Source organism: Podarcis gaigeae, assembly GCF_964106915.1.
Source record: "Podarcis gaigeae genome assembly, chromosome: 6".
NCBI lineage: Eukaryota > Metazoa > Chordata > Lepidosauria > Squamata > Lacertidae > Podarcis > Podarcis gaigeae.
In genome coordinates, this window is record NC_139682.1 from 62,406,467 (window position 1) to 62,694,824 (window position 288,358).

Here is a 288,358-nt window from a genome sequence, read left to right on the forward strand (position 1 = left end):
ATTGGGCCCCCGCAAGAGAAGGGAGTTGGTCCCTCATCCCCATGCCATCCCGACCTAGCCATAGGACCTCTGTCTTCGAAGGATTTAGTTTCAATCGGCTCCCACGAAACCATCCAGCCACAGCTTCCAAGCATCTGGTCAGTGTGTTCGGGGCCGAGTCAGTGTGGCCATCCATCAGCAGATAGAGCTGAGTGTCATCAGCATATTGGTGACAGCCCAGCCCATAGCTCCGGATAATCTGGGCAAGGGGGCGCATAAAGATGTTAAAAAGCATCGGGGAGAGAATTGCGCCCTGCGGCACTCCACACACCAAGGAGTGGCGCGACGTCATTTCCCTCCCTAATGCCACCCTCTGTCCCCGACCAGAGATAAAAGAGCACAACCAGTTACGGGCTATGCCCTGTATCCCTACGTCTGAAAAGAGGGATGATGGAGCTACATCATACATTTCCAGATCCTTGACTCATATTGTCAGCAAGGAAACCCATATATAATGTGGATATCTATAAAAGTTTCAGGAAAGAGAGAGAAAAGGCTTGTAAATTAATGTTTGTTTTTAATGCAATGAGGGAATCTTGCATGACATTTGTTTCTAGTACAGTACCATCATAAAAATGTATGATTAAAATTTATTGGTTCTCTACCTTTCCAGTCTGCCTTGAATGGTTTTGACCTAAGTTTCATATCATTTATTATGTTTTGAATCTGATGAAATACCTTGATAAGACTGTTTCATGCCATTCTTTCCATGAGACAGAAAATTCAGTCACTTTTGTAGAAATATATATTTACTAAAAGTAACTTTAGACAGGGCTGCAGTCTGAGTTGCCTTTTAGAGCACAAACCGCTGGAGGCTGGTAGGATACCTATGTAATAATTTTGTTCAATTACACAATTATAGGCTGAGCATATAATATAAGGATGCAGAAGGAAACACACAGGATGGTTCAAGTTCTGATAAACTTAAATCAGCTACAAATATGCAAGGAATGCATCTGCACTTGTAAAGATGGCGGCATTGATGTGTGTGGTAAACATAGTTAATAGTCATGTGGGTGTTTTGGGTTGGTGGTGTTTTTTTGCATTCACTACAAAAATTTAGAACACCAGTGCCTGTTCAACAAACAGTATATGCATGAATGAGTGATTGGGTCCATTCAAATTATTGTTGTCTTACATGGCAGGGGTATATCATGCATAAAAATTGTTCGTCAAAATAATGAAATTGGCTACAAACACTAAAAAGATATTATTCTGAGTTGAACAATTGGGGAGAAGGCCCTGTTTGGTCAAGATCCAACCCTGCTAATAGACTACAAAAATAATTTCATAGTGCTCAACAAACACCACTGGACATCTATGAACAAATGAAATGCACTCTCTCCCTCTAAAGCACCTCATAAATAATTTGGTAATGTACTTACCTGTTTGAAGTCAGAAAGAGATTGGATAAGGGTGAACTGAGGACTTGTCCACCCTGGAGCAAAACATGGATTTGCACCTTCCTGTCTCTCTATTAATGTAGGGGCATCCATGTGACAACCTCCTCATCCCAGTGGGATCCTGGACTTTCCCTCCCCTTTAAAGGCAAATTGTTGTTTTTTATCCTTGCCATTTTGAACTTTCAGAAGACTGAAAACCCCGCACTGAAAGAGGCAAAGATAAGTTAGCACAAAGTTACAAGCAAGTGCTTCGTTTTGCTACACTGTGGACAAGCCCTAGAACACAATACAGATAAGATGGAGTTGCTTCTGGTGGAAGGCTGAGCAACCTGCTAGATTCTGGACCTGTCTGCCTTAAATGAGGTCACCCTGAAAAACAAAGTTGATGGTTTGGGAGTGCTCCTAGAAGATGGTCAGATAGTGGGCATGGTCAGAAGTGTAATGTTAGCTGGTGTGCCAGTTGCACCTTGTTCTGGATAACAAGGACCCTGCAGTGTGTTTCATACCCTGCCATCAGTTCTGAAATATTCTGAAAATTGTTGAGTTGTTACATTAAATAAAGGCAGATTTGATGCTAAGGGGTATGTAAAAAATAAGTCTACAGTGCTGTGGGATTTAAAAGAGACAGCTGCTCTTAAAGAATGGTTAACACTCCAGTAGTTTGCAATGCATTTGTACTCCACACAAGAATCAAATATAAACAGAAAGAACTTGAGACATTTTAACCACAATTTTATTCTACAGGAAATGACAACTTTTGAAAACGTATCTTTTGTAACTGAAAACCAGATTAAAGTGATGCATCTAAGGTTTTGGATCACATTAGAAACTCATATGTAACATTTCTTTACATGTAACATTTGCAGGGAGGACTTTTTTTTAGAAATTGTAATTATTTTTGTTTTTTAAAAAAATCTTTCCATCATATTTGGCTTTGTGCAGATTGTTAGTTACCAGTACTAATCAGGATTTGGGGGGGGGGGGAAGGCAGCCAAGTAATTCCCATAAACTAAATACACTGTTTATATTATCTTTTTTTACTTGAAATACCATGTGCACCATGTGAAATACCATTGCAGTATTATAGACACAATGCATGTTCATGTATAATTATTTTATCACAATGCATGTTATACTGTATATGTACTAACATGCACTGTGATGGTATGGTAATTGTGTTAGATTGAGACACAGTTTTGCAAGCTAAACCTAGCAAGGTAGCTTAACTGGTCTATAAATGATGCAGATATTCCCTCTCCTTTGGGCTCTCCCAAGTTTCTCCTTTATGATTCTTTTTAGAAAACCCACCATTATTTACAATATTTGCAATTTCCGCACCTATGTTTAAAGTACACGACTCCTCTCCCCCGCAAAGTCCTGTGAACTGTAGTTATTCCTAACAAAGTTACAATTCTCAGCACCTTAACAAACTACAGTTCCCAGGATTATTTGGGGGAAGCCATGTTCTGTAAATGTGTAGTGTGGATGTGACCAATAAGAGCACACACAGAATGTTAATAAGCACTTCTCTGAGTAGGCAAAATGTAATTGGTTTTCTGTTTCAAAATCTAAACAGGGATTTCCTGGAAACTCACAATTCTGTCCCATGAGGTCTAGGATGCAGAAGTGACACAAGCCAGAGCTCACGTAAGCACATTTGAATCCACTGAATTCAAGGGCTTAGATGCATATAATCAAATGCATGTACTTGTGAACAGTATATAACGAAGGCAAATAATTAAGATGCATGAGAATCTGTAACACACTATCAAATTGTGAAACAAATAGCTGGGAACAATAAATAAATTAGAGCTTGTTTAATAAAAGTTAAAAGCCCATGAAGCAATTTTAAGACTTTATTTCACTTTATCCCTTGATTTCTCTGTGGATTCTAAAATGTTGTGATTGCCTTTAACACTTAAATTACTGCCCTGTATCTAGACATATAAATTATAATCCGTAAAACTCTAATTCTCTTTATGTATGTGATAATTCAGGCTCATTAGATTATTTAAATAAAAGCAATGGCCTCCTGATGCAAACTATTTGCCGTGGCTTATCTGCCTGCAATACCAGCAAAATTTCTCTTTGGCATAGTTTCATGGTTGGCATCTGTCCGTCTCAGGAGACAATGGAAGAGTGTGCCTTGAAGTCAGAGTTCCTCTTGTGGCTGTGGAGACCAATATGGGAGAGACATGTTTCGTTGCAACTGAGGCAGTTTGAAATTCATGAATTCCGCAGTAAGGAAGACATGTCCAGGCAAGTTAAAATGACACCTCTGATTTCATCTTTATAAAGCTGAGGCACACTTGCATAGGTTTATTGAAATCTCTTTGGTGTTACATACATACTTAACAAAGATGAGGGATTCAAAACAATGACATTGTAAAGCTGCAATACTATATAATCTTAATTGGGAGGAACCCCAGTAATTGCAATGGTACTTACTCTTAGTCAGCATATGCATTCCTGTTTACATCCAGTATGCTTGCACCAGTGGTTTGGAAAAGCAGTGTACACACAATGTTAGCCACAATCCATACCTGTTGTGTTGTTTCTTATGAAATACTTTTGATGTGCCCCCCCCCCCAAGCTTAGATATGAATTGAGGAAAAGAACGACCTAGCTGTGTTTTAATCCAGTAATGTGTACAGAACCTAAGCAAGCATGCCACTAGCACATAACTCCAGTCTTATGCCCCATTAGTACCATGCAAGCCCTGCAGAAATCAGCGGAACTCGCTTCCAAGTGTGCATGCATAGGATTAGATTGTACAATTGCCAGGGAATTTCTGGTTGCACCTGGCAGCTACTACTACTAACCAGTCTGTTTAGTTATTGTTTACTACTTTGACCACCACCACCACCAACAGCACAGCACATCAAGTCATCTCAACAGCATCCTGTTTTTACCCATAATGCACCAGATTTTACTAGACTCATCCCTATAAGCTTAAACCGGGTTAAACCTTGGTTCCACATAGGGAGCGGTATTTTTTTAAAAAAAACAAATGTCGACAAGCAGCAAAGGGGTGTAAAATTTCCTTCAGTGTAGGGAAATCTGATTAGGAGAGGGTTTTAATTTCAAAAGAGGGGAGAGGTCTTCTGAAACAAGGCGGCGATAGCTTCTTAGTTTTGTTAGCTCAAGATCGCCTAACTTCCTGTTTCTGCATCTCCCTCGCACGCACGTAGTTTATGAGTACTGCTGTTCACCTCAGGCAAAGGGCCAAACTACACTATACGTGAGAGGCTTCACGTATTGGGTTTTTTAAAAAAATTAAAAGCAGAGGTGGGGAGGTCGCGCAGGGTCGGTCTGTGGCGCGCTAGGAGGGGAGAATTTAACCTTTCCCGCCATGTCTTCGACGAAAAGCTTGTCTCCCCACCCCCAAAACTGCTATCCCTAGTTGGGTGAGCAAATGCTCGGGACGAAACTAGACGTGATGTCAAATGATCCCTGATCGGACCTTCGCGCGTTTTTTTTGTTTTTTTTAAAGACCAATGGCCGTGAAGGTAGGAGAGTATTGATCGGGTCCTGGCGGGGGAGGCGGTTCACTCTCTTCTCACGTATCTTCCACATTTAGTACCCTCCTTGTCCCTCATGGGGTGGGGGGGGGGGAAGGAGAGGCAGACTTTAACATGTCATTGGATGCATATGCATTTCTATTTTCATGACACGAAATTCGTCCCGCCGACATTTTTTTAAACAATGTACGCTTTGAAATACGTAAACGTTATCGAAAGGGAGGGGGGAGGAGGAAAATAAAACCAGTGTGGGGAGCACAAGCTTTGGCTTTCACTGGCTAAGCTCCGTTGCCGGCTTGAACCGCAAGAAGCTTCTCGGGGTTGTTTTTTTCATTTTGGCGGGTCCACTTTTGAGTTTCTGTCAGCCCGGGGAAGTTGCGTCATGCCCCTTGCTTTGGCTAGCAGCGAGTGAATATGTGTGAATAACAAACTACCGGGGGCGGGGAGAGAGAAAAGGCGTTATGAACACGGCGCCCCCCCCCCCCCTTCTCAGAGGGACCAGAGGAAACCGTTTATACGGTTGGGAGGCGAGGCAACGTCTCCCCCGCCCCAAGGCCCCGCTCTGAGGTAAGAGGCTGGGAGAGCGGGCGCTCGAGTCTCGTGACTCCGCCGAGCCGCTCGCGCTCGCCGAGAGAAAGGAGGAGGGGCGGCAGCAGCGGCGCGGGCGCGCCCACCTCGTTTGCGCGGTGACGTTGGCTCCTCTTCCTCCCCCTGGTGGCTCCCCGCTTCCTCCTCCCCACCACTACTGCCTCACAGAGACCGTGACCCGTCGCCTCCTCCTCCTCCTCTGCTGCTGCTGCCCTTCCGTGCCGTTTCCTCCTCTCTTCGCCGCGGCGGCGATGTGACTCCCCTCTACTGGCTCGGCCCGCCCCAGCTGCGCGGCGAACATGGCGGAGGTGAGCGAGAGCCGCGGGCGGCGGCGGCGGCGAGGGGGATGGAAAGGGAGGGAAGGAGGGCGGCGGGTAGAAACGGGGAGGAAGAGGAGGAGGCCGGAGGGGAGAGTCTAGTCGGGGCCCGGCCGGGAACTTGTTGCGCGGCCGCTGCCTGCCCGCCTCTGTGCTTTCGCTTCCCACAAGTTAAGTTCCAGGGGCGGGAAAGGAGGGAGGTCCCGAGACGGGCCTGGCGTGCTGGGTGGGGAACTTGCCGCCTCCCCACCCGGCCCACCGAGGTCCGTGAGGGCGCACCGGCCCTTCTGGAACTTGGGAGGATGGCTGGGTGCGGGGAGAGTTGGGAGTGAGGACCGGTAGGAGAGGAAATGTTGTTGTCGTCTCTCTTTAGGGTGGGGGAAGAAGAGGGTCGTTTACTATGATAGGGGTGGGGAGAGAGAAGCAGCTTTTCCTGCTCGGGGCCGTCAGGATTCGCCCCTCCCCAATTACGACCTCCCTTGCTTTCTACAGAAGCGGGGTGGGGGGAGAAGGGATGTTCTTGGGGAATTAAGAAAGCTTTGTTTATCTTTAGGAAGACGCATTATGTTGAATTCCGCCCCCCGCCCCCACGAAAAAACCCACCTCCAAATCTTTTATTGGTAGGAGATTTCAGTCGTGTCTCTTCGGAAACAGAGTTGCTCTTTCCCCCCTTTAAAGGGAGAGGCTGTATGCACTTTGACTAGCATTGTTCTGGCACATTACGTTGTAAAAAAATCTAAATTGGGCTGCAATATGATGTATTATCATCCACAGCACTCTTGCATTCACAGTCCTCCTCAGTCTGAGCAGCTGTAAGTGGTTTTTAGCTCAAGCTCCCTCACTACAACACTATGTGGCTAAGAGATGAGATTTTGCCCCAAACCTCTGAATGCAATATCCCATGGGATCCCACAACTAATAATAAAAATGTTTGGGGAGTGTCCTTGCTTCAAGCAGTAGTATACGGTGCTGAAATCTGACGACCTTTTGGTTAATAAAAGTTTGAAGTTCTTTGATTTCATGGCAAACTCTTTAAATCAGGCTTGTAAATAACAGTTCACCTAGGCCTAGTTTAGGGGTTTATCCAGGAAGTGATGCAATTTATATTGTGCCCCCACCAAGCACCTAAAAAAGTGAAGCTCCCTGTTGAAGCAGTGGCATAATTCATATGATCTCTTCTCCACCCTATCCCCTTTTAGCTTTCTTATAGGGAAGAATCTTGTAAATTGGAGAGTTATCACTGTTGGCCGTTGCGTGGTTTCCCTGAGACACATGTATCTGTAGCTATGCAATGGAGTTAAAAGGGACACATCTGCTACTCCACCCCATATATTGCATTGCTTCTTACACCTTGGTCTCCTTAAGTAAATATCACTTCTTGGTGACAGGCTTTATAACATTTTCCCATTGAATTTATTTGTGTTATTGGGTACTTTGCTGTTAGAGTGGTTTATGAATGATTTTAAAAAACATAACAAAGCAATAAAAGCAATTATAACAATGAATAAGAATGGAGCAATATCTTAGTAGTTGTGTACAACATGGGCGGGGGGTGGGTTTTCTACCTAGCGCCAAAAAGGCCATAAGATTTGATGCTAAATAAAGCAAGTTTCTTTCGGAAAAGCATGTCAGACCTGGGGCACCACTTCTGAAAAGGCTACAAACAGGTAGATGTGAGTACATGGACTAATCAAAACTACTGTAAGCTACTAACTTTGATGGATTTATTTGTAAGGCTGCTTTTAATGAAGCAACATTTATTTTATTTAAATATCAAAATCAGGAAGGTCAACTTTTCTAGATCACTTGGTCATTTTTTGTTGTAGAGATGGTGCTTCTTTCCTAGTTTTGATTGTGAGAAGGTGTTACATTTCAATATGTATTCTGCCCTATCAAAATTAACACTTTGTATGGAAACCTCATTTTGCCGTAACTATGTCTACACTTTTAGATGCATTTTCATAGGCTTAATTTCCATTTCATTTTTTGTAGTAAAGAGGCGTGAGGAGTTACAGTTCTTTCACTTTCTGTTGCCAGTATGTCACAATCCAAGCTTGTATGTTCAGTGTAGGCTGTATATTTATGAAGATGAAATGTAGATAAATTTCATTAGTCAGTTGAAAATATGAGTGTAAGTGCTATATTCAAGTGGAAAACTTCCAGCACACTTGAGTGTGAGAGCTAAAGTTCCAAAATTGGCCGGGACATATTTGCATCATTTTGGTATTGGCAGTACACTGTTGCCATATGCATTGGCATTATATTGCTGCTTTAGTAACATGAGGAATTGCCATTTCAGAGTAATATATAAAGTTATCAAAGTTCATGGTGGCATGTGCTTTTGTCTATACTTTGTGGACTGTTGTGTTCATATCACTATTGAAAATGGAATTTTGAGGATACATTGTAATCTGAGGAGAGTTCATGTAAACTCTGCACATTTTAAGACAAAATCCTTTTGCTGGCATATTTGCCTCCAGTGGCTATTGCTTTAAGACATTTTTGGGGATTTTTGTTACACCTTGTCCTCTGTGGTAGGAAACAAGCTAATGTAGGAATACAAAATAATGTACAAAGGTTAGTGACTTTGGATAAAAGCACAGTAATGCACTTTGGAAATCAGCATTTTGTTATATTGCTCTAGTCATGAATAGTGAGTTCTGCAACAAAATGTTGCAGTGTATCATTGAAGCTTAGCAGAAATGATAGAGACCATCCTTCAGAAGTTCAGAATATTCCATTTCTCCAGCACTTCCCATTTCTGTTTCTTTTCTAGTCAAGAGTCAGTGTCACATTGCTCAGTTCTCACAGGAGTAATTCGTTGAGGCATTTGCCCCCCTTTAAGTATTTATTCTTAAATTTGTACTTCTGCAGACCTTGGGATTCCCCTGAATGTACCCTTCTGTCTCTCAGTGACCCCATGTTGTCTTTAATCCTGCTCATTCACCTCCTGAGTTTGTTATTAGAGTGAGTGATTGCACTTGCTGGTGGAAAGCTGTTTCTGAAACAATTTATATCAGTAGTAAGTCCTGGGTCATACTAGCATACTTACAGGTGTAGTGGACCAACTTGAAGTGGCCTGGGCTTTGCCACAGGTGAGAGAAATATATCACCATGGTTAAACTGTACCTTTTCCCTCCTCAAACTGTGCATGAATTTCAGTTACATTTTTACTGTATTCTTCCTCATGTTTTTTTGACATTTGTTAATATATTTTGAGAGGTAATATAAAGATAAAATGTTTGAAGTGCATTTATTTGTTTTTGGTATAGTTAGCATTTGAAAACTTGCACATGGCTTTTGTTCAGTAGAAGGGAAGTTAAAAGACTGAATTTAGTGGAAAGCATATTAGTGTGGGAGCAGCTTTGTTTGTGGGACATAACTGATGGCAGTGCTCAGAAATCCCAAGTAGTCACCATGTAATTATATCCTTGGAAACAACATAATTTAGGATACGTGTGCTTGATCTTAACCCCTCCCCTCCCCCTCCCCAGTCATATGGACTATAAATAATTTGCAAATAAAAGGAGTACTTTTTGCCATTGTAAAAGTACTGGCTAGAGAATTTGGATTTGAGAATTGGCAGTTCCGGACTCAAATACCCATTCAGCTGTGAAGCTTCCTGGGTGGTTTTGATCAAGATGCATTTCCCAAGGCTAAAACACTGCTCAGAGTTCTTTCAAGGAAGGACAGGATACAAATGTAGCAAGGAAATAAACAAAAATTGCCATGTCAAGAAAGTCTGCACGTAGTCATAGATCATTATTTCCTTATTCAAGGGATAATGCAAAATTTAACTCAAGTATGCATTTGTTGTTGTTGTTTAGTCATTTAGTCGTGTCCAGCTCTTCGTGACCCCATGGACCAGAGTTTTTTGCAAATTGATCTTTTTGGGGGGCGGGAATTAAAAATAATCACAACTTGAGTTAATTTGTAACCAGAACAATATAAATATGCATCTAGGCCAGATGTCACATAATTTACTTTAGCTTCTGCAACAAAGCAAATAAATTTTTGTTAATTTTATACTTTTAAGCTCTTAGGCAAAATATCTTTCATGATAAATACTGACTAGGAAATAACTGACCTTACAACTCTCTGTCTTTGGATTAGCTCTAGACTAAATTAGTTGAAATTAGGTCCTGTTAAAATCAACAGGATTTGTTAAGGAGCAATGCTAACTCCCCACTTGAACCAGTGAGGCTTTACAGAATGATAAGGCTACCATTGCATCCACAAACCTGCTGCACTTGGAGAATCTCACCAATGGCACTTCTGCACACTTTACGCTTGTTGATTGGAAGGGGGAGCTCTGTGCCAATGGCGTGGTATATTTCCACAAATGGTGGTTAACTAGAGGCCAGTGGAGGCTGGCAAGGTTAGGTGCACAGACCCCTCTGTCCAGTTCAATGTAAACCCAAGATCCACTGAGGTGATTAGATTTCTAGCTGAGCTGGATGAGGCTAGGTTCAGCCAAGGCTATGCTGGCTGACATTCCTCTGCCAGGCTCAGGCTGATTGAGCTAGCAGTAGTCCACCTCTTGAACAGAGTTTGGAAAAGGAGTAACTTAGACCATGTTAACAAGTAAGTTTGGCTGGCTTCCTATAGTTAGGATTGTTCTGTAAGTCTTTTCAGCTGACTTCACTAAATTAGAAAGAATTTTAACATTGAATGGACAGTGATTTCCATTTTTAAAAATCAGCATCCTTTACTTTAAAATAATAAATGCACCTGCACGAGAACTTTCCCCCCCAAATTTTTTTATTGGTTTTTACAATATTAACGACAAACCAAAACACAGAACAAACAAAACATAACAAACATAAATCATACCCTTATTGAAAATAGCAGTTACTGACTTTGTAAAACGACTTCCTCGTTTTCCCTTAGTTGAATTTCATTGTATATCCTTATAACGGTTTTCCAAATCCCAATTTTGATTCCCTTTAAATTAAACATTAACATCTTTAATTCTTCTCCTTCTTGTATTAAACATATTATTTTATCAGTTAACATAAATACAATCCTAAGCCCAATAAGTATCTGGAAGCTATTTCCAGTTAATTTAGCTTAACAAATTTAGCTAAATAATCATTAAATTTCTTCCATTCTGCGTGGTGTTCCTCCTCCTTCTGGTCTTGGACTCTTCCGGTTAGATTGGCTAGCTCTTACTATTAGAAAGGCATTTTTAAGGTTTCAATATGACTTTTGGAACGCTACATGGTTCTATCTTCTTGAGTGTACAGGGACAGTCAGCTTAATATCACGTATAAGTAAAGGTAAAGAATAAATCTTTTCCTAAGGTGGTGGTTCATTACCTTGGACAATCATAATATGGAGAACTTGAAAGTGCTGGCGTGGCTGCACTGTTGTGAAGGAATTAGATAACTGTGTTGTCCTGCAAAAGCTTGTAGTTTGTGGAGTTTTTTGCCTGAGGATGAGGTAAATTACTATTAATCTGAGTGCACCCTGACAGGCAATGCAAAGGAGAGGGAAATGGTCTTTGCTTGAATTGAGTCTACTTTGCAGCAAAGCAGCTTTCTGTAGATTATACCTTCAGTAGATGTGCAGCCTATTAACTGTATCTGAGCACTGATATTGATATAACTTCATAATGAAAACTGAGGTGGCGGAACAGTGTCTGCATTTTTCACCCTTTGGTGTGCTTTAGTTAGAGTGATGTGTAAAATAGACCAACAAGCAAAATTGTACATGGATTCACAGCTACAGACAGAAACTGATTGAAGGGTCATTCCATGCCAAATCACCTGATTTTAATACTTGACCATGCTCTCATGACTCAGATTTTCTTCAAAAAAAATTATTTATGTGTAGATACCTATGAGATAGAGGGACGCGGGTGGCGCTGTGGTCTAAAACACTGAGCCTAGGGCTTGGCAATCGGAAAGTTGGTGGTTCGAATCCCCGCGCAAACCATAACTAAGACGTGTATCATACTTGTTTTGTAGAATGGGCTAACCACGTACTTGTTATGTTTTAAAAATAAGAAGGTTGTTTTTTGTGGTTATAAAATAAATTGATTTTGAAGTAATTTTTTTACCCAAAAAAAATTACTTTTTTTGAACAAGTTTAAAGTCTCTTTAAGCCTGAAATAACTCACACATTCACGAGAATAGTTAAAATTGTACAATCTTATGTTACAGTGTCATCTGATATATTTTAAAAATTAAGTTTTATTGATTATTTAATAAAAAATACAATTTTAACTACTGTTAATTTATCTAGTAAATTGAAACAATCCATTCCCTGCTAAAATACGGATAAGGTACTTGACTAAAATAATCCAGACTGCTTCTTCCTTATCTGTGTAATGTAACTTCAGAGCTGAAAATGCCTCAGTGTGACCTGCACTTGTCAATGAGGCATAGCGAAGATGAGGAACTTGGTGCCTCCGCATGTTGTTGGACTACAGCTCCATGATCCCAAACCATTAGGCCTTGCTGTCTGGGGTTCATATGTTGGAAGTCCAACAATATCAGGAGGGCCAAATGTTATTCACTGCTGATATGTAGAGATCTCTGGTTAGTACAGCTGTATATAAGACAGGTGATGGGTAGCTTAGATGTGAGCTGGATGTGTGTCTCCAATGCAGGAGAGCCATAACTGGGATCTTCTTTTTAAAAAATCTAAATTAGAAGCACATACAGCCGCCTTCCAATTGCTGGGTGAAGGGCTCATTGTTTCCCTGTGCCTTCTTCTAATCCAAATCCCACCACCAGCTACTATTTCTATTACCAGGAAAGCAGGCAGCCATAATATGGGAATCTCTGTTTCTCCCCTGGGGAAATAGCAGCTTTGGGTGCATTTAAAGAATAAAAACAGTCCCTATGCCACAGCCCCTATTAAGTTGCCTTCCCCATAACTGTTTATTTTAACATTATAGGAGATAGTGATTAAAGATCTCCAGCCTCTTGTCTAACTTTGGCACTGAATGCCTCATTCAAAAGAGAAAACAGTGATCAAAATTAGCCAGGAACCAGGCACATGCTGCACCTGGCTGTCAGCCACTTGTGACCAAGTGAAGATGCCTGGGTGCCAGGATGGTGCCTGACATCACCATCTGAAGGTGCATGCCTGGGAATCATTGGATCTTAACAGTTTTCACACACTAATACTACATACTGTAGAATTCTATCAGTTATATTTTATCTGCATAATTAGAATGAATTTCAGGAACCAAAATGCTTTTTCTGTGCAACCTGAACAGGAGCGGTGAACAACATTATAGTTAATTGTTGTAGCTTGTTGTACCCCACATCGCTACCCTGCTCAAAGTTATGAAGAATATTCTTACATTATGAACGGTCTGTTTCACCATTAAGAAAAAGAGGTAGACGTAGGCCAATATATACTTTTATATGTGAACTTTTATCAAGTCAACTGGACAATCAAGTGACTTTTCTTAAATTCTCAAAGTTCTTAACCTAGCTCAAGGTTGTCATCTAAACTAGCTAGATGTTTAACTGATAATTACAGTCAGTCCATTTTTTGAAAAATAAGACTTTAGAGCCATCTTTCCCCCAAATGGCAACTAGACATTCCATTTTGGCGACTGTAACCTTGGTTTAAGGAACCATTTGACGCCAAGCAGCCTTGCCCCCCATGCAAGGCTGAGAGCATTTATGCTCTCTGCCTTAATTATTGGGCTCTGGGACTCTAGGAGGCTCTCTCAAGATCTTGTGGGGCTCTCTGAGATGTCGCAAGAGTCTCTCAGAACCCGGTAAGCAAGGCAAAAAGCTCTTCCCACACTGAAAAACAGCTTTAAAGCTCTATGCCTTGCATACATTTCATTTGATTTCAGCTGGCCACCGCGCACATAAAGCTGAGGTTGTGCAAGTTAATGGTGTGAAAGTTGCAAGTTGACTGTATGTTTGTTGTTATTTCTTATATATATTTTTGGTGGAACTTGGTGCTGTGGGCTTCCGTTTGTTTCATCTGTGCAAGCATTGCAGCTTTCCAGATAAAACAATCCCATGTCTCCTCCCCTTGTGTGCTGTTTTGATCCCCTCCAGAGCCAATTGGGGCGTGTTGAACAGGGAACCCTGTTGTGCAAACAGAAGTTCTTGTGCAGGTGAATCCTAATATTTTTATTTTTATGTTATATTGTACACCTTGGGCTCCTTTGGGAACAAGGGTGATCTAGAAAGACAACTAGCAATAAAATAAAATGATTGTTGTGCTGGTAGAGACACAAATGACACTGTTAAGTGTTTGAATTGTTGACTGTAACGTTTGAAAAGCTATTTTTTTAAAAGGAGGGGAGGTCAGTGTTAGAAATTCAGCTATATAAGCTAATCAGCAAATGGCACCTTAAACCTAGGTTACAGTCACCACAATAGAATGTCTTCTCCCCCCCCCCCCCCGCAGATATTGGTGGTGGTGTTTAATTTCATTTCTATGCCACTTTATATTTTAAAGGAAAAAAAACTCAAAACTGTTTACAAGACATTAAAACATCAAATCCAGAATAAAACAAATTCAGGCTTCAAGGAAAATATTTCATATCCTTCTCTGACTGCCATTTTGCTTTCCCCAGTCACCAACCTGGCATCCACAGATCCCCACATGGTTTCAATTCGACCTGCACCAGTCGCAAAACATTCCTGACGTCTGGCTAATTTCTTTCACTGGGTTGGAGATCCATTTAAACACACAGTGTACTGATATTATTTGTCATGTGTCTTGCATGTTGAGCGGCTTACTTTTAAACAATTTCCAATAATAGCTAGGGATGGAAAAAGCTGTGTTGCATTGAGCTGAACATTGCTAGTCTGTATGTTGCAGGAATGCTAAAACACAACCTTGTTTTACTGGACTATCATGATGTAACAACATGTAGTGAGGCATTCATTACTCACATTATGAAATGTGAACGCCCTCACATGGTTGTGGCTTTTTGCACGTATATATGTTCTGCTTTATCAAACTTTAAAAACTAGAAAGTAGAAATGGCATTTGTTAAAAGTTTTCATGTGAAATGATGACAGATTTTTGTGTTTCATTGCTTATACCAAGTAAGATGCAGTTTAGAAATAACTTCCTGTGATGCACATATTTTCAGTTCTTACTGTTTTTATGTTTTAACAAAGGGTAGATGTTATGGTCTTTTGTTACATAGTGTCAGTCTTGTGGTATAGTGTGTTTTCTGTCAGATATTTATTTATTCAAAACGTAAATACTTCTAGGCTGTTACATGGTTGATCGAAATGTTGCAGTGAAAGTCAGAAATATTCAGGTTTATGCTTAATATTTCACAATGTATTGCAAAATATTTGGCAATTGTTCACTGATAACATTTTTCTTTTTTTCTTTCCTTTTTTTTTTGATAGCCTTCTGTTGAGTCTGCAAGCCCAGGTAAAGTTTTATTCTGATATTTACAAAGCTTGGATAGAAAAGTGAGCCCTTTATAACCGACGAGACTTGAATATATTTTATTGTATACACAGTAACTGCTGCAATTAACTATGTTCTATTCTGCAAGAGAATCTGGTCTTGAGGGGATATTCCTACATTTTAATTTTCATCCTCTGCTAAGCAAAACATGGGTGAGCCATGTTGCTCTTACACAGTTGCCATTAACATGCCTTTGAATTTGCACTAGGGCAAAAAATGGCCACCTGTGGTAAAGGTGGTTCAGTGCTTATCTGACATACTTCAGAATCCCATGCATGAATTTGTTAAGAAGGGGGTAAAAGTTTCCACTTTGTCATGGATAAAGTCATGTTCTAGTGCTGGCTGAAATTAGCAACTTGCAGTCTTATACTGGTACTGAGCCCTTTCAGGCATAGTATGATTGGGCCAGGGGTTATCCTTGTTAACAGCTAATTTTGTCCATGTTAACAAATCATTGTATTTCTAAGTCTGACAGCTTCCACTGTTCAAAATAAGGTTGCCAGAATGAAAATCTCTTCTTGCACAGCTAGTGCAGTATTGTTAAAAATGAAGTAGGGGCAAGTCATCAATTTTAACAGCGTTTGTCTGTAGTATTCCCAATTCTGGGGCTCCCCCTGTGCTGATCTGCTAGTCCTTTTTTTGTGGAACTGAATAACCAGGAATCGACACTGGGTTAGACTTAGTACATTATACATGTTGGGCATGGTGAATCAGGGTACTGGGCACTTCCCAAAAACCTGTATGTGGAACAGATAAGATAGTATGACATCTCTTCTCACTGTAGTCCAAAATATAAAATTTTGTGTACTACAGGCTTATTTTCAGTCATGTGCTTAAATAATTTTTTAGTTGCCCTGTTGTTGAAGTGCTTTTATTCTGCACCATCCACTAGGTATTGGCAAGTGCAGAGTTGTATGATTCATGCTCTAGAGTAGGAGGGGGAATTTTTTTGGCCTAGGAGGCCAGACCTTCACAAGTCAACTTTGGCAGGTAGGTGGGATCACCCACCTCACTATCTGATGCCATAATGAAATCAGGTGACTGACCTCTGCCAAAGTTAGTCTATGGAAATGGTGTGTAATAGTTCAAGAGGACTTGTTCTGCCCTGGGTGCAAGGCTTCCCAAATGTCCAGCAACCTGCTGCTTGTTGTTAGGAAGCACTGAGCACACAGTTCGGAATGCATTTTGCACAGTGCTTCCCAGGTGCCTAGTAATCAGGCGCTTAATTATTATTATAATAAAATTATTGAGCATTTGGGGAGTGCTGTGCAAGTGCTTTACAAGGCAAAGAACTTGCAAAAGATTTTGCACAGCACTTCCAAAGTGCCAGCCAGCCAGCTGGTTAGTATTGATTATAGGAAAATATTTGCACTTCCCATCACAAAAACATGAACATTTGATCTTTCCACCTTCTACTCTCAAGCTAAAAATCCAGCAGGAAGCCAACATTATGAGGTCATAGTTTTCTATACATGCACTGCTTTATAGCTTGACTCTGGGAATGAATTAAAAACCTACCTATATCTTACTTTGTTTACACTGGGTAAAGTTATAAGCTACAGTCTTTTACCTAGGGGTAAGTTCTATTTAACTCCCTAGGAATTACTTCTGAATTGTGTATAGGCTTGCACTTATTAGTACCAATGTTCATGCTTTATGATTTTTGAATCTGTAGCCTTCAAATAACACTATTTATTTATTGGTTGACTAATTATTTAGAGATTTGGCTTTTGCAGAAAAGTTTCACTGCTATATTAATCTTGGTTTTAAAATAATTTGCATGTGGTAATAATGATTTTATCACTTAAGTTTACAATGTGATCAACTGTGAGGTTAATCAAATTGTAGGAGGGTCTGCAACATCAGATGACCATGAATTTGACCCAACGGCTGACATGCTGGTTCATGACTTTGATGATGAACGAACTTTAGAAGAGGAAGAAATGATGGAAGGTGAAACAAACTTCAGTTCTGAAATAGAAGATCTTACAAGGGTAAATGCTAGAAAATATTTTTGAACAAAACACTATTTTGTTTGGGAAGTAGTTTTGTCTTGGAAATGGTTTGACATTCTATTACCTGGGAAAAGATGCATTTCTTAGTTAACAGAAGAGTGGTGTTGTGTTAAATGGGCTTTGGGTGAAAGGCATTGGGGTAGGTGTGGGGAACCTGTGGCTCTTCAACTGTTGGACTTCAACCTCAACCAGTATAACCAATGGGTGTTGTAGTCCAGCAATGTCTGGATGGCCTCATGTTCCCTATCCTTGGCACTAGGTGTTTTCAGGGTAGTTCCACCATATTCAGTCTACACCAGTGGTTCCCCTTTAGCTAAGTATTGCAGATCTCTGTTTTTCAAAAGCCAATCAATGGACCCTACTATTGAAAATTTTGACATCTCTGTGGTAGTTTTTGTTATGTGAATGGTGCCATGGACCGTCTGGGTGGGTTACATGGACCCCCTAGGATCCATGGACCACCATTTGGGTACCACTGATCTACATTATATGACCACTTCTCTGCATCATGGGTACTCTGTCCTGATTTAGCAGTATACTTTATCCTCCTCTGTTTATTTTGTTATAGGGATGTCATGTGAGGAACTCATGCTGACTAAATGAAGACTCCCCAAGTGCCTGAGAAACTGTGTAATGGTACTTAAAAGTGCCAGTACCAGGAGGGGAAATAAGCAACTAAGCAAACATTGTTTAGCACCTTTTATATCTTCTGTTGCCCCAGTTCAGTTGCCCTAGAATCAGTTCAGTATGATCCATAGTCATGATCTTTGACAGGAGCTCAAATAAGAGATGTACAAAGTAGAGGTTTCTATAGTGTATATCAAGTACAAAGTTCATAAGGCTGTTCATTTGTTTTAAAGTATGTCTAATTTAAGCCAGTTGATTGATTCACTTTTCTTAAATTTGTTTTTATTGCATTTTTAAAGTTTTCATCATTATGTAGCTTACTTATTTAATTCTGAAATTAATAATAGTTTTGGACCAAGGGATGGGGACATAAATTTTTGGACTTGTTGGAAGCTATTTTGTGTGGGCAGCCAGTTTGACTGCCTAATATTTGACATAAAGTTGTGCTTTGGGGGAAAATATAGTATTTCAGTAAGAGGATTCTGAAGGGGGGAAAATACCTTTAATCAGTTAACTTGTTAATGAGTTCCTAGGATGAGTTGTAAAGCCCTAAGGAATGGTAAGGAAGCCTGGTTTGGGGAATAAGAGTGAGCAGATTAGCAATGTAATGAGAACATTAAAGGTTCTGCTGTCAGTAAGCATACTGGTCATATCTGCACATCATGCTTAATGCAGTGCGGATGAGTTTGCCATGTCATCTAGGGTTACCATAGTCTGAAGAGCAAAAACCCGAACCCATTCGAGACACCCCCACCACCATCTTGCATCTCCATTGCTCGCCCCCTCCCCCCACTGACCCATTTTTTACCCACCTGCTCCCTCCCACCCTCCCTCCCTCCCTTCTCTTACCTTTGCTGTCTTTGGCCCCTGCTCAGGAGATGCTGCGTCTCCAGATGATGGGAGGCTAAGTGGCCCCGAGAAGGTTGTGCCAAGCCTGGCAGCTGCCGGAAACATCACAAGGCCAAGTACAACCCTAACACAGATAATACTACTACTAATAATAATGGTCATAATAAACCCCCCAAAACCAGGCACTTCATGTAAAATGCAAAAATCCACCCAGATGGGCGTGCTGCCCCCCCAAAAGAGGACATGTCCAGGAAAACCTGGACGTATGGCAACACTAACTGATTAGTTTAACAGCTTTATAGCCCATTATTTGAAATTAATCCTTGTTACACTGCATTTGTACCTGATGGGAACCCATAAACTGTGGCTTATCATGCATGAATGAGTCTGCTTTATGCACTCACACAGGGTGGGGGGGAGAATTAAAATCCCTGACTTGGTGTTAAATCTAAACAGGATGGTAGTTTGTTTGACTCCAACAAACCATAGTTAGTAAGCCAAGGTTGATTCTTGACTCCTGGTTGTAGTTTGGAGTGGAACAGACCATTATTCCCTGTTGAGAGCTAATCCTCAGGCTGTGAACGTGGTTTGTTTTCTCCCTGTGCAAGCAAGGAGGAGTGAAGCAAGTACAATTCACTCGTGTGTGGTAAGTCATGATTTATGACTTACCGTGAAGTACAAATGCAACCTTAGTGCAAAACATAGTCAGTAGCCACAGACAACCTGACAAACCACAGTTAACAAAAATGGAAGGCAAAAGCTTCCAAACAACCCCCAACTGCGGGGGGGGGGGGGAGACTGGAGGGTAGAGCATCCAAACCTGAGACTCACTGTGGCATCTTCTATCAACCATAAACATGGCCAAGAGCTCAGATTTCTTACTGTAATATTTGTTATAAGTGGTAGTAGCAAAATGTGTATCTCTTCAAAGTGCTGCAGTTTTTGGCATGGAGTATTATACCACTAATCAGATGTCAGTTTTCATAGAAAAGAACAGTGAAGGTCAGAAGCATTGAATTTTAGTGGAAGACTAGGTTATGTGTGCCAAAAATACTGCATACACTCAGCTATGTTAAGAAGCTTATTTCATATTAAGAATAGCCTTGGGAAAATATTTTGGTCAGCCAACTACAGTTAAGTTGCATATGATTGGATAACAATATGATTTGCATATTTTATTGGACATAGATGAAAAATCTATGGTGCAGTTGTTAAGCTTCTTAGGTGATACTCTGAAAGCCTAATCCACAAGGTGTGAAAAACCTTAAACTGCTATGTTTATAAATCTTCATAATAACAACCTAAGAAATCATGAGAGTTGAAAAAACACAATGAAGTTGCTTTCCGGTCACGTCACAAGTCAATGGTGGTAGCTCCTCGCTGCTCTCCACAGGCAGTAAGGAGGTTTAGGCAGGGAAAAGCCAGGATTTATGAGGCAAAAATCCTGGCATTGTTCCCTAGTGGGGTCTGGGGAGCTCACTGCATCCTGCTGTGCCGCTCAAGCTTGTGTCTACCAACTTGAAAGGCAGAGCGGGTGCGACCTGGGCGTGTGTCCCTCCATGGACGAGCCTCCGTCTCTGGCATGATTTGTGGTTGGTTCCTCCAAAATTCGGACAATTGGCATTAATCAAGAGGCGCTCCTGGACTGACATATGCCAATAGACTGCAATCAGTTAGCTGCCCGAATGACTGGTCTTGAATCTTTGAAGGTTTCTTTGACGTTTTATTTGAAGCTTGAGAATCCTTACAACAGCCAGGAAAAAAAGGGAGTGGACAAGGTACTTTGTACTTTCTTATGGTTTTCAAGTGGTCTCCTTTTTCCCTGTCCTCCCATGCATAATGAAAAGGACATGTGTAGCCGCTGCCATGTTATTCTGTTTGTTATTTCGGAAAAGAGGGGGGAGGCTTTTGTCTATGCTCAACAAGGAATTTTACAAGGTTTTACTATGCCCTCCCCCCTCGACCGATGCTGAATAGACTTTATTTAAAATTATTCATGGACTGTTGTTGGAGAAATGCAGTGGGAGAAAAAATAATGAACAGATGCGGTAAAGAGGCTGAATTTGAGAAAAGATCTTGCTTTTAACTTTGTGCTGAGGAAGAACTCCAGAGCGGAATTTTAATGGCGGAGTTTGGATATGCACTTTGTGAGTTATTTATGACTGCAGCTCGTACGCTAATCTGTAAACAGCAGAAGGAACGAAATGTAACTTTGTATCATCCAGATAAACACTGCAAAGAACTGAACGATGGAAGATAGTGATTAACTCACCCAGCACACCAGGTCTGGAACAACAATATATAGGAAGGACCACAAAGGTGAAATCGATCAATTATTTATAAAATGTTATGGAGGTGCTATTTGTAAGGTGAAAGAAGTGGCAAGCTGGAAGAATGGTTTAATGGCAAATGAAGGTTCTCAGCTGGACTTAAATAAGAAATGATGCGGCTATGCACTGAAATGATGACGATCGTGAGTTTGGAACAGGAGCAGGAAACCTGATTTTAAGAAATTGTATGAAATTAATTTGGTTTGATTTGTAATAATTTGGAAAATTAATAAAAATAATTTGGGGGGGAGGAAAAACAATGAAGTTTTCTTCGTGTTTCTTTTACTTGCTTTTCCCCCCTCATGTTTTCTGTAACATTTTCAGTTTAACTCTGCAGTCATAAGTTATAAATTTCAGCATGCTGGCAGGGGTGATGAGATATAAGTCCTAATGGGTTGAGAACTTTGATCCAAATGTATCACTCCAAACCACTCTTATCTGGTAGCTCAGTTCCTCCCCAGGCCACCTCCTCTTCTTCCCCTCCCCGTCACACCTCTATTGACCCAACTGCACACTCTCCTTGAGTGTTTTTGCCTGGCTAGAATGTGTCCGTGAATTCTGATAACCTTGCTTCCTTGGATGGAGGATAGAGAGGGGTGTGTGAGAGCGTGTGTAGAAACTAACCTAATGTACAAAGGTAGTATGTTACCATTGTTACCATTTCCTCTGGTTCCACCAAGCACTAGAAGGGAATGTAGCCCTTGGACTGAAAATATTTCTCTATTCTTTGGTGTAAATCCATTGTTGACCTGCAAAAATATTTCTCTGGGGGAAATTTTTCCAACCAGATCAATGGGATCATCATGTCAAAGGCAATAAATCTTATTCCCCCGCCCCAATGTCCTTGCCCCCCCCCACACCTTAGTTGTTGAAGATTAGATATTATTGTCATTTCATTCTGTAGTAACCCTCCCCGCTCTATATGTGTGTATGTGTTGTAATCTGTGCCTACTGTAAAAGAACTTTGCTGCTAATTACTAAGATGGAGATCACCCAACCCCTGCTCCAATTGTCATGCCCCTTGTCCTCATCATTACCATTGTCAAGTCCAACAAAAGGGATAGTGATCAGTCTCTGCGCTATTTTCTCTCTACAATTCAGAGCAGGAAACATTATAGAGGGAATGATTTTGCTTTTCTTGTGCCTGGGGGTGTAGATTGTCATGGTATCATTGTATCAAACTGCACCAGTGCCTCATCCTGTCTTTGCTCTGCCTTGAAAAGAGCAGGATAGAGTTGAGTCAGAGGACAATACATGCAGGCTGACATCTGCTCTCCAGAGGACAGTTGTAGCCACTGTTGACCAGGCAGCCTATAGATTACAACATTGGTATAAAATTCATGGAATTATTATAATTTCCTGTTTTAATTCTTTTTAGGAAGGTGATATGCCAATTCATGAGCTTCTTAGCCGTTACGGCTATGATGGTACTGTGCCACTACCAGAAGAGGAAGAAGAGGAGGAGGAGGAGGAGGGTGAGGGTGAAGATAATGATAACAACAGTGGGTGCAGTGGAGAAAATAAAGTGAGTTAGACTTACTAATTTGAAAACTTGGTCTGTGCTATTGTGTGCTTCCTATCGTGTGCTTTTGGCAAGCTAGCATATCTGTTCCTTAAAGCTGGTATTATTTAGTGAAGCTGCTGTAGAGATGAGTATTTAAACTTGGACTGTGCTTTTGGTTGCTAGTTGTGTGTGTGTGTGTGTGTGTGTGTGTGTGTGTGTGTGTGTGTGTAGGTTGATAAAGGCCAAAAGGGAAAGCTGGAACTGACTGCTGCAATAGGACTGTATCAAGGAGGCATAGCTGTGATTGTGTGTGCATGAGTGCATACTCTCTCTTTTGACCTTTGAATTTATTTATTTCATAACATTTATATACTCCTTGATTATAGAAAAAACCTAAAGAGCTTCTGCCTTTAACTAAGGACACAAAATGTACTTGCTTTCAAAGATTTACTTGGGGTGGAATGGACACTGGAGTCCAATTGTTGAGTTGGATGGGACCCCGAGGATCATCTAGTCCAACCCCCTGCAATGCAGGAATCTCAGCTAAATCCCTAAACTCCATTTACCTGGGAATAACATATGAACAATGAAGAACCTATGTTTGCTTACATTTAAATGACTACGTTACCTTGATGCTTCTTTCTCCAAATCTCCTTAGTTCAATCAGTAGTCTGAACTTCAGACTAATCTTGGTTTCTGGGGAAAGTGAGTGAGGAAGGATGTAAGCTCAATATCTACTCCTAGTTTCATTTTAGAGTATGATCTGAGGGTCAAGAAATGGGTGAACAGTCCCAGAAAGATCTGAGTGTAGTGTAATGCTGGGGCAACTAGCCTAGGGCCTCATTAGGCTGGCCTGGTCTGAGAGGTTGGCCTACCAGGCCATTTTCTTTCTTTCTCATGCCTGACATCATATATGACATTTGGGGCAGAAATGTTGGCTTTCCTTCATTAAATTTCTTTTTTGCCTAAGGAGCCCAGGGCGGCAAACAATAAAGTGACCATACAATAGAACAAAAACAACCCCACACAAAACCATATTTAAAACACTTTAAAGCATTAAGAAAAACTAAAACAAGTTCAAGCTATGGCTAAATGAAAGAAGAACTTTTTGAATTTGTCCGTCTTTTCTGCCTTCTTGCACAGTGATAGAAAAAGGTGCAAAATTCCAAAAGTGTTGACTTATTTTTGATGCAGAGAAAGAATCAGGAACACTCAATTTCAGACTAGGGATTCAAAGGAACATTTTTCTTTTGGATCTTGGTTTGACCTCAAGCTGGAATTCGAAGGAAAAATATTTCAGTCGTGATGGAATTTGTAGTCCAGCGGTATATTGTCTACCCTGCTTTAAACTATTGAGATTAACATTATGGATAGCACTAAAGCAAGCTTATATCATGAAAACAAAAAGGGGCAGTATATATATTTTCATTCATTCAGAAATTTATTTGCCACCCATTATAACAGTGTCCTCTAGATAGTTGATCACAAACACATCTCTCATTCTCATTCCCATTGCCAATAGCATTTACTGTTCAATTCAAACATGCAGTTAGGTGGCAAATTCCATGACTTATTTCCATATTAACCTTTAAAAAAAAATCTGTACAACATACTACAGGTTAGGATAGTGCAGAGAATCATGCAGAAAGTTTACCCAAGAAAGAACACTTGGTTACTGAAAACTTTGCGTAATATTTTGCCATCAGAGTTTTGTCTACTAAAGCATATTGTCTTGCCCCTTTTGCTCCATTACCTGTGATGGACAGTGCTTTATTGCTTTGGTGATGCTGTGGAATAAAGAACCTTAAGTTTTCTTTAGAACATTTTGCCCCCACATTTTTCACAGTAAATAATGCAAGTAAGACATTGCTGGTGTAAAGAGATACTCTCAGAAAATTTCTTTCTGGGACTCTGCTGCAATTTTTTCTTTTCTTTGAGTGCCTCCTGAGGTTCATATTCCAGTCTTGGCAATTTCATCTGAATGTTTCGTGTTTTGTCAGGAATTGCAGAAGCTTTGACAAATTGTATAACTATAACTAGATACTCCAGGATAATTGTCTCAGGGGGAGTGGAGTACTAAATAGATCTTGTGCTTCTGACTAGGTGGTTAATGGGAATTTGTCTCAGACTTTTAAGAAACCTTAATCTAAACAAATAATCAGCTTTCTCAATTTTTCAATACAAACTTGCAAAATACAGTGGTACCTCAGGTTACAAACACTTCGGGTTACAAACTCCTCTAACCCAGAAGTAGTACCTCGGGTTAAGAACTGTACCTCAGAACAGAAATTGTGCGCTGGCGGCAGTGGGAAGCCCAATTAGCTAAAGTGGTACCTCAGGTTAAGAATGGTTTCAGGTTAAGAACAGACCTCCGGAACGAATTAAGTTCATAACCAGAGGTACCACAAAATAGCTCACATCATTGTTCATCTGTATGTGTCTCAGGACAGCTTGAGTGATTGGTGAAAAGCTATAGGGAAAGACTATAAGACAAGTTATAAGTATTAACTGAACTTCCATTGTTCTGTTGTTGTCATGTGTCGTGTTCCTCTGTGGCAGTGAAACATCTGGTATATAACTGAATAATTTAAGTTGAAAGAAATTGACTTAATTAGTAATTGAGGGCAATGAAATGATTAGTGTTATGGTTGGAGCACAGGTGGCAGAAGTTTTAGAAAGTATCCAACCTAACACAGAGCCCATGTTGCAGTGCAAGTGATGGCAGGGGAAAAACAACCTACTTTTCTGCCACCATTGCATCTGCAAAATTGCCTGGCAGAAGAACTGTCCCAGGTGGAGAGAGATGAGAATTGCTACAAGCACTTCTTGTTTAGATTTGTTACATGCCCTGCACTGTCAGGTTACAGTAATACAAAATACAGCATTAAAACTGCTTAAAACAAATTGCAATCAAAACTAGCATGGCTCCTAGTAATGGATACTTTTCAGTTACTTTTTCCTGCTGACATGGCAGGCAGCTTGACTAGTTGAGGTTTACCACTTACATGCTCACTGCTTTCCCATTTGAGGGGATGGGGACCAGGGCTGCGGAGGGAAAGGGGAGTAAGAGAAAATTGCCTCCCTGTGCCCCTTCATGGAAGCCTCCACTGGATCAAAGAGCTTCTATGAATGGTTGCAATTGGAAAAAAACCAAAGGCTAAATTTTTTTGATTTGAAAGACAGTTAAATTGACCTTTTAATCTACTTCTTCATGATGCCTGATGGGTGCCTATTTTTATATGTTTTATTACAATTACTGTATATGTGTGCTTTAAGTTCTATTTTCTCTCTCTGATTATTTGTGTGGGGTTATTGAGTTCTTGTTTTTATTTTGATTATGTATTTTGTGCGTATATATTGTGATTTTATCCTGTGAACTGCCCTGAGACCTGTGGGTATAGGGCGGTATAGAAATTTAATATATTATTATTATTATTATTATTATTATTATTATTATTATTATTATTATTATTATACTCTGGGTATGCCATTCTGTATTTTAGAGGTGACCAAAGCCTTTAAGAGATGGCATAGTTCCTGTACCTATGGATAAGTCTCTCTTATAAGTCAACTTGATCTGTGTGAAAACTGGATTATTTGGGCAAGCTTTCAAGTACGTTCTAACATCTCATCTAGACATGCCATGATTTAGTATCTGGATCTGTTCCATGCTGGTTTCTGGTCTGATTTTGGAATTGAAATTCTGTTGGCCATTCTGGTGGATGACCTGCACCGGAGATGGGCAGAAGGAGTGAAACCCTATTACTTTTCTCGGATCTGTCAACAACCTTTGATACCATCAACCATGGTATCCTTCTGAGCCTCCTGAAGTTGATCATAGGCTGAACTAGTGTGATGCATCTGCAATACATGAATACAGTTTTAGACTGAACCAAGTCAGAGATTTCCAAAAATTTGCAAGGCACAGGAAGTAATGGTTACAATTTTATTGTGCAGTTGTCAGAGCTCATTTAGACTTCTGTTTCTAGCTCTGGGCACCACAGTAAGAAAAACTGATACATTAGAATGTGCTTAGAGGATGGCAGCATGTAGGAAAGGTTGAAGGAACTGGGTATGTTTATCCTCCTGAAGAGAAGCCCAAGGAGGGATATGATAGCCCTCTTCAAATTTTTGAAAGTCTGTCATGTGCAAGTGGGCAAAATAAAATGTTTTCTCCTTCTCCAGAGGACAAGATTAGAGCTAATGGGTTTAAGTTACAGGAGAGTAGATTCATGTGAACATTATGAGAAACTTATTGACAAGTCAACAAAAGAATCAGTTGCACAAATCAGAGGTGGTAAACCTGAGACCCTCCCATCACCTCTGACCATTGGCTCTGCTGGGTTGAGCTGATGAGAGTTATAACAGACCTCCCCAAACTCGGCCCTCCAGATGTTTTGGGACTACAATTCCCATCATCCCTGACCACTGGTCCTGTTAGCTAGGGATGGTGGGAGGTTCTAGTCCCAAAACATCTGGAAGGCTGAGTTTGGGGGTGCCTGAGTTATAGTTTAGCATCTGGAGAGTCATACAATAGTCATCCCTGGCGTAGGGGGTGGTATTTGTTTCCTTATAGGAGGTCTTCAAGCCGAGACTACCTAGCCATTTGTTGTTGTTGTTTAGTCTTCGTGACCCCATGGACCAGGGCACGCCAGGCACTCCTGTCTTACACTGCCTCCCGCAGCTTGGTCAAACTCATATTCGTAGCTTTGAGAACACTGTCCAACCGTTTGTTAGGGATGCTGTAAATCTGGATGCCCTAGGTCAAACAAGGGATTGGACTAGATCAGTTTTTGCCAACATGCTGGCTGTGAAGGGCACTAGGTTGGTGAAGTCTGTGTTAAATGGAACCCCTCAAACTCTAATTCTGTAATGGTGATGATGTTATATTACATTATTTCAGTAGTTTTGCTTTTTCCTAGATAGATTGTCTCAAAGTGGTGATTTGCCAGCTAATGAACAATACAGACCCACCCTCAGTTATCCATCCCTAGTTACTTCCAGGTTATACTACTGCAGTGCTGTCTCTGTTGGTTTTCCTTTAAAGAAAGCCTTGAAAACCTCAATTAGTAAAAAATGCAGGGCCAGATTGCTAGCTGGGGATGAAAGATTGGAGCATATTCCTTACTTCCCATCCCTAAATCTGCACTTACAATTGCCAAAAGTAGATTTCAGATTGCAAGTTCCCCCTTTAAAATAACAACATATTAGCAAACCATAGCTCCTTTCCTTTCCTTTTTCCTTTTCTTTTGGCTTCTTCAGATTTAAGCATTGGTTCTAGCCTTTAATGACTTGGGACCAGGTTGCCTCAGGAGCTGTGTTGCTGCAGAAGTTTGCCAGATATTAAGATTAACATCAGAAGCCCTTCTTTTGGTCCTGAGTGGGGATGTGACAGGGCCTTTTTGGTCAGTGGTACTGTGGAATGCCGTCTTTGAGCAGCTCTGCTGTGCCTCTTTCAGTTTTAAAAAACATGTTAAACTTCTTTTTTCAGTGTGCAGCTTGTGTATGATTTTAGTCTGTTAATCTGCTTCATTTTTCTTTTCCACTTGGTTTTTAAGGCATCACTTCTTACTGTTATGGGTTATGATGCACTGTCAATTATACCAATTTTATTTTGTATGTTAACTTGTGTAAGTAGGGCAGAAATGATAATCGCTGCTGTCTTGTTTCGTTGTTTGTAAGGAGGAGGTCATAAAGGATTCATCTGGTCAAGAGGATGAGACACAGTCCTCCAACGATGATCCGGTGCCCTCTGCTGTACAGGAGATAATTCGCCCACGGCGGTGTAAATACTTTGATGCAAGTATGTCTTTTAAAGTATTAAGCATTGTCATCTAAACTTGTTTTCAGACATTTTAACAGCTCTTGTAATTTGATCCCATATAAGTATTTGAGGATTCTCATACCAAAAACTGAATGAGATAAGCCTTTTCCTTACTTCCCATAGCTTAAGTACTCTCACAAGTGCCAAAAGCAAGTTTCTGCTTGCAAGTAATAAGGTGTAATTTTGTTTGTGTTCTTCCTTTTTAAAAACAATTATATAGGCACATTTTAATTATTAATTAATTATTTTAATTACTAATTATTTTAATTATTTTGTATGTATGCTCTTTGGCAAATATTGGAATTATTAGGAGAAAATGGGGGGGTGAGGGGCAGGACTGTAGTGATGGTTAGTAAGCTGTGGAAAACTCATCCTATTTAGATCATTCCTAGACCTTGTAAGATGCATTGTGTGGATGTTAATCTTTTGCTGGCACTTAGTGGGGATAGGAACGCTATGAAATGATGAAACGATTGGAGATTTTGGGCCAGGTCATAAATCTGTAATATACATGTTGGCTCCATACATATAAGGAAATAGCTAGAAATTTAAACATTTATTTGGCAAATCTGGTGAGAGGCAAAGGCAGTGAAGTGAGCCTTTTCTAGTTCCTTTCAGATGTCTGGAAGGACTTCAGCATCTGTGTTGGGACATGTGGAAATATTTTTCCCCACATTACAATCAGTTTCTCCCTGCCCCCCAGCCCCAGTAATGTTAGAAGCTGGCTTCCTCAGTTTTAACCACCAAGATCAGTGGTTCTTGTTTATCAGACTTGGATACGTAGAGGATTCAGAACATGCAGTTGTTTGATTTACAGAAAATGAGGTGCTTTTCTGAAGGTTGAGGTGCCCCTAGCTTCCATTGGAGAGCAGGGTAAGGAATGGGAAGCTTTTGTAATGCTCCTCTGACCCAAGCCCCATTGTACAAGTGGCTGTCCTTGCACAATTTCTGGTGAATCTGCCCAATATTTATTTAGTGGCCTCACTAGAATTAAAACATACTGTTGACAGCAATCAGAACTGTGTTCTTTTATAGTAATTGTCACTAGTTGTTTGGCTGCTAGCAAAAATGGTTTCAGCAATATGGGATGTAATTTTTTTAAAAACCTTTTAAAATCTATTTCAAACTTTAAAATTCATGCTTTCTCTGACTTTGCATATGCAGCTGTTCTTTGGTAAATACATTGCCATGGTGTTCACAGATATTTAAATGACTTTTTACATTTGTAATCTGCTTGCTTCTTACAGTTCTTTGTATTACTCAGTAAGGAGATCTCTGCCACAAGTCGTCACATAGAGTTGGTTGTGACATCATGTCTCAATGCCCAATTAACTTTGAGAAAACTGTCTCTAGGATATACTGTATTTGAAGGAATGCGACTCAGAGTAGCTATTAACATTTAAGCAAAAGTTGTTGGTTTTTGTATATAGACAGTGAAATAGAAGAGGAATCTGAAGAAGACGAAGATTATATTCCTTCAGAAGACTGGAAAAAGGTAATACTATATTAGCATATGTGGCTACTATATAAATAAAGAAGGTATTCTAGAACATTGTGAGTGCCCTTTGGGTGCAGGCATCACAGGGTTTGGAGCGATTTTCAGCTCCAGCTGGTGTGCCCACTAAGGCCATTTCTGGAATGAGACAGCCTCACCACAGTTCTGCATGTTCTGGCCACCTCCTGTTCAGACAACTGTAGTGCCCTCTATGTTGGTTTGCCCTAGAAGACTGCCTGGAAACTGCAGATAGTGCAGGATGTAGCTGTAGGAGTCCTTACAGGCAGTTATGTGCAATGTTATGTAAAACCTATTCTGTGGGATCTGAACTTCTTCATATTTGTTACCAGGGCCAGTTCTTTGAGCTTAAACTAATATATAAAGCCCTTCACGTCTTGTGGGTACACATTTGTTGAACCACCTCTCCCCATGACAGCCCACACTCTTGAATTTGGCAGAAAACCCTGCTGGTGGTCCAACTCGCAGCTGCAGTTCACTGAGTAGAGACCTGGCGCAGGGCCTTATCTTTAGTGGTGCCACCGTTATTGAACTCCTCCTCCTCCTAGCCATATCTTTAATGGGTGCCCACTGCATGTGAAGGGCACTTGTTCACATGAACATATGAAGGGCATGCCTGATTCTTAGTCTCAATTTGCGCTGTTGAATTGATTGTTGTTGGTTATTTGCTGTTATTTTTATTGATGGCATTTGATTTGCTAGATGGAAACTGCCTTGGGGTTATTTATTACTTTTAAGTAATATATAAGAAGACAAATCAACTGTATTGTGAAACATGTTTTTCTTGGCAACTTCTGCACCTTTGTGTCACTTTAAAAAATGGAAACAATATAACTCCACATCTTTTTATCATCTTTATCCAATCTGAAAGCCGCACACTGAACAATTTTGACAGATAATTGACTGTTCAGAAGGGAACGTTGCTGTCACTTCATAGCTTGTCCACAGGTTAAATGGATGGTGCTACCTCAATACAGAGTACTTACCTCATTAAAGTGAGGTAATTTTCTCAAACTGCATTTTCTAGTGATTGGGTGCATTCATAGTGTGTTAAACCTACATATTTTTTAATAATCTATTTTTTAATCTATGTATGATAGCAACAGATGGGTGCTCAATTACACTTCTGGTTATTGTGAATGTGTTTTTTTATATAGGAAATCATGGTGGGCTCCATGTTTCAAGCTGAAATTCCAGTTGGGATATCTAAATACAAAGAAAATGAAAAAGGTAAACTTTAATTGCTGTTAATGCTGTGGTGGTAATTTGATCCAAATTAAGAGATCTGACAAATTTGAGGTAAAATGTTTAGAGGGAAAGGTGGCCACTGAGGTTCATGATTGAGGTAAACTTTAGCAGTTCTCATAATGTTGCAATGTGATTATCACATTAATTCCATTGGTAAAAGTTACTATCCATTTTATCATGTTAAAAATGGTAATGAGAAACAAGCTCATGACCTAATGAATCTCTATAAGAATCTTTATTTTGGTTACTGGAAAACTGCTGTGTAAGGAATATTTATTTATTTAGCCAATAGTATAATTGTATTCAGCTGAATTTCCTGGACTGGAACTGACAGATGAAGTAACAGCTATTAAGACTCTCATAGTCCAGGGCTTCATCACTGGGCAACACCTGCTGATCTTGTAGCGTTTGGCTCTGGTGGCAGGTGCTGGGGAAGCAAAGATGTTAGAAGTCTCAATCCCCAATGCTTTTTGTCATGAATGATGAGTGAATACTTACTTTGTTGCACACAGCTTCCCATCAGAGCAAAGTGATAGAACTGAGTTGCCCATTTACAAGAGTTAGACTTTGCATAATGTCACCAATGAATATATATCCTTCAAGTTGCCGCCAATTATTAGGGAACCAGTAGAACTCAACTCTTCAGGTTTGCCAGCTTTACAGCTCAGCCCTGTGTTATCTACTCAGAAATAAGTCTGTTTTTTTCCGAGAAAACCATACATTGTGTAGAATTATTGACAGAAATGCTGTCAAGGAAGTCTGTTTAGCATTTTGGCTTGTTTTGGAGGTAAATGGAAAGAATTTTGGTAGATAGGTTTAAAGGTAGATGATGTTAAGACAATATATAATGTCTTGATTTCTCTAATTTAGTGTATGAAAATGATGACCAGTTGCTGTGGAATCCAGATTACTTGTCTGAAGAGAAAGTGATTGAATTCCTTAATGAAGCCTCTAGACGAACAGGTGATGAGAGAGGAATAGATGCAATTCCTGAAGGATCTCATATTAAAGACAATGAGCAGGTATTTAAGACACTTGGAACTCTTAGTAGCTTTAAAATTCCTGGTGGTTATTTTGTTGTGTGTCACATTATACTCCCTCATCTTGGCTGCCTAATGTTTTTGAGTGGTGCAGGATTCAGAATTTTATATGTATTTGGAAATATGAAATCTATGTTCCTTACCTGGATAGCTCAGTGGGTCAGAGCATGGTGCTGGTAGCACCAAGGTTTCAGGTTTGATCCCCGTATGGGACAGCTACATATTCCTGCATTGCAGGGGGTTGGACTAGATGATCCTCAGGGTCCCTTCCAACTCTACGATTCTATGATTCTACAGCAGGATCTAGCTTTGTCTTAACACTGGATTTTAAAAACAGAAACAACTGATTTTGTTCCAGTGTTTTTAAACAATAGTTGAGAAGATCATAATTTCTTCCTTCTTTCCCAGGCATTGTATGAATTAGTAAAATGCAATTTTGATATAGAAGAGGCACTAAGAAGATTAAGATTTAATGTAAAAGCAGCCCGAGGTATGTATATTTTTTCATTAAAAATACCTTTCATGAAAACAGCCAATTTAAAAAGCTTCCTAACATTACAATCCCATTAAGAGCCCTTTAATATATCAAATATATATCTTCCATCCATCCATTATTTTAGAGATCTTAAAATAATTCAGTTTAATATTTGTGGTTTTAATTTTTTTATTGTAAATGTTTCAGTGAAACAAAATAAATGAAAAAATGCAAAAGGAAATGAAAGGTACATTAAAAAATTACAATAATTTAGTTTACTCTTGAGAGTTTTCCTACCCTTCAGGTGTACTTATTAGTTACTATTATGTTGATTTGTAGCTGTTTGACTGATGGAACCCTAAGAGTGCACATCAATGGTTCCTCGTTATTCTTGGAAAATAATGACAAGTGGGGTGCCATAGGGTCTGTCCTGGGCCTGGTGTTGTGACTTGAATGAAGGAATAGATGGGATGCTCATCAAATTGCAGGTGCCACCAGAGTGTTGTACGTGTGCCCCTTAGGGTACATGAAAGGGATTCAAAGGGTGGGCAGCATAATTTTTTTGTTTTACTTCATCATAGGTTTTTTTAGCTGCATAAAACAATTCAAATATAAAATAATATTATTAAAACTACCCCCAAATTACATACGCCTGAGAAGGTGGTGCAGTGGTAAGACAAAACTCAAAAGGCATATACGATTATTGTACCTTTCGGAAACGCTGCCTCAGAATATAGAATCAGCATTCAAAATGGCTTTAACAGGTTGGAGAACTGGGCCAAAACTATCAAAATGCATTTCAGTAGGGACAAATGTTTAAGGAGGATATCAAAAAGCTGGAATCTGTGCAGAGGAGGGCAACCAAGATTTATCAATGGTCTGGAAACCAAGCCTTAAGATAAACAGTTGAGGGAGTTGGGTATGTTTAGCCTTGAGAAGAGAAGACTGAGAGGAGCTAGGATAGCCATCTTCAGATATCTGAAGGGCTGTCACAATATGGAACAAGCTTGTTTTCTGCTGCTCTGGAAGGTAGAATCTGAACCAAAAGATAAAAATAGCAAGAAAGGAGATTCTAAATAATCATTAGGATGACTTTTCTGACAGTAAGATCTGTTTGAGATTGGAATGGACTGCTTCAGAAGGTGGTGGACTCTCCTTCCTTGGTGAGGAATAATCTGAGTTTGGGTGGCTATCTGGCAGAGACGCTTTAGCTGCCTTTCGCTAGATGACCCTTGTAGACCTCTCCCAACTCTAGAATTCTGTGATTCTAAAAGTTCTAGTTTCTTTAAATATAACTGAGTCCTCGTAAAATTGTCCAACTATAACCTGTAAAATTGTCCAACTATAACATATATTCAGGTAGGTAGCCGTGTTCATCTGACGCAGTCGAAATAAATAAAAATAAAAAATTGTCCAGTAGCGGCCTTAGAGACCAACTAAGTTTGTTCTGAGTATAAGCTGAGTATAATTTATTTCTACAACATATATGCCTAAGTAGATTTGATACGGCAACTATGCACACATCTGTCTCATTCATATATAAAGTGGAGGTGGGGTTAATATATACTATGTTGTAATACTGTTGGGGGAAAACAACTTAAAGATTAAAGCAGCAGAATCCAACATTTGATGTGATCTGGAAATTAGATAAGATTGCACAGGGTGCAGCAAGGCAAGCATTTCGCTCCCCATTTGTGCTTTTTGTGTAATAGTAAACAATCCTCTCCTGCTCAATCTCTCTCCACCCATCCCCCCAAAGTTATGGTTAAGAGATGTCTGCATATGACTATGTATATTGGCTAAGTTTTTGGCTTAGAGCTGAGGCACTGTTAGTGGGTGGTTCCCTAGACCAGATGGATGGGAGGTTGCCTGGTCTTGATGAGGTTACACTCCCTCTGAAGGAGTAGGTCTGTAGCTTGGGGCTACTCCTGGGTCATTTGCTGTTGGTTGAGGCTCAGGTGGCCTCGGTGGTGTAGACCACCTTCCATCAGCTTCGCCTGGTGGCCCAGCTGCACCCCTATCTGGACATGGATAGCCCAACTTTAGTTGTCTGTGCTCTGGGAACCTCTAGGCTAGATTATTCAAACTGATGCATTGTACATGGGGCTGCTTCTGAAGGCACTTTGGGAACTTCAGCTGGTGCAGAATTCAGTGGCTAGGGTGATCATCAGGACAAGATAGCTTGAGCATATAATGTATATCTTGACCCATCTACACTGGCTGCCAGTTAGTTTCTGGGCCCAATTCAAAGTGCTGGTTTTGACCTATAAAGCCTTGAATGGATCAGGAATGCAATAATCTCAAGGACCACCTCTCCTGATACCATATTGGCCTGAATATAAGCCTCACTTTTCCCCCAAATTCCAACTGTTAAAAGTTAAGGTGCGGCTTAAATTTGCAGCCTTACAAAAATGGGCTTTGACGATGCTGAAACAGACATACGGTAAAACGGAAGAAAAAAAATACGTTTTTTTGCTGATTTGTGAGCTCAAGACTGCTCATTTGCCATTTGCAGGTGTGAGTGCCTACGGAATTGTAGCAGTTGAATAGCAATTTGCCATTTGAGCAATTGTATGAGCTTGCAAGATCAAAGGCTTAAATGGGCTTGGAGTTAGAATTCTACCAACCGCAGCAATTTTAAGCCTGTAACCCAATTTTAAGGGAGTGGCTTATATTTGGCTATTGTCTTTCTCTCCCTCTCTCTCTCTCTCTCTCCCTCCCTCTCCCTCTCCCCCCCCCCCCGAATTTTAAAGGTGTGGCTTATTTGAGGGTGTGGCCTATATTCGGGCCAATACGGTATATACCAACCTGGACTCTGCGAACATCATCTAAAGCCCTTCTTTGTGTGCCCCTTCCATGAGTATTCTATGGCCTTTTTAATGTTTCCTTGTTCTTGGTTTATTATGTAATTTGTATTTTTATGTTGTGAACCACCCTGTGATCTTTGGATGAAGGGTGGTATACAGATAAACTAACTAATCAATCAATCAATCTTTATTACGGTGCAGAGACCCAACAAATCATTACAAATCAATACACAATTCATACAGCCTACCTCCAAGTTAATCAAGCATTTTGTTTAGAATATAGGGCTCATTTGTTCTTGGACAAATGCTAGAACATTAGCAGTAGCAAAGTTTTTATCGGTGGTTGCAAGAACTAAATAATAATTTCATTTATATGCTTTTGTATTATATTTCTTAAATTCAGAGGAACTATCTGTCTGGACAGAAGAAGAATGTAGAAATTTTGAACAAGGATTGAAGGCTTATGGAAAGGATTTTCACTTGATTCAGGCAAATAAGGTTAGTGAATTGGGTAATGATTTAAAGACCAAGTGCAATAAACCTGGGTGTAGAACAAGCGACTGAGTAATTCAGAGCAAAAATTGCCTTAACGTTCCATATCTGCTTCTGAGCAAGACTGTGCTATTTACCCTATCTAGCTTAACATGTAATGTGGTGTTTTGGGAGGGAGAAGTAAGGGCAGTTTGCTTGGCTGGTCATTCAGGGGCACTCGCCTAAGGCGTTTGGCAAGGTGTTAATCTGCCTAAATGTCCCCATTTTGAACAATCCCTCAACTCCGAGTCTTGTCATCTCAGAGTGTGTTTCATAAGTCTATATAGAAAGCAGAGTAAGTATTTGGTTTACTCATTTTTCAAAGGTACGGACAAGATCTGTTGGAGAATGCATAGCATTTTACTACATGTGGAAAAAATCGGAACGATACGACTTCTTTGCTCAACAGACCCGATTTGGTAAAAAGAAGTACAACTTGCATCCTGGTGTAACGTAAGCTGTAATCAATTTCGGTTGGTTTTGTGTTTCTGTATACAGGGAATGGGAAATGGGAAATGGGAAATGGATGTGTGCTCTTCCTAGTCAGAGTTCCACTTACAAGTCCTAGTCAGAGTTCCACTTACTCTCCTAAGTCTAGCGTTTGAATCTAGGTCCCTCTAAGTCTAGCATTCAGTTAGATTCTGATCTAAGTCCAGCAGGCTGGCTCTCCTAGCACAGCAGCACTTGTCTGTCTTTTATAGTGCTTTTTGGCCAGGGAGCCCTCAAAGTGGTGCATAAATACCTAGCAATTATTATAATTGGCCGGCTTACAGCATATCTAAAAATGGTAAAAACATCAAGCATTAAAAACCTCCCAATACGACAGTACCCAGCAATGTAATGTCAAACCAAGGGAGTAGAGTTCCATGAAAAAAAGTAGCTGGCATAATTGTCTCCAAGCAGCTTGATTTATTAGACTTGTTAGCTGCTTGTTACACAGAAGTTTGCTGTGACTTACAGCAAAATAAGCATAAATAAAACACATTTTGGAGTGAGTGAGCTTGATGGAGACTTCAGTTTAAGAATGTGTATGCCACCCTCCAATGGAAAATGAACAGGGTTGCTTACAAAGAAGTATAAGACACATAAAGAACAGATATAAGTGGCATAAAATACCATAAAAGCATGGGGAAACTTTAAAGGTGTTTTGCCAGGCACTGCCAAGGCTTCCTGAGTTTCACAGATGGTGTAGCACCAATGACAAGAAATAGTTGATGTTGTCTTATGAAGTCTTGTTGCATTATCAAGTATGAACAATATTTTTTCCAGTTGTGCAGTACTGCAAAATTTAAAATTAATTTGTACATAGACTGCTGTGCGCTTTCCACTAATGTTTGTCTTACTGAAATGATGTTCTAGAGCAGTGTTTCACAACCAGAGGCCATATGGCCCCCCGGGATATTCCAGTGGGGCACAGGTGAAAATCGCACAAATGGGGCGCCGCAGCACGAGGGGCCACAGCGGGAAGTGAGAACTGAGGGGGGGAAGCATTTTTTAAAACATACTTATTGGCTGACTATTCGCTTGGTCAATCACAAGTGAGTAAGGGGGTGGCCTACCAGGGCCTAGTGCTCCTTTTTGCCCCGTGCATTTCTTGGAGCAGTCCTGGTTTCATTTCCAGTAGAGAGGGCGATCACTCTACTCCCGTTTTGACTAGTAGAGCCCCCATGTCGGGTAAATGTGGTAGTGGGGTGGTAATGGGTAGGGCTGGGCGAGCTGCTTGGGCCCGGTGGCAGCCTGGGCCTGACTCTGCAAGCCACAGGGTGCAATCCACCCCAGCCCCACGTGGATCAGAGCTGTCTGCCCAATTCTGCAAGGCATGGGGTAAAATCCACCCCAGTGCCTAGCTGAGTGGGGTCATCTGGTGCTACTGACTTGCATCAAGTAAAAAACTGTCTACTCAGAAGAATGCCACACAGAGTTCAGTGGGTCTTACTCCCAGGTAAGCGTGAGGCTATAGTGTTTTATCTAGGCAGCCAGGGCTCCTCCAGATGACAATATCTTTTTGCTTCAGATCAGTGAGGACCACTTGCTTTTTAAAATTCTTCCAAATATACAGAATATATATATACTGTGTATATATATAAACCATATATACTGTGTGCCTTATGCATTGTATCTGTAGGTTTCCCCCCTGTGTCAAATAACTGGGGTCAAATAAGTATTTTTAATTTTTACAACACATGGGATGTTCTGGACTCAACTTCCTTGGTGGTTTCTAAGCAGAGGTTGGATGGCCATCTGTCATGGATGCCTTAGATGTGTTTCCTACATTGCAGGGGTTGCACTATAAAGATGACCCTCGGGGTCCCTTCCAACTCCATGATTGTATATTTTTCTGCTTCAATAATATTTCATTATGTTCCTATCATTTTATGTAATTGTATTTTGTATAAATTATAAAAATTTGTAAAATATGTAAAATTCTGTTTACAAACAAAACATTTAAATAGCTACCTTTCTACCAGTAGAGGGGGTGTGTGTGCATGGGTGTAGCCAATATTTTTGTTAGGGGCTAGAACCTCAGATTGGTACTGATTTTTTTTACTTATTTATGGGGGGCAGCTGCCCCCCTAGGCTATACCCATGAGGGACCACAGGAAGGAAACAAGATCAGAAGGGGGCCATGGTCAGAAAAAGGTTGGGAAACACTGTTCTAGAGCAAGGGTGGACAAACTTTTTTGTGGGTGGGGCCGGGGGAGTTGAATTTCCTCAAGGGTAACCGGTCAGCTGCTGCATACCAGCAATGGATGGGATCAGAGCCCAAAGTTGGGTGGTCTTAGCCCTCTTTTCTGTTTCTGCCACCCACATGGTCCTATTTCTCCCCTTTTGCCACCCCGTTGATACAGCACTTTGAACAGAAAATGAAGATCCTGGTAGCAAACAATTGTATTAAACTTCTCTGCTTTATCCATGCTGAAGAGCAAATGTTTTCTTTCTGCCTTTAAGGGATTACATGGATCGACTCTTAGATGAAAGTGAAAGTGCTGCATCTAGTCGGGCTCCCTCCCCACCTCCCACAACTTCTAACAGCAGCACCAGCCATTCGGAGAGAGAGGACAGCACAACCAGCAGCAGTAATCAAAATGGTATGTAAAATTTCTATGTCCTTAGTATACCTGACATTTCTTAAACTAAACATTTTTCCAAAGCTCATTGCAGATATCCCATGGGCATTGTGAACAGTTCTATAATCTACACTTGATTCACAAACACACATAAGTGGTGTGGTGCTGTAAACTCAAATGGGAAATTTCATAAACTAAAATGGATTGCGGTAATTACATAGCCTCTGTAATGGTAGAATTTACTTATGTTATGCCCGTAAATGGTCATAAGTTTAAGTACTTGTTCCAAAATGCAATTTTACAGTCCTTGCTCATAGTCTTTCTTTGTTTTCTTTATGATATAGGTGTTGCCACTAATGGGCCAGGTGAATTATCAAGTAAAGAAGAAGTGAAAATTGAGGGATTGCACATAAATGGACCAACAACTGGCAAAAAAATGCCTCTTGTGGATCTTGATACAAATGGCTATGAAACTGAAAACCTTTCCAATCATTCTAAACTTGCTCATTCAAATTCAAAGAATGAAAATGATCCTGAAGAAAAAAATGAAAGACCTGCAAAGAGGAGAAGAGTCAATAGTAATGAGAAGGAGAGTCCAGGTTCCTCAGAGATTTACCCAGAAGCAGTGACCCATGGAAAGTTTGATGAACAGGAGATGGTAGATGACTGAATGTTTGGCTTTATTCCTTCAAGCAATTTTTGGGGTGTCCAAAATTTTCAGGGTTGGTAGGTTACCCTTACAGATTCAGATCCTTTAATATAATTTATTGAGATTTTGAAATACATTTTGGTTGCTTCCTAATCCTGACTGAAGAAGTTGCAGCATACCTTTCAAATCTTGAATGATACATTTAATTGGAGCACGTTCTATTGAAAAGGACTGCTTCCTCTTTAGCATTTCAAGGAAAACAGACATAAACTACTGGGCAAAATACACTCTGAAAAGTCATCAATGTCAAATTCCATAATATTGGATAGTAAAGTTGTAAAGCAGGATTCATAAAACAAGTGAGGATCTGATGATAGTTTATCAGTCCATAGGAAGAGAATGGTGGTTAAGGAATGCCTGTAAATCCTGAAAGTTGTATGTGAGAAAGTATTTTTTTATATATAGAAATATTTAAAAATAAACCAAGTCAGGTTTGTATATGTAAAATTGTTGACATCAGTGATGTCTTTCCATATTCTTATCTGGATATAAGAGATACATTCTGTATTTTTCCAGATTCTTTGTAGCCTTTGAAAGATTTTTACAATACTTAAGTCATGATTGAGCTGTAATTTCTAAATACAAGTGTGTAATTTTCATAACTTGTACAGTATGGTAAACTTTTACGAGATTTGATCTGTCAGCTTCATTTTATTTTGCTAAAGCTTTTTTATTAAAAAAAGAGTAATAGTCATGTTTCAGAAAGCGGTAAAATTTTTAAATATTTAAAATTCACACCCAATTATGAATACCATAATTTTTCAAATTTCTATCTTGAGACAAATGGTGACTTAGAATTTTGGAATTTAGGACGATGCTTTGATTGCACAAGTGTTCTTGCTTTTATAATTCTTTTTCAGATTTATTTTTATGATGAGACAACCTTAAATGCTTTAATGTTGCTAAATCTTGTTAGCCAAGGTCAGGCATTACATTGTTCATTAATTATTTTTACATTTCAGTGAGCACAGTGTAGTTGTGAAATGGGTCTGGTAGCCTTGATGAGGAACAAATGCACAGCTCATATTTGGGCCTGATCATACATTCCAAGGAATTCACTTGGATTTATGCTGCTTACTGTTTCTTAGGAAGCAGAAGAGTCTTTGAATAATTATTGCATATATATGTATGAATATGCCCGTGTCTGTGAGGTACTGTAAAGGCTGGTAACCTTTTTTAAAAAATAAATTGCTTGACAGATGTCCTTGACAATGTGGCAGGAATAGTCCCTGTAGCCATGATTCCCATCCTTAAGAGGATTTAGATAATGGCCATGGTAGAGGTTTGCCATGTTTGTCCCTTATTGCCATGTAAAATGACTCATTGGAAGTATTGTTTTTGTTGCTTTTACATCAGGCTATCTGTAGTTTTCTCCATCCACTTGTCTTGAGGCTTGCTTTAAAGGTTACAACCATGCTGTTTCAAGTTGGCCTGATAACTCTGTAACTTGGCAAAATGTGTGACGTTTGGTCTTAATTATGTGAACCTCCATTTCATTGTAGATGTCATTTAAGTTATTTAATTATTAATAGAGCCCCCTGCTTTCTCCTGAAATGTTTTGGCAGAATATGTGATCTAACTTACAGGGCTAATATTTATTGTCTAGAGCTCAGAAGCAGTGTATCTCCCAGCAGGCATGACTTGCCTCTATAGATTAAACCCTTCATCTTGTAAACTGAACTGTTTTTGGGAGGTGACATAGTTGGCAAAACCCAGATTTGTTAAATATGGGAATCCAAAGTTTTCATAGCCTCGTATCAAAGATTGTCTCTATAAAGTATGTTAGAGCAAGGCAGCACAATGCTTTTAGAACTCTTATTGCAACTATTTTTCTTCCTTACCTATATATCTTGCAAGTGGAAATGCTTGCAATACAATTCATAGGAAAGTTTCTAAGTATATTGTTCTCAGGCTTGTAAGTAAAATATAGCACTGTGTACATTTTCAGAAATTTTACTTTGGTCTTTGATCTTACTTTCAATGGTATGCCTAAGAAAAGTCCTGACATTCCATAATCAATATGTAATGCTCAGCTGTTCATTAAGTATTTAATTGTAATGTGCATTTTGTTTATCCAGGTGTTTATACAATATTTTATTCATGTTCTTTAAAATGCAGCCACTATAACTTGATAAGACATTGCACTAGTAGTACTATTTAAAATTCTAGTAATATAGTAACCTGTTCAAGAAGCTTTCAGTTCTGTTTGGAAAAGGAAAAAATACTGCTTCCAAATTGGATTGAAAAGTCAGTGCAGCTTGTGTATAGTAATTGTAATGTATATTTTTAAGCACTATTGTGTCATGATCCATGAAGTGCATTGCGTGAAGTCTGAATCAAACCTTCAATTCAACAGGTCTGACTGTTGGACTTTATAAAAGGGTTTAAAGTGATATTTTGAAAGAAATTAAAAATTTGCAAATTAGTTTTTATAAATTTTTCACATAGTACTTTTGCACTGTTGGTAATCCCTGTGTCCCTTCCCTAGTTCGCCATCTGCAATTCTGGAAAAGCTGATTATAAAGTATTTTTTTAAACACATTGCTTACATAAATACAACTGAATATATTAAGACTGGAACTTCTGTTTCTTTTAAGAGAAGCTTGTGTCACTAAAGCTTGTGGAACTTTTCTGATGGTGTATTTGGACTATTCAGTAGTAGTCTTCACAGCCTTGCACATTGAACTTTACATGTGTGTTATACTGATGTATCATTAACATTTCAAAACAATTCAGGCCAGGAGAAGAGATTATTGAAGCCATAGCTCTAGGCTTACTGTATGATCCGCCATGACTTCTGTGTTACAAAGCATTATGGGAAACAACGGAATCCATCACTTATTGACATGCTGCTGGGGTCTTGAGTGACAATAATTCAAGTCAAATGCTATTCAAACAAAATTCGCTATTGAAGTGGTGAGTAGAATAGTACACCTGTATTGTGATACACCAACCAGATATACTTATTTGCAAACATTACCAGTAACACATTTACCTGTTACTGAAAAAGAAACCAACAAATTTTAAAACTGAGACATGGAAAAATTGTCTCAAAATTTATTTCTAAGCCAGTACAAAAATACATATGGACATAAAATTCCTTCTGGTTTCCTCTTACTTACAGTATATAAAGCCTACAGAATATACATTTTTTTAAAAAAAAAAGTTGACCCTTTATGCTAGAATTCTCAATCTTGTAAATAAATTCTATATATGAAAATAGTTAAGAGGAAAATTAACAGCATAGAAAATAAACTAGTAAGAATTTTGTTTTATCTTCCCAGTGTATGTGGTATCTTATAGAACTTGGCACTGCAAAGTGTTTACAAAATGCAAATGCATTCAGAACAATTTTACATGATTTTTTTAAGAAAATCTGTAGCAAATACCCTGAGAGCAACTGCCTCAGTACAGCAGATTAGAGAGAGAGAAAAATACAAGAATTTGATTGTATCAGGAATTCATTATACATAGATGACATTTTCTGTAGTCAGGCCATGCAAATACTCTTATTTGCACAAATATTTACATATATTATTCTCTATGAACTTGTGTTTTGCAGCGTTTGGTACTTTTAGGCAGGACTCTTGGGAAGAAAGTAAGACAGGCAATGATGTGGTGAGTAATACCATACATAATTGTTAGAGTTGTAAAATTTATGTGGTGTTTGTTTGAAGTGAATGGAATGTCTTGTATTCTGCATAAGAAGCCAGTATAGTCTTTCCTAAAAAATGAATCATAGAATCATAGAGTTGGAAGAGACCACAAAGGCCATCGAGTCCAACCCCCTGCCAAGCAGGAGGCCGAATTCTCAGTCGTTTAGATCTGAAGTTGGTATGGGAAGTGAAGTATTATAAAGTTGCTTTAGGTAACTGCGACTCTGATAAAGTACAAATCCAACAAAAAAGACGATACACACCATTCATTTCAATGAGGCCCAAAAAGAAGCTACAGGACTCTACTGAAATGAATGACATTAGTGCAACATGACTATCTGGTGTGTTCTTTCCATTGTTTGCGACCAGTGATTGTAGCTGTAGAAGCCCAACTCTCTAAAAAGCAAGTATGTATGAAGTGTGCAACTGGGGCTTATACTGTGTCCAATATATGCATGCACACACAATATGTTGAGGTTAATGAATGGGAACAGGGTAACAATTAAACTGTAACATGCAACTTCAGATCAAGGTGGCTCTTTAGTATTTATGTATCTAGTCTCCTGTTTTCAGCCCATAATATATAACTGTGATCGAGAAACCTCAAACTTTAGGGATTTGAGGGGAAAGATGTGCCACAAGAAAGGGGAAGATGCTGGATTTATGGATTCTATTTTTTATACTGCTGCTTCACCTTATTTAAGATTGGAATAATACAGGAAGGTAGACTTTATGGAATAACAACACACACCCCCTACAGTGGCTTTCATAACACAGTCTTCTGAAACAAAAATAGACCAAATGCTATTGGGCTATTGGTGTGCAACTGCCTTGCTGTTAAAATTTACCTCCTTTTTAAGTCTTCTCAGTAGCCAGCAACATGTGCATTTTTCCTTTTGGATAAGGCGTGTTCATATTCAAAGCATTGAAAGGTGGATTTTTTGAAATGGGTGGGAAAGGGCATCACACACCAAGAAACTTAATAAGGTTTATAAAGGTTTTTTTCCCAATGTTCTGCAACATGAAAGGTTCTGAACAGGGCAGAATACATCCCAATGCCTAGAAGCAGAGAAAAGGGTAACAGATGCAGATTCCAGAGACAATATGTAACTTGCAACAATAATTTGACTGAGGGCCATGGCTTCAAGCCCCATGTTGGACAAAAAGATTCCTGCATTGCAGGGGGGTTGGACTAGATGATCCTTGTGGTCCCTTCCAACTCTACAATTCTGTGTGTGTAATATATGTAGGTTGTGTTTACACATGAGTATGTTTTAGTCTGAATGGTTAACACTCTTCCCCTTACATTGGAAGGAGTAACAAATCACGAACCCTGGCTTTTACATCCAAGCAGAGCATTAAGTGTTGGACTTGGCTTACCAGGATTGCTGGTATGAGCGTAACACTAACCAGGGATCACTGGTTATTGTGCTAGAGGATGAGCAATCTGTGTAATCACAGTACACAATTAACTATGATTTATTACATGCAAGCCTGGCCCAGTTTTATGTTGCATTAGATAATACACACCCTTGTTTCAAATCATGCTTGAAAGTGCACCGGGCCTTGTCCTCTACAATCTCAAAAATCTGTTTACTGGCTGAACACAGTGGCGTAGCGTGGGTTGTCAGCACCCAGGGCAAGGCAAGTAATTTGCGCCCCCTAACCCTAACCCCCAGATGTTGCGCCCGGTGCGCCCGGCCCCCCCTGCACCCCCCACGCTACGCCACTGGCTGAACATTTCCAGTTGTTGGGAGTTTGGCGACAATGCCTGGTTTAGCTCTTTGCTTCTTCAACAAATGAAACCTCCCTAAACTTTGCAAAATAGTAATTGTAAAATTTATGTCACCTTTATTCACCTTTTTTAAAGTGCAGAAGCTGGATTGAATAGAGACTTTTACTCTGAAAATAAACATGTACTGAAGTTTAAACACTATAAAAATCATTGGTAAATGTCATCAACTAGGTGATGACCTACACCCAAAGAAACCAATCTGATAAATTGCTTCTTTTGGGACTGCAAAGGTAAATCCCAGTATTAGTCTTAGTTGCATCACCAACCTCCATTTGATAAAAGGTACATAGGACATGGGGGTTAAGAACTGTAGCCAAGGTTCCTTAAATACTGTGCTTTACTAACTGATACTTGAAGGAACATGATACACCAAGTCCTGAATGTATGAAGTGGTATGTAAAGTTAAGTATATGGAATGTGTTAGTTTTTGCTGGTCCAAATCTGGACCAGCTAGAAATCTGGTCCAGATTTCTAGCTTCCAAGCTAGGTTTGCAGCTTGGATGCAGAAGTTTTTGGTGGTTTAGGATGATTTTTCTATTAATACACTTTTCCTTGATGCAGAGAGAGAAACTATAGTGGAATTTTCTGTATCTTCTCCCCAGAACTCATTTTATGAAAGTTGTCTTGTTGGCTTGCCCTTTAACCAAAGTTAAGGAAAACAACCTCTGAATGAGCTACCATCTTGAAAATTGTCACCATGGAGTCTAGATTAGAACCCATTCATCTGGCTCCTGAGAAGAGGCTGGCTGTTGCCTCATCTGGCTTTAGTGTCATTAGCATGTGTGGGCAGGCAGCAAAGTTCCTATTTATGTTGAAGTGCTTCTGTTGGCTGCAGATCTAGAAATTTCTCTTCCACACTTGATGGAAATTGTTGGTGATCTCTCTACCTATATAATCTGATGCTTCACTAATTAGCAAAACCAATTCTATTTTGCATTTTAGTTAAAGGCATTTAAAATCTCTGGCACTGAGAGATTAGCTGTAGTTCTCCTGTTTTTAACTGACAGAATATATTGACTATATTTATAAACCTTGTGTTCCTCAATTTCTCGTTCTAAATTTCTAAAAAAAATGTATTTTCAAATTATTTTTGGAACTTAATCATTTTTCTTAAGAAAAATGCTGTTAAATACTGTTTCTAATAGAACTTGGGAGTTTCAGCCTTTCCAACCTGCATCAGTACTATTATACTTTTTTATTGTCAGTTGGTTAGTCTTGGATACACAGGGTGGAAGTACCCAGGTGGGCAAAAATGCAAATATTACAAATAACTTTATTAAATATAATTATTACAAATAACTGAATTTGTATGGCACTGGTTCAATATTCTTTTACATCTGAATTGTCTTTAGCTACTTATTCCCAACAGTTTTGGCTACCTAGTTACAATGTTTTAAGTTATAACTTGCTTAGAGTTAGATTCATTTTTGCAGATGAGTCTGAGCTTAAAGGGGGATTCATACTGGGGGCATTACAATGTTATGAAAAGAATTCCTTGCAAAAGAATCCATTTGTTCTTGCCGATTCTTGAATAAGAAAATCCCACCTAACTACTGTGCTTACAAGCCTCTTAGGTATAAATACTGCTGAAGTTAATAATACTTTACTGTGGGCCGAAAAGTTGTTTCCATTGGGATTTAAGTGATCTGAATTGCATCCTTAGTTACTACAGTCTATGCTTCATTTCTATGAGAAATTGATTGCTGTCTTATGCTGAGTGAATTGAGTCAACACTGGGCCTTTTAGCACAATAGCCTCAGTTCATTTTGAAATATTTAGGACACATTTTCTTGCTCCACTCAAGATTATAAAAGCTATAGACTAGAGCATAAGAAGTATTTGACTTCACAGATGGCGCAAGATAGGCTGTGACTGTTTGAGCCTTATTCCTTTCAGCCTAGTGTTTAATAACCAGCTGTACATTTTGTGCTATCAGTTAAATATCTCATTCTAAAAGGCAGCGAACAATCTTCATCTTGGGTACTCTCCATTTGCACATACAATTCTATTCAGAGATACTGCACATTCTAGCGATTTGTCAGCAATCAAGGCTGAAAATCAAGAGTTACTGTTGGTAAGTGACCCTTTTGTCATACAGAGCTTTTCCCTTTAATGTCCATCTTGATGCTAACTTCAGACTGCTTGTTCAGTTGCTCTTCTGTAAAGGTGATGTAAGAATACACCAGGCTTCCAGCAATACTGCAAGACACAGATTTTTCAGGTGAAAAATACAGTTTAAACTCAGTTCTCTTGAGTCATAGTAAGTAAACTCAATTTGTATTTTATATTCTACTAAACACTACAGGTAGGTAGTTGAATTAGGTGGCAAGAACATGTTATCAGGTTTGTGGTGTTAAAAGCTGTAAATGTAATGAATTGCTGCCTCTGCCTGGCTTCAGTTGTGTGGTTCTTCACAACAGCTGTAGTTTTCTAACCTCTTACAACTCCCTGATCCTACCCAGAAAAAAGTTAGGCTTTCATTCCGTATGTATTTATGGCACACAAAGCCTGCTTTTCTGTTCTCAACTGTAAGTGAAATTGTAACCGCCTTTCCACACTAGGGGGAAGTATGGTGCTTTTTAAATAGGTATACAGTGGTGCCTCGCAAGACGAAATTAATTCGTTCCGCAAGTTTTTTCTTGCCGCCAAGTCCCTCTGCTGCCAATGGCCCATTATTGAAAGCAGCACCAGTAGCAGGGACTGAGGAGCAGCATCTGTTTCACCCGTACTATTGCATTCTGCCCCTCATACCAGTCCTGGACATATTGATACATCCCCCTGGCCTATTCTGTAGCTATGACACTCAATGAAAGATGCTACTATAAATACCATACTGCATTGCTTTTCCAGCTCCGCCCCCCGCCAGGAGTACTTTAATCATCACACACATAAATATACCTACACTACTGTTACAGTGACTGTACCTACACTACTGTTAGTGACTGTAGGCTTAAGCTTTGATTGGTTGACACACACACCACATCACTAATGTGCCTAAAGGCATCTATAGGTGTCAAGTATTACTCTTCTTCTTTTTCCCGAAAAGAAGGCAACTGTTTAACTATGGTCAAAGACCAGGTAATCTCCGTGAAGGCAAAATGTACTGGGAAACATATACTCGGGAAGGAGTAAATTTAGAATTAGTACAGAAGTCAAGTAACCAGTGAAACGGTTGTCGGTGGAGCAGTCAAATGCTCCAGGCAGCCAAAACTTTTCCTGTGGGAAGTGACAGCTTCCTTTATCATTTGTTAGTGAATTAACCCGGAAGGAGCCAAAGGTAGGGGAATGAACATACAGACACACTCGTTATGAATCAAGGTGTGCTTATCCTACCCTAATGTGTGTATTAAGAAATGTCCTCTAATTGTATGAGATTCAGTTTCAATTTTTCCTCTAAACTGCAGTTCCAGAAATCCTTATTTTTATTTCAAGTCACTTTCAGTAAAAAACTATATGCTTTTCTATACAGAAGTCATATTGATTTCAATGCTGCTTAGTTCCAGGTATGTGGATATGAGATTACAACATTTGCCACTTATGAGCTCCCCAACAGTTTTGCACTTACCTGATATTTAGCCCTACAAAGTTTGTCCATGTGAAAATATAATCCCCTCCGAAGAACATTCCTATGTAGGTTATTAAAATATTCTGGGAAGGAAACAAAGAGGTTCAGACAGTTTTCTGTTGCTTTTTCAACATTTGTGAGATGTTAGCAAGGGGAAAATGTTACAGATAAGTCTTAAGCCTTACACTGAAAGAGCTAGCAGAATATTCTACTGAAAGTAAATAGGGGCTCTACAAAAGGTGGCACAAACTGCAAATGACAGTCTTTGTATTCACACTTCATCTTTTCGTTATCTTCCCATAAACACCATTCTCTCTTGCATAGCCCAAACCTTCAAGTCAGAGCACAGGCTCTTCTACATATCAGATTTGAGGCAACAAAACATTTTCAAAGCTATTATTTACCCTTCCTTCCCTATGATGCACCAAGACCAGTATGGCACAACAGATCCCAAACAACTAACATGGAGTATTAGAAATTATTTGTGTAAATGTGTAAGTCTGAAGAGCTTACCTTAATACAACCAACTATTGTAGTTGTAAGGGCAGAATTATACTGAGTACAAAGTACTGTGGAATACATCAAAATAAACCTACGGAGAAGAAAAAATTAAAAAAAAACATGTAAAATACTACCAAGCTGGGCAGAAAGTAGTAGTATACTGAACAATTTCTGGTGCCTGCTGGTTTCTGAGATTCTGGCAAAGAATGTTCAACTACAAATACCTAGATCGGCAAATGAGTTAAGTGCAACATACCGTCAAGCCCTCATATGCCTGGAGTCCACATGTACAGCATGGTAGCAGCATTCAGACTCTCAGCCCAGAGGGATATGCATAGTCTGCATATTTCTTTTCAGCTGGTGTGGCTGGCCTGCTGTTACTGACCGAAAGCAGCTATGCTCACTAATCCATAGTTGTAAGAATACAGTGTCTCTTAGGAGAAAAAAAAGTCAAGTATCTTACCCCATTACACATGACAGTGTAAACTGTATAAGGAAAAGTTTGTCTGACCAGCCTTTATATTCCATTGCCTAGAAGCAAAACAAATACAGTATCTTAGCAAAAAAGCTAAAATTGCAGAAGTGCTGAACCAACACTGGCTTCCGGTTTGCCGCAGGACGGAAGATGGCACGAGGTCAGAAGGACTCTATCGCTAACAGGCTTTGAGGCGGCAGACGCGAAGGCTACATACCCCCCCCAACCCCCAAGAGGGAGACTTAGGGCCGGCATAGAAGCAGCGGCGTCAAAGAGGAGTTTCCTGGTCTAGGGGCCAGTCCCGACACAAGAGATTAGCAACCTGTGACGAGCAGCCTCATGCAGGTTCCGGGAAGCAGTAAATCTCCATATCCCCATAATTTAATAGAGCGGAAAAGGGAACCTTACAAAAGAAACTTACAATTGAACAAATAAATCTGGCATAAAGAAAGGGGGTAAAAAGGGATATTGGAGCAATAGAAAATGGGGCAGTACAATATTTTCACATACACTTTACTAACACATGTCCATTTTTGTATATGTGCCCAATCCCATATGCGTATGCCAAAGACCTCATCAGGCAGCATTCACAAATTGTATCCTCAATTATGTAACATCTTTAAAATTACACAGGAAATTACTCAAATGAGCCAATCTGTAAATATTCCAAATGACTGTCATATTAAATGGGGAACCTATGCCAACACTCTCTCATCTTTGGCCTAGCTTTTTAAAGCACTCTACGTCTGTCCTTAGCATCTCCACTGAAGAAATGTAATGTGTATCAAAGGGATCATGAGCTAGGCAGCAGGGTGTGGGGCTCTTGTGTACCTGGGGTTAGGGATTGGGGGTTTTCTGAGTGTGTGTGTGGTAATGCTCAAGTATGTCCTGTGTATGTGTACTTGAGTGTTGGAGGAAGAAGTATACAGTGATACCTCTGGTTACGAACCTTAGTCGTTCCAGAGGTCCGTTCTTAACCTGAGGCACCACTTTAGCTAATGGGGCCTCCCACTGCCGCCTGAGGTACTACTTCTGGGTTAGCGGAGTCTATAACCCGAAGTGTTTGTAACCCGAGGTACCACTGTATGTGGCTGCAGTTTGGGGGGTGGGGTGGGCACCTTGTATATTCTACTAATACTAGGATACACTCCCTGTAAGCAGAAGCAAATGATGTGAAAATACAGTGTTGAAACCTGAACACTGCAAAACGGTTATCATTTCTGCAGCATACACCTTAACTATGCCTCCCACTTATTAGAAGATTATATTAAAGAAGTAACACAATGAGCATTTCAGGAGAAAAATGTTTAAAGAAATTAAATACTAGTTTTGACACTAATCGGCTGCTTTAAAAATGAGGAAAAATTACTGTTGAATCTAGACTAGAAACATTTGACACACAGACATATAAGCCTACCAGTTTATCAGTTGGCTACAAAGAGGAAGTTGCAAAATGCACCAGCTCAAACCCAGCACTACCTTCAGATTTCCAAAGACAACCTGCAACATACTGCACGAACTGTACCCATGCTTAAACTAAATGCAGCAACACTCAACTGCTGGAATTTAGAAATCTACAGCAAAGCGTAGTGCTAGAAGCAGGTCAGATCACTCCATTAATTTCCCATCTCAGAACTGACCTATTCCTCTTGGCCTTTTTGGCATCAAAAGAGACATTTGTAAGTATACAATTATCTATAATAATGTATATGAAAGCTTACAAAGACAGTGATCATTACGAATAATATTACTGGCAGGATCACAAGTGCACAGCGAAATGACTAGCAATAGTGTCTGAACAATCCAGCAATAGCTAAAATCCTGGGTAAGTTCTACATCACTTTGTGGTCTATGTACACACAAATATCTGGCACCCACAGAGGTCCCCTGTCAATAAAGGCTTGGCTGTGTCCCCAAGGTCAGACTTTTTTTTAATGTAAAACTGTTTTCAGTCATCAGCTATTTGATATACCTTAGAGAATTAGCATCAAAAACAGCAAAAAGTATTAACAGCAAGAGAACAGCCCTAAAGTATATCTCAAAAGGTCCAACTAAAATGTGTAGTAAAATCAATTAAAGCGTATCCTTGTGGCACCCTTTCCCAACATTCTCAGAGCTTGCTAAAATCAGAGGAGAAAAGCAACAGCAGGAATGAGAGACAACCTTGCTTGACCCATAACAACATATGAGATAAGCAATTCTTTGTAGGAAAACAGACAGTAATAATTCTGTAGAACCTCTCCCTTTTGACATGGCTTGCTTGCTTTCTTATATGCAGTGTCTTTGGCTGTAGCATCCAACCAAGGCACTTATGTGTTATGATCAAGCAACAGAACTTACTGCTGGGTTCTGCTGGTGTAAATACTGTATTTTTTGCCCTATAGGACACACTTTCCCCCCTCCAAAAATGAAGGGGAAATCTGGGTGCGTCCTATGGGGCGAATGCAGGCTTTCGCTGAAGCTTGGAGAGCGAGAGGGGTCGGTGCGCACCGACCCCTCTCGCTCTCCAGGCTTCAGGAAGACATCCGCAGCCTGCTTCCCAGAGCGCCCGGCGCGCTGAAAGCAGAGCGCCCGGCGCTTTGGGAACACATCCGCAGCCTAGGCAACCCTGCGGGAGTTCCTGCAGGGCTGTCTAGGCTGCGGATAGCAGCCTGCCGCCTGGCATGAGGGGCGCCCTGAAGCAGAGCGCCCTGTGCGCCGGGCAGACATCGGCCAGCCCCACAAGCTCGGGGGACAGCAGGGAGGCGCAGCGCCGCCACCCCACTGTTCCTCGACCTGGTTCGGTTTCCCCAACCTGGTTTTGGGGGGGAAATAAAGGAAAAAAACTTTATTTCCCCCCCCAAAAAAAAACCTAGGTGCGTCCTATGGGACAAAAAATACGGTAATAAGTGTCACAGATGTACTTTTCCAGAGCTTTAATAGCTGGATGATAAATTTACTCACAAGTGCTCTATGGTTGGAACTAGACAGATTTTAAAGGAACTAAACTGCCAAGCATTGGCGTAAATTCTAATTCTCTTGGCTCGTATTTAACTTTATCAAGTTTATCAACTTGGATTAAGAGGGGATGGTGCTGTGTGTAAAAAGCAGAGCCACGGCCTTAGAAATATGTATCTACGACAAAGCCAATGATTTCCCAGCTCTGTGAATGTTGAGCTTCCTGGATGTTTAACAGAGCAGACTTTGTTCACCTGAACTGCCAAGAGCTTGCCAGGGGAGAAGAAAGTTTATCCAAAAATTAGTAGCTTAAGATATTTACACATACTGTGAATGCAAACTGCAGAGTCTAGAACAGTGCTGGTATTCTCCTCCTCACTTAATTGGTGCACATATTTCTAACTGAATACTTTTCCCCCCTCCCACAAATACATAAACACTGAGATGCTATTTTCTATCTCAAGAGGAGGTTCTTAAAATGCAATGTGAGAAGGATTCCAGGAGAGAGGGAGGCAGCCAAAGACCACATTGGAGCCTGCTCCAGCTGCACTCTCCCCTTCCCACTGTCACAGGGGATCTATCATCAACCGTCCAGAGGAAACAATTCCAGGTGAGAGGGAGGCAGGTAAACAGGGCATCAGGGCACTCTCCAGCTGGACTGTTTCCTTCCCATCAACTCTCCAGTGGGAAGGATCCTGATGGCAGGATGTGCCTTTTGATATTGTTGTGCTCCCCCCCCCCCCAATATAGCAACTTAGTGGGCTGTTTTTTTTGTAAGCCACCCTGGAAGGATTTGAAAGATAATTGTAATTATTCAGTCCACTCTTTAGCTGTGACCAATGCAAGTGTTTGGTATCAAATACTGTATCCAGGGTTGTTTATAACAGGGTATGGGGAAACTGTGGCCTACTGGGTATTGCTGAACTAATGGTTCCTATCAGAAACTTTATGGATATTAGTTAATCAAGCATACATCTTGTCAAGCTAGGTCAAGAAGTCTCTCCAAAAAGGCACCTGTGGATCTGGATGTTCAACACCTTCCGCCCCCCTGTTAACACATGGAAGAAATATGGGAACCAGTTCTCTACAAATTACCTTCTTTCACAAAACCCTGTGGTTCTCTCGATGATAGACTTGTTCATATTTCAGCTACATATATCCTGATATATGACACAACATAGGTGTTCTGGGTTTACTCCAATTTTTCCCTCACAGTGATGTGAAGAATTCCTTAGAGGCATGCTGTGACATATTTGCTACAAATTTAAAGAAGTAAATAGGTCATAGTAACACAGTATTGTGCCCAAAGCACTGTTTAGTCATCGTTTTGTTGGTGGAGTTTCAGCTCTGGCAACCTGAGGATGTGGGCAGAGCATCTCACGTGTCTGCTTATCGCTTGGGTTGGCTGCCTGGGTCCCAAGGCAATAAATGCCTTCTTGGGAGAGGAAATGGCCCTGTCTGTCCTGAAAATGGCAATTAAAAGGCCACTCCTAAAGAAGGCCTCTCTAGACAACAAGGATTGTAGTAATTATTGGCCAAGAATGAACATTCACTTCTCAAGCAAGTTGCTCTGGAGTGGGTGACTCCTGGTAGCTGCAGGCATTTTTGGATGAAACTCTCTAGATCCATTCCATGCTGGCTTCAGGCACAGAAACTGCCTTGGTGGAGTAACCTATGCCAAGAGGACAAGGAAAAGCTCCACAGATGCTGCAACCAACTGCAGCATGGACCTTGCAGAGCACTGGCTGCGCAGCCACAGCATCTGCAAATATTGTTGCCCCAACTGATCACACACATTACAGAAGTTGTGTCAATGCTAGGCACTGCCCCTGCAATTCCTGCATCAACTCTTAACATTGCTATGGATTATTTAGTGGTCGCTGCTAAGGAAAATAGCAATGGCAGATAACTTAGGACCATAGTATTGGCTTCCCAGGGACAATTCACATACTAGTATCATCTCACTGAAACCAATGCCAATATAAGTGGGCCTTTCTCAATTGCTTCCCTTCCACGTATACCTTTGAAATTGTGCACTTTTTTACTTGCAGTCATGACAAATGCCAAGATTTTTAAAACTGTTCTGAATTAAAACTAAACAGTAACGTATTTAGACATCCTAGTACACAACACCATAAACTGCATTTTTTAAAAAAGCCCACAAAACTGTATTTCACAATTACTGACCTATGGACACAAGCAATATAGTTTTCAATTAGAGCTGCCATTCAGGAATAAAAACCGAAGGCTTACCTTTTGCGCATCTCCTGTAAAATAGGCAATGGCCAAGGTAGGCAGAATCATAAACAGTGCATTGTAATATAGAAGGCCGTATTTTCCCAGCTCCTGGAAATGGAAAAAAAAAGTTATGTACTTATTTTGGCTGAATGATAAATCCGTACACAGAGAAGTTCACAAAACGAGACCTCATCCATCATCTCCTACAAGCATTATAAATGTAGCATCCTGTCTGAGTCCTTGAGACACAAATCAGCTTCATGTTTCCCCATGGTGCAAATCAGCAATGATATAAATAATATAGCTGGCAAAACTTGTTTTCTATTTCTTAAAGATAACATCTACTTTAAATCAAAAGTATATGAAATTATTTTTTAAAAACCCCAAATAGCTATTAAAGCATATATACTTTACTGTTTACCTTACCTATTGATGGATATAAAAGAGAGACCATAAGCACAAATACGATTTTTATACAAACCATCTGCCCCCCCCCCCCAATCATTTGCCTAGTACAGCTGCAATACTTAAACTCTGCAAAACATAGTAAGTTGGGAGCCTGCATTGGGAATGTATATTGTTCTCCTCTCTAGAGCAAGTTGCCACCCACCCTTTAAATACAGAGCTTGAAACTACTGGGGTTATTAAGGTCTTAACCACAGATAGCACTGATGCAAACACTCTGCTTCATTGTGATTTAGGGTGAAGGAACAAACATTCCCAAGTCTGGCTCTTGATTTACTAACTGTAGATAAGAGGGAGCCAAGGCTGGCTTCTTGGTCAACTAGCCAAAGTTAAAAGGAAGGCAGTATTATATCTGTACTGATCCACAGACCTTTCCTTTTAACTAGTACATAATGTAGCTAACCTAATAACTCTATCCTAAACATATATGTTACTGGCAGGCTGTCGTAACATTAATAAACAATTGCATTTTTCATTACCGTACTGGTCTAACTGTTTATGTTTTCCATCCTGGCTATCATCTATTGGCACAGTAAGTTTCATGACATAATCATAAAATAAATACTTTTATCTCAGTACAAGTGAACCAGATTACATGCATTAACTTCAAGCCCCTTTGGAAGTCTGATCATTTAATATTGGTGTGAAATAGTTTCATGCCCCAAGTGGTCATGGTGTCATAGAACACAATGTTAGAATGATTCTAGTTTTATGAATATGATACAAATAAAACAAACCCCAACCACCAGCAGAAATTAAATGCCGTATTTGAATGAGCTTTGGTCCAATACAGTATGTTTCTTATGGGCCTAATTCTGGCCTATGTTTACTTGTGCGCGCTATCCTAAACATTTGCAAATTGTTAGAATAATATGTACATGGTGTTACAGATGTTTGTGCAGCAGCAGAGCAAAATGAAAAATAATATATAGGACAGGACAGCCACACTGTTGAAAAATGAGTATTTTCCCCCAGAAAGCAGTAACTTATTCATCCTTTACTGATCTATAAAGTGGAAAGCTGTTTTAAAATGAAGTAGCAAGCTGAACCTACCTTGGAATCTAGTTTCTGTTTTACATATGCACCGTTTGCAGCTGTCAAGACATCATTAATCAAGATAAACACATAGCCTTCCAGATCAAATGCCAGATCAGAACTAGGGGCAAGAGAAGGTAATATTTAAAATCAAAGAGAAAACATAATCATGATAATTACTGAACAACTGCAATCTGCAAGCAGAGCAGGATTCTGTACAAGGATCACATTTGCAGATTAGATCCAAGAAGAAGAGGAAGAGTTTGGATTTGATATCCTGCTTTATCATTACCCTAAGGAGTCTCAAAGCGGCTAACATTCTCCTTTCCCTTCCTCCCCCACAACAAACACTCTGTGAGGTGAGTGGGGCTGAGAGACTTCAGAGAAGTGTGACTGGCCCAAGGTCACCCAGCAGCTGCATGTGGAGGAGCGAAGACACGAACCCGGTTCCCCAGATTACGAGACTACCGCTCTTAACCACTACACCACACTGGTGGTGCACAAGGGAAGACCCCACTGTATCCAGTATATGCATGATCAGTCCTGCCATTTATGGTGGCACTGATCACCCATCTACAGGTGTAGATGTCAGGATCCCCAAGGATGTGCTCTATGGGGAGCTGGCTTCAGGCACCAGTCCCACTGGCAGACCAACTCTGTGTTACAAAGATGTCTGCAACCTGACTCCGCAGTGTAGGAATCCCTTGTAGATGCCTGCAGTGCCTGGAGACAGACAGGTTGTGACCAGGAGGAATGACTGCTGGGAGGAGTGCAGAGAGAAGAAAGCCATGGTGCATCTGCAGCAACACAGCCAGACACCTTCATCTTCTCCAGCTGCAACCAAACAGGTCTCTCCCATATTGGTCTCCTGAGTGCAAAACCTTAGGGGCCACTTTAGACACATCCAGGTATTTCTAGCTCTGCTTCAGAACTGCCTGCCAGGGAAGCCTTCATTTTCGACAAAAACTTCAAATTATTCTAGTCCACTAATTTATACGTCAGACAATCGTATATTGCCTTAGTTTTTCCAGGGCTTCAACTGAATTTCTATTGACCTTTCCAACAGCTAACCAGAATATTTTAAGAAGCTAGTTGAGGAACAAGCTCATAAAAAACCTGAACAATATTCAAGCTCCTTTTAATAATGGTATACCGTACCTTGCAGCTACAAATGCACCAATTATCATTGCAAATACTGTCATCTGAATTCTCCAAGAAAATTTCTTCCTAAGAAGATAAAAATGGAAGAGCTTTCTCATTATTGCAGCGGGCGTTCTAGCAGCGTTCTTAAAACTGTGGTCCACAATATTCAAGAGATCATGAAAGAAACATTGAAGGAAAATGCTATAAAGCCAGGGTTTTCTGTTTATGTCAAACCCAATCAACGTCTGTGTTTGTATATGTGGCTGGGCGGAGGGAGGCCCAAACACATGTCTCTAAGAGTTTCATTTATCTCTCCTCCTCCCCCTCCAGTTTACAGCTGTCCTTAAGAATTCTCTTATGCAATTACTGTCACATAAGAAATTAGTGACCTGCAAACAATAATCAAAAACAGTGGTCTACGATACAAAGAAATTTAAGAATTCCTAGAGTTTCAAAGCATGAAAGAAAACACTAAGCCAACAGCAAAAATCATGGTTGGCTGTCAGAGGTTGTAGAACTAAAGCAAGAACTTGCCTTAGTGGCCAATGGAGTGCCAAGGAAAGAACAGGCTCCATTGGGCCCAGCCCCATGAGGCTCCAGAGTGAAACTGCTGCTGCTGCTGCTGCTGCTGCTGCTGCTGCTGCTGCTGCTGCTGCCACCAAGGGAGCTGAAGCGGTTTCACCCTGGCGCCTTGCAGGGCCGGGCCAATAGAATTTGTTCCTCCCTCCACTTTTCAACATTGCAATGTATCACTAAACCACAATGTTGGCTGGCGACACACTGCGATGTTGGAAAGCTGATTATTGCCCAGCCCTCTCCTGCACCCATCCTCCCATTTTCCAAAGGAGAAGAGTGTTTTCTTGTAATGTTGAATTTTGGCACAAAGCTCAGCATGCTCTTAGAAATTTCCTTCTCCAACTTCCCTTGTATGCAAAATGGACTTGAGAAAGGAGTCACTGGTACACATTAATAAGTCTGGCCTAAGCTTGTAGACCCACAACACTTGACAGTATTCTTTTAATTCATTTTTCATATGAAAATTTAGCAAAGAAAAGCAAGTAAGAAATATATGAATACCAAGAGTAACGAAACAAAAAACTCACTATCAGTTCATGTTACAGATACAGTAACCATCAGTACCTGTTTCTTAAGTTAAATAGATAAATTATTATAACCCGCCCCCCCCCCCGATGACCAAATAGTCATCTAAACAATATTTATGTCTATATGAAATATATTCAAATGTAGCCAGGGCAGTGAGGTCTTCAAAACAATGGAAAACAGACATTGGTCCTTCAGGGCTCCAAGTATGTCTCTTAGCAACCATAAGGGCTCACAAAATCCACTTTTGTTGTCCTGCTGTTAATCCTCACACTACAGGAGTATAATTGAAAAATACATAAGCATCTGGCAGTATGAAGGATTTCACCAATGCAAAACCGATGCAGATAACAACTTCAAACCAAAAAGAAGACATCGCTGGACAAAGCCCACATCATATGTGGGATTCTCAGCATTGCATCTCCAGTACTGGAGATTGATCAGTGCCTTCCTATACAAATGTGGAGTCCCATGTGCTTGAAATATTTCCTTTGTTCAACCCTAAGAACTACAAAGGATGCTTGACCTTGTGCAGGCTGCATGCCGGCATAACCAAAGGGAAATATAATGGCACTGCCATTGGCTGTATCCACCCATATGACACAAAACACATGAAGCAACACAGTACTGTACCATCTCACAACTCACTTGAGTAGAATTCCTTCTGCAAACATTGTAAACAGAATGGAAAACCGTCTCAGGACTGTAAACATTGGCAGGCTGTAAGAGAAATAATGTTTATGGACAGAGCTAGTCATATAGATACTCCTTATGTTTATACAGAGACATTTTAAATTTACTCCGGATAAATTTCAACATCAAAGCTCATAGTGTGGTGAATGAGAACAGATGTCCCTGGGGGAAAGTCACAGGTGATTTTTATTTTTATTTTTAAAAAAAGACTGTCTCCAACGTTTGTCAGAAGCAGGGGAAACAGGCTAGAAAATTCAATTCTTCAAAATTTAACAGTTTTGTCTTACACACGTGCAGCCCAACTGTATTAGCTATTTTGAAGCTTGGAAACTGTGCGCAGAAAAGCTATTTATAAGTACACACTCTCTCTTCCAGTTCATGCCCTTGAAATGAGTTGGGATCTCAAGTTACAAGACCCTACATTTAAGGTTATATTTAACCACCAGTCCAGGCTGGTTACCAAAGCAAGTACCTGCCCACATCTGCACTAGGATGCAGAGAGAAATCATTTGTTGAAAGGCTATTATATAATAATGTCTTATTCTTAACTGTACATGTCTTGCCTAGCCAGGAAAACAGGTGGCACACAAGTGGTGGAAAGCAGAAATGAGATGCCTGACGTTGGCTCTAAAGTCTTATTTTTCAAACAATGGACTGACTGTGATTATCAGTTAAACATCTAGCTAGTTTAGATGACAACCTTGAGCTAGGTTAAGAACTTTTGAGAATTTAAGAAAAGTCACTTTTATCCAGTTGACTTGATAAAAGTCCACATATAAAAGTCTACGTATATATTAAAGGTAAAGGGACCCCTGACCATTAGGTCCAGTCGTCACTGACTCTGGGGTTGCGACGCTCATCTCGCTTTATTGGCTGAGGGAGCCGGCATACAGCTTCCGGGTCATGTGGCCAGCAGCGCACGGAAACGCCGCTTACCTTCCCGCCAGAGCGGTACCTATTTATCTACTTGCACTTTGATGTGCTTTCAAACTGCTAGGTTGGCAGGAGCAGGGACCAAGCAACGAGAGCTCACCCCGTCGCAGGGATTCGAACTGCCGACCTTCTGATCGCTAAGTCCTAGGCTCTGTGGTTTAACCCACAGTGCCACCTGCGTCCTTCATGCCTGACGTTACGTGTGCTTAATTTGGAGACAGGTCCTGTGGTGCACCCTGTGGATCTACACACAAGTGCATAGACTTGCATCCTAAGAACATGCTGTGTTTAAAATCTGCAGGGCAGCATCAGGAAAGGTCACCTGCAGCTTTCCAGTCTGTTGTGTGCAAATGACACAGCTCTCTCTCTCTCTCTCTCTCTCTCTCTCCGTTCCAATTCAATCTATGGAAGTTCATGGAGGTTCTGAACGATTGTTGGTAAGCTCAAATAAGGGTGAGCAAATGGAAGCTTAATCCAGACACGACAAAAGCAGTCAGGGTTAGCAGAACCACTGATCTGGAAATGGGGATACAATCTATTCTGAATGGGACAACACTGCCCTTGAAGAAGGCTTCACAGGCTTGGAAGTGCTCCTGGACAAAGCCTTGCTCCAGGATGTAGCTGTGGCCAGGAGTACCTTTGGTCCAGCTGGATCTAGCATGCACTAAAGTTTCTGTAGCACACTCTACTTGGATAGTGGCCTGGTTCACATGTCTTGCTCAGCCAAACCATGACTTAGTGAGACATGCAAACCAGGCCTTTGTCTGGAAGGCTTTGGGTTGAAGCCAATCACCAGAAGCATAAAACTCCTTTGTTATAGACTGCTAGTCTATTTCTGGACTAGTTTTCACTTTTAAATCCCTAAAGGGTTTGGAACCAGAATATCTGAGGAATTGCTTCGTTTTTAATTTGATCAGTATTATCTGAGGTTTCACCGTATTTTATGTTTATTAGTCTGAAATACTACATTTTAAAAATTATTTATAGAATATGAACCAGCTTGAAGACAAGAAACAGGCTGAAAGTATTTTAATAAACAAGAGTCCTAAATGGCTGCCAATAAGTTTCCAGGCCCAATTCAAAATGCTGGTTTTGACCAATAAAGCCCTAAATGACTCAGGACCACAATACCTCATGAACTCCCTCTTTCCATATGAACCGACCCAGACCCTGCAATCATCATTTGAGGCCTTTCTTCATGCACCTCCTCCATGGCAGGTTGTAGTTGGCAACGTGAGAACAAGCCTTTTCTGCGGTGGCTCCCCATTTGTGGGAGGTTCTGCCCAGGGAGGTTCATTATACACCTTTAGGCGCCAGGCAAAAACATTCCTCTCCAACCAGGCTTTTGGCTGATTAAATATGTTTGTAGAGGGAGTTATTGGTGTGGTTTTGTTTTTTTTAAATGTATTTTGGGTTTTAATCTTGTATTTTTATGTTGCAAATAGCCTTGAGATCTACGGATGAAAGGTGGTTTTTTTTATATTATTATTATTATTATTATTATTATTATTATTATTATTATTATTCCAGCTAGGGAAGGTAGTAGGCCTTGGCATTTGATATTCCACAGCTCTTGACAGATTTATGCAGTAACAAGAAACTTATCACAATGTTTTCAATGTTGCTTTTTAAAATACTGAATCAACAAGGCTCTATTGAAAAGCATCTTAAGGCTACAATTCTATACCCACTCACCTGGGAATTAGCCTCATTAAACTCAACAGAACTCACCTGAGTAACTAAGGATGTGCTGGAAGAGAGCAGAAAACCAGCTGAAGCCCCACCCCACCCCTTTCAGATAATCTGTTTGTTTGTTTTTTGTTTTTTTTTTATGATTGGCAGAGAATCTGAAAGAGCTGATTAAATGACTTGGTGATTACTTTTATGTCCTTCTAAATTATTTATTACTAAATATGCATAGCTGAATTATGTTATATATTAATGCCAATTGTTTTGTTATATATAACTGTGACATGACACCAGATTTGAGAATTATGGTATACTGAAACATATAAATAAATTATAAACAAATGTTCTACACAATTTTCATTCACTAAATTTGAAGTACAGTGGTACCTCAGGTTACATATGCTTCAGGTTACATACGCTTCAGGTTACAGACTCCGCTAACCCAGAAAGTGTTTCAGGTTAAGAACTTTGCTTCAGGATAAGAACAGAAATCGGGCTCCGGCGGTGCAGCAGCAGCAGGAGACCCCATTAGCTAAAGTGGTGCTTCAGGTTAAGAACAGTTTCAGGTTAAGAACGGACCTCCGGAACAAATTAAGTACTTAACCCGAGGTACCACTGTAATCAAAAAGTCCCTTCAAATTTAAGTACAGACCAACCAGAATTCAGATTACATTTTAATAAAAGCTCAATATTTTTTTTAAAATAAAAGATTAATAAAATCGTATCTTATTATCCATACTTCAATTTCTTTGTGCTGAACAGTCCTGTGATTTGGTTCCCGAAATACAGGAGAGGTAGTGGAAAAGTCTAGAAAGTTATGAGAGGGATAAAATAACATTCAATAAACAGGTCAAGTCAGTTGGCCGTGTAACCTTTCAAAACATTTGCACAGTTTTGTTGTTGTTGCTATTTTTTGTTTTGTTTTTTTGCAATGGGAACAGTTTTCACCAGCAGGCACACAACATAGCAAGCCTTAGGAAATGCATAATCATGCTTCAACTGTAGCATAAAAGCTTTTGCATATTAGGGCAGTATGGTTTCACATTCTGACTTACAACACCAGCAACACACATCCTTCCTTTTTCTCAAGACTGTGTAGAATTCTGGAAACACACACATAACATCTGTCACATCAGACATTCAGTCTTCCAAGTTACACCAAGAGAGTGGGCATGGGAAGAGGAACAAGCGCATGCAGATGTATAAACCCAGGCTAATGCTATGTTAAATAGGTCATGTACATGTACAGCAGCGGCACACCAGGAATTCATGGTAAACTAGACCTCTATAAACTGACGTTCTATTAAGCATGATGCTCCGCACGGCGATGTTTCTTTTACACGCCCGATCATGCTTAAATCCAACCTCAGAAAGCATAATTTGAGGGACCTTCAGAAATAATATAAACATGGACATATGGACATATATTCCGCAGGCAATTACTCTAAGAGGCAAGTCCCTTTGATTTAAATGACTCCCTTCTAAATAAGCTGATACAGGTCTGGTGGGTGTAACTTTGGCCCTTGCTTGTCCAGTGTTAGTGGACATTTTTTTCAGTTTGTGCAGCTCAAGGACCTGGGCAGAATCCTTGGAATATGTGCCAGATCCTTGCTCTTCCTGGTTCATTGAAAAGGCCAGCGAGGGACTGGCTTAGAAGATGAAGGGAGTGGTCAATGCCTGTTTTATAGTGGCTTCATTCCTTCTGGGCTGGAGGAGGAGGAACAAGCTGAAACTTAATCCAGACAAGGCAGAGGTGCTCTTGGGGTCAGTCGGAAGGCAGAACAGGGAGTAGGGATTCAGCCTGTGCTGGATGGGGTAACACTCCCCCTGAAGACACAGGTTCATAGTCTGGGTGTGCTTCTGGACCCAGCCCTGAGCATGGATGCCCATGTCATTGTGACTGCAAATTTGGCACCTGCACAATTAAAGCTATCACGTTAGTGGCAGCCGTTCCTTGAGATGTCTGATTTGGCTACAGTGACGCACGATGTGGGGCTGCCTTTGAAAAGCGCTCTGAAACTTCAACTGGCTCCAGGAGCTGCAACCAGATTCTTGACCAGGGGCGGGTTATAAGGAGCATACGGCTCCCTTGCCACAACAGCTCCAACTACCTACCAGTTTCTTTCTAGGCACAAGGCAAATTGGTGGTTATGACCTATGAAGCCCTACACGGCTTACGTCCAGGCTATTTGAAAGAGAGGATTGCCTCATACAAACCTGCCTGGGTTCTCAGGGGGAGATGCTTCTCTCAGTTCTTCGACTCTCACAGGTAACGGGGGAGAGCCTTCTCAGTGGCTGCTCCCAGATTTTGGAACCCCCTCCCTAGAAAAGCTACATTGGCTCCTTCCTTGTTGTCTTCCCCTCTGCAAGTGTAGGGCTTTTGGGAACTGACTGCTTTTAATGAAAGGGATAGTGCTGTGCTGCTTTGATTGTAATGATTTGTGCATTTTTAATAGATCTTAATTCTATTAATATTTAATCGTTTTTTAAAAATTATCTCCTCCCCCCACCTATATTTTTTGCTGTTTGTATTTTATCTGTAAGCTGCCTTGAGTATTGTCAGGCAAAAAGGTGGGAAATAAATAGCTTGCCTAGGATTGTACCGTGTGGCATTCTTAACTGGGAATAAAACCCTTCAACTCTAGCAGAACATACCTATGAGGGCCAAATCAAACATTATATTAAATGCATGATGGGAAGGTAGTCTTTTGTGATGCACAGGGAATGAGGGTGGCTCCAACAGGGGCCTCTCTCCCACAGCAAACAACAAGCAGCTCCAGGGTCTGTGTGGTTTTTTGAGGACTACAGCACTACTAGAAAAGGTTCAGCCCTCTTCTCCCTGTACACGGCTGCAGTGACTCAATTCTCATCAACAAATTTAGTCCTGTTACCTTAACATCACATGAATCAGAAACCATTTTGGCATTTGTGCCAAATCATTTTGTTTGCTTGTTTATCTGACCTCTACAGATTAGCATCTATAATTACATTTATCAGATTCTTCCACCCAAAGTAGGATAGCAACTCTGGAAAGTTATACTACAACAAGTCAGTTAGACACAGTGGAATCTGCCTTCTTTGCTGCAGACTCACAGCTGCCCATAATAAATGAATCCTGTACAAAAGGAAAATAAAAATGCATTGGAATGACCTAACAGCACTTTTTAAATAGTTTTCTAATTTGTCATGAGCAGCAAGCAGTACTTGTATTAATGCATTTTGATGCCTTCCTTGAAAGTTGTTCTATCTTGCATTCTTTCTACAGAATATACATACACCAGAACAATTTAGACCACTCTTCCCCATTATGGGCATGTACGGCAAGAACTACGCTTCTGCCAGTGGCTTTGTAAATGAGAGAAATATCATACCTTTCGAGGTATATTTCTGTCAAAGTCTGGAAACTTCACCACCCTGAGTGCCTTTCCCACCCAGAGCACAACCACCGTAGCCAACATCTGTGAAAGGAACAAGAGAGATCACTATTTTGCCTCTCCCTCTCCCGGCCCAATTAGAAATTTTCTTATTCAAAATTTCCAACTAACCTGGCCTAGTCCCACACACAGCGAAGAAGGAAATCTGTAACAAACAGCAGACAAATTAAACTAAACAGTGGCAACCTTCAGTGAATCATGCATAATGGAAAAAGGCTAGCCTTTGGCAGGAAAAGTTGTTTGTGGCTCACTCTCCTGCCTCAGATATAACGAATATATGGAACAGTAATAACCAAGAACTCAACGTATTTAAAAAATCATTTGCCTCCAGCAACCAACACTCTTGCATGCATAGTCCTAACATGCTGAACTATATTTGCATAGCAGTTAGATGGCAGCATCAGTCGCTTCTTTTAATGTGTCTGTTCTGGAAGTAAACACACATATACACAAAGTGTACACAGTAGGAGGGACATTTAAAAAAAAAATGGAGAAGGGAATGTTTAACTGTTTCAATAAACCCTTTAAAACTGGGTGCCACGAAGAAGCAAAGCTGAACCCCAACATTCGCGTTATTGAAAATTATGGGGCTACACAGTGCAAAGCTCGCTGAGTTCAATGGAGCCAACAGGCTGAACAGGTACAGAATCGCAGCCTTGTGCTCTCTAAGCTAAATACTCCTTCCGTTTTGGGGATGGAGGTTTGAGGGCGCCTGGCAACTTCTGACCAAGCCATCTTATCTACACGCGGCCTTCATAGATGTATTTTTTTGGGGGGGGGAGGGGCGGAGGCGTGCGCTATGCCCACCGCAAATGCCCGTGCCTGGAAGTTGGGAAGAGCGAGAGGAAGGCACCGCCACCACCCCGCGCTACTGAACATGGAGGCTTGTGGAGCGTTCCTCCTCCGAAAGCAACTTGGGAGCGGGCTCTGCAGAAGCAGCAGCAGCAGCCACAAAGCCGAGTCCTCGCGGCCGCCTGCAGCTCAGCGCCCACGCCGGCCTGCTCCACCTCCTTTCTCCGCGCGAGTTAATCTGTAACCCGGCCGGCGCTGCCCCTCCACTTGGCGCCGGCGGCGGCGAACTTTGCCCGGAGCTCTCCCACCCGCCTCCCTTACCCGTAGCTGGTGAGGACGCTCTTGTTGACCACGACGATGAGGAAGGAGCTGAAGCCGTAGAAGGCAGCCGCCAGCAGCTTGAGGCAGACGGTGAGGCTGGGCGCCGCCGCCATGCCCGGCTCCTCATCTCCGCGAGCTGCTGCTGCTGCTGCTGCTTCTGCGGTGGGGGCTTCTCCCTTCACGCCAGAAGCCTGACGTCTGCGCGCGGCCGCCGACATGGTTGCAAGCTGAACGTCAGACGGGGCGGAGCGGGACGCGGGCGGCATCGAAGCCAGGAGAGGCTGGGCCCAAGGGGGGCTGCCCGACGGCGTGCAGGGAGGGCGCAGCAGCAGGAGGAGGAGCGCGCAAAGCCGTGACGCGCCAGGGGCGCAGCGGGGCTCTGTTCCTCAAGCAGCAACGTGCGAGCCCGGCGTGTTGTTCTTCTGAGCGGCAAAGGGGTCGTTGTCTCCCAGCCCCGAAAGATTAGGCTGCGTCCTCCTGCGCACTTAAGTCGCTCCCCTACCCGGGAAAGGGCGGCGTCGCTTCAGCCAAGCCACCGCGTCGGAACCAGTTCTAAGACACAGAGCCAGCGAGCCACGCGACAGAATTTCCCCCGAGCGCGCAAAGGGTGCCCTTATTTTTTGCTCCTAGCCACAGTGCGGGGCTAACGCCACCACGAGAAGCCCAGGTGGGGGCGGCAGGGTAGCAGGGAAACTAAGAGTCTCTTGTCTCCCATCACGTGTTGAGAAGGGATCACGTGCAGCGCCGCCAACACGCTTGCGAGCCACGTCCGTCGGGGGCGTGAGAAGAGGCCCTTTGCGCAGAAATAGAAGTTCACAGTGCTCCTTCCTGCGCTTTATCGCGCCGCGTGGGGGTGGGCAGGCCCCCCAATCAAATTAATGAATAAATAAAAATACCAAACTAACTGACCAATTGTGGCGCAGATAACTCGGTCCTGGGAGCCCCCAAACATGAAGTTTGCCGCCCCCCAAATCCTGGCTATGCCCATACCGCCGCCCACCCCCCTAATATGATTGCTTTATAAAGGATGCAACTATAAGGTACATGGAAGTCTAGCTTAGTAGCAGTTAATATAAAAGTTCAAAAAGTTGTTTCATTTTACATATAAGGAGCCACAGGCGTTTCCTTAAGTACATAGGTGGTTCATATTACGTGGTTAGCATTAAATGCCGAATTATTACTTTACCAATTTCCATGACTGCATAGTGGTAATTATTCCCATATGCACTCACTAGAATTACTTTATCTTTTTGGAGCTCAGGAACTGCTCCAGATTGGTGGGGGTTGCAACATGTCATTGATGCAATGATAATACATTAATGTTGGATTTGTACAGAACCATTCACACATTCCACTTTGTGAGTTGTTCCTGCTTTACTTCCCCCAAAATAACATGTTAATTGCTATCTGGAAGGACACTCTTATGCTGAAGAGAGCCAGTGTGGTGTAGTGGTTAAAAGCGGTAGGCTTATTCGATCCACTTAGAGGTTTGCAGTCTCTCTATGTACACATGCAAACACACACCTCTATCCTGGTAAGTCCAGAACATCACAATTCCAAGAACACATTCCAGCCATGAAAAAACATCAAGGGTGTGTCATTGGGAGGTGCATGACCTGGGCATAGCCGCAACAGTGAGATAATAGAGGGCTGGAGGTCTGCATTTGGCCTTTGGGCTGAGGTTTCCCACCCCTCATTTAGAGCTTTAAAGGCCAGGACCTTGAACTGAGTTTGGATGCCACCTAGTAGCCAGCAACACTCTTTCAATAACATGGAGTATGCACCTAGGAATTCACCAGGCAGCTTTGGTTAACCTCTTTACTGTATCTGAAGAAGTGTGCATGCACACGAAAGCTCATACCAAGAACTAACTTAGTTGGTCTTTAAGGTGCTACTGGAAGGACTTTTTTTTGTTTTGACTATGGCAGACCAACCCGGCTACCTATCTGTAACTGTAACTCTTTACTAGCCTTCACTTTCCCCTCTCGGAGTGGAAATTAGTACTGGAATGCCAATGCAACATCACATTTTGTGAGACTCTGGCAAAACATCAGATGGCACATGGCATTTGCTGCTTCAGTGCATCTGATATTCTACTGCCAAGCTACTATATCATTCATAATAATAATAAAAAACTACGTATTGACAAAGATACCTCCCTCACTGGTTGCAATCCCTTTGGACTACATTGTGGCAACAGATTTGGGGGAAGTGGTTATTGTAGAGATTTATTATGCACTTCACACAACAGTCATTTCAGAGGTTGAAGCTACTTTTCATTACCCACAGGTAACAGGTTCTGCATGCTCGGATCCCTATGGGATTCGGAGACATCGAATTCTGCTGTTGGTATGCTTATAACTGGAGCGTGTGCAGACCCAGCGCTTTGCTCTTCTGAACATGCGGTCAATTCTGATTTCTGGGGCTCAAGGCTACTATTTACTTCTTCCTGAAAGCTCCTTAGTGATAGTGATGACGTTGGCCCAATTAACCTCTCACTGTCTTCTTGGGCTGGGGACTGGACTGAGACTTCCATGTTGCTTGCCCTGTTTTCATCCAGAAAAGGTTTCTGGTGTGAATTATCCTGGTGCTTCACTTCAGACTTGCTGCTTTCCACTGATACGATTTTAGCACAACTATGAGATGAGCATGAACTGCGAGCTGAAGGGACGGAGTTTTGGTGGTTAGCGAGTTTATTTCCAGATCTTGGAATTGGAATTGGCTTTGAGATGGGGATGTAGTCCACAAAAAGCACTCTATCCTTCTTACGGGGTTCTTCGGGGGAAGCTAACTCCTTCTCAAAAAAATCTGGAAGTTGGGATTTTATTCCTGAAATCAGACTTCTAGATGAAATAGTACGGTATATGGCCAGCGTTGGATTCTCTCCACATACCATAAGGCCTTCTTTCTGACGCTGAGGCATGTTTGTTGAAATACTCCTTTCAGGGACCGTATGTCTGCTGAACGTTTTTGTGACACTTGCACTCATCTTCTGAACAATCTCTTTCTGAGAACTTGTGAAGATATCATCACATGGTGTTTTCTTCACAGATAAAATCTGAACAGCGATGCGTTTTGGTTTCCCAGACAGGGCTGGCTTTTTCTTCCTCTTTGTAGTTTCATTTGGGGGAGAATTTTGTTTACTTCTGGTGATTGCAGTAGATTCATTATAGTTATTTCGTAGGACCGGGTTTAGCTGCATGCATATTTCACCACTCCTATTCACACCATAAAATGCTCCTTCCCCATACATAGAAAGACATGTATTCAATGCATGCTTCTTTACATACCCTTCATTGTGGCAGTAGACAGGAAATGATTCACTTGACTTCTAGAGAAAGGAGGAGAGAAATGTTAAAACCTTTCACACCAACAAAACTGATATATTCATACATATGTAGAATTATATAAACACAGAAAACTGACTTATACTAAATTTGAATATTGGTCCATTTAGTCCAGTATGGTTTACACTGACCAGCAACAAATCTTCAGGATTTTAGGCAGAACTCTCTCGGAGCGCTCCGTTGGAGATGCTAGGGATTAGACCTGGGCCTTATGTACACATATGCTCTGCCTAGCTCAGTGGCAGAGCTCATACTTTGCTTGCCTGGGGTTCAGTTCAGTCCCTGAAAGTCCTGGCTGCTGCTCCAGACATTACAGCAGAATAAGAGAAAGAGCTTTATTAAAGCAGAGTACAGTACAGGTGGAACAGCAGAAAGGGGTTCACTCAATCCCAAAGCTCCTACAAACAGGATGGAGGAGTTAACCGTGTTAGGAGCCAGGCTAGAATCCCAAAGTCCAAGACGGGGGCATGAAGTTCACAACCATATGAGAGCAGCGAAGGTGTCCCAACAAGTTCTCCTGCCCACTTGGTAAGCTTTATTAGCTTGGTGAGAATGTCTAGCTTGTAGACATGCACACTGCTAGGGCAAGTGCATCTGTTCTCACCAGCAGAGGCATGGTCTGACCCTGGGAGTGCTTATTAGACCTGTGCCCACTAAATCCAGTTCAGCCACCTCAAGTCATAGCTCTGAGGTCTCTCCAGCCACCAACAGCACAAGGGTAGGAAGCAGCTAGAACTCCTGTTCCAGCATTGTTGTCTGCCAGGGAAGAGCTTTCTTCAGAAAGGCTTTGCTCTACTGTCTCAAACCCCCCTCCCCATTCCTCCAGTCTGCCATCCCAGACCTGAACCCAAAGGCACTAAGAGACTCATGACATGAACATATCCGGGTAGGGATAGGAAGGACCTCTGTCTGAAACTCTGGAGAGCTGCTGCCAGTCAGTGTAGACAATACTGGATTAGATGGACCAGTGATCTAACATACTGAGTAATACTAAAGCAGTTTCCTTTGTGCATGACCCATTCTTCAAAGAGCTCATACTAGCATTTCAGCTTCACAACGACCCCATGAGATGGGCAAGGCTGTGAGATAATGACTTGCCCAAAAATACACACAGCTTTATAGCTAAGTAGCAATTTGACTGAAACGAGATTTCCCATATGCAAGCTCAGCATTCTCAGGCACTGTATGACGCTGGCCCCATTTCTGCATTTGTAGTATTAGTAAGATCCAATCTATATGCTTTGAAAACACATGAAGTCATTTGGGGGGGGGATAGTACTTTGTAAACGAAGTCTTCTGATTGCAATGAGGGTTTAATTCAGCAGTAAAATCAATCCCCGTATTTTGTGACACATTTCACTCAGGTCCTATAAAAACATTATATCTGTGGGCTTAGATGTCAGTTAAGCCAGTTGCTAAAGGTCATGTGAATATGGTCAAGATAACATATAACAAGGCAAGAATGTAAAAAAATTGTATATTACCATCAGCATTAGTTGAGCAGAATGCTGATTAGCTGCTATCCAATGGGAAATGGGACTTTCTGTGTGGTGTTACTCAGAATAGGCCTATTGAGGTTAGAAACATGACTTAGTTCATTAATTTCAATTGTCCATGCTTAGCAGTAGTTGGTCGAATACACTTCCCCATTAAAAAAAAAAGAGTTTTAAAATATACAACAAAAATGTCTTCTTTTGGTCCTTCAAATAGGAATAACAGGGATAGTTGCACTGTGAAGTCTATTGGTTTATGATGTATTTTAGCAGCCTCTTGCCTACGACAGCTACTGATTTAACTGATATATTAAGCCACGGGGATTTCCATTTTTGTCAACCAGTTCTTCATAAAGAATTCTCTTACATTCTGTAATTAGCAATGAGAATTCTTTCAAACCATGTAACCTGTTTTTCCAGTGGATATCTTAACATTGGGATCAGAATGGGAAATTCTTAAGGTAACTACTTTCTTAACCTATATAATTTTTTTAAAAACCCATTAAATAGGTGGTAGTGGTAGCGGTGGGGAGATGGTATTACCGGTAGACTGTCACATTTTGGCCTTGAACTGCCAGCTCTGATCACTTTGGCATTTGGTTTTTCTATTTCATCCTCAATGCACAGAGGTACAGAAACCTTCTTCTTTTTCAGTACTGCATCCTCAAAGTGGGTAAAAGTCTTAATATTTTTTTCCTCATTGGTGAAATCATATTTCCAAAGAGTGTCTCTGCATTTAAAAAAAAAAGTGATAGTAATAAGTGGTCACCAAACAATTAAATAAGCAATATTACTGGATTCTTCAAAAGTAATGTGTTATCAGCCCAGTCCTGTGGAACACTCTGCCAGTTGAGATTCAGTGAGTGCCTTCTGTGCCCAATTTAAAAAATCTGCTAAAAACTTTTCTATTCTGTCAGGCCTATGCAGGCAATTAAGAATACATTCCCACAATGGTTTACTGATGTTTGCTTTTCATTCCTTTTATCTTTTAACTTGTTTTTTTAAAATAAACTTTTTATGGTTTTATTGTTTGGTTTTGTTTTTATATTGTTGTAAACCACTGTGATATATTTTTTATGATACAGTGGTATATAAATGTCTGTCTGTATGTATGTATGAATGAATGTATGTGTTCAGATAATGCCTTTTGCAAGAGCACCAGATCAATTATTCACCTGGTATGCTTCAAAGCCAGTAGTAATACTACTATTAACAACAACATGCTTTTTCAATGTGTCAAGCACCTTGCACATGTTAATCTCAGTCATTCTTGCTACAACTCTAGGTCACTGTCATTGTCCTCCTATTGCATAGCAGTTCAGCTGCCATGGCTGAGCTGTAATTTAACTTGGGAATCTCCTACATCTACAGCTCTCCCACATTTCATTAAATATATTCTCATTTTTCCATAGGTTCCGGTGCATCCAATAAACAATGAACATAAAGCAGTTGCCTTGTCTTCTTGTTTGCATCAGAAAAATTGTCGTGAACGCAACTCAGGGTCTGAGGGAGAAACCACACAGACCAAAGCAAAAGTACCGGTTTTCAGAAATACTTTATTAATTCCATCTATTCAAGTGCTCTCGATTTTATAGCACACTCACACATACTCTGCAGGGATATAGCTGCCAAAGACAGCTGCTCTGTCTAATCAGATGGCCAGTTCAACTTTACTGGGTGAGTCTGGAGAAGAAGAAAGCTGCTCCCTACCTACTTGCTATCCACGCTATGAATAATTGTAAAATATTTTGTCATATTCCCAATTTTACTTGCTGTCAGAACTGCCCTAGGTCCCAGCTCACAAAGGACCAACGCCAGGTCGTTGTTATATATACAAAAGTCTTTATTGAAGTTCAGTTTCCATTTTAAAGCCTTGGCGCGCAGCTCTACGTCTTAAACTCTAGACCGCCGAAGCTCCGTCTGAATCTCCTCCCCTTCCACACCAGTTTAAGACTCTAGCCTTGCTCCACCTCCTCCTTAGCTCCTTCCTCCTCTGGGCCCTCCTGCCCGCTGGGGTCTCAGCCTTTCTGGACTCCTCTGACGCTGATTCCCCGGATTCACTCCCCACCCTCCGGCGGGCTTTAGGACCTGGTTCCCTATCCGGGCTACCTGCTGTGCCGCTCGCCTGTACATTTGAACTTGGCGTGCGCACCCAGTCGGCAACCTTCCTTTCGACCGTTCCCTCGCTCCCCGATGGAGGCGTGGTCAGCCCTAACTCATCTTCTCTCTCTCCTGGAGGAGACGCTGGCCCTGATACCTGGGATTCTTCCCCCCCACTACGCTCTGGTGGGGAAGCTGGTCCTGACCTCCACCCGCTGCTCTGGGAGTCACCGCTGGCCCCTTGCTCCTGGCGCGTCCCCCCTGGGACCCCCCTTGCCCTGGCCATCGGCGCCCCCCTCTGGGAATCTTCCGATTCACTGGAATGGCTCATGGTATCTCTCGGGCCACTGTCATCTTCTCCCACGCTGCCCTCAAACTCCTCCCCTTCGCTCTCCATTTCCTCTCTTCCCTGTGCCTCTACTCCTGAGCCCCTGACACTTGCCTTTTTATTTTAGCTACAAAACCCCAAACCTGACCCTGCTGTCCTTCAGTATAGTCCAACAGACATCAAAAGCCACATAAAATAATATAGTAAAGGTATTCTTGATCCTGATGTCAAACAGATCCCAAAAAATGTGTCCTGTAAGCCTCATAAAAGGGAGGGGCAAGTATATTGGAGTTTCATATGCCCCATGGATTCCACATTCTTGGGCAAACAGGAGCATTTTTCGTACTCAAGCTGTGGCACTTTGATAGGCTCTGAACAATTCCATATATGTTAGTAGGAAATAAAAGTGAGATTGCCAAAGTGCTCTTTTGTAAGTATATATTTTATATTTTGTCATAAGTTTTATTTATTTTCTGACAGAGTATTATTTTCTTGGAATCAAAAGGGAGGAAAAAGACAGCTTAGCTTTCAACATATAATTGAAGGAAATTTATTCTGTAGGGGGACTGAGATTTCTATGAACCATGGACTATAAAACAAAGACATGTAAAGACCCACAAATATTATTAGAGAAGGCATAAAAAGAACAAAGTATTTATAGAAAAGTGTTCTATATTTGTTACATATTAGAACCATAAGGTACAGGATAAAATACAGTCATATGATGAACAGTGGTACCTCGGGTTACATACGCTTCAGGTTACATACGCTTCAGGTTACAGACTTCGCTAACCCAGAAATATTACCTCGGGTTAAGAACTTTGCTTCAGGTTGAGAACAGAAATCGCGCGGCGGCAGCGGGAGGCCCCATTAGCTAAAGTGGTGCTTCAGGTTAAGAACAGTTTCAGGTTAAGAACAGACCTCCAGAACGAATTAAGTACTTAACCCGAGGTACCACTGTATTGGTTGTTGTGTTAAATGAATAGTTGGGAAATATTATCTAAATATATTCTGAAATAATGATACTGTATCAAAATAGTATTTACTGATTTTTATTCAATTGTTTTTATGGGAATTTGTTGACTTTGCATTTTGATGCCTGATACAAGCACCTCATCCTCCTTTGTAGCCATTTTATGCCTCCTTCTACATCTTCTCAACAGCCATGTGAGGGAGGTTAGGCTAAGAGTTGGTGATTGACCCAAGCAAAAATGAAAAGGGATTGTGAAATATGAAACTGCACCTGCGCAGAGTATGCTCTTTTTATCCAAGTTATCAAAGTGCTTTTTGATTGTGTTTTGGTGAGAGCTGTGAAAATGCACATGCTTTTTTTGTAGTCCCTGAAAGCTTACATAGTAGTACATTTGTTACATCGATTAATATTTTCTGGCACTGTATTTCATGCATTCCTTCTTGGGAGAAGGGGGCCGCTATTTGGGGAACCGCACAAGGGCCCCCAATTTGGTTTTAATTTGGTGTTGCAGCTCATACAATAAAGATGTGACTAAAAATAAAGAAATCAGATCAGGTTATAGCTAACTTGTGGCAGCCCAGATGTCACTGGGCTCGAACTAGCATTAGCCACAGCCGGCATGGCCAATCGTCAGACAAGATGGGAGCTGTCGTGCAATAACATCTGTAGGGCTATAGCTTAGCCACCACTGAGTTAAATGCTATGCTAGTGCATTATAACAAGAAATCTATGTGCACTATTATTCCTTGATTATTAATAGTTACCTTTTGTTCAGGTTATCTTGTAACGAATGGACATTTGTACAGGATTTGACTTTACCCTTTCTCTTCAGTTCCTGATCAACTCCATGTTTGGCTTCATCATAAACACCTGAAATGACAATGAAATTTATTACATCTCACAAATACAATGGCATGGACAAGATAAAAGTGGCTTTTCACAGAGAACACTCATAGTAGTTTATATTAAATAATAACTTGAAGTCAGATAAAGTAGAGAATATGAGGGTGCAGGGTAGCACCGCTGTGGTTCTGTGGTTGGTCTGAGAGCTGATTCAGATACGAAAGCTCAGCATGGAGCTTCTGTCATTTATAAGCTGCTTATAAGCTAGCCACAAAGAGAACCTCCATACCTGCCCTAAACTATGGTTTCTCAATGAAATTATAAGCATCTGGTTTATTTTCATCATAATTACGTATAAATCAAAATATAACTAGGTCAATACATTCTAACAAATATTTTATTTTGTACTCAAAAGGTTAGGAAATTTGTTTTAAGAAGTGCACGAGATGTACCGAATAATATATGCAGAAATAAATCTTCGTCTGCTCTCCCAGTTTAGGCAAATGCTGCTGGTTCAAGAACCATCATCGCTAGTTTTCCCAGCCTTTGGGGGCGAAACTCAACAATTGGACTATGACTTTTTCAGTGATGATCTGTTTCTCACTGAGATGGTTCTTCAAAATTACTGAGGCATTTGTGAGGCCAAAGTGCTATGTAATGGCTACTATGGTTTTTGTTAGTCATTTTTATTATTTATTTTTCTCCAACCTTTTCCCACAACAGCAGTTGTCCGGCCATCCTCATGACTGGTTCTTGTAAATACACTCCTGGGATAATCATCCATGTCACTCAGAGATTTCCTTTCATCCTGGTTGTTAGGAAACATTTTTTTGTGCATATGTCAAAGCAGTTATACGGACTTACAGCAATTATCCTATGCAAGCAATATCACCTTGGGCTATAATTAAATGACATAGAGCCATATGAAGACAACATGTCTTTGATATAATTGACTCAAATTCCAAATGTTCTTTTAATACTTTGAGTTAGGTTTTATCATGTCACATGCAAGATTGTCCCATATCAATTTACACAAGAACTAGTCACATTTCTTCTGTATTCAAAATGCCTCTGTAGTCAACATAAGGCTATATTTTGAGGGGTGTCTCAGACCCAAAGTGTAGTGGATGGAGTGTTAAACTAGGAATTGGGAGACCAAGATTCAAATTCCTACTCAGCCATGAAGGTCACTTGGTGACCTTGGGCCAGTCATTGCCTCTCAGCATAACTTCCTTCACAGGGATGTTGAGAGGATAAAATGTGAAGGAAGGGGAACCATGTATTGAACACATTAATATATTTTAAAACATGCAGGTTTTTAGATCCTCTTTGATCCTAAAACAGAGGATCCTATAAACAGGATTGTATTGTTAAGGTTTATTTCATAGGAAAAATAGTGTGTGGCTCTAAATGTAATTTGTAATTACAAAAATTACTACTTATGCAAGTATTATACTTATGCAAGTATTATAATTATACTTATATTTGTTAAATAAATATTCAAGAAAGCCTTTGCTATTTCTTTCACTATTCTGATTTCCCCCCTTGAAGCTTATTTGTCCCATTTATATAATATGCCATTCTAAATTGCATCCCACAAAAGAGGAACAGTGTTGTTTAGTTTAACATTTAATGATTTTTATCTAAAATAATATTTTTTAAAAATTGTTGGGATTAGCAGGCAACCAGAATTATCGACACTATCCTCCCCAAGGAGAACATTCCTTTCTTCTGCAGACTATTATGGGAACATTTGGCAGTAACACAGAACTGGTGTATTACGCAACACTATGCATCATTGTTGAAACAACCCAGGCTGATTAACACTGTCAAAGCCATGCAAATTTCCTCCATCAGTGGTACAGGCTTGCCATACAATCTACCGTAATTGGCTTCCTCTTTAATACATCATGCAAACATATGTTTTGACCAAAAATAACAATGTCTAACTAACCACCACCACCACCACCGATTAATTTTTCAGCAAATAAGAACCAGTTGACCCATATACCAGACAAGTGTGCTAGATCGTTCAATAAATTATTTTATAGAAACAGCAAGAAAACGCTTGGCAGCATGGCTCACCTCTGACATTCTCCCAGGTCTTTTCTGAACTTCTGTGGCGGAATGAGCAGATTTAAGTCTTTGTTTTAGTTTCAGGAGCGTGAAACCTCCATCTAGAGCCTCCATGTTCACTGAAAAAACATTAAAATGTGAATAAATCACATTTTTGATGTTGTCTCTAATGTTATTGGTCACCCACCGAACTCAAACCCAGCTCTGGCTCTTCTGTCGCTAGACACAGATCTAGATTCTCTCCCCTCATACGAAGAAAGGAACTTACTGCCATGCTGTTTACTGCTGCCTGTTTAGAGATTGGCTCCCATTGTAAAGACTCCAAAGGACAATTTCTGGCAGGATGGCTAGAAAATGTTTGGGATTTTTGGCTCTTTCTGGGCACCTAATGCAACATGGAAGCGTTATTAGAGGTCAAACTGGGCATGATCATTTCAATAATGTGTGATCACCATGTAAATAGAAGTGATGGTAATGTAAGACCTCCACTACTCATGCTTCCTTGTGGAGAGGTTATGTCACAGATAGTTAAATCCTTGACAATGTGTTCAATGTTTCAGTTATTTTATAGTGTCCTCACTCAACTTTCATTTTTAAATGCAATTGATATATGCATGTAACACTGTACAAGTTTTGTTGGAACTGACCAATGCTATTTTACTGCATTTTTTAAAAACAAAATTCTATTAAAAAATCAAATTGTACAGCACTGAAGCCCACTGGGATAATTCAGTCTTCAATGGGCAGTATTCGATGACTGTAATCCCATATCCTATATTATACTGCATACTAATATTGACCACATTCTCCTAGTGTGGATCCTTTTGGAGTCAAAATGGTGCCATCAACACAGAAGAGGAAGGTACCATCAGGCTTGGGGGAACCCTAGTTGCAGAAGTACTAAAAAAAATAATGGGGGGGGGAGGGTGTGGAATGTTCCAAACCAATTCCCTGCTTTAAATAAAAACAGCAAACATACCTCTCTGATTAGTTGGTTTATGTTTCAGGTAGCTTGGAGCACTAAATAGCCTCACAACAGGTTTTCCAGAGTGATCCTTCCTTTGTGTTGACTGAGATTGGGGCCTAACAGTAATACAATAACAACAGCTGTAAACTATGGGAAACATTATATGGCTGGATACGGTTAAATAGCTTTGGGAAAGGCAGCAGAAAAGAATGTCAGCATCTTGTCAGCTTTAAAGAGATTATTTTAATTGACATGTTGGTTTTCACGGGATTACTTGTATTTACACACTAGTTTATTTCTTAAATGTTATAGTCCGTTCTTTCAACATAAAGTTATTTTTTTAAAAATTAAATTATTTTGAAATAAATTTCAGGACAGATTTCAACAAAATCATAAAGCAGTGAACAAAACAACCCAAATGTAACAAAAAAACATTGTGGGTGGGGGCAGCCATGCAATCCTTGAAGCTGGAGACGTGAGGTTGTTGGACAGGATCACCCTGGGTTCTTATTCACCAAATTTATGCCCCATTCTTTCTCCAACAAACTCAAAGCACCAAACCTGGTTCTCTCCCTTTTATTTTCCCCCAACTCCCTGTGAGGTAGCTTAGGCCCAAAGCTTAGGCACACATCTCTTACTTTTGGAATGCATGCATGCATATTACATACATACACAATGAATATGTTTCTGCAAGATAAGGGTTAGTGTAACCCTCAGCAGAAAGGTGGAAGGTATTTGTTCCACAGAAATGTTTGTTTGTTCTGTACAAACTCAACAGACCCGCCATGCTAGTAAGCTTTCATTGTGCTTGCAGCATATGCGGGAGCTGGGCTGAGTCCTCCACTTGTTAGCTAACTTATTATTGTTGGCCAAGGTCCTTGCATTGGAAGACAAAAACGAGCGAAGGATTGGATACAACATGACAAGTCTCCATCTGCACCAAGACACTGATAAATAAATTCATCCTATTTATTGTAAAAAAAAAAAAAAATTGATCGTTAAACACCCCCCCCCCGATAAAATTATTAGTAAAAACAGCAATTTAAAGCATTCAAATAATAATTAAAATAAGTGATAAGCTAAATAAAAAATTAAAACACATGTAAAATGATCTACATATCTGAGTAGGCTTGTCTATACAAAAATGTTTCTAAAAGGCACCAAAAAGAGTACAGTGAAGGCATCTGCCTGATGTTAATAGGCAGGGAATTCTAAAGTGTAGGTGCTACCACACTAAATGACTGGTTTCTTATAAATGCAGAGCAAGTATTATGTAGCACCTGTAACAGTCCCAGTTCCACAGACTGAAGCGGTCCAGTATAAATATATGGGATAAGGTGAAACCACTGGTAAACTGGTCCCAAGTTGTTAAGGGGTTTATATACTAATCATATTGTCTTGAACTTGATCTGGTATCAGATTGGTAACTAGTGCAGGTCTCTGAGCACAGGCGTCACATGCTGACAGCGTCTTACTCCCGTAAGTAATCATCACTCAAATCAATCATTTTATTTGTATGCCTCCTTTCCGAACTTATAACCATTCTCAAGGTGCCTTACAACTTTGTAGAAATTAAAGAACTACAAACATAACAAAAATAGTCATAAAGAAAACATCAAAAAGTACACAACCAAATGTGGAACCATTTCCACATATAAAAATGTGATACAAGATAAAGATGCGAATAATTAACAGCAACAACTCCCACCCCCAACAAACAATACCCCAGCCCGAGATTCTGTTCAGCAACCTCAGCTTTTGTAGCTGGAGTCAGTCAGTGTCCTGCCCTCCCAGGCCAGGTGGGGAAAGGCCTGCAAGGCAGGGAGCAGCTCTTCCACACATCCAAATAGATTTGATTTTTATCCATTCTTTTATTAGACACAAATTTAAACATAAAACCTATCCTGTACCTGCTGCAAATTGTATACATACATTTATTCATAATGATTATGTCCACAAAGTATTCTAAATTGAGCAAGGAATATGAATACATAAGGTAAAGGTAAAGGTACCCCTGCCCGTACGGGCCAGTCTTGACAGACTCTGGGGTTGTGCGCCCATCTCACTCAAGAGGCCAGGGGCCAGCGCTGTCCGGAGACACTTCCGGGTCACGTGGCCAGCGTGACATCGCTGCTCTGGCGAGCCAGAGCTGCACACGGAAACGCCGTTTACCTTCCCGCTGGTAAGCGGTCCCTATTTATCTACTTGCACCCGGAGGTGCTTTCGAACTGCTAGGTTGGCAGGCGCTGGGACCGAGCAGCGGGAGCGCACCCCGCCGCAGGGATTCGAACCGCCGACCTTTCGATCGGCAAGTCCTAGGCGCTGAGGCTTTAACCCACAGTGCCACCTGCGTCCCCCATATGAATACATACCTCTTTCTAAATAAGGACCATTTTTTAAAAAAATGATGAGAAACTACACTAAATCATAAAGAACCACCTTATTTGTCCACCTTACTTACTAGTGTATCAGACCAGTCCTCAGGGTTCAGAGAGCAATACAAAGCATTCTGAGGAGTCAAGTGGGGAAACTATAGTATGGAGATCGTTCAAGAAGATGGACTTAACTACCAAAAATAAACACCGGTATGAACTTAAGGGGTGGGTGGGTGTCTCACCTTTGTGACTGCTGAACTGCGCTCTGATCATCTTGAATAACATGCTGAGTGGATGGAGTTACAGAAATACTTGATTTTACAGATCGAGACAATTCATAATTCAGATTCAAGTCAAATGTCAGGGGAGTTCTCACACACGGGTTTACCTGTACTCTCCCCAGCTTTCGGCACTGTTAATAAAAAAGATACAGCATTCACTGGTATAGTGTTTCATGCTTTTCACTAAGGGCAGAAAGTTCCAGGGCAGCTTTATGGAATGGTTTGTTTGAGAGCAATGAGGGCTAGGGGAAAATGGTGTTTTAAGATGTTTGCTTTTATACAGGGTGAGTGGGTAGTTAGCAGATAGGCCCTTCTTCAAGGACTCCCACCAAATGAGGTGTGTGTGTGTGGGGGGGGGGGTGTTATAAGTGAAATTGAAACCCTGGTTGTGGAATGTACTACCAGATTGGTTTGCCTGGGCCTTAATGTTCCATTGCCACAATTTTATTATTTTCCTTTAGCGCTTAAATGTTACTCTTTGCTCTTTGTATTTTTTCTGAATTTGGAATTTGTTTGAACGCTGCTTCAAATTTTATTACTTTATATGAATGTTATTTTTAACCTGTTTGTTTTTTATTATGTAAACTTGGGCACAACTCCTACTGCAGAAGAATATAGATATGTACAAGTGTAAGCCCTCCTTGCATGATGTTATGATGTGGGTCTTCTGGAAAATGTTGAATTGGAAAACCAGGGCAATTTGCCTTGGAAAATTTTCAGTCTGCACTGGAAATTTTTCTGATGCCCTAGAGAGTGGCTTAATTTAGGTTGTTTACTTTAGTTGTATGTTGCAAACAAAGCTAAAAACTTTGGAGGGGCTAAGGTTGCCTAATATTTTATTTGCAATTGTTATCCATCTGTTGTTTCCAGTAAACCTAGGAATCAGAATTTTTTCAATGGAAAAAGAAAGCGCTGGGAAATATTCTGCTCCACATCACTACACTCCATACCCTCTTTTTGTGACAGGGACACTGTATGTGCATAAAGGCATACAGATGTACAAATATACACGGAGTTCTAAGGGACCACATACAAGAGTTGCTCTTACAACTTTTCCCATGTAGAACCTGCATACTAGGGACTTAGTATTGGAAACCTAATGAATAATCCCAGTGGCGTAGCGTGGGTTGTCAGCACCCAGGGCAAGGCAAGTAATTTGTGCCCCCTAACCCGTGGATTTGCGCCCCCTAACCCTAACCCCCAGATGTTGCGGCCAGTGCGGCCGGCCCCCCCTGCACCCCCCACGCTACGCCACTGAATAATCCATTCACTAGGGTATCCCTATCAATCAAAATGGAAAACTACATTATACGAAAAGCTAAAAGCCTGAGGGTTTTGTCACAAGCACTGATAGCTGCAGGTTACGAGAAAGCCAGAGCAACAATTCGCCAACGAATCTGGGACGTAGAATTTCAGTGTCATGTGAGTGAGATGAATAAACACCCAGAAATCAAAGACAATAGGAGAGGTTTTACCCCAGCAATATATCTGTCAAAATTACAAATATCTAAATAGAGACGTTCGTTCACCCTTGCTAGATTCAATGCGCTGCCATCTGCCTTATTGCAGAGCAGATATATGGGTAAACTGTTTGCAGAGTGAGTCTGCCTCTGTGGCCTGATAGAGGTAGAAACCGTGTGTCATGTCTTGCTATGATATCGTTTTTATAACATCTAGCCTGGAGTTCAAGAGAACTTGAAAGCTTGTTCCCTATTCTACAACGGTTTGGTTGACCCTAATAAAGGTATTGCCCAACTTTAGATTTTGATATATTTCAAAACAAAGTCATAACTGTTCCTATGGCTTATATTATACGTACCTCAATTAGCTCATATTTGCTAAGTCTTTTCTTCTCATATTGCTTCATAACATCGAGTTTTACCAGTACTCTCTGGACCATGTTTATTCTTCATTCCCTAGGGCAAAGTTCTTTTTTCGAAAGAAAGAAAGAAAGAAAGAAAGAAAGAAAGAAAGAAAGGGAAAAAGTAGCAAGAATGAATCTGCTGCTATTGCTTGGCAGAGATTGGGAGTGGTGCACAACCTTTGTAACAACGTAAAAATGTAATTCAGAGATGGGGAAAATAGGGACCAGAACAGGAAGTGTTTAAGCTTTTAAATAAATAAATATCTGCTTATGTTACATGTTTTCCTTTTTGCTCACAGTTGCATAGAAACTGTTTGATCTGCGGGATTGCTCTGAAAGTTTTTCCTTGTTCTATATATGAATGGTTTGCTTAGAGGTAAGTCTGTGTTCACCGGGGGAATTACTCATAAGTGCTCATAAGACATCAGCCTTAAAACTGCTATTGCAGCCCTGCTCTGACTGGTCAAAGGAGCAGCAACACAACAAGAAGTGGGAAACAGCTAGACTGACCAATGTTTTGGCTTTTTAAAAATCTACACACTGTCTGCTATGAAAGTCACAGAGAAAATGGTGGCCTTCATTATGCAATGTAGGATACAAGAGATTTTATCTCTCCTGAAAAAGTAGTTACTGTAGTTGTTTTGTTAAATGTATATTCAAATACCAGAAATTTAACCTGCTTTTTTCCAGTTTTACTGAAAGCTTCCACCCCCCTTTTTTAAATAAGATTCTCTTACAGAATGACAGAAAGCTTCTATTTTTTATTCATATTCCTCTCGGAGTTCAGGATTTCATTGTATTTAGCAAAAAGAAAAGAAAGGCTGAATCAGTATGTTTTACACATCTTTCAGTTAAAGTACATTGGTACCTTGGGTTACAAATGCTTCAGGTTACAGACTCCGCTAACCCAGAAATAGCACCTCGGGTTAAGAACTTCAGGATGAGAACAGAAATTGTGCAGCAGTGGCGTGGCAGCGGGAGGCCCCATTAGCTAAAGTGGTACCTCTGGTTAAGAACAGTTTCAGGTTAAGAATGGACCTCCAGAACGAATTAAGTTCTTAACCCGAGGTACCGCTGTAACCTATTTTGAAATAACACACAATTTTTTCCTGATAAGAGTAAAATGTTTTCAACTGATATTACTAAAGAAAATGCTTAAGATTTTAATATATTGTGGTACAGACTGAGAGATGAGTTTGAAAGAGATCACTCAATGATCCCATAAACTCAGTGACTCTTGACTGTAAAAGAACAATGATTAGCAGGAGTATAGAAACCAGTCTGATAAGATCTTCCCCCAAATCCTATACTAACTGCCTCCATATACTGTAGGTAAAGGTAAAGGGACCCTTGACCATTAGGTCCAGTCGTGACCGACTCTGGGGTTGCGGTGCTCATCTCGCTTTATTGGCCGAGGGAGCCAGCGTACAGCTTCCGGGTCATGTGGCCAGCATGACTAAACCACTTCTGGCGAACCAGAGCAGCACACAGAAACACTGTTTACCTTCCCGCTGAAGCAGTACCTATTTATCTACTTGCACTTTGACGTGCTTTCACACTGTTAGGTTGGCAGGAGCAGGGACCGAGCAATGGGAGCTCACCCCATCACGGGGATTCGAACCGCCAACCTTCTGATCAGCAAGTCCTAGGCTCTGTGGTTTAATCCACAGCATCACCCGTGTCCCATTGTAACTAAAGAGATTGCCAAATACAGGTGAAGAAACTAAATTATCTGGAAGATATGTGTTTCTTTTTGTTCCCCCTCTTTTCAGCTGCAGGTAATGTCACTGTGTGTGTGTCTCTGTGTGAAAGAGAACAAAAGACTTGGGCAGTCTGGACATGAAAAAGGTAGAGACTTGGCTTGCCATCTACTGTGAATCAAGTCATACAGCATTTGGGAGACCCCTAGAAATCTAATGGGGGGAAGCAAGATATATTGGAATATATTATTGTTGTGAGACTTCCTTCTCATGCTAGATGTATACTGTACATCAGTAAATAAAACTTACATCACAGAACCTTTACCATTCTGCAATGGCCTTCAGTCCAAGGCCACCAAACTCAAGGCTCGTGTTCAGAGGACACCTGAAACCTCTCACTGCTTAATAATTGGGACACATGTAATAAAATGTTTAAGCAGACTAAAGCCGCTTCCTAATGCTTATTCTTGCTGCTAAGCCTGTTGTTTCCCATGATATAATACAAGTTGTTGTCCACTTGTCCATAGACTCTTTCAGGAAAAAAGCAGATTGGCAAGGAAAAAAGCAGATTGGTTTGAACCCGAGGTTCAAACCTAAAAGGACTCTGAAATTGGTTCTTTTTAATACCTACATAATTAAGAAACAGAAAGGCTGCAAACAATCTCTGCTTTCTCAAGGTGATCTTCATTCCAGAGGCTCATAGGATTTGCGGACCAGATAACATGTTAGCCTCTTGGGCATCTATTCCAGTTCCCCAGCGTGAGAAATTCCAGTAGTAGAGACTGGTGAAAAACAAGAACCAAAAAAGAAAAGAAAAAGAAAGTACCACAACCAAGTATGTGAATTGAGTGAGATGCAAGGAGCCTAAGGCACTGAATTCTTCCTTGACTTTTAAGGACAGTCATTCATATGCAGAGTCAAGAAAGATTCCTTGAAGCTCAAATTCCTTTGATCCTCAGTGCCTTGAGGCCAGGCCAAGATCAAAGGCCATGATGGCCTTGCAAGTTAGGAGAACATTCTCGGAAGAAAGGAAATGCCCCAGGAATCTATGGAGCAAGGTGCAACAGAATCAAGAGGGGATTCTTTACCTGCTGTGCCTCCATATAGGCCTTCTGTGACAAACCCCCAAGTGTTCTCTGAAGGTTGGATTCTAATAGAACCTCTCTAAATCCATTATGTCATCATCATCTGTGACTAGCCCAGCTTCAGAAGAAGCACACTTCCATTCTAACAAATATCACCTGACTAGAAATGAATAGGTTAGAAACTTTTTAACTTCCAGAGTTAATGTTGAATGCATTACTTCCAGCAAATGAGCCACCGTAGCTGCTAGAGGGCTGTGAAAATTTGTGTCCCAAGCTTTTTAGACCCACCTACCCATGTACTATACGAAACCCAAGTGCTGCATTGGTTGCCAGATGTGAAATATATTGGCATTATTTTCAGCTCTTCTACCCCATTACAAAGCAGAAGTGATTACCATATTTTTCTGTGTATAACACACCCCTATGTATAAGACGCCCTCTATTTTTTGGGACTCAAAATTAAGAAAATGCACTATGCACTATCTGTGTATATAAGATGACCCCTTATTTTAAACTTCAAAAATTTAGGAAAAAACATAGTCTTATACATGGAAAAATATGGTATGTTTAGCAAGTTTTTTGTTTTGTTTTTTACAAAGCTGATCTACAGCCTTTTCCATTGAGATAAATAGGGTGTTAATGCATGCAGCTTGCCAGTAAATGATGTCTGTAATAACACAGGACTAAACACATTCAGATACTTCACACACACACACACACACACACACACACACACACACACACACGTCTTTTTGTGAACAAAAACCCATGTACACTGTTAGGTTTAAAAATCACATTTGTTTATATTTTGCAGCTATTTACCTATGCTTGAAAAGCATTCCAAGTTGCAGTTTCCAACATTAAAATCCCATTGCACCCTTCTGCCTTTCTGGTCACCATTTTAGAAACATGTTAAATCCTAACCCTGACCCCAATATGCCCCAATGTTCTTTCTAACCTACTAAAGGTATTTATTTTGTTAATGGAAGTAAGCAACAATAAAAACTTTACTACTCGGGTGAATTGTTTTTCTCTGTCCACAACCACTACTGTGGGTAGAACATAGTACAAAACTCAATACCCTTCTTGTTAATCTGGTTTTGAAAATACATTCAAGTGGGTTAAATTTAACCATCAGAAAAGGCAGTAGACTCATGATTGCAACTGAAAGGAATTAAAATGTTTATTGATACACATTGCTCTGTGTGTGTGTGTGTGTGTGTGTGTGTGTGTGTGTAAACATCTGCAACAAATGTGGTGAGGTTGCTATGCAACCGCTTGCCAAGGCCACAAGGGATGAGGGTACGGGGAGGCCAATATAGCTCCTTACCAAGGGCAGAAGGGAGCCTAGGTACCACCTCTGCTTCCAAGAGCAGAACCAGCTCTTCCACTCACAGAAAGGCCTTTGTCTCAGAAACTGACGTCATTGCCACCTGTCTTGCTATGGCTTCCTCATCTGCTGTGCTGCTGTTTGATGTCCTTCTTAAGTTCTTATCAAATAAGATTGGATTTCATATCCTTGTTATTTACTGATGACACTTTCCTCATCCTCAGACCAGCTATCGATGTCCTATTCAGACAGCAAAAATTACACTGAATCAAAAGTCAGCTTCACCATTTCTCAAAGGTTGCACAGAGCTGGACTTTTCCATTTTGGGTTGTCATGGAATCAGCCATATCCGGTGGTTCTTTGAGTGTTTGCAGAGACAGATTAATATCTAGTAGTATGGAACACCAGTTGCAGGTATCCTCGTGGAAGAGAAGAGCAATGATCGGTTTGAATAAAGAGTTGACTATCTAGAAACACCCTAGTAGAACCAAGGCTGGACAATTTTGATATGAATACTGCTGAAAACTTGCCTTGGTACAGATAATTAGAGAAAATTGCCCTGACAAAATGCTTAACTTTTAATTCACTGTTTTCAAACCCTAAAAGATTAGAAACCTTGACAGCTTACGGTATGGGTAGACAAACTAAGGCCCGGGGGCTGGATCTGGCCCAATCGCCTTCTCAATCCAGCCTGCAGACGGTCTGGGAATCAGCGTGTTTTTACTTGAGTAGAATGTCTCCTTTTATTTAAAATGCATCTCTGGGTTATTTGTGAGGCCTGCCTGGTGTTTTTACATGAGTAGAATGTGTGCTTCTATTAAAAATGCATCTCTGGGTTATTTGTGGGGCATAGGAATTTGTTCACACACACTCCCCAATATAGTCCAGCTGACCCCTGGCTTAGGGCATGCTATAAATGCAATATTGTGCTCGCTGCAGTTCTCCAGGCAGTAAGAGTTCCAGGGCTGCAGCATTTACTCTGCTTTCATTACTTTTGGAAGGCAATCTCTAGAGATGTACTGGCATAATATTTGGTTTATTTACAAATACACAGGTTGAGCATAGATGGAAAAATAGCTCAAGCACACAACAGACAACCAGAACCCACCATATCAAATCTCCAGCAGCCAAGGATTTATACAGAACCCCAACTCAGCTTATTTCCTCTTACTTAAACTGCAGTCTATTTTTTTGTTCCCTTTCAGACAGAGATAAGCTGCCCTCATCCCTAGCTTGACTTCTTAGTTCCCATTGAGACAGGTTGCTGGGATATCAATGCTATCAACATCCTTTTGATAAACTTAAGCAAATGGCCAGGTGTTACCCCAGAAAGGAACCCACACTTCACAGAAATCTGATAGGAAACCCGTAACTAAAATTACCTTAGAACCAGGCTTCAAGGAGGTGGGAGGGGTTAGGAGAAAGGAGGCAGATTTTTTTTTTTTAAAGAGCTGTGGGTTTTCCTACACTGACTCATACAGAGTAGAATTTTCTTAAACTAGAAACAATATGCTGTTCTCAAATTATTGGTAATGTAGGTCACCAACTGCTTCTCTTCCCCCCTCTCAGTTGATTCATGCAGCAGTGAATTCTGAATAAGATACATTAGGGAAGAAGGAAAGTTTTATTCTGCAACTATTAGTAATGAAATCAAGTTAAGCGTGGAACTGGGACACATGGCCTGATGGAGAATAAGGTAAATCTATCAATATCTTCAAGACAATTGATAAGCCTGAACTATGTGGGGTTGTTTTCCAAATCTTTGTTAGCAGGGTTAAACTACAGTGTATCACAGCTTTTTTTGACTATGCTGTTAATAGGTGGGTGTACATATTTTCTACAGCAGTTAAAAATTATTAGCATTTGACTGTTATAAAATTTCAGAGCATGCAATGTTAAGATGTTTTGTGCTAAGCTGGTATAATAGAGATGGTCTTGATCTTCCCATAGACATCGGTTCTTCCTGTTTGACAGGCTTATCCCTTTTTTATCACCTGCCTCTGTTAAGATATTGCTTTTAATCTTTCCCTTGCTTTATTCTACGTACAGTGGTACCTCAGGTTAAGTACTTAATTCATTCCAGAGGTCTGTTCTTAACCTGAAACTGTTCTTAACCTGAAGCACCACTTTAGCTAATGGGGCCTCCTGCTGCCGGAGCACGATTTCTGTTCTCATCCTGAAGCAAAGTTCTTAACCTGAGGTACTATTTCTGGGTTAGCGGAGTCTGTAACCTGAAGCATATGTAACCTGAAGTGTATGTAACCCGTGGTACCACTGTACACACATCTACACTAGAGTTCTTTAGGATATAGATCCCTCCTCTGACAGATGAGGTGAAGCATGTACTAGTGCTGAAGCATTCTATTTTAAGATTAAATATTATTTAGATAAAGGTTACATGCCCTCTTGCTGTCCCTAGCTATCAGAGATGGTTCCTGTTCTTGTTACCTATCCTGTAGGTAACCTTGTAAATCACTGTTCCTATTTTGTCCCTGGCTTTGCTCGTTGGGGATGCCTTGCTTTTGTCAGTGTGAGCTGCTTGAATTCTGTTTTTTTTTCAGAGTTCTGCTCTTCCAACCGGGTTCTCTGCAAGCGAGATCTCTTGTGGAGAGTGTTAGCAGGACTGTTTGTGTCCCTAATCACACATCAGAGAAACATGCGCATCTACAGATGTAGCTTCAGAAGCAAGATATCTAGGGATCTTTTATCCAGAGTCGTTGCACGTCACTGGGGACACTGCACTGCAACTTTAAATCTCTTTAATTAAATGGGGGGAATCAACAAGGGACACTGAATCCCCATTTCAAAGTTCCAAGAGAAAACCTGCATTTAATTACAGCACTAAAACAGCATTTGAGAGTAGGATAGTTTTATGTCCTCACTCCTGAATTACAAAATTCAGTGTGTACGGAATAATAAAGTGGTTCAAGTAAAATTGTACAAAGACTACCCAAACCTAGGCTGCTTAAAGAGCAGCTTACGTTTAACTGTTTGCTATGATAAAAACAGGAATAGAGGTAGGGAATCTTACTGTTGCAGTTGCACCTCCTAATAGCTGGTACAGCAGGATTAGAGGTGAGATGGACACCATTGCTAGAGACAGGATGAACTTTAAACTAAGTTTATTGGTTTATTAAAGGGGTGCATAAGGAAATACTGGTATTTTCACTAGGGTCTTAAAGGTGCATGTTACTGCCTCCCTTCTCCTGATGTTCACCAGACAAACAAGACAGTGGGTATTAATATTTAGCCCTCATCTTTCTTTGGAAACCCTCACACCTCCCTCATGGGCTCCCTTCTCCTGAAACTCCTCCAGCTGTAAAATCTCAACTGTCTGAAAGCTGCCTCCAATACTTATGAAAATGACCTTTCATGGTGTACTATGGTCAGGTCAAACCTACATTTAACTTGGAATCCAAAGAAATGAAGCAAAGAACCACTCAACTTCTTCCACAATACCAAAGGAGTTTGGAGGTGGGATGATGGGTTTGCGGGGAGGTCAAAGTTAAGCATTGAGTTGCTCTTTCCACCCCAGCGTTGTTGTCAGCCTTGCTGATGTGGTCCAAAGGAAAGCAGAGCAATACATTTGGCACCAGCTGGGCTGCAGGAGTTGCTGGAAGGAGATGTGCAAGGTGCCATCCAACCCTCTTAGGGACTCTACTCCAGATTTGTGTAGGGTTTACTCCTTAGCCTTTTCTTATCCTGAAGATATGCTGCAAGGTCTCTCCTAGATGGGCTACCTTCCCATCTGTCCCTCACTTCCCTCTACAACATGTGCAAAAAAGCCTTCTTGACCACTGGACCCACTATTTGTCTCATCCACTCAATCTGCTGGAGCCAGTCTTCACTTGCAAAGGAAGTTCTTAACTTACCGAGGGTCTGAGGCCCATCAACTACTCTCACCTGGTTTAGCCAGCCAGTCAAAGTCATTCCTGTGTTGTGGGCACCGCCGCATGCCGAAAGCTTCTAGGAGCCACAGGTGAAAGCTGAGTGCAGAGTGGGGACCAAAGGTGGACAAACTACCCCAGAAAGGTACGTCCCCCACCAGAGGTACTACCAGTGCTATTTTTCTAGAAAAAGAGGTGCCAGAACCAGTGCTTTTTCTGGGGGGTACTCAAGGGTATGCAGTACCAGCACTTTTTCTCCTGGAAGAAAAGCACTGGCTGGAACTCACCATGAAAGCCTTCCTTGTTCTCTTATAATGGCGCTGGTGCCCACCTGGAAGGTGCTGGAACTGAGTTCTGGTGAGTTCTGGCTGGGGAAAAACCCCTGGGTTCCTTGCTCTAACACACCATCCACCTCAAGTTTCATATTTTCATATACAGTATTCTTCATTCATGTATCCCAATGTTACCTCCTGAGGTTATCTTAAAATAGAAACATCCTTATATAACTATTGTCCAGCAGGATAATATAAGGCACAAATGAATATTCACTGTACTTAGAAGGTGTCACAAGGCCTAACCTACATTCAATGTACTTTTGTTAATGAAGTTTTGTTAACAATCTTGTACTAATTATAGAGGTAAGTATGGTTGCAGAAATTTATTTCCTATGCCAATTTCACCGCTTCCAGTTGAATAGGTCTTTGTTCAACATTCTGCCATTGATGTTTTATGGCATTATTTTTCTTTACTCTTTAGGAAATAGTTTAATAGAAAAAGCCCATAATTTATTTTCCTTTGTTTTTATGCACTGCTTTTTTTTGCAGATGACATCGTTAGAATGAAGGTTACAGCTAACATTTTAGTGGTGTTATACATACCCTTCTGCAAAATATGCCAAGTCATCCTTTCTCACCATTGTTCAGCAGTTACAGAGCAAGTTAAGTATTATGTCTTCTAAGACATTGGGAGATAATGAATTTGTGAAATCTGAACAAAAAAAAATTCCTTCCAGTAGCACCTTAAATTTATATCAGCTGCCATGTTTCCTATATGTAAGCCTTCAATGGAGCCAGCGTAGGATTTGGCTACTTGCCAATATAGCAGATAGAGTCAGTCAAATCTCAGTTCAGATATCGGTCTGAGTGGTTTCGGTAAAGTGGCCAGGCTAACTGAGTGTACCTGACACTCAGTGAAAGGTCTCAGTGAAACGGATAAAAATCCTTTGTCAAATTAAACATCGAAGTTACAAAGCTTATAGACCCCTAGCACTTATATTTGTGCAAATGTGGAGATTTGCTCACAGTGCACTCAACCTTTTGAGCCAATACTGGTTATTAACTTGGGTTGCATATGGACATACCTACCCAGAGGGACCAGTGTGGGTTTTTCTGCTGTAGCCATGCTCTGCTTCCCCCTTCTCTCTGGTATTAACACATCTACTTTTACCCAGGCTTTTAGTTTTCCTTAAAAATATGTGTATCTGGTTTTTCTTTCTTGGCCAATTTGAATTGTTGTGTTGTTGTTGTTTTAAAAGTGAAACATTGCTCCAGGAAGAAGTGGGGAAGTGGCTTTGAGACTGGTTGGGCTTGTCATAACTGGCAATCTTTCTGTGCAGCTGCTTCTGGAAACAGAGTTGTGTACAAACTATACCTGTAAAGCACATTCGAAACACATTCTTTTCCTCAATGAATCATGGGCACTGTACTTCTCCCATGCCCCACAGAATTCCAATTCCCAGTAAACCTTAGCAAACGATAGTGCCCAGAATTATTTGAAGGAAAGAATGTGGTTCAAATGTGATATAAGGACATAATGCGTACACTTACCCTAGTTGCTGCTTAGCTTGATTCTTTGATGGAAGGATGAATACAGGTACACAGAGGGTTAACCCATCAAGCTATGCATTTCTGTACCTATCATTCCTTCACTGCCTAGAGTTCTAATTTTGAATTCCCACATCCTATGGATGAAAAGATTTCCGAGGACTTGACACATACTGTAAGAACACGAGAGCTACCAGATTAGGCCAATGACCCTTCTAGTCCAGCATGCTGCTCTCACAGTGGCCAGCCAGATCTACCTATGGGTAGCCCACAAGCAGGACATCACTGCTACGTTCCTCTGCCCACCTGCAACTGGTATTCAGAGGCACACTGCCCCGACAGTGGAGGCAGCACATAGCCATTGTGGATAGTAGCCATGCCATAGTTTAACTATGTGCTGTGTGAGGAAGTACTTTGTTCTTCTGTCCTGAATCATTCCACATTCAGTTCATTGGATATCCTTGGGTTCCAGTGTTAGGAGAGAGGAAGGAAAATATTTTTGTATCCATCTTAGGGATGATTTCAGCATTAGGGTCACTCAACAGACAACTGAAGGCTGACCTGGAGAACCTTCATGTAAACAGTAGGGGTGCCATATTTCAAAAAGTAAAAACCAGGACACCCCAAATGATTTTCCAATTGATTTGCCTAAGATCCAGGACAAAGCGCCCCATTTCAGAAATCCCACCCAGGCATCAATTCTGCCTTTGAAATCCCAGTAGAGTCCAGGAAAATCCGGGTGTATGGCAGTCCTGGTAAACAGGGAACATGATAGATTACCAAACATTTGTTGAGTACCTATATTCTCCTTGTTACTAGTAGATGTACTCAACAAAGATGCTTGAGAATTGGGCCATCAACCCATGAGGGCCAAAAGGAAGGACTAGATCTTAGGGGAACACATGGAACTGAAATACAAGGTGGGGGTGAAGGCAGCGATCCTCTGCACACTTACATGGGAATAAGCCTCATTAAACTGAGTGAGATTTACTTCTGAGTGAACATGCTTTGGATTGCAATACAAATCAGGGATTTCCTTATAGAGCTCTATGAAGAGTAAATGTTGTCTTCAAACACATGGGACCCACACTCAGAAGAAGTGTAAATCAATGGTTAGAGATTAAAGATATGTTAATGTCGTTCTCAGTTAGATACTGCTGAAAATGTGTAGAAACATGGTTGTAGGATGTGCTTTCCATCTCCTACTCATATCATTCCCAAAAATACATTTGTCAGCAGTCATGAAGGGCTCTAATCTTATTTTTAAAATAGTATTTGTATTTTCAGCGATTCAGCTCAAACTGCCATTTCCTTTTTGATAAAAATCATTTAAAAGGTTATCTTTTTCCTCAGTCAAAAGAGAATTAGTTTATGCCTCTAAATAGATTCCTCAGTGCTTTATCATTAAAACCATTAAGACAAAAATAAAATAAAATATATGAGCAGTAGGAGACTGGCGAGGAAGGTGGTTGGACCTTTGGGTGACCAGGGAGCTCAAGGTGTGCTAAAAGAAGATAAGGAGATTGTAGAGAAGCTAAACCAATGATTTGCAAATTTCTTCATGGTAGAAGATAAATGGCAGGAATGGAGTCTGAGGAACTGAAGCAAATAGTGGTGATAAGAGACAAAGTTCTAGGCCTTACTGGCAAAATGAAAACTCAAAAATCACCAGGACCGCATGGTATCCACTCAAGTGTTCTAATAAAACTCAAATATGAATTTGTTTATTTTCTAACAAAAGTATGGAACTTGTCCCTAAGTCCCTCGATACCTGAGGACTTCTTGTCAAACATTTCAGATTGTGCTTGTTGCTCTATCTTTTCAAGATTTTATTAGATTTTGGGTTTATAGGAGTACCACTGAAATATTTTGGCCAGATAGTGGGTACCTGATTAGGTTGCGTATGTTTTTTTAAAAAACAGTTGCTAAGATATTTATGGCAATTAATTTATTTCTCCCCCTCAGATACTATACATTGTCCTGGGAAGGTGTGGACAGAACCAGCTTCAACGATTCCAATGGGCCAGAATATTACTATAAACTGCCATTCCGATAAAGATGTCTGCCAGAATGCTAAAAAACGTATGCGTCTCAATCAAAGGGAGGTCGAGGACAGATTGGTGTTGGTTATAAACAAAACTACAGTTCAACTTCAGCTTCATAATTATAACATTTCATTTTCCACAGTCATTTGTTATAGTGTATGTCCTCCAGAAAAAAACCAAATGATATGTGGAACAGAATTTTGCGTGGGCCGTAAGTAATTTATGTGTATGCTGTGTAGGTAATTTTGCTGCTTGTAATTCATTTCCGTTAATTTGGGAAGTAAAATGAGTTATTGATTGAAATGATCAGCCACTGAGGCAAGCATTTGATGAAGTAAACTATAGTCTACGAAATCTTATGCAATATTAAAACTGCTAGTATTTAAAGGCATCACAAGACAATTTGCTGTGTGTTTTGGCAAAAGACTAACAAGGCTACCCCGTTGGAAATATGCGAGGATGACATTTTGCTGGTGGGGCTTTACATTTTTTATTTAAAAATTATTAGCTAAGGGCTTTGATCTTAGGCTGCAATCCTAAACACTCATAATATCTAGGGAACAAGCCCACTGAACACAGTAGTACTTACTTAGGCCTAAACTTGTTACTCAACAGCAGTAGCTGCTTTATTTATAATTTTACATTTTTTGGTATTTTTGATATTGCACGCTGCTTTGTTATTACATATGAAAAAGTGTGTGTGTGTGTGTGTGTGTGTAAAAAAAATTAAGATCGCACTGCCAAACACATTGATATAAGTTTCACTGACTCAGTAACATGTATATTTATATTAAGTAACTTCTACTGTATGCAGTGGAGCTTACTCTGAAATTAACGTGCATAGAAATGTCTTGTTTCCAAGTGAATAATATATTACTACAGCCAACAACAATTTCAATACATGCCACTGGTTGTATAAATTAACAACTATTACCGTGAACACTTTTCCATTGATAGTTTACGGTATATCACTAGCCTCAGTAGCATATTTGGACATACTTCAGTTGGCTTATAATATTGAACCACTGGGAGGAGAGATGCCCACTAACTGAAAAGTTAAGGCAGATCCAAAGAAGAACAGCTCTGAGCTTTAACTTCAGACCAGTAGACTTCACAGCTTGGGCATAAAGATGGTTTAAAAGATGAGCAAAACCTAATCTTACAGTGCTTTTAAAAATGGCCAGTATTGGCCATTTCTGCGGTGGATTTAAAACAGGACATTATCCTGTAAGCTGTTTCAAGCTTTGACCTTAGAACAACGAACTGCAAGATAATAAAGGATTGCATAGCATAGTGGTTGCAGAACATTTTAAAATTCTTTGCTAGACTGGTAGCCCACTCCTAAACTACATGCCTATAAGTGAACCCTATTCACTTCAGTGTAACTTTCACATTAGTGTGCTCAAGACTGCAACTTCAAACTGCTCAGATTGTTCTATCTCTTCTTAAGGAAAATAGCTCTTTTAAAAGTATTTGGAAAAGATGTGATTTAGAGTAACAGAAGACATGATAAAGTATTTAGTCACATGATAAGCCACCCACTAACTACCTTTATGTGTTCTGAATCAACAGAATCTTACATGCTTTGTAATTTGTAGATTCACCAGACATGCCAGCCAACTTAACCTGTGTTGTATATGAGTATTCGGATAATATGACATGCACTTGGGACCCAGGCAAGAACACACAACTAAGCACTAGGTACAACCTATATTTGAAAAGGTAAGAAAGTGGATTGAAGCATCTATCTCAAATCAGACTAGATCACCCTCAGGGTCCCTTTCAGCTCTATGATTCTATGATGAATTTCAACAGTTTTGCATATTTTTTAATGGAAAGTAGCCTTTAGCGGGCTGCAGTTTTGAGCAGAAAAGCGATGGGTAGGAGGGTGCTTGATGTTTTTCTCAGCATCATTTTGCCCACCCCCACAGAACTTCAGATGATTATTTACAAGTGTAAATATGCACCTGGAACTGGGTGGGTGACTGTGGAGAGAGGCAGAGATTTGCTGGGGTGAACGCTTGCAGCTCACTTAAGTAACACTTAAGTAAATCAGCACTCCACTGCTTAAAAATGCAGCCTTCCAAGTCCGGTTCTTTTTTTCCTGTTCTTTTTTAAAGTACATACAAAACATTGTTGGGAAGCTATGTGAGAAGAATTTGCAGGTAATGTCAAGCTTGCTCCTAAAACTAGGTTAACTGTGAGTTCAACCAAAGATTAAGACCTGACAAAGCTGCAACTGACATTGTGGTCTGACTATGTGGACTAAACCTGTGGTGAGAGACAACTCACAAACCAGTGACGATCGTGCATGTGGTGTAGTGCTGATGACTGAAAAAAAGCTGGTGTCCTACTTACATTTTCAGGGAGTGGGGGCGGGGGGCGAGCGCAGGTCACCAGAGGTGTCCTTTTGCTGGTAGTCATGATTCACCTCTTATATCAGAGTTCCACGCTCAGCAGAAGCGGCAAACATGCTTCAATCTGCAGTCTAGCAGCATGTGCTTTGGCTGAAATTAGTTTCAAGCAGCCAAGGATGGTTGGAGCTTGTATAACACTTGAATAGCAGGTCCACAGTCTGCGATGAAAATGCACTTTCAACATGAGTTTCAAAAATAATTTGCGACATGCGATGGCCCAGGGTGGTTCCAGCTCAAACCCAGGATGTGGGGTGGAGTGTCAAAAGTCCCCAAACTCTCTTAAAATAGCTTCTCCCAGTCTGTTTTTGTATTACTGTTTTTTTGCAAATATAAACATTATGGCAGCAAATAGGCATGACCCAGACACAGTAAAAAAACAACAACAAAACTCTTGTTCTGCTCACTTCATTCAGGGGATAAATTTGCTTTGGGCCAAATGGCATGCTACATGGCAGGTCAGTCATCATCTAATTATGGATGAGTGTGATGACCTGGTGTAGATACTGAGATATGAGTAGGAGAGATGGGTGGGCAGACCTTACCCTGCTCTGTCTCACTGGATATTTGGTGCAGCACAAACCTTGGCAAGAGGGCCAGGGAAGTGGGTTTGCTGCTGTTCACAATTTGTTCTCCCTCACTGGGAAATCTCTGCTTTGGGCAGCATCTGAAGTTGCGTTTTAAGAGACAGGGATTTCGTTGGTATGCTGTCCACCCAGCTGCGCAACATTCTCCCTGACCAACCTGGCTAAGGTCACCTTGAGAATGGTATTGGTGAACGCAACCGGGAAAGGGGGGAGGGAAATTTGGAATCCAAAGGGTGTTAAATTATACTTTATTCTTTTTTCTATTTTCTTTTATTTTAATCTGTTCTGCATATTAAAGAGGGGAACTCGTGGAAGGGAGCGGGGTCGATTGTAGGGGATGGAAAAACATTCTTAACATTGGGTTAATTATAATAAGTTTAAAATTTGGAGTAAGAACTTGCTGAATCTATTTGAAGGAATTGGAATACAAGAGGGGGTGGGGTGGGGAAGTCCTGGAAAGATGCTAATGAAAATAAGGTTATAAAATGGATGTTTTATTTCTTTTCTGTTTTCTGTTATATTTGAAAATGTTCAATAAATATTATTTTAAAAAAAAGAGAGAATGGTATTGGTGGATCCCAGACAGTAATTCTGGGTGACTTCAGCATCCATGGCGAAGTTGCCATTGGCCTCACAGTTTAATCACAGAAAGGAAGAGGCAACGGGCCACATGCCTCTAAAACAATGTTAGAACAATACCTACTTCTTATTAATAATATTTTGTTGCTTTTTGTTTTTTTATCTACTTTTATATGTTTAAATATTTTAAATATTTTAGTATGGTTAACAAGGCTTTTAGGCCTTTGGGCTAAGATCAAGTATAATGTAATCTGCTTTTTCAAAAGCAGCTACTTTAGATTTTTAGTTTACAGTTACAGCAGAGTAATATGCTTCTTGACTGTTTGATCTTTATAGTTTTCAGGGAGAAGAAAATAAAACATTTCCGGCAAACAATGCTTCAGGTACCATCCCTCTGAGTCAAATGTGGAAAAACAAAACATTTTATGTTGGGGTCTACGCTGAAAACCACTTAGGGACGAACTGCTCAGAAGAACTGTATGTTGACCTTGATGATCTAGGTAGTGTGCAGTAATTTCTAAATCTTATTTTTTAAAAGCTGGTTTTGTTTTTAGTCTAGTATATGACTAAATTTATAAGATTAAGGTCATGGTGGAAGATTTGAGAATAGAGTGGCTGGGGAAATCCAGCCAGATGGGAAGGGTGTAAATAAAATAATAATAATAATAATAATAATAATAATAATAATAATAATAATAATAATAATTACCACCTACAAGATGCTCCAACCTATTAATGCCTCCTAATAGGAATATTAGTAGCCAGCCATGCCCACCTACAGCAGACAAGTCTGCACAACCCCAAATTTCCCCTCTTCCCCTCACCATCTGTCAACATTCTGCAGCTATTGAGCCTGCTGAGTACCCACTGGACTATTTTTGTTGAGATTTGTCTCCTTAGTTTATTCTGTAAACTAAGTTTATTCTGCAAACCTCTTGTTTTCACAGAGGCCCTCAGCACCTGAGTGATACTTCTAAGTAGTGATACTTCTAATGGTGCACAGATACTTGGTGTATATTTATAGGCATGATCTTAGGTCCAATCTTTGCTCTGTGGATTCTTCTGTCCTGAGAGCTGAAGAGGTTCTTCCATGAGTGCCTCTTCCTTCTTGTGGGTGCAGGTTTCAACATGTCGTTGCTATAATTTGAAAGAGGCAGTAGTTTTATGGCTATAGTGCTTTGCACAACTACTGGAGACTGCGTGATTGATGCCTTGTCTACATTAGGAGTGTGCTCAGATAGCAGCTACGCATACTATAAAAGAGGAAGTACAGGAAACAGAATTGCATATAGCCTGAAGTTACATTGGGTTTTGTGCAGCACACACCTTCCGCAATTCCAAACCCAACCACCCTAATTTCTTAATCTGCTGTTTATCCTATTGGGGATCAGAATAGCACTAGGGGATTGTTTCACTCACTGCTGAGTTGAAACAGATTAAACCAGGACCTGGCCTTCAGAATTCATACTGGGAATGTTTAGAAGTTAGTTGTCCCACTTAATTCATCCAGAGCTATTTGGCTTGCTAGCTGGATTCTGTGCTGCACCTGTTCTATGCTTGTGGCAGACAGTGATCTTGGCTTGTGGTCCAATACTTAAATGCTTGAGGTAAAAAACAGCTAGAATCAACTACACATAGAGCAATATCTTCTTCTTCGGCGATCACTCGTAGCTGAGTAAGATTGTCTTCCATAAACACGGTTTTAACAATGACTACGTAAGTGACTGTGGATCCACACATCCTTCCACAGTGGGGACATTGGTTCCCGGGTGGAAGTTGATCACGGTGTAGATTTGCCAAGCGTGCCTTCCTCTTAGCACGTTTCTCCCTTGCGTTCTGAGTTCAAGTGTTTTCAAAGTCCATGACACCTTTGGTAAAGGCTGTTCCATACATCCCAGTTAGCCACTAGGACATAATTCCTCTGAGTAGGTTAAACTGGCCTTCTGAAATGTACTCTTTTTGCCTTTCCTCCAGTTGCTCCCTGACCTTGTTTGCAGATGACCTTGGTTTTAATTCTTGAAATGAAAGGCAATATAGTAGTAGTAGTAGTAGTAGTAGTAGTAGTAGTAGTAGTAGTTTCATCAGTAGAGACTGGAATTAACATTTTTTTATCTCTTTTAGTGGTACCAGCTACACCCATTATTATCCAGATTGTAGACTCTCCATTATTTAAGACTACAATACATTGGGAAAAGCAAACTGCAATCAATGAGACTTATTGTGAAGAACGATACAAGGAGAAGACAGGCGAAACTTGGCATGTGAGGCAACCCATTCTGGGTTTTGTATGTACCATAAGCAGTGGTTTGGCTGCCTCTTTTCATTGATTTTGGTGCTAAACCTTCCACACACAACTTTATATAGTAGTAAGATTTCAATAGCTTCCTAGGCAGAGTCTTACAAATACAAGAGTTTTACAAAGACATTGATGTGAAATGTTCCCTGCTCCTAGGATGCGTATGTTGCATATATTCATATACCTTCTGCGTTTTGGTGAAACTGATTTTTTTATTTCTTATTTTACCCTTTTTATAGACAAATAGTATGTGTCCCTGACAGTTTACCCTGATGGAGTGTGGCTGTCAGTAGGAAAAAGTTTTCTCACCTCTATTTTATGAAATAAACTTGCATCCAACAAGGACTTAGAGCCCATCTGTAGTACACTGTCTTTGGATGTTTATTATTAGTGTAAGGATTGCTGTCACTGACTTATGGATACACAACTATATGTATACAGGGCCAACTCTCCTGTATGTATACGGGGGGGGGGGGGATATATTAGTATATATAAAAAGTTCACACATAATATTTTGTACCTACATGAAGAAAACATGCTACCTGGGATAGTATAGAGCAGCCTTCCCAGATGTTAGGTCCCTAGATACTATTGCACTACAGCTCCCTTCATTCCTAGCCAGCATGACCAGTGGCCAGGGATGATGGGAGTTTTAGTGCACAAACATCTGGGACTACAGATGTTGGTATAGTGGCTAAAAGACCGAGCATAGTTGCTAAAAGGATGAACATAATCAGACAATCCTAGTTTGAATCTGACCTTGTGCCATGAGCTCACAAGGTAGCCTTAGGCAAGCCACTCTTCAACCTAAGTCCCCTCATCTGCTACATGGGGGATAAGAGTGATTTGGCTTACAGGTGTAATTTTATATTGCTTGTGAAGCACTTTGAACACTTGAAAGTACTATGTTGTTGTTTATACTAGGAATAGCAATACAGAAAGGGACACACAATTATTTGAGCTTGTTATCATGAGCATACAATCCATACTAACAATTTAAGTTGTAGGTATCTCTCTTCTACCTCATGTAAAGTAACTGAGTGAATCAGACTACACCCAGCATAATTCACTCTAATAGTGGTATCCTATCCACTGAAATAGAAGAGAGATTTCTTTGGTACAATTTTACTTATATTTAATTGTGAGTGGTCTGAACAGTCCTCATGCTATAAGGTAGGTTAATCCAGACCAGTGTCTCCCAGAGGAACACTACCTTTCTGAACTGAAATTGAAGAAGGATGGTCAACAAAAAACAAACAAAAAGAAACTGAAGATACACCTCACCTTTATAAATATACAGAGATCCATGACTTTGGGCTCACAAGAGCAAATGCTTTGAAAACATTTTTTTCTCTTGACACACCAGAACTTTTTTTTTATGGCGGTGATTTTGTAATCTCTGATCTAGACAGTGGATAGAACAATACATAATTGTCCTGTCGCTTTTCCATTTTAGGTTAGAAAATGGGATGCTGACTTTAAAAGGGAACATCAAACTGAGTACAATTTAGATGCATACATGGAGTATGAGTTTCAAGTTAGATGCAAACTAACTCATGCCCAAAGCTTTTGGAGCAAATGGAGTGAATCTGCAGTGCATATGACTCCTGAGGCAGGTGAGTTTCACTGTTCTCTCTTCCCTGACCTCCAAGTCCTTTTTCAGCTGTACAGAGAGGATTGTAACAGGAATGCTTCAAGGGATTTAAGTTGCAACAAGCCAACCAAGCATAACATTCTGAGCACATTTTCAGCACCAAGTGTGCAAAGGAAGCTGTACCTTAATCAGCTCAGGAACTGGAATACCTGATTATATCTTTGGTTGTGCTCTTATTTCCTGTGTTGTCTTCTACAGATTGTATCACTTTGGTAGCAAATATTACCTCATTGTGGTATTATGAATCTTAAAAGTCCATGGAAAAATCCCCTGATGAGAGAGAGTATATACCCTATTTCAGTTTCAGTTGCACAATACAGTGTGAGCTGGAAATTCATTCATAAATTGAAAAGTGAAATGATTGTGCCTATCCTGTCTCTACAGCAGAGGAGTCAGCAACAACCTTTTCCCCTCCTTTGAAGTTCTATATGCAAATAAAAGTAAATTCCAGCACAATCCTATGCATCTTCACTAAGAAGTAAGTCCCGTTGAGTTCAGTGAGGCATTAGGAATGGGAAGGCTGCCTTAGACATTATAGAGAATCATAGAATTGTAGAGTCAGAAGGGACCCTGAGAGTTATCTCATCCAACCCCCTGCAACACAGGAGTTTCAATTAAAGTATCCATGACCGATGGCCATCCAATGTCCGCTCAAAAACCACCAAGAAAGGAGAGTCCACCACCTATCATGGGCATCAGTTCCACTGCCAAACTGTTTTTATTGTCAAAAAGTTTTATTGTCCTGATGTTTAGTCAATCTCTTTTCTTGTAACTTGAAGCCATTGGTTTGGCTCCTACCCTCTGGAGCAGGAGAAACCAAGCTTGCTCCATCTTCCATGTGACGGCCCTAGATATTTGAAGATGACTATCATATCTCCTCTCACTCTCCTCTTTACCAGGCTAAACATACTCAGTTTCCCTAAATTGTTCCTCATAAGGCAAGTAGCCTTATGTAACCAGAAGTGGATTTTGTGTGTGGATGGACTATGAGCTTAGTTCTGGTACTTAAAACAAATTCCTACATCCAGAACTGTTTAGTTCTATGTCTTTTTTGCACTGACCACTGGCAGATGTTAGGGTTCTCATCTTTTGTGAAAAGAAACAAAAGTAGATTTTGCAAGCCTGAAATCTGCTCATCCTAAGGGGGCTGTGAGGCCAGCAAGGCAGGCAAACAAACTTCCCATAGTGATGTGTGTGCTATCTTCTATATGAAGCTCCGTATTCAACACAGTAATTCAGAAGTACAGATATTTATTAATGAGTAAGTACACACACAATGTGTACAACATCTGTCAATTGGACTCCACTCTTTCTATCAAAGCTGACTACCCAATTTTGTGTGTGTGTTTTACAGCATCTTAAGCTAAGCAGGCTATAAAGAAAGAAGTTAAACAAATCTACTAGGTCAGGCCTAAATTGCTCTAAGCAGGCTCCCTTTAAGGGGCATGAGAGTCGCAGGGTGGGCAGCAGCACTAGGCTTGGCTTTGCCTCCACCTGCAGCAACAGTGGCAGCCTCAGAGGGCAGGGGAAGGCCACAACCAAGGATGGCTGACAAAAGAAGGTGAAACTCTGAGCCACACAGCCTCATTTGCCTAATGTGCCGCTGCAGTGCTCTTAGGCATGGGAAGGCAAACTAAGGCCCGGGGGCCGGATCCGGCCCAATCACCTTCTGAATCCGGCCCACGGACGGTCCGGGAATCAGCGTGTTTTTACATGAGTAGAATGTGTGCTTTTATTTAAAATGCATCTCTGGGTTATTTGGGGGGCATAGGAATTCGTTCATTTCCCCCCCAAAAAATATAGTCTGGTCCCCCACAAGGTCTGAGGGACAGTGGACCAGCCCCCTGCTGAAAAAGTTTGCTGACCCCTGCTCTTAGGCCTCTAGGAGCCTTTATCACAATACAGTGGTACCTCGGGTTACATACGCTTCAGGTTACATACGCTTCAGGTTACAGACTCTGCTAACCCAGAAATAGTACCTCGGGTTAAGAACTTTGCTTCAGGATGAGAACAGAAATTGTGCTCCGGCGGTGCGGCCGCAGCAGGAGGCCCCATTAGCTAAAGTGGTGCTTCAGGTTAAGAACAGTTTCAGGTTAAGAACGGACCTCCGGAACGAATTAAGTACTTAACCCGAGGTACCACTGTAAGCTGTTTTAGTAGAAATAGTAGTAGTGACCCCTGCTGGCAAAACAAATGAATAGTACAAAGAACTTACCAAGCACTTCATCCATTTTTGAGGGGGAAATGGCTGGCTTTCAGGAATAAGCCTCCCCTTTTTACTACCTCTTGCTGCACCTTTAATACATGGCAGGGAGGCATGCATCAACTAAAGCCATTCTCCTCACTCCCCTAGAGAAAAGCTGCACCTCTTGAATTTGTTAGCTGTTAAAATTATTGGAATTCAGCACAACCTATTTCTGTTTCAGCCAAAACTTGTGATCATAGTCTGTCAACTAGCAATTACTTGTTGTTTTGTCAAATAATCAATTAGCCACCATATTGTTGCCTGAATCGGGGCTGACCCAAGATGCTTTGCTACCTGAAGCTCAGTTGCATCATTAAGTAGGCAGAGTGAGACTACCTCATTGCAGCTGGTTTTGTGTGCCATGAAAAGGCAGCAGTGGATTTTCATTTTATTTTTTTACTGCCTGGTAGGTGGGAGAGGTGCTTGAGGAATTTTCTGCCTCAGGCACCGGAATAACTTAGCTGGCTTTGGGGACTTTCTGAAGGTGACCAACAATTAGTGTCAAGGTGTGTTTTATCTAATGGTGGTCTTGTTATTCTAGTAGATGAGGCAAATGATCTCACATGCCTCTCTTCCTACCTGGCACAGTCATAATAAATTTAATAACGAGCAATATCCTGCTCTTTCAGAACACCTAAAAATTGACTGCCTCAGGTGGCTGCCTCACTATGCCTAATGGTTAGGGTCAGCCTGGCCTGAGGAAGTGAGGAGTTCAAAAGCCTAACTCACTAAGAAACAAAGCTGTATTCTTGGAAAATACCATAATGTGGCCTAGCAGTAGAGACCACTAGTAATCCTGAATTCTGGATAAGAGCCTGATAATGCCCCATTGGAAGCAGACACATAGACTGGGTTATGGGCAGAGGCACAACTAGGCTCCCTTGCGCCCTTGGCAAGGACATGTTGATTGCCCAGGGCAGCAAAGGAGTGGCCCTGGGAGCATGCGGGAAGGCAGGCAAGCTGCTAGCCACTTCAAGCCTGAGTGGAGATGTGCAACTTTTGCACATACACCCTGTCCCTACACCCTTGGCAAGGGCCAACCTTGTCAGCTGTACCCACCTCCAGGTACACACCTGTTTATGGGCTAAGCACCTTACAAGTCATTGTCAGCTCAGACAAGGGAACTTTCACAAAAAGTGGCCTATGGCTGGTATATTACCTTGAGACAGGTCTTTCACATGTGACTGAAATGCCCTTAAATTGCAGATTTTGGGGGGGCAGTCTTTAGTGAGATTTCTTTAGTAACAAAATAGACCATCACTCCTTCCCCATACCTGATTCTAATAAATCCACATATAGATGTGGATAGAGATAGAAAAAATAAAGAACACATTTGCACCTACTAGTGGCAGCAATAAGAGCTGATTCTAATGTATTTAAATTTTCTTTCTTGTTAGTTCTTATGTTTTTAAAGGTAAAGGGACCCCTGACCATGGCTGACTCTGGGGTTGCACGCTCATCTTGCTTTATTGGCCGAGGGAGCCAGCGTACAGCTTCCGGATCATGTGGCCAGCATGACTGAGCTGCTTCTGGCGAACCAGAGCACCACACGGAAACGCCGTTTACCTTCCCTCCGGAAGGTGCTCTTTTATATGACGTGCTTTCGAACTGCTAGGTTGGCAGGATCAGGGACCGAGCAACGGGAGCTCACCCCGTCGTGGGGATTCAAACCACCGACCTTCTGATCGGCAAATCCTAGGCTCTGTGGTTTAACCGACAGTGCTACCCGTGTCCCTTTTTATGTTTTTAGCTCTGTACTATTTGATTTTTCTTTTCTTAGCAGAGCCTGCGCTTTTCTGCCAAATAGGATGGTCTAGTGGCAACCTCTAGTCTTTATTTCCCACGCTGCTGTAGATCACCATACACACAGAAAACACCTCATTAGCTACAAATGTTCACAGTTAGGATTTTGCAATAGATGCTTTTGCTCTTTTATATATATGCAAGACCAAAACAACAAGTAACAGACCAAGCCAGACTTTTTATCATGATTTAAATTGAAAGTCAGTGGGCAAAAAACCCCTCATATTCAGATTTATTTATTTTTTTGCATTTTGTTTATCTGCAGAACCTTCTTCTATACTCGATGTTTGGAGGTTTCTGGGGCCAACTTACCCGAATGGTAGCCAAGAGGTGGTCATCTTAATCAAGGTGATATTTTCCTCCTTTCCAGACTGCACACATTGCAGGTTAAGGGAGTCCAGGGTGGTCTTATTTTCACAAGGTCTAGAATTCAGAAAGGTATTAAAAATATAAGGCAGTTTCTTCAGTTGGGGCCAATACTGGGAAGAATCTGCCATGGGGTTGTATTTTGACTCAATAACATCACTCTAAAGGCTAGGAAAAATACATAACTGCATACAGGAAACATTAGAAATGCCACTTTCCTACTTGATTCTAAGAATTTATTTAAATAAGGGGGAAACTGCTGGGGAGGGGGCAATTGCAGAGGTGAAACAGCAGGGAAAGAGTTAAGCAACCCTTCCCTGGCTGCTTTCCCACACTCCTGGTGACTGCAAACAGTGAGGCTCTTCTTTGCAGCGGCTTCTGTTGCAGTGGTTGGCAAGCAGCTAAGGAAATGCAGGTTTCATCACATTTTCCCCTTAGCTGCTGTGCATGTGAAACTGCATGAACCCCCCCCCAAAAAAAAACCCCCCACAATGCAGCTTTCTAAAGGCAATTATCTTGCTTTCTCTTCCTTCCCACATCCCAGCCATTTTTTCCTAAGGAGAGCAGAGGAAGAATTTTGGGCTACAGGGTGTTCTATGAAAACCAAGGAGAAATTGTGGATTTATGTAAAACGACAGAAACAAAATGCCAGGTTTTGGTTCCCCCAGCAGTTACCACTCTCCATGTGACAGCACATAATTCAAAAGGAAGTTCCAAACCTGCGAATATTACAGTGAACCAACCTCCCCATAGTTTCCATGGTAAGATAAAAGCAGTACAGTACAGTACTGTACTTAAAAACTTTTGAGAAATGGATAATGCATTGTTAAATTGTGTCAGAGAAGAAACTGACCCTATGATTTCCCAACATTCAGACCCCCCCCACCCTCCCCCCCTGCCAACTGTATAATTAATTTTACTTCTAGTTTGCTCCCTTTGGAATCATAATGTATTAACACACAATCAGGACTACTTTCATCCATTACTACAATTCCAGTTTTGGAGATGCCAAACCAGATAAGTATTCCATTTCAGCAAAAGTATGAAAGATAAAGCAAAAAGCTGACATCTAAAAATATCAAATTCCATTTTAAAATTATGTCTTAGCCATCATGACTATTAAAAACAACAACTGAGGACATTATGGGAATGACTGTTATCAAGTTTTAAATGGGTTGGAATTCATAAAGAATATACAGATGCAAAAGAGGACTTGAGTCCTGGTGTGCTGTGCAAAAGAGGGGATTTCAGCAGATACAGCTATAGGTAGGGGTGGACTTTGGTACTATGGCGCCCTGAGCTAGGCCAAATGTTGGTGCCTCTCCCCAGCCCTCACGCCATGCTCGGCTTTGGGAATGAGGTGTGAGGCAGGGTCCTACAGCCCTCCCACCTCCTCCCCAAACTGGGCAAGCACTAACTAGGCTTTGGAAAGGAGAACAGAGGACTCTAGGACCCTAGAAAGCTGTCAGAGCCCTCCCATGACTGGGCAAGTGCTTATGGGTGTTCTCTCTGCTTGACAACCAGTGCAAAGTGAACCAGTCATGTTGCCCTCAATCTGCCTCTGCTGTATGACAAGCTACACTTGCTGAAATTCTCTCTTCTGTACAAAAGATGCAGGATCCTTGTTCTCTTTTCCATCTGGTCACCCTAGGTGAATGACAATCTAAGAAATACACCTTTGCAGTCCCATTAATGCCAGAGGGGTTGACACCTACATAGATGGACACGGGATTGCACTCCTAGATGGAACCTGTAGAATAATCATGACAATATTTTTGTCATTTCCGCTCTCTCAACATGAGAGAGAAAGCTAGTATTGCAATTCCACAGTTCTGTCCTGGTTTGGGACAAGCTTCTCCTTTCTAGCTTCACAGGATGCTTCTGGCTGTTCTGTTTCCTTAGGAACTGATGATTCCTAGAGAATCCAGCTCAGTACAACAATCCCTGAGGAGCAACAGAAATTTTATTCCAGTTAACTATGTGATGCTAGAAGAGGACCTTATCAAAATTAAAGCTCTTTACCACCATCCACTTGGGTTGTAGAGCGGCCTAGAAATGTTGAGAACACAGGTGCTTAACACAGGTGCCCAAGTTTACTCTCTGGGCTGATTCTCAAGGACGATTCACACCCCAGCCAGCACCTCTTTAATTTTCTACCCTCCAGCAGGAGATATAGAAGTATAATCAGTCGTACCAACAGGCTAAAAAACAGTTTCTATCTGTAGGCTGTTAGGCTGCTGAACAGAAAATAATATAGTGCAACTGACTTTCGGGGTTGGTGTGTTGTGCAACAAGCACACAGAGTGCAATGAGATTGAGTATTTGTGTGGGGGGGGAGGGAGGCTCGGTTAATTTCATTGTACACGGGTTGTACATTGACAATAAAGGTATTATTATTATTATTATTATTATTATTATTAATCATTCAGCAACTGCAGCAAGTGGTAAATATATTATACTTGCAAAATGTCCATCACTTTGATGAGCTTCCCTGGAATGCATGTGTGTATATGAAGGCATTTGCCTTATCTTGCTGCTGCAGGAACAGCAGATCAGAATTTGGGGAGAGGAATGTGGTCATACTTGGGTGACATCACAGGCAAGGGTCCCAGGCCCTCTTTTGCCCATTGGTGGATGAGTATAGCTGACAGGGAGCTTGCAGGAGGAGGCGGCAGCGGAAAAATGTTTCTCTGGGTTCTTTCCCTCCAGTTATACAATTTCCTTGATCCTTATTGACATTGATCTTTCTAGTGTATGCACTTAGCTTAAAGAAAATGTCTATATCCTCACTTGGTTGATTTCCAGTGTGCCTGATGGAGATGAAGAAGCTGCACTCCACTGTATGCTCCCCATCAATACACCCTTCACTTATTTCAAGGGCACCTTCTTCCTATTGCAAAACTATTTCAAATATTTGGCTAGATTTTAGACAACAGTCAAGTCATCCCTGCCGCTTTTCCCTGTAGATTTCCCACCACCTACCAACATGCAAATGAACCGCGATGAACAGAAAGGGATTTTTCTTGTATGGAAACCTCCCCAACCCATTGGAAAAGTAGTTTTGTGGTACATAGTGGAATGGACGTCTGCAGATTTCAGACATGGACTTGTGTGGAAAAAAGTCCCCATCCAAAACACAACAACATATATCAAAGGTAAAATACAAGCCAACTCTTTTTAGTGGCCTTCATGATATGTTGGGCTGATGACATGCATAGCTTCTTAGACCCGGAATAATTGAGCCGCTCAGGAACAGTCAACATGGTGCCCTGCAGATGCTCTCAGACTACAACTCCCATCAGTCCCAGACAAGGTAGCTTATACTCAAGGATGATGGAAGCTGTTGTCCAACAACATCTGGAGGATAGCAGGTTTGCTACCCCAGGAGTAGATTTTGCAAACATGAAGAATCACTTTTAGTGAAATCTGTTTTCCTCACCCTTGGTCACCAAAAGACAACAAACATACCAAACCTACAAGCAAACTTAGCAAAGACTACCAAAATCAACATGGACAAACAGAGCTACTGTGGGAACAAAATATAAGAAACCCACATAGAGCCACCTGAGCTGCTTATGTGGAGAAAGGGATACAAATGTGATAAAACATTCTAAAATGACTGTCTGCTCCCCCACCCTTCCCCAAGAAGTCAGAACAAAATCGTGGGATTAGAATTCATTGGTTCTTATTTCAGAAGTTTTACTCATGATTCCTTTTTTAAAAAGTATACAGTAGAACTTATTTTCATGATTAAAATAAATGAATAAAACCTCATCCTTACAGAAAATGTCAGAATGGGGCATAACTTCAACATTTCAGTGTATGCTGTGTATCAAGATGGCACCAGCCAGGCCTGTTCCATCCCGAGTAAGTACCATTGGGGCCATTGTAAGGGGACTGGCACTATTTCATAGTGTACTGTGTTTGAGCTAAACTTCCTCTATGGTATGGTCATATCTCCCTGACTAAAAATATTTTTCAATGTGTTGATGTGTATATGGTAATTATCTTATTCAAACTGGAATAAGATAGTTTCGGGGCATTAACTGAAATCAAACCTCTTCTTAAAAGGTGTGGATGCGGACATGTTACATAAATAATGTACAGCACACACATTTGTTTGCTGTATGTACCCATATTGCTCTGTAGAAGATGTGAGAGCCATACTAATCTTTCATGTCCACTGTGTGTATATATGTCAGAGAGAGCAGCAACTGACCCTGATTCACCTGCATACGTACAGGAAAAAACTAAAGATAAGCATGACTTTCACATAATTAGAAGAAACATACTAAATCAGACATTCTTGCTCATTTCTGTTAACTTGCCTTTAGTTGTATTACATCCTTTGATAATTTTAAAGTTCTTCCATCAGAGATGCAGTATAAGTCTGTTAGCTAACCAAAGCATTTCTACACCATGAATAATAATGCCTTGATAGGAATTAAGGCGAATTTGCCAAGGACAATGAAAAGTAATAAGTTTGCTGGAATGACTTTTATGCCCAGCCTTGATTAAGCAGATTAAGGTAGATACTGTACCACAATTATGTAAAGTATTACTGGATTCCATTCAAAGTAATACACAGGCTTTAACTGCTGAATCAGGGGACCCTTCTGTCTACCAAGGTGTATTACTGTGCTCTTACATACAGATCCAACCCCTGTGTCAATAATATTAGTAATAATAATTTTATTATGTTTTTTAAATGTGCTGGAAGCCTCAGAGAGTCACCGGGGAAACCCAGCCAGATGGGTTTAATATTATTAAATTTATTATCTGCCCTTCATCAATAGGTCCCAGGACAGTTTAAAACAGCTGAAAATTAAAAACAGTTAAGGCAGATTACAATCACTAGAACAGGGTGGCCCTGAAAGGACAAAGGGTAAAGAGGTGCGTTTTCAGCATTTAGTGAAAGCTGTATTGTGAGGAAGCCAGATACATCTCTACAGTGAGGGAATTCCACAACTTAGGGGCTGCCACAGAAAATGCACTCTCCTGGGCCACCACAACCCAAACTTCTGAGGGTGGTGGAACTACCAAGAGGGCCCCCTCTGCTGATCATAACACCCAGGAGTGTCTGAAGGAACCCTCTCTTTAGGGGTAATCTCAATGTAGCAGGCAGAAAACCAACAGCTGGAAGTTTTCTGAACACGAAGATGGAGGAATTGCATGGGTTCCTTGGCAAATCCGTAACTCCAGCCAAAAATGATGAATATTTCATACATACTAAAACCCTTGCAGAAAACATGTTCCTGAGATTGCTTCTCTAAAACGCTAATTAAATTTAGAAATTACACCACAGGGTTAATAGCGGCAACATCCCAGTTATTCTAATAATTTCCTTTTACTGCCACATCATATCACATTTTCTTGTTAGAATTTGCTGTGGCTCCAAAGACCACAAGGCGGCAGTGTTTAATGAAAAATTATAATATGTACAGTAACTATTTTAGGGCTACTGCTGTTACCTCCATACAGTTCTGTTGTTTGAGCAAAATCTCCATTTTTAAACATAATGGAGCACACTGCCCACTCCGTATTTCAATCACAAATGACATTTTGGCCCATTCACCCCTGCCGAAATGTGGAGCTATAAAGAGAACTAATGCATTCTTTTAGATTGGTGATGGTGAATATCTAATCATTCTACTATTTGCTGCTGGTGCTAGTAATATTTTCGCTAGAAAAAGCAAAAGTCAAAATGACACTTTCCCTTTTTTGAACTGGAGCTCTCTTATTTTTCTAATGCTACAAAGAAAATACACCCTCTGGGATGAGCTTTCTGAAGAACTGCTGCACATTGCTTCATGGTAAAGCTAAACCAGCTGCTATTAAGTCCCTAAATCAAAGGAATGTAAACTTAACACCCCTAAATAAAATGACAGTGATCCAGAGACATACACATGCAGTTTCCATTGCCAGCTATTGCAGAGTTTTTGGCAGGTGTGGGTGGGTTTACTAGACATGTCATCCAACTACAGAAATCTTCGTTGATTAATCAGTTAAGTTGCAATTGATTTAGTTAGCTAAACTGGTTAAAGTATGCCTATCAATAAAACATTTTATCAGAAGAAGATGAGTAACATTTTCGTTGTTTTTAAAACATTAATAAGCTTAGGAAATCCAATTGTATTGTCTGGAATGGACAAGCACTCTATCAAAATAGATAAATAATAATACTTTCTACACCAGAGTTGACACTGGTTCATGTAATTTCATTTAATTCAATTACAGATCCCTACCAGGATGGCTACCAACAAAGACTCTTTTTGGCAGGGCCACTGTCGGCACCTGGTATCCTTAGGCAGCTGCTAAGGTTTCAGTGCCCTTACATCTCCTCCTCTGCCCCCCCCCCCAATGCTGGCAGAGCACTTTGAGCAATGCAAAGCATTTGGATTAAGCCACCTTTTCAATTTCGCAGAATGACCTCAACCTGGCATCACTCAGGGGCATTGCGGGAAATGGAAAGGATAGCTTGATGCAGCTGTTTAGCACTACAGCCAAGTAAGCCTAGTACTGACTAAGAAGGGGGACACTAGACGAGGATGCTTTACCCTGGACCTCCTCAAACCTGGAGGCCAGTGGGGCACGAAGAAACCCCAAACTGACACAACTGCTGAATTAATGTAGACAATACCCCCCCCACTACACTACAAAAGATATGTTGGCTGGATCCTAAGGCTGAGTTTTAGGAGAGATACAGTCCCTCAAGGAGAGCATAACTCCGTGATGACACACATGCTTTGCATGTGAGAAGTCCTAGGTTCAATCCTCAGCCTCTCCAGGTAGAATTGGGAAATCATGGGGAGTTGTAGAGATCATGGGAGTTGTAGTCCAATAGCACGTGGAGGGGTCAGAGCTTCTCACAGTGGTGTAGGCAAATATTGTGTTGGGTGAACTAGACGAATTCCTCCCTTTATGGAAGTTACCTATGTTCCTTGTTCACAGGAGCGACATATTTTCACCAACTGCAACTTTGAGAGTATTCATCCAACAACCAGTAAATACAAATTGCAGTTTAAATGAAAGCACTGAAGGGTTTCACCCCTTGGAAAAAGTGCTTTTGGTAAACTAATCGCAATACAAGGGAACAAACTATTCGCTACACTTGCTGTTGTACCACAGTGGAAGTCATTCTCCTTTTTTGCTTTTCTTTCTCCCGTTCTCTGAATAGCATTGCCGGGGAAAACTCAAGACACATATAATGGTCCAGGAAATATGTTTGCGGTTACCAACGGTAGGAAATGTCTCTGTGTCAGGTTTCCAGAAGAGAGGTTTTCTGTGTTACCAGATTTGGGAGGGTTTTTTGGTTGTTGTTTTTTTACACCAGCCAGTGATAACATCTCAAAGAGGTGGGAACTGAGTGCAGCATTCACTGACGTGATTATAGGGAAATGAAAGTTCAGGGTGTTTTCACACATAAAAGAGGTAACTCAAATTATTCTCAATCCAGAGACATCCTGGGTTGAATATGCAATATGAAAATACTCATATGAACTTTTAATGGTTGATTTTTAAAATTGTCAGTCAAGTGGCTAAAGGCATACGGAGGAGATTTGGTGTACATAAAACAACAGGGGTGAGCTGGCGTGCTTGCTCTTCAGGAAACATAACCTGCTATCACCAATTGCTATCTTGCTCCATACAGTATCTCACATTCCATCAAACTGGCATGAGACCTCTCAGAATTTACTCAAGACTTGATTTGTCAAATGTGGATCCAATTATGCTACTATCTAGTTTGCCAAGGAAACACAATTCTCTAGTTAAGCATCTTTATCACTCTGCTAAAGATAAGAAAGGCTAACAATGTGTATCTTGAGTAGCAAGTGCCGTTGCCATCATATTCATGAGTTCTATTGAATTTGTCAAGCATGGTCAAACCAATGATTCATAATAAGCATACGGCTTCCAGCCAGTTTCAGTGGTACCTTGTACTGAAATACATTATAAGAAACCTTGACAATTTGAAAAGCCCTCCTCTGTGCATCAGCCATTCAGTGGTTGATATGGCATCATGTGAACAGCTATGAGTAGAGGCACATGGTTGTCTATACAGGCCACATTTCTAAGATGCAGGTTCAGCAAAAGCAGGAACAAAGCACTGAGATGATATACATCTGAACTTCACAAGCAATTGGTCAAGCATCATAAAGTTATGATGAATTGTTTTTATTCAGCAAGTGAGGTGTACCCTGAGCTAATTCTGAATACACATAGGGTGTAAAATCAAAGTGCTGATTGTTTTTCTCTCTCTCTCTCTTTAAGGTGATGGTGATGATGGTGGTGTTCTGTGGGGAACTGGCTTTGGAATGTTCTTCTTATTTATAATTATTTTGAGTTTGATTGCTACAAACATTACGAGGTACAAGAGTGAAGTTTTCCCCACTTTTCTCCTTAGCCTTCAAGCAAACTTTTCAGCCTTGGAAAATGTGTGTGCAGTGCCTGTTTGCATGCATATTTTCCCTTATTAAAGCAGGGCAAGGGTGATGGTTTTGTAGTTGATTTGTAAAGTTATTTAGGGCTGGTGAAAGATTGGTCCTTAGTTGTAGTATCTGACTGCAGTTAGGCTGAAACTGATGGCAAAGCTGTGTATTCAAGTGTAAAACAACTTAAAAGCAGGATGTGAGGTAACTTTATGCATAGAAGTGGTGGGCAAGTGAAAGATTCTATGACATATTCGACAAAAGATTTTCTCCATTCTCCTCATCAGAGTTATTTTTCTCTCAACGAGAAATGTGCTGGGGGTGGAGGAGTGATCTGGGAAGGGGCTCTGGAAGAACAAAGAAAGGGTTCAGCACTCCTCCTAGTCGCTTGCCATTCTAGCACCAAAATCATTCCAGACCGCATTTCACTTGTGTTTCTTGGTAACTGCATTTGAAGTCAAGGAACTGCAACCATTACATATAATTCTGCTCTCAACCATATCTTAACTACATAAGCATTTCCAATACAGTAATGAATTTGAACCATGATCAGTTATTCCAAAATGCAATTCATGTGTTGTGCTTTTTTTAAAAAAAGGGTTAAAACAGCATTTTGGTCGATAACACCGAAATGGCTTTTTGAAGATTATCCTAGAATGCAGAACAGCAGTGTGATCAAATCACTTCAGGTAACTCCACAAGTCAACATTCTATTTATTTAATGTGTCTAAAGAAACTAGAGTGAAGCAAGGTGGCACCTTGCATTTGTAGGAAGAAATGTTTGCATGACTTTAAAAACAACAATAGCCCTGTATGCTTTATTTTATGACCAATACATTCATAATATGTTGAGGGCCTCTTTGGCTCTTGCTTCTACATGGCGTGATCAGGACTTTGCACTCCTTCCCCTTGCTACAAGTGCAACATAAAATTGCCAGATTAGGAGATCCAAATTGCTTATGACTTGATCTACTATTATCAGCATTCATCGCTCATTGTTCAACTTAGTTCCATAGCTATTCTTACATTCAAGTGTAACCTTAACTTTAAATCACAAAAAGTAATCTTTTGACGTGTGAATACTCTCTTCTCTTTCTATGCATAAACAAAGGCTTACAGTAATTAAAATGGACCAACTCTGTTAACTGCTGACTTAAAAGCAAAAAGGGGAAATAGTTCAGTATCAAACAACAAGTAAAGAAAAGCAACAAATAAATTCCTGCCCATATAGTAGCCTATTCCTGCCCATATAGTAGCCTTAACTCTGTAATCCTGAAGAGCTGCTGTCAGTTAAGAGTGGACAATAGTGGGCTAGATTATGGACAAGTCTGACTTAGGATAAGACCTTATCTACCGAACTAGCCAGGCATTCACCCTCAGGAGATTCCCATCACATGAGAGGAAAGAATGGAACTATAAAGTTAATCACAACTTAACTTTAGATAGATTGGTTCAAGTTGCATTGCGAAGATTTTGCCTGTATTGACATATGCAAACCTTATTTTAACATTTATGTAGTTATCTTTTTATTCAGGTTTTCTATCAGTTTTACAGATCCCTCAATTTATTTTATTATAATGTGTTATTTCTGTATTAATTGCTCTAGACTAGATATTGAAACTGAATAGCTGTTTGCTGCCTCCCCCCACCTACATTTTATTAATTTTTTCTGTAATTGTTTCTTAGGGGGAAAATGGTGGCATAACACACAATTCCACTAGGTTGTTCATCGATCATGAGGATGCTGTCATAACTGAAGTGGAGGAGACACTGGTACACAAGGAGTATAAGGTTGTAGATCATAAAGAGGAAACTAGAGAAGCAGTTCTGGATAATGTTAACATTCCAGAAGACATACTGTTTGTTGGCAATTCGGACACAACGGAGGAAAATGGCTACAAACCTCAGATTTCCAGCCCAGCAGTCTTACAAGACAGTACTTATGAAATACCTTTTCAAAGCCCAGATAAACAACCAAACATCCCAGCTTTGCCTGTGAGTAGTTTAATAAAAGATTTCCCAAGTCCCATGGCTACCACATGGCCTATTGTTGGTACCAATGAAAATACATTTTTATTTGATAAAATCAGTCTTGTTTTGAACAACAGTAAAAGTGGACAGAGCAACATGGTCTGCTCAACAGATGAAGAGCCACATACACCAACAGAAAACCAATGGAAGCCCCTACTTTCAGATGAAGATATTCAAGAACAGACCTTAATACCAGATGAACTTCTCTCTTGCTTAAATGCTGTGAATGAAGATTCTTCCGACATAATGTCTTACTTTCCTCAAAACGTTGCAAAGTGACTTTCTTATTAGGACTGAATGTAAGATTTCTGCAACCATGACAAACAACCTTGTTCTGCATTTTCAAGTAGAATAACTCAAAGTATCCTCAACATTCTCAGTTCTCGTCCAATTTAAAAAACAAAGCAAAACAGCTGCAGTTGCAACCATAGCATTAATTTCTCATGCCACTTTCTTATCTTGAGATGAGACCAGAATGCCATCTTGTGAATCCTCTTCTAAAAGGCAAAATATTTCATCATATGAGTCTATCGTGGTTATCAACTGCATCAGCTGCAACTGCAGCGTTTCCAGCCAAGCAACTGCACAGCAAGTAACTACAGATAACCCAAGTGAGCCAAAGCCAGGTAAAGGCAAAGATATCTCAAAATCCCTATAGTCTTGCTGAAGGAAAAATTATTCACAATTATGATGAACAGCAAGATAAGTGTGACCCAAATCAAGACATGGAGAAATTTTTATTTGGTTACAATTCCACCATACCTGACATCTTATCTCTATAGTTGTATCAGTTTCCAATGCCACCCAGAAGGGGAAGAATCTAATTATGAGGCTCCCCGCCCCCAGTTTATCAAACATGATCAAAAATGTTTCTAAGAGGGGTCTATTCCTTTCCAGCTGCAAGCGCCTGTTATTCTACAGTTGCCCAGTTGGCGCTGACCCATGACAGGGCCTTTTCAATGATGGTTCCCTGTTTGTGGAATTCCTTCTCTAGTGAGGTGTTTCTGCTTCCATCGTCATTAACTTTCCAGAGGAATTTGAAAAACATTCCTCTTTCCCCAGGCATTTGGTGGCTCCATGAAATAATGGATGAAATAATGTTTTAAATTGTAACTGTTTTTTAAAATAATGTTTTAAATGCTTTTTTTTGCTATTAAAATGTGGGTGTGTTTGCTGTCTTGAGCTCCTTTGGAAGGGAGGTGGGGATAGAAATTAAACATAGAGATAAGTAATACAGCAGGTGTGGGGAGGCCTTGGCTCACCAGGTGTTGCTAAACTTACCATTTTGATCAGCCCCACACATTATGGACAATGGCCAGGAATGACGTGAGTTCCCTACCCCTGCAGACATGGAGTATCTACTGCAGACTGGCTAAGCCATTGCTTAAAACTGTTCCTTGTGACTCATTCTCATTTTGCCAAGGTAGCATATGAATGTTCCTCACAACAGAACCCTCATCACATAGATCCCTCTCTGGCCAACATCAGTGGCCTCTGCCAGGCAGAAGGTGGCACAGGCAGTTTTCCTACATTCCTTTGTGAGGTAAGAGCCAGCCATGATGAAGCAAATTTGCAGTGGCAACCATGTTGCTGAAATAACATGTATGAGCCAGGACTGGGACAGTCCCCAGATAGTTTACTCATGGGCCCTTTAAAATAAAAGTCACGTCCCTATCAGGAAGCTTTCAAGATGTCTAAAACGCACAATCTTAATTTAGCACTTAGTGAGAGGATATAGCTGACTATAGAAAATTTAACATCTGAAGGCTCTCAGGCGCATGATTTCCTAGAAACTGAAAAATGACACTAAACACAAATAAGTCTCTAGAATGCAAGTTGGTCTAAAATTAGTAGTTGTTGCTCTTGCAGGAAGGAAATAGTAAAGGAAAGCCACACACATAAGACGTATGATATAGAAAGTTCTTTGGTTGTTGTGTTCAGGACATTTTATGCACCTCAGATAGAAATCCACTCAGTTCTTGTTATATAATCGGGTAATATTTCTGTTTTGCCAAGAGCCATAACCTTATATTGCAAATAGCAATTAAATTTAAGGAACAGAAAAGAATCCTTTCATATCCACCTCTTCAACTATATGCTGTGTTCATTATCATCACTAAATGCAATGATACAAACACACACAAAATAGCTTTGAGTTACCCTAAAGACTAAACACAACGCAGGAATCTTTTTGCCCAACGTGGGGTTCAAACCCACAACCCTGAGATTAAACGTCTCATGCTCTGCAGACTGAGATATCTTGGGGCTAAATTATTGATCACAGAGCTGATAGTACTGCAGATGAAGGGATGTTTTCCTGAACAACCCATAGCTGAGCTCTTGTGCAGCTTCTAGGAATTTAAATGGAGCTTCTACTAGAAAACATCTTGATGGATTAATGTGAACATAGGAACACAGGATGCTACCTGACACTGTACACACTATTCCATTTGTATCACAAAAAATATAGTTTCTTTCTCAGTCCGGAATCATTTGTGCTAGTCCTCAACAAGCTACTTTTAATGTAGATTGATTCTAGATCCTGTCATCCACAAGGTTGGTTGTGGTTACTTGAGATCGTGTGCAAACCCTGCCCTTGATTAGATTATCCACCCTTTTCCTGTCTGCACATGCCCCAGGCGAATGAAGAAGGAAGTGGTGATTGCGCTCAAGGCATTCACCCACCCACAGCCTCACTGGGCAGCTGGGGATTCACCACCCATTGCTGAAACCACCTACCGTATTTTTTGCTCTATAAGACTCACTTTTTCCCTTCTAAAAAGTAAGGGGAAATGTGTGTGCGTCTTATGGAGCGAATGCAGGCTGCGCAGCTATCCCAGAAACCAGAACAGCAAGAGGGATTGCTGCTTTCACTGTGCATCGATCCCTCTTGCTGTTCTGGCTTCTGAGATTCAGAAATTTTTTTTTCTTGTTTTCCTCCTCCAAAAACTAGGTGCGTCTTGTGGTCTTGTGCGTCTTATAGAGCAAAAAATACGGTACATCTGTTTCCAAATGGACACACTTCAGGTTAATGCAGAATCAATCTGTAATGAACTTTAGTGAATGAAACCAGTTTCTCAAGAAGCACTTTTCAGGGGCAAATATATAAATATGCATGCAATAGATCTAGATTGTGTGTAGTCTGCGTACATAAAACATATAGTCTCCATAGATTCTAGAATATAATATGTGTACACAGCCTTCTACCAAGTCAGTCCGCTGGTCAGTCTAGTTCAGCATTGTCAACACGGACTAACAGCGGAGCACCAGGTCAGTGTTTCAGAATGTCAGGGATTGAACATGAGAACTTCTGCATTCTGTTGATGTCAGTTGGTTAGCTCTAAGCATCACTAAGTTAGCAACTAACCTAATGTTTCAAACAATTGCAATATATATGAATGGTTCACAGGATAGGTTCCATGTCTTCTGCTTCCTTTCTAAACATTTTGACATGGCACTTGCTGTTTCCAAACTAGACTAACCTTAGTTGGTCAATTGTTTAACTTCTCAGAAACTGATATCAATAAGACTAGTTCAGTGTACTGTAAGTGTGAATGAAATGTCCTCTAAAGAACACTTTGAAAGCACCAGGCATATATAATTCAAAGATGTAATAGTCCAATAATATTATGCTCAATTTTCCTATAGCAGGTAATGTTGACAGAATTTAAGACTCTCTATTTCATATTCACAGCTGCAGGGGGAGCAGAATGGGGCTGAGGGTGAGGTTTAAAGACTGTCTCAAGGCAAATCTAAAAAAATGTAGTATAAACACTGACAACTGGGAAACACTGGCCTGCGAGTGCTCTAGTTGGAGAACAGCCTTTACCAAAGGTGTCATGGGCTTTGAAGACACTCAAACTCAGGACGCAAGGGAGAAACGTGCTAAGAGGAAGCCACGTTTGGCAAATCCACACTGTGATCAACTCCCACCCGGAAACCAATGTCCCCACTGTGGAAGGACTTGTGGATCCAGAATTGGCCTCCACAGTCACTTACGGACTCATTGTTAAAACCGTGTTTATGGAAGACAATCTTTCTTGGCTACGAGTGATCACCAAAGAAGAAGAAGATCTGGGCAGTCATGTGAAAGCTAACTATCAATGGTTGCCAGATAGCTAGCTATCATGTGAAAGCTAACTATCCATGGTTGCCAGATTTACACAGTCACTGAGATTAGCTGGTTGGACATCCCAGGGTAATTGTAATAAATGGTCTAGGACCATTTGATGTTCTCCCATTGCTGAAGTTGAGCCAAACTAGTTATTATCCTCATGTCTGGTTTCTGCTAAAAACAGTGGATGTGTTGTTAACCATTTAATCCCTAACATTCAGTAGAATTTTATATTGTGTCATGTGGAGCTGAATCTACCCCACATAACTGGCTGCTAGCGGGGCTCAGGGAGACAAGGGATACACAAAACATAGGGATGTCTAGAGTTCTGCTAGATAGTAAGGGGACTGAAGATCTAGGTGAATATAGGGCAATATCTCGTTTGGGTGTGGACGTTATTCTAGAGACTGCCCTGTGTTAAAGCTATTTTGAACATTCTAAAGGAACAGTACAGTATTATAACAATAGGAAAGGAGTAACTGCGGAAAGCATATTTCATGTGAAAGTGACTAGTCTAGCTAAATGGTTACTAACAGATCTTTTCAAGTAAATGAAACTGCAAAGCAACACCAACTAGAAGACCCAAGTCTAACAACAGAAGAAGAGGAAAAGAAACTGGTGATCCCTGCAGTCTCAGATTCTCAGTCAGTTTTTGCTCATTTTGCTATCTTGAGGTTAATATCAGTGATGGTTTGGAAACTGACATTAAAACTGTATCCTTTGTAGATAGTAAGTTATACTTTGTACAGAGAAATAGATTGCTTGTTCTGCTGATTCCCCACCCCCCAAGGTTCACTATTTGTTTTAATATATTGAAAAGAGCAGGTTGGATACATCTTACAAACATCTGTTTCTTTATAAAGGTGAGTAGTAAATTGGACTTTGTTTTTTGTTCTCTCTCTTTCTCTTGCTTTTTCTTTCAACATGTATCTCCTCTTGAAGCTAAGTAGTAAATCAGAGTTTACTATTACTATTTATTAAATTTGTATACCACCCTTCATCCAAAGATCACAGGGAGGTTCACAACATAAAAATACAAAAGAAGAACACAAAATACACAATGAAAACAAGAACAAACCAAAACCCCAGCTCCCACAAACACAATCAAAAGGACATCAAATATTAATCAGCCCAACACCTGGTTTTTCTGGAAAATGCTTTCAAAGTATATGATGAAATTTTACAAAACTTTTGTAAAACACTTTTTCCTAAAACTACATACAAGAGGCCCTGCTACAGTATCCCTGAATCAGTTGGCCATCCTTAAACCTTGGTTTAAAATCCTGCAATGAAGGAAAACCTACCACCTTCTGCAACAGTCTTGCCCACTGTTGAGCAGCTCGTATCAACAAGGAGTTCTCCTTGTTGGCCAAAATCCTTTTTTGGCCAAAATCCCCTTTCTTGTCATTTGATCCTGTTGGTTCAGGTCCTACCCTCTGGAGCAGAAAAAAAAGCAAATCGGCTCCAATTTTTCTAGCCTTTGAAGACATCTGTCATTTCATATCTCACTCTTATCTCATGCTAAACATACCCAACTCCTTCAGTTTTTCCATGGTCCCTAACCATCTCTTCCACCCACTGTCTATTCTTCTTATTTTCTTTGTCACTATGTTGTACTCACATTCCAAAATCCCTTTGTTCAAACAACTACAGTAATTACAAATGGAATAAAAGTGGACTTTTCCCAATCCCACTTAGTAAAAGATGAGGGCTAATTCAGACTTGCATTTGACCTGTGCCTAGAAAGCACAAGACAAGTGGGAAACAATTCAGACAAGGGCTTTCTAAGCACACCTGGTTTTGCCCTTGCCCTGCTGCTTTCCCTAGGAAAACCAACTCTAGCGATAAATCAGAACAAATGTCAGTCCTAAGAAAATTCAATTGATGTTTGCTCCAATTCAGCAAGAAAGATCGGGTTTCCCCAGGGAAAAGTAGCGGGGCAAGGGCAAGTCTGGAAGAGCTCAGAGTTGTCTTTCTGAGCTTGATTAATCTACTATAAAAAAAAATCAATTGGAACAAGAGTTGAGAAAATACCCAGTGACATATGTTTTGAAAAGGATGGAGAGGGTAAATTGCCATTAGACACACAAACATACACAAAATGGGTCCATAGGTTCTGAAAGATTCACACGTTTGTTCAAACAATTACGAGAATGTGACCTGAAATGCAGAATATGGATTATGGGTTGTGTTAGTTCCCAAACAAAACTTGGGAACATGTATTGTTTTTGGTTGTTTTTAATCAATGAAACAGGAAAGAATCACGATCTTGCTAATGTAGGGTTCAAGCCCCCCATTAGGCAAAAGATTTCTGCATTGCACCTTTCCAACTCTGCAGTTCTATCATTCTTTGATCCCATCCCAAATGGAAGATAGAGGCACCATGAAGGAACTTCCTGAATAGCAGGAATTGTTATTCACATTACAGATATGCAGTGCCAATGAGAAGAAACTAGTGCAATGCTAAACTGCAGCACTGACCTGCTCCCCCCCCTTTTTAATGAATGATTTAAAACCTCACTATCAAGTTTATAACCTGCTGCTTTCCTTCCCTTTCCTAAAAAGGAATTACTCAACACTTCATGATTAAAGTTGGTTTACGAAATATACTAGAACAGCGACCGCTCAAGAGGTGGGAGGGGGAGGGAAAGTGCCATGACAGGGTAAAAGAAGCCACAGTTTTAATTTTTATCCCCATTCACCATTTTGTAGCCTGAAGCCAATCAAGTCTGACAGAGAAACCTTAATGGGGGGAAATAGCCACCTGGGGCTGAGTGAGACTCAAGGCACCTTTCGTGCAATCCTTGAAATGTGGCTGTACATGGCACCTTACTGACAAGAAACAGAATTGTCAGGTGGTGAGTGAGGAAGCTAGTATGGGCGGAGAGAGGGAGACTGATGTCTAAGCAGGCAGGAACTTTGACTGCTTCTTTCACACACACACACACAGCCAGGCTTGCTCTAAGCAGCTTCTGTGCGGCCAGCCCATGAGGTGCCGATGGGAAGAGGAACTTACATCTGCAGTGAACTGGGGTGAGTTGCTGCATAAATGCAGATAATAGATATATACAGTGCTTTTTTCTGGGGGGACAACGCAGGGGTACACATACTCCTAAACATTTTGTTATTTTTTGTACTTTTGTCCATCTACTGTATTTATTTTTCCTGATTTGAACTATAAAATGATGATTTTCTTGAGTCAAAATGAGAGTACCCCTAAACATTTTTTTAAAGAAAAAATAGCACTGGATATATAACTGAAAAGGAAGGGGAAGAAGGAGCTCGTATTTGCTTGGCACCTGAGGAGAAATCAGGGACATAAGCCTCCTTACTGGGCAAAAGTATAGTGGCTTGCTCCCCCTCATCTTTTTAAAGCAGAAAGAAGCCAAATTGTTTCTTCTGATTCCATAGTAAGATCTATGGTTTTAAAATAGAGAGTCCTATTTGGTTCACAGAGCTTACTCTTAGGTCACTGGGTATGGGTTTAGAGCCCTTCTTGAACATAGTGCAGGAAAGGTCCCAGCTGGGCATGGGGGGTGCTCACAGAAATGCCATAGCTCCTGGAGTATCAAACCTTCGCCAAAGAGAAAAGTGGAGGAGTGGAGGAGTCAGAGGCATGTACATGAGCGGTGAAGATGAGGTAAGCAGCCATATACCAGTGGAGGAAATGCCTTGCCAAAAAGTCAAACAGATGAACAAGGCATGGAAACGCTCCACTTCATGCCTTGTGTGGAAGCAGCTCTCTTAAAGGAGAACTTGTAGGAGGGAATAGAGACCCTTTCCAAAAGCTTTTTAATTTAATTTAATTTTTTAAGTAAGCTAGTCTTGAGCCAGTACAATAAACCAATTACACCAAATGGATAAGCCAAGTTAAATCTTGTTGCAGTGGATTCATGTTTTAAAAATCTCTAAATGGTGTGTGTGTGTGTGTGTGTGTGTGTGTGTGTGTGTGTGTATCCCCAAAAATAAAGAAATAGATGAAATGCAGAGCCTACAAATAATGCATTGTTTTTAACATAAAAAGTTTTGTAAACTATCAGGACATTGATGTGATAGATTTGCTGGTGTTTGCCACTTCACAAATGATTTTGGGGTGCTGAGCCCACTAATTTTGTCTTAAATAAATCTAAGTGGTGCAGGCATGGGGCAGAGAGGAGCTCATTATTATAGCATGATCTCTATCCAAAAAGCGTCCACCTAGTCTTCATACAGCTGGGTAACAACTGCAAAATTAATAATAAATCAGTGGAAAAGTCCCTGACAATGATGGGGAAGCTGTTCTAGGCAGGTGCTTCATGGCAAAGGACACATTTGAAAGAGAAAGGGGCCAAGAAGAGATGAGTTTGCTGCGCAAAGCGTGGCTGCAGCAAGAAGCAGGGGGTGAGAGATGATCAGCAAGACAAAGTGATTTCAAAGTGAAGACTAGAACATTAAAGCTGCTATACAAATCAGGGTATCACTTGCGTGTGTTTATGTGTAAGACGTAGTCGACGACTGGGGAATGTGGAAAATTACCAAGCAGATTCCATTTTAAGAAATGTGTAGTACTGAAAAGGAATGCCTCAAATTCACTGATTCCTTTACGAAGGATTTAAGCATTTGAAAACCTCACAGCTGAATGCACATCTTCTTTGTTCTCAACTCTTCCCCTCTTTATCACAATTTAAAAAATCATTTGTATGCCCACTTTCTTGTTTAATTCTCCTCTTGATGAAATTAGTATAACTGGCACTTGCAAACAATTGTTGTTGCTCCCACAGTTTTTCTTTCCGTAACAATCCCAATTGTGAAAAGTACTTTTTCTTTATTTTTAGGTTTCTATATTGTTTAGTGGGTGTGAAGAGAGAGGGAAAGAGGTTACAGTCTGTGCGTAGATATAGCTGAAGATCAGAGGAGCTTTATAAAGCTGCTGCTTTATATTACCCCACAACTGGTTTCTCACTTTCCCATCCTCACTCCCCTCTAATTTTTACATTAGGAAAGGACCATGGCCCAGTAGGACAACATCTGCCTTGCATGCAGAAAGTCCAAGGTTCAAGGTTCTGGGGTCTCCAAGTAGGGCTTGGAAAAACGCTTTCCTGAAACCCTGGACAGCAGCTTCCAGTTGATGTAGGCCAGGCATAGGCAAACTCAGCCCTCTAGATGTTCTGGGACTACAACTCCCATCATCCCTAGCTAACAGGATCAGTGGTCAGGGATGATGGGAACTGCAGTCTCAAAACACCTGGAGGGCCGAGTTTGCCTATGACTGATGTAAGCAGTACTGAACTAAATGGAGCCATAGTCTGACACGCTATAAGGCAGCTTCCTATGTTCTCATGGCATTGGTAGACTTGGAGACAGTATGGTACTCAGTAGGCTTCTGGGTATATGGTTTCAGGCAAAGGGGCATATGATTCTAAAGACAGAATTCCATGAATTGGTCCCCACTGGAAGAATTCCAAAGAGGATCATTTGATATTTTCCGACTTAAACCTGTGAGGTATTTTCCCCGGCTTCCCTCAACAAACTGCCTACATTAAAAACAATTCTTGTAAAAAGGAATCACACTTCTTTCTTGTAAATGGCCTGGACTGCTCACTCATCCATTTCTGAGTGCTTGACAGAAAAAGAAACCAAAAAGAAAAGCAATTCATCTGGTTTGCTCTGTTACCTGACGTATAAACCTGAACAAGCCAGAGAGCCATACACCATCTCCCAAAGAGACTGTGGGAACAAGATTTAATGAAGAAATTTATATTCCTTCCTGATGGTGAAAGAAAAGGCTCAAAAAGAAGTTCCAAATTTCCTACAAACAACCATTTTCTACAGTGACTGTGGAGCTGGAAGCAGTCTGTAGTAATCCCACTAAGGCGATCATTTTATGCTGTTGTAGACAGCAATGTGTAATAGTGGCAGGACCAGTGATATTTGGTGTGGAAAACAAAGGAAAATGCTGGAGGATGTGGAAATATAAAATATAGTACATTATTGAAGTACTGCTATTACAGAATACTTTTGTTGGCAAAATATCCTCCATTTCAGTGCTATTTTTCTCGAAAAACAGTTGCCGGAACTCACCACAAACGCCTCCCCTGTTCTCTTAGAATGACAATGGCACCCACTTGAGAGATGCCGGAACTGAGTTCTGGTGAGTTCCTGCTGGGAAAAAACAAAGCCCTGCCCTAGTTGGTTGCTCCTGCCTCCCTTCCCCCCAAAACAGCTGCACTCAGTGATGGTATTGTCACCCATATGAGATGGCTTAGAAATTCAAAGGTGACATAATTAAACCATTTTTGTTCTTGGCACACAAGCTATTTTCCTTTCTCTCTAGCTGGGTCTTGTAATTCTGAAACGTTAACAGAAATCTGTTAAAGCTGTTTGAGCAGATGTGGGGAGGGAGGGACTGATATTGTACACACAGACACACAAAGTGAGTGGTGTTGACTCTCTTGTCATACCAATTCAAAATCTCTGGGGAAACTATCATGTGCTCAGAATGCCAGCATAATGGAACACAGCCGGTGGTGTATGGTTACATAAAAAAGAACACACTGCAGTGTAGCCAGAAGTGCTGTTTAAAGCTTTTTCCAGTCACAGAAGGGATGTTTCTGACTTAAAGATTAGCACGGTGTGAGAAAAGGGGAGAATCCAGAAAAGTAGGTTCTTGTTTCCCCCCTCACATTTGCACAAGTTCCAGAGTAAGGCTTCTGATAAGCCAATTCTTAATATATTCTTGTCTAAATGGTCACTTTATACTTACCGTATTTTTCGCCCTATAGGACGCACTTTTTCCCCTCCAAAAATGAAGGGGAAATGTGTGTGCGTCCTATGGGGCGAATGCAGGCTTTCGCTGAAGCCTGGAGAGCGAGAGGGCTCGGTGCGCACCGACCCCTCTCGCTCTCCAGGCTTCAGGAGAGCCGCAGCGCCAGCCCCACAAGGTTGGGGGACAGCGGGGAGGCGGAACGCCGCCATCCTGCTGTCTCCCAATGTGGTTTGGAGGCTGACGGCGGGGAGACGCGTGCTTCTCCCCGCCGCCAGCCCCGCAAGCTCCAGGGACAGCTGGGAGGCGCAGTGCGTCTTCCTGCTGTCCCCGGACCTGGTCTGCAGGCGGGCGGCGGGGAGAAGAGCACTTCTCCCCGCTATCGGCCCCACAAGCGCCTGGGGGGGAAAATAAATTTTTTTTTCTTTATTTCCCCCCCCAAAAAACTTGGTGCCTCCTATGGGCCAGTGCATCCTATGGGGCAAAAAATACGGTATATTTTTCTTTTTCACAATTTTTATATTGTAACGCAAAATAGTATGGGGAACCATTGGTTCTCCAGATGTTGCCAAACTACCACTATCATCCCTGGTCATTGGCCATACTGGCTGGGGCTGATGCGAACTGTAGCCCAACAACTTCTGGAGGGCCAAATGTTCCCACCCCTATGTTAAATAGCTCATTGTCTGAAAACATTAATGGTACACATTTAAGCTTTAGATCAGTGTTTCCCAACCAGTGTTCCGCGGCACACTAGTGTGCCGCGAGACGTTGCCTGGTGTGCCGTGGGAGGGAGGTGGGCGAGTCCGGCGGCGAGAGGCGGGGCGGCGGCGAGCACACGCGGGGCGGCGAGCGAGCTCCCTCCCAAATCCCATCGCCGCTCGCTTCAGCCGGCCGCCCCGTGCTCCGCGCTGGTGTCGGCAAGCCTTGCGCACCCGGGGGATCTCCCCCCGAGAGCGCAAGGCTTGCGAGCGGCAGCTGGCAGCGCGGAGCACGGGGCGCCCTTCGGAGGGCTCCGCGTGCTTCGGGCAACAGGCTGCCACCCCAAGCCTCGCGCGCCCAGCGGGAGCTCCTGCCAGGCGCGCAAGGCTTGCAGACACTCGCCCGAAGCACGGGGAGCCCTCCTGCCGGGTGCGCAAGGCTTGCAGACACTCGCCCGAAGCACGGGGAGCCCTCCGGAGGGCTCCGCGTGCTTCGGGCAACAGATGCCACCCCAAGCCTCGCGGGCCTGGCGGGAGCTCCTGCCGGGCGCGCAAGGCTTGCAGACACTTGCCGAAGCACGGGGCACCCTCCGGAGGGCTCCACGTGCTTCGAGCAACAGGCTGCCGCCCCAAGCCTTGCGCGCCTGGCGGGAGCTCCTGCCGGGCGCGCAAGGCTTGCAGACACTCGCCCGAAGCACGGGGAGCCCTCTGGAGGGCTCCCTGTGCTTCGGGCAACAGGCTGCCGCCCCAAGCCTCGCGGGCCTGGCGGGAGCTCCTGCCGGGCGCGCAGGGTTGCAGACACTCGCCCGAAGCACGGGGAGCCCTCCGGAGGGCTCCCTGTGCTTCGGGCAACAGGCTGCCGCCCCAAGCCTTGCGCGCCTGGCGGGAGCTCCTGCCGGGCGCGCAAGGCTTGCAGACACTCGCCCGAAGCACGGGGAGCCCTCCGGAGGGCTCCCTGTGCTTCGGGCAACAGGCTGCCGCCCCAAGTCTTGCGCGCTGGGCGGGAGCTCCTACCGGGCGCGCAAGGCTTGCGGACAGCTTCCTGAAGCCTGGAGAGCAAGAGGGGTCGGTGCGCACCGATGCCTCTTGCTCTCCAGGCTTCAGCGAAAGCCTGTATTCGCCCCATAGGATGCACACACATTTCCCCTTTATTTTTGGAGGGGAAAAAGTGCGTCCTATGGGGCGAAAAATACGGTACTTTCTTTGTGTTTATTTGATGCCTATTAAAGAGAGTTACTTTATATATAGTCAATATAGGCACAGAGTTAATTTTTTAAACATTTTCTAATGGTGGTGTGCCTCGAGATTTTTTTCATGAAACAAGTGTGCCTTTGCCCAAAAAAGGTTGGGAAACACTGCTTTAGATCCATGTGGGTTGACTGAATTTTCCTTCTTGTTGATTCAGGTCAATTATACATTCACACTTTCACTGACAAAAAGAGATCTGTGCAAATGATGATTATAATAAATAAGAAAATCCAGTTTGTTACCGTTATTATCATTATTATTTATTAATTTTTTGAACTGACTTTTAAATGCGACTCTTTTACAAACATACCATAAAAACAGCTTTGGATCATTAAAAAAAGTACCAGAAATAATAACTAAAGATAGATTTAGAAATATGAACACCTAAAGGCAGAGATATTTTCATCCAGCTAAAAAGGCTTTTCGAAACAAAAATGTATTCATTTTTTCCAGAAGGTATGGATAATGAACACCTGTTCTAGTTCAACATTACTAGTTAAGTTGTTACATTCTTATTGCCAATTATATTACCTATGGCACAAAGCATATGAAAGCAGAAGTAATTTTTGCAAACAAAAACAACTTTTGAGGAGCTTTTCCATTTGTGCAGATTTCTGCTGACGATACTCCCCAATTAAGTATGCATATGATTCCAATTGGATTCATTTGCACTTGCAATTCCTCTGAAAGATTCAAAGATCAATTCATGTATATTGTACCTTTTCTCGTAATGTGCAATCTAAGTTATTTCAGCACAGCAAACAAAATAGAATGGGATTGCTTCTCTTTAACAACCCTTCACAGTCCTAACCTGTCTCCACTATTCTTGCTCTTCCACCTCATAAGCCTGCAGAGGCCAACAAAACCCTAATTTTGCCCCTTGGCAGGTAAGGGATGGCAACCATTTCAATGCTTCTAACATACTTGAATATAGACCACAAGTGAGCAAACTACAGCAACTGGATCCAATGCAGCAGTGATACTTTCTTGGTTGTATGGCTTAGGGGAAAGGTTTCCCACCCAACTAACTGACAGCAAATTAGGAGGATCCAGTTGTGTGTGTAGTACACTAAAGTAAGAAAGTAATTACTTTTATTTGCTTTTCAGAACAGTGGCTGTAGCTGGTCTGCTGTACAAAATGAATCAGTAAATATCATTAGACAGTAACCCCATTAAACCCAGTGGGGTATATCACATAGGATCTGTGGTACCCATGGTGAAAATGAAAGCAAGACAGTCTATATCTGAAATATACTCGGAGTCCTGTAGTGATTTCATGCTCTTTATTGCAGCTTGTAAAACAGTGATTGAATTGCCCCCCAAACCTCTGGCTTTTATATACATTATTTACACAATGAGTCCCGTCTGATTGGCTGATTCTGCTTCCCCCTCCTGGAGCCTGATTGGTCTTTTCCTGCAGGCCAATCAGTTGTTGCATTCTAGGATCCTACTTGCCTATTGTTCTAGGATCCAAGGTTAGTACATAACAATATCCTGGATTAGTTAATCCAAAACATCTTCATCTCTGGGTCTGCCTGCCACCAGCAATGTGATTCTTGAAAGAATCATAGAATCATAGAGTTGGAAGAGACCACAAGGGCGATCAAGTCCAACCCCCTGCCAAGCAAGAAACACCATCAGAGCACTCCTGACATATGGTTGTCAAGCCTCTGCTTAAAGGCCTCCAAAGAAGGAGACTCCACCACACTCCTTGGCAGCAAATTCCACTGTCGAACAGCTCTTACTGTCAGGAAGTTCTTCCTAATGTTTAGGTGGAATCTTCTTTCTTGTAGTTTGGATCCATTGCTCCGTGTCCGCTTCTCTGGAGCAGCAGAAAACAACCTTTCTCCCTCCTCTATGTGACATCCTTTTATATATTAGAACATGGCTATCATATCACCCCTTAACCTCCTCTTCTCCAGGCTAAACATGCCCAGCTCCCTTAGCCGTTCCTCATAAGGCATCGTTTCCAGGCCTTTGACCATTTTGGTTGCCCTCCTCTGGACACATTCCAGTTTGTCAGTGTCCTTCTTGAACTGTGGTGCCCAGAACTGGACACAGTACTCCAGGTGAGGTCTGACCAGAGCAGAATACAGTGGCACTATTACTTCCCTTGATCTAGATGCTATACTCCTATTGATGCAGCCCAGAATTGCATTGGCTTTTTTAGCTGCCGCGTCACACTGTTGGCTCATGTCAAGTTTGTGGTCAACCAAGACTCCTAGATCCTTTTCACATGTACTGCTCTCAAGCCAGGTGTCACCCATCTTGTATTTGTGCCTCTCATTTTTTTTGCCCAAGTGCAATACTTTACATTTCTCTCTGTTAAAATTCATCCTGAATTCATAAAATTCAGGTTGCCCACCGCCCTGGCGCAGGCACCCTCTTTTCAGAGAGGACCTGGCAACTCTAACGCTATGAGCAGCACATTTTGAAAAAAATCAGCACTAGGATGTTTATCTGAGTTGATGCAACCCAAAGGCTTCTATGACCTTTGGGATGATTCTGTTTCTCTGTTTTTGTTTAAGCACTTGTGCTTCCAGAAAAGACAGAGAAGCAGCAGCATTTGGTCATGAACCAGAAAAGAAACCCAAGAAATATTGCTCATGAAAGGCAAAATTAAAAAAATTACAAAGAGCTGGGAAATTCCTCAAATTAGGTCCTGCTCCTAGAATGAGCTTCATGTTTTATTGTAACGGTCTGTTATTTCTTGTAAAATCCAGGTGCTCAACGTTGCACTGAAAATTCCCAGGAGCTTGGGATGTGGTGGTGGAGAAGCTCTGCCTTCCTGTTCTGAGAAGTAGAAAAGATCCCTCAACCCCATTACCTTTGATGAGTAGCTAAAGGGTTATCCCCCCCCCCCAACCACAGAGATTTATTTGTTTGTTTGTATTTAAAACAGGGCAAGCAAACCCCAGCAAAAACCCATGCATCAAGATGTTCTTCACAGCACACGTTCCCTTAAAAGTTTGGCTTTTAGTACACATGGGAATAGGTAAGTATTTATAATCCCAAACAAATGCAGTGGCTTCACTGTTTGGGGTTGGGGGGGGGGGATCCTTGGCCCAAACACCCTCTGTAGGATTCCTAAACCTGGAAGTGTTCTGTGCATGGCAGGCGCAAACCTGAGAATCTTCTCATGAAGATGCTCCTACCAAGTAAGACGATTGGCTCCCTTTGGCCCAGTACAGTCTACTCTGACCTACTGCAAGTCCCAAAGGCTTTAGGCAGAGGTCTCTCTCATCACCTGCTATCTAACGTGCTTTTAACTTGGAGGTTTCAGAGGTTAAGCCTAGATCCTCCTGTATGCAAACAACATGGCCTGCTATCGCAGTGATGCATAGTACCATCCCCAGCTGGGAGTGATGAGCATAACAACACAAGGCGTGCCTGCTGGATCAGGCCAGTGGCCCAGTTATTCCACCCTCTTGTTTTCCCAGTGGTCAACTAGACACCTATGGAAAGCCTGCAAGCCTGAGCCTTCTCGCCTCCTGCAGTTTCCAGGCACTGGTATTCAAATGCATACTGTCCCCAACTAACCTTTTATCAGGCTGCCACTAAATCCCAATTACAGCACCCTTTGGGGACTACTGTCTTTGCCACAGTAAGTTTCCATCTGTTAAGAAACCTTGCTCATTTGGGGGGACTGCATGTTCTGGGGAAAACTCTTCCTTTTATTTGAACTGTTCTATCAGAAAGCATCACATTTTCCTTTCCTTTTCTCAATCTAGGAGTACATTTTGGGAGCTCAGTTGCTTGCATCAGTAAACAGTTGAGTAGCATTGCTCTCTCTCTCTCTTTCTCTCTAAAACAAATATTCTGTTTATGTATTAGGCTAAAAACATTGTTAAGAACCACCCATCAGAGTTCCTAATTGTATATCACTCTGCAGATACATAGATTTACCTACTAGGAACTGCATATTGACTGTGGGGCCTATTGCTGCAGCAATTGTAATTGCAAATAAAAGGACAGGCTGAATTATCTCTAAAGAACCTGCATTGATATTGACACAGGAACTACTTAAGCCTTAAGGGATATGATTATTTCATTTTCCATAATTGTTTCCAGCCATTTTCAGTTGTGTGCGAGAGTGCAGGAATCTGCCCTATGGCCATATATACTTTACAGTTTATTGAGAAGTCCTGCTACAATAAGATGGCTCATTTGTTGCTTTTGCTTGCAAGTAGGGGCTCATCCAAACTTCCGTATGTCCCACAGCTAGGTTGCCATATTTTGAAGAAGAAGAAAAAAAGAGGACACATTTGCCAGAAACTGGGGCAGGGGGGAGGGGATGCGGGAACAGGGCCATGCCATGGTGGGGTGCGCATGGGAATGACATTGGTGGGCACCAGAGAGTGACACAGGAAAATTTGGTGCAAAAGGAAATTCCCCAGACATTTTGGCAAATTCAAAAATCTACCCAAACAGAAATTTAACTCTGAAAAAGAGGACTTGTCCTGGAAAAGGAGGATGTATGGCAACTCTACACAACTTTCCCACAGGAAAACCCACTCTTTACCGCTGAATTGAAGCAAATGTCAATTAGGATTTCCATGCATTGACATTTGCTCCAATTCAGTGCTAAAGAACAAGTTTTCCTGGGTGAAGGGGCAATGCAAACAGAAAACTGCTCAGACACCCTACTTAGAAAGCACAGGACAAGCCAAAAAATTAATGGACAAGCCCTAAATTAATTAATTAGGATCAAATCACTTGGGGGGGAAAAACTGTTCAAGCTAAAACGAGCCCCAACTGTATTATTTCTGTATATACACTGAAAGAATTCACTTGCTCCCTGCGTTATAATCATATAATGTCAGGCCTGCCAGGCACATACCGCATTTTCCCGCCTATAAGACGCCCCCATGTATAAGACACCCCCCTATTTTGGGGGACTCTATTTTAAGAAAGGGAGGGCAGATGGCCCAAAGTTGGACATGGTTTTTGAGTCAAAAAACCTTGTCTAATACACAGAAAAATACAGTAGTTGTAGAAAGGATCATTCTTCCTTAATCTCCTTTCTTTGCAAGAAGCAAGTCTTAGTCCCCTTCTGGCTGCCCTGAGTGACACAGGAATTCATTGCAAGGGAAACAGACACCTGTAGGTGGGGGTTTTCTGATCGTCTGCCTGAATCTAAACAATGATGGAAGCAAAAGCAGCAGGCATGCTGGTAGCACAGGGTTGGGGGTGTGCAATTAGTTATGTAAAAAGCTAGGACAAGAGGATCTGGAAAGCCCAGACCTGTGTCTAGAAAGCACGCAACAAAGTTAAGTGTGGGCGATGGGGATCCCTTGTGACGGGGATGAAATCGATCCCACTATTCTGTAGCTGATCACTCATCTGAGAGAGGGAGTTTTCTTCCCAATCGCAGCATGCTGGACTGGCAGGTTTAAACCATAATTCTAAAGTTTAGCAGTATAAGGTGACAAAAATATCCTTTCATGGGGGGGGGGGGGTAACAGCCGTCAGCATCAGGATGGTTGCTCCAGACACCCTGATTTAGAACACATCTCTCTTACCATATAAAGGCAATATGTGAAGCAATTTTCCATTGCGGTATTCAAAGTTGATTAAGTTTCCAATAAATTATTGCAGCACATGTCATGTTTGTTTCCTGCATTATAGGGGAGGCATGAATGCTAGTAGCACAGTCGTGTCAAATGGATCAACTGTGATTCTGTCCTGCTGGCTAAACAACAGTGGATCATCTAGCAATTTGCAGAACAAACATACAATAACTATTTTGCACAACCACTCAGCAGTAAGCAGCAGCTCTGGCTTTTTGGTCAGTGCTCACGTTTCACAGCACACATTTGGGAGGCAGACGTTCAAATGCCAACGGAGTTCTCGGCAGGAAAGGAAAGAAGTGATCGTATGTGGAGTTTACGTCGATGTTGGAAGTAAGGAGGTGCTTTTGTCTGTAAGTGTTTTGCCAGTGTTCACAGACAATGTGTGTGTGTGCAAACAAAAAATATATAATATAACACGGCAGCAGGGATGGCAAAATCAAGAGACTCTGGTGCCTTTCACTCAATAACTTTCATTTATTGAGGAATGGAATGTTGTGTCATAGAAACATGAGGTATTATTCTTTCCATATACTTTTTTTTAACCCAGTGGGGCTTTTCACAGAGACATCCCTGGACTGCGCCCAGCAGCACAATCCAGCTAGAAGTCAAGCATTTATAAATCCCATTCTCAATTAAAGAGGTTTAAGCCAGTGATTTACTTTCCCATTGAAATCAATGGGACATAGTTTGGGGTGGTCATTCCATATTTTCAGACCTGTGTAAAGGGGGAGGGATCTTATTTTTTGAGCTATTTTATTCTTTAGTGATATTATATTGTGCACCAAACTCTTAGCATAAAAAGGGCATCACACTCAGGGCATTCCTTGCCCCCCACTGTCTTTTTCTTTTTGCAGTAGATTTACTGTTGTGCAGCATGACTTTCCTCAAGGCATTTTTTGTTGTTGCAGGGAGAGTGTGTTTTACAAGCACTTTTGCACCAGGCAAAATCTGATCATCGCTAGATATCCATCCCATACACACCCCTCTATGCCTCTATACCATTCATTCATTGATGGACTCTGAAGTATGCTTTAGAACTTTGGGTCAGCAGCACAATCCTATTTTGCACTTAAATAATGAAATAAGCAAATATGAACTCTTTGCATACATGTAATTACAGGCCTATTTAATTAAGAATAAATGGATAAATACAAGTCCTAGATGCCAAAGGAAGGATTCATATTAACAGACATTAAGCCACTTAAGTTGTCTCCTTTTAAGTTCCTCCAGCCCAGCCCAAAAATATACTCTGCATTCAGCATGGAAAGGATGGAAGTACTATTTGCACTTGGGATAAAGGACACTATACCTACCTTGATACTAACTATACATTACAGTAAGTCTCACTTGTGTCTCAGTTTTTACTGTATTCCTGTTCATTTGCACCTGCCTGTTGCCTGAGTTCTTGCTACCTTAACCTGCTAAAGCCCCACCACCAGCAGCATATTGCACTTGTGCTGGAAACATGTCTCCTTGTGAAACCGTCTGGGTTAGTCCTTCACAAATAGACTTGCATGTATTGTTTTGTACTGTTTCCTTCTAGGATTTTCTTGCTACTTTCTGAACTACTTTGTGGGTTGCTAATTGTGTCATCTGCTATGGCCCCAACTCCTGGACCTAAGCAGCTCTGGGTTCAAATCATGTAATCTGCTAAACTGAAGTGTCAATTGACTGTATATAATATAGTACTGAGCTGTATTCCATTAACTGACACACAATGTTTTATGGGTGTGAACTTATTCTAATCTCAGCAACAAAGCAACATTCTTTGAGGGTAGAAAAGGGATGACCTTTTCATCCAGGTTTATCTTTCTATTGCAGGCTAACAAATGGAACCACCAATGAAGCAACAGTATGGAAAGATGAAAGGAATCAAAATAGCTCATATGGCTCAGTAGAGCTCAGAGTGAAGTTGGATTTTCAGTCCACCTATACAGTTGTCATCAATGCCACTAATGGACTGGGAATGGTTTCTTCCCAACCAATTCAATTCACATTAATTGACATAGGTAAATGTCAGGAATTTGCCTCAATTAAATTCATATTATTTGGCTGGCACTCCAAAGGCTTTATAGAGAGTATTTGTTTGGGTGCAATTTCCTTTCACCCACCAAAACGCCAATGAAACAAAAGAAGCCTGTGCCAAAATTCACTTGGTCAGTGGCAGAGGTGCCAACCTGAATAAAATATTGGGGGCGGGGCAGATAAGCCCCACCCACATAATCAATTACAAGACACAGCACAGACACACTATTTGAATGACAATGCCCATCAACTTTGGGGTGGGCTGGCCCCCTCAAATATTTTAGGGAGGGCACGAAAGGACCTTGCCCCCTAGGAGTTGGCTCCTACGGTCTGTGGTGTTTGTTTGCTTTCTTGTCTAAAAGGCAGGCTCCCACTCTATCGCAGTATATCAGAAATAGTGGGGTTGTGTGCAGCTTCTGTGGTATAGGACACAATTGTTCAGAAATGAAAGTAAATGCTGTATACAGAGAATGACGTGTTAAACTCGGGCTACGGTTGAGTAGTTAACTTGTGAGAATGGCAGTACTATTAATCAGCACTGACTCACACACGAAACACTGAATCGCCTTTTTATTTTTTTAAAAAAAGCCTTGATTGCAGAGTTCCCATATGAGTGAGTCATGTGAAGAGGGAGGACTTCATGTAGTGGCCATATTGCTTAGCATGTTTTTGAAAAAGCACATGGTGGCAAAGTCCTTTGCAGTGGAACCTGCCTGCTTCCATTAAAATCTGACGCCCATAAAGAGAAAAAGAGGCGCTGTTTATCTTTTAGATTTATTAGCCACCTGTACTCCTAATTGTCCCAAGTAGAGAGATAGAATAATAGGTTATCTAGAACAGTGATATACAGCAGTGGGAATAAAGAAGAGTTGAAGGTGAAAATGCAGAGGGGCTAATGCATGCCAGCACATATCGGCATTTTACCAGTCATTTGTATTTGACCAGGGCATCTATTCTTTATTTTTGTGAGGGTGTGGGGGGGAAGGAGCTGGACTCTGTCTTCTTCTTTAAGTGAACATGGTCAAGGCTCCCCATGTCATACAGCTGACCAGGCTGCTCCTACTGCAGCAACAGGAATGGACTCATAAAATAGCATACGTTGATGGACGCAATATGTTTTCACGAGCAGTTCCCAATCCAGCAGAGGGGTCTGCAGCTCATTCCTCAAAAAATAAGGATCACTAGTATAAGCTTTCTGTGTATGGCCACTGGCAATTTCAAGAGTACTAACTTCTGTGTTTTCATTTATTTCATTTCCTTCAAATGTATTTTTGGTCACCATAAATCAGTGAAGCCACGTGCACCTGTGAACCTCTCAGTGGCATTTGATGGTTTTGATGCAAGAAACTGCAGCATTTCGTGGCAAGATCAACAAGAGGCACAACACTTTAGATTAAGATACCAACCAATGAACAGCAACTCTTGGACTATGGTAATGTTTTCTAAATGTATTCTTGTATTACTAATGTGGCAAAATGGCTTCGTTGTTTACAAATTATTTACAGTAAGGTAAATTCCTCTTTCCATACTCAACCTAAGCAACCCATACTGAAGGAATTAAGAGCATGTTATACAGAATTAAGTTTTGGATATTTATCTCAGAATTACTAGACTTGGAATATCTCCCAGGACAACCTGCTCATAGATGATCCTGTGTATACATACTTGTTTGAATGCTGCAAGGATTAAAAAGCAGCAGCATAGAAAAATATGATTGATGTGTACACAAAACACACACTTCAAATTCTGCAGTCATCCTAGTTTCAGATCACAAACAGGCAACTTTGCATAGACTCACAACCCATTTACCAACTTAGCTCATACTTGTAAATGGATTTCTACTGATAGAAGCAAGGAACCTAGAAGTTCCTGAGCGCTAGGCTCCTCTGTACATTTCTTCACCATTTTATAGGCCTACAGATAATATGTAAATCTTGCACTCATAGAGTTCATCATAGTAAAAGCAGTACTGCATTTAGAGAAGGGCTTTGGGGTGATGTCCAGGGCCCCTGTCAGCAGAAGGAAGAGGAGGGCCCCTAAACGCAGAAGGGCTGTCCTAAAACACACTTAAGGAAATGAAGCGAAGTTCATTACCATATAAAGCAGGGGTGGCTAACCTTGTTTGGACTCCAACTCCCATCAGCCCAAGCTAGCACGACCAACAGCCGGGACGACGGAAGCTATGTGTCTGAAGTGCCACATTCTAACCACCCCAATGCAAATAGATGCCCCCACCAGGATCATAAGGTCTAAAATTACCTAAATGCAACACCACCAAGCATAAGGTAAAAAATCATGTGATTCTCCAGGTGACAATGAAAGAAATGACCTCACAACCTGCTGTTCCATTCAACTTTAATGGGTTAATGAGGTGCTAATGGCGCCAACACTGTTAATTACTCCTCAGTTACACACACCTCTGAAGAGACAGGATGAGAGCTTGTGGTAAAGGAGATCCACCATTCGTTCCATTCAGCAATTAGTAGTATATAGCATTGTGATCGTGTATTGACCTAGCAAAGTGTTTCCCAAACTTAGGGTCTCCAGCTGTTTTTGGACTACAACTCCCATCATCCCTAGCTAGCAGGACCAGTGGTCAGGGATGATGGGAATTGTAGTCCAAAGACAGCTAGAGACCCACGTCTGGGAAACAGTGGCCCAGCACTTGGTTTAGAAAACAGTTTTGATGCTCACTGTATTTTGATGTTCACTGTATTTTCCTTTTCATTCAAGCTTGAAAATATAAACAGCAGAAGATATTATCTACATGACCTGAAGCCAGATATAGCATATGAATTCCAGGTTTCCTGCAGGTTCCTGCCCAACACAGGATTATGGAGTGACTGGAGTATGTTGTTTCAAACAGAAGCAGGTGATACAATTTTGAAATGCCTAGCATTTATTTTTGTACCTATGTAGAAATCAGATAACACATTCATGCTTGCAGCCAAACTATCATCTCATAGGAATTCGGTGAGGAACAGAAATAATATTCATATGGCCTGGAGACCCAAGCAACAAAACAAGACATAAGAAAGAAATATTTTTCTCTGTTCAGTGAAACAGATACACAAGACTAGATCAGAAGAATCAAGGGTCTATAGTGAAAAGCTCTCATAGCAGTCATCACAAATCAGCAACAATACATGCAGAATACCCACTAACACAGCAAGAATGCGGAACCAATGTTGTGTGGCCTGCACAACAGAACTTCCCGCCTTGTCCTCTCCCTGCAGACTCCAATATCTGCCCTGGAGGGTCCTCCAAGCCTCTAGAGCAGATTTTGAGGGTATACGGGAGGCTGCAGGAGGGAAGTAAGAGAAGGTTCTACTGCAGGAGTAAGTCTGACGCATGAGCACGACAGCCTTTGGCCAGTCTGAAAGGTATTCAGATTCTAACATGCAAGACCTGCTTCATAATTATAAAAAACATTGTCCACTTTCCTTCAAACTGGACCATCGCACAGAACCATGCCACAAAGTCTTCATTTCCTCTGTGACTTAGAAAACTTTCAGCAACGATTTGTAGCTATGGCAATTTGTAGCTTATGGTCTTTGATGTCTTTGTGGGTTTCTGTCAAGCACAGAAAGACGTTACTATAAATTGTCACCCTTGCATCACTGACCACTAGTGACATAATCAGTTCCTGTCACTGACAGATGCAGCAAGAGGTGTGAACGTCTCCCTCTCACCCCTTTGTGGCAACTGACATTTTATCGTAGTACCTGCAAACCTTTTAAAAGGGCTTGGAATAAACGGAGGATAAGGGTATCAATAGCTACAAGCCATGATAGCTATTGCTGCCTCTGGAATCAGAGACAGCATGCATTTGTGTGACAATTCAACAGTGAGAGAGGGCTGTTGCCCTCATCTCAGTTTAGGGGCTTCCCAGAAAGATCTGGTTGGTTTCTGTGGTACACAATGCCATAAGTCAGCATGGAGAACTAGCCAAAAAATTGCTCTGGTTGTAGAGGAAGTAATAATACAGTTACCCAAGAAAACAGAGTAAAGATGGCTAAATAAGGGGAGGAAGCAACAACACATGATGATTATGCCATTCAGGCACATCACCTTTCCACTATTCCCCCTACCCCAACCCCGCTTGCTCCAACAGTGACCCAACCACCATGGCATCTTTTGGATGAAAATATTAGCTCCAATGTCATTTGGCAAGGTCATGGTTATGTGAAGTGCAGGGGGTGTTTTATAGTTGTTTGCCAGGCAACTACACCAACCTACCTCATTCTTCAGTGGGGACCTGCCACTATATAAAACAACTATTCCTTCCCATTTGTTTTATATGTGCTGTCCAATACTTTGCAAAAACCACACCCAAATCAACTAGGCAATGTGTTATAAAGCTCTTCTTTCTCCTTTCATCCAGTACCACTTCAGCCAATTGATGTCTGGTATTTAATGGAAGATGTGTCTTATGAAACGCAGAATATTACACTTTTTTGGAAGGTAAGAATATCTATGCACCTACACCGTTTTGAGGGTGTTGCTGCATGCGTATCTAAACCAAAAGCATAATAGTTCCTTACCCTAATTTAGGGGTGGGAAATCTGTGGCTGCCCAGGTTTTGTTGGGACTACAACTGCCAAGCTGGCTGGGGTTGATGGGAGTTGGGTAAGCGACCCCATTACTGCATTAGAAAAGCAACTCCTCTTCAAAGAGCAAAAGTACATAGCAGAGTTCCCAATTTCTCTGGATCAACTGACATTCCATAGAATAGTGAGCTGCCAAAGGGTGGTGTAATAGTTGGCCTGTTAAAACTTGGCTGGAGAGACCTTGGATTGCATCCCTGATCAGCCATATGGCATGACTGCAATCCTATGAATAGCTTGCCCCATTGAATTCAGTGGTGCTTTTGGTGGCCTAGGTGTAACTTGTAAAACACATCAGGTTGAATTCAAGGAAGTTGTAGCCAGAAGAGACCCATTAAAATTGATGGGCCTAAATTAGTCATTTCCATTAATTTCAACAGGTCCACTTTGAGTTTGACTAACATGGCATACAACCCCCCAAAAAAACCCTTTTCCTAGTGGAAATGCAACCTCTGGCTTTTCATTGCAAATGCACAGAAGAAAGAAGTACATAGAAGTACAAAATGCAGAGAAGTACAAAGAAGTGCTACCATTTAAACCACTAAGATGTAGTATGAGAATGAGGAAAATAATCAAGGGCTCGGGACTGATTTCCTTTGATGAGGATCCAACTCTAGGTGCCTCCAGATGAGGCGTGTTTAAATACTTAGCATTCATCCTTACTTACTGGCACAAAGTTTACATGTTGGTTAGACTAGGTCTGATCTCCATGAAACACTCATTCTGATTTCTTTAGAAAGTGTTACACATCATCTTGTTGATAATTCATTCATCCCACATTTTCAATGCATTTCCCGGTCACTTTTCAAACTGCAAGAAGTCTTTGTGGTTTTGCACTAGGGTAACAGAGCTTCATGTTCCACTATACCATTGCCTTCCCCTCATTCCCCTCTGCTACTCAATTCTTAGTACAGCTTTGCTCAAACAAGCAGTTTCTTACCTGTTTTTGTTATTCACACTGAAAGCAGATTCTCATTCATACTGGCTGCTTCTTAGAAGAGAGGAAAGCCATGCTGCAGTTTCACCTGTGCTTTCTTCAGCTTGTGGTATTCTTGGTTCCACCCATTTGTCACCTTTGCCTCTGTTTGAGAGTTAGGAATCCTTAATGAGGCACACCCTACAATTCTACAATGAAATGCACTAGTAAACTATGATGTCTTTCCCTCACATTCCCTCTGAGAAGTTCAATAATGGCAATGTTTTGCTTCATAATACTAGCATCAAAACACACACACACACACACACACACACACACACACACGGCTTCCCCAAATAATCATGGAATTCTAAGTAGTTTAACAATCAAACCCTCTTCCCGTGGAACTCTGGGAACTGTCGCTCTCTGAGGGGAGTTGGGGTCTCCTAACATCTCTCAGTACCCTTCACAAACACCAGCTCCTTGGGTTCTTTAAGGGAAGCCATGATGGTTTAAAGTGGCCTGAAACTGCTTTAAATGTGAAGGGACATGGAGCCTCAATAGAAGGGGAATTAATAAGGAGAGTTTGTATTTCATGTGCCCAGGTCTGCTCTTAAATGAAAGTAGCCTGTGCCAAGCTAGTGAAGTATGCTCTTGACTAATGTTTTTTTGTCAAGAGCACTTTGAGAAGGTTTTTTTTTGGGGGGGGGATATACTTGCTACAGTTGGACCAGCCATGGGCCCACTTCACCTTCCATGCAATGCATTGTGGGAGGTTAAGCTTCTTACACACACACACTCAGCCACTTCCCTCAAGCCAGCTTCTCATCAAATTGTAGTACAGTAATATAAACAATGAAGGGAGTCTGAGGGAAGAAGAGATGTTTTCTTTTGCCGCGGCAGCCAAATTCATTCTCTCTCAGCTCCAATTCCCCATCTGTCAAATTGGAACAACACCAGAGGACTTTTGTGAAGGCAGTCTGAAAGAAACCTGCATCTTAAAATGCTGCACCGATACTGAGGGACAGCAGCTTGCTTCAATATGGGAAGCCAAGTACCACATCCGCACTCACCCCAAAATACTAACAAGGATTATTTGAACAAGCCTCCTTCTCTCAGCCTGGCTTCCCTTGGAAGTTTCTTAGACTGACACTTGTGTGTTAGAAAATGCTGTAGAAATTCCTTTTAAAATATAACAAATGGTAACCTCTCAGGAGCTTGTCATTTCTGCCCCACCTTTTCTTAAGGCGGCTTACATGACTCCCCTCTGCTCCCATTTTATCCTCACAATCGCCCTGCAAGGAAGGCCAGTTATGCTTGGAAGGGGTATATGTGGCTGGCCCAAGTTCATCCAGAGAGCTTCATGGTTGGGGGGGGGCGGGGGCGGGGAGGAGAGGGAATTTGAACCTGAGTCTCTAATGGCCAACTGAATGAACGCTGGCTTCAAACTGCTGCTAAAACTTGTTTCGTGTGTGGGCGTTGGTGAAACATGCAAAGAAAAACATATGCTATTTTATTTTATTTTTTAATAGATGAGTGCATTAGAAGTGAGAAGGAAACATGCAAAGAAAAACATACGCTATTTTATTTTATTTTATAATAGATGAGTGTATTAGAAGTGAGAAGGAAAAGTCTTGAGTATAGAGTGACGTTTTCAGCCCTAAACCAGATGCGTCAAAGAGACACGGGAACAAATTCTACAGTGCAGACCACATTCTCACAAATCATTCCTAAGACAGACTATAGCATTACAATTTGTTCTCACAACTCACGGGGAATATCCCAACCCATTTATATCACTACTAAACTAGGAATTACAGGTAAGACCCTTTCCTCCGATTCATCTGATTTCAATATGATTCTGTCTATTACAAAGCTGCACTGCGATGTTTTATACATGGCAAACCATCATTTTAAGTTTATTAGATTTTTTTACTCCAGTTGTAAGTAATAGGTCAGCATTGTCCTGAGGAGGGAGGAACACACACAGCTTTGTTTAGATTTGTGTTTAGTATTTGATCACAGGTACCCCTCCCATAATTTCCTAGTGGAAAGAGAAAACCCTTAACTGGTAAGGACCGTGGCATTAACTATGGTAACTATTATGTTCTCGTATAGTGCCTAGCAATTCTAGGTGCTTTATAAATAATGTATTATTGTTGTTACTGTATTTGTTATCAATGCTACACAAATGACTTAGAATTACACTTGGGTCCAGGCTAAGAAAGTTCTGATTTAGTCCCACTTGAAATCGATGGGACAAGTTAGCCATGATCAACAGAACTAAAACAAGATTTATTATAGTCTAGACTTAATCCATATTGCTTAGTTCCAGTTCTTATTCCATCTGAAGTTACTTTTACTCTTGGATAATTTTGATTTCTGATGTTGTACTCCTGCGTTCAGCTAAGGATTTAATATTTTTTCCTGGTGTTTCTCTCTCTCCCTCCCCCCCCAAAAAAAAACCTTTTCAAAAGATCTGCCACCCCCAAACCATCTTTCTGCTGTATCACTGGGGAACGGAAGAATCTCTGTTGCATGGGAAGCCCCTATTGCACCATTCCCTTTTATCAATGGATATGTTCTACAATGGGCAGAGCTCCATCACAGCAGTGACTTGAGAACTCCCATAACCTGGCTCAAAATCCCCGTCTCCAATCTCACAGCAACAACAGGTAAATTGCACAGGAGGAGTAGTGGGCATCCCTGTGGGCTTTATTAGGGGGAAGGCTAGCTCTGTGCACTTGGCAAAGGATGGTCAATTTCAGCTTTTTGGATAGCACTTCACCCCCCCACACACACATTAGGCTGCAGCTTTGCACTGCACAATAGTTCATTCTGCCTTCCAGTTTTTCCAGATGGCAAGAGATTATCTCTTTTGAGCTGCAGCTCTCATCATAGTCACTGGAGGCAAAAGAGGAATTTGTGTCCTGTCAGTCTCAATGAGCTGAGCTCATCTAATAAAAGCAAGCTGCTCAACACCTTATTACTACCAAACTCAATGTTAGCTTTCAGTTCCCTCCATGTCCTTATTATTATTATTGCACATTCAGGATGATTTGTGCTAATGATGCTCTCAGGGTGGGCATACATGATCCCACATTCAATACTGTTTGCAACTGGAAACGTTTTGGGGTTTGGAAAAGCTTCCTTTCCAGTCAGTGCATAGCCCATTGCTTCCACCTGAAATCCCATAACTTTTTATATCACAAAATTTGTGGTTTATTTTTCTTTCACTTTTGAAGTTCTGTAGCCCCTCCAGACAGCAATAATGTGACAGCACTGGGGAAGCCTCACAGGACTGGCAAAGCAGAATAAATCCACCACTAAAGCATTATTATTATTATTTTCCTTTGTTCCCTGTTTATTCGGGTCATTCCATTTGACTCACAGGAATAACAGCTTTGTAAATGCAGTGCTCTAAAAACCATGTTTTACACCTATGTCCAACCTATGACTAAATATCAGGTGTTGTCCAGCCCATGCTTTCTCAAACTAGGCTTGGACTCAGTCTCACAATAAACAGATTTGCATCAAATACCATTATTGTCCTTTCTAGAGAACCTAAAGCCTAACACCTGTTATCAAATCAGTGTGTTTGCCCTCTACCAGAACAGAGCAGGAAGAGCCGCTTCCACAACAGAAGATGTATCAGCAAAAGGTAAGGGCAAAGGCACTCCAGACCTAAACATACCTTTGAGACCCAACATAGTCAATTCAGATTTCTCAAGATGATTTCATGTTTTGCAGTCCCATCAACAGGACCTCAAATTAACACAACAGTAAAAGAAAGAAGCATTTTGGTCTCCTGGCAGGAAATTCTGGATGATCGAGTGGGCTGCATCATTCACTTAAAGTTATACTTGCAAAAGCAATTTGTCATGGTGCCCCCTAAAGTCTACGGTAGGTATCTTTTAAAAATTAGGGCTTGGATCCCTCTACTGGAGGTGGCAAATCTGTGGCCAAACGGATGCTGTTGAAACTTCCAACTCCCATTGGCTCCAGCCATCATGGTGAAAGGTGATAGGTGTGGGGGCTTGTAACATCTGGAGCTGTCCCTCTATGGAAAAAAATGGGAGCAAAGTTTCTCAACAGAGGGGAGGGGTGCTCCCGTCCCACAACATGACAACAGATGCACAAATCACTTCGATACATTGTTGTCATTCTTTTGTTTTAGCTTAGATTTTGTTAATTAATGCTGGGCATTTTACTGTGAAATCACTGTCAAAGCAAATTTTGGATGAAAAGATATTGGGAGACATCCAGTGATGGTGCTTGCTTGCGTAAGGGAACTTCGTTTCTTTTCCCTTGATGCACCCTCAAAATACGCTCTGGAGAAGATCCCAATCCTCTGGAGCAGATTTCAGGGATGTGCAAGGAGGAGCTGCAGAGGGGACGGGAGGAAGGACAATCTCTGCTGCACAAGCGGGAGCCACACTGGGTTTCATTTCAGAAACAAATTAACTTCTGAGACCCTAGGCAGAAATGGTTGGCAGCAGATGGAGAAGCTCAGAAGTGCTTGTTGAAGTTGTAGACTACTGCAAATGCTTGGTGAAAGATGGGTGTGGATGGGAGAAAGTACTTGTGACTTGATACTAGCGATACTAGCTGATACTCATATTTCCCCCATTCTCTTCCTTTTCAACCCTCTCCCCGCTCCCAACAGATATACCTAGCACAGCCCCACAGCCGTTCTCTGTAAGAAGTGTAGAGCCTGGTGCTGCATATGTTTTATGGATGACAGCTTCCACAAAAGCTGGAGAGAGCCCTGAAGGAAACAAACAAGAGGTTTACATAAAAGGTCATTATTGGGGGGGGGGATTAAAGGTTTTGGCTCCATAGTAGTACACTGAAGGCACTTACAACTTTGCACACCACAGGATGAGCTACTGGCATTGAAGATAGGTTTGGGGAAGAGTTTGGTCACCGGTGTGGGTGGATGTATCAGCTTGGCTCAGATGTAGTTCTACCTATCAAGCATTGTTAGGAATGCAAAAGCTGGCCTATACTGAATCAAGCCATTTGTCTAGCTCAATATTGTCTGTAATGACAATGGCTCTCCAGGGTTTCAGGCAAGGGTCTCTCCCAGCCTTATCTGAAGACTGAATCATCTGCATGCAAATAATTTGTTCTGCCACAAAGTTGTGCCATTTCCTCAACAAAGTGAACAGCATCATACATCTGAAATAATACTAGTTCTGCATAAGAATTGCTTAAGGCATCAGAGGAGCGCATCTCTGATTTTTAGCAATAGGTTGGAAAATGTTTTAAAGCTCTCTTCCCATTAGAAGTTGGCATAATTGTGATAAATAAGTCTTTCTAAAGTAACAGATATCTTGCACTTACAGATGCACCCAGCTGGGGTTCTGCTCTAACAATCTGCATTATTGTGGGTCTTTCCATCTGTCTCTGCTTTGTGCCATCCATTAGGCAAATGTAAGTGAATGCTTTCTTTCTAAACATTTAACAGCATGCAAATGGTATACTGAAGAACAGTAATGATTTTAAAAAATGCATACAGAAAAAGGTGTTCAGGTTACACAGTCAGGCCCTACGCTCATTAAACCCAAACTCCAAATCTCCTGTTGGCTTCTCAATAGGTTTTAAACTGAAGACTCCAAAGAGAATAAAAAATGTTGTGACTTTCATAAGCTATCAATAAATCTGATTTTGACAATTTCAGTACTTCAGTGTATCTCTGAGGAATACTCTGGAAATCTATGCTACAGGAGAGTGTTAATGAGCCAATAGTGGCTCATAGGCAGCTTATGTCAGGAGATTTAAAAGAGGATACACAGCTTCATGATGTGACCCTCCCCCAGCCAAGAGTACTAGGAGGTAGAAGGTCCAACCAAAGTGGCTCCATGGATACAGCAGTTTCTTGGAATAGGAAGAAACAGCACAGAGAATGGCTTGAGTGTGAAGGAAAGTAAAAGGAGAAATAAAAGTGAGCGGCCACAATGTGGTTGAGGAAGCAGAATTAATGGCAGGGGTGGTGTATGTTGCATTTATAGATAAGGGACATTTTGGTGGGAGTTTCTTAGGTTTAGGAGCATCAGTAGTCCCTAAGATAAAGGACCATAAAGGTAAAGGTAAAGGGACCCCTGACCATTAGGTCCAGTTGTGGGCGACTCTGGGGTTGCGGCACTCATCTTGCTTTATTGACCAAGGGAGCCGGCATACAACCTCCGGGTCATGTGGCCAGCATGACTAAGCCGCTTCTGGTGAACCAGAGCAGCGCACGGAAACGCCGTTTACCTTCCTGCCAGAGCAGTACCTATTTATCTACTTGCACTTTGACGTGCTTTCAAACTGCTAGGTTGGCAGGAGCTGGGACCGAGCAATGGGCGCTCACCCCATCGTGGGGATTCGAACTGCCGACCTTCTGATCGACAAGTCCTAAGCTCTGTGGTTTAACCCATAGCACCACCCGCGTCCCATAAGATAAAGGACCATAGCTGAATGCTAACCATAATTACCACAACTTTTAACTTAAATGTGATTATCATAAAACAGAGACATAGAGGCCGAGCCATTTAACTTCATTTGGCCCTGCAGAGACCCCATCAACATAAGGAAAACAGCATCATGTATAAAATCCTAGCATATTGTGCTAGAAACATGTCTCCTTGCATATCTGGATTGGTATTTCACAAATAGATTGGCAAGTACTATATTGTTTTGTACTGGTTCTTTCTAGGCTTTCCTCACTGCTTTCTGTTCTGCTTTGTGGGTGGCAAGGGAAAGCTGTTCCAGATCCAGCCAACTCTTCATGTGCTAAAGAGTTTGCATCTGTAGAGGTAAGTTTGCCTGTCACTGGTGTCACCTCTTTGCTGATGAGCTAGTTTCTGCAAAGAGTCAAATAGCTGCCTTAAATAGCTGGCCAGCAGAGAAACAACTGCAGAAGATGCAAATAATTTTGCTACTCCCAGTTGCCAGGAGGGAAAAAGGAAGGAAATTTACCAGGAACATTTTGTTCCTGGTAACTTTCTCTCACATAAATTTCATAGCCTGCTACATGCTGTAGCAAGTCTCCTGCCACTGTGCAGAATCACTGGCTTTTATGGAAAAGCAGTTTGCTTTAAGGGAAAGGTAGAAAATACTTGTGCATTAACTGAAATTTCTCCCCGATCTCCTCAAAAAGGGTGAACACAGCTTCTATTCTACACAGTTCCTAAAGAACCAGAAGAGCATTGAAGAGCCTGAAACTCTACAAATAGAGGAGGTCCTCATGAAGAGGCAACAGATGCCATCTGTGGATGTGTCCCTGTTCAAACCCACAGGAGGAGGAGGAGGGAGCCACAACTGGCCAACTGCTGTCAGCTTCCAGGAAGAGGATCCAATTGTGAAAAAATTGGACTATGACCCTTTGATCACCAGCAGGACAGATGATGCCAGCCAGCACCAGCTGCTGCCTTTGTACAGAAAGGTTGGACCCGAAGAACGAAGTCAAGGCCAGGAATTTTCAGTGTACCTTGCCAGTCCACATGGCAATGTAACAGTGGACTACTTACCGACTATTTCAACTGCCATTATGGACACTGGGGAAGACAACGGCGAATCTGAACTAAACCCATTATTTATTTTCCAAAGAACCTCTTTTCTACCACAGACATTCCCCTTTGGTGGAAAGCTTACTCTAGACGCTATACAAATGGACTGTGATTCTTTCGGAGAGTAAGGCCACATTCGTGTAACATCTTATCCAGGAATGCTTTAAACTTAATGGGAGTAGGCATGATAGGATATAGCACAACAGGCCTTCCTTAATCCCCTCACCACCTTCATGTGAAACCTAGAATGAGGAAGTTCATGAGGACAAAGTCCCTTATTTAGGTTCCAGCATAAATATGAGGTAGGGACCTTTATTTAGGTTCCAGCATAAATATGAGGCAGTAATTGCTGCACTAGCTCAGTCACACAAGTTAAAAAGTTGCCACATCTAGAATACAGTGAGAATGTACAGTGGTACCTCAGGTTAAGTACTTAATTCGTTCTGGAGGTCCGTACTTAACCTGAAACTGTTCTTAACCTGAAGCACCACTTTAGCTAATGGGGCCTCCTGCTGCTGCCGCGCCGCTGGAGCATGATTTCTGTTCTCATCCTAAAGCAAAGTTCTTAACATGAAGCACTATTTCTGGGTTAGCGGAGTCTGTAACCTGAAGTGTATGTAACCCGAGGTACCACTGTATATCAAAAGTGGTTTCAGAGAACTGTGGGTTGTAGCCAAGTTAGCCCATTTAGGCAAGGAATTCTGCCTATGCAGCCAGACTTCTCCCCATGTGTCCCCATCTGCTCCCAAGGGTTGAGGGAACCCCTAGAACAGATGTGGGGACATGTGGAGAGGAAATCCTGTTGTGCAGGTCAAAGTCCTTGTTCTAACAGGGTCTTTTCATTGGATACAATCCTGAATGTGTATGAAGCTCCCAATTAAAAAACCAAACAGGTTGCAATGCAGAGGAGTGTGAGGAAGATGTTTGATCCCAGTGGGACTTTCTGGCTGTTGGCTCTTCTCAAGTAGAAGCCCCCTGCCTCCTACTCCATTGCACAGCAAGCATCCATTGTCCACAGTCCATGAACAATGTGGATGTGATGCATTGCCCTTGCCTCTCAAGCCTAGAGGCAATTATTTTGAGACTGGAAAACCTGAAGTCCAGCACAGGCATTGAGGTCCAGCATCTTACCGACATGGTTCATTGTCTGAGGATGTATCTAAATCAACATCATGATATTGTGTAATGATTTCCCTACACAGTCTAGACTATTGGGTTTAGAGGCAGGAAAAGTAAGGCCCCAATTCTTAAAAGGGTTGTGGTAAAAACACACTACCAGGATAGGATACTAAAGTGACAAAAGATACAATTATTAACAGATATCCACTGAATATCCTCAGAAAAGCATCACTTTATAGCCAGCTATTATGGTAGTAGCATAATACCATCATAATAGTTGCCTCTCATCTTCTACAGGTTATTAAGACTGCCATCATCTCTTCCTCATCTCACACATGGCAAGGTAGCTCTAGACACTAAAGTGTAGTGATTATTTGCAGTTTCCATTGTAGCAATGATAAAAATCTACCCAAAACAATGTTTTCTGTGTAATAAACCCTTTCTCCCCCCAACAGTAGCAGCACTAACAAAGAAACAGGGAGAATGAATCAGCACTGCCAGAAATAAATGAATGAACCAATGCAGATTCAGAGTTCATTGCATTAATTAAAAAGAGCTAAAAACATGGTTTAATTTTCAAATCCTATGCATGCATTTTCAAGTGATTCTCCATACATTTTCAATGTAGGAAACCTGAAACAGAACCCCATACTTTCCAATAGACACCAGCATTGCCTAGCTTATAAGATCTTTCACAGTAAAATGTGTTTACTAAAACAATCTTACCTTTACAGCATGCTCTCTCTCAATTTTCCGCCTTCTTTAACATTTGCTATTCCTAATTTGCAGTTTCTAAATGCTTGTATGAAATGCCATATGGCGAAGATCTCAATGGAACTCAGTCTCTGTGACAGTGGAGCAGAAACCTTCATTTTTCTTGCAGACATGAAATGAGTTCTGCAGCTATTTAATCATAGGCACCTGGCAACTTTTGCACAACTTCAGCTGACTCCTGTTGACAGAGTATCACTGCTACTAATTCCTTGGAAGAAAATTCCAATTATTGGGTGTCCTCAGGTAAGGCAGGTGAGGCTCTTATAGTAGTAATGAGTAGACCTGTTATGGCTGCAAAATTCTGAGATTTCTACTTTGCCTTGTTATAAAAATTGTCATTTTGACAAAGCAGCCATTCCAGGTCGCCTGCAATGCCTAAACAATACCTTTTATTAAAAGAACAAGAACAAGGTTTGGCTTAAAGCTCCAGACCTGAAAACTTGTTCCACCAGAGGTCAGTTTATTGTGATATTGATGCCTACTCCCAAGACATACCTTGGTCATTGTGTTTCTCTAGAGCAGGGCTAGCCAACTCTCCAGAGGTTTCAGATGAAAACTTGTCATCCCTGACCCATTGGCCACACTGCTTTGGGTTGATGGGAGTTTTAAACCACATTACTTAAGGATAATAGTTCTGTCACCAGTTAGCTTGCCTCTTGTTCTTTCTAGGGTAGGAGATTAAAGCCAAACTATGGTTTTCTTTGAGTCTTTAAATCTCTTGAAGTGAGCTCATGGGTTGCTCTCCAAGAATAACTGATCGTTAAGAGCAGGTCCTTAAAACAGAGCTTACCAAGTTGAAGGATTTACACTTTTTGTTACACTTGGTTCCATTATCACTCCCTCTATTTCCAATTCACATCTTTCCCAGTTGTCCAGATGTATCAAAAACTGCATAAACACACACACACACACACACACACACACAGAGAGAGAGAGAGAGAGAGAGACCCCCAGAGGTTTGCAGGAATAGGGGGGAAATAACTAGAAAAATCCTAAGAGGGGGAACCCCAGAAGCAGCCCAATGAGGACTTAAGAGGGCATGGAGTCGTTTGTGTGTGAAAACAGGTTGGAGGGGGAAAGGCATGCAGTGACTGGAAAATGAAAGCTGAGGGAGAGACTTATCACAATGTAGACAGAATCAGCTCATTGTCTGGATAGTCCTGCTTAACAATGAGTAGCTATTTTTAAATGTTCGCAAGGACAAAGTGAGAGCTATTCACATAAATCGGTGGAGAAATTGAACATTTTAAGGTAGCTGGGATTGGATGTGTGTGCTAACCTCACCCAAAAGCACCGGTGTGTGTGTGTGTGTGTGTTCAAAGCTGCCTAGTGAGAACAGTGCATGCTCGTGGGGAAAGGGAACTATGGACTATAGAATGGAGTGACTGGAACTTTGAACAGCAGCATCTCATGTTGCAATGTCTTGTTAGAGGCTCCATGGGTCTCTGCTAGTGCAAGATGACTAGGTTAAAATGTTAGTAAGATGACAAGCTGCTACACTGGGGGGCCTTCCAGCACAACAGAAGTGGTATTGGAGGAACCTGCAGAAGGAGGAATCTGCAAAAATCACACATCGCTCCAGTGGGGAGTTACAACTAGAGTGGAGCCCTTCCGTTCATGGAACTGGGCAGACTGGATCAAACATTCTGGATTTTGTACCACACAATTCCAAGACAGCAAAGATATATTGCAACAGACACAAACATTTACATCAACAATGTCTTAACCCCTCCATACTTTGCAGTTAACAGTTGCATCAGAAGTACCATAACAGTAGAAGACTGTTCTTTCTATGGCACTTAAGATGAATTACAACTCTGCCTTTACATGCGCACCTTGTTCATTTAGATACACTTCTTAGGTAGCCTTGTGAGCTCTTCTCCAGCACCATACTGCAGTACTTCTGAGCATTGCACACAGAGAACCTTGCTGCTATTGATTTACGCAAAGCGTAAATGCACCTAAAATGCAATTGTGTTATCCCAGAGTGATGGGTCTCACCACTTTCCCGAATAAATTTGTATTGAGCCAAGGTTGTATAGACCAAATCTAACAACTGCCATTTCCCAGGTGTTGGGAGCATTCCACCATGCTGAGTGCCACACTTGACAAAAGCTTGTGTCTGAAAGCAGCTTAGATTTGCAATGTTCTAACGCAGATATAATGTAAGAGGCACCAAATGCCTATTTTTGACATGCAGCATCAATCTCACCCGTATAATGGGAACGGTAGCTTTCTTTGTGGTCAATATCCCCTTACAGAAGGGTTTTGGAGCTGTTACTGACTTGTATGATGATTTATACACTTTTGAAAAAGGAAAAGCCTGAAGATTCACATTCCAGTGGAAGCTTTCTGTTGATAATACCATGTAAATAATTCACTCTCTGGCTGGGCACCTACTGTTAAGAGCACCATGGATCAACCCCTTTTCATTACCCCTTGTGTCTCACTAAATCTAGCTCAGATTATACCTCTTTTTCAGAGGAAGCAATCCCCGCTTCTTTAGAAGTTCAAAGATGGTTCTGTCGAGGGAGACTACCAACTCCATCTGGTACTCCATCTGAGATCCTACCTGCCTACAGCACTGTCTTGCCAGAGTGGTGCATGCTTTGGTTATTTCCCACTTGGACTACTGCAATACGCTCAGCATGGGGCCACCTTTGAAATGATTTGGAAACTACAATTAATCCTGAATGTGGCTGCCAGGCTGGTGACTGGGAGAAGCCACCAGGACTGTATAACACTGGTCCTTGTTGTTTTTAAAAAACTCCCAATTCTCTCAACTTTGTACAAGATTACCTCAAGTAGCATGAAACATGAGAGGAAAGAAGAGCTAGAACATATACTTTCAGACAGTGCTTTTCCAAAGAACTGGCTACATATTATGAGGATTCCAACAAGAGCTGTATTTCAGCTTTCTTCATCACTTTTATACCCACAAAGTCCAATATGCTATGATCGTATCCATTCTTGAAGAGATCATCTCTACAGCCCCTAAAGTATTCAGAAAAGACGTTTTATATACAGAAACCCAAACAACCCACTGCATGTGTGCTTAAAAAGAAAGCCAGTGTGAAGAAATAAATGAATTAAAATGGTAACTAGACTCTTTTTTGATGCCTACAACCCAGGTCCCAGGAGCCACATGGCTCCTACCTTTTCTATCCCAGTTTTGAACACTGCTTCAAAGCCTACAACATTGAAGTCAAGTCATTGTGACCGGCAACCAAAATGACTGTATGACATATGAGAAATGTAGTCTGTGTATTTCCCAAATGGGGATTGTTTTCTGATGGCTAATCGTAGCAGGTTGAGGGATCCTAACTTCCAGAGTATTAGGTTCATAGCAAGGAATGTTGAAATGTGAATACATGAATAAAAATGTGGATACAAGCAACCCAAAATCTCTACTGCAATGTATGCAAAATTGCGAACAGAATTTGATCTACACATCCTATTTTTTGTAGAAATACATGTTCATTGATTTCCAAACACTAAGACTTTATGGTGCTCTGCAGTCTATATTCTTCTAAAAATATTTATTTGCTCATAATTGTCTCCCCTCCCATTATTTTAATATGCTAGAGCTTACTGTACAGCTTGTCTACTTTACTGTGCGCACAAGTGAAAACTATTTCAAAACCTCAGAAGCTTCACTGTATGCATTTTCATAGCAGAGGCAGGCAGATTTCAGACTTCTGTGTGTTTGTTTTTTACTAGAATTCTGGGTTCTGTCAATTAAGAGCCAAACTGGTGGCTCAGGGGGCAGAGCCAGTGACAATATGCTGCATCCTTCAAAGTGTACACTTGTGTGACCACACCTACTGGAATCAATTCACATCTGGAGCTACTGATGGAGCAATGATTCCAATTAAAAATATACCAGGGGAGCTGCACAACTTGGTCAAAGACAGGTGAGGAAAATAAAAATGAGTGAGAAGTCAAAACCAAAATGAACCAACCCAACTAAAGCTGCATGCAATTCAAAGTACTTACACAAAGCCCCATTCAAATCAGTAGAAAAATTGCTTATGAACAGATATGCACAGGCTCAGCCTGCAAATTCCAGAAAATGCAGAGTATTTCTGCACACAGCTATTCATTTAAGTCTCGTCCACCCCTATCAGCCTAGAACATAAAACACTGTCCAAGTTCAGAAAATGTTAAAGACAAGCTGAAATATAGTTCATACAACCAAATGTAATAATATATAGCAATGCACAATTTACCAAAAGAGAGAGAGAGGTCGTCACTGGTTAGTGTTTAATGCATAAGTGCTTTAAGGCTTTAAAAACAAACAAGTTTGTTTTTTCTCAACCAGGACTTGAGTTCTAAAATATGGAACTGTGGGGGAAAAAATACCTCTAAGCATCTGCAAAGTACTCTTTCCTTTTTCTTGCCAAGCAACCAGAGTCTGTTCCCACACTCTTAAGAATCAAACATGTGGTGGCTGCAATACTATTATACTAGCTCCACTTCTGATTTTCAACCAAGGCACTTATTAAATTATGAGTCAGCTCGCTTTGAAAAAAAAAAGTGACCTTTAACTGTTATTTGTACCCTCCCAACTTTAGTTTTTTAACCCAACAAACGAGTTTTGCCTATTTAACAGCTCTCCAGAAGGCAGCAAGAGCTAACAGATTGTATTTCTATACGGTTCTCATTCACCCCTTCTGCACTGTGTTTCTGAGATATAAACAGAGCTCAAAAGTTATCCAGTATTCTTTAACTTGTTTTTGTTTATGCCTTCCCTTATGCATTGCCAAGTCTCAAGACATGCTGCCCCCCAACTTACAAAAAATTACAAAACTGAGCCAAGGCCAAGTGTTTACAGATGCAATTACAAAATAAAAGCCTAAACTGGTGGAAGCAGTGACAAATGCAATGAACCTGAAATCACAGGCAAGAAAGTGAAATAATGCTTATTGTAAGAGTGAAGACAACCAATGCATCCCTTTCAGAGCTGCTGCCCCCCCCCCCATCAACATAGCCTTTAGTGGCTTTTCTAAAGCTTCAACTGGATTGCGTCAAGAAGTAGTGCAGGACCCTGGGTAGCCAATAGTTCTCTTCAGTGCACCACAAACCTTGTGAATTAGGGTAGATGTTCTGCCCATGTCTGCTGAAAAGCAGCAATAAACCGTCACCATACAGTGATCTGTGCATTTTCCAAGATCACACAAACCTGCAAAAAGGCAGCTGCCTTACTACAATTTATTTTCTTATTTCAGTTCACACCCCAACTAGTATTCAGCTGAAGGTGAATGCATATCTATACTCTGAGCACTCAAGACAGCGAGAAGCATCAGTCCTGCTTTTATTAAGTCAACAGGTATGGTATGCAAGTGAATCTCATCGGGCAAGATGTAATCAACCATTAGATGTAGTACCCATCCAACAGAAAGACGATGTATATTCACAACAGACATAGTTTTGATCCTTAGGGTTACCTTAGAAGGTCTTGTGCTCTTTTTCTTTTTCCCTTTTACTAATTTGGTTAACTTCTCTGCCTGTCAGTTGACACAAGATGAACTTTCATGCTCAAACATTAAAATAAGTCAATTAATTCATATTCAACTGACCCATATTTTTTAAGAGAGGCATCATCTCTAAATGCAGTGGTGCAACAGCAGGATAAGCAAGCAGGAGAAAATGAGGTCAAATTTGTTAATAGCTAATACTAGAATTAGAATATACAAGTAGGTATTTTGCCAAACCTGCTGCTGATGGATCCACAAGGGCACCATCCTGTGGGAAAAAGATTTAGGGGCTTGTAGGCCGGAAATCAAGCAAGAAGCCTGACATTAGAGGCATTCATAATGCCTACCTTCCATTACGTTTTTATAAAAGAGCATGAAAATAAACCTGTATTTAACACGCACCAATATTAAAGAGAGAAAAATTCACAGCTTGACACAAATTAAGAACACAGCTATTAAAAGAACAGCAAATGGGTCGTCTTTAAAAGGCCTTCCTATGCCTGTTCTGTATTACATATATGCTATAAGATGAAGAAAGCATGTGTCAAGTATCAAATTGGCATGGCATGGGATGTGTGGCTTTCAGGAATAACATGTATAAAAGGGCTATGGTTTGGGGTGGGAAAAGTCATTATTAGCCTGGAAAAGGGAAGAGGGGGGATATAAAGAACAGCAAAAAAACTATTCAGTAAGCATGTCTTTGGGGACCAGAATACTTACACAGTGGTTATATGAAAATGCTCTTTAAGGATACAGACAACATCCACTATTTTCCAACATATTCTGAACTATGAGATGAGGAGGGGCAGGGAACAAAGAACTACTGAAAACGTATGTACCTGTTGACGCAAGAAATTTGACTACCTCCAAAATGGGATATTTCCATGCTAAGCACCAAGAAAACTTTGAAAGAATGCTTAGCATTTTTAACAACCACCCTCCGAGGGGCAAAATCGATTTCATACAGTTAAAAATGTGATTATTTCTTCTTCTTCTTCTTCCTGGCTGCAAGGATGGTTTTGAGTGTACCAGAAGTCCGATAAAATACAGTAACCTTTGCTTATGTAAACAAATGTTCATTAAAAAATCATTCAGATAATGCAAGCCAACTGAACACTGCAATCGTTGAGTTTATATTCAGCTGTCCAATACTGTTGCCCATCCTGTAGCTTTAAAAAAAATAGGGCATCACCGTTGCTTTCTACCTAAGAAACCCATGAATGCTACACACACTACTCAAAGTGTTGAAACCTTAAATAGATGGGTTATTTCCTGCTCTAGCCTCCTAACAAAAGTTGCAGACAAAAAGCCTAAGTAGTCCTTTTTATTATTTGCTGTTCAAGTCCTTTTGTGTTTTGAAAGTGGTAACATTCCTGTTCACAGGGATTAAGTTAAACTATTAAGAAAATTCTACAGTGGAAGGAGAACTTCTTACAATCGCCCTCTGAAAATAAAACATTCACTTGTCAGCTAGCAGAGACCAGGAGCTGAAACAGTAGGAGCAAAAATCCACATTTCAATTAGGTGGAGAGGTTTTGGTTTCTGTCCCACGGAGACCACAGCCGTCCCACTTTGATGCTCTTTGTTCTCCAACTTACACAAGTCAAATAATCCTCCTCCCAAGTAGCACACAGTGCCCTTTGGTTTCTTCTTTAGGCCCAGGGTTGCATCTAATAGAAGTGTTTGAATGCATCCAGCACAGGTGCATTTTTTGTGTAGATATACTGCACTGCCAGACAAATATCAAATGTAGTTTAAACGAACTGTATTAGAAATAGATGCCGCTCCCCAACCTCCCATGTTTTGAAAAAAAAGTTGCTCCAGTCTACAAAGTATTTTTGGTAGCAACAATATTAACAAGTTTAAACAAAGTTTACCAAACAAACAACTAGTTTTGTTGAAGAAAAAAAGGGAGTAAGATAAAAGAGGTGTATATGAGAGGTGTAACACCGAGTTTTTTAAAATGGCTTAGACCAATTATCCAAACAGAGCTGCTGGATTCATAAGAAGGTATTTGAGTAAAAACCAATGTGCTTTGACTATTTTTCAAGTATCTGATATCAATTTTGTATAAAGACTTTGAATACACAAACTACCAAAGATAGAAGAAAATTGACTTTTCCAAGTTTGAATTTAAGTATTAAAAACTTAAAATACTTCAGAAGTTAGTATTCCACACAGTACTAACAATTTTCCAAATTATTTTTGTACATATCCCAGCTGACTGTGGACTGAAAACAATCTGCTAAGCAGTATTAAAAGAGTGTGCAAGAGTTAAATTGTTTGTAGTTCGGGGAAAAACATCTAAAAACCTAACTTAAAAAAATAAAAACAAATGAAGTGAAAGCTTTAACTGGTACACACTGTTCACACCTATATTTCAAGTTTGGAAACGCATATTTTCAAGCAGCAATACAAAAAAGTATCCATGAAGAATGCATAATTTCTGAAAAAAATTATGAAAACATCCCTGCTACCATTACATTTCTAAATACAAAACTGACTACCATATTGTTGCTTCTGTGTAGCAAGAGAAGTTCATTTTCAAAACAGGTAAAATTCAGTCTTCAGGTGTGAATGGTATGAATGAGAGTCCCCTTTTTAATTTCTTAAGTTGTTTTTAGGATCCTTAAGCATGCAAGCCTTGTAGAGGAGGGCCCAACAAGGGGCAGGGTTGGCTTAGGGTATCCAGTTTAGGACAGAGCTGGGAAAGCTTCTGGGTCATCAACATCAGGAGCAGAAGCACTTGACTGAAAGAAAAACAGAATGTACATTATCTGGAGAGTCCACGTAACCATTTTCGTTTGCGGCATTCCGTAAGGTAACAGAACGTTCACATTGAATTAATACACTGAATCAGGGCCTGGCTGTAATGATGAACTGGATGAGGGTCAACAAACTGAAGCTTAATTTAGACAAGGCTCAGTCACTGCTAGTGGGTGGTTGTCTTGTCTGGCTGAGTGGTGTGCAGCCTGCTCTAGATATCCAGTGCCATCACAGGTGGCCTTGGTGGCGAGGAGTACCTTCCATCAGTTTAGGTTGGTGGCCCAACTATGACCCTATCTGGCCTAGAATAACCCAGCTACAATAATCTATGCTCCGTTAACCTCAATATTTGATCGCTTTACATGGGGCTGCCTTTGAACACTGTTTGGAAACTACTGCTAGTGCAGAATGTAGCTACCCGATTGCTGATAGGATCATGGCAAACTGATCATATAACACTGAACTTGGCACAACTGTACTGGCTGCCTTTAAGTTTCCAGGCCCCATTCAAAGTGCTAGTTTCAACCTATAAATCCTAATATGGCGCAGAACCTTGAAATATTTTGGAACCCCCCTCCCAATATAAACCTACCAGACCCTGATCTTCTTGGTGCCTTCTCTGAGCTTACGTCAGATACTTTGTAGACAATTATGTGCACTCAAAACAAGTCTAGTACAATAAAATATTGAACTGGGATTTTTAATTCTATTCTGTTGTCATGCTTAGTACTATGGAACCATACGTAATGCAGACTTGAAGTGTGTGCTCTAGTTATTATGTACATTTGTATCAACACCTCTCTTTCATCATGGTACTCATCATACTGTAAATAGGATTTCCAGTCAGTCTCCAGCCAGGCACTGACCAGACCCAGACTTGCTTAGCTTCAAGCAAGGGGGTTGCATCATTTACCTTCAGACCATGCCTGTACATACACAGGTTGTACAAGGAGAAAGAGGCATGAGCGCAGGTGATTTGGTGTTAAATGGAAAATCCATCACTGGCAAGAATATTTACACCTGTGTTCATGGTACAATTGAATCTATGCTTCTCTCTCAGCACAAAAACTGATCTGATAGTAAGGATGCCAAGTCCTGTTTATGTGGGAGCTGTATACTTTAATTCTACACATGTATCTTTTGTCTTCAGCTCAGTAACATCTTAATATAAACCCCAAATGAAATTTGCAATATGATACAGCTCACTTGCTTTGACAATGACCTTCAAGCTTTGATCAGCTTCACATTATAACACTGCAACACTCCATTTATAAAATCCATTTCTGGAGATAGTGTGCAGAAAAATGGATTCTTAGAACTATAGTAAATTATAGTAAATTATGAAGTCTTGCCTACTTCCACATAAGGACAGAGTTTCATCCGGATGTTACTTCTAAGTCAACCTACATATGTAAATGCTATGTTATGTTGTATGCTGATGGTAAACAGGTATCTTCATTTTAGATGACATTAAGAAACCCCAATAAGCCTAGATTCTAAGAACAATTCCCAGAATGGAGGGAAATTGTTACTGTGGGTTTTGTGATCTGTCTAAATTTTAAAAACAATACCTTAATAACATCATGGTTACAGTTACAGTGTTTCTATTTTATACCCAATACACCTCAAACAGCCCTGACATGCAAGCATTACAGAAACGAAGACATGTCAAAGCTGGGGGGAATGTCCAGGAGGATTAAAAAATGGTTGTCATCTATAAATGCTATGGGCAAGCAATTAAAAATGTGAAAGCAGGTTGTCGTTTTTAACCAAACAACAAACACAAATTAAGGGTATCAAAATGCATGCAAATAACACTTTAACCAGAAATTCTGATAAGCGTTACATATGATTTTATTCATCCTTAACACTGATTTTAACCGATGAAAAATGTCTGACCAGGATTAAGGCTACAATTGTATACACATCCTGAGAGATTTATAAACAAGTCACCAACCTGGCTGGGTGTGTGGATCACATCAAACTCCTTAACCAACTAGAAGGAAACACAGTCAAGACACAAGTATTAGTGTGGATCTGCACATTCATAATGAGCAAAATTACAAAACAGAAATGCTGGATTCTCAATTAGTTCTACTGGAAATGCCTTTCAAAAAGAGAAATCCAGCAACTGAATTCATAGTGAAAATAGACTACTCACTCTCTCTTTTAAAGCACATTAAAGCCAATAAAGAAAAATATTCCCACTTATGATCGAGAAATGACTGGAGTATCAATTGCTGTTTGCAAGCTGTGGTACCCACCCAGCATATTTGGGAACTTCATGTTTTGCATGAGAAATAGGCATAATTAAGTTGCATCCAAAGTGTGCAAAGACAACACATGCAATATACATGGTAACTTCATGAGCATGTCTACATTTTGTCAAGAAAACAATGTCTTAAATCCAAATTTGTATGAGGGTGCTTCTGCTCAGTCTAGAGGGTGTTTCAGTCCCTTCCTTCTAGCTATATCCCTTAGTATTTCACAAAGATAAAAGATTCCATTAAAGTTTTCAGTCATGCACATGTGGGGAAAAGCTTAAGTAACCAAAGTACTTGCAGAAGTGTCTACTGTTCAGACAGGTGATTTGGATTCAAGCCTATGTCAACTTTCAAACTCATGGTGGCAAACTAATGTATTCTGCACACACACACACGGATTAAAGCCACCAATATTAAAATAAGTACCAACTCTTAAACTAATTTTTTGCTCCACTACAAAGGACTATTAATTAGGGCACAGGTGTAAAGGGAAAGACTAGGAGGATAGATCTATGCGTAATATTATGATAACTTGCTCGGCAGCAGCTTAGTCGCTGAAACCTGCTCATGTTGTTTTTAAGTACTATCAATAGGTATACAAAAAACCTCTTTCGTTTAAATAGAAAGAACTGCTACCTTGTCAGTTCTGCTTCCACGATTAGCTCTTCCCCCGCGTCCACGTCCTCCTCTTCCACCTCTGCCACCACGCCCAGGACGACCAAGATCTCCAAAATTGATTTCCAGCTGAGATGTGATATCATTTGCTGGCTTGCGGAAGTGATGATCCATTGCAGAGTCTTCAGCATGAGACTAAAATGAAAATAAGAAAGTCAGGACCACCACACCACTGAAAAGGTATTTTCACTAAATACCAGATACAACCCAGAATGCAACACTGGGTGTGGGGGAGGGGGGATTACAGCACTCAAACATCACTTATATGAAATGATGGTCAAAAACTGCCACAAATGGCCCCAGCCCTTTTGACTACAGGAGGGACAGCCAAGAGCAAAAGCAGAATGTAGTACATATACACCTAAGCACAGTGTGCTTTCATTTATTGTTTGCTTATTTAGCTGAATGCTGGAACTATATCAATATACAGTAAATATTTACCAAATTCCAGGTATTGGTACTTATTCATCTCTATTTTAGCATTCAGTATCTAATAAGAGATATGATTGTATCCAAAACATGCAGAAAAAATTGCAGAGGTGGGATGGTAGAATCCAGTAGAAGCCACCATATTAGGTAAATCATACCAAAGCCTGCAGAGAAAATTGCTCAGAAGCCTCAAAAACAAAATACTGCCTGCCACTTAATTAAAATTTCCTATTCAACACATCTCTATTAACTGGAAAGGCTTCTACAAGCTAGAACAGGCTTCTGGGTGCCAACCATCAGGTGACAGGCAGTATGTACTTTTTAAAGTCACTGTCTCCTGGAGCGCCCTATATCCTGCAAACATCTAAGTTTAACCTCAACCAGACCTATACTGACCTTGCTGCTCTCAGCTTCTGCTTATCAGTTAGGCTTGTGTTATGGCAGAGGTGGAGAATGCTTGGATCTTTTAATTTAATCCCTAAAATAAGATTGCACATACCAGCTAGTGTATTACTGCATCCAAACTGCCAGGCAATGAACTTTAGTATACAGATCACAGAACAGAGATCAACTGAGAGACAAAACTTACTTGCCTGGACAGTAAAAGCAGTGAACACAATGGGACTTTCTCCTTTATGTTGGCTCCTCACTTACAACACAGTCAACAGCTGCATGATGTCTCAGGCATGGAACCTGCTTCCCATGGCCATGACTGGGGAAGGTGTAATAAAAAGGTGCTGCCCTAGACCTACAGAACCAAAGTGAGGCATAGGCTGGCCTCCTGCCACTGTGGAGAGCATCAGGCACCACTGGCAGGCTGCACCACCTGATTCCCAGGAAGAACTTCATGGCAAGAGGCAGACCAACCTGGCTCCATCCATCAGGCAACCAAAGAGCAGCTGCTCCAAAGCCCTTTCCTCTTCATTCCTTGCTCCTTTCATAAGACAGCTGTTACATTAGGAACCTGTCCACAGGTTCCCTGCCCTACCTTTTATTTTATTTGTTGGCATTTACAGGCTGCTCTTCATCATGCAGGAAATATATTCATATATTCACTCACTCACACAACATAGAAAAATTTATAATGCTGTTTAAGAACAACATCAACACTACCACATATAGTGTTCGTACCTCATTGGATTCCATCTGACTCCCTTGCATCTCTGTCACCCCCTTTGTCTGATGCAAATTGTATGTCGATACACAAGGAGAGAAAAAAGTAAATGAGAATTTGCATATTAAAATAACATGCTCTATGGTTCAAGGTAGGTGAACCCAATAGGATACAAGTGATTAAACAAGTGGACAGAGTAAAAGCAATAAGCAAATTATATTATGCAACTAGAAAATTTGGGCAAAATCTAACATCACATCAGCAAATGCAACATTTCCCCTTCCTCTCCTCCTGTACCCCGCCAGGGGTTCTCCAACCCTCCGGAGCATATTTTAGGGGCACATAGAAGCCTGTTATTAATTTCTGGCTTGCACATTACCCTAAGGGTTATGAGCTTTTTTATTTTTTTGCAACATCAACACCAATTAAGTGTTGAGAAACCATTAGCTGGGGGGGGAGGGGGAGCTGAACAATGGATCACATTAGAATACAATGGCGTGAATAACTCTATCTGGGAAATGGGTCTGATGTTATCTCCTCTGTGGAACAAGTTTGAAAAGAGGATGGGGTCAATCACCTGACTCAATTGTTAGAATGATGTCGGATGACCTTTTCTGACCCGTTTGTGTAATCAAACTGCACTGCAGATGCAGCTAACAAAGCACCTTTCAAAGTGCTCCACAATACCAGACAATCAGCTGATCTGCAGTACCTACAAGCCAGATTTTTACCAGCCTGACACCTGACATCATATTTGACACAAAGTGTAGGGCAAGTGGGCGTCACTTAGCCAAATATGGAGGACTGGCAGGCTTAATCAGGTCCCTACATTGGAGGTTTCCTACCCATGGAATAAAGTAGTAATCTTTAGTTGGTCTTAAGGGAGCTGCACAACTGTAAAACGCATTTAAAGGCTGCAATTCCAAGCAAACCTAACCAGGAGTAAGCCTCAACACAGTGGGTATTACATCCAAGTAAATATGCAATGGATTTTTCAGTTGTGTCCATTATTTCCCACATTTATGTGCCTTAGCAAATATTCCAAAATCAGAGAGAATTGGTGGTAAAAATAAGTGTAAACTCCAAGCCATTGGAATAAAAATTCTAAGTCATTTTGCAAGTAGCACCTCATCTGCACCAACATAAAATTAATCACATTGAAATTTCTGACAGGAAGCTACTACGGTTGAATACATTTCACCAGGTACTGAGAGTTGGACAAGCAGAACCCCACTCACAGCAGGACTTTGAGCCTAGGCCAACTAAAAGCACCTTTTCCCTTGACACTGCTAGCTCTCTGTGGACTTATAAAATGGTGTCTGTGGTGCATGCTTGAATTATTCATCAGAAGTGGTACCATAATAGAATGAAGTATCCCACACATGAATTCTGCATTTTTGAGTGTGCCCTAGGATTCAGGTTTCAATAAATTATGGACACAATCAACAGCCCAGTTGTAAACCTCCCACCGAATTCAGAAGAGCTGGAATGCATATTTTCATCTAGACCTTGAATGCCCACACACCAAGAACTGAAAGCTTTACCAAGCTTGACCTATGTTGGAGACTTTACCAGATAGCAGCTGGGTCTCCATGGTTTTCTCTCAAAGAGAGAAAACTTCTAGCCTTTCTAGCAAAGGCTAGAAACGTTTGTTTCAAAGTGATTAAAACAGGACTGGTTTCTGCACATGGTAAAGGCAAAACATCTGCTATAGAGAATGTAAATATTGATAGGATACCTTAAGCTACTTACTCTTAAAGGTGTGAGTAAAATGAAAACATCAGATAGCACAGTTAGTAGAGTATGAGACTCTTAATCTCAGGGTTGCGAGTTCGAGTCCTATGTTGGGCAAGATTCCTGCACTGTGGGGGGTTGGACTGGATAACCTTTGTGGTTCCTTCCAACTCTACAATTCAGTGATTCCATGAAGACAAGATAATCCAGAAAAACCCACCTCCTCACTCTTTGACTTATGAAGAACAAAACCTTTTTTCCATTGTCCATCAGCACCTTCATTTGGTTTACGGATGTTGAATTCAACTTTTGCACGATCTTTATTTTGAATAGCTTTCCATTCATCCAGAGTCATTTCCTTAGGACCTTCTTCCTTGACTTCTTCTACTTCATTCTCTCTGAAATAAGTTTACAATGGTGGAAACTCATTTCATAGTCTTTGTCACACTCAGAATGGTGAAGTCTCAATATCGGAATGCTGGAAGCAACCAGGAAGGCCACACTTCTAGAATTTATTGTTCACACAAAAAGCTGTACTTTAATGGATGTTATTTTCAATTCAGACAAAATACTGTGCTATTGGAAATCACTTGACCACATAAACTCTGGCTTCATGACAAGTTGCTTTAATCCAAGTGTGCAACACATTGTTGATAACTAATAGCTGGCAGCTAAAGATAGTTACCTTATATGTATTTTAGCAGACCACAGAGATAGGACAGTTCTGCTTAATTCCTCCTTACCAGTCCTTCTTCAGCAATTACAAAGCAATTGTTTCTCCCAACAGATACAATACCTTAACAGTTTTCAATGGTTTGCCTCCCACCCCCTCCAATCATGTCATGACAGCTTGCCATATGGAGAAAGACAAGTTAAAGCACAGACTGTATGTCTTATGTACATCAGCCCTAAGGCACATCCCCAAAGCAAAATTTTGCACAACAGCTTCAAGTGCTGATTCTCCCATAGGCATTATGACTTAACTGATATATCAGTATACCAATTTCATTGCCATATGTATTTTGGGAGAAAAAAAATAAGGAAAATGGCTTCAAAACTTTACCACCAGCAACAATGAGCAACTTGCTATGCACAAAACAAAATGAAAACCTGTCCGAAGTGGTTACATCAATGATCAGCTGTGAACCTCCTGACTTAAAAAATGAATTAAGTTGTTTCATTCATGACCTCTGGTAAGGGCTCACAATTAAAGTTAGAATGTTAAATGAAATCCCAGCTTATACTTAGTAACCACGAATAAAAGACTGATTCCCAAAGTAAGTATTGCCTGAAAGCTCCCAAAGTGCTTGGGCCAAAAAGCTCCCAAAATGCATGGGCCAAGTTCACATGTAGGACATCCAAATAATGCATTGCATGATTGTGCTGAGTTATCTACAGCACAACAGCCACTTAACTAAGGCATATAGGCTTCCTATGCTGCTGAGTTTTTCCACTCTAAAAGTTCAAGTCAGTAAGTATAGTTATCTGCATTAATGCCCATCGGTCTAAGTACCACCTCCACTCCCCATTTGTCATCCAATTTTACAATTTTACACAGCACTTCTGTGACGTGTCAAAACATGCCAGGCCACTATGCAAGAAAGAAAATTTTAGCTAGCTCAAAAAGGAAGGTTGAAATCCAACACTTTGTGGATTGCATGCACAACAGGACTCCCTCGCCCTTTCATCATACAGTTCCACAAACCTTCTCTGGAAGGTCCTTTACTGTCGTTTATGGACACCATCAGATTCCATCCTACAACCTTATTTACACACACAATCCTGTAGGTTTTGAAGTAGCTACTTTTTAGATCGCTCCAACATTGGATTTCACAGTTTTATCACTGACAATTCAAGACCAGAGCTTCTCATCTAGACTCACCATTTCACAAGTTTAGATTTATGAGGATTTTAAGCTTAAATTCCACTTAAGCATCTCAACCCAAGTCTGCCAATCATGTAACAAAGGAAACTTAAATAAACAGATTTTCCTGTTTTTAAAATAAAAACTTTATACAAAAAAACCCCAACCACCTCCTTTTGACATGAAAGGAGCCTAGCAACCTCATAAATGATCAAACAAGGATTCTGGCAATGTAATACTTACTTATTCTCTGAGTCGGCAGGTGGATGCTCCTCCCCCTCTGGTGTTTCCTCTGTCACATTTGATTGATCCAAATCGCTGGAATTAAAGATAGTTTAAAAATATCTGATGCTTCATATGAGCACTGCCTACCCACCTGATACCTGATATTCAATGACCTCAAAATTATACCAAAGCTTACAGTGGAACTTCAAAGAATATTCACTCCCCAATATAAACACTGCCCCACCATCAAACCCCAAGTCTGCTTTACTAGCTGTATTGCTGAAAAAAGTATGGGTGATTTTCTATGCCAACAGAGGCAAATTTGGGATCTAGAATTATAATTTCAAATTTAGAAAAATGCTTGCTTTATGCTATACTGCTGCATTATGATGACCCTTCAGGAAAGCACACAGGCAGGATGGATGCACACACACACACACACACACACACACACACACACACACACACTGATAAAGGGAAATGATCCTGCACTAAGCCAGAAAAATGGGTGGTGCATATGTTAAGGATATCCAACATTAATCATACTCATGAGACCACCTACTGAAATCAATGGACTGGGATTCCTTAACTCCATTTATTTCAAAAGGCCTATGCAGGCTATGACTATTAGGTATCACCAAAAATGTTTGAATCAAATTTGAATATGTTTCTTGTAAATCTGCTCTTCTTGGGAACAGTAAAGAGCTACTCAGGACAATGAAATGGGAAATCCTGCTCCTTTTCACTACCTCTCATGAATTTTTTCACTCATTATGTGATCTTGCAAACTTAAAATACCCATGGTCTTTTCTTCTAATTTAGTTTATTCTGAACAAGTATTTCAATACAAAATACTAACGTTAGTTCATCTTTGACAGTTCCCCAGTTGTGCGATCCACTTCCACCACGCTTGTCCTCATGCTTTAGACCACTGAAATGTGAATGTGAAAGAGAACTAACAAAACTGAGTTAACATAATAGTGTTGGAATACAGATTTTCAAAAGCAAATTTTCAAAGTATTATTCTGATATGAATGCACTTTAAAAAAGAACGAGTTTAAGACTTACGATCTGTCGCTTCCACTATGCCTATCAAATTCACGTTTGCCTCGGGAGTCAAAACCATCTCCTCTGCCCATGCCACGTCCTCTGCCACCACGGCCCCCTCTTCCACCTGGTCCACCACGGCCACGCATAGGACGATCAATAATGGGTCTATTGTAAAATAAAGTGAAATTAGGATTGACACTAGAAACTCTACTTCTACCTTGGCAGTGCTAATAATCATCTTTCTTAATATTATATCAAGTTCTAAAATTATGCTGCAGCTACTTAAGAGCTATTCATGTTATTTGTATCTTTTCCATTTCAGTATTCACATACTGCCCAACAACAAACGTTCTCTGGTCAATTTAACAGTAATAATTATAACCATAGATAAAATACAGCATGAAAACATGAACCAGCACAAAGCAATGAAATAAAATAAGAAGCAGAGAATATTTTAAGTACAGCTGATTTAAAAAGCCTAGGAAAGTAAGGTAGGTTAAGAGGCTGTGACTGGCCCAAGGTCACAGTGTGAGTTTCATGAATGAGTGGGGATTTGAACCCTGATTTCCCAGGTCCTAGACACTCTAAACACTACATCACACTGGCTTCCTAGAGGACTTCTGCTATGGGGCAGCTAAAAAAAAATTAAGAAGGTAAATAAATACAGGGAAAGCATAGAGAAGGAGCTGAAATATTTTTCATGAAGCTTGAATTTGTTTTACTCTGGGTTGTTTCATTTGCTGTTTTAATGTGTTGCAAATTTCTTGGATTTCTTTTCTTTAAAAGATGAAGTGGTATAGAAATGATGATGCTGATGATAACAGTAATAATAATGTTCATTGTTTGAAAAAAAACAACCATGGTGTTTAGAAATCCTGTTGTGGCGACCATAACCTAGGTTTAAGGTGCCATTTGACAATTAGCTTACATATCTGAGTTTCTAACAATGCTGATAAAATGCATTTTGAGGAACCAAGGCTGTCTGTTCCTCCAGTGACAGTAGATGATCCAGGAGAACGCTTATACCAAAACTTTGATCCTTTAGGGGGAGTACAATATTCTAAAACAGGTTCATATTAAAATACAAAAGCATGCCACATTAAGACAAATATATCGCACTACCCAATTAAAACCCATTAACAGACTAATCAGAGAACATCTTGCTATAACCAGAGGACATCCTGCATACAATTTTCTCTGCCAATCAATCTTAACATGTTCAGTTCTTACTTATCAACAGAAAATTCTCCTCCTTCACCCTTTTCTTCAGCAGGTTTGTCAAACCTGCGTTCACGAGGAGGCCGTCTCTCTTGCCTCCTCTCAATAGGCTTGCCTTCTCCCTGAGGCTGCTGTTGATCAGGCCTTCTGCCAATTCGCCTTATCCCTAAAATAGAAAGCAATCCGCATCAGTAAGTTATTTAGCTACTTCCACAAAGCAACTGTTATTCTTGAACACACAGCAGAGGAATCCTATAGAAGACACTAGTTGTTCTAAGGCTTGGAGGTAGTATCATAAAACTACTCCACACAACAAATAAAAGATATCCAAATTATAGCCAAGTAACACCTCTGGAAGTTTTCATTTCAAAAATAACCATGTTATTTGAAATTTACACAGCAAAAAAAAATGTGGCAATGTGCCTTTAAAGGTGTGAATGAAGGTTGTGCCATGTAAGGGGCATGGTGGGAATACAACACCAATATAGCCAGTTGTGAGGGATGATGAGACTTATATTCCAACATCATCCAGAAGTCAGCTCACTGGCTACCCCGTCCGAGCTAATATAAATAGATATGAGATATTGGGTGAGTTTATTCCTTCCTTGGAGCAGTCAGGAGTTCTAACATTTCAGACAGATTGTTTTGTATACTGAAGCACAGCTGGAAACTAGGAAGTGTGTATAATTTTGCTTTGATAGTTTGATAGGAAGTAATTTTCCTATATAGAAGATTTATAAAGTTCGAAGAATTACAAAACACAACTATCCTGGAAAGACGAGTGCACATCATGCACTGAAATCTGGTAAGACATCCCCGCCTTCAAGAAATTAGAAGTTATAATTCATTTGGAGAAACTTGAAAAAGACTACTGAAACTGATGTTTTACCAATGACCTGTAATATTTAGATATTTTTGTATGCAATTAAAACTCAATTAGTATGATATGTGTCTGTATTTGTTATGCAGACTATTGTTATGAGACCCTCATGGGGTGTATTTTAATCATAGTATTATAGCCTCATAGCATTTTACTATCATAGTATTTTATGCTTTTGAACATAAAAATGACTGCTTACCATGGAGAATGACATCTGGTCAAACTAATTTTTCAGCTTTTTAATACTACTTCAACCTGTACTCTGGAAAAGTCAAATCTAAGCCCCTAGAAGCATACACTGCCAAACCCCTTCTTTTTGTTTTAAGGAAACCCATAAGAACATTTTCTTATTTTTAAGCTCCTCTGGTGGCGAAATTGACTAGGGGTGAAGCTGTTTCCAATCTGATCTATCAATGATACCACTCCACAGCCTTATACAAGAGTAAGGAAAGCAGCCATAGTTAGGGAAGGAGAGAACCATCACTCTCCTCATTATGTATGAAAATGTACTGAGTTATTTATTTTGGATGATGGCTTGTGCTGTGGTAGGGTAAGAAAGTTGGACCCATAGCTCCAAAGAAAGTGCTGCTAGAGCAGCAATAAGCCCTACCTTGTGGCCCACTCTATTCCCTTCTTTAGGAGTGGTTGTGGCAGCACCCACAACTCCCACCATCCCAGACCACACTTCTGGTCACAATGGCTGAGACAAAGAAGCTGTAGTCCACAACATCAGGAGAGCATCTGGTTGGGGGAGGCTGGCTTAAAGACTCTGTGTAACAATCCCCAAGGTTTGCATTCAAATACAAAATGAAATTTACATTAATTTGTGTCACAAAGGATTTTCCTCTTGGCACCAAGGGCTGCTGCAAACATTACTTTATTACCAATATCATATGCAAAACCAAAAGGCCTATACCCACCAATTAACATTAAATGATACTCTGGAGTGGCTTCCTGAACTCTGTTGAATGCTAAACCCATGTCTTCACTACATGTATGTCAACTTTCTACCTGAGCTTCTGTGCTCAACTTGCACGTAATGCTCAACCATGGTTTATGAAGATAGCTTATTTAACTACTCAGAGATTATTTCAAACCTGGATTCCTGGTTTCAATACATCTTTTAAAGCAACATTAAGTTATGCCATAGTCCTCCTCCCAGCGATGAGAGAGGGAGCTTGTGAGCCCAACACTCTTTTCAGGCTCATTCATATAGCACTAAAATATGGCCTAACATTACATGCAACTGCAATGAACTTTGCTGCACTCCAGAAGATTCCTGTACATTACAGCTAAGAAATGTAGGCTACTACCAAAAGGTAGCTAGAAGAGCAGTATTGTTTATGAAAACCAATGGTCAAATTTAATACTTCTTTTAAGCAGAGGAGAAATAAAATCTGCTCTCCCTGAACAGAAATGGATCACAGGTCCACTCAGGAGGTTGCCACTGGTGACTGGATCTTTTAATATCTATGTCATGATCAAGTCCACTATTGAGGCTACCTGCTGTGGCTTCAGATTACAGGAAAGGAAATTCTGAACTACCACTGTTATTATACTCCTTCCACATGTTTAGGAATCATGGGGAAAATCCTCTTTGCCTATTCTCCCTGCTCCCTTTCAAACGCCCAAGCAGGTCAAACTTGCTCTCTTCCTAACCCCTGAACTCTGAAAAGATCCCCAGGCAGCTCATCCAATCCATGTTCTTACAAAGTCACTGCATGCTATGTGCTCATGTTGCCCTCACAACTCGTCTCTTCTATGCCACTCTGTGGCAGCTTGTCCTGGCTTGTCTATGAGGGCCTAGAACTGAGCTTCTCCTCTACAGAGTCTACTTTAAAATGTGGTGGAGACATAAGCAAGAGTTTTGCCATGACAGTCACACTGGCCTTTGCAGCTGATCTTAGCTTCCAAGTACCTCCAATGAGCAGGGTGAGAAACCTTTGATTTGTGAGAAGGGGCAGGAATGTTAGCTATCATGAAATTAAGGCTAAAATGGTAAATTCGTGGAATTCAAAGTACTATAACTTAGACATGCACTTAAAGCTGTTTTTGAATAATTGAATTTTAAAATAAAAAAATAGATGTAGTACCAATTATTCAGATGAAATGCTTTCCTAAAGCAGTATATAGCTGCAGATTACAGTGTAAGTCTGTGGCTCTTTTGCTGCTGTTACATACTTTGTAAAATGCCTTAGTGTGCGGGATATAAAGCTGGAGAAAACAGCAGTAGCAAGACTAGTTAAAACTAGTTTCAGGCAGTTAAAAGGGGCTCTTATGCCACAGAAGCAGCAGATTTTAAGCTGTGTTTACGGTTGAAATGCTTGTTTGATGGTTATCCAATACTCTCCCCTCTAGTATAACATACACTGAATTACACACAACTGTCACTTAATAATTTGAATAATTTGGGACAAACTTGTGCGCATATCAACAGATCATTGATCTCAAGGCTGGTCAATGACTGAAATAAACAACTGACTTTTAGAAGACATCTAAAGGCAGCCCTGTACTGGGAAATTTTAACGTCTGATGTTTTACCATTTTTTACACGTGCTGTAAGCCGCCCAAAGTGGCTGGGGAAACCCAGCCAGATGGGCGGGGCACAAATAATAAAATTATTTTTAGGCCAAAATATCACATTTAAAGCAAACTTTAAAAATAGTCTTATAACACAGGATGAGAGTATAGCAGCAAGAGCATGTCAGCAGGATTACTTGCACTACCTAATAGTTGTCCACAGCACTCATATGAGATGAACTCTTCTTCTGTCAATACCAGTTTTGCAGAATGGCTTCAAAATTTCTGAAAAATTATAATCTGTATACAACCCTTATGTTCCACCATTCTTCAAATGAAGTTTACTGCACGTTTTTTTTTTTTAAATTAAGTTTCCCCCTTCAATTGACAGTATAACAAGGGATCCATAAATTACCATTGCCACTGGCTCCAACAGTCCTCTTGTTCATGAGACACAAACACATTATTTTGTGTTGAGGAAGGAGAAATTCTCATGTTATGCCAAGCAGGGACCCCTTGCTAACAGTGGAAATCTATGCTGGACTAGATGGGCAATAGGCCTGATCCAGCAAGCTATTGTTATGTTCTTAATATTGTTTTTATGTTTGTATCAACTGCACTAATATTTTTTTTCCATTTTCAGCATTTGTACTTAGCCTCCCATTTATGGAGACTTTTTAATTGTTTTTAAAATCAGGGCTGTTTTAATTAAAGCTTTTGCAATTTTTTGGTTTTTTTCATTTATTACAGATTGTCTTTTACACGGGTTGTAAGCCAACCAGGCAATATGTGTACTTAATAAATACAGGGTTCTTTTTTTTAAAGCAACAACAACAACCCCCTGCCATTATTGTATCAATGCCCCAAGTAAAATGAGTTATCAGCATGAACAGATTGTTCATCTCTTTGGAAGTTTGATACTCACATGTGAAGAGGAGTGATAATATGCAGATGGGTTCCCCCCCAAAAAAACACATCTTTAATTGCTATAACATTTATGCTATAAATTAGCATAAAAATGGGAGGACATGGCATGGCTTAGGAAAAAGAACTCTGTAAAAACCTAATGGCATAGATTGTTGATGGCACACACCATAACTCTCTCAAGAGGGTAAAGCAGGACTGGCCCTGGATGGAAATTTGCCCCAAGACTTCCTGAGAACTCCACAAAGACATTTGTGAAGGAATCATTACAGAAATATGTACCCATTAATATATGAAACTTACTTAAAACCATGGGCCTGAAACGGATTTAAGTGCCTTAAAATTTGAAATATTTTATTTCTTGCAATGAGCAGAGCACACATATCCCAGCCAGGTTGGAAATGGACAATGATGCAAGAACTACAGTGGTACCTCGGGTTAAGAACTTAATTCGTTCTGGAGGTCCGTTCTTAACCTGAAACTGTTCTTAACCTGAGGTACCACTTTAGCTAATGGGGCCTCCCACTGCCGCTGCCCGATTTCTGTTCTCATCCTGAAGCAAAGTTCTTAACCCGAGGTACTATTTCTGGGTTAGCAAAGTCTGTAACCTGAAGCCTCTGTAATCCGAGGTACCACTGTAATGTCAAAAAAAACTGCCCATATCTCACAAAAAACAAGTCACCTGAGTTTCCTTAACTAAAGCTAAACATTCCACACTCAAAGTTCATGTAAAAATGTGTTCAAGCATGACTGACTCAAAGGGTTGAATCCAGAGTGCTTGGGAATTGAACTCTACACACAAGATGCTCCTCTGCTAGAGAAAGGAGGGAAAAGGCAACATTCCTCCTTATTTATTTTTTTTCCAAACTTTCATAAAAATGTTTCACAGTAGCATACAACTTATAAAATTAAAATTAGCAAAAAGCATCCACAAAAATGTCACTAGGACATCAATACTATTTGCTTAAAAACAGAACAGCAGAGGTCTATCTAAACCAGGGGTCAGCAAACTTACCGCGCCTCGGGCTGGTGTCTCCAGTGCCGATCGCGCAGCGGGCGGAGGAGCGCATGCCCATACGTGTGCGCACACCCTACTTCCGGGTCGGAGGAGCACTACGCACATCCTACTTCCAGGTCGGAGGAGCACCAGAAATAGTTTGTGTGCATGTGCATGGGCCTCCTCCGACCCAGATGTGCGATGGAAATAACACTCAAGCACAAGCTATTTCCGGTGCTCCTCCGACCCAGAAGTGGGCAGCTGCGCAGCACAGGTAAGAGCGGGTGGCAGCAGCAGGCGTTGCCGCAGGCTGGATAAACGAGTCCCTCGAGCTTTATCCGGCCCGCGGGCCTTAGTTTGGGGAACCCTGATCTAAATGATAGTTTTCAAAAGACATCTGAAAGAAGGGAGGGATGGTTCCTGCTGAACCTCTACTGTAGAGGTTCCCTCTGTAGCTCCCTGAAAAGCTGCTCCAGAGGGCTGCAAGATCCTCTGGAACCATGAAAGAGGCTGTGGGAAGGGGTGTTTGGAGGCTCCAGTGGATCTCAGTCCCTTTTGTGAATGAAAGAGGTTCTTCCATTCAATGCATGGGAATATGCATCTAGTTACTTCCTACAGGCACTGGTGATGTATTGACATTAAGTTTTCAGATTCTGCCACTCTATTTTATATGTGCCACTGACAGTCACACAAGACACTGTATCCGTATTAACACAGGGTGTAAACTTAAATATTCCATATCTTGGTTTGCAATGTGTTAATTACAAAATCATCTCCCTTCCCGAGGAACAGCCTTACTTATCATTTGAAACTACTTGTATACAAAAAACCTTTACTTATAAGCACAAAAATCTAAAAGCCACAATAATTTTGAATTTCAAAATTTTACACTTTACTTTCAAAAGTGTGCAGTTTCAGAACTGCTTTAGAAGTGTTTCAAATTATTATTAAATATATATATATTCTTGCAATTACATCCTCTGTCTTTCTTCCACTGTGAAGCCCAAGGCATCATACACGTGCACAGTCAGTCATCCAGGTACTTCATGTGGCCTCAGACCATTATCACCAACCTAAACATACTTATTTATTGGTTAATCCACTGACCACAGCTAAGTTTTTTCTTAATTCATTGAGCCAATATTTCGCTATAATAATTTAACATCCATTTCAGTTCATTTGCTGTTGACATTCTACAATAGCTGGTTTTATTTATTTGTTAATTGTCAAAAAGCCAAGCCTCCCACCAACACCTAACTAAGCCACATGTTACTGCTGCCACTACTTCAATATTCACAAGTCCCCTTTCCCCCTCGTTTTTTTTTTTTTTTTTTTTGCTCAACCTGGTAACTTGATAGTCTAGCTGAAATTTACAAGGTTCTTCAATTTTCCCTCCCTGCTGAAAGGGAGTCACCACCAGAGTACAGTACAACGGCAAGCTGGTGGTGGGAAGAGAAATTAAGAGCCTCCATAACTGGGCCAATAAGCAGTTTAAAAAGATGAATATGACACAAGGACTAGCAGTTACTGATTACAGCTCAAATGCTTATTTCATAGCATATAAATAATAAATGAAGTGCCTTATTTATCAGGTTCTCAAATACTTGGGACAGTAGTTATGACATTAGTACACTGTCAATTAACAGATGTCAGAAGTCTGCGCTATTCAAAAATCTTAGCACATTTGCTGTTGGGATACAGCAGCATTCCCATGATCAAGAGAATGCTTAAGTACTAAAGCAATGTTTGAAAGAAGAACACACTTCATGCTTTTTGCAAATTATTTGTAAGCATAAAGCAGTGAATTAATCACACTAAGTAGCTATTCATTTGTAGCAAGTAATCTGGAAAATGCACACTAGCAGTCCAGTCTTAAGAAAAATGTTACTGCATTAAGTCCAATATACAATTTTTTTTTTAGTGTTTACTTCATCTGTAACCAACTCTTAATTGTTCACTTTACGTACTTTAGAATGTTGTATATGTCACAACTCAATTATAACTTGACACTTAATTTTTATCATCAAGTCACAGGCCCACGGTTCTCCCTCCTAATGAAAGTACATGGGGAAACAGTGCAACACATAGTTCTTTTTGTCTTATTCAGCTTCAGAGAAATAAACCCAATTATCAACATGAAGATGGGTACCATTTACCGAATGTTCTGAAAATTTAGACATTTACAGCCCAAACCTTTATGTGCCTACTCAGAAATAAGTCCCACTGAATTCAGTAGGACTTATTCTGCGGTATCTGTAATCTTAATCACATTAAACACGTGGGTTCTTTAATTAGTGCAGAGTGATAGAAAAATATCAATACTTTCTTAGGTTCCAACTTTAAAACAAAAAATTGGTGTGTTCTGCATACTACGCAAGTTACAAAGGGGTGAGAGGTTCACACAGCAGTGCACAGTTCTTAAAAATTTCATCTCAGAACATGTACAACTCATTTGATATCCACATCAGAAAAGCAGTGCAAACACTGAACTAAATAGAGACCTCCATGGCAAATCCTAGTCGCTCTGAATTGGAAGTAACACCTACTGAAGTGAAGCTTACGTCCTAATAAGCATACCTAGCATTGGGCGGCATGCCTGCAATTAAAACTTAATACCTATATTCAAAAAGTGCCTTTCTCACGTTAGCCTGCAAGGCCCAACTTAAAGCACACCAAGGGCTCACTCCATTTTGTCTCTTCCCTCAGCCCCTAGTAGGCGGCAGCAGCAGATAGCTGGAGCCAAGCAACACGCGGGCCACGCACGTGGCCAGGTGCAAATGGGCTAAACTTCATTAGCAGCGGCAATCCAGGACGTTGCTGCCTGCGCGCTTTCAGCTTGGCAAACCTGAAGCCCCTCTCCTCGCAAAAGGCACTCTCCCTCGCAGGCTTTTTCGCCCTCAAAGAAGCGCCACCATTACAAACATTGGAGGCCCGCCACTAACTTGCCCCCCTTCCCGGGCAAGGCCTAAGTATCCTGACACACACCTGCCCAGCAACCCTCACCTTCCTTCCATGCTTCCCTCCCTCAGAAAAAGTGCAGGGGCCCAGCGAGCCCCCTCTCCCTGTCCCCCCTCCCATGAGGCGCGCGTTCACACGGCGCTTGGTCGACACGAGGTGGTCGACCCTTGCCTGCCCGCAAGGCAACGCGAGCACACCACCCCAGGCCGCCCTAATAAAGCATGGAGGAAAGGGATCGTGTCCTTTCTAGGAAATCTATCTAGGAAGGGACGGGGGGGGGGGATCCTGCTCCAGCACCACGTGCTGCGTCAAAGGCGGGCCGGGGGCTCTTACTGCGGGCCGAACTCGCTGGGTGACGGGGGGGGGGAGGCTGCCTCCGCCCGCGCAAGGGAGACGTTGCCCTGGTTTTTGGGGAGGGAGGCCCTGGCTCCCCCCCTAAAAGGAGGCACCCCTCCCTCCACTTACCTTCCTTCCTGAGGGGCGCGGAGCCAGGCTGCCCGCCGCCGCCGCCGCCATCCTCTCTTCGCTCGCCGGCGCCGCCAGGCCCAGAGGAGGAGGAGGCGAAGGGCGGCAGAGGGTTTTTGCGCTCCTTCTGAGACTCCCTGCGAAGCTGCTTGGCCGCGCTGCCGCTCCCGCCGCCGGAGCCGGGCTGGCCCGACCCGCCGCTTGAGGAGGAGTTGGCCTGGGCCGCCTGCCCACCGCCGCGGCTGCCCTGATGGCCCCCTCCGCCGCCGCCGCCGCCTCCCCCTCCGCTCTCTTTCTTGCGGCTCTCGGCCGCCTGGATCACCTCGAAGGGGTCGGATTCGTCGTCCAAGAGCTGGTCAAAGCGGTTGGTGACGACGCAACCGAAGCCTTCCTGCAGGTGTCCGGGCATGATGGGCCCCTCTCGGTGGGATCCTCCTCCGATGCTGCCCAGGCCCCTGGCCCACCCCCTCCGCGCTCGCTTGCTGCCCACACAAGATGGCCGGCCCCCTAAGAAACTCGCTTCTCTTCCGGCGAGAACGACATCCGGGAAACAGGCGGCAGGAGGCCGCGGGCGTCCGCAAAGGGTCTCGGGAAGTGGAGGCCGGGCCCTCCGACTGCCAGAGTAATCGGCACGCCTCGAGGAGCGGGACCACAATTCCCGGCAGGCACCGCGGCAACGAGAGACAAGGAGGCAGAGGCGAACATCCCAATGGGTTCCCGCCTCCCCCAGCCTCCGACTATCCTCTTGGGAGGGGAGCGGGAAAGAGAGCGGCAGGCAGTTCCCCTCTTTCTTAGAAGGAAGCGACAGTGTTTTTAAACAAAAAGCAAAATGTGGGGTGCTCTTCTCTACAAATCAGGCTGAAAACCTGAAAGGTCAATAAGACTCTTTTCTGCTAACTCAAAAGACTAGTGAGGGGGGATTATTTTTTGATAGCTTCAGCTATTTTGTTTTTGTGGATATATGTAACACCCATATAGATATAGACGGTATAGATACCGTCCGCTGTAATGTGCATGCAGTACAGTAAATGTTTGTGCAAGTGAAGAAGGCAGTGTGCAGATTGCCAGTTTCTCTTGCTAGTTTCTGTGCAGAATTCGATCAAGGCTGCAATCCTATAAAATCTTACTTCCAAATACGCATTAATAGGATTGTAACTACAAATGACAGCCTTCAGGTTCCTGGAAAGAAAGAAAATCAAGCTACGAACCAAAAAAAATGGTAGTAAAATTGTGGTCTCTTCTGTATTCAACATGATGCTTGTCACAGGATCTGAAATCAGTATTAAACTGTTCTAGAATTAACAACCATGCTTTGATTCCACGTTTACACATAATCAGGTCACCCATAAGCGTGAAAGAAAAAGGCAGACGAGGTTAGCCTTAATATCCCATTGGGCAAACAAATTATTTGTTTCTTTAGAACATTTGTATCCACCCTCATCAGCCCCAAAGGCTGCCAGAGGGGCTTACATACAATCACTGTATCTCTTAAACAATGCTGCCCTTCTATTAGAGATCATGCACATCTAAGTATTTGTGGAAGCAACAAATTGACCATGACAAAAGAAGGTTGCTTGCTGCATCAGATTCATCTAGATATATAATGAACTAATTATTAAAGTTTTGTTCCACATGATCTTCCCACATTAGGAAAGGAGGAATGGGAAGCCACATGTACATGTTAAAAAAGGTAAAGGTAAAGAACCCCTGACAGTTAAGTCCAGTCGCGAACAAGTCTGGAGTTGCGGTGCTTATCTCGCTTTACTGGGCAAGGGATCCGTTTGTCCGCAGTTTTTCCAGGTCACGTGGCCACCATGACTAAGCTGCTTCTGGCGAACCAGAGCAGTGCACGGAAATGCCGTTTACCTTCCCCGCCAGAGTGGTACCTATTTATCTACTTGCACTTTGACGTGCTTTCGAACTGCTAGGTTGGCAGGAGCTGGGACTGAGCAACGGGAGCTCACCCCGTCACGGGGATTTGAACCGCCGACCTTCTGATCAGCAAGTCCATTTTAGCAGGAGGCAAAAAGAGTACAGGGAAGGTGCCTGCCTGATGCCCACAGGCAGGGAGTCCCAAAGTTTTAGGCAAATCTTCTTCCTCAGTAGCTCCCCCCCACCTCACTTGACATTGTTCCAGAGAGCTTTAGGCTGTAGACAGGAGCAGGGTAACAAGAAACACTCACTTCTTTATTTCTTTATTAAATTTGTATACTGCTCTACATTCATAAATCTCAGGGCGGTTCGCAACATAAAATTACAATACAAGAAACAAAATACATAATAAAAATAAGATTCCAAATTGATGCTTCGTGCAAAAACCCTCAGCTGTAGGGGGGGAAATTATTAGTCACTCTTCTTCAAAAAATAAATTTTAAGAGCAGATTCACACAATTTTTTGGTGTTCGCTTTCAAAAAATATAATCAAGACAAGCAGGTGCATTATTACAGATATGGCAGTCAGAGAAGTGTGGTTGCTATTATGGGATTAATCATGCACCCAAAATGTAAGCAAAGGCTAAACAATAGGCGTGTTTGTAGCTATGCAACATAATGTTTCCTCCATTCATACCTAAAGCAGAGCTTGGTCAGAGAGGGGAATCTGACAGGAAACTCTTGCAAAATCCTCCTTTCCAATTTGTAGGAGTAAGTCAGATTGAGTTTTCTCATTTTTTTAGCTTTGTCTGACAAGCTGTACAGAGCAGAGCTGGAGATGTTGGTTCCAATTATTTATGTGTATAATTAGATATTATAACGTACATGTTTTTTAAAAGGAATTCCAGAGACATATGCAAAGCCAGTTGCACATTTGTAAGTTTTGCAGGTATATCTTCAGCTCACAAGCAGGGGGAGAACTAATAATCGAATAAAATGCCACTCCCTTGTTTTGTATAATCGTATCTGTCGCTTTCTTTGTAAAACACACACAAACACACAATCCAGACGCAATGGACACACTTTTTCCAGTCTTGTGACCTAAACCAATGTGATCTGAAATTTAGAAAGCAACTAATGGAACAAAGCAAGACTTTATTCTTAAATCTAATTCTCTCCAAGCTATAAAGGAAAGAGGAAAAGAAATAAAGAATGCTTAGTTTTGGTTACCCATCACTGGCCTTTGGCTTAAGCTGCAGCAGTCAAGGAAAGCAACCATATTAGCATCACTTATATTTTAAGATTTCATTTTGTAACTTTTCCCACTTTAGCCACCTAAACTGCACCCTGGTGCTTGTTTGCCTCTGGGGCATATTTCTGAATAGACATTTATTGGATAGGACTCTTAAGCACTGTAATAAATTTATCTAGAAAGTTCTGCATTTTCAGTCCATTTCTTTGAGCCCCGAGGTATTGTTGAGCAACTGAGTGCAATAGCAATCCACACACACCAAGTATTTTGGCTTACTCTGCACAATGGTATTCACTCTTCAGAGCCAAAGTCCATCAACAGAAAGATGGAACATTCTGAAGCCTGCAATTCACATTCAGGGCTGACTTGAATTGGTGTGGTGAGCAAGCAAGATGAATGGCCCCATGTAGAACTCTGAAAATGTAAAGTCGTCATGCAACTGCTATGCGATATCACTGCACGTCAAGGTGTAAGCACATGGTAAAGCAAGCATATGACTGCTTGCTTAATACTACAATCCAGTATCTGTGTAAGAGCCACCCAACCCTCACTATTAATTTACTAATCAGCTCTACAAATGATTCCTGAATTACAGCCATCAGGCCAAAGTAAATAACATGTTTAAAGGCAAGATGTCTGGACAGTGTGGGAAGAATTAAGAGAACAGGAAAGGAGGAAGAGGCAGGAAATAGTGGGAATTCAACGTATTGGAGTTGTCGCTCAGAAAGTTAACTGGAAACATGGTACAGTTCTCTATAGTCTTTCCCAGCCTAGTGTCCTCCTGGTTTTTTAGACTACAACTCTCAGTCCCAGCTAGCACAGCTGAGGTTGATGGGAATTGTAGTCCAAATCATCTAGAGGGCACCAGCTTGCAGAAGCTTGCTACAGACTGTACTACATTTATCTCCATCTTTGAATTATGTGCATGGATTACTTGTATGGGGGGGGGGCGCCAACACCAGCAAAACCTACTTTATTGAAAGTTCTCTTTGCATGTGAAAAGGCAATGCATCATTGAGTAAGGTAAAGAGTAAGGTAAAGGGTAAAGGGACCCCTGACCATTAGGTCCAGTCGTGACCACCTCTGGGTTTGCGGCGCTCATCTCGCTTTATTGGCCAAGGGAGCCAGCATACAGGTTCTGGGTCATGTGGCCAGCATGACTAAGCCGCTTCTGGCGAACCAGAGCAGCGCACGGAAACGCCGTTTACCTTCCTGCCAGAGCGGTACCTATTTATCTACTTGCACTTTGAGGTGCTTTTGAACTGCTAGGTTGGCAGGAGCAGGGACCGAGCAACGGGAGCTCACCCCATTGTGGGGATTCAAACCACTGACCTTCTAATCAGCAAGTCCTAGGCTTTGTGGTTTAACCCACAGTGCCACCCACATCCCTTGCATCATTGAGTAGTCTTGCCTAAATGTTTGAATTAGCCACAGACTAAAGAGTAGGGTTGTGGTTTTTAAAAAAATATGTTTCATTGCATGCATTCATGGAACTGCTTCCAACACGGAGATTGGATATTCATTGCCTATGGCACACATCCTCATCTCCCTGTAATCCTTGGTCAAAATTAGTTACAACTCTTTCCTGCCACTTTAAACTCCTTGAATCCTGTTTGAGCAAAGGCAACAGCAGGGCAAAAGAAATTAATACCCACGTGATAGAAAGCAAGGCTTCCAACATACCACCCTCGAAGTACAGTGGTACCTCGGGTTACATACGCTTCAGGTTACAGACTCCACTAACCCAGAAATAGTACCTCGGGTTAAGCACTTTGCGTCAGGATGAGAACAGAAATCGTGCTCTGGCAGCGCGGCAGCAGCGGGAGGTCCCATTAGCTAAAGTGGTGCTTCAGGTTAAGAACAGTTTCAGGTTAAGAACGGACCTCCGGAACAAATTAAGTACTTAACCCAAGGTACCACTGTACTGTATACCTGGTGGAGATCATCCTTCATAATCCCAGTTTTTTCTTCTCCACAAGCCTTCCTTCATTCTCCTAGCTGGTTACTCAAGAACCTCCTTTGAACAGCTGTCACTGTCTGTCCATCTGGAGCAACTCACTGCATACTACATATGTCAAGTCATGGATTGCGTCACTCCAATCACCTTTTTTTTTTAAATTGCTGTCCATCAAAGGAAACAATTTAGGAAAGTGCGTGGAAAATTGAGCCAAGTTTCCTCAAGACTCCATTGCTAAAAATTATCTATCTTGAGGGCAATTGCATTGCTTTCTTTGAACTCTCTTGTATATATTCACTATGAAATGTTAACTTGTATCTGAATAACATGCCATTATTATTTCTGTGTTAACATCGTCCTTTAGTGTTAAAAAAGTAATAATCGCCATCTATCAAGAGGATTCCAGAATGTCACAAAACATACAAATAAAACATAAAATCAAATACATAGAACATACAGCAAAAGTACAAAGCAGATTGAAAAGTTTAGGACTAAAGGGAAGACATATGCAGATGTTGCTCTGATGCAATAAAGCTGAGTAAGAATCTGGTCATTTTTTATATATATATCATAAAAAGTAGATTACATTTGCAGTTTATTCCTTGTGACTTTCCAGGCATTCTCAGGATTCTGAAGCTTTTGCTACCTGTAACATTTGTTTTTAAGCAGTGTTCACAGGGGTGGGTGGGTTTGAAAACCAGCGCCTCATTCTTCAAATTAGCTGTGCACCCAGAAGCATTAACAAACTTAAATAAGTCATTTTCATACAAGCTGGAGATTGACGATTTCTAAGAATTCAATCAATTTCTGAAGCATTGAGCTTCTGCAGAAGAAGCTTATTCTATTAGTCACTATTTAGCCCTGGAGTAAAGCCAGCACTTCCAGCAGCTACAGAAAGAAGAAGCTGGAGCTATTTATGGCTACAGAATGAAAGCAGCATAACTTGGCTCACACAGACTCGTCCATAACCTACCTAAGGAACTGCCCCTGCACTCCTTTACCAAAAGTGGAGCCCAGTGCTTTGTGACACACTGTGCTGCCTGTGCTATTTTCAAGCAGGGAGCCAACAGCTGCTGTCAGACTCCTTATTAAAGCAGCACCAAGCAGGCAGCAGCCAATGCAACAAACTGAACCTGGAGACCCAGGGCCTCTCCAAACAGGAGTTTTATTGCACGTGAATTTTACAACATATTCTTGGCACAATAGTAGTGAATTTGTTATTTTACTTATTTACTGTGTTATTGTAGTAAAACCTCAAAACAGTCTACAAAAAGACCGAAAAAATAAAACCATCTGCTAAAAACTACTTTAAACCTTTGGATTTTTTTTTGTTAGGAAAAAAATAAGCTAAAAACCAAATTAAAATACCTGTCGACATTTGACATTTGATATGTCTGAATAGGTTTGCCTAAACAAAAATGATTTTGAAAAGGTCAAGGGACCCCTGACCATTAGGTCCAGTCGTGACCAACTCTGGGGTTGCAGCGCTCATCTCGCTTTATTGGCCGAGGGACCCGGGGTACAGCTTCCGGGTCATGTGGCCAGCATGACTAAGCCACTTCTGGCGAACCAGAGCAGCGCACGGAAACGCCGTTTACCTTTCCGTCGGAGCGGTACCTATTTATCTACTTGCACTTTGACGTGCTTTTGAACTGCTAGGTTGGCAGGAGCTGGGACCCAGCAACGGGAGCTCACCCCATCGTGGGGATTCGAACCGCCGACCTTCTGATCAGCAAGTCCATTTTAGCAGGAGGCAAAAAGAGTACAGGGAAGGTGCCTGCCTGATGCCCACAGGCAGGGAGTCCCAAAGTTCAGGTGCTACCACACTGAAAGATCAACTTCTTACCAATGTGAAATGATTATTATGCGGCAACTGGAAAAAATGGCAGTTCTGCCGACCAAATCAGTCAAGTGGTCATATATGAGGTAGCGCAATCTAGCAAGTACACTAGTTCCAAGCTGTTAAGGGCTTTCATGTACTAATAGTAGCTATGGGAGGAAATTAGAATCCCTGTGACTCATGTGTGGGGTAAATAATAAAATAATCAGCTGGGTGCCTGGATTCAAAATGCAGGGCTAAATTCACTCTCCAGTAGGAGACAGTCCTAAGTAGCAGAGTTTAAACTCACAAAAGTCAAGCATCAGTAAAGTGGTAGGAATATAAGTTGTTAGATGCTTTAATCCTGTTTGGTCCACTTGCAAACGGCGCTCCTCTCTTTCTATCTCTCTTGCAGTGAACAGACCACACACTGTTAAGTAAGTTTAAAAAGCTGTACTTACAAAACATTCCAAGGGTCAGATTCATGCATTTAGCCAAGCAGCAGCAAGGAGATCACAGTCAGAATATTATTGGGTAGAAAATTCAAAAGCATACTAGCAAGTGCAAGTAGATAAACTGGTACCGCTGTGGCGGGAAGATAAACGGCATTCCCGTGCACTCTGGCTTCTGTCTCGGTGTTCCATTGTGCCAGATGTGATTTAGCCATGCTAGCCACATGACCTGGAAAACTGTCTGTGGCTTCCTCCGCCTGCCTGAAGCAAAATGAGAGCCACACCCCATAGTCGCCTTTGACTGGACTTAACTGTCCAGGGGTCCTTTACCTTTTACCTTTATAACTTCAAAAATGTGCTCTAAGTTTGGGGCTTGCTTAGGCATATCTTCCTTGGTCAACACAGAGAAGGAACAGGAAATGTACTTCTGCAAGTAGTAGGTAAAACCCTTACAAAGCAAACTGTAGCACCACTTTCAGCAAAATTCAATGGTTATTTCTTCCACTTCCAACATACACTTCTCTTCCTCTTAGCATTACCAAGCAAAGGCTTTGCTGAAACATATTCAGCTTCTATAAGCATATGTAAGTTATACAAAGTCACAACAATGCAGCAGGTCTCTAGCAATGCAATCTCAAATACAGTATGTCTAACTCAAGAGGTAAGACCCATTGAGTCCAGTAGGGCTTCTTCCTGGTAAGTGGGTATAAAATGAAAGTTTAATTGACTTTACTCCTTTCTCTTAAAAGAACCCATAGAGCAGGTCATGTTACTTACTCCTCCTCTATTAGAGGAACAAGAAAAACAATTTAAGTAAATGAAAGATATGAGCAGACAGAGACACTCCCCATTACCTTTTCAGCTGTCTCTGAAACATCATCACCTGCTTCTTCCATCAAATGCTTTAGCAGAACTCCCTCATACATTCTCATGCTTTAAAATGGGCATGCTCAGTTACACCGAAAATTTTACCGCTGCAGGAAGTTCAGCTGAGAATCCTAATCCTAAACAGACTGACAGCTGGATCCCAAATCTCACCAAATTAAGCAGAATTTTGGGTTTCTAGTGTGGTAAGGACTAAGGATGCACAGATTGTTCCATTTCAGTTTCTCATTTTTTCCAATCAGAAGTTCAGTTCCCTACATTTCCACATATCAGCAATTTGCTGCAATTTTTTCCTGATATACACACGCTCCTTTCTGAAAGCGATTTCCCCTAATATAATGCATTTTTGTATGTTATTTTCACTAACACAATTTCTTCAAGTATATGCTTTTTTTGCACACATTTATTGGTTGGAGAATCGCGCTGTGAAATTCACATGACTCTGAATTTTGAAAGGTAGCTGTGTTTTGGCTCCAGTTTTACACAGTGTGAATTAGGTAGGTTCGCCTTTAAATGTGAACTGAATCAAACTTATCCCCCATCTCAACTGAAATTCCACTTATTTCAACATATATTATTGCACACCATCCCAATCTCCAAGCGGCAGAAGATCCCAGGGGTTACAGGTGTTTACTCAGAGTTCATGTTTCCTTTGGAATGAGGGACAGCAGAGACTGTGATGTCTTTAGGATACATGGTTTATTTACACACACACACACACACACACACACACACACACACACACATATACATACACAACCTGAGCCTACAATGGAGGGGTTCACAGATTAACACCCCAAGAGGGTCTCGCTTCTTCCATATCCACAGTCTTTGATTCCAGCAAAAATCAGGCACTGATCAGACAAAAATCTGTTTCCTGTCTGCCCAGCCTATCTACCCACCCATTTGTTATCTGGCACAGAGGCACTTCCTTTGTTGCCTTAATGGCCTATACTCAGAGGACCATTACCTCACCAGGAAGCTAGCCTGGCTATTCCAGGAGTTGAATCTGTGTTGGATGCAGGAATTAGAAGCAGGCTCTGGCACACAGCCTACCCCCGCTCCAAACTTTTAACCATATGTTTAGCCTGCTTTTAGGATATGGTTGCAATTTTTCCCTAGCAGGATTCTGTGCCCTGAGTACCACTGTGACAGGCAGAAATCCATCAGATGAAGCTTTTAATATCATTTCATCTGCATATCAAGATACGCCTATGAGCTTTTCTATTTTCATGTAATGGCTGGGGCTCCTCATTTGCTGCTTGGCAGCAAACATAATGTATAAAATGTCCCTGGACAACTACAGGGGGGGGAAAAGCTATATTAACTGTTTTGCTGTAACTTAATCAATGAACACTATTTGTATGCTTTTTTTATTTATAGCTGCTTCAGAGTTTTCAACTTTTCCCTTTTCTTGCGAGGAATCCTATTCGGAATAAGGGAATTTCCCTTAAAAAAAGGGAAATGTTGACAGCTATGAGCTGCTTCTACATGGTGCCAGTATGAAGCATATATTAAAAAATGGGCCATTTTCTTCAGCAAAACATCATAGACTTTGATAGACTGTGCAGCATCATTATTTTTACTGAATGATGCCAATGTAGGCATTTTATTCATGTCCTTCTGCTAAAGTATCATTTGACACTAGCTCAGAGTTCTCCAGCAAACTGTAACAACAGTTCATGCTACTTTGCCTCCTTTCTCAAAGAATGTGTGCTTTAAAAAATGAATGATCTAGTTACTTTTCATTGACATTCTTCCTTTCCCCCCTGCTCTGCCCATTCTTGCAAAAGTGCTAATTTATACAAATGTAACTAGGTGCAACCTGCATATTTCTTAGGGACACCCCCTTGTTACAGTCTTGAAATGTTGCAATCTTGAAACGTATTAACCTTTTGCCCTTGTATATAAGCATAAGACATGCTTCTGTTTCCTGTCTCTCTTTTTATAATACACATGGTTTTTCCTTTCAGATAACTTAAGCTATCAATTATATCTGGCTTATTACCTTAGAACTTTTCAGTTTGAATGTTAAGGGAACATTAGATCTTTCTAGTAAGCTGCTTCAGAACTTACTGAAAACACATCACTATGTAAACTCATAGGGACGCGGGTGGCGCTGTGGGTAAAACCTCAGTGCCTAGGACTTGCCGATCGTATGGTCGGCGGTTCGAATCCCCGCGGCGGGGTGAGCTCCCGTCATTTGGTCCCAGCTCCTGCCCACCTAGCAGTTCGAAAGCACCCCTATGTAGATAAATAGGCACCGCTTTATAGCGGGAAGGTAAATGGCGTTTCCGTGTGCAGCTCTGGCTTGCCAGAGCAGCTTCGTCACACTGGCCACATGACCCGGAAGTGTCTCCGGACAGCGTTGGCTCCCGGCCTCTTAAGCGAGATGAGCGCGCAACCCTAGAGTTGGACACGACTGGCCCGTACGGGCAGGGGTACCTTTACCTTTTTACGTAAACTGATTTAATATTTAGTTTCCAATAATATTGGGAGTAGAATTTTAAAAAGAGAATGATGATTTTCTGTATTTTGGGGTGGGATTCAATTACATGCATACACATTATTTATAAATACTATTATTATTATTATTATTATTATTATTATTCACATTATTATTCACAGTGATGCCTTCCCTGTGGAACGCCCTCCCATCAGATGTCAAGGAAGTAAATAACACTACAACTTTTAGAAGACATCTGAAGGCAGCCCTGGAACGGGAGATTTTATTATGTTTGTCTATGTGTTGAAATGACGGGACGCAGGTGGCGCTGTGGGTTAAAGCCTCAGCGCCTAGGACTTGCCGATCGAAAGGTCGCAGTTCGAATCCCTGCGGCGGGGTGCGCTCCCGCTGCTCGGTCCCAGCGCCTGCCAACCTAGCAGTTCGAAAGCACCTCCGGGTGCAAGTAGATAAATAGGGACCGCTTACCAGCGGGAAGGTAAACGGCGTTTCCGTGTGCGGCTCTGGCTCGCCAGAGCAGCGATGTCACGCTGGCCACGTGACCCGGAAGTGTCTCCGGACAGCGCTGGCCCCTGGCCTCTTAAGTGAGATGGGCGCACAACCCCAGAGTCTGTCAAGACTGGCCCGTACGGGCAGGGGTACCTTTATCTTTACCTTATGTGTTGGAAGCAGCCCAGAGTGGCAGGGTATAAATAATAAAATTATTTTTATTATTTTATTATTTTATTATTATTATACCAGCAAATTCAAACCCTCTCCCCCCCCCCACAAAAAAGAGGGAACCCCCCAATGCATTATTGCTGTCTGAATTCTTGTGCTGTAGCAGAAGAAAAGTGGAACATTTGTGATGTGAACAGTTACAGGATTTTAGCAGGGAAATATTGTAAACAAAGTGGTCTGACTGCCTCATATTATTTGGAGGTGCAAATGGTGTTGAAAGCACAATTGTGGGGGTTATGGGGTTGGTTTTGTTTCGATTATGTATGTTGTGTTTTTATATTTTGATTTTATCTTGTGAACCGCCTTGAGACCTGTGGGTATAGGGTGGCATACAAATTTAATTTATTATTATTATTAATATTAATAATAATGCGTAGCTGCCCCAATAGCATATGAGCACAAATTATTATGAATGCTCAGTATCAAAGTTGTATGGAGGCGTTTATTGTCTAACATTGCTGCAAGCAAATTGGGATGGATGCTCAACAAACAGGTCACCTGGAAGCAACCCTACAGATTCCTGGCACTCTTCAAAAAGATTCCCTGGGGGCCATGAAGGTGATGGCTATGATCCAACAAAGTGCCTTACATATGTGCAAATAATTCTTTGCAGGCATTGGGGTTTATCTGGTGCTTTCTTCTTTTGCAGTTCTCCCTTCTTAAACCACAATCTACATTTTAAGCTTAGACTTGCAGAAAAACAATATTCTAATAAGCCTTGTCACATGCCATTGGATTGCAGCCAGCATCTCTGATTACGTCTAGTTCTGCAGAACCTCCAAACTTTATCAGCCATATGCCGATTACTTGTCAGGTTTGTGAGCAAAAGTAAAAAATAAAAGGGCATTAGGGGCTTACAGTCTCCTTTCATAATTCAAAATACCCTCTAAGCATTTTCTAGGTAAAATTGAATTTTGAAAAAGTTATTCAGATAGAATAGGTATGGGGAAAGGTGGTGTTGCTGCTTATAGCAAGAGACGTCACAGCTATTAGCCAATAGGTGATGGTAACCCTCTAAAGATTTGACTCTCTATGTACTCTGTGTGGGGCTGCCCTTGGGTCTGGTTTGGAAGCTCCAGGTGGTGCAAAGTTATACAGCCAGGTTGCTGATGGGAGCTTCAGGCCGATAGCATGTGACACCATTCTTAAAATAGCTGCACTGGTTGACCATCTACTACTGAGCCAGGTTCAAAGTTAGTTTAGGAACCCCTGGACAATTTGGGTCCAGAGTACCTAAGGGACTGCCTAAAACGCTTCCTCACTCTCAGTCACTGAGATCATTTGTAGCAGTGCAATTGGTTGTCCCCTGTGTTGGCAAAGGCTTGCTTGACACCAACGCGAAGTAGAACTTTTAGTGTCACTGGCCCAGTTCTGTGGAGCAAGAGATCCAGTGGGCGCCTTCTGCATCTGAAGCCTCTTACCGCAGAGACAGCTCATGTCCATCATGCCATCCCTAGCACATTGCTGAGAGGTGTTCTTGTGAAAATTGCTCTTCCACACTATGAGCAGCTACACATGGAGAGCTCAGCTGGCTAGAGCCTGGTGCTGATAACACCGAGGTTGCAGGTTCGGTCCCTGTATGGGACAGCTGCAAATTCCTGCATGGCAGGGGGTTGGACTAGATAATACTCAACTCCACAATTCTGATTGACTCACCATGCTGAGGCCACCATGCAGCTATTGGTGGGAACTGGGCCTAAGAAGCCATTGCTCTTGGCCCTTGAAGTTACCACAGACAGCACATCTCGTGTACATTTTTTGGAGTGCCTCCGTGCTGCTGCAGCTACACTTTGGGGTCACACCCATTCTTCCCGAACCTGTCTCTCTCACCACACCCAAGTATTTAATTGCCCAAAGCTGGCTTTTTTCTGCTGAGCACTACTCACACTGCTCCCCTCCCTTCAACTCAGATACTCTCCACAAGGGCATGCCACAACTAATAAGCTTCACTGTTATCCTCATATGCAGTTTAACTGTGACTCACTTTAGAGTGGGCAGCACAGCTTTCCTACTAAGCCTCCACACAATGTATTCATGCTAAAATTCTGGCTGCGGCATTTGTTTTCTTATTGTCAAAGGCATGGGCGTTTAACAGAGAGGAGAGGACACTGTTGGGTTTTCAAATGTGCTGTGTGGAAACTGAAGGCAGCAGTCAGGGCAAGGAAGGCTCTTGTAGACCCCCAATGTTGAAATCCTATGAATGTTTACGCTGAAGTAAGCACCACTCCCAAATGTGTGTGTATATAATTGCACCCTAAATGCTGTTGCTTCCAACTCCTTTGCCAGGAACAACAGTCTTTGTTTTACTTTATTTTGAGTTACAGTGGTACCTTGGGTTAAGAACTTACCGGTAATTTGTTCTGGAGGTCCGTTCTTAACCTGAAACTGTTCTTAACCTGAGGTACCACTTTAGCTAATGGGGCCTCCCGTTGCCGCTGCGCCGCCACCGCCCGATTTCTGTTCTCCTCCTGAAGCAAAGTTCTTAACCTGAGGTACTATTTCTGGGTTAGCGGAGCCTGTAACCTGAAGCGTCTGTAACCTGAAGCATCTGTAACCTGAGGTACCACTGTATATACCACCCTATCTTAGAGACTAACAGTGCAAACCATGTATAGTCAACAATAAGTTCTATTGGGGCTTACTCCCAGGTAAGTAGGGTTAGGATTATAAAATGAGGGATTGGGGGTTTGGTGAGCCAAATCGTTGCATTTTAGTGCTATACCATCCCTTGTCCACACTGGAGTTTACTGTGTGTTGGCAGTGGTTTGAGTTCCCATTTAATTTGGACAGCCCACATGTTATGCTTGAACGACACCTGTCTTGATGCAGACCAATACATCTACTCTCCTGGAATAATAATTTCCTTCTGACTTTAGTGTGTTGCATACACACACACATATAGCAAGAGCAATTTTAATGGGCATAAAGCAGCATTTATTTATTATTATACCTCCCCATTCTCCAAGGAGCTCAAGGTGGCACCCATTGTTCTCCCTCTCCCCATTTTGTCCTCACAACAACCCTGGGAGGTAGGTTACTCTGAGAGACAGTGACTGGCCCAAAGTTACCCAGTGAGCTTCAGGGCTGAGTGGGGATTGAACTCTGGTCTCCCAGGTCCTAGTCTGACACTTTAACCACTACACCACACTGGCTCTTTCCAAGTGGAACTACAAAAGAGTCCATAGCTGCTGCACTTTAAATTCCCTCTTCTCGACCATGACTGAAGATGAAGGAACCCTGACCTCTTTTGTATCTGTCCATTCAGTGAGAATCTTGAAACCGAAATTGAACTATAAACAATGGTGTTACATTCCGAGTCTGGTTGAAGAAGAATGTCCTGTGGTATCAAAACTAGCTAAATCATTGCAGCATGAACTTTTGCAGATAACAGCCTGAATTACCAGATGGGGACAGTGCAGCTGATAGTTCTTTAAAGTATAGGAAGATTTCAACCATTACTGTACTACCTGAATTACAACCCATGTGGATTTGCAGGAGAGATCAAATTGCCCCACCTTCTAAAACCAAGGAAACAAAATAATCTCAGCAAGGTAAAGAGGGAAATCCAGATTTAAATGGAGAGTGGGGAGTCGTTTGCCATGTGGCTAACTGAGCTCCCAAATTATAGGAAACTAGAGAACTTTTGCCTGAAAAGAAGACGATTCCATACATGATTAGACACAAAAGATGCTGTTGAGTCACAGGCCAGACTTGCTGCATTTGGCTGAACAGCAAATTACATGCTTTCCTTCCCAGCTAAAAACACCTGTCCAACTAGATCACCAGGTTACTTCTGAAGGAAAAAAACAAACAAACCAAAAAATGATTCCCTTGGAGCCATCCTTGTGGCACCATGGCAACGTACTACTGTATAAGAGAAACTGGTGGCCACATTCTGTGCTTTGCCATCTGCATTGTACATGATTTAAGAGAAAATTCTCCATTTGATCTCTTGGTCACACCCAAAACCTACTTTGGAGGGCGGACTTTCTCCAAACTCACTCCACAATGCCCCACACATGCTCAGGGGCAGCAGACCAACTGAAGATCAGTTGCTGGAGAGGAATAGGAGGAAAGGGCTATTGTCTTAAGGCAGGGAGCATCTTAATTTGCCCAGAGATTTGTGTAGTAGCTGGATGTGGTGTGTGTGTGTGTGTGTGTGTGTGTGTGTGTAAAAAGGAGGTTAGGGGCCCATACATGCACCATCACAAAAAGGACAAGACACAACAGACCCGCATGCAATTCCACAAGCTTATTTATATGCACGGATACAAATTTAGAAATACAGTCATACCTCGGAAGTCAAATGGAATCTGTTCTGGAAGTCTGTTCAACTTCCAAAATGTTTGGAAACCAAGGCACAGCTTCCAACTGGCTGCAGAAAGCTCCTGCAGCCAATTGGAAGTCGTGTTGGACGTTCAGGTTCCAAATAATGTTCACAAACTGGAATACTCACTTCCGGATTTGCAGCGTTCAGGAGCCAAAACGTTCAACTCACAAGGCATTTGGGATCCAAGGTATGACTGTAATTGCTATCATTTACATAGAAATACATCTCGCCCTAGTGGGGAAGACAGTGACCTGTGTGCTTGCTCTGTCTACTGTCCAAATGCTGGCTGCTGACAGGTAGGTTCCAGACCCCATTTCCTCTTCTGAGAGTCCTTTTCTTTAATCTGATCTTGGGACTGGAACTGGAAAGGCCTTCCAGCAGAGGACACCTTCAAAGAGAGGTGTTTCCTCTGACAGCCCTTCAAAAAGTGGATTATTATTCTCCGTAAAGTATGAAACATGACCACCCTCAAGGAGATGGAGGTAGGTGTGTGTGCGCAGGAAAGAGACAAAGTACCTCGCAGGGTCCCTGCCTTCAGGCCCTCCTAGCCGCCTCCTTCTGTGAAACATCTGGCCAACCATTGTGGGAAGCTGAATGCTGGATGAGGGGGGCTTTAGGACTGATCCCAGCAGGCCTCTTAGTAGGACTTCCAATTCTAGAACGTAAAGCAGTACAATGGAGTATGCAATAGAGTATATAAGTACATAAGTGATACAATTAATAATACATGTAAAAATTATTAACGAGACTATATTGTACTGGATTTTATTGGTTAATTTATCTCTTTCTTTCCTTTCAAATGATTCACATTCCTTTCCTTTGACATTATTTTTTTCCACTGAAAACTTTTGAGATATGCTTCTCGTCTTTATTATTTGCTTTGGGGGAAAGAACAAAACAATGCAACGCTCATGAAAAGAGGCAGTGACTCTCATAAGGCAGGCTATTGAAACAGGGGGATTCAAACACTTGATTATACCTATAGAAGAATGGTGGTGCCATTTGGCCCCCTAGGGACTTTTGCATTTAGAGTAAAAATGTTGAATGCTCTGCACAGCAGACCCTTTTTCAGCTTTGCGAAGCAAACGCTTAATATCTCTGAGTCATGGAACACTTAAAAAGGCATGAAGCAATTAGCCAAGCATTATGTTAAAAAGAAAATCAAGTCAAACCAGTAATATTTTTGCATGGTTGCCAGGTTTTCCTTTTTCTTTATTAGCAGAGCTGGCAGCTGCCCATCTGCAGGACAGCAGCCAAATGATCTGGCAAGATGGAAGGCAAAACCAGCCATGGCAGCAGAACATCATGTATGCAAAACAGAGGTTGCCACCAAATCCCTGTAAAGTGTGTGCATGTGAGTGAGTGATTCAAAGTGGAACATGGGTAGATAGGCTGATAAAATATAGCAGAAAGCCTTAAGCTCACTCTATATGTGAATCCTAGAATATACAATACAGAGGGGCCCCCTCCTGAGGGTTTTTTCATCCAGGCTACAGCAGGGAGGGAGGAGAGGGTAACTTTTTTTCCTGCCACATCTCGTGGGATTCTAGTAATTATCACATATGAACACCCACTGAATGCAAATGGAATAATAATAATAATACCACCAGCACAACTGCAGGCACCTTTATACTCAATTTCCCAAGGTGCCAAGGCAAGGAAACTCAGCAAAGGAGCAACAGGGTGCGAAGCAGAGAGACTGCCATTTTTATTTTATTTTTTGGGGTAGGTGTTGCTCATACAATGATAGTGTGTTAGTGGCAGATTTATATGTGTGGACTTGACTATCCACACATTGTTTCCTTCATTTGTTGTTCTGCAATCCCCCCCAAAACTTGCAAAGCAAGCAACTCCTCCAAGGCTGTGCCTGACGTCTGTCATTGGACTGAGACATTGCACATGCATCTGATATCTCCACCCTGGAGCAGCCCCCGCCCTGCCAGGCAGTCTCAGCCCTGCGTGCTGCAGATAAGGCTGCAAGAGCATGGTGGGTGGATCTTATCATTTCTATAACCCTCCTGATGTGCCAAGCATTTCACAGACTTTACTGTGTCGCACTCGCAACAAGCCTGTGCGACTGTTACTACCATTTTGAAAAAGAAGGGAGAGAGAGAGAGAGAGAGAGAGCAGTTTGGCCAAGGCCAGGCAGCAAAATGCTAGCTTTGAACCCGGATCCATGTCCACAAAACTCAATCTGCCAGCCCAGGCTCAGCTCTCAGGCAAGGTCCAGCAACCTTTTAGCCTGGGGATGTCTCTCTCAGTTCTCAGTCCAGCTCTCACCCCTTTTATGGCCTGTGACCCACTGTAATCATGTGACCATTTCTGCCCTGCCCCTTTTCTTTGAAGGGCTATATGCAACACAATAAGCACAGAGGTCCATTAGAACTTCAGAGGAGACAGCCACATTACCTCAGAATCTCTTATTCTGAGTATGGAATAAAACATTCCCATTTCTGTTCAAAGCTTTAAATTTTTCTAAGTCCTTGGCTTCACAAGTTAATTTTAGATGTTCGGAATCCCCCACGTGTTCAGCATCCGTCCCATCTCATTGTTAAATTTCCAATACGTCAGCTTTTTAAAGAGCTACTTTCAAGTGCTGCCTGTAATGTCTCATTGAAATTACAAATGCATTTTTAAAAATTTACTTCTATTATATGCTTGATTATGCTTCAGACTCCATCCCAGAATGCATGTGTGTGTCCTACAGCCTAATTCTTTCCATCTTCTAATTTTTATACTTCTGCAGATCTAAGATGCTCTCTTTTCTCTTCAAGATTGCCAAATGTATTTATAATAGTGGTTACTTCAGAGGATAGCAGAACTATTCACATTTTTCTAGAAAAAGAGGTGTGTCCACCGTTAACACCTCCCTCGTTCTCTTATACAGTAATGGCAATGGCGCCCACCTGATGTGCTGGAACTGGGTTCTGGTGAGTTCCGGATGAAAAAAGCCCGGCACATGACCAAGTTTGACATCATTTTCATCAGCTTGGGATGGTGAGGTGGAGGAAATAAATAGGCATGTAGATTAGAGGCTTTATGGTGCAGTGAGAAGTAGGATACATTGTGCCAGACACTGGAATGGCTCCTTTGAAATTTGACCAGAACATTGCATTCTACTGATTTCATGGTGGCTCAAGACCTTGGCAGTTGAGAATGCAAATTTATTTATCAAGACTTGGTGGGTAGCCACTGGCTAGTTAAAGCTGAAAATATGGTGCTCTGGCTATGTCATTTTGTTATCTGGGGCATGATAGCGGGGGGCTAGAAAAGAAGATGGAACTTAAAAGTCATCAACTGTAGACATGTTTACAGAATTGACCACTATTATAAATATACGGACCCATTAAAAAGTTGAGTAGCAGCCACTTCCCTCCTAAATATCCCACCTGAAACAAATCCCTATAGAATTTATGGTGGGCGTAGCTGAAAGTAATTAGGCACTAGGCTCAGATTGTACAATATATAAAGTATAAACTCTGCATACATCACATGTATAATAGAGTACATGTGACTCCTTTGATTGCAGTTACAGTCTTACAAGGAGAACAAATCCCAATAATACAAAGGGACCCTGCTGGTCTTTTATCAACAGCAGCAAAATTTCAATTACACGATTGCTGGAAATGCAGCCAGACACTTTCCATGGAGGAATGGTTTGATGAAGTATTGAAAATACGTGATACAAGAGAATTCTTGAAAAGTGTTTGCCCTTCCTAACACATATGGACAACAAGAAGAGGAAAAAAATCAGAGATGTTAAGTCCCATCCTTATTCTGTAACACGAGCACCAAAGTTTCAGAAGGATTTGGGGGATAGACTGAGAGACTGGTGTTCTGATATGCTTAACCCTGAGAGTTAATTCTTCCAAGATGGCTCACATAAATAATTATATAAGATAAACATGAGAACTTGGGGAAAACCCTGCTAGAGCCCATCTAGTCCAGCATTCTGTTCTCACAATAGCCAATCAGATGCCTATGGGAAGCCTGAAAGCAGGACATGAGCACAACAGCACTCTCCCCTCTTTTGTCATAAAACTTATGCAATGTCAGCCCAAGGTAGTTTGCTGCCTGAAGTGGAATCTGAGCACTCCCCCAGAATCAACACTTCACAAAGTTCCCCTGCACTGTTCAGATTTCAATTCCTCCTGCCTTCATCTACAGCTATTCCAGTGTGCCTCCTTCCACCATTACCACCTGAAGCAGGTTGTTTCCTCTTGTCAGTGTGGCAAGGCTGCCTTGATTAAAGTGAAATTTCCCTCAGGTTTCTACTTTCTTTCTTCTGGAACTTTCTCTTTGTCTTGAAAATACAAAGCGTCACTCTAGCGACTTGAGGCTTTCCTGTCAACAACACCTGCAGTGATTCAACTTCTTCCACCCATTTCGCCTCCTCTTGGGAATTTCACACCAATAAGCTTTAACTGTTAGAATTTTTCTGCAAATCATGCAGTGAAATATGAAATCTACATAGATTTGGGTGGTGCTGGTGGGGGGTGGATCTCTACATGTTAGAGGTTCATTAATAAGACTGATGATATTAGGAATATAACTATTGCAGGTGTAATTTTTCTTTGCTTTATAGCAGTGATTTTGCGCCCCCTTTGCCCCCCCCCCGATGTTCTGGACCTACAACTCCTACCAGTCTCACCCAACATGGCATGTGGTCAAGGATGATAGGCATTGTAGTGTAGTACCTCAGGTTGTCCACCCCAGCTTTAAAAAATTTAAAGAAGGCTGAGAATGATTTAATGTAAAACTATTTCTCGTTGGGTTGATAAACAGCTTTTGTCGGGATGTTTTTAATGTCTGGTGTCTGTTATGTTTTTATATATATTTCGTTCTGTGTATATGCTGTAAGCTGCCCAGAGTGGTTGGGGAAACCCAGCCACATGGGTGGGGTATAAATAAGACAAAGGCGAGGAGGAGGAGGAGGAGGAAAGATGGTGAGAGTTAGAAGATTATGGTTTTATAATTAAAGAAGGTTACAAACTAGGAGGGCCAAAAGCCCTGCATCTATGAGCTTCCTGGCTGAAACAGCATCTCTTAACCTGAAATAGTTCCGGAGACTATTTCTGATGAGAGATATGCAAAAAGTGTCATTATTTAATTTAAACACTAGGCGGCACTGGGCTTATTTGTAGCTAGATGGAGGCCCACAGATCTTATGGCTGTTCTGTTTTTGTCTAGACATTCTGACTAGTGTGCTCTCTAAGATTATTATTATTATTATTATCATCATCATCATCATCACCACCACCACCACCACCGTTATAGCATTAATTTCCTCCCTTTGTTTCTAAGGCGCTCAATGTAGTATACATGGTTCTCCTCTTCATTTTTTATCCTCACAACCAGGGGGGAGGAAGTCAACTGCCCCCCATCAAGTAAATCAATAAAAATACTTAACTTACTGAGGTTCGTCCCCCCCGTAAAGCTTGCCCCCCTAACATAAATCCTGGCTGTACCAGACAGACAACCACCATGTGATGTAGGCTAGGCTGAGTGAGAGACTGTGACTGGCCCAAGGTCACCCAGCGACCTTCATGGCTGAGTGGGGATTTGAACCCTGTGGCCTCCCAGGTTCCAGTCCAACACTCTAACCACTACACCAGGGTCCATCTGCTTCAACCTCTGAGTGCTGCAAAGCACATTGGAAGGGGGGGTTCAAAGGGAAGGCTGAGATGAGCCTGTCACCTTCAGGTGCCTGCTCCTCCCAACACACACATCAGGGTATAAAGTATGAATGTGACAAAATAGGCATCTGGAAACACATATATCATATAGGTTAAAAGGTGTATGATGAGTTGCATCTCCTTTTGGAGTGGCTGGTGGCACTGTTTTCTCCATCTCTTTGTTCAGTTTAGTTGTACCTTACAGTGCAATCCTAAATGGGGCTGGACTGGGTGCAAAGAGGTAGATCTTCTGCCATTTCTAAAGCCCTGGACCAGCTGGAAGTGGAGCAGGAGTAGGTGATATTGGGAGATCTACCTTAATTTTTAACTCCAAGCAGGTTTCTTTTGCAATCTCCCCAACTGATTCCACTAGGGGATGAATCAATAATTTACCCCCGCTCTAGGTTGGTGTGGATTGATTTTGGGACCTCTTCAGGTCATACTTCAGCAGATTCCAGTCAACCTCACCTGCCCCTGCAGAATGCACATTTCAGAGCCCCACAACATCACTTGTGGTTGATCTAGGGTGGCCCTATTTCCCATGGTGTCTGTGTGCTTTGTGAGAGGAGCAGCCTCCCTGTCAACAAGACAGGGCTGCTGTTCCTAACTCTCTCCATCCAGCAGATCATTTTAATATTGCTCAACGTTTGTAACTGGATTTCTCCTATTGATGTTGCAAATCCCTTCCCTAGAATGAAGTGTCCATTAGGGACAAATCTGGGGAAAACTTAAGTAACTAGGTAGGGGTGTGTGTGGATGTGTGCAGTAATTAGCATAATGTTTCAACAGATCAATCTGGAAAGACAAAAACTAGGGTTGGAATTAATGTTCAAGACAATAATTATTAGTCTGCGAATGAAAAAAATAGCCACAAGATGGCACTAGAGATGTAGGGGAAGCACTGCAAATGTTTTGCTTCAATAATATGATGGCCTGTTTTAGCTTTTCATTTGTTTGTAACATTTTATTTTGCAGCATTTTCATATGTGCAAAATTGGTGCACAAACAGTTTAAGTACCTAAGGTTGCCACTTTTGAAAAAAATGGAAAAAATGGAGTGTTTATCTTTATGCTTTGAAAAATCACATACAGTTTTTGCTCACATACTTATTGCTCTTAGGTTTGAGTTTCTGTTTTTTTACCTTTTAGTGTTGGCTGTGTTATTTGTCCTGTGATATGCTTTTTAGAAATTGGTTGCACTTGAATTCTATTATCTAGAAGTGAAGTGTGTACGGGCAACAGCAGAGAGAGCAGAACTGTGCAGCGATTAAATTTGCAATAGTGCCAAACACTGATCCTTGGTGTTAGAACCAGAGTGTTGCAACTACACAAGAACGTCTTCCTGTCGTTTGGGAAAACGTTGAAGCTGTTTGTAAATCCACAACTGGTTTTCTATCCTGTAGGAAGGAAGCCCTTAAAAAACACACTGGGCCTTTTTTTTTTTAAATCAATATGCTCCCACCCCACCCCAATAATTTAGCTATCTTGTTGGCTTGTTTGAATGCCTTGCAAGTTTCTTTAGGCTGCAGTCCTATGAGTGAACTCTGTTGACTTACTTCTGAGTAGACATGTATACAGAGATTGTGCTGTTTGTCCCACAGGCGCCAACCCTGCCCCAGCCTCAGCCCTTGCCCTTTGCACACTTGACTGACTTTTAGCCAGCTGCAGAGTGCTTAGCACTTAGTAAGCTCAACTGTCTGACCAGCCAAGGGATAAAATACAAACATGTTTGCTCTCAAAACAAGAATATGCAACATCCATACCCTTACAGATTTTTTGGACAGATGACTTGTGCCATCTGCTCATCCACATCTTTATTTAAATCAGTACAAGGGTCTATCTTTCCTATATTCCCATCCACCTCCAGGGATCACTTTATTTTTGAAATCCCTTCCACAATCTGTGACATCTTTGCAAATCACACCTTCCTTGCAGAGGTGCCAACTTTTCAGCTGACCCCTGTAGTCCTGCCTTCAACAAATATTTTTATCAACAGCAGTTAGCAGGTGATGATGTTTACTTCCACACCAGGGCAAGAGACAGGAGAAGGACAGGCCTCTTCCTTCTTGATGCCATTACCTGATCTGCTGTGATGTCACAGCAATGTCAGAGGTCCTCTGGTCCCCATTGCCTTGTCTGCTCTCTTCTCATGTGCTGCTTCCAATTCAGCTCTACGAAGGCATTGCTTTTGTGCAATAATCTGAAAACCAAATCAAAACCATTGTTCCATATGACTCAACACAGAAAGAGTAGAAGTTATATTGCTTGATTTTATATTGCTCTAATGTTTCCATATGAATTGTTGCATGATTAGTTTGATTTCATGGCCCATCTGCACTGTATATTTATAGCAGCAAGATACCCCTTTAAGCATGGCTTCCTGGGAGCTGTGGTTTGTTAAGGGTGCTGAGAGTTTCCTTCAAAGAGCGACAGTTCCCTGGAAAGAGGGATTGACTGCTAAGTAACTCACCAGTACTATATCTCAGTGAGGGGAAATAGAGGTTTCCTAACATCTCTCCGCCTCCAAAAGCTCAATAACAGATTTACACTTTTGGGAATATGTTCCCTGTAGGTGCGGACTTTTAATTTCTGGCTTTCTCTTGTTCTTCCACTGCCTTTTTAAACTGTAAAATGGTGCTGCTTGGATGCTAGCCAATTAAGATAAGCTTTGCTGGGTTGCCATCATTATGGTTCAATTAAATAAATCTTGGTCAGTAAATCACCAAACTGATTGATTAAATTCCCACTAATTGTGCACCTGCAGAAAAATCAACAATGCTCATTTAAAATGAGAAGGTTCCCCCCCCCCTTTTGACCAAAAAAAGGGCTTTTACAGGCTTCCCCAAAGTGCGGGATCTAGGAATAAGGTGCAATTACTACCCCTCCTTCCAATTGTTTCATTATAGCAACCCATGTTCACACAATAATAAGTCTAAGTGACAGACTACAGCCCAGCCCGGGCTGTAAAATACAATAAATCATGAGCAAACCACATGGAAGAGGTATGTCTTTAGGGCCTTCCAAAAGGCTTGAAGCATGGGAGACCACCACAGATCCAGCGCATGAAGTCCCAAAGCTATGAGGCCACCACAGAAATGACCCTCTCCCTTTTTCCACCAGGAGACCTATCTTCATCATCAGAGCGAAGGAAGCCTGGATCCTTGATGGGCCCAGCATGCTATTCCCATGCCTCTGTGGCTCTGATAGCAAGGTAGTTGAGTTCATGCCTGAGGATCCTTTCACCTTGCCCAAACCTGCTTGTCCCCACATGGAGCGGCTTTACCCTGCTGGACCACAGCCTAAACTCCTGTGTTTCCTACTGGGCCAGGGGTCGAGGCCATGAAGAGCTGGGAATTTGTCCGGCTGGCTTGGGGAGGGGAAGCCACATATAACCGGGGTGGAGGAATGTTTCATTTGACTGAGATAATTTTAGTAGATTGATTTGCAGCCCTATAACTATTTATTGATCACACTCGAGCCTATTCTTGCTTTAGAAATTTGAATGGCTTCCTAGCAAATCTCCCACCCATTAGCTGGATCCAGTCCAGACCTCCTTAGCTTCACCACACTACTATAGGATTGGTGTTCCCAGACCAGGCACTTGGCTCAAATCCCGGCAAAACATCTGCTGCCATAGGTAATCTGACCCCAAAGATCAGACATTTTTGACGCTGTATTAAGTAGCAGTGATAAGAGGAAGGCAGCAGCTAAGGCCGGGGAGGGGGGCCTGAGCAGTGCTGGTCCCATCCACTAGAATTGCCAACTTTAGAGCTCTTGTGCTTTTCAGAGCAGGCAAAAATTCAACAGGTGTAGCAGGCTTTCACAGTAGGCAGAGGAAGCAACAAGGGCAACATTCCTGGCTGTTGTGAAGCTGCAAACCTTGAGTATATGGGTTTCATTTAACTAGTGCTCCTTGCCAGAGCTCATGAAAGCAAATCCTCTGGCCAAGGAGATTAGCTATATGGCAAGCAGTCCTGGCTTAAGTTAAGCCCTGGACATGAGTTGGGGGTAGAAAGGTTAATATGGCTTCTAGCAATCTCCCCCCACTCAAATGAGCAGCTGCAAGGTCTCTCTATCTTCCTCTGTCTCTCCCCCACACAGAGAGACACAGAAAAAGGAAAGTGTGTCTTATCTCCAAAGTTGAAGCCATGCTTGTGTTTTATTGTGGGTGTATTCTTCAACTCTTCTTGACACAACAACAGTGCCTTAGTGGCTAATTTATTCTGCTTTATCAGTTGTTATGCGAAGCTTCCCCAATCCTACCACATTTTGCTGTCCGGAGGAGTTGCAGCACAATAAATGTAGGACGACAAAGAGAAAAACAAAAACCCCTCAGGCTCAGAACATTGTGGCAAGAAAAGTTATGGAACTTCCGAAGGAAGTTGCAGGGTCTGCACTGATTGGAAATGAAGTCGTATGATCACCCCAAAACGTCTGCAGACACAAACAATATTGAAAGAAGATCATAAGCACAAATAATCATAATTTTAAAAAGGATGCTTGGAGGACTCCTGTTCTGTTTCTGGGTAGAGGCCAGTTCAGGTGAAATTCTGTCTTAAAACAGTTAGGTTACTTGCATACGATGCATATAATCCTGGGAACTGTATTATGTTGAGAGTGTTGGTTGTGGTAGCTCTATGAGAGGCAAACTCTAGCTCCTGGGGGGTCTCTGGAGAAAGTCATGTGCTTTAATTGAATGACGTGGGTGTGATCTTAAAGGCACAGCGTCTGCTTCCAGCCCTTCAGCAACATCCTAGCACACCTCATGGGGCGATGGAAGGGGAATCAGCCCTAGGAGTTCTCACTTGAGCCAGAGATCCCAGTCCTTGACTAGGGTGGGCAGGTGAAAAAGAGGACAGGGCAGCGCAAAAGAGGGAATTGCACCTGGTGAAATTCCCTCTTCTACACAACTAACAAAGGTGCAGGGAGCCCAGCTCTCTTTTTCACTCGGCTACCTTACCCAGGCCATAGGTTTAGAGGGATGGGGGTTCACGGCAGCATAGTGGGGGTCCTGAGCAAGTGATTTTCCATTTCAGTTCCCTTCTGTGAAATGAGAGCAACGATTTTTACCTAATGTAGGAGGCTATTAGGAGGAGGGGAAACACAAGCAGGATAATAAAGCACTTTGCAAAAATCAACGCTTCAATCCTATGCACACCAACCCAGGAGGAAGTCTTGTTGAGCTCAGCAGGAACTTGCACCTGAGCAAACATACTTTGGGCCTTGCTGTACTTTACAGTATCTCTCTCGATTTCCCTGCCGTTTCCCTGCCGTTTCTCTTCTGAAAACTTTAAAGCTTCATCCAGAGGTCAGGAAGTTGTTTTGGCAGGAGTGAGCAACACACTCTTTGTCCTGCGCGACTCAAAGATGTCCTCATTCCACACAGGCCAAAAAAAAAAAATGCTCTTGCCTCCTTTCCCCATCCCAGCAGGCCTTTTGAGCAGCAGTTTCCCATGTTGTTTTGTTTGCCTTGATAATCTAGCTGGACGTGGGGGCTGACACAGACAAACAGCACCCAGCCCTTTTCAAAACACGCTGGAAGGTGGCTGCAGTTCACGAGAAACATTTTGTGTCAAGATCACCACAGGGGAAAAATATCAAATGGCAGAGGACAAGGATATTCTATCAGCCTTTGTGCAAAACTGTGTTACTTTTTCCCAAGGCTTCAGCAGCTAAAAAGTGTGGACCAGGGAGCAGCACAAGAGGAATGCCTTGTCTCCAATGGGTGCCACTTGTGGGATGTAAAAGGATGTTGTTCAATGGGCCAAGAGCTCTACTTGAAACACTGTACCAGATGACCTTTCAGGAACATGAATAAACATTCTGCTTAAAAAAGAAGGATGAAAATTTTGCAAGCTACAACTTGGAATTAAATCATATAATCCAGGCTCCACCCCAGATTGTGGATAGTGGAGAACAAAATATCACTGCAAACAACAGTGCCATTTTTAGTTCTTTTCTCTTTAACGGCGGACACTTTGGGTGCCAAAGGAATTAAGGAAGTGGCAATAACTAACTGCCTGTTATAGTTTAACTTTCTTTCCTTTTTTTGCCTGCCTGATCGGGACAACCAAAATACCCAACCGTTTTTTGTCCTTGAAAAATGTACCAGGAAGTGCAGGTTTGCTTCAGCTTTGTACAGTCACTCCCTTCCAGGAAAAAGCAGAGACTCTGCTTCTGCCAAGTCAGTCTTGCTCTTGCCTCATTAAGTTCCTGAGCAACCTTTTCCGAGTATCTGCTGTGGTTTCTCCCCTCGCTCTTTCTGCAGAGGCCAATTATAAGCAAAGGCTTCAATGGCAATTGGAGGTTGCAAAGCGGTGCAGATTGCAGAGGCCAAAATACTGCAAGCACTTATGAAAGCTTCGTTCTGTCAAAAGCTGTCAGTTTATGTTCCTCACCAACCTTCCACGAGGACCAAGTTAGATATGGCAGGGGTCAGCAACCTTTTTCAGCCGTGAGCAGGTCCACAGTCCCTCAGACCACGTGGTGGGCCAGACTATACTTTTTTGGGGGGGGGTAATGAATGAATTCCTATGCCCCACAAATAACCCAGAGATGCATTTTAAATAAAAGGACACATTCTACTCATGTAAAAACACGCTGATTCCTGGACTGTTCCTGGGCCAGACTGAGAAGGCAACTGGGCCGGATCCGGCCGCCGGGCATACCCCTGAGATATGGCATTTACCTTGCATCTATGCAAAGATGCACTTGGGTTGCAATCCTGACCATGCCTGCTCAGAATTCAACTGCTACTGAATTCAGTGGGACTTATTGGAGACTCTTGAGAGTCCCATGGACTGTGAGAAGATCAAACCTATCCATTCTTAAGGAAATCAGCCCTGAGTGCTCACTGGAAGGACAGATCGTGAAGCTGAGGCTCCAGTACTTTGGCCACCTCAGGAGAAGAGAAGACTCCCTGGAAAAGACCCTGAAGTTGGGAAAAATTGAGGGCACAAGGAGAAGGGGACGACAGAGGACGAGATGGTTGGATAGTGTTCTCAAAGCTAACAACATGAGTTTGACCAAGCTGCGGGTGGCAGTGGAAGACAGGAGTGCCTGGCGTGCTCTAGTCCATGGGGTCACGAAGAGTCGGACACAACTAAACGACTAAACAACAACAACAACATTCCCAGGTAAGAGGGGTTAGGATTGCAGCCTTAACTCCGCTTATGCGATGGCCCTGTGTGTGCGCGCTGCTGTCCAACATTTTGTCAGTAAAATTATCCGCATCCAGCCTGGTAGCTCTTGTCTTCTATTCTGCTGCATTAAAGGTGCAGATTTAGGACGGCCATGTGAATGAAGATGACACACATCTGCTGAAACCCCTTCTGGATAACTATTAAATGTGCAGAAGCTTTGTCCTGTTTTCCATCTAGCTCCCTCCCCCTCCAATCTTGGGGGGCCCAGCACTGGTGGGGGGAGACAGCTCTCCCTATGTTTCAGCACTGGTCCAAACCTCTCCCAGCTCAAAGGATTCATGCTTCTGAGAATTTCACAGAATGACAAATTCCACCCAGTTCAATTTTTCACGTCTTCGATGCACTCTAATGAGAACAGCCGGAGAGAGGGAGTTCAGTCAGCCCAAAGCATTTCACTGCCTGAACTGAAGGACAAGATGTCTCTCCCACTCCCTATTCATGTGCAGAATCCAGCCATCCTGGCAGGTGAATCTCATTTCAGCATCTTATTTCAACATTCGCAGATATTGCAGCGATGTGCAGACCAAAACAAGATTAACACATTCTTTTGCCTTGCTCTTTCAATAGACACGACACCGTTCATCACCACTCAGCTATGTATGTAACTTTCTGGGCCAGACGCACTCTCAGCCTGACCTATTTCACAGGGTTCTTGGGTGGATAAAATGGGGGAACACAGGGAAATGCCTTTCACCAAGTCAGACCAGCGTTCAATACCGTCAGACTGGCAGTGGCTGATTCGAGGCAGGAATCCTCCCCAGCCGTATTGGGAGATGGTGAGGATTGAACTTGAGACCGTTTTGCACGCAAAGTAGCTACTCTGTCCCTGAACGATGGCCCTTTGGAGACTTGCCTTGAGTTTCTAGGGAGATATAAGTAAGATAGCATTATACCTGCAATGCTAAGTGACTAGTAAGGGGAAGTATCCAGTGACCGAGGGGTCGAGTTGTAGGGTCTGAGTTGCCTTGCACAAAAATGCTGCTTTGGTTGCTGCAGCACAAGCCTTTGTTTACACCACAGCTACTGAAGCAACACTATACAACTGGCCTGTTGAGATGCTGCTCAGCTAAGGGAGGACAGAGCAAACTGTGCAGGCCTAAATGGGTCAAACCCTTTGGATTCCTGGCAACGACCCTGATGGCAGCCTTGCAGGGCCCCTCCCAGCCCCTCATATGCCGTGACCTTTTCCACCCCTTGCTCTGCAGGTTCTTGCGTGCATGCTGACCACAGGGCTTAGTCGGCAAGCTCAGTGCGGTGGTCCTCCCTCATAAGCAGCTCAGAGGGTAAACCAACAAGCAGCAGAAATTATACTGCGGAGCGCCCTGGACTGGTTGCTCCCCATCACTCTGCACGGAGCACAGCTTTGCAAGCGACGGCAGTTCACGACGTAAACAAGCCTCCCCAGTGGACTGCCTTGACCCAGACTTTGAGGAAAGCAGCTGGCCAACTGCCCGTGCTCTCATGTTCAGCCACATGGCTCAGGAGCAGCCAAACAGGCGGAGAGGGTTGCATTTTCCCAGCTGTGTGATCCATTCTCTACGCTTGGCCAAGAATCCGCATGCAAGCCCCCAGCGAGGAGAAGAAAGGACGCAGCAGCTCCAGCGTGCTCCCCCTGCAATAGAAACCAAGACTCTGCAGGTTGCCAGATGTCTCGTTATTTTAATAGGCATTTGTAATGCTTGAGAGCTGGTTTCTCTTCCAGAATATTACAGCAATTATTGCTGCAAGATCTTTCTGGTTCAGTCAGTCTGCCAGTCTGCAGAGAGAAGGATAATATCAGTATGGGGGCTTGGGTCTAGCCTCTTGGCCTCAGTTGCTCACCCCAACCCCCCTGTCATAAACCTCAGCGCCTATCTAGGTATCCTTTATAATGCACATGTATGATTATTTATGCTCATGATGGCTATAGGAAACCCCACTTTCAACACCGTTTGAGCCAGCTAAAGTTTCAAGACAGACATACTGCTTCATTTCCATCAGCACCTGTTGCGTAGCTTCTTGCTGAAATTCTAGGGCCTCTGAAGAAATATTTTTTTATTCCTGATTATATGTGCTCATGATGGTATCAGGGCAGTCAAATGCAATCCCAATTTCAGTGCTGTTTGCATCTGAAATTGTTTTGGAGTAATCGCATGGCTTCCGTTCCAGTCAGTGCATATCCCGTAACTTGTCGCTGAAATTCCGTAACTTTTTGTTACCACACATGCTCTGGTTTTGGGTTTTGTTTTGTTTTTAAACTTTTTGGCCTGCTTTTCATAGAATGGTAGTATTGTAGAGTTGGAAGGGACCCAGAGGATCATCTAATCTGATCCCATGCATTAACATGCAGTTCCCCATCCAATTGGAAACCATACCGGATCCTGCTTAGCTTTGCAAGCTATGCTAGTTACTGCTGTGCCACTAGGAGGACATAGCGCTATAGTTCAAGACTGCACCTCCAGACAGCAACAATGCAGTAACATCGTAGAAGCATCGCAGAACAAATTATGAAGAGAAATGATGTGTGGACAGTCCAGTATAAACCCACTGCTGATGCACTATTATTGCATCAACTACATTGTGCAAAATGCACCTGCCAAAAAACAACATTCTGAAGTGACCCGTTATGCACACCCCTTAATTACCCCATTGGCTTTCTACTTCTCACCCTGTGCACAGCCAATTATGTTCTAAAAGGGGTCCAACTTGTTCTCGCCCTGACAGCTCCCCATTGCTCAATATGCCCTTCGAGTAAAGACAGCATTCCCGCTCTAGCAAGGCTTCCTTCCTGGGCAGAGAAGCTCCTGGCAGCAGCTCCCGTGCATTGCCAAGCAAACAAAGTGTCCTTGGGGCATTTTATTCAAGCTATGCCATGACGATGCTTATTCCTTGGAAATCCAGTGAGGTCATAGCCGCTGGAAATGTCCAGCAACAACTTGGTTACGGATTATTTATTTACCATCAAGCTGTAGTTATTGATTTCAGGATTTTGCATGAGCCAGGGTTACTGTGGGCAATGTGAGAATGGAGGGGAAAGTGTAATAAATTCCTATGTTTTCCTGACTTCTGTTTCTTGTGAACTGCAGGGCTACTGGGCAGGGATTGGGCTGCTTCCATGCCTAGGACACTGCAGGAAAGATACAAATGCTAATAACCAGTAGTGTGGTAACTGGACAGTGTAGTGTACTGGTTAGAGTGTTGGGTTAGGACCTGGGAGAACAGGGTTTGAATCCTCACTGAGCCTTGAAGCTCACTTACTGAGTGACTTTCGGCCAGCCCCTGCTAGCCCACCTCACAGGGTGGTAAAATGGGGAGAGTGAGAGTTTTGTACACCAGTTTGAGCTCCTTGGAGGAAAAGATAGGTTATAAATATAAGAATAAATAAATAATTGCATGGCATAGTGTAACTTTACTTTTTTATTATTAAAATAAATAGAATAACCACCCTGGGTTGCTTCACCCTGGGTTGCTTTGTGAGGCTGAGATGTAAAAATAAATAAAAATAACGGTGCTGTTGAAAATATTTTGTATTGGTTGAATTTGAAAAAATTTGATATTGCAACCTAGACACTAAAAAAGAATAGAGCAAACCCCAACATTGGAGGGCGGGGTGGCCTATATTTAATTTCCTCTCTGGGACCCTGCAGAAAATATCCATGCTTTCTTCTTTTGTATGGACGTGTTTATATAGGAGTGGAGCACAAGGCTTTTACGCTGCCGTGACGTGTCTAAAAGAGGGAAACTGTGCGGTTGGGGCAAAGCTGTAGAGTCAACAACAGGAAGGATGCAGTACGGTGACTGCAACACGGGATATAGTCGAGAACTCATGGCGTGGAAGAAACTGGGCTGGCAGCAATTGCATCAGTAAGGAGGGGTTTTTTTTGCAGGTAGGTGGGGAGGAATAACCCATGAAACAGGAAGAGAAACAGACAGAACTCATTGTCCCCAGTAAAGAAAATAAATAACAGCTCCCTTGTACTCTGTAGGTATCTAATACGTCAAGACTTCAAGAGTGAGCTTTCAGAGACGCATCTTGCTTCAAAACCAAGTTGCACCTTTGCATCTTGTATATTTAATACCACTTTTCTGTTAGTCAAATAGTTCGTTTCTAATTGCTTGCTCGATTTATTAGGCAAGCCAGGACATAACCTAAGAAAGGGGTCGCCCAAATAGCATGGAAACTTCACATACATTTCCTCAGACATGATTTTCTTCTAGCAGTTTCTCTCTACCCCAACCCCCCGCAAGCGTCATTTCTCACAGAACAAAAGAGGGTTTCCAGGCCTCATGAAGAAGGGAGCTGTTGCTGCTGCTTCCACCAGTGCACACTGCTCTCAGGGAAAACCCACACTAGTTGAAAAATTTCCTTCTGCAAAATGACAGGCCTGCAGTTTACTGACTGTGGAAATCTAAGATCGATGAAGGAAAGAAGATAGCAAGTTCCTGTTGGCCAGAATGGATAGTGTGATCAACAGCCCATCTGGGACATCCTATTTCTTTTTAGCCCTCCCACACTGGCTGTCCATTTCTCTGGTAAACTGTCTAAGAATACCAAGGTTGCAGATTTTTGGGGGGTGATTTTTTTTCTTAAAAATGTTGAGGGGTACTCTCATTTTCCTACTCATATTGAAATACTGCCCCTCAATGAGGCCAAACTTAGAGTCACAAAATGCTCAGGGGTATGCGGACCCCTGTGTCCCCCCAGAAAAAAAGCACTGGTTGCAGGTTTGATCCCCATTTGGGACAGCTGCATATTCCTGCATTGCAGGAAGTTGGACTAGATGAGCCTCAGGATTCCTTCCGACTCTACAATAGTATGGTTCTATGATTCTAAGAAATGGAGCCTTCCCATTAACATCTACACAGCAGCATACAGATGTGTGTGTGTGTGTGTGTGTGTGTGTGTGTGAATGAATAAATATGAACTCTTGTTCACCTCTGTACAGTACAAGACACTTCTGAAGACTCTCATGCCAGTGTTTGATCTACAAATCTAAAATATGTTTCATGCTTTTTATAGGTATCTAGGAATGCAACAATTGCTTGCTCAAATGCTTCTGGAAACAGAACAGGCGTGAAGTCTGAATGAATTTGGCTCACAATGAAAATAGGAAAAAGAAACACTGGTTTGCGGTCATCACTGTTACTAAACTGGTTTCCATTATCGGCTCCTCTGCCAACGTGACGGTTATGTACAGTCATACCTTAGGATGAATACGCTTCGGGTTAAGCATTTTCGGGTTGCGCTCTGTGGCGACCCAGAAGTAACGGAGTGCATTACTTCCGGGTTTCGCCGCACATGCATGCGCAGACAGTTAAAACGATGTCATGCGCATGCGCAGAAGCGCCAAAATGTGACCCACGCACGCGCAGACGTGCGGACACGGGTTACGTTTGTTTCGGGATGCGAACGGGCTCCGGAACGGATCCCGTTCGCATCCCGAGGTACCACTGTACTAAGCTTGGATCCTAGAACAATAGGCAAGTAGGATCCTAGAATGCATCAACTGATTGGCCTGCAGGAAAAGACCAATCAGGCTCCAGGAGGGAAGCAGAATCAGCCAATCAGCCAGGACTCATTGTGTAAATAATGTATATAAAAGCCTGAGGTTTGGGGGGCAATTGATTCACTTTTTTACAAGCTGCAATAAAGAGCATGAAATCACTACAGGACTCCGAGTGTATTTCAGTGACATTCCCTCTTGGAGCAGATAGTGCTTTGGGGGGCACAGTTTAATGGGGGCATGAAGCAAGGCTTAAAGATTCAAGCCATAGTTTCCTCATCCCTGAATTAGCCTGATTCACAAAAGCCCTGAAGAATATAATATGATGTACCAGATCCTCTTGGCCATGGTGATTAAGGTTTGGGCAGCTTGATGTTCTAGTTTCTATTTTTAACTCTTATGTTGAGCAGTCCACAAAAGTGGGAGATGGCTGGGTTGTATCCGTATGTGCTGTGTTGTGACTTGCTAGTTAGCATGAGAAGGGGCTAAGTCCACAGAGCTGTATTGCTGATAGGCAGCTGGTCAAACCACAGAAATACAACTGGCAGAGAGGGCTCTGTGTGATGTCATTTCCCCTCCTCTCCTAGAATGGAAGGAGCATATAGTACTTCCTGTTCCCCTCTCTCTTCCTTTGACCAGCATTGGATACAGACATGCCTCCGCCTGCTCCAGTTTTAGGCCCATGCCTAAAGCTGGTTATACTGTAAATATAAGTATTTTGACTGCGTAGTTTTTACTGCTGCCATTGTTGTGAACCAATGTATAATTGTAAAGTAAGTTTAAAAATAAGATTTACTTACTTTATAAGTTGTTGCCTGATTCTTTGTTAAGCGGGGTAAGAAGGGGGGAAACCAGCTTACTTCATTAGCTGGACTTGCTCAAAGCAAGGCTTTACAGCCTAATTCCTTTTAATTCTGCTGCCAGCGAGGATGGAATTTTGAAACTCTGTTCAACCCACACACGTGGGAGCCTGGAGGGATAAGTTGCAATTAATATATCCTCTCCTACCCGTTGAAACCCATGCCATAATTGACACATTGCTAGTGAATAAGTATGTTGACATGCTTTTGTTTTTAGGAGGCCACAGTGGAGCTAGAGGTCTAGTGCTCTTTTCATACATTGAAACTGGTACGAACTGATCCAGTTTAGTAAGAATATACTTCTAACTATGGTCCACCTAAAAGCTTCCCAAGTTCCTGGCTGAGTGCCTTTAGCACACACCAGGATGGCGCAACCCGGAAGGAAAGTTATCCTCTTGCTCAGGATCATTGCATCTTTCTGCTGCCTGTAAATAAGCCTGCAATTCCACCAATCTGCAGTGCCAAAAGTGCAAGGGCCACTAGGAACGAGCCAAGTCGCTTTGGTGACACGGAGCAACGACACGGATGAGAATGCGTTTGCCCACCTGCTGAACTGATGTGTGTCTGTTTTATTTCTAAAATATAGCAACTGTTTCACCATGAATTCAGTGTACACAGCAAAAAACAACAACCCACCAACCCTAAATGGCAGATAGTCATAAAGATGCTAAAATCAATCAATCAATCAATCAATCAATCAATCAATCATAATACAGCAGAATGGCATATCATATTTCACAGTCAGAGCCCTTTCACTACTACAAATCAACCACAGTTAGGCATCATACCTGAGATTTGCTGAAGGGGCAACTTCCAAGCTTGGTCGCTCACTCTAATTTTTGGAAATGAAGCACAGGATGTGAACACCAGACGACTTTTCTTCCCCATCTTTGAAACTCAAAACAGATGCCTTTAGCCTATGGGAATAGAGGGTATATTATACAGGGCTGCTATGCACTCCGCAGTTCTACAGGAGTGCAGAAGAAGTGTTTTTGTTTTTTCTTCTTTTATATCCTGCCTTTCCTCCAAGGAGTTTAGGAAAGTGTACATGGTTCCCCACAACCTTATATTCACAATAACCCTGCAAGGTAGGTCAGGCTGAGAGATAGTGATTTGTTGAAGGTCACCCTTCAACAAGGGTTGATGGAATTTGGCTTTATGGAATTTGAATGCTGGATCTGCTTGGTTTCTGTTTCGACACTCGAATTCTGCACCACACCGCAGGCTGATAAATCTCAACTTGCATTTAAAACTGAAACAAAACCCTAGCCCTGATGGCTAGGAAGATAAGATATGCTTGGAAGTGTGTAAACAGAGGTGGCTGAACAAGAGCCCCAGGAGCTGGGGTAGGGCTTCAGTGCCATGAACAGCTCCTTGTCTGTTCTGCAACTAGAAAAACCAGAATAAGTTATGCACAACAGTCAAAATTGTAGAATAAGTTCTGAAAAATAAGACAAACAATGCAAATTCTGAACTTGCATAATTTATACGGATAAGAGAAACCTAATGTTCTTGGTGCAACATTTGGATTGCCCATTAATAGAATTCTACATGTTTTTGGACAGGGGAACTATCCTTGGAATTGCTGATGGCTTCACCTTTCCTGAGTTAGAAGTAAGAGGAACACCAGAAAGCATGAGATTTATTATCACAGCATATTTGTTTTACTCAAAACACACACAATTTGCATAAATTTCAAGAGCATTTTGAGACTCTTCCCATGGAGTGGATGCAAACAACTTCCCAAAATAGCTTGGAAAACCAGTTTAGTTTTCTCTCTCTCTCTCTCTCTCTCTCTCTCTCTCTCTCTCTCTCTCTCTCTTTCTTTCTTTCATGTCTATACCGCCTTTCATCCAAGGATCCCAGGGCAGTTTACATTATAAAAGCACAAAAATACATAATCTAGTAACAAACAAACAATACTGTTCCCTCCCGAGCAATAGTTGGGGTTTTTTTTAGAAGCCCAGTTTATAAATGACAAGGAACTTTGCTCAATTTATTCTTGACATGGTTACTGTTCAAACAGCTTCCCTTACACAATTTACTATTTCCCCCTCCACCCCACCCCCAGAGCTCAAACAGATGGCTCTAGCTTTGACACGAAAGCTTTTTCACTTTTAATGCACCTCTTCTGTTAGTCTACCTAGCTTAATGAAGCATGTGTGATTCTTACGGTTATACAAAGGGTGGCATAAGCCATCTAAGGACTCAGGTTTTGTACCTGTGCATCCCCTCTTTTTCACTTCCCACAAAAAGTTGTAATCGCTAATCACTCTCTTAAAATTTCTTTCTGAAAATACATATACCTCTTCTCATATATATAAAATGTAACACCTCTGCCTGGCCTCAGTTTTGTAAATACATGGAGGTTTTCTCCCCCCATCAGGACTGCAAAGCCGTCAGTAAATTATCCAGACAAAATGACCTCAGCAAGCACTCCGCTTGCAGGGGGAATTGGTGTTTGCCCATACTTGAAACCACTAAGTCAAGTTGCTGGTCAATTGCTACTCTTCATTCAGCAAGTGCAGCTCTCATGGCTGTTTTGCTCTGGAGATGGCAGTTGTGCTAGTATAATTAGCGATAATGCCCATAATATAACAGGGGACGTCAACAGTTCCATTTCTGCCTCCTGCACCACTTTGAAATCCATTCCCGTCAACAGTCCCGATTCGACTGGGACACCCTGGAATGACAGAAGCTACCCTGGCTTTGGCTTGGATGTCCCATTTTTGGTGTTCAGCTCTTGCATGAGTCAGCTGGCTCCCATGTGAGTTCGGCACTAAAATATGTGTCTTTCACACTAAAGGCGGCACCCGAGCTGGAACCCATGGAGGGGGAGCTGCTGCTGGTGCCACCCCTGCTGAAGGAGGAGAAAAAAGCCAGTGAAGATGAGGATGATGAGCTGGAGGTGCCGGTGTGGTGCTTGCTGAGGGAGCTGCTGCCAGTCGGGCTGGGGTAGGGCAGCCCCAGCTGGCTCACACAGGAGCATGGTAGCAAAAGATGTGAGTCCCGATTTTGATTGGCAGAATGTTGGAGGGTACAGAAATCCCCACCAGTTTTGAACTTCTCCTCTGCTTTTTATTTCTTCTTGTCAAACTTATTCCCTAGAGGCCTTGCATGTATTTACGCAACTTTCCTCTTATAGTAGCTCCACCATTTCCAGGCTCAGTTCAAAAGGCTGCTTAAACTGCTTGGACCCACAATACTTCTGTTGGTGGCAAGGGAAAAAATAGGTATAAAAAGGAGAATTCCTGGATGCTAAGATCTTAGTTTGGGGCAAGTAATCTTTGGTGAGAGAATCATAACATAAGCAATAAAGTAAAGCATGGAAATATAGGTAGTTAGTCCTTTAAAATATGCCATTGTGAGTTCCAAAACTTCCCTCTTCCCTTAGCATAAAAAAAAAAAAATCACACATTTGGTAAGTTTAAAATGGTTTACTTACAAACTCTCCAAAGGTCAGATTCATTTGCTTTTCCATACAGCATTCATAAAAAGTCGCACAGGCAGTAAAACTTGGCCTAGTTACAGTGGTGAAAGTTCCTAAATTATTGATATAGGAACACCTGAATGGCTTGTGAAAGTCATGCAGCTAAGCTGGAGCAACCTGTTTAGCCTCTTCACCCATTGAGCTTCTAAGGGAGACTGGAGGGGAACAGTGGCTTGATTACCTAGTCCCTCCCAAGGTGAGCTAAGCCTGGCAGGACAGCTTATTCAATTGTCTTGAGTTCTTCGTGCACTAATTAGACTTAAGCAGGTTAGTTATGAGGTTGCTTATCCTGCAATTGAAAGGGCCAAGTCCTCTCCATATTATTGCATGCCCATTTAGAATCTCAGTCTCCGAAATCCTTCTCAGTGTCCCACTGCCACTTTCAGAGGAGCCCATTTTGCACAGTTGAATGTTCAGAAAGGTGTCCTCTGTTGTGGTACCCAGGATGTGAAACTCCCTGCTGCAGGTGATTGATCATTTCCCTCCCTGTTTATGTTTTGATGACAGCTAAAGACGCCTCTGTTCTGACAAGTCTTTCAGCCAGGTGAGTCTTCTTTGAATTTATAGCTCCTGCTTCCCCAATTTTCTTTGCTGCTCCCTTTGTGTGGGTTAAGTTTTGAGTTAAATTTTGATATTTGTGGCCTTGGGCACTGCAATTTGAAATAGAAAGGCAAGATAGGAACATATGAATGAGCAAGTTGCAGAAAGCAGCATTGCTCCCGTGAGAAAGAATCTTGGCTTGGAACATCCGAGAGTCAAGGTTGGGTTGTTTCTTTATGCCTTCATTGCATTAGCACATGTCCATGATTGGTCCCCCCATGGATATAACCTGCATAGTTGGCATCCCACTACCATCCCAGCATGATCCAGCTCCGCTCTGCACTGTGAATACCTGCACTGTAAACTCTGGGCCAAACAAAACATTGCACCCAAATGCATGTCTATTTTTTTAATAGGAAAAGCAGCTTTCGGAGGGGGGGATTTAGCGTGCAAAAGCAGTGTAGGGCCTTTAACCCTTTCCTTGCCCACCACAACTTCTCTCCAGCCTCTTCCATCCCCCACCATTGATGGGATTCCACACTTTTGCAGATATGTTTTTAGAACTCCATTGGAGGAGAACAGCTTATGGGGGGGGGGGGTTGGATTTCAGAATAAAAGCAGCTGACTAAGGTAATATTAACCTCGGCAACCCACACCCACCAACAGGCTACTTCCCCGCTTCAAATCACTCCCTTTGCCAAGCAGCTGTTGGGAGTTTCGCTGTGCACATTTCTGTATAAAGTGTCGTTTGGCCCGGAATCTGAATAACTGGATGAAACCTCCCCTCAATTATATTACATTACATAAGGCATGCTCCAATTTCCTCCAGTTGTATTGTTATTTATAGGTGTTGCATTGCATGACAAGGAAATAAGACGGGTCTGCAGAAACTGAGTAGTTAAGACTGCTTTGATTGTCAACTCTTTTTTTTTTTGTCAGAAGCTTCGATTGAGCCATTTTGGTGGCTTATCTGGTTAGGAGAATCTGGAACTTCTGATTCCCATGTAGACTCTGTTCTTCGGGTAAATGAAAGACTTCAGCTTCTCCTGTCATGCAAACACATACCACCCATATTCTTCACTCCTCCATATACTCTCAGTTGGACCGTTAAGGAAGTCATTCTCTGCGGTTTGCCAGGAAAGTGTCAATGGCTTTCGCTTTGGCATGGGCATCATTAAGGGAAATGAGAGAACAAGCACTACCATCCTGATGGTTTGGATCACATCTGATTTCACATAAGGTGTTTTTTTATTATAAAAAAAACTAACCACTACAAATGCACCTGCACTGCTTTGAGGCAATTTAATATTGAATATATCTGAGATCAGGGCTCTTGAAATTTGCCCTGCTTTGCTGAAATTCATCTCTTTTGGATTCTAAAATCTGAAATAGTACTTTGGATCTCATTTAAACTATTCTATGTTGGTTGATGTGGGGTAGCAGAACTTGGTATACCAGAACAAGCCACATCACAAGAGATATCTGTGATAAAGAAGAGTTCACTCACTGCTTACTCAGACCAGAGTTGTTGCACCCGGACTCAGCTCCTACGCTTCCTGTAAGCTGTTTTTACGTGTGGCAAAAGAATCAGGGGAGGACATTCTGACATGGCCCCCTTCACGAGCCAAAAACACAGAAATTTGTGGCTTATGGGTTGCCGTCTCTAGGTGCAAGGACATGGAGTGGCTTTCTGAGACTTTGGGTGGCTTTCAGAACCACAGGATGGGCAAGTAGAAGCTGCTAGAGTGTGGCCACTTATGTTTTGCCAAAAAAGAGGTGTGTGTGGAAAAGAAGCTCATGACTGCACCACCACATGATGAATGCAGCACATATCCAAGCGAAAATATTACCTGAAAAGCCCAACTTGGATAGACTCCACCAACCGATAAACCAGAAACACCCTTTGTGAAGGATATCCTGAGAAGCAAACGACAACATCCAAGGCAAACTAGTTGCTTCATGATGCCAAGGAGTCCAAAGATCGTAAGTGACCTTTGGTTCAGGTCAAGGATCCATCTAGTCTCCACTAGTGGCCAGCAAGATAACCTCTGGAAAATCTATAGAGAATGTAAGCCTAAGGTTGCTGGTATTCAGAGACAGACTGCCTAGGGACAGGGAGCATTTAGAAATTAGATTTATCCCCCAGAAACCAGCAGCCAAGGCTGATCAAACTATATTTTGCTGCCTGAAGGAAAGGAATAGACAGCAACTTCTCCGCAACCTGGAAACTAACCAGATTGGCAGCTGAACATTACCTCACTAATGGCAATGGGGCAGAGCCCTCCACAGCACATGAGGGCAGCAGATCAGCCTTAAGGCATACAGAGTGACTGCTAAAGTAGCACAGTCTAAGAGTTAATGCATATGTGATTTTCTGCGCCCTTTCCAGCTCCTACCATACCTCATTTGCGATTGGCTGATTGGTATTGCGCACCATATTTATGGAGCCAAATGAGCTCCATAAAAAGGGAGTTCCAGCCAGGAGCCTGGCAAATTATGAAAGTAAAGTTTAAAGCACAAAGGTCCATATGGGGAAGAAACATCCTTTGCAGTTTCTTGGCAGGTGATCTGAAGTACTTTTAGTGACAGCTGCCAGATGGAAACCAATGTGCGGCTATGAATTCACGCTGGACGTAAGCTTGTTGGAAAGCTCTCGGACTCCTCTCCTGGTGAGGCTAAGGGGGGAAGTTTTGTTTTCGGACATTACTGCCGCATAACCAGGATCTCCTCAGGTTTACCCACAGAAACATTTAAGCCTGTGGAGTGCCTCCTTGTTATATAAGATAAAACTTTATTCGCATTAGCCAATGGCCATAGCAACAGTAAAACATTACAATATATGCAGAAAAGGAAATTTGATATACCGGTAAGAGCACAATTTAAAGTCCTGAATCAGCTGTCAGTTAGTGGCCCTCATTCTGATTACCCCTGCTATGAACCTAGCAACCTTTGCTGTTATCTGTTCATTTTGATCTGATAGAAGAAAGGACATTGTGGCAGTGGCTGAGAGCCCTGGGATGGTTAGTACGAGTGGAGCGCCTCATTAAGTATTTAAAACACCACCCATACCAGCTACTTCTTCATTCCCTTTTTCCTTGCTTCGGATGCACAACTTACCTCCGAGAGTCTGCCTCCCTAGTTGCTTCCTTCCTCAGCCCAGCTCCAATACACCAGTACTTGGCTGGCACAAAGTGTTATGGGAGAAGGCCTGAGGGGGCATAAGCTGCCGACAGAGGAGACTTCTGTCTGCCACGCCTCCCCTTTTGCTGTTAAATTCAGACCCATCCCTGCTTGCTTTCTGTATCTGGGTACACACTTGCTTTTACTCCGCATCCAGAGTGTTCCCACCACAATCAGTCTCCATGGGTGTAGCCAGGGGGCAGGGGGGCAGCTGCCCTCCTCCGCCAATCAAGTAAATAAATAAAATTGCTTAACTAAAAGTAGAAATAACCAGAATATTTCAAACTGAAATGCTCCCTGCGGTCACTTGGATGAGAATGTGGTGCATTCTAGCAACGCAACTGGCAACCTGACGGGAGCAATAGAGAGAGCTAGACAGAGTGTGATGACAGGTGGGTGTCCCCCCCCCCAGCATAAATCCTAGCTACACCTATGTCAGTCACTATCATCAGCCTGGATAGCTCACTTAGTTAGAGCATGGTGCTGATAACGCCAAGGTTGCAAGTTTGGTCCACGTATGGGACAGCTGTGTATTTCTGTATTGCTGGGCCGGATAATCCTCTGGGTCCCTTCCAACTCTACAATTCTATCTGTTGTTTCTGATGAAAATACTGCTTTTTTTACAAATTTACCCTCCAAAACCAGCTTCAATCCGTACTGAGAAAAAGAACAACCTTGTCTGCATTTCAAGCCGGTCATGTGTAGTACACAGCCGATGAAACCGAGCCAGATCTGTGTTTACACACCCAGGTTTAATTTGGTCCTAAGGGTGAGGTTTTAATGTACATTGGGCTGGCTGACCTAGCCTGCCTTTCTCCCACAGCACTTTCCAGAATCTATTTCTGGCTCACACCTACAACCGTTTTTGATATGCTGGCACAGTGCCTCTCAGAATGCGCAGAGTTCTTTTTCCTAAAGGTGAAATATGAGGGGTTTTTGGGGTTTTTTTTAAGGGCCAAAGGGTACCATGGTGCTGCAGAGTGTGAATAAAATGCTCCCTTGCCTGTCTGGAGGGTAAACAGGCGTGTTTGGGGATCTGGCGTCCTGGATCAGCTTGCTTGCTTACACAAGAGAAGCACATTGTGCTGACTGAGAACAAATGACCTGAAATGTGGCATCAGGCTGTCAGAAAAAGCTAAGGCGCTACTCTGGGTGGATGGGCAAGGCAATTGGGATACAGTCGTACCTCGGAAGTCAAATGGAATCCGTTCCGGAAGTCCGTTCGATTTCCAAAACATTTGAAAACCAAGGCGCGGCTCCTGCAGCCCATCGGAAGCCATGGAAGCCCTATCGGACGTTCGGGTTCCAAAGAATGTTTGCAAACCATAACACTCACTTCCGGGTTTGCGGTATTCAGGAGCCAAAACGTTTGAGTCACAAGGCGTTCGACTTCTGAGGTACTTACACACACACCCACACACACCAATCCACCCTGATACATGCTGCAACAGTCTATGCAGGTCCATTCAGAGCACAAAGTTTTCACAAAATAATTGCAGCGGGTTGGACTAGATGACCCTCAGGGTCCCTTCCAACTCTAGGATTCTGTTATATATCATTTATTTATTTATTTGTTTATTTACTTCATTCATTCATTCATTCATTCATGTAAACAATTAATTGCAATAGTACCCACACATACCCTCCAACACTTTGAAGCCAAAATCCGGGATGCCATCTTCCCAGACAACATCTTCCCTCCCCCCCCCCTTCCGTGAGAGCATGGCAGCCATGATCTCACATGATTTTGCCTTGTGGTTCCCCCCCAAAAAAGCACTTTGGGAGAGCATGGTGCCCCAAAATGTGCATTTTGGGTCACCGTGCGAGATTGTGGAGGGGACATCATGCGCTCATGATTCCCCCCCAATTGTCCCATTTTTTCCAGGACACTTGCAGAATATGCCCACATGGTTTACAATGATACAGTACCAAAAAATTTAAAAAACGGAGGGGGGGGGATATTAAATTGCCTGCTGAAATAAAACTCTTCAGTAGGTTCTGGAAGTTAAGTGGAGAAGGAGGCCTGTCTGACTTGAATTGGAAGGGAGTCCTGAAAAACTGGGCCCATAATATTAAAAAGGATGGCTTCTGGTGGAATCGAACCATGGAGGACCACTAACAGTGACTCCCCCAAAGACACGTGTGGGGATGCACACACCTGAGATGGGCAAACAGGTGCTGTAGTCTTGTGTGGAGCCTTGCTTCCAAAGAATCATCCTATTTTGCTCCTGGCTATTGGCAAAAGCACCATCCAGTAGGACCAAAAGAGCTTGTAATTGTGGCCCCAAAGTTTAAGACAGAATTGGTCATGCCAAGGAGAACAGAAGGATTCATTTCAGCTTCTGCCATGTCACACTTTTTTTACTTTAGAACTCCTTTGTATTGCTACTCCAGCTCTATCGAGTGTAGGAGTGGCTTGAAGCAGATTCCCACATCAAGGCTGCAATCTCAGCAACCTCGGAGGCCCTTGTTTTGGAAAATGCTTTTCTCCTTTTGGAAGAGGGCCCCAGTAGAAAGGCAAACTCTGTGACTGTCAGAGGTCTCTTTTGCACTTCAGCCAAGTGAGAAGAGAAGGGAGTTACCCTCCAGCTGAAAATACTCCCAGGAAAACAAACATTTTTCCAAGCTCTGCAGCGTATTTTCTCATGCCCTGGTGTCAGGGGCTGTTCTCACCTAGAACGAGCGAGAGGGAAGACATTTGTTTGGTGGCTAGCTTTAAAGAAGATTTAGCACAATAAGTGATTACAGATGGTCTCGTTCTGACTGCTTGCCCGCTGGATAAACCTGATGCTGCGCAAGAGACAATCGTTGCTGGGATTTAGCAGAGATCCAACAAATTAAGCAAGCTTAATTCAGGCTATCTTCAAACAATGCCTCCACCTGTTTTACTGCTGCCTTACCATCTGCTGATCCTTTCTACCTGCTGCAAGAGCAGCTTTCCCAGGCATCAGGCTTGACGATGTGTCACATCACATCTTGTCACAAAATACGGCATCATCGTAGTCTGAGCTAACTTAGCGAGATCAAAAGTTGAAGTGTGGCCCTCAGTTTGCAGATATGTGTTTTGCCCTAGGAGAAGCAACTGCCTTATTGTCACTGAACAGCAGCAAGAGGAGGGTGGGATGACGGCATTCACCCGGCCTCCCCAAAACCGAGTTGTTGCTGCTTATTGGGAAGGAAAGGGGGGCAATGGAGCAGGGAGGTTGCTGCCAGCACACTGGCAGCAGCCCTGGACTGGCACCATGCCAACCGTGGCCCTCTCCTTCCCATTAAGCAGCGGCGACTCAGCTGTCAGGAGGTCAGGTTAAGTGCCATTGCCCCACTATGCCACCCACTTCTGGATCTGAAGACATTCCTCTAGCAAAATATGCCTTTGTGGTGTAATGGTTAGCATGTTGGACTAGGACCTGGGAGACTGTGAAGTTCGCTGGGTGACTTTGTGCCAGTCACTGTCTCTCAGCCTAATGTACCTCTCAGGGTTGTTGAGAGGAAGAGAACCATGCACACCGCCTTGAGCTCCTTGGAAGATAGGTATAGGTAAAGGGACCCCTGACCACTAGGTCCAGTCGTGACCGACTCTGGGGTTGGGATGCTCATCTTGCTTTATTGGCCGAGGGAGCCGGCGTACAGCTTCCGGGTCATGTGGCCAGCATGACTAAGCCGCTTCTGGCGAACCAGAGCAGCGCATAGAAACGCCGTTTACCTTCCCGCCAGAGTGGTACCTATTTATCTACTTGCACTGTGACGTGCTTTCAAACTGCTAGGTTGGCAGGAGCAGGGACCAAGCAACGGGAGCTCACCCCATCACAGGGATTCGAACCACCGACCTTCTGATCGGCAAGTCCTAGGCTCTGTGGTTTAACCCACAGCACCACCCGCGTCCCTCCTTGGAAGATAAAGGCAGTATATAAATGTAATAAATAATGATCAAACGAAGTGGGATAGCATTAGGCAGGGATGGGAACCTGTGGCCCTTCAAATGTTTCTGGATCCCAACTCCCATCAACCCCAGTCGACATGGACTGATATGATGTGGACAGTATTTTTGTTGGGATTATTGTTTCTCCAGTTTTTGCAGTTGTGATATTATGGCGGTGGATTCCCTGAAACAGGAAATCAAGTCTCGCTAGCAACACTCTGGCCAGTGATGGCGAACTTGTGCTTTCCCACAGTTGTTGTTGGACTCTCAACTCTCATCAGCCCCTGCCAGGATGGGCAGTGATCAGGGATGATGGGAGTTGTAGTCCCTTGGAGGGCCCCAAGTTCCCTACCCTTGTTCCAAGGCCGCAGAAATATTCATAGAACTGAAAATACTCAAAACAGAGAGAAATGCTAGAACTGATTAGAATGTCTTGATAGTACAGCCTGTTCAACAGCAGAACAGGCTGCCTTATCAGAAGGGGGTAGACTCTCCTTTATTAGAGGTTTTATTATGAGGTAATCTGTTTCCTACATTGGCAGCGAACTGTGCTAAACGAACTTTGACTTTAAGTACCCATAACCTTCATGTAAAGTTCTGGCACAGGATGAACTGCTTTCTTCCTACCAGCAGCCCAGTGATACTAAGAAGACAGCTGAATTTGGTAACCAGTAATTTCAGGAGTTCCAATATCTGCACATCTCACTGACGCAGAAACCAGACGTGCTGCTTTATCTCCGCCGCTTGAGAAAACCCCTTCCATTTCCTCATCATACTTCCTGTCCAAATGCCCCAAATGCGGTCAAAAGATCTCACTCTAGATTTTGCCATTGGGACTTTGAAGAAAATTTGCGGGTAGTGAATCCTCCCTCTTAATAATTATTCCTTTATTCTTATTTATTCCATAATATCCTCTTTTTTTAATGCTTTCTTGTTCTTTGCCTTGTAATGTTTGCATGAAAGGTTGTATAGAAATAGCTTGAATGAAGAATGGCAAGAGTCTTTTTCTTTAAAGTTTCATTCCAGTCAAGCAGAACAATCACTCTCCCCTTGGTTTGTCTACTCCAAACACCCACCCCTGCAACTCTCAGCATTTCATGGCTGTTTAGAATGATCAGTCCTCACCGAGCTGGTTTGGAGATACTCCTCCAGAGTGGTTTTTTAAATGGACATCTGCAAACCTCCACTCCCCCTTGCCTTCAGCAGATGGCCTCATATTTTCAACTCCTTTGAAATCTCTTTTTTTTTAAGTTGACAAATATTTCAATGACTAAAAGTATTTGAGTACAGCTGAAGCATAGCAGAAGACGCAAAACTGACTGACCCAGTACTCTTATCAACCCTGCTTTGTACCTCTGTAATCTGCATTCTAGCTATAGAAGGAAGTTGGTTTCCTTCCTATAACTCCTCTGTGCTAATGTTCTTTGTCGTGGCCAAGGGGAGGAAATGCTAACTCATGGAGGTGAGCATACAGTATCAAGAACTTTGCACCTCCTCTAACATGTAGCTAAGGAATGCCAATGTCATTGGACAACCAGGGCTAAATCTGCAAGTAAAGGAGGGTTGCCCATAAATCACATCATTCGTTTGAGTTTCGATTAGTTATCAAGTTCCCACAGAAAAGGGTTTGTTGCAGAGTTACACAGGTCAATGAGCGGTATAAAACAAATCATTTAAAGAAAAATAGGTAGTAAACCTAATCATTCTTCCCTTCCAAGTGCCGGCCCTACCATTAGACAAAGTGAGACAAGGACAGATGCTGGACAGCAGCAGCAGCAGATGCTGGCTGTCCCTCCTAAAAGCCCTAACTATTTCCGTCTGAATATACTAGATGACCTGCTCTGCTTCCCCTACTCTGCAAACTAGACTCCTGCCTCAGGTGTACTAGAGGATGCAATCCCATCATCATTGCATTGCAGGGGATTGGACTAGACAAGACACCCCCCCCTGCCTCAGCCTCAGCTGATGTGGAAAGCAGAGCAATACATTTGGTACCACCTTGGCTGCAGGAGCTGCTGGAAGGAGGTGTACAAGGTGTCGTCCAACTGTCTTAGAGACTCCACCCCAGATTTGTGTAGCCTTTTCCTCTCCCAAAGATATCCCACAAGGCTTAGGATCAGAGTTTTCTTTTTCCTAGATAGGCTACTTTCCCAGGTTGACAAACCTCATCTGCCCCTCACTTCCCTCTACAGCATGTGCAGAAACCACCTAACTCACTGAGGGTTTGAGACCTATCAGCTACCCTCATGTGGTTTAGCTGGCCAGTAAAAGCCATTTCCCAGCCGCTGTTGCATACTGACAGCTTCTAGGAGCTGAGTGCAGGGTGGTGACCAAAGGTGGACAAACTACCCCAGAAGGAACATGACATGTCCCCCACGAGAAGTACACCCCAAAGTTGAAAGTAGAACTTAAATAAAAATAATTTCCTTTGCACACAAACTCTTGGATATCTAAAAACCTGTCTTACATGTAGTTTTGTCCCCCGTCCCCCCCAGGAAAGGTATTGAACAAAATGCACCCCTTTGTATTGTTTGCTAACAATCTTATGTGCTTCTCTCGGGCAGAAAATAGGATACCCATTTATATACCTAATCCTTTTTTCCAGGACCCAGCTTCTCAAAGCAACCCTTGTGACATTAATAGCTTGAGGGCTCAACCCTTCCTGTTTCGACAGAGGTACAAAGTTTCTCACCATATCTTCTGCCTCAGCTCTTACGTCAATAATTTACTGGAAAAAGAAGGGAGTGAGAAAATCGAGATGTTGACTGCGTTTTCAAAAGGAAGGCAGTACGAAAGGCTATGTGGCCCATTCCCTAATGCTGAGATGTGGGCGCTTGTCTACGCATGCCGAGTTGGGGAAATTCAACAAAAGAGGTATGGCTGGCCCAAGGCATTTTGTTATCTGAGACGAAACAACAAATAGTACCCCCGCCAACCATGTCAAGGTGGATAGTTAAGTACATAAGAAGAATCGGCTGAATCAGGCCTGTTCACCTGCACTCTGCTCACTTGCAATTCCAAGCAACTTGTATTCAAAGTCATACTGACTGTGATAGTGCTGGTGGAACATATTGGTCAACAGCCGTTGATATCTAAAGCAGCCACATAACGTATTTTCCAAGTGCCCTGGAAAAAACGGGCCATCCTGTTTTTTCTTGCAAGATCTCGGCAGCCATTTTGGGTGCCATGATCTTGCTGAAAAAAGTTTTTAGGCGCTGTGTAAGATCTTGCACCCCACAAAAGTGTGTTTTGGGAGGGGTAAGGGTGAGGCACGGGAAGTGCGTCCCGGAAGACACACATCCCAGTTTTGCATTGGAAGGTATGAAGCCAAGGCTGACCCAGTTATGAAGCAGAAAATCCCATAAATGTCTTTCATGGAGAACAAAAGTAATAAGTTAAATACCAAAGAACGTGCAGCCCTTTTGTGACACCACCTTACTCCCTAAACCTGCTCCTGAAAAAAGGGCTGTCTCCTCACCTGCTTGTTTCTTCCTGGAATGGCAAGGAATATGCACCTTTCCACTTGTTCTTCCTTGTTATTGGGGCACCCTTTGTGAATGCAGAGTCTGCACCTGCAAAGACTAACCCAAGGATTATTTGTATGTATGAAGCTCACTAGCACACTTTTCAAAACCTTGCTCCGTTTGGCTGTGCTATTCAGCAGCCTGCAGATCTTCTTCTTTACATTTGGGAAGGAGCCAAGATAGAGCCCTTCTGCACCAGAAGGTCTGCTCCCTCCTAGTAGATCCCATTTGTGGGGAGCAGCTGCACCTGGACGTACAAAGCAGTGGGCTAGAAAACCTCCTGGCTACAGGATGTGGATGAAGGCTCCAGCTTGCCATTTGCAAGCAGATCCACTTGCAGAGAGCATTGTTTGATGTGCTAGAGAAGATGGCTTCGTAGTGTTGTTGTTGTTTAAATTCCCATACTGCCCTTCATTCTACCAATAGGAATAGCCCAGAAGCCTGCACCCTAATTTGGGACACTACCGGATTGAGGAGTGTTCCATGACAACTTTTTGTGGATCACATCCCCCAGGAGAACCATGGGCATGGATGCTGGTTAAGACAAATTGAATCGTGACCCTCCATATAAGCATGCACTGAAAAGTTGGGTGAAATATCTCATTACCAGAAAGATAAAAACGGCAGATATATCACTTCCAAACTCCAGCAGAGCTAGGCTGCAGAACTGAAACCAGTTTTTTAAAAGCATGCAGAAATGTCTCCATTATTCCCCTCTTCCGATTTATTCCACCTCCTTTCCTCTACTTGCAAAGAAAATTCACACACACCATGTAACCATACTTCCTTATTACTCCTTAAAAATCTGCATTGCAATCACCTTTCCTTTGTGCTCTGTCTCTCATCCATTAAGCCTTGTAATGTTAATGCACATTTAACAGTACACAGTATACACAGTGCAATCCTACACATTTCTACTTCAACACAAATCTGACTGAGTTCTATGGGACTTGCTGCCAAGTCCGGCTATAGGATCACAGCCTAAATCAGCTATACCCACCTGCTTCCTTCTTCTATGGTTCTCAAAACCTGCCCTTTGCTCTAAATGCACACGTGCCCTATTTTTATTTTATTTTATTTTATTTTATTTATTTTGTTTCCTCTCTCCATTCATCTTGGGGTAATTAGAAGAGGTAGAACTTTATCCTGCAAAGGCAGTTATGGGTCTGGAAAACAGAAATGAGATGCCAGATGGAGGGCAGAAAGGAAGCAGACGGATTTGGTTAGAACGGATTTCCTAACATGGAATGCATCAGTGAATCGTGAGAACCTTCCAACAGCAGGTGAAAGCATAGCAGCGCCATTAAAAAAAAAAGTTTTCTCATTCCAGTCAATGATGTGGTAAAAACGGATGTTTCACATTTCTGTTCCAAACCAAATCAAAGCTGAGCACACTTACTAAGCCTTGCTGAACTGCACAGGGTTGACTTCTGAGTAAACATGCACAGAACTGCATTGTCTGGTTGCAATCCAATGCACTTACTTGGGAGAAAGCCTTATTCAATAATTACGTACTTCTCAACAGACATATATTGAATTGGGCTACACACACACACACACACACACACACACACACAAAGAGAGAGATAGAGAGAGAGAGAGAGAGAGAGAGGGGTGGGGTGGGGGTGGGGGAGAGGATTGAGTGTCTACCAGTTTGAAACCAACCAGGATAGCATTGTAGTTTCTCGGTACTTAGGATATTGCCCAGAAAGGCTGAAGTATTTATGCCTATAAATTAAAGGGAGGGGCTTTAAAACTGAGCATGCTCAATGGTCTCTATGAGCCATGATATTTTGAGAGCTGTTGGAAAAGGAGAAACAGAAAACTGGGAATTTGCTTTCTTCCGCCCCTAACATAGGGGTGGGGAACCTTTTTTTAAGAATTCCTCCCACCCCTTTTATTTTCACTGCTTAGTGGCTCCTTACCTTCCTCAAGCTAGCCAAAGGGCCCTCTGGTAGTTTTCAGCTGTTTTCTCTCAACTGGGTCTTGTGCAAACAGTCCAAAACATCTTCTGTGTTTCCTTCATTAACACTTCCCAGTGTACTAATGTAAGGCTGGATAAGAAACTACACACACACACACACACACACACACACACACACACACACACACACATGATTAGGCTGCATATATAGAAGAATATATCATTTGTGTGGGTTTTTAATCTCTGTAGTTTGAAAGTGTAAGCTTATGTATCTACGGTGCTGATTTTTAATATAGGACCCGAGGCGGAAATTAATATTTGGGAAGTGGGTATTGTGGCCTTGAAGAGGAAATAAAAAAACTAGTATGGAATAGAAAGCAACCAGATTATGGGGGGTGGGGACGGAAAAGAAAAGAAAAGAGAAAGAGTTTTGAGGCTGGCTCCTGGATCTACTGACTAGAGGCATATTAAAGTCATTGCATCCTTTATGTATGTATTCTTTCATTTGGAGGTTGCAAAGGAGGAAGGAGCACATGCAGCATCAAGCCTGCCTTGCTCCCCTGTCTCCAGTCTTGGAGATTTACAGAAAGGCACACTGCAGTGGTCAGGGCAGCGGACACGGCACATGCTCAGAGGCACCTTTTTATCACTTCATGAATTAGTCCTGACATTCAAAAGCGGATCCAGGAATTAAAACCTGGCACAAATAACAACCAGACATGACATTTCAGCACGTTTGAGTTGTTCTTGCCATGAATAGTCTTGCTCTCTGACAGGCCTCCAAATGACCACTTTAATACAGTGGTGTGGTTGCCACTTAAAAGGGAATTGTGTAAATTTAATGCATAAAACAATTGGAGTGAACCAGGTAGTTGTGACTTGTGACACTCTTTAAAAAAAAATGGGGGGGGGGGAATTCAATTGGTGTGACTGAAATTGTCACAACCGCGTGAGGAGCTAATTCACACAAACAATGTTCTACATGGAACCATCTCCTCGGATGCAGCTCCTTTTTGAAATGAACCGGGCCTAACAGCCGCCTCAGACCTCAAGGCCTCCATGAGGGATTTACTAACAAGAACAAAAGTCACGTTAGCTTGTTCTCAACATGGAAGCTGTAATGTTTGAAATGTGTTTTACTCTTGGTTTCACCTAGTCACATGGAAACGCTCTGTGCCTGCGTTAGGCACCTCATGGAATGGGTGCCTTCGAAAAACAATCACCTGTGACCTCCATGTGAGGTGATTAGATTCTGGCCAACAACAGTAATATCATTAGGAAGCAAATAGGAAGCAGGAAACTCCTCCCCTTTATAGGCCTTTCAATTGGAGAGGAGGACTCTTCAATGCTTCACTTGATTGTCAGTCAGACCAGAAGCTTTCCTCATTGGCCTGAATGCAAAAGGGATGGGAGAGGAGAATTCTTTTACACCAAGCCAACCTGCATATTTTGCCCTGAGATGACAGGTTTAAAAATGTCATTAACTTGCAAAATTATCTGTTGAAACCACGTGCATTTATGCATATAGATCCACACCAATCCCAGTTAACAGTGTGAAATGTGAAGAATGTAAATTAGGGAAGGGAAAGAAGAATGCGTACTTCATGATTATTTTGTCCCGTTTGATTCTTATTCTCCACTTCTCCTGCACCGAATGATTTAATAAAACATATTTTTCACACAGTTTGTGTAAAAAAAAAAAAAAAATTCCTTGGCATTACTAGTGAACTGTTGGGTTTTCATTCTGCTTCAGAGTGCTTGCTGGGAAGAATTAGGGAACGTGCTTTTGCCTTATCAGTCTTTTGAAGATCTGCTGACAGATCTTAAATAGCTGCTCTCATCCTGCTGCTGCCCCCCTCCCCGACCCCAGTGTATAGAACTATAATATTTGGTTTAGTGGTTAGAGCATTGGACTAGGACCTGGGAGGCCAGAGTTCGAAATCCTGCTCAGTCATGAAACTCGTTGGATGCCCTTGCACCAGTCACAGTCTCTCAGCCAGACCTACACCACAGGGTTGCTGTGAGGATAGAATGAGGAGGGAGAGAACCTTGAGCTCCTTGCAGGAAATATGGGGTAGAAAGGCGACAATTAAAGAAAAATGTTATTTGTACAATCAGGATTGGTTCATGCATGCATGTATTTAACTTATGGTGTTCACACAACCCTCCCCATGTGGCAAAACACTGGTGGAGGGGGGGCTGGGGGCTGCACTGGTGCCTTGCTGCTGGGTTGCCCCTCTACTGCCTACACATTCAAACAGTGTGGGAAACGGCTCTCTCCAGATACTGGTGTGTGCAGGTAAAACTCCTCCACCCAGAGTTGGACTCTGGCCCAATCGTGGCCCCTCATTGCTTGCAGCTCCACCCACATATACCAGTATCCAGGGGAGAGCCCTTTTACACACATTGCAAACATGCAAAGGTGTGGGGAGGTGGGGCAAGAGGAATTCTGCCAAGTGGGGCTGGCCTCTCTCACTGAGTGAAGCGGTACATGTTGTCCATGCTCCCTTTTATCAGGCAGCTGAAAAAGCTAATGGTATAGACTGAACTGCATTGGGTTGTCCCCAACATAGGGGTTATCCACACTTACCTTTTCTCTGCTCTTTTCAGGCATCTTGGGAGCCAACTCCTAGGGGCTGAGGTCCCTTGCCTGGCCTCCAAATAAAATATTTGAGGGGGTGCCCCCCCAAGTTGATGGGCACTGCCATTTAAATTGTGTGTATGTGCCACATTTTGTGATTATGCAGGGTGGGGTTGAACTCCCCTGCCCCCCAATATTTTATTCAAGTTGGCACCCTTGTCAGGCATGGTCCACCGGAGCAAGAAAGCTTGGGGAGGTGGGGGGGGGGGAGTGCAGAAATCTTCCTGGAAACAGCAGTGGAAAAGTTAAGTGTGGAGAAGCCCTCAGAGCAGACCTACGGCTACCAATGCCCTTTAGTCTGTGGAAGGTGTGGTCGCAGTGCTTTATCTTTGATGGCTCACTCTTCACACATGCAATACCTCACTTGGGGCAGCTGTCATCCAGTGATAGTGCAAAGGCCTCAGCTGACCCGAGACAAAGCTGAGGCAAGAGGAGGCCGCCCTGCCTCTTCCAAAGCTTGGTTACCTCAATGTCACTTGCCTCACACACACTTGGAAAACTGCAGCATAAGCACAATTCTCCATAGGCTAAAGGTTTGCTTCCCTGACATTCACCTCTACAGTAGGTAGGCGGGCTGGGGTGTAAGTACCTGTGGTACTCTCTGGGCGTTTTGCTCAGCTCCCAACACCCCGGAGCTGGGAGAGGCGGGAGCAGGAGCCCAACACAACCTGAGGGCAAGTTCCCCATCCCGGATCTTGAGCAAGCGGCCAGCTCCTCCCCATTTAAATCAACCTGCAAAGGTCACACAGATGACTGCCCGCTTAAGAAACAAGAGCCCGAAACTCAAATCCCCGCAACCTGTCTAATTAAACGCGCCCATAAAATTCTGCCGTGCGTGCCATCCTAACAACCCACAGTGTCCTTAGGAGCTGGAAAACAGCGGCGGCAGCAGCAAGCGGGGGAACAGGACTCACTCCGGGGTGGCGATTCCCATATCTACACGAGCACCAGGCGCCGATCGAGTTAAAACAGACGCTGCTGCGAGCCCGCTCCCTCCTGGCTTTTGCAACTTTGCTTACTAACAACTATTTATTGTCAGGGGTGATCTGCAGAGCATTAAGCCCACAAACAGAAGCTCGCGCGCAATCCCCCCTCCCCTTTCTCAAAACAAAGAGAGAGAGGGAGGGAGGGAGGGAGGGAGGGGGGAATATGCAACCAGCAAAGAAAAAACAGCTGAGGCGGGAGAGCAACCAGGCACCCGCAGCAAGCTCCGCCCCCCAAAACTTCTCTCTCTGCCAATCAGCGCCGGGCGAGAGCAGGGAAAGTTACTGACCCAGCTTTCCCAGCCTGGATCTCTCCCCCCCCCCGGTGGCCCCTAGTCGAACGCCCCGGCTCATTTGCATGCCCCAATAGGGTGGCCGCATGCAAACGAGCCGGGAGACGGTTGGCTGGGGGTTGGCAGGATAACTCCGGCCCGGGGAGCCCTTTGTCCCTCAGAGTGGCAGCGCCGTGTGGGGAGAGGGAGGAGCGGGGAAGTGCGCGAAGGGATCGGCCTGAGCAGCGGGGCTGCAAGTGCCCGGGTGGGCGAGGAAGGCGAAAGGCAGGAGCGAAGCAGCACCGCCGCCGCCCCGAAGGATTTGACTTACTGGAGGGACACTTACCCGGATTCCCCTGAGGGCAGCCGGAGGAGCCGAGAAGCAAGGCAGAGGGCGCAGGGCGAGGAGGAGGATTGAAGGCTGCCTCTCCCGTTCCCCCCGTTGGATTGGTTTCTTTGCAGGGATCTGCAGCTGCAATATGACTCTGGAAGAGCTCGCTGGGGAGCACCAGACTTTCGGAAGGTACGCGATGGCAGCAGCTGCAGCTCGGCTTTGCGATGCGTGGAGGTTGGAGGGACAGGAGTTTGCCTGCTGTAGATTTCGCTGAGCATTCCGGATCGAGGTAGCACAGGGTCGCCCAGCTCGCCGCCGCGACCGCCAGTCGCCTCACAGCTGGGACCGGGGGCGGGGAGGGAGAAAAAAATACTCTGGTGCAAAAAAATAAAATTGCCTGGAGGGGATCTGCGGAAGAAAGTAGATCCGCGCGTAAGGAAGAAAACCGGGAGTCGATTGCAGAGTGTGCGTGTGTCAGAGAGAGAGAGAGAGGCGTGGCGGGTTGTAGCTTTTCCCCTTTTCTTTTTCCTGACAGGATAAGCAAGCGCACCTTTAACTCCAAATAACCTGCGCTTGGAAGCGATTTTCCTGTGGGAGCACTTGGCTCCCGCTTATTTCTGAACAGATCCCATTCAGAGGAGTTTCCAGCTCAGCTTCCCCTCAGTTTTGCAGGGCATGAGGGCGCCAGGAGGGAATGTGGGCTGGGAGGGGCGCTACTTAAGGCAAGGTAATCTATTTCCTCCCCCCCCCCTTTGGATTTGTTTGGTGTGTTTTATTTAAATAAAAACGCTAATTAGAGCCTCTCGCTGCTTCCCCACCCCCTTTTTATTTTTTCTTCGGATGCCATCAGCATGGAGAAGGTAGGGGATGCCCTGGAGGAAGTCCTGAGCAAAGCCCTGACTCAGAGAAGCATCACCATCGGAGTGTATGAGGCTGCCAAGCTGCTCAACGTGTAAGTGAGAAACTGGCTTGCTGGTGCCCTTTTGTATTGATGAGTAACAAGAAACAGGTCCTCCCACCTCTCTTAGGGCAGCTGTGCCTGAGGACTTTTCTGAGGAAACACTCGATCAGTTAAGAGGCAAACTTGCACTGTGCAGATAGGAAAACTTCCGGGCAGCTGTGTGGACATTGAATACTTGATCATGCATAACTGCACCTACTTAGGCACAGAGTTTCGTCTGTGGGGCAGATTTCAGAAAAAAAACCTCTCCCCCTTTTACCCACAATGCCAGAGTTCCAAGCACCCAGTTGACAGTTGACACAATGGGAACTGCTGAACAGCGGTTTTGAAAATGTGCCCGTTCCCTTTAGTTTGGTGCTGAAATGTAATCGGGTCCCCCCCCCCCTTTGTGTGTGTGGGTGGGGGAGAAAGTGCAACAAAAACCCTCCCCCTTGCTCCACAGACCTTAATTGTAGATACATAGCCCTTGAAAATTCAGCTCTTAAAATCCAGGGCGTGAAAGGTCAACCACATTGGGTGATAGCCAATGAATTTTGACTTGAAATAGATATAATAATCATGTTCATTGATTTCAGTGGTGAGTGAAATTTAGCTGAGTACAGTTCATAGAAAATAACATAATAGGACACCCCCCCCCCCGCGTATAGTATATAGACAGTCGTGTTACCATGTGTTCATATACCCTGTGACTTTGGTTCCTGTTTTGTCTCCCTTATGTCGTTGAAAAATGCATCATTGTTTGTTGGGGCTGTGACTAACTTAGTTGGCATTGTTTTATCCCTCCAGGGATCCAGATAATGTGGTGCTTTGTCTGCTGGCAGCCGATGAGGAAGACAACCAGGATGTTGCGCTACAAATTCACTTCACCCTGATCCAAGCTTTCTGTTGTGAGAATGACATTAACATACTCCGAGTGAGCAACCCAAGCCGGCTAGCGGAGCTGCTGCTCTTGGGGTCGAGTGGAGGGGGCGAGCAGCCTGCAGACCTGCACTGTGTGCTTGTGACAGTAAGTGCTGTGTTTCATTAATATGTTGGGTATAGAGGGCAGCCAGCATGACCTCACTGTTGCTTCAGAGTCTCCTTCTGGACTGTACAGCATTTCTTTGAAAGAAGCTGAATTGCAAATTGTAAAAATCTGTCTAAATACTCTAATCTCACTCTGGCTTAAAACAAAAACTGTAGTGGTTTCTTCAGTGTCCTTGCACTGGTGCACCTCTGCCTCTGTGGTTTGAAGGAAAGATCAGCATGACCTCCTTCACTAACCTTTTCCCCTGCACAAATCATACCACGCTTCCTACTTTGCTCATAGGGATTTTCGAGGCAAAGACATGTTCAAGCATGTTTCATCCTGCTGTCGGCAGGAGAAAACAACCCCATGAGTCACTTTCTACAGTAACTCCCTGTCTATATTTGTCTTTCCTTATTACTAATTGGCTCAGAGGTCATTATTAGATAACTCAGCTGAACTGTGATGAAAATACTCCGTCACTGTTACTCAATTCACCCAATTGAATGGGAATTGTGGACTTGTTAACCATAGCACATGAACATTGGTTTGTTTTTGAAAAATGATGTTTCTTTTACTGGTTTTAAAGAAATAATTAATTCCAAAATAACCTGTTGAATGTGCTACAAACTCAAAATTTACGAAGATCATTTATATTCGGTCTCTTTTACGGTTAGCAGTATCATTTAATTTTATTTCATGCTGACAATTATCCTTTTCCCTTTTCTCCCCCTTTCAGAATCCACATGCCTCTCAATGGAAGGATCCAGCCTTAAGTCAGCTGATTTGCTTTTGCCGGGAAAGCCGCTACATGGACCAGTGGGTTCCAGTGATTAACCTTCCCGAACGATGACAGCATATGGATGAAGCTGAATTGAACAGAAAAATTGCACTGAAGTTTCAAAATACTTTAGTAGCTTGCTCAGGAAGCAATTTCCCAGCCTGACACAAGGATTACAGTAACTGATGTCAAGTTGAGGTTGAACTACATGTTGTGAGAAAAGGAGAGACATTTGACTTTGCTGTTGGAAGATGATGGACCTGAAGCAGAGCTATGTTGGGGGAGCAATAGGAAGTCCTTGTGGAGGAAGTCTGAGTTCTGCAAGAAGGTTGCAAAAACAGTGTGCCGATTTCCTTTCAGAACACACCAAATGTGCTTTGTTGGAGTTGTAGAAGAGCAACTTTTAGTTTTCGTTTTTAAATACCTTTCACTTGTAAGAGCTAAAAGGGTTAATTATTCTTAAATCTTTTGTTCCAACATGCTTGATTTCTTAAGTTTTTATTCTAAGAAATATTAACTTATTTTATGATACCGATGAAAGATTTATTTATGCTTGGGATTTTCAAGAGCAATCCTGCTTGCACCCCTTGTATTAAAAATGTTTGAACTGCTATATTTTAATAAATTGTTTGAAACTGGACTTTGTTCGCTGAAATAAAATTTTCAAAGCTATGGCAGATCAGTGTTTTTGCTTTTGTAAGAGAGCAGAAGGAGTTGGTTTTGGCAAAGCAGTTCTTGAAAAGCTGATAACTGCAAATGCCAGGATCATGCTGATCTAGGACCATGCCTCTAGGACATTGCACAAAGAGTGCAGGGTGTACTTGGCTGGAAAGGTCCTAGATGTTCATTATCATGAACTGGATGGCCACTCCTACACAAAAGATGAACAATTCACAGACAAAATGAAAGAATTTGTGTGGACATTGGGGGAAGAAGTTGCCACTGCCTGTACCCCAGGAAGTAGCTAAATGGTGCCTCTTGACACTCTTCAACTGTATATAGTCAGAGCAAATGGATTATTTTAAGGAAATGTATTTTCCCAGATAACTCTTTACACAGTGTATCTGGAAAAAATAAAAATGCGGCATTGCTGGAATGCTGGGGAAACGTACGTTGTGTGCAATAAAGGCACATTTTTGATTAAAGGACCTAAACATCTATGAAGGGCCAATTATTACCCTATTTTTCGCCCTATAGGACACACTTTTTCCCCTCCAAAAATGAAGGGGAAATGTGTGTGCGTCCTATGGGGCGAATGCAGGCTTTCGCTGGAGCTTGGAGTGCACACCGACCCCTCTCGCTCTCCAGGCTTCAGGAACACATCCGCAGCCTAGGCAGCCCTGCGGGAGTTCCCGCAGGGCTGTCTAGGCTGCGGATAGCAGCCTGCCGCCCGTCGTGAGAGGCGCCCTGAAGCAGAGTGCCCCTCGCTCCGGGCAGACATCCGCAGTGTAGGGAGCCCTGCAGGAGTTCCCCGCAGGGCTCCCCACGCTGCGGATAGCAGCCTGCCGCCCGGCGCGAACAGCACCCTGAAGCAGAGCGCCCCTTGCGCCGGGCAGACATCGGCCAGCCCCACAAGCTCGGGGGACAGCAGGGAGGCACAGCGACGCTATCCCGCTGTTCCTCGACCTCGTTCGGTTTCCCCAACCTGGTTTTGGGGGGAAATAAAGGAAATTTTCCCCCCCTTTATTTCCCCCCCAAAAAACTAGGTGCGTCCTATGGGACGGAACGTCCTATGAGACGAAAAATACGGTATTTAAGATCTGCAAGTTGGATAAGCAACAAATCAAATTGCAAATGTTCTCTGAAAGTCTCCTAGGATGGATGACATTTGAAAGAGAATTGCCACTTGATAAATGTCTTAAAAAGATTACCGTAGCTAGCTGAATCAGGAAAGATATTTTCAAAATTGAGTGGAATCTAAGGAATGACATGCACCAAACTCAGTAAGCTACATCCCATAACTTTTTCATGGAGATCAGGCCAGTTGAAAACCATCCCAATAGCTACATAATGATTTCATTTTTACAGGTTGTTAGGAAAGACCCATTGAGCTGCTTGTATTATGCACAAAAGATACGTTTTGAAGAGGGCACTGCCTAAGTATATACACATGAGAAGCAAAAGAAAGGCAGACACTTTTGCAGAAGCTTTTGAAAGTAAATGGAAATATTCTGGAAAAGGGGTTGTAAACAAAGAGAGGTCAGGGCACATTGTGAAGGTCAGTGAGCAGGAAATCAAATTTACAATTTTCTGGGCATGAGCACTCACCGGGGATTTTAAAGGCTAAACCATCACATTTATAAAAGCTGCAGATGCTCTTTGTATTCAATACAAGACCAGATACAGCCCAATGCATTTTCATGTATGAGGTAGAAACTCTCTTAAAGGCATCCCATAATCCAGTATCTGCTGCAGACTACCTACATCCTGAGTAATGGTACAGCTGCCCCCGTAGCAGATGCCTTATGGTGCTCTCATACATTGCAGTATATACTCCAGAGAACATGTCCGGATCTTAGCTTTTTCCTAGGCTGTGGCAACTACATTTAAAGGGCAACTTGTAATCCTGCAGATGTTGGGACTACCATTTCTCATCAGTCTCAGCCAGTGCGGCTGTGGGTCAGTATGATGGGAGTGGCAGCCTAGTAACCGTTGCTCTTGTTATTTAATACTCACATTATTATTTTTTGCACCCCAGTGGCTCAAAGTGACTTACACAATAAAAATAGAAATAACAAAGACATTAAAATAAGGTATAAATGAACAAAAATGAAAACACTCATCCCAAAATATACTTAAAAGAACGTGAGATACCCGCCCCACTTAAAAGATGGACACCCTCCCCAAAAACCTGGGTAAAGAAGGTTTTGCCTTGTGCCTAAGGACAGCTATGGATGGTGCTAGGTGTGCTTCCCTGGGGAGAGCGTCCCACAAGCAAGGGGCCACCACTTAAAAGGCCTGCTCCCATGTTGCCACTCTTAGCACTTCCCTTGGATAGAGTACACAACAGTGTGTCTGGGCTGGTTCATGTGGAGAGAGGCAGTCCTTGAGGTATTGAGACTCCTGGCCTGCGGAAGGTGTCATAGGTCAAAACCAGGACTTTGGATTGAGCCTGGAAAGTAATTAGCATCCAGTGCAAGTTGAGGCAGGAGACAGTCTTGCCCCAGTCAGCAATCTGGTTGCTGAGTTCTGCAGTTTCCAAGCTGTTTTCGAAGGCAGTCCCTTGGACAATGCATTGCAGTAATACAACTTAGCGCAGACAACTGAAGCTAGGCTATTTCTGTCCCATCTGGAGGGCACACAGGTTCCCCACCCTGTGCAAATGGGACATGCGGAAGCAGCCTAATTGTGCAAATCTTTCCTTGGGCAATGTGTTTCATAAAGGAGTATCTCACACAAGTGTCCCATACAATGATACAATAGAGCTGATTATCATACCACTCTTGCACAGGTTCGGATGCTGCACCGAACAAGGAAGTTATGCTGCACAAAGGTCAGACTGCAAGGAATGTTGTTGTGAACCTGGTCAGTACTCAACGCCCACACAGAGCAAAGAAAGCATTAGTGATATGTCAAAAATAATGTTATTGGGAGCTAGAAAACGGGGATAAAAAAGCATACATCACTCATCAGCTTACCCTAAGCTGTTGAGCCTTGAAGGAAAGAAGCAGCAAAAGCACAAACTGCAGCACGAAGAACAACAAAAAATTAGCAGTGAAAGAAAGCATGCAATTATTTGAAACATGACACTGTCCCTTGAAACCTTGAATTGCTGCTTTGCATGCAGTTTTAAGTATCAGTTTGACACTGAAATATATACAATTAAGGCATACTGGGCTTCCAAAAATATTTTCCCACTGTATTTTAATCTTAAAAATTTAGAGGCAGAAATGCTGCTCATTAAAATAATTATGTGAAACTTAATTTATTTATTTTTAAAGCTGGTAGTAAGTAAGAGAGCCATCATTCAAGGATTGCTGGTATGGAATGCTGCATGCCTGAATGAAAGGAATGGAATGGAGACTGCTCAGCAGCATATGCCAGATGGATGGAACCAGATGGCCGAGAATCCTGCACGCAGTTAAAGAACTATGACTAACTGCTGATGAAACTGAAGCTAAAGTATGTGTGTAGCTGCAAAAACTCGAAAACTAGTTTGCTAAGTCATCACTTGAAACTGCCGAAACGAAAACCTGAAAGGTATCAACTCCGACCATCTTATCCTCTATGCACACACAACTGGAGCTCTGTACACATTAGGAATGCTGCAGGTGGAGAATGCCCTTGGATCTTTCTGCAGGCGTGTCTAATTGTGCCACACAGTGTCACTTGAAACATGTTAAAGCAGCATGCACAAAACATACACAAGTGGTATACGGCATGCATTCTCTGGATGAAATTTACAAATATGCCTTAACCAGGGGGGCAAAAAAAAAGATAGCAAGGGCAAATGAACACCTTGCTTTTTCAGAAGACTGGAGCTCCGTCATTCATCCCAACTCTCCCCATGCACAGTGATGAGCAAGCAGATTATTCACAGAATTGCCTCCTACTGGCTTGAAAGCAGGGGTGTGTGCTAGCTTAACAAGCCTTTTTTACACAACAGGGTGCAGCAGGAGTCTTCACATGGAAATATATGCAATGTAAGAAGGGACCTCTATAGGCTGCAGACTGCCAAAATCCAGGTGAGCTCCCTTCGTGCACTGGTGAAAGCAATGGAATGTCTGCAACTTTTGCTAGCGGACGACATGTATTCCACTCCACCGATTACCACTGCTGTCCACGACCTATTGTTTCTTGCTGGACCAGAGGCAGGCACACCGAGCAGAACAGCAACCACAGGCAAACTCTCTAGGTTGAATGAGAAACTATTTAATGCCCATATCAGCCTGCTCAACAGGTAGAGCTTCAATGTTGACACTAGGAGGCTACTGACAGGAGTAAGAAGTGGATCATTTAACCAGACATCAGAAGATGGATTTGTTGCACTTTCTACCTGCTGGTCATTACTAACCCCGAAGGATTTTGTTTTCCCACAAACTAGGTGGACAACCAACACACACAGATGGAAGGAAATTCCACATCCACAGTTTCATGCAGACTGCGTGTGAAGCTTTCAGCAGCAGCAATCGCCAGTGGGGAAGCAAATGCTCCCTTGCGTGGGGGTGGTGTTAATCTTCTCAGGGCTCAGTGACTTTCTAGAGAGCTTGACAGGCAGCAGTGTGCCAGGTACATTGGGACCCAGCACAAGAAGACAGTGAATGGGAAAGCTGAACCTGTTGCTCCTTTGGCAAGCGGCTTTCTCAGGCACAGACACCCTGCAGAAACAGGAAGGTGACAATCCCATTCCCCATGTGGTGCTGTCAGCACTCACTCCATCACTGATGCTGTTCAATAAAAACTGTCTGTGTCAGTTGCACTTCTGTTTTTCGGATGGTGAGCATCCCCCCTCTCCTTCCACTTGTTAGTCACCATGTCTTCATGTTGAGCACACAGAATTGAAGGAGGCGCACCGAGTTTACTGCCACCAGGTGTAAATCTGGAACACTCATAAAGAATGACTATGTGGAGGCCCAAGCAACTCAAAGTCTCCCTGAATCAAGCAGTCCTGCTGCAAAACACGGAAGTGAAATCCAGGTATGTACTGATGAATGCATGGGACATAATCACAAAATCTATTAACACGAGAGAGTGAGTTAAGTTGATGGGCTGGAGCAAAATGAGCCACCTTGAAGAATAGGTCAGTTACCTGAGTGAGGACACAATAACCTCATAGAGGCAACTGCTCCTTCCTGTGTATGACACTCATTTTGCTCTAGGCCTTTTTATGTCACTCAGCCATTTTTCCCTCCTGTTCACTGCACTTTCAGGAACAGAGATTGCAAATGTGGCTCTTTCTTCCGGGAGTCTGAACTTGGAAGGATGTGCTCTGAGGAACAGAAACCAGCTTCCCTTTTAGCCAGAAGGACTCTTTTGAGATTTGAATCTCATGGATTCAAAGCAAACGACAGGTCAAATTTGTAGAAGTCCAGTGGAACACGGGATTCTGAACTCACAACTCCACTGGCCTTATTTGGCCTTCATGCACAACACAGAAAGCCGCACTCCCCAGCCCTCCCAACTGATAAGCTGCAGCACAATGCCACAACACAGTGTTACATCAGCAGTCTTAGAATACGATGCTACCTTCACAGGCAGGTCACCACCAGCATAACTGAAGTCAACTGAACTACAATGAAAAACAGAGAACCGTATGAAAAGAAATGATGTTTAATTAAAGTGTTTCATATCCATGGTACTATATTAATTGCGAACAAGTATCTTAATTACAGGGTTGTTGTTTTTTTTAACCCCTCTAATAATGGCAACTGGAAGCCATCTTTTAAGAAAAGATCAGGTTGTATGCAGATGCACAAAGTATGCAATCTTATTAGAGAACGATTGCTTGTGAAAGGCAAAAAACCAAAACAAATTAGCTCTAGTAAAATAATTTCACAAATCCTTTTCCGCCTCCCCCGCCCCAAAGGCAAATCATAGTATTATTCTTGTCAATCTAAGATAATACAAGCAATATTTTGTGAAAGCAATTCAAAGAAAAACCAGAGAAGAAGTGTGCCTGTAAGAAGTAAGCAGATTACAACAAAGAAGAAAACAAAGCGTTTACTGGAGTAATATTTTACTTCTGAGGCATTTCTAATCAAAGCATGAAGACGCAGTGTAGTGGTACAGTTGTTGAAAACTCTTGTTTAAGTATCATAGTCTTTAATTTCAAAACCTCACAGTGGTCTAGTAGTAATTATTTTGGTTGGTTCAGTTTTCCCTGTTGAATTCTAGTAGGTGCAATGATCTAAGCACCATTGTGGTCTATAGGAGCCTCATACAAGCCCCACAGAAATAAATGGAAAATGAGAAGAGGGATTGCATATGACGGCAGTATTTTCTACGCTTTGCATTATGATTATAACCATCACCGCAAAGTTTGCTTTACACACACAAAAAGCAATGTATGCATGTTTTGACTCTTCAATATGCCATTATTGGAAGGCTGGAAAAATGTGACAATGCATTTAGCAGTTATCTAAAATCTGACAGAAGTGTCCCGAAGCAGCTAGCTGTATTTTGGTGTTGTGTTTACAGCTGTTCTGTGACTAAAAACTATGAATGGTCCAAAACTTTAAAAGAAACCAATACTGGGGTGAAAGTTTTCAAACCATGCGTTTTAAAGAGAAAGTCAAAAGGCATTTCTGAATGCAAAGTTGGCACAATTTTTGCTTAATTAAAATTGTGTTCCCGCACCTTACGACACGACATTTTTAATACTCTCCTTCAGTTAGTAAAATACATTATGTATAATACAGTTCTAAAGCACTGCTGGTGAAAATATTGGTTTGGATCCAAAGCACCGTGAGCAGAAGTAAAATAGCTACTAGCTCTGTGCTGTAAGAGCTGGCAGGTCACAGAGTGTTCCAACAGATAAGTTCTAGAACAGTTCTCATGCAATCACTAGTCCAAACAGAACCATCAGCTTTAGGTATGCCCTGCAATCCTATGTACTTACTCAGAAGTAAGTCCTATTATGATTACCGTATTTTTCACTCTATAGGACGCACCGGACCATAGGAGGGGGAGAACAGGAAAAAAAAAATTCTCCCCCTCTCTGCTCAGCGCCCCTTCAGCGAAGCGGCAGGAGAAACGGAGCCCCTTCCATTTCTCCTCCCGCTTCGCTGAAGGGGCGCTGCGCAGAGAGGGAAAACTGTGCAGCACCTCTCCAGCAAAGCAAAGCCTGGAGAGCTCTCCAGGCTTCAGGCGGCTATCCATAAGCCTTTGGAGCGCAGCGGGAACTCCTGCCTGAAGACCCCCGGAGCGCTGCCTTTGAAGCCTCCGCAGAGCAGCGGGGTGAAGGCACCCCGCTGCCCTGCAGAGACTTCGTGCAGCCATCCCCAAGCTAGAGCAGCGAGAGGGAGCGCTGCACTGCGCAGCACTCCGTCTCTCTGTTCTGGCTTTGGGCTTAGCTGCGCAGCCTGAATTCGCTCTATAGGACGTACACACATTAATTTTTGGAGGGGAAAAAGTGCGTCCTATCAGTGGCGTAGCGTGGGTTGTCAGCACCCGGGGCAAGGCAAGTAATTTGCTCCCCCTAACCCGTGGATTTGCACCCCGTAACCCATGGATTTGCGCCCCTAACCGTAACCCCAAGATGTTGCGCCCGGTGCGGCCGGGCCCCCCTGCACCCCCCACGCTATGCCACTGTGTCCTATAGAGCGAAAAATACGGTAAGTGGTGCTTACTCCACAGTAAGTGTGTCTAGGATTGCAGCCTCACTGCACAATCCTATACCTGTCTACTCAGAAGAAAGTCCCATTGAGTTCAGTGGGGCTTATTCTCAGGTAAGCAGGTACAGGATTGCAGCCATAATTTCACTTTTCTTGCTCAACTCTTTAGCATGAGGTATAAAATAATGCCCACCTAGGAGCACAAAACACCTTCTGCCATGTGCGAAAGAGCACCTTTGGATCCAAGCTATTTTGTCCTGGTGCTGCAACACATGAGCATGCCAAATACATGAAAAGGGTTTTACAATACTCTTAGATTATAATAGCATTGATATCAAGGATAAAACAATAAACCCAAAAATGGGTCTGGCATCTAGGGATACGCACCTCTAGGCATACATAAGGAAAACTAGGGGGTGGGAGTGGAGAGTGGAGATGAGAGATTAGAAAATAGGAAAGGCATTGGACAGTGGCAATGCAGCCTCCATAGACTTCTTTTCCATCTTTCCTGCAAATCTTACTCTAACCAGCTTGATAATTTTCTGACAGAGAGAATGGTTGTCCAGCTGGAACCATGCCAGCTGCCTAGGTCAGCACGTGCCGGCACTGGCTTTGACAACAGGTATGCAATACTTATGCAGCATTTAAGCTTTACATATTTGGGAATTGAATAATTTGAAGATATTTTAAATGGGTTCTATCGGCACTGTGTCACGTTTGATTCTTTGATTTTAAGGTTTAAGGACATGGCTTATCTCAAGCAAAATGGAGTGTAAATGGAAGGCAGTGGACGGAACATAAATTTCTCGCCTGCAACAATGGAATGTGTCCAAATTTATTGTCCAGTAAAGCATACACAGCAGCAGTTGCTGGTGACAGTGTGGTAGTGTATGCAGTACTGGGGGAAAAACAGTTTGTGGAATTAAAACACCTAAATTTAATATGCAAGCAATTAAAGATGATTGCAAATGATGACATAGCATCTTCATTTTAATATGAAAGTACCAAATTGATTAATGCATCGAAAACTATATTTTTGTTTTTTCTATTTTAACAACAACAACAATCCTCCATTAATTTAATGAGTTAAAAACTGCAACAGCTTGGCTTCTGGAGTAAGGAGAATAACATTCCTAGGATTAATTCCATTTTTTAGGGAGCTAGCATCATTTTAAGACACTGAGACAGGTTCTTTTTTTTCAGCTTTTGGTCCAGTATAAGACACAAACACTCTTAGGGAACAGTTACATAACAATTGTGCCCATGCACTTCTCCACATTTAGACTGCAACCCTATATGCACTTATCTGTAGCAAGGTCCACAGAAGGTATGTCTGAATAGACATGGAGTTGCTGCTAGAGGCTTACTTGGAATAAGTGCCAGACAGACACAATACTCACATTACACGGTAGTGGAGACACAGCTTCAGTGCCTGTCACATCTCAGCACAGCCATACAAATCAGTATGTTTTAAAAATTGGTAAAAACCACAACTTATGGCTTCCCCCACTGATTTGTAGGTAGTGAACTAGTTCTATGAATGGGTATTAAGAAGGAAAGACACCGCATCCTTATTTGACACACTTTTTAAAGATCTTTGTATGTAGTAAAGTCATGACCCAGACCCATGCTTGTACTGGCGTGACTGATTCAATGCGAACAAGTCTACAGAAAATGCGAGACTGCACATGTAATAATACGGATGTGTGAATCAGCCTTTAGAAAGACAGATCTGGGTATCTCACAAATCAAAAGCTGCCCTATATTTTGAAATAAACCATCAGAGAAAGGAATGTCGCTATTTCAAAATGTGTAATCGGGAGTATTTGTTTCGTAGGACCTGTTATCCTGGTTCTTGATGAAGTAGCCATTAACTACGTTTCGGGTAGCAAGTGAAATGGCCGCAATGGGTAGCACAAATACAGATTATTTGCAGTCAAATTAATTAATATTATCAACAAACATACCTTCCTTTTGAGAGGGCAGACTGAAATATATGGCAAGCAAAATCAGTGTGAAAGTTTATAGAGAAGTACTAAAAGAAACGAAGGTCAAATCTGCCTTTAGACAGAAATCTGCAAGACCTTGCTCCTGCAATTTCAAGTTAATATATTGCAGAGCATTATGGAGTGGAATAGGCACCTTGCTTTGCTGGCTCTGCAGCCAGCTTCTCAGGATTCAGTCACAGTGAAGTCAGGTCTTTTGGGGTCCTTCCCCCCCATCTGCCGCGAACCAGCTATTACTCCTGTTAGTTTAAAGCGAGAATTCTAATTCTTTGCAACTAGGGAGGTTTTTCTTTAGTTTGGCTAAAGATGAAAACCTTTGGGCCTTGCTGTAAAAACAACGCTGAGTGGCTTTGCTTTCTGTGCTACTTGAGCACTGCTAAGGTTGTATCTAGCCAGGCATCTCAAGTCTCCTTGCACATGGAACAACCCTGAACCCCAAATGTTTAACACATTCTGCAAATATACAGCTATGGCAGACCACAAAGTTAAAAACATGAAAGGACTGGCAGCGCACAGAATACTGATACATACCTGGGCTTAGAAGTCGATATTGATTCATTCCACTCAGTACTCCATCAACACACGAAGGCTACACAAACATTTTAATACCATTTACATTCATCAGAGATTTAGTCCTGTGAATTGCTGCAACCCTTCAAGCATTTCCTCAGCACAACCACCAGTGTTTTCCATAGGCCTTGTGCAGAAGCAATAGCACCATGGATTGCACCCAGAGTCTCCCACTCCTCTGTAGATATTATTTGGCATTTGATAGACGTGGATTTAGCAATGAGAGAGAGAAAATAGCCTGGATGCTTACCGAAAAATTAACACAACAGGGAAGTGCGTAGGAAAGTTAGGCGGCAGATTCTCCCTTAAAGCACAACGAAAAAGGAGAAACTTATCTAGACTCCATTTTCAGAATCCATGTGTGACAGTCTAAATTTCAGAAGAAATGCGAGAAGGCAGAAGAACCAAAGGCTATAAATGTCACCTTTCAAAATCATTTTGAGAACAAGAATTTATACTAAGTACAAGTCTACAAGTCCTTAAGACATTGTGAAAAAGATTAAGACAGACTTGATGGTAAAAGGCATGAACTGCAGGAGTTATTGATAAATGCAGCAATAAACTTTGAAGGGCATACTTAAAGAATGCACTTGGTAATGCGTGTATATATCTAAACAAACATACGCACGGATCATAGATACAGACACCAATTACATATACAAGGCTATACGCTGGTATAAAATCAAAATGTTAAAAGTAAGCTTGATTAGGACTCTACGCTGGTCTGCCTCACTAGTCGGAAAATGAAGTTCAGGCAACTTTGGTCTTGATTGTTCAACCTCACACCTGGAACTGTGAACACTCATTGCACTTTTAAGTAAAACCCAACCCAACCCAACCCTCTCTTTATAACCCCCAAAGCCAACATAATCCAATTCCCAACTATGCTCTTAGAACCATTCCATTGACAAGAAGTAACTTTATAAACCTTGCATCCCCATTTAGAATGCGATAAAGAAAAGAGATCTTTTTAGAAAACTTAAAAGTTCATTTTAACACAAAATGTAAATGAGTTGCTGTTTTATGCGGTTGATACCAGGTAACCTTCGGGTTACTTCTCTAAGGATCTGCTTGGTTGCAGGGGAGGGTCTTGAAGGCATTTTGCTGCTTAGCCTATAGGATAGTGCAGGTCTTTTTATCCTTGAAGGGGTTTTCCGAAGCAGGTATTCCCATTAGTAAAGGATCCTTCCTGGCATGCTCCTCACAGTAGCACATTAGATCTGCCGATGCCTTCGACACCTGAGGAATGTGTGAGAAGGGACACAGTAAATATGGAGCAGGTTGCCAACAACAGCCAATGAGCAAACGGGATTTCGAAGTGATATTTTTACGTTTTGTGTGGAAAAAAATTCCCGAGGCAGAAAAAAAGTTCATGTTGATTGAGCCTTACATGGATTTAGAATAATACTGCATGCCTTTGTAAAATAATTAAAAGCAGCAGAAACCAGCAAATAAAACAAGATGTGAAAGAATAAATTGATGGTCAGATGTTTTGCATATACCCCACTGTATTGCTGGAAATTATGTGCACTGACTGGGCGATTAAGCAAAATCTCTTCCTCGTGTTCTTAATTGGTGTACATTTCTTCTCAATATGTACATCAATTTTCACACAGTGACATTCTTTTTTAAGTACAATTCTCCACTAAATTCACACTGATGGCACACACATATGTGAACACAATCCCAATATATATGAAGAGAAAGATATCGCTTCTCTGTGGGACTGCCTAGACTAAAGGAACGTGTTCTTAACAGTAGATGGTGATGCGATGATCCTGGTCCGACTGCACTGGCTACTAATTAAGTTTCCGGGCCCACTTCAAAGTGCTGGTTTTGACCTGTAAAGCCTTAAATGGCTCAGGACTGTAATACCTCAAGGATCGCCTCTTTCCATATGAACCTACCTGGACCCTGAGATCATCTTCTGAGGCCCTCTTTTGTGTGCCCCCTCAAGAGGTTCAGAGGGTGGCAAGACGAGAACGGGCCTTCTCTGCAGTGGCTCCCCGTCTGTGGAATGCTCTCCCCAGGGAAGTTCACCTAGTACCTTCATTATACACCTTTAGGTGCCAGGCAAAAACGTTCCTTTTTAACCAGGCCTTTGGTTGATCTTATTGACATCCAACACCCTTTTAGAAATGTGTTTTTTGTGGGTGAGGTGGGGCTATTGGGTTGTTGTTTTGATTTTTATTAGGTTTTTGTGGTTTTGTATCTTGATTTTATTCTGTGAACCGCCCTGAGACCCCCGGGTGTAGGGCAGTATATAAATTCAATTATTATTGTTAATAATAATAATAATAATAATAATAATAATAATAATAATGTGCTCTGGAAAAGAGGATTGTTTGCTTTATAAAGCAGATTTAAATAAACTAAAAGGTACTGCTTTAAACAATGGTCACTGAGTATGAAGAAGTTCTTCTTACCTTTATTCTTTCTATAGAAGCTTCTATTCTCAACTGCTGAACAGTTCTTCTGGCCTGAGCTATGTTGTTTGTTGTGCCGGATGTTTTGCTAGACATTTTCACTGAGCTCTTTCAAGCACTGTAAAGAAAAGCCAACTGGTTATTTTTCTACAAATCAACAATGGTTTCTGATTAACACTGGCGATGGTTGTTCAGAAAATCCATCTGTTCAAATGGTCTTTGATCTGTGGTTGCTACTAAGCTGGAAAGAAAAAAATGATTTCACAGTACGGTAATAAAGCAGCAAAAACTATTGGGAATGTTGGGTTTATAAACATAAATTTTCAGTTTAATAGCTATTCCAGTTCATAAACACATTTTCATTTTCAAATGTGTTACAAAGGGAAACTACAAAGGGAATTTGACTTCTGTTTAAGATCTACCTGTTTCACTAACTTAAAATTAATCTGGAACGGATTCCGTTCAACTTCCAAGGTACGACCTTTCCTCCAAGGAGCTCCAAGTGGCATACACACTTCTCCTCTTCTTCATTTTCTCTCTCACAACAACACTGTGAGGTAGGTTAAGCTGAGAGACTGTGACTGGCCCAAGGTCACCCAGTGAGCGTTAAGGCTGAGTGGAGATTTGAACCCAGGTCTCCAAAGCTGTAGTCCAGCACTCCCCTCCCCACTTCTCATCAGGGAGCAGGGGATGTGCTATGTGGAGTGAGTTCCTGCATCTCTGCTTGCTCACGGGCACAAGCCAGGTACCACAATTAATCAAGCTCTCCAAACAAATGGTAGCATTAAAGTCCCAGGTACATTTCTATATACAGTGAATTCCTCCCCTTCACAATCCAAAGCAGAAATACTACTTCCTTTCCTTTTTAAGGTTTGGGGTGAATGTGGCAAATCACGCTAAGAGCTCTTAATTATCTTAACATTTGCTCCAATGCACAAGTTTGTTTCTACTTATCTTTTCAATATTCAAGTTCTAATAGACCCCATTTAAATCCGTGTTCCTTCAGAAAATGACGGTGCTAAAACTGATTCAAAGTAATGCTCATCAGTGTTTATTCCAGGGATGGGAAAGCTGTGTGGCCCTCTAGATGTTGGACTCTTACTTTTTGTTAACCCCTGATAGGGTGGCCAATGGTCATGGGAGTTGTATTTCCAACATCACCTGGAGGTTCCACCACTAATTGCTATCCCTAGGTTATTTTCTGGTCCCATGCTGCAAAGGACCTTTTCAGAACTCAAATATTTCAAAGGCATTTTTCAAAATACCATGTAATTTCTTCTAAATTCTAAGCTCTAAATACATCTACAGAAGGTGTCTGTATTGGAAATCTGCAGTGATGTGAGAATATAAGTGATTCAAAAGCAGAAGAAAGATACTATGGTGTTTTTTGTTTTGTTTTTTAAATCAAATCCCTTTTCTTTAGCCAATCCAAACAGTATTGTTCCTCACTTTTGGACTTGACTGCATAGCCGAGAACAAGAGTTCAAAGAAGCAACTGAGTCACAGGGTTTTAACAATCCTACGACTGGCTGCCTTCCAATGAATCGTCAAGACTTTGATCATCGTGTTTAGCCAAAGCCTGACCACAGTAGCACATGACAGCCTCTGCAATGGCATATGAGTGGCTAAAATGCAATTCCTGAACAGATTTCAAGGTTATATCTGAAATGGTGCCAAATACTAAAATGTTTACTGATAGTTACGTGCGTAGATGCTCTGTTACAGCCAAACTCTATGAAGTAATAAAACAAGATTCTTGCATCTTGTGTAAGCAAACAGAAAAAAACACAGAAAAACAATAACAATACCAAGTCTGGCTCTGACTAGAAAAGACAAAAAATCCCAGCTCCTAAAACCAAACTGCAGCACAAAGACATTATCAGTCTGAGATCAGGCTGGTACTTTCACCCTTTTGCAGTTTACAGTAAGGTGTAAATCACTTAAAGCTTTGAAAATATTTTTCCATCACTATATTCACAATAGTGCATTCTGTTACAGCTCCCCCTCCCCCAGTAATACTAACACTTTGTATGTTGTAAACCTACTGAATGTATGTTGTAAACCTACTGAATTACAGAGCTGCCTTCAAAAGCCATAGCCTTATTGAGATGTCCAACTCAGACAAGGGGGAGATTCTTAATGGGCATACAAGATTAGTAACGGATTGGATGTGGGCTAACAAACTGAAGTTTTGTCCAAGCGGCAGAAGATCAGCTAATCCAGCAATAAGGTTTTGGCCCTCTAAAAACCATGTTGACTTTTAATTAGACAGTAAACGGGTGGCGTTGTGGTGTAAACCACAGAGCCTAGGGCTTGCTGATCAGAAGGTCGGCGGTTTAAATCCCCGTGATGCAGTGAGCTCCCGTTGCTCGGTCCCTGCTCCTGCCAACCTAGCAGTTCAAAAGCACACCAAAGTGCAAGTAGATAAATAGGTACCGCTCTGGCGGGAAGGTAAATGGCGTTTCCGTGTGCTGCTCTGGTTCGCCAGAAGCGGCTTAGTCATGCTGGCCACATGACCCGGAAGCTGTACGCCGGCTCCCTCGGCCAATAAAGCGAGATGAGTGCCGCAACCAGAGAGTCGTCCGCGACTAGACCTAATGGTCAGAGGTCCCTTTACCTTTACTATCACCCAGCCCCTTTTTCTGTCTTGCTTGTTTTTAGTTGTTGTTTCGTTACTTATTAGATGCATTTACCCCTTTTGATCATTATGAGACACTGGCACTCTAATAGCCACCTACACTGGCACAGCTAGTTTTTCTTGTGAACACATGCCAATTCTGTGCATATGACACCTATAGAAAAAGAGCAGGGGCTCCATAACAAAACATGTACACAAGTACACAGCCAGTATAATCCATGAGAAATAGTGTCCAGAAGGGAGGGAGGACTGTAATCCAAAGTCCTGCAGTAAGAACATGTATTAACGGGATCAGCTGCAGTGTAGGTGGCTATTAGAGTATCAGATCTCAGCAACGGCTTGTGCCAGACTGCACGAATGTGTCATCGTCCAAGCTTCCTGGCAGCAAATTCCGTTCCTATCCCTTCCTAGCAAAGTAATCTCTCTGTGGGTTGGAGGTGAGAGGGAATGCAGCAAAGGACATGCTGTTATTTATAAGGGAAAGGAGGGCCACTTTCAATTTGTCTTTTTGTTTTTGTTAGGGAATCTCATCTGATGAACTTGGTTCACTTTAGAAAGCCAGAGAAGAGAGCTCACTACTACAAACAAACACCCCAACCTTAATGGTGACATACACGAGGGCCACTAATTGTGCAGTGCAATAGCTTTTGCGTAGCTTGCATGCCAGACCAATGCCACAAGTTGTGATGGCAGCTCGCCACACCCGAAGTTTCAGGTCCGACTGAGTCACTGGCTGCCTCCATAATCCTGAACAGCAAATGATAGGCATGTTAGGTTAAAGGTCTTCTGATAAAAACTCATTTCATAAAAAATGTGGGGAACTAGAACAAAAAGCCTTGTGGCACCATAAAGCCTATCACATTTATTTTGTTTGCTTTCTATGATTAGTTTTTTTATGGTGCCAGAAGACTCATTCGTCCTTTTTGCTAGAGCAGCCTAACATGACTACCCCTCTTGAAACGTGGAACCAGGACTGTATGCATACCAGATATTTAAAGCCCCTCTCCCCTGGGAACTGTAGTTTACCTCTTAAATAGCTATGGTTCCCAGCACTCTTAGCGAACTACACTTCCCAAGATTCTGTGGGGGGGTCTTCCAGAGCATTCCAGTCCATTTTCTCTCTCTGCCCAGTTTGCCTCTCTCCAAACAGACTTTCACCATTTCAAGCTATTCCTCATTTGGCTTGGGATGGGGGTTGGAATTTTTTTTTTAAAGTATTTGCTTGTAATTCCACAAAAGATGGAGTTCTCTCAAATCTACCAATATATCCTGCTGCCATTTTGGCTACATAAAGCTCAGCATTTGGAGAATGAGATCATTGTTAGATTTGGGATGTAAGGGGTACTCTTGCTGCTGAAACGTACTATAAAACTGGAGGCATAGAAAACGGCTATACAATACATTTATTGCAAAAGTGTAGTCCTGTTCCGCAGAGGAGACCCAGAGCTGATTGGGATCCCATACAGAGCTAATGCTATTGCAGTGGTGAGAGTGATGGAGTGGAGGAAGGGGTGGTGTCAAACTATGCCAAGTACTGCAGCTCTACAATTTGACCTAATGAACTGCTTTTACCACTGGAATTTGGACAATTAATCAGAAATCGCTCATTTCCAGATATATGGATGATAAGGCTGCTCAGAGCAACCATTTTGTTTTGTTTTTCCAAAAACAAAAACTTTAGTCACTGAAGAATGCATAGTACCATGTACATTTTTTGTGTGTGGAAAGAATAAAACGTTAAAATCTTACTGACTCGCTTTAGAGGTTCTGCTAGCTATGCATGTAAAAGCTTGAGTACTACAGAATCAGGAGTGCATGCAGTTCACAGACAAAAAAAACAACCCCTGTAACAAGATCACATTTCCTGTTGTGAAACTAAGTAAATAGAAGTCTGAATGCCGGCTGCCCCAGTGTGCGTAATTAGGACGGTCTTCAAAAGACTCCTTACCAGAATTTCGACTGCCCACTGCCAAAGTTCTCTTGCCACTGTCCCAAGGGCAGCACCTGAACCAGTAAGTTTATAATTCTACCAGTAACACAGTCAGTATAACTATACTACTCTCTGGCCAGTTGAGTCAGGGGGATGAACATTACCAGACAGTGACTTGTCACTATTAAAAACAACAACAACAACAACAACTTAGAAGGAGACATTGCTTTCACAGGGCAGAAAATCTGGCTGTGTGCCCATTCATGACTTCTCCAGTACTCTAAAACCACAGGGCATAATGCAGCCCAAGCTCATCACTTTAACATTCCAACGAATTCAATGGAAGAAACTGAAATGCATGCTCTACTCTCTAGTTGGAATCTTAATTAAACAGATGTCTCCAATGCCCTTCTTCTAAGGAATTTTACAAAATTTAAGAGTGCAATCCCGGGCACATTCATGTAGGAACAAGTTCCACTGGACTTAAAACAGGATGAATAAGAATCTTTATAGGATTGCACTGTAAAGCTAGTAAGGCTTAAAAGGGCACTGCTTCACTGTATTGCATCTAGCTTTTCAAATACGTACATATTAAACAATTTAAGATAGAATAGTCTAACACCCATACAAACCCCTACCTCTTTACACCTCTTCAATTTACGAAATATTAAACTCTAGTCAATGTGGCCAGAATGTTAAAAGGCACACCAAACTAAACATTATAAACATCCAAAGCCAGATACTTCCATTATAGTTTAATTATGGTTTTTTGTAACAAACACTTTACGGGATTATCACTATTACAAAATATATCTCCTAAGAATTTTTAAACACTAGCTGCCAACAATCTGGTCCACAACCTAAACAAAACAAAACAGTTTTGACTTATTTGTGAATATTTTTTCAAACCAGTTTTTGAAGATCCAATTCAGTTTCCGAAGCCATTTTATTTTCCGTTAAGTCGTTTTATTTTTATGTGCACAAAAATATCCTTAACAATGCACCCCCATTTGTTCTGTCGCTGCTTCAATAAAATCTACATGGCTGGTGAAGACTCTTGACACTGATTGGCTGAGGAGGTGGGGTGGCACGAATTGCTTAGAAAACAAAGTAAGTTTAAAATCCACTTCTGTGCAACGGACAGTTGTCTTTTTAGTTGGAATCTTGCTTTAACACAAACAGGCTGAGGACAGGAAAGAAGTTCCAGAATGCAGGGAAGCTAAGAGACAGAGAAGCCAAGGAAGTTGAAGGAAGTTTGGTACACTGTAGGCAAGTGACTGGCCAAGAGGGGGAACACTTCTCACCTGGAACGGTCCACTGGGGGTGGGAAGAGAAGCTAAGAAGCAGGTGGCAGCTTGAAAAGCAGAAATATGAAGAATAATGACACCAGTTAGCTTTGTGGTTAGAGCTTGGTGCTGATAATGCCAAGATCGTTGGTTCATCCCCAAATAGGCCACGGGTGGGGACACGGGTGGCGCTGTGGTCTAAACCACTGAGCCTGTTGGGCTTGCTGATCAGAAGGTCGGCGGTTTGAATCCCCATTACGGGGTGAGCTCCTGCTACTCTGTCCCAGATCCTGCCTCCAGTTCAAAAGCACGCCAGTGCAAGTAGATAAATAGGTACCGCTGCGGTGGGAAGGTAAACTGTGTTTTGGTGAGCTCTGGTTTCAGCTAAAAAGGCTACACCGTCACGCCAGAAGCAGTTTAGTCATGCTGGCCACATGCCCCAGAAAGCTGTCTGCGGACAAACGCCGGTTCCCTCGGCCTGAAAGTGGGATGAGTACCACAACCCCAGAGTTGCCTTTGACTGGACTTGACCGTCCAGGGGTCCTTTACCTTTTTACCCTACCAGGGCAACCTGAATACAGTGGTACCTCAGGTTAAGAACTTAATTCGTTCTGGAGGTCCGTTCTGAACCTGAAACTGTTCTTAACCTGAAGCACCACTTTAGCTAATGGGGCCTCCTGCTGCTACCGGAGCACGATTTATGTTCTCATCCTGAAGCAAAGTTCTTAACCCGAGGTACTATTTCTGGGTTAGTGGAGTCTGTAACCTGAAGCGTATGTAACCTGAAGCGTATGTAACCCAAGGTACCACTGTATTCCTGCATTGCAGGGGACTGGATTAGATGATCCTTGGGGTCTCTTCCAACTGTATAATTCTATGGTGTGGGAAATGGGAGCTGAAGGGTGGGGCGGGAGAAGAGCCAAGGAGAAAGTAAGACTAGCTGTAACCCTACTGGCAGGAAGGAAGGAAGCAGGCTTGGCTATGTGGGCCATAGGGCACAAGTTGCTAGGTATAGAGTTTATATTCTAATCACAGAATTCTGTACCTGTGGCTTCTATTGCCATTGCAAGAGGTATGACTCATGAACCCCAAGAAAACAAAAGGAGCAAGTAGAGGATTAATCCAACCAACTCTTCAGCTACAGCCTTCTTCTACCACTATTTATAAATTATATACTTCCTAGGAGATTTTATAGAGTAGATACTCAAAGTACATATGACTTCACCTTTCAAAGGAAGGGGAAAGAAGCATGAGAGCAAAAGATATGACTCAATTACTGTGGAAATTAGATCAGTTTTCAGCAGGAAGAAATGCAAGTGTACTTTCAGATAAATATTTGGCTTTGAGCCAATTGCAATGTAATTACATTAGTCAGAACTCAAGAACAGGAATTCAATCTAACAACCCATACTATCTGCTACCTACCCACCAATTGAAATTATGAAATACAGTAATAAATTCTAGTCAGTCAACTTGCCCAGAAAGCTATAACTGCCAAATAATGTATTTTAAACACCCAGTAGCAGATATTTTAATTATAGTTTAACGCAGTGCTTTCCCCCCCTAAAAAAACCAACGTTTAGGGGTACTCTCATTTTGACTCAAGAAAATCATCATTTTATAGTTGAAATCGGGAAAAATAAATACAGTAGATGGACAAAAGTACAGAGATTAACAAAATGTTTAGGGGTATGCGTACCCCAGCATACCCCCAGAAAAAAGCACTGGTTTAATGATATGTTTTTGTACCCAACATTAGTTAACTTCGCTGTGCCCACTGGAAGTGTTTTGCTAATTTCACTATACAGTCCAACTGGAGGGAAACTGACCAGACAAGCTTTGTGGAAATGACAAACTAGAGGCTGATATTATGATTTTATAGCATAAAAGCTGAATAGTCATATGCATAGTCATAAACTAAACTATGCATAGTCATAAACTATTGCTCGTTATAATTGTTCCTCTTCTCTTAAAAATAATAATCAAAGAGCAAAAAAACAAGAGCTGGAAGCCTGGATTGTGAAACTCTAAACACTAAAACACCACCAAATTACTTGCTCTTCCCAGAAATTCAAAGCAATTCCAGATCATTTCAAACTCACTCACACATTAAAGCTTTTTCTTTTTCTTTTCATATACTGTGGTACCTCGGGATGCGAACAGGATCCGTTCCGGAGCCCCATTCGCATCCCAAACGGAACGTAAGATGCGACGGCGTGTCCGCGGGTTGCTGCTTCCGCGCATGCGGTCATTTTGAGCGTCTGCGCATGCGCAAGCGGCGAAACCCTGAAGTAACGCGCTCCGTTACTTCCGGGTTGCCGCGGAGCACAACTTCAACGTGCTCAACCCGAAGCGCATTCAACTTGAGGTATGACTGTACTCTATCAACTAAGAAACCTTTAGAAAAAGGTTTTCTATACATGAAGAATTCAAGTTTCCATTCCATATTTTTCTTTATTTACCTGTCAGAACTGCTAAGGAACATTACATACTAAACTGCACTGTGTTCAGCAAGACACATACACAGGGATGTGTATTTGGTGTATTTTCTCTTTCAAAGAATCATAAGCACTAATTTTAGAATACTGTTCTGCTTTTGTTTACAAACTATGTGAAATTTGCCCAAAGCCACAGTGCAAACGTTTAAAACACTCACAGTAGGTATAAATTTCAAAATTTAAAAGGTAAGCTCCAAATGAGGTGATTAAAGGTCAGCCTAGCTTATTTTACTGACTCTCTTAGACCATGAATGTACAAGCTACCTGCTGAGTGAAATGCAATTAACTCACAATGACAAAGCATGCAGGAGAATTGTGCCTGTGTCGCTTTGTGGGCAGCTTTGCTGTTCACTACAATTACAAACGTTTAGCTCATACAACTTTTCTAAAATCAAGTAACTAGAAACTGGGTTCTAACAAAAGACAAATATAGAAGACTACAATTAGTTACCTTTAATTGCAAGCTTTCACTCTGGTCTGATTTGAAGCCAACTTGCAGTGATAACTTGGTAACAAAGGAAAAACAAGATCCAGTATCTCTGCTGTAAGTGGCTCAATGGCACAAGGTATGAGAATGGGGTTCTGCTCCCAGTTCAGATTTGGTCTGGATTCTCTTTCCCAGCCATAATTATTTCAGAGAGCGGGATGGTGCTGCAGGAAGGTAAATCAGCTGTGACGCTCACTATCCAATGCATCCTCACTAACTTTTCCATTGAGAATTAACAGTGTCTCAAAATGCGAATAGCAACAATATTCTATAACTCTGAGAAACAATCCTGTGGCAGATTTCACAAAAACAGAAAAACTCCAACAGCACACTATGTTCAAAAACGTATCTGTCTTCTCTGGGTTTTTTCAAAGGTGAGCTGCTCTCTGCACACTCAGAGTGAACCTTGGTCCAGATTCCTGATCTAGCCTGAGTTGAATATTTTTAGGTTCAGTATATGCCAACTTCGTTGAACTCAGCAAATCTGGCTGGATTATGACCCCTGTGTTTAAACTTTATGAAAAGATTATCAGCCAAGCCCCAACGAAAAATAAATAAAATCAAAACCTCTGGATGACATTGCTTTAGGATTGCAGCATAAGCCTTTCCATATAAGGCAATTCACACGCTCCATTTCTGGTCTTGCATTACTCAGCATGATTTGGTCATTCTAGGCTTACTCACTGAGGCAATACTGAGGTGACGAAACCACAGACTGACAGAGCAGAAGTGATTCTTTCTCCAAAAAATAGGATCATGTACTCTTCAAAATGTTACTGTTCATGCTATTAATACTTACTCCTCCTTCTTACAGACCAATATTTCAGACTGCAAGAAGAGAACAAAGCAATTTAGTGTTCAGCATTTAAACACCATCTTTCAGTGCCTATTCACCTCACCCCCACTGTAAAAACTTAAAGCTCTCACTCATTTAAAGATCACTTGATTCTGTCTGAAAGCAAAAAGCTTAGAAGAAGCCAACAATCTGTGGATTCAGTGTCAGACTTGTAGGAACCTGGTGCCGATTCTTTCAAAGCAGGGGTCTTAACACAACCCTCAGCCAGGAAGGAGGTGGCCCCACCAGTCAAAAGATGTCACAGCGCCCAGTGAGTATCCCTGAATTAACCCTTGACCAAGTTTCTGGCAAGCAGACAGGAACCACCCAGTTAAAGAAGAGATTTAGTGACTCATTTTATTCCACAGGAAACCTCTGAAGTCAAGAATAAGTCTATGAACTCCCACTTTCCCCTTCTGTCTTATAATTCACAAGCCATCCTTCCTCCCCATCTGTGCACTAAATGAAACACCTAAAGAAAGGGAAGTTCAGAAAAGAGAGTATCCAGCTGCAAAGGAAGACAGGGTTCCCGAACTCATCCAGATGAGGAATCTTGGCAGGTGCAGTTAAACAAAAAACTGCAGTACTGTTCCACATAAAGCTACGTTTATTTATGAATTGCTTCCCATGAAGCATCACAAAGTGACTGAATGACACACACACATTGTTTACATATATAATCTAATGCAGGTAACAACTGGGATGACAACCTCCATTTTAAAAGCATGTTGAAAGGTCTTCAGTAGGTGCCAAAAAGACTGTAAAAAGATGGCAGGGGCCACCACATTAAGCCAAGAGGGGCAATGGTTGAGGGAGCACATGGTTAGGCGCATAGATGAAAACACTTTGTCTATGCCATCAGGCTGCAGCAAATGAAACCAATCCCACAGTGTCACTTGCAAACCTTGTGGTAGGCACCTCTCTGGAGGCTGCAGTAAATTCTCTTGAACTAAAAGCATGCAGGTGCTTCTCTGGTCATCTCAACAGGAAAATGGCTGCAACTAGCTATAAGCCCTACCTGATTCACAATCCCTTTGTGAATGTTGTCCAGTCATTTGGAATCACAAGAAATGATCCTTTTTGAAGAACATCCGCAAAAACAAAAAAGCTACAGGAAGGACTCCTAAGTGGAGATTGTGAGGAGATACATTACAGTCGTACCTTGGAAGCCGAATGGAATCCGTTCCGGAAGTCCGTTTGACTTCCAAAACGTTCAGAAACCAAGGCGCGGCTTCCGATTGGCTGCAGGAAGCCGCACTGGATGTTCAGGTTCCAAAAGAACGTTTGCAAACTGGAACTAACTTCTGGGTTTGCGGCATTCGGCAGCCAAAACGTTCCGAGTGCCAAGGCCTTCGGCTTCCAAGGTACGACTGTACTTGTGTGCATATGTTACATGTGTGTATACACACCCACACTTGCTACACTGAATTCAGGAGAATTAAATGCTGTTCAACACTTTATGTAACAAACACTCTTTTTTGGGGGGGGGTGAGGGCTCAAACAAAATTCCACGTTTCTTGGAGATATAGTCAACTGATGCTCCCTGGTGTGCATCCTTTACCTTTTAGGGATGTTCATCTAGCCTTCATGTGTTTACTGGAGGAAACACTGAGAGAACACCATTGCAGCTGTGACAAGTCATGACTGTTGCATGAAGTGTGAAGCAGCCCTTATAAACTGGCAGATGCGTCTTGTTTACAGGGCTTGAAATCTGCAAGCTACCTCTCAATTTCAAACAAAAATCTCTCTTCCACTTTAAAGTATTATTCAATAAAAGGGCCACATTCATTCTGTTATGAAACAATTAAAGGTTTGAATAGAACCTTTGGAGGTTATGAATATCTTTGTTTAATGCCTGCATTCATTTGCTGTAAACTTCCGTGAACCTTTCCTGCTTCATTAATACTCCCTGCACTACTTCCAAGTTTCTCTTTCCTGGCTCCAAATCGACCTTTGAGCAAAAGTTAATAGCCCAATAGCCAGGCTCAGCTCACATTCTTTTACAAATGAATTTGGACTACTGAACAGCTGTCACTAAGAGTGGAATGCAGAGGACTGAAGGAAACCATAAAGTATGGCTAACTATCTTTACTGGTAGATTAAAATATAACTTTTTCCACTTTAACATCAAATTCCAGACATATATTGGCTCAGTTCTGATGTTCTTCATTGGCCAGCTGCCAAACCATTTATTTTTGAAGTGTGTACCCCACTTTTCCTAAGAAAAAAATTCAAAGCAGCTTACAAAATAAATCATAAAAAGCAATTACATAAAAAATAATCACAAATTTAAAACTGCCAATCTAGCAATAAGAAGTCACAAAAAGGTGGATGTGGTAAAAAGTGGAAGACCTCTCAACTGTGACATGTGATCCGGCATTTGAAATCCCATCCAATGTGGGCTGCACACTTCTTTTCAGACCAACAGTTCCCCCAAACCAAGGTGTGGCAAAAAGGAGTCCTCGGCAGACTATCACACTTCCATCTCTCCTCATAAACTCAAATCCCCTCCTTCGAGGAGAACTAGTGTAGAGCTTTGCCCCAAGGAAATGTAGCTCTTTATGGGGCTTGGAGACCTGAAGCACAGAAATTCCAGCACTCTCATGGCACCAATACCTTTGGCTACTGGGGTGGAGGAAGCGTGGCATTGTTGAAACACTGTTTAATTTATGTATGTCACATAGACGCCCCTGAATTCAAGATGGCAACAACTGAACACTGGGTTTGTTTTTTGGTTTTTTAGTATGCCAAAGACAACTAACAAAGAAGCAATGGACCCGGAGAAGATATTCAAGATATTCCCACTGATAGTGAAATCCAAGTCTGGTAACTACTTTATAAAGAATACATCTAAGTTTAAGGCTACAATTCTCAGTGATATTCTCATAATTCTAAATGATTTTTCAAAAACAAGGTTCTTGTATATTAAATACAGGATGAACAGGGTCTGCCAGCCAATGTGAGTCATACTCAAGAGTAAACTTGTCCATTTATTTAAATGGCCTCTGAGTGTGACTAACATAGTGGCTGTCACCGTACTGTCTAATAGTAGTTGTTTGCTATTTTCTTAACTAAATGCTGGCATTTCAAACCATCTGCCTATCCACTTATTGTACCTAAATTCATGCACCCCAAGGATACACACAAGATTTAAGAAAGAACTTAATAGCTCTACTTTAACAAAACATTTCACTAATAAGCTTATTATGTTAGTTACTGTATATTCTCCATGTTTAATTGCCAGCTACAGAGTCTTACTAATGACTAATTTGTTTATACTTAGAAAGTTGCAGTCTATTGTTTGCAAGGACTACATACTTCATTGCTCATAGAAGACTGGGCTCGTGATCTATGACTAATCAGAGCTCAAGCCAAATTAAAATGTAACTGGACCCTACAATTAAGAATACCAATATTGTGCCCATGCCCATTTTGTCCTAAACAATGCCAAAATTCATTTGTGTTCCCAAAGGGTAACTGCCACCATAACAGTTTAGCTTCCCTTTCTATGGATCCCTGAATCCATTACACAATCCATTATCAGAGATCTCTGAAGCATTTGTTCATTTCTTGAAACAATTTCTAGTGAAGCTCTGAGCTTCAAAAGGCTATCTGGACCAAACTCTGGTATGGAGCCTAAGTCCTCTATATGCAAATGTCTCTAACAAACTAGGCAACATCTCCCAGAATTTATTTGCCAGAAACAGAAAACAGATGGGGCCAAGATACATTACAGAAAAAGTATCTCTAAGACAGAAAATATGTGGCATAAAACACATGCAGAAAGCAAAAATTCTTTGTGAGCTAAACCACAATGACCAGAGTGAAATGGCTTCTCAATTCCAAATCAGACAATTAGTTTTCTGAAGACTGCCATAGGAAACATTCATCCTGGTGTCATAAAATTGGAGGCCCACAGTGCCTAGAAAATGTATGGCACTTTAAACATCAAAAATATTAATAAATAATCTTTCCAGAATAAAAAAGGAGGGTGCAACACACACACACACCTCAGCCTTTTCTTCAGAAATACTAAAATAGTCTACAGCAAGGAGATTATATAGGGCAGTATTTGATGTTAGACCTACTCAGAGTAGACCCACTGAAGTTAATAATCAAAACTAACTTACGTTCATTTATTTCAACGACTCTACTCTGAGTGGGACTTAGCAGAGTTGCTGGACCCCAAGAGGAAAAAGGCAGCCTGAAGTCTATAAAAATCATGTTTCAAGAGGAAAAAAATTCTGCTAGATGTATTATCCCTGTCTTCCCTTATTTCACTTCCACCTGAGTTTTTTTTAAATGAAAAGCTTACTGAATATGAAATACTAACCATCTTGCCATGCCCATGATCTCGATCTCTCTCTCTGCACCTCACCCCCTTTTCATTGAAATCAACTTTTAACTACAGTGGTATGTTGGTTTTCGAATGTCTCACAAGTCGAACGTTTTTGAATGCCAAAAACTCGGAAGTAAATGCTTCGGTTTTTGAACGCTTTTCAGAAGTCGAACGTGCCACGCAGCTTCCGTACTGAGTTTTCCGGAAGTAAATGCTTCGGTTTTCGAATGTTTCAGAAGCTGAAAGGTCTTCCGGAATGGATTATGTTTGAAAACCGAGGTACCACTGTATTTCCCTTTAACCAGAAGGACAAGACATACCATATTTTTCGCTCTATAGGATGCACCTTTTCCCCTCCAAAAATGAAGGGGAAATGTGTGTGCGTCCTATGGAGCGAATGCAGGCTTTCGCTGAAGCCTGGAGAGCGAGAGGGGTAGGTGCGCACCGACCCCTCTCGCTCTCCAGGCTTCAGGCAGTTATCTGCAAGCCTTCGGAGAGCGGCGGGAGTTGGCGCTGCGCTCCCCAGGCCTGCGGATAGCAGCCTGCAGCCCGGGGAGCGCAGCGCCAACTCCCGCTGCGCTCCCCGGGCTTCAGGCAGCTATCAGCAACCCTTTGGTTTCTTTGCTCTTTGGGGCTGGGGGGATTTTTTTTTCTTTATTCCCCCCCCTCAAAAAACTAGGTGTGCCCTATGGTCCGGTGCGCCCTATGGAGCGAAAAATATGGTGCTCCAATAACTGATCACGAACTAGTCTAGGTCTCCAATTCACAGTGAAGCAACCTTTTACAGGTACTGTATAAAGTAAGAATGGGAAAAGATCATTTCCCCTGCATAATTAAAGACAGATTATTCACAAACTGGCATGCAGGGTAAGTTTAAGAGTGTGTTTTTTAAAGGGGGGGGAGGGAAAGGCAAGCCACACAAGCTTAGAAAGGCAAGCCACACAAGTCAAGTCTCTTGTTCTCTCATTCTTTCCCTATAAATGTTCTGCAGGCAAATTAATTCCTTCAGTGGCATTTTGTGGCCTTTCAGTTATGAATGCAGACACCTGTGCAGTGCTATTACTAAACTCCTGGATCGGGTAAACAGTTCTGCTGACAATAACAGAATGGAATGGAATCTAGTTCAGTCTGCTTTAGCAGTTGTTATTACCATATAAGATTGGCAGTTTTCATGCTTAAGGTGTTCCAAGACATTAAGGTAAAGGTAAAAGGTAAGGAGATTCTGAGTTTAGTTACTTTCTGAAAACTCTATTTAAGGAGCGGGTTTGATCTATACATTTGCCTTCTCTTAGAAATAGTAACATTTCTACTCCTTTCTAAGTATTTGTGAAAGCCGTTCTGGTAATGTCCTCTTTTGAAGGTCCCTCTGACAATCTTGACATGAAACTTTTTTTTACATGTTACAAGTTTCGTTCATTGCTATTTGCATAGTGCTTTCGCAACCATTTCCTGTTCATACTCCCTAGTCTTGTCATCCACAAACCATGATTTAGTGTTAGGTGGAAAGTTCAGGTTTCAAAATTTTTATTTTACACAATGTTGGTTAATAGAAGAAAATGTGTCACGTGTCTCGGGATGTCATCTCCTCATCAAAAATACATTTTGCAAAATCCCAGGATTTTTAAAGTTTGCTGCATGTCTCACTGGTTGCAATGAACAAATGCCCTTTAGTGACGAAACTATAATACTGCACCAGACCATGACAGATTGTATATGTAGTTTTCTCTGGTCTGGCTCCCTTCTAAGTGTTGCTATCACTACAGAGGGAAGCCGAGGGGCTTTATCAGATAATAGGAGACTGGCTGCTCCTTCTATTATTAGTTGCAAAGCTACATTAACAGGCAGATTTTATATGAGCTGGTTAAAACTGAATTTTGGAATACCAAAAATGGCATGCAGAGAGACTAGGATTAAGGAGCTCAGGCCACAGGACAAAGACAGGCACTCCAGGAAAATTCTCTGCGGAGTCTAATCTTCTCATTCCCTGGACATTTGGCCAGTTGACCAGCCTCTCTCCCTTATGTAAAAACTTCTAGAAAACTGTGTCCAATGAGCAGCTAGGCCAGGGGTAGGCAATGAGCAGCCAAGGCCCAGGGGACAAATGCAGCCCAATCAACTTCTCAATCCAGCCCGCAGACGGTCCGGGAATCAGCGTGTTTTTACATGAGTAGAATGTGTACTTGTATTTAAAATGCATCTCTGGGTTATTTGTGGAGCATAGGAATTCGTTCACTTTTTCCCCCAAAAAATATAGTCCGGCCCCCCACAAGGTCTGAGGGATGGTGGACTGGCCCACGGCTGAAAAAGGTTGCTGACCCCTGAGCTAGACTATACCACCCTGAATCAAAAGGTTCAAGCCCCAACCCTGTTAGGCTCCATATAACATTTTGCCATTTTAAACTTAAATGAGACTCATGTCTCATCAAATAATTATTAGATAAAAACTGATGTGGCACAATACTTGAAAGGCCAGCGACACAAATTAAACTCCCATGTTTTGCTTTCAGAAACGCCTGTAAATTGTGGAACTTGACAAACTTGTTATAAGTCTATCTTGTTTATTCCATTGAAATCCCCTAAGGGAAGTACTAGTCAAAGGAAGAATACTGGGGAAATGCCTGCCCTGAGAAAAAGCTGGTTCTCTGCACTTGAAGGGTAAGAGCATAAGAACATAAGAGCACTGCTGGATCAGACCAAAGGCCCATTCTATCCAGCATCCTGTTCTCACAGTGGCCAGCTAGATGCCCATAAACCCACAAGCAGAACCTGAGTCTAACCCTCTTCAGTTGTGATTCCCAGCCACTGGTACTCAGAGGCATATACTGTTGGTATAACATACCCATCATGGCTAGGAGCCATTGGCAGCCTTAATCTACATGAATTTGTCCAATTCTCTTTTAGGTTGGATTTTAAAAATTCTCAAATCTTTTACATATACCCCCCCCCCCGCCGTGGACAGGTAGTATGAATCAGCATCAAGCATTCTGTAGTTCCCCAATGGACATACAGGCTAGAAAGCAAACCATCCAATGCAATTGCACCTGACCTTTCCGTAACAAGGAATGATACTTATTATGCATATGAGTCAAAGGTAATTACGCTAATAAGCTTTCGAAAGCTCACCCTCCTTTTTTCTTGGTGGGGATCATTCAATTATTCAAGATGTCAAGAAATACTGTGAGACATTTTGTCTTATTCCCAGAACAACGGGCACAAAGTCCAGAGTTTTTTAGTTTGGTTATTTGTACAAACACTCTTGACTTTAACATGATAAACTATAATGGCCAAGCAGAAAAACTCTGGGTTGTGCATTCTGCAAAACAAAAAACAAAAAAACCCATACACTCCTAGAACAAGGTGTGCTGGTACAGTTAAAGGTATAATTTGTGTCTCCTATGTTTTGAAATAAATATTGCACCTAACATCTCTGGAGCTATGTGTAGTTATATTCTATACTAGTTCTCAAACATTTGTGGGTAGATTATAAAAGAGAAAGCTTTGTTTACAGCAGTTGTAGCGAAAGAATATCAGACAAGTTATTTTTAAAACTATCAAATTTCTAGCTGTACACTGAAAAATTCCAAAATCATGAAAGGTGCCCAGATTTAATGAAACAATCGGGGTGTAGAAAAAGCAATTAATGTATACAAGAAAGGTTCAAAACTAAAATACTGGATTAAATACTTAATTCGTCCCGGAGGTCCGTTCTTAACCTGAAACTGTTCTTAACCTGAAGCACCACTTTAGCTAATGGGGCCTCCTGCTGCTGCTGTGCCTCCATCACACGATTTCTGTTCTTATCCTGAAGCAAAGTTCTTAACCTGAAGCACTATTTCTGGGTTAGCAGAGTCTGTAACTTGAAGCGTATGTAACCTGAAGTGTATGTAACCCAAGGTACCACTGTACATAATATAAAAAAAATCTGAGTCAGACTCAAAAAAACCTCTTCTAAAGGCTATCTTATGATTTTCAAACTTTTGGGACTGGCAGCCCCGAGATTATTCTATGCCAGCTCCACAAATCTTTCATGAACTATAATCATCTTCATCAGAATAAAAACAATAAGCACTGATTTCAGACAAATGATCACATTTCAGATGATGAAATGTTAAAACAGGATGGATTATCAAGTAATATTTTATATGAATAAACATTTTATCAGACATATATATATATATATATATATATATTTCCTGCAATATATATATATATTGCAGGAAAGGTTTTTAATCAGAATATTATAATTCCTGCTCAGGAGTCTTAGTGGCAAAATCTATGTACTCTTCTATTCTGACATATGATTATGCAGCTATCTTCCTCTGCATTTGGACGCTGGTTGCAGAACTGTTTAATGGTGGATTTAGTATCAGCAGAGGACTGACCTCTAGTGGACAAATGGAAGAGCCAACTCAGCAGAGTTGACAATGAACAGAAAGCTACCGGTAATTCCATTTTACATTAATCTAGAACAGATGAGAATAAAACAGAGCTGAAATTGTGTGGTGAAAAAGTCAAACACATTTTAAAATCAGTATTTATCTACTGCACAGCTAAAAAATTATTTGATGGATAAACATAACGTAAATTATTGAAGGGAGAGGGGAACCCCCCCAGGCTTAATTCAGAAGTCACAGAGCAGATTGCCAGCAGAACAGGGGACAAGCAGAGAAGCTCAAGGAACTGCTCTGTGGTCTTTCACTGACACACAGTGAGAGGGTCCAGCTATGTCTGAAGGACCAATGACAGAAGTTGCAGGGGTGATGTCCCTGGGGCTCAACACCATCTCCTGAGCTTGGCCTGGTGGAGATAGTAACCCGATACTCTGGAGCTCTTGCTACCAAGAGTGTAACTCGCTGCAATGCCTGCTTACCAACACACACAGAATGAAAATATTAGAGACTGCCCTTTTAAAAAGCTTTCCACCCCTCAGGAAGGAGATTGACTGTAGGCTACATAGTGAACATAACAGACCGAGTATGTAAGTGCTTGTCTGGAACTAGGAACCCATCAGAACAAGTTGTTTGGTCTCTAAGAATTGTCCAAGGTTCTGGAGGATGTCTGACCACTCAGCTTTGGTGTGATACGCAGCCTCCGCAAAGGTACTCAATACTTATTGCCATCAGCTGAAGACCAGTTGCTAGTTCTACTTTCTCCCAACCACCCGATGGGATCAATCTTGTCAGGAGTAGGCACTATCTGAATTAAATATTACTGTCCTCTCTGCAGTTGAAAAGTGAAAACTGAGCAACAAAACATTTTCTTTGTCTTTCGAAACAAGTGAAAAGTTATATAAACTTTAGTTGAGGAGTGAGAGTGTGGGCACATATTCCATATGCATCTACACAGTCCTATTTGTAGTACTGTGAAAAGTAAAGGTAAAGGAACCCCTGACTGTTAGGTCCAGTCGTGGACGACTCTGGGGTTGCGGCACTCATCTCGCTTTACTGGCCGAGGAAGCCGGCGTACAGCTTCCGGGTCATGTGGCCAGCATGACTAAGCCGCTTCTGGCGAACCAGAGCAGTGCACGGAAACGCCGTTTACCTTCCCACAGGAGCAGTACGTATTTATTTACTTGCACTTTGACGTGCTTTCAAACTGCTAGGTTGGCAGGAGCAGGGACCAAGCAACAGGAGCTCACCCCGTTGCGGGGATTCGAACCGCTGACCTTCTGCTCAGCAAGCCCTAGGCTAGTATGGTATTAGTTAAAGGCAAATTTAGAATTCATCACAGAATTGCACTTAATATTTCTATGGAAGATTTGCTTGTTAAACCTCCAGGTGGCACTATAAACCTCATCTCTGAATTATAAAAAAATATTAATTATCTATAAAGATACAAGGAACATCTGGATTCAATAATAAGGTTTCTGCTGTGGTATAATATTTACCTTCTAGTGTGAATGACAGGAACAGTCTGGCTATTAACGCACCAACTGGGAATCAGGTGATTAGCTTCCAATTCTTGCTCTACGACAAATCTTGCACTTGGCCTTTGGAAAAATCTGGAAAATAGATATTAAGTGGAATGATGAGAAAAGAAGACAGTAGCATCTGTAAAGGAGAGAGTGTGTTTTCCTACTGCAACAGTATAAAATTACTTTTTAGGATGTACAAATTTACCAGTATTATTAGCATTAAACATGACCTGATGAAAAGACCTGGTGCTTTAAAAAAAGGGGGTTTATGAACTGCCATCCTAACACAAAGTTAAACAAAGCAAAGGATGGGATTCAGCTAACCAGTTCTGTCAAGAGAAGCCCTGTGCAAGGACTTCTGCATGCACAATGGGGCTTTTCCCCCCCCTTCCCTCCAAAATTGACTCTGGAAGGGTTGGGACATTACCCATAACATTGCACAGGGGAAGGGGGCATTGCTGCATCTAGCAAGCTATAATGCTTGTGCAGGCAGAACGAATGGAAGAGTGTGACATTGAATTCTGCCAAATATCAGAAAAGCAACCTTAGTTAACTCCAAATGAACAGAATGTTTAAGAAATATATAGGCAAAAAGAAAGTGTCTGCAGCAGAATAATGAAGATGTGTTCCATTCATTAGTTTTATACATGATCTCTGTAACCCACACCCGGTTTCAAAATATCCCAAATCCCATGTCTCTTCTCCTGACCCCCAAATTTTTATCTTCCTAGAAATAACTGCAGTCTTAACTCTTTTCTCTTTCTGCTACTAGAAATCACTTTTGTACCAGGAGCCAGAGAACAAGAGTTCTGGTTCACACACTACGATAAGCCAAATGATGGTTTAGTGAGAACCTGCAGGCTCCTGGGAAGGAGAATGTGGCTGTTTTGCACCTCCCTGAGATAAGCCAGGAACTGACTTAGCATATTGTCCAAATCCAGGGCTCAAAATTTAACTTTCTCAGAACTAACCATAAGCAGTAACCAAGGTCCACAATTTTGCAAGCCACACTCACCATAGGAAGAAGTCACATGGTGTCTCTGGCAAGTATGATGAGCCCCAGACTCCCTTCTAATTTTGGAGCTGAGTGGATGATCCCAGATTTCTACCCACCCACAAGATTCAGAGGAAACACTGGATTTAGTTTACTCTCAAGAGCACCTGGCAAAGCCAAAGCCCCACTTCCATAGTTTAGAGCAGGTCTCGTTAATTAATGGATACTGTTTTGACCAAGACAGATAAAGTATACAAGCAAAAGTATTCAAAAATCATAAAGGTAGTCATGGGAAGGAGAAAGCAGAAACAATGAAGTTTGGAAAATGTGAGATTTTTCTTCCTGATGTATGTTTAACTTAAGATAAACTGAAAGCCCAGCACATACTGTAGGCTAAAACATGGCACTCAGGATCAAGCTAGACGCCAAACCCATGCAGTTTTCTTGCTGAATGGGAGGCCACTCTTACAAACACAATTCCAATGTCAAATGCAGCATCCAGGGCTCTGGCAAATAATCAGTGACAAACAATCAGGGTTGACAAGAGCTGTAGTTCAACATCTGGAGGGCACCATGCCCTCTGTCATAAACTGCCTATGAATCTTAACATACAATCAGTATACACCACCAATGTAAGAATGAAATTCTCAATAATCTTTGAAGTCCAGGTTTTGATTAATCTGATTTCTCAGGTTATCTTCCATCTTGTTTTCTTCTCAATTCTACTTAAATTCCTTTAATGTAAGCTTTGGAATTTTGCATTCAGAATTTATATTTTTAAACAAAAACATGGAGAAGGAGGGCCCATTGCTCAGTGATGGAGTGAGTGCCTCATATGCAAAATCTCACAGGGCACAGCAGCTAAAATGATCTAAGGCAGCAGAACTGGGAAAGACTCCCGTCTGGTACTCTGGAGAGTCTTCACCAGTCAGAGATTCAGGCTAGATCAGGGATAGGCAACCTAAGGCCCAGGGGCCAGATGCGGCCCAATCGCCTTCTCAATCCAGCCCGCAGACAATATGGGAATCAGCGTGTTTTTACATGAGTAGAATGTGTCCTTTTATTTCAACTCCATCTCTGGGTTATTTGTGGGGCATAGGAATTCGTTCATTTCCCCCAAAAAAATATAGCCCGGCCCACCACATGGTCTGAGGGATGGTGGACTGGCCTACAGCTGAAAAAGGTTGCCGACCCCTGGGCTAGATGGACCAGTGGTCTGACTCAGTAGGAGGCAGTTTCATACATCCCACCCCCCCGAAGATTAATAATAATAATAATAATTTATTATTTATACCCTGCCCATCTGGCTGAGTTTCCCCAGCCACTCTGGGAGGCTTCCAATTGAGTGTTAAAAACAATACAGCCTCAGTATCATTTAAATATACATCTAATACCCAAACACTAGATGCATTGGCTGAATCTCCCACTGTCCAGTTATTTAATGAAAGCATGTTATATCCTGTCACACAGTTTCACAATGTGCAGGGTGTCTTACAATTAAAACAATAAGGGATATTTAAAAAAAACTGAAAACAGCAGACTGGGAGCAAGAAAATACAGCAACATTAAAATAGATCTTAAAAATTGTAATTGTTATAAGTGGTAGATGAGCTAACAGTCCCACAACTCGGATTAAACTGGTAATTTCTCCTTTACTTGGAGCAAATACTGCCAAACCAGAGGAGACTTCTTGATTTACTTTGCCCTACTGCAAGTGCAGCCATTTTTATGAATGGAACTCCTACTGTGGGGAATATTCCCAGAATAGGTTACTAGTCACCAGTACTGGCATAAAACAAATTATTTTGTGGATCAAAGGCTTTTTGGCACTTTAAATTGAACTTAATTCTATCTGACTTTTGAGGATGCTTCGATCATTAATCTCCAAAATCTAGTTACAGATAGGTAGCCGTGTTGGTCTGCCATAGTCAAAACAAAAAAAATTCCTTCCAGTAGCACCTTAAAGACCAACTAAGTTAGTTCTTGGTATGAGCTTTCGTGTGCATGCACACTTCTTCAGATACACTGATACACAGTGTATCTGAAGAAGTGTGCATACACACGAAAGCTCATACCAAGAACTAACTTAGTTGGTCTTTAAGGTGCTACTGGAAGGAATTCTCCAAAATCTAGTTGGACAATCTCTTCTCTCTCTCTCTGGCTGAGTAAGATTGTCTTCCATGTACACAGTATTAGTGGTGTGTCCATAAATGACAGTGGAGGCCAATTCTGGATCCACACATCCTTCCACATTGGGGAACGTAGGTTTCTGGGTGGGAGTTGATCACAGTAAGAATTTGCCAAATGTGCCTTCCTCTTAGCTCGTTTCTCCCTTTCATCCTGAATTCGTGCTTCTTCAAAATCCACAATGCCTTTTGTAGAGGCTATTCTCCAACTGGAGCACTTGCAGGCCAGTGTTTCCTATTATCGGTGCTTATATTGCATTTTTTTTAGATTTCCCTGGAGAGTGTCTTTAAACCTCTTTTATTGTCCTCCAGTATTTCGTTTTCCTTTCTTAAGTTGGGAACAGAGTAGTTGTTTTGGAAGACGATAATCAGGCATCCAAACAACATGACCAGTCCAAGGACGTTGGTGTTGAAGAATCATTACAATACAATTATTGAGACTAGCCAAAGTGTCCACAAGAGTGGCAAGCTTTAGAGTTCTCTAGAACTCTTAATCAAGCAAGACACAACAACAAAACAGGGGGCAAGGGAAATGAGGATAATTTTTTTAAGTACAAAAATTAGGTTGATGTTGTAGCCATGAGGTCAGGTTGACTTCATGATGGAGACTGCAGGCTGAGTCCCTTCCTGTTACCAGGTTACAGGTATTGGGTTACACACCAAGGATGAACACCATACAAACGATGCTGATTACTGGGATGCTGTTAGGGCAAATTATATTTTAACTACTCATTTTAAGTACATTGTGATATTTCAAACTTAAATGAAACACACTAGTTCCTGATCTACACAGACAACAGAAATAAAGAGAAACATGAGAGTCTTTCATTTACCAAAGTAAGGGATTGATTTGGGGTGGTGCACTTGACAACCATCCAAAGTTCATATTAAAATTATTTTAATATGAAAATTAAAATTAGTACCTAGAACACCATCCAAAGGTAATCCCTGATTTTGCTAAATTAAAAACTGCCAAGTTTCTCTTTACTTCTGCTCTGTGCCTATGCCAGTAACCTCTGCATTTTGCTTAAGACAGTGATGGCTAAATCTTTTACAGGCCTAGGGCCAACAATGTGGAGCCAACTCTTAAGGACCAACATGACTACCTTTGCGCATTATTGCTCAATAAAGTGTTTTAAAGTTCTAGAGCCTTTGGGCCTGGACAGACTGACAGCATCCATTTAAAAATGTCAAAGGGCAAGAAAACATGTATTGTTGTTAACCTTAGATGCTATTATAATGCATTAAAATACTTCTCATGAAGTCACATTGAAGGAATAGAGGTAGAAGAAAAGTATACAAGCTTTAAAAACCCAAAAGTGTTTGTGTTCCCATGCCATTACTAAAAAGAATATGGTTAAGGTCAAAAGGATATTGCAGCAGAAAAGTGGTATGTAATTAACTTAAATTGGGGCAGAAATGGGATAGGAAAACAGCTCCCTCTCATGAACAATGGTACTCAAGTTATTTTGTAGACTAATGAGGACAAATACATTTATATGATATACTAGAATAGACTAATAAGAGATGAGCTAATGCAACTCACTGCCAATGGTTGATTTATTCCTACAGAAACATTATCAATGTTTCATACAATTTAGATTTTAAAATGCAGAATATATTATTTCCTTAGGAATATGCTGTTAAAAATGTAAGCCTCACATTTACCTTTTGAATAATATCTACTGGATATAGGAATGTGAAGCAATTATTTAATACAGTTCAAGATACTATCATCAATATTCATGCAAACACTTCTTTTGATTTTCCAGTATTCCCACGAATTTCAAACACAGACCTGGAACTGAATCAAACAAGCATCTCCTAAAAAAACAAAAACAAACCCACAGTGCAGTCCTTCTAAATTAATAACATAAAAAGATCTGCATGTGCAAAGTTAGTATACTGTATTAGGGATATGGTCTAAACCACTGAGCCCCCTGGCCTTGCTGATTGCAAAGGTTGGCAGTTCGAATCTGCAAAACAGGGTGAACTCTCATTGCTCTGTCACAGGTTCTGCCAACATAGCAGTTTGAAAGCATACCAGTGCAAGTAGATAAATAGGTAAGGTAAAAAGGTAAAAGTAAAAGAAAAATAGGTACCACTGCAGCGGGAAGGTAAACGCTGTTTCCGTGTGCTCTGGCACTCATCATGGTCCTCCGCGCACCAGTAGCAGTTTAGTCATGCTGGCCACATGACCCAGAAAGCTGACTGTGGGCAAACAACAGCTCCCTCGGCCTGAAAACTGAGATGAGCACCGTACCCCTTAGTCGCCTTTGACTGGACTTAACCGTCCAGGGGTCCTTTACCTTTTACCTTACTAGGGATAATGGGTTTAGACTGATCTGCACCCTGATACATGAACTTTGTTGTATACATTCAAGCCTGTCTTTCCCCAACTTACAACTATTTTTCTGCAGATCTGAACTTTAAGTAACTTGACCAAGAACACAAAGGAACCTTAATGACTACGCATGGCTCTGAGCTTGGATATTTCTACATCCAAGTATGTCAGTGGCTCATTTAGTTTATTTGCCTACATACAATGCATCCTATTATTCCTCCAGGTGAGGTGGAATGGGATCAAAGGAAAAGGAAGTTATAGGCACAATATGTATCTGTTTGGATACAAAAACATTCACAGATTACTACCAATTAGGAATGCAAGATTATGCATGGTCTTTTTTTGCTGCAACTCTGGTTTAGCAAGGGTGCATCATGAAATGGGAGAACAGTTAAGCACATGAACTGACTCTACCTGTCTTTTGAGCCTTGGAATACAATGTTTAGCCAACATATCAGCCACTTGTTTATTTTCTGCCTGCTGACACAAGATCAAAACGATTCTTGCTTCTTCCAGACCTACACTGAAAGCATAAACTTTTACCAGTGCCTAAATCGCTAACACAACAAGAACAGGAACGAGGAAAAAAGAGCAACTGAAACGACTTGCTTTTATATGGCTAAAAGTGAAAGTAAGATGTGGCAAATAAATTGTAGGACTCCTAAACTGCCAAAAAGGAATCTGATTAAAGCAGGCACAAATCAAAAAATATTGCGTGTTCTATTTCTGTTGTACAGAACCCCAGCTGAAATTTAAACACTGGGGACAAGACTTCCCGGTACATAATCCTCATGTAAGCATCACATCAAGGCAGCTGTATCGTGTTCAGATCAACATCTACAAGGCTTTTCCAGAGGAGAGAGGCTCTTGCATAGTTTCATGTCCCAGAGACATAATGAAATTCTACAGGTGAAGCATAATGAGACCTTTAGAAGATGGGAACATAAAAGCAGAAGAGCATGTTCCTCAGTAATGGTGGCACCCAAAGTTGAAATCCCAAAACAAGCACTGTATTGCTAGCACAATATATGGCAGTTTTATTAGTCTTAGTTACAGATTTTTCAGCTTGGAGATGCGCCTCTTTATCTCGAAACCTAAGTACAGCATGGCGTGAAGATTTGTTATGTGGCATTTAAGGAGTGCTGGATTTAAGATGAAAACCAGGATTCAAATCTATGTTTAACCACAAAATGCAATGGACAGTCTGATCCAGTTATTGCCTCTCCCCAATTGTACTTCACAGGGTTGTTGGGCAAATATAAACAGCATGATCCCAAGTATGTTACCTTTGGAGGAACTGAAGAATACCCATGTGACAAATAAAATTAAAATTATTGGGTGGTGGGCTATCTTCAAATGCTTCCCTTCACTATAATACATTTTATTGAGCTGCAATTATTTTTTGCTGTCTGGAAGTCAGACAAAAATGCTACTGATGTTCTCAAGCAATGGGGGCAACATAAATGAATAACTGTCTGATTCCACAATTTTCAAGAACACAGGACAAACTTTAGTACACAGAAGCCCCATGTTAAGCTGAAGACAGCTGCTTTTGTGTGGCGTGTATTTCCATGGATGCTCCACCACCACTCCCAGCCCCCCAACATGGAAACAAATTGTAGTAAGCTTAAAGTAGGATGAGCACTGAAAATTGTTCAATAGCCCTGTCCTTCGTACTATTAAGTACTATTGTGTCCCATGGCCACAGATACTGAACTGCATACCAGTTTATGTGTAAGCAAGAGTTTGTCTAGAACAGGCAAGCAATAATAAGCTTGGGAAATAAATTGAGTGTATAATTAGTTATCATAATAGAGCAAAACTTAGCATGAGGACTAAGTTTTCAGACGGCAAGTCTAAACACTTTCCCGGAAGTAAGCCTCACTGGGACTTACTTCTGAGTAAACATGCACAGGATTGGATTGTAATGAAACAGCCAACATAGCCCCAATTACCGCATCAGACACATTAGATAAGACAAAAATTGCTTTCTCCCAGTGCTGACATGAGCGAAGATGTTTGAATCGTGTACAAAAACAACTAGGCAATTACTTCACAGACACGAAGAATAGGTCCCTAATGCTGTAAAGAATGTGGTTGCAGAAGTATTAAAGAGCAGTGCTGATAATGAGCAACACTGGTTTGCCACCCATAACTAAACTATTTTGTAAATATTTTCACAAACCTAAGAAGCTATTTTTATCCAAACAAGAACACTGATAACAATTCAACCATTGCTTTACGAAAGTCATCATGTAACAATGGCAATTTTCGACAGAATAATCTCCAATTTAACAAATTCTCCCCTTCTGTTCTCCACCCACTCAACCCACAGGAACTATTATTATTCATGTTCCTACTGTGAATCACAAGTTCCTATTAAAAAAAAAAAAGCCTTCCAGAGATTTACGCCGATTATGCGGAATCTGATCATTAGCCCACCTAGCCTGGGTTTATGTACCCCAGTGAGCAGCAGCTCCCCAAGTTACACTCAGAATAATCCCACTGAAATAAACAGACTTAAATTAGTCACGACTAATTTCAACAGATTTGCTCAGAGTACAGCTTTGCTTTAAACCAGAGCCTAGGAATGGCACACTCTCTTTAAAACCAGGTATGTAGTTTGTGCAGTGGCGTAGCGTGGGGGGTGCAAGGGGGGCCGGCCGCACCGGGCGCAACTTCTGGGGGGGGCGCGCTCGCTGCCTCCGGAGTCGCCGAGGAGCCGCTGCCTGCCATGCCGCCCTGGCTGCTTCAGCCGCGTCCGACAGCCGGCTCGAGGCTCCTTCCGGCCTTGTCTCCCGACGGGGCGCTGCGGGCGGAGGCTCCGGCACCAAGCGCCACGCCGCCCAGGCTCGGGTCGCTGTCTGGACGCGCGCAGCCCGCCAAACGCGCCACCGGCGGCGAATGAAGCGCCCAGCCGGAGCCACCTGCGCTCTAGTTCCTGCGCGCCAAGTCCGCCCGCCCGCCCCGGAGGCCGGCCAACGCACTGGCCCCAGAGGCGCCCCCTCCCCGCGCCAGAAAGAAGCCGCGTCGGGGCTAGCCGGGCCGGGGAGGGAGACCGAGAAGGCTGCGCCGCGACGCCCAAAGACGCGCGTCTTGGCGCAAAGGGGCCCGCGGCACCCAGACGCTGAAGGGACCCTCTCCCCCTGACCCGCCACTGAACTGCAATTCCCAGCTCCCTTGGCAAATCCCAGTCCCCAATCCCCAAGATGCTTTATTTGAGGCAGGGGTCCTTTAATTGCAAAAACAACACCACGGAGAGCAGCAGTCACCATGGAGTTTGCCCCAGAGTAGAGCCGTCAGTATTAATGACCATGGTTAGGGGGTAGGGGGCGCAAGTTACTTGCCTTGCCCCGGGTTAGGGGGCGCAAATTACTTGCCTTGCCCCGGGTGCTGACAACCCACGCTACGCCGCTGAGTTTGTGGTCGCTCCTGAATCTGACACTGTCCCTGGGTGTGCTGAGTAAAGGAGGGGCACCTCTACTCGTTCCAAACACCCCACAGCCCAGAATTGCGGGGTGGGGTAGGGGCTGGAATGCTCTGCCCAGATGGGCACAACAGCCATAGCTTTTCCTGAATAAAACAGACCTGGCCACTGCCATTCGTGTCTTAGTATCATCCGGATTAGGGTACAATACCACACTTTTATGTGGGCGCTGCCATTTGCAGAATTTTCATGAAGTAAAATGGATTCAAAACACAGTGGTCACAGTATAAACTGGGGCTCATCGTGGACAGCATATAACAACTTTGATATCTGTAATTTCCCAGAACCGAAGCCCAGACATTTATTGAAATATTAACCTCATAATTGTAGAAACTGTGTTATTGTTTTTAGGGACTGTATAATTTTCAAATCTCATTTATTTTATTGTACATGGGTTCTAGATTTGAAGTGGTTTATAAATCTGTAAAATAGTGAAACATTCAGAAAAATGTCTCTGGGTGCTGATTTTCTGCATTGAGCTGATGTATCTTTAGAACACCTACCTTAAGAGTTTACCCCGAATCTCAGATTAACATCAGAGGCTTTGCTCTGACTCATCTGAGACTCAACCTGCTTATGAACAAATTTAAGCTTAGTACTGTGATGAATTTCCCTTGACATGGTAGGGCAACTGATTTGGTTATTTATTATTATTGAATTTGTAATATGTGCCTATTTTACGGCTTTAAGTACAATTTCCCAATAGACCATACTCCTTTGGTTTGTTTAATTTGCTCTATTCAAAGATTAAGTTATTATATATTTTGCAGTTTGTTTTCAAATACAATGACTGCTTGATAATATACTGTAACTAAACTTTAGAAAAGTAAAAGGCTGTTTTGGGTGGGATATTGGGACAAATGTTGTATATAACCACTCCTGATCCCCCCCCCCCCCCGCGCTGTGGTCTTCTTTAGTTTCAGCTCTATTCTTTTACTGAGTTATCTTGTCAGCTGCCTTGATGGCCTTGATGGAAAATAGAAAACATGTGCACTGCCACTGTGCTATGGATCTTCCTCTATTTGGAACATATTTAACTCTGTTCCTAAACAAGAACTTGCGCGCGTTGCTTAAGACACAATACAGTTCTGGATAACTGACAGGATTTATGTTTTCAGAAACGGGGATCGCCCACTGCTTCTTTATCACAGAACCCTAGACGTAACCCGATATTTGCAGCACCTAGCAGACCGCAATTTATTCTGCAATCTCCATCTTGGAAGAGACACAGACTTCACGGCTACAACATCTCCCTACGTTTTTGTACTGTTTTGTTTCACTTCACCCCCCTCCCCTTCTGCTTTGCTTAAGAACTAGCCTGATAAAGAGTTCTGGAGAACTTGCTCTCTATTTTGTGAATCATTTGTTATGATTTTAACATTATTATCTAGAGGAGACAGGCATTTATTTGGAATCTCACCATGTTTAAGGGCACAAAGTTTGCTATCCAAAACCGAGGCAAACTTCATTTGGTACTTGCATAAATCTTTCCGTTTCTGGAGCTTTAACAACAGTTAATAAAAATATAAAAGCTGCAGCTTTAAGTAGCAATTGGGAACCTCAGGCCTGAGTGGGGAGAACCACATTGCAGCTTCTCTACTTGGCTTTCAAAACTATTCCCAGTCCATGCCCCCTATCCCAGGACCCTGCTTCTTAACATCCTTGTTCTGCATCTCCTCAAGTGCTTCTGCCAACTGAAATGTGTCCTTGAACTGTGACTCTGCCTCTTCCTTGACTGTAGGATCGAAAAAATATTATTATTAATATTTATTAAAATTCTATACCGCCCGTCATCTCAGGTTTACAGGGCGGTTTACAGTATAAAATATACATAACAAAATAACGAACAAAAACAATGCATGTGGAGTGTTTATGCAAAAACCTTAGGGGGGGAGGTGTAGCTAAAAATACAGGTTACTGTAAGAGTCACACCTATTGCTCTGCTTACTTTTCTTTGTCTCTGATCCTGCGAACAGCAAGCAGGTGAGCCCTGGTGCCATGAGGAAATGTGACCCTTAGGCTGAAAAGGGTTCCCCCAGCCTGAGAGAAAGGGGGATGTTTTCAGGCGGAAAGAGGTAAAAATGAGTTGAAGATTACAAGTATACGAAGCAAATGTGTACAAAATGGAAGATTCCGGCATTAAAAAATGTTGGGTCTGAAGCAGCTAAAGTGTAAGAAGAAGCAAAGTTTAATCCCACTCTGCAAGGTTTCACTATCCAGTAAGCTTTATGTTTCACCTCCATAGCAAGCAAGACTATCATTAAACATGACAGAACATGTTAAATAAACTCCCTGATGTTCTCGCTGTGAGATTTTTCTTGTGACTAGGCTTTCTGATCAGTAGGCGTCCATAAATCCACCTGCGCTGCAGCTTGCTGGGTAAAGGGCCCCTACTCAGTGTAACCTGAGAAACCCTCTCCTGACTCTCACCTTGAGAGGGAAGAAGGGGGCCTTCGCACTGTGCAGTGCTTGTGGGGAGAGTTAAGAGACACTCCCACCTCCCCCACGACAACACACACACACACACACAAACACACACACACACACACACACACACTCTCTCTACAGTCAGGAAGGGGTTTTCTTTTAAATTGCACTGAACAGAAGCATACTGTGCATGAAAGCTTAAAGCCCACTCCCAGTGTGATATGAGATGCCCCCTTCCTTTCCCAAGCTCTCTAGCAGATGCAGAAGGCTAAGGGGATGGAGAGAGTCAGTGGCAACTATGGAGTACAGCTGGGTAGTAAGCCAAGCCAACATTTTGTGGATGCTTCCCTTTCATGCTGTTTCCTTTGAGAGAAAAGTGCACTTAATATCCAGCAGACACCAGCTATATGATGCTTATTATTGTTCTAGGAGCTCACAGTCAAGAGTTACACTAAGTTCAGGCTAGAACAACTACCACTCTTTTCCTTTTGCTTGCAACAGCATCAAGATGACTTATGGGAGCAGTTTTATCAGGTTCTCCTTCATAAAAGCATGGGAGTTTGGTAGAAACTAAACACAAGCAGCTTCAAGGATTAGGAGAATACGGAAAACCTCACCACAGACCCCATAGCTTGCTTTGTTTTCCTTGTATTTTATTTCCACGGAAGCAGAGGTGGCTCACTGGGTGGGGCAGAATTGCTGCACTAGCTTCCCTGCAAGCTGGATGCTGTTGCTTACTGGGAGGGAGGCAGGCATGGCACACCAAACTCTTTGCCACCTTGTCCTCCCCTCCCCCAGCCCCTCTTGGTAAGCAACAGTGACCCACATGCTGGAAAGCCCAGCAGCTCTGCCCCACAGGGTGAGCCACTTCTGCACAACTGTGCATTAATTTCTTGCTTTCATTTACAAATTCTACCCTTCTGAAACTCCCAACAGAAGAATGGCGTGTTTCTTACGGAAATGCAGAGTTCAAACACCACTAGGTAAATACTGACTACGCGTCTTTGGTGGGGATCCGCTGGCCTTCCAGATGTTATTGGGTGACAGCTACCATCATCTTTGACCACTGCCCATGCCGGCTGGGGCTGATGGGAACTGGAGTCCAACATCTTGGGGGGCCCCCTGCTTTAGTGACCCTTTCTCCACAATGTAGCTCAGCACCAACCATCAGCAAAAATGAGCTGGGAGTGTTGCAGGCCAGCACCATTCATCGTCTTTTGGACACACTGGAAACCAGGAGCTGTCACACTGTACTAAGGAAGCCACAGAACTAAAAGGGAATAATTAGCATCATTAAGCCATAATGGTTGGCAAGGAGCACCAGCGATGCAGTATGGTTATGTAGGTAACCACCATTGTATTAAACATTACAGCCAGCCACATTATCTTCTAGCCAATAAATATATATCAGTGCCGAATATCCATCATTAAGCAAAAGCCGATCTGCAGCATAATAGGATAGCAGCCTTGTATGCAGTGCTTGCCTGCTGTCTGAGGCACTGATACTGTTTCTGACCCTACTGTGAGGTCTCATTGGTAACTGAAACTCAGCAATGAAAGCAGATAATGCACATGATGTGAGAACTCAACAATGCTTTGCTGGTACTCTATTCCAGCTGATGGGAGTTGTAGTCCAAAACATCTGGAAGGCACCAGGTTGGAGAAGGCTGGACTAGTCTATACCTGTCCATTGTATCTACTTTGGCCTCTGTGCAATTCTGGAAGACAGACCCATCCAGCAACCCAAGGGACCTCAGGTAGCAACCTCACAATAGTCCTGCTTCTTCCCATCAGAGCCAACAAGATGTGGCAACAGCCGATAACTCAAGATGGTTTTAAATGGGGATTCTAGAAATGCACCATAGGCAGTTCAACACTAGTCATAATAGCTAAATGGAAGCTCCAGGTTTAGGTCCTGAAACAAGTTTTACTGTTATGATAGGTATGTTGATGCAATTCTTTATCAATATTGTGGTGGTGGTGTTGTTGTGCACCACCCTAGAATCAACCAGAATCTATAGGCAAGTTACTAGATTAGCACTCTGGTCCTTGTTTGGGGGCTTCCCAGAAACATCTTACTAGCCATTTTGGAAACAAGCCACTTCGGAAACAAGACGGACCTTCAGCCCGAAAACTCTTCCGACGTTCACACATACACAGAATCACCCTCCATGTTCTCTAACACGGGACAAGAGCCACCCTCCGGGTGCAGACTCCCTAGCACACCTCGTTTCGAGAAAAAGGAGCCGACCCACCCTCTCTCCACGACCCGGCGCTGGTGGCGTGGAAACAGTGGCCTAGCGAGCCCGGGAGGCGCCCGCCGCCCGCCCCAGCCACGCCTCGCTCAGCGCCCCGCACCGCGGCCAGGAAGAGGCGGCGGGGGCAGCAAGCCGAAGGCTCTCCCGCTCCCCACGACGACGGCTCTGCGCGCCTCGAGCGGCCGAGGAAAGGCAGCGGGCGGCCGCGGAGGGGGCAGTCCTCGGCCCGGCGGCTGCAATGGCGGGAGGCGGGGACAGCGCCCGGGCGGAGAAAGAAGCAGGAAAGAGCAGCGCTGCCTGTGGCCCGGGGAGGCCCTCCTCCCTCGCTCCCGCTCCCTCCGGCGGCGGCGACTCCGCGCCGCGCCCGCCCTCCTTACCGTGCGCCTCGCCGCCTCAGCCCCTTCTCCGGCCGCCGCCGCCGCCCTCGCAACTCGGGACTCCGCCGTCTCTATGGGCGACCGGAGCTGGCCGACCTCTCACCCGCTGCTCCTCCTCCTCCTGCTGCTGCTGCTGCCTCCGTGCTGGCTCCGCCTGGCCCCGGGCGGGGAAGGGACGAGGCTCCTTCCTGGGCCAGGACTGCGCGCTGCTCTCGTCCGCCCAGCAGCGCCTCTGCCAGCGGGGAGCGGATCCGGGGGCGGGAAGAAGCGCCCTCTCCTTCCTTCCTCCCTTGCTCGGCTCCTCGGAGGCAGCAGGAAGCCTCTCTCCCGGGCAGGGTCCGCGGCGGGGTTGGGGAGCGGCGGGAGCCCTGAGTTACCCCGCGGCCCTAAAGCACCTCTGCAGAGTTTCGTTTTAAGGCAGGAACAGGATTGCGCCCGTGGCCACCGCCAAGGGCGGGCGGGAAGTGGCTGCTGGTCGTTCTCCCTCCCTCAGAATTGTAGACTTGGAAGGGTCATCTAGTCCAACCCTCTGCAGCGCGGGAATCTCAACTAAAGCATCCATGGCAGATGACAACAACGACAACACACTTATCATTTGTATGCCGCCCCTCAGACTGGGTTGCCAAAGCCTCTCTGGGCGGCTGCCAACAAAATTTTGAAAACACAATAAATCATCATTAAAAGCTCCCCTAAACAGGGGCTGCCATCCAACCTCTGCTTTAAAACCCTTCGAGTCTGAGGGAGCCCATCCCACTGTGGTACAGCTCTTGCTGTCAAAAAGTTAGTTGGAATCTCCTTTCTTGTAACTTGAGTTGGTTTGGGTCCTACCCTCAGGAGAAAAAAAACCAAGCATGCTCCCATCTTCCATGTGATAGATATTTGAAGATGTCATATGATACCTTCTCTCAAGCAGGCTTCTCCTTTCAAGGCGAAACACAGGCCTCTCCTGCGTTCATTCTCAAATTTGGGGTAAAACTAGGAGGCGATGTTTGTGTAAGGAGCTGTGAGAGCTCCATTCTGGTATTGAAAAGAAATTATTGGGCTGAGCATGTACTGGATTTCACATGCGTAAAATTGCCTTGAGACAATTGTGTATAAGGCAATTAATAAATTAACAATTATAAAAATAAAATAATAACGTTTTGCACCTGTTGGTGGACTTCAGGGTTCTATAAACACAGACACACACAGTAGATCCCACCCGCCTGAAGTCTGCCCACTCCTGGTAGGCCTGCATGTTGACTGTATCCAGTTCTTAGACATACACCAGAAAAGTCCTAATAGGTCGGACCAAAGATCTCTTTAGGCTATCTAACCAGATGCCCCCAGGAACCCCACATGCAAAGCATGAGGGCAACAACCTTCCCTATCTATTCATTCCACCAAACACCCCACTGCATTTGATTGTTCCATTTACCCATCATAGCTAATAGTTGGAAGGAAGACTTACCAGGAAATTGGGCTTCTTTTAATATTGTTGTGATATGCTTGAAAAAAGCCCAACTGGCTTAACATGGTTCTGTAGTTCTGGCTATTGACATATGTTCAAATCCATGCCCGGCCATAACTCAATGACCTTCAACAAACTGCTGTATTTATTTTTATTACATGTACTTGTTAAATTTATACAGTCTCATTTAGTCCAAAAAGAGCCTCCCCCATTTCCCTCTCAGCCCAATTCCACAACTGTATATAAGAAATAAAAATGACTTCATGTGGAAGTATGAACTAAACACAGTGAAGAATCAAAAATTATAATCAACACAGAGGAAAGGAGCTGCCATGAAGCTTCAAAATCTTAACATAACTGAACCGAGACATATTCATTAGGCTAGATCACGTTGAAGTCTTAATTATGTATTTGAACATCTTCAAGAACAAAGCAGAAAACATAATCTGCTGCTGAATATATTATATTATTGAAAATGATTTGCAATGAGTTTGCCTTAAAAACAAACAAGCAGGTATTTTATAGCCTATGTTCTCCTCAGAAGACTTACTAGTTGTGAACTATAGCTGAGTAGTATACTAAGAATTCAGGGTCATGTAGATTCAAGATAGTGTAAAACCTCTCTCTTAAATGTGAGTCAAAATGATTAAAGAAGATAAT

At 42.1% G+C, this 288,358-nt stretch overlaps 9 protein-coding genes and 6 long non-coding RNA genes across 28 annotated transcripts in view; 8 read left to right on the forward strand and 7 right to left on the reverse strand.

The window, feature by feature from the left end:
* The window catches only part of DNAI4 (dynein axonemal intermediate chain 4), a 26,092-nt gene extending 23,690 nt beyond the window's left edge, over positions 1-2,402 (reverse strand). Inside the window, exon 1 of the mRNA XM_083742984.1 lies at positions 1,425-2,402. The gene's annotated coding sequence lies outside the window, so the exon portion shown is untranslated. The remainder of the gene's footprint in view (positions 1-1,424) is intronic.
* Positions 2,403-4,734: 2,332 nt separating this feature from the next.
* On the forward strand, positions 4,735-42,390 carry MIER1 (MIER1 transcriptional regulator). Of its 4 annotated transcripts, none has more exons than XM_083743091.1 (13): positions 4,764-4,951; positions 15,219-15,243; positions 17,131-17,276; positions 22,482-22,628; positions 28,290-28,410; positions 29,862-29,926; positions 31,102-31,174; positions 32,063-32,214; positions 32,641-32,722; positions 35,918-36,012; positions 36,371-36,498; positions 38,995-39,134; positions 39,458-42,390. In XM_083743091.1, exons 1-13 carry the CDS (start codon positions 4,940-4,942, stop codon positions 39,781-39,783), a joined length of 1,512 nt encoding a protein of 503 aa, XP_083599217.1. In that variant the 5' UTR covers positions 4,764-4,939; the 3' UTR covers positions 39,784-42,390. The 4 variants fall into 4 exon arrangements, with proteins under 4 accessions (XP_083599219.1, XP_083599217.1, XP_083599218.1 ...); XM_083743092.1 differs by lacking the exon at positions 4,764-4,951 and adding an exon at positions 4,986-5,859; XM_083743093.1 differs by lacking the exon at positions 22,482-22,628 and having other exon boundaries at positions 4,735-4,951.
* LOC310846518 lies at positions 18,787-21,317 on the forward strand. The gene is made up of 2 exons (XR_014565375.1): positions 18,787-19,296; positions 19,585-21,317. It is a non-coding gene; the product is annotated as an uncharacterized lncRNA (long non-coding RNA).
* A 1,238-nt stretch (positions 42,391-43,628) lies between the features above and the next one.
* Positions 43,629-47,119, forward strand: LOC310846497. The gene is made up of 2 exons (XR_014565345.1): positions 43,629-45,092; positions 45,226-47,119. It is a non-coding gene; the product is annotated as an uncharacterized lncRNA (long non-coding RNA).
* SLC35D1 (solute carrier family 35 member D1) lies at positions 46,527-67,420 on the reverse strand. Its single transcript, XM_083743113.1, has 12 exons — positions 66,596-67,420; positions 65,594-65,627; positions 65,420-65,506; positions 62,788-62,855; positions 59,382-59,453; positions 57,648-57,716; positions 56,508-56,610; positions 55,005-55,097; positions 49,803-49,870; positions 49,352-49,430; positions 48,839-48,921; positions 46,527-47,472 (listed from the first exon to the last, which is right to left on the reverse strand). The coding sequence occupies exons 1-12, from the start codon at positions 66,859-66,861 to the stop codon at positions 47,364-47,366; spliced, it is 1,131 nt and encodes a 376-aa protein (XP_083599239.1). The 5' UTR covers positions 66,862-67,420; the 3' UTR covers positions 46,527-47,363.
* A 1,376-nt stretch (positions 67,421-68,796) lies between these two features.
* On the reverse strand, positions 68,797-83,352 carry LOC310846459 (uncharacterized protein C1orf141 homolog). Its single transcript, XM_083743068.1, has 8 exons — positions 83,198-83,352; positions 81,340-81,509; positions 78,735-78,838; positions 77,765-77,874; positions 76,388-76,487; positions 75,601-75,706; positions 71,979-72,165; positions 68,797-69,926 (listed from the first exon to the last, which is right to left on the reverse strand). Exons 1-8 carry the CDS (start codon positions 83,276-83,278, stop codon positions 68,865-68,867), a joined length of 1,920 nt encoding a protein of 639 aa, XP_083599194.1. The 5' UTR covers positions 83,279-83,352; the 3' UTR covers positions 68,797-68,864.
* A 2,221-nt stretch (positions 83,353-85,573) lies between these two features.
* Positions 85,574-119,013, reverse strand: LOC310846495. 3 transcript variants are annotated; one of them, XR_014565342.1, is made up of 6 exons: positions 118,798-119,013; positions 117,702-118,013; positions 107,003-107,113; positions 104,858-104,937; positions 102,792-102,912; positions 85,574-85,724 (listed from the first exon to the last, which is right to left on the reverse strand). It is a non-coding gene; the product is annotated as an uncharacterized lncRNA (long non-coding RNA). The 3 variants fall into 3 exon arrangements; XR_014565341.1 differs by lacking the exon at positions 102,792-102,912; XR_014565343.1 differs by lacking the exons at positions 102,792-102,912; positions 104,858-104,937; positions 107,003-107,113; positions 117,702-118,013; positions 118,798-119,013 and adding an exon at positions 86,031-86,152.
* IL23R (interleukin 23 receptor) lies at positions 93,378-118,688 on the forward strand. 2 transcript variants are annotated; one of them, XM_083742992.1, is made up of 15 exons: positions 93,403-93,656; positions 95,033-95,149; positions 95,255-95,323; positions 96,711-96,834; positions 99,029-99,192; positions 100,814-100,953; positions 102,445-102,604; positions 106,956-107,038; positions 107,601-107,817; positions 110,023-110,211; positions 110,840-110,923; positions 114,234-114,296; positions 115,328-115,424; positions 116,084-116,174; positions 117,172-118,688. In XM_083742992.1, exons 1-15 carry the CDS (start codon positions 93,584-93,586, stop codon positions 117,793-117,795), a joined length of 2,295 nt encoding a protein of 764 aa, XP_083599118.1. In that variant the 5' UTR covers positions 93,403-93,583; the 3' UTR covers positions 117,796-118,688. The 2 variants fall into 2 exon arrangements, with proteins under 2 accessions (XP_083599117.1, XP_083599118.1); XM_083742991.1 differs by having other exon boundaries at positions 93,378-93,656; positions 95,033-95,323.
* Positions 119,014-124,573: 5,560 nt separating the features above from the next.
* Positions 124,574-155,640, forward strand: IL12RB2 (interleukin 12 receptor subunit beta 2). Of its 3 annotated transcripts, XM_083742988.1 has the most exons (16): positions 124,574-124,663; positions 133,224-134,092; positions 135,950-136,224; positions 137,116-137,230; positions 137,716-137,903; positions 139,209-139,351; positions 140,653-140,791; positions 142,304-142,383; positions 145,046-145,262; positions 145,920-146,117; positions 147,002-147,103; positions 147,193-147,345; positions 148,109-148,243; positions 148,791-148,878; positions 150,143-150,242; positions 150,587-155,640. In XM_083742988.1, the coding sequence occupies exons 3-16, from the start codon at positions 135,957-135,959 to the stop codon at positions 151,121-151,123; spliced, it is 2,463 nt and encodes an 820-aa protein (XP_083599114.1). In that variant the 5' UTR covers positions 124,574-124,663; positions 133,224-134,092; positions 135,950-135,956; the 3' UTR covers positions 151,124-155,640. The 3 variants fall into 3 exon arrangements, with proteins under 3 accessions (XP_083599114.1, XP_083599113.1, XP_083599115.1); XM_083742987.1 differs by lacking the exon at positions 124,574-124,663 and having other exon boundaries at positions 132,670-134,092; XM_083742989.1 differs by lacking the exons at positions 124,574-124,663; positions 133,224-134,092 and having other exon boundaries at positions 135,380-136,224.
* A 2,545-nt stretch (positions 155,641-158,185) lies between these two features.
* On the reverse strand, positions 158,186-180,963 carry SERBP1 (SERPINE1 mRNA binding protein 1). 2 transcript variants are annotated; one of them, XM_083743087.1, is made up of 10 exons: positions 180,449-180,963; positions 171,717-171,870; positions 170,505-170,651; positions 170,296-170,367; positions 169,455-169,529; positions 167,568-167,745; positions 165,631-165,678; positions 164,032-164,205; positions 163,089-163,127; positions 158,186-161,115 (listed from the first exon to the last, which is right to left on the reverse strand). In XM_083743087.1, the coding sequence occupies exons 1-10, from the start codon at positions 180,855-180,857 to the stop codon at positions 161,059-161,061; spliced, it is 1,353 nt and encodes a 450-aa protein (XP_083599213.1). In that variant the 5' UTR covers positions 180,858-180,963; the 3' UTR covers positions 158,186-161,058. The 2 variants fall into 2 exon arrangements, with proteins under 2 accessions (XP_083599213.1, XP_083599212.1); XM_083743086.1 differs by having other exon boundaries at positions 170,296-170,391; positions 180,449-180,939.
* A 15,666-nt stretch (positions 180,964-196,629) lies between these two features.
* LOC310846502 lies at positions 196,630-233,811 on the reverse strand. Of its 4 annotated transcripts, none has more exons than XR_014565354.1 (6): positions 233,597-233,811; positions 231,997-232,125; positions 230,026-230,119; positions 216,207-216,335; positions 203,953-204,073; positions 196,630-196,854 (listed from the first exon to the last, which is right to left on the reverse strand). It is a non-coding gene; the product is annotated as an uncharacterized lncRNA (long non-coding RNA). The 4 variants fall into 4 exon arrangements; XR_014565355.1 differs by lacking the exon at positions 233,597-233,811 and adding an exon at positions 233,219-233,522; XR_014565356.1 differs by lacking the exon at positions 233,597-233,811 and adding an exon at positions 233,148-233,229.
* On the forward strand, positions 218,738-220,699 carry LOC310846514. The gene is made up of 2 exons (XR_014565371.1): positions 218,738-219,452; positions 220,388-220,699. It is a non-coding gene; the product is annotated as an uncharacterized lncRNA (long non-coding RNA).
* A 2,137-nt stretch (positions 233,812-235,948) lies between the features above and the next one.
* On the forward strand, positions 235,949-239,650 carry GADD45A (growth arrest and DNA damage inducible alpha). Its single transcript, XM_083743147.1, has 4 exons — positions 235,949-236,414; positions 237,076-237,177; positions 237,973-238,192; positions 238,932-239,650. Exons 1-4 carry the CDS (start codon positions 236,371-236,373, stop codon positions 239,043-239,045), a joined length of 480 nt encoding a protein of 159 aa, XP_083599273.1. The 5' UTR covers positions 235,949-236,370; the 3' UTR covers positions 239,046-239,650.
* A 5,317-nt stretch (positions 239,651-244,967) lies between these two features.
* On the forward strand, positions 244,968-248,662 carry LOC310846492. The gene is made up of 2 exons (XR_014565336.1): positions 244,968-246,558; positions 247,252-248,662. It is a non-coding gene; the product is annotated as an uncharacterized lncRNA (long non-coding RNA).
* A 2,064-nt stretch (positions 248,663-250,726) lies between these two features.
* Positions 250,727-286,676, reverse strand: GNG12 (G protein subunit gamma 12). Of its 2 annotated transcripts, XM_083743148.1 has the most exons (4): positions 286,249-286,612; positions 272,149-272,262; positions 252,249-252,366; positions 250,727-251,061 (listed from the first exon to the last, which is right to left on the reverse strand). In XM_083743148.1, the coding sequence occupies exons 3-4, from the start codon at positions 252,342-252,344 to the stop codon at positions 250,936-250,938; spliced, it is 222 nt and encodes a 73-aa protein (XP_083599274.1). In that variant the 5' UTR covers positions 252,345-252,366; positions 272,149-272,262; positions 286,249-286,612; the 3' UTR covers positions 250,727-250,935. The 2 variants fall into 2 exon arrangements, with proteins under 2 accessions (XP_083599274.1, XP_083599275.1); XM_083743149.1 differs by lacking the exon at positions 272,149-272,262 and having other exon boundaries at positions 286,249-286,676.
* Positions 286,677-288,358: the final 1,682 nt, after the last annotated feature.

What these genes read in the sequence shown, in the direction of transcription:
- MIER1 (XM_083743091.1), top strand. An exon ending in ATATTAAAGACAATGAGCAG is followed by an intron (nt 32,215 to 32,640) that starts GTATTTAAGACA and finishes CTTCTTTCCCAG; the next exon opens with GCATTGTATGAATTAGTAAA. An exon ending in TAATGTAAAAGCAGCCCGAG is followed by an intron (nt 32,723 to 35,917) that starts GTATGTATATTT and finishes TCTTAAATTCAG; the next exon opens with AGGAACTATCTGTCTGGACA.
- SLC35D1 (XM_083743113.1), bottom strand. Translation starts at nt 66,861, where the DNA reads ATGCCGCCCGCGTCCCGCTCCGCCCCGTCTGACGTTCAGCTTGCAACC. An exon ending in AACAGAAACTAGATTCCAAG is followed by an intron (nt 55,098 to 56,507) that starts GTAGGTTCAGCT and finishes TTCCATTTCCAG; the next exon opens with GAGCTGGGAAAATACGGCCT. An exon ending in TTTGTAGGGCTAAATATCAG is followed by an intron (nt 47,473 to 48,838) that starts GTAAGTGCAAAA and finishes TGTGTCTTGCAG; the next exon opens with TATTGCTGGAAGCCTGGTGT.
- LOC310846459 (XM_083743068.1), bottom strand. Translation starts at nt 83,278, where the DNA reads ATGGTCCAGAGAGTACTGGTAAAACTCGATGTTATGAAGCAATATGAG. An exon ending in TAAACCAACTAATCAGAGAG is followed by an intron (nt 77,875 to 78,734) that starts GTATGTTTGCTG and finishes ATGTTTTTTCAG; the next exon opens with TGAACATGGAGGCTCTAGAT. An exon ending in GACCTGGGAGAATGTCAGAG is followed by an intron (nt 76,488 to 77,764) that starts GTGAGCCATGCT and finishes CCTAACAACCAG; the next exon opens with GATGAAAGGAAATCTCTGAG.
- IL23R (XM_083742991.1), top strand. Translation starts at nt 93,584, where the DNA reads ATGATTTCAGCATTAGGGTCACTCAACAGACAACTGAAGGCTGACCTG. An exon ending in CCAGGCCTGTTCCATCCCGA is followed by an intron (nt 110,924 to 114,233) that starts GTAAGTACCATT and finishes TTCTCTGAATAG; the next exon opens with CATTGCCGGGGAAAACTCAA. An exon ending in GTGTGATCAAATCACTTCAG is followed by an intron (nt 116,175 to 117,171) that starts GTAACTCCACAA and finishes ATTGTTTCTTAG; the next exon opens with GGGGAAAATGGTGGCATAAC.
- IL12RB2 (XM_083742988.1), top strand. Translation starts at nt 135,957, where the DNA reads ATGAATGCTAGTAGCACAGTCGTGTCAAATGGATCAACTGTGATTCTG. An exon ending in ATTCACATTAATTGACATAG is followed by an intron (nt 137,904 to 139,208) that starts GTAAATGTCAGG and finishes ACCATAAATCAG; the next exon opens with TGAAGCCACGTGCACCTGTG. An exon ending in GGTGCCCCCTAAAGTCTACG is followed by an intron (nt 147,346 to 148,108) that starts GTAGGTATCTTT and finishes CGCTCCCAACAG; the next exon opens with ATATACCTAGCACAGCCCCA.
- SERBP1 (XM_083743086.1), bottom strand. Translation starts at nt 180,857, where the DNA reads ATGCCCGGACACCTGCAGGAAGGCTTCGGTTGCGTCGTCACCAACCGC. An exon ending in ACTGTCAAAGATGAACTAAC is followed by an intron (nt 169,530 to 170,295) that starts GTTAGTATTTTG and finishes CTTTAATTCCAG; the next exon opens with CGATTTGGATCAATCAAATG. An exon ending in ATAAGTCAAAGAGTGAGGAG is followed by an intron (nt 165,679 to 167,567) that starts GTGGGTTTTTCT and finishes AATTTGCATCAG; the next exon opens with ACAAAGGGGGTGACAGAGAT.
- GADD45A (XM_083743147.1), top strand. Translation starts at nt 236,371, where the DNA reads ATGACTCTGGAAGAGCTCGCTGGGGAGCACCAGACTTTCGGAAG. An exon ending in GAGCACCAGACTTTCGGAAG is followed by an intron (nt 236,415 to 237,075) that starts GTACGCGATGGC and finishes GGATGCCATCAG; the next exon opens with CATGGAGAAGGTAGGGGATG. An exon ending in TGCACTGTGTGCTTGTGACA is followed by an intron (nt 238,193 to 238,931) that starts GTAAGTGCTGTG and finishes TCCCCCTTTCAG; the next exon opens with AATCCACATGCCTCTCAATG.
- GNG12 (XM_083743149.1), bottom strand. Translation starts at nt 252,344, where the DNA reads ATGTCTAGCAAAACATCCGGCACAACAAACAACATAGCTCAGGCCAGA. An exon ending in CTTCTATAGAAAGAATAAAG is followed by an intron (nt 251,062 to 252,248) that starts GTAAGAAGAACT and finishes CACATTCCTCAG; the next exon opens with GTGTCGAAGGCATCGGCAGA.